Source organism: Petromyzon marinus, chromosome 7 (assembly GCF_048934315.1).
Source record: "Petromyzon marinus isolate PM22_M1 ecotype Great Lakes invasive population chromosome 7, UKy_Petmar_22M1.pri1.0, whole genome shotgun sequence".
Taxonomy (NCBI): domain Eukaryota; kingdom Metazoa; phylum Chordata; class Hyperoartia; order Petromyzontiformes; family Petromyzontidae; genus Petromyzon; species Petromyzon marinus.
In genome coordinates this window covers 7,868,178-8,128,719 of record NC_133673.1, presented here as the reverse complement: position 1 = coordinate 8,128,719, position 260,542 = coordinate 7,868,178, and the positions used below count along the sequence as shown (strand labels likewise).

At 44.3% G+C, this 260,542-nt stretch overlaps 5 protein-coding genes and 1 long non-coding RNA gene across 11 annotated transcripts; 3 read left to right on the top strand and 3 right to left on the bottom strand.

Annotated features, from left to right (window-relative positions):
- Nucleotides 1-38,742: 38,742 nt before the first annotated feature.
- Nucleotides 38,743-94,748, bottom strand: LOC142924020 (uncharacterized). 2 transcript variants are annotated; one of them, XR_012941153.1, is made up of 2 exons: nucleotides 94,313-94,748; nucleotides 38,743-39,113 (listed from the first exon to the last, which is right to left on the bottom strand). It is a non-coding gene; the product is annotated as an uncharacterized LOC142924020 (long non-coding RNA). The 2 variants fall into 2 exon arrangements; XR_012941152.1 differs by lacking the exon at nucleotides 94,313-94,748 and adding an exon at nucleotides 40,942-44,249.
- On the top strand, nucleotides 90,346-131,275 carry SYT12 (synaptotagmin 12). Of its 2 annotated transcripts, XM_032948928.2 has the most exons (9): nucleotides 90,346-91,004; nucleotides 105,412-105,507; nucleotides 113,320-113,359; nucleotides 119,348-119,541; nucleotides 120,104-120,541; nucleotides 121,170-121,385; nucleotides 123,496-123,613; nucleotides 124,463-124,596; nucleotides 125,508-131,275. In XM_032948928.2, exons 3-9 carry the CDS (start codon nucleotides 113,332-113,334, stop codon nucleotides 125,685-125,687), a joined length of 1,308 nt encoding a protein of 435 aa, XP_032804819.1. In that variant the 5' UTR covers nucleotides 90,346-91,004; nucleotides 105,412-105,507; nucleotides 113,320-113,331; the 3' UTR covers nucleotides 125,688-131,275. The 2 variants fall into 2 exon arrangements, with proteins under 2 accessions (XP_032804819.1, XP_032804817.1); XM_032948926.2 differs by lacking the exon at nucleotides 105,412-105,507 and having other exon boundaries at nucleotides 90,347-91,004.
- A 7,947-nt stretch (nucleotides 131,276-139,222) lies between these two features.
- On the bottom strand, nucleotides 139,223-158,962 carry IGHMBP2 (immunoglobulin mu DNA binding protein 2). Of its 2 annotated transcripts, none has more exons than XM_032948919.2 (16): nucleotides 158,153-158,962; nucleotides 156,870-157,039; nucleotides 156,303-156,498; nucleotides 155,385-155,485; nucleotides 153,251-153,414; nucleotides 152,835-153,035; nucleotides 152,070-152,217; nucleotides 150,742-150,916; nucleotides 149,607-149,789; nucleotides 149,112-149,230; nucleotides 147,643-147,737; nucleotides 146,795-146,918; nucleotides 146,100-146,275; nucleotides 145,050-145,965; nucleotides 143,677-143,873; nucleotides 139,223-140,911 (listed from the first exon to the last, which is right to left on the bottom strand). In XM_032948919.2, exons 1-16 carry the CDS (start codon nucleotides 158,230-158,232, stop codon nucleotides 140,714-140,716), a joined length of 3,243 nt encoding a protein of 1,080 aa, XP_032804810.2. In that variant the 5' UTR covers nucleotides 158,233-158,962; the 3' UTR covers nucleotides 139,223-140,713. The 2 variants fall into 2 exon arrangements, with proteins under 2 accessions (XP_032804810.2, XP_032804811.2); XM_032948920.2 differs by having other exon boundaries at nucleotides 143,677-143,870.
- Nucleotides 158,963-159,006: 44 nt separating this feature from the next.
- MRPL21 (mitochondrial ribosomal protein L21) lies at nucleotides 159,007-167,082 on the top strand. The gene is made up of 7 exons (XM_032948925.2): nucleotides 159,007-159,229; nucleotides 160,224-160,293; nucleotides 161,236-161,321; nucleotides 162,520-162,683; nucleotides 163,811-163,863; nucleotides 165,931-166,034; nucleotides 166,699-167,082. The coding sequence occupies exons 1-7, from the start codon at nucleotides 159,133-159,135 to the stop codon at nucleotides 166,761-166,763; spliced, it is 639 nt and encodes a 212-aa protein (XP_032804816.2). The 5' UTR covers nucleotides 159,007-159,132; the 3' UTR covers nucleotides 166,764-167,082.
- Nucleotides 167,083-171,170: 4,088 nt separating this feature from the next.
- On the top strand, nucleotides 171,171-183,781 carry LOC116939903 (ras-related and estrogen-regulated growth inhibitor-like). Of its 2 annotated transcripts, XM_032948924.2 has the most exons (4): nucleotides 171,187-172,379; nucleotides 176,211-176,267; nucleotides 177,695-177,768; nucleotides 181,449-183,781. In XM_032948924.2, exons 1-4 carry the CDS (start codon nucleotides 172,271-172,273, stop codon nucleotides 181,917-181,919), a joined length of 711 nt encoding a protein of 236 aa, XP_032804815.1. In that variant the 5' UTR covers nucleotides 171,187-172,270; the 3' UTR covers nucleotides 181,920-183,781. The 2 variants fall into 2 exon arrangements, with proteins under 2 accessions (XP_075921435.1, XP_032804815.1); XM_076065320.1 differs by lacking the exon at nucleotides 176,211-176,267 and having other exon boundaries at nucleotides 171,171-172,379.
- A 627-nt stretch (nucleotides 183,782-184,408) lies between these two features.
- Nucleotides 184,409-256,265, bottom strand: TNPO3 (transportin 3). Of its 2 annotated transcripts, none has more exons than XM_032948922.2 (23): nucleotides 255,845-256,264; nucleotides 249,848-250,048; nucleotides 246,822-246,895; nucleotides 244,244-244,400; nucleotides 233,180-233,323; nucleotides 230,086-230,261; nucleotides 228,360-228,498; nucleotides 227,373-227,519; nucleotides 225,668-225,775; nucleotides 224,458-224,549; nucleotides 222,033-222,172; nucleotides 220,761-220,952; nucleotides 219,798-219,889; nucleotides 218,938-219,014; nucleotides 216,095-216,155; nucleotides 212,535-212,675; nucleotides 212,115-212,231; nucleotides 208,705-208,799; nucleotides 205,361-205,517; nucleotides 197,323-197,490; nucleotides 195,152-195,264; nucleotides 193,567-193,650; nucleotides 184,409-186,639 (listed from the first exon to the last, which is right to left on the bottom strand). In XM_032948922.2, the coding sequence occupies exons 1-22, from the start codon at nucleotides 255,998-256,000 to the stop codon at nucleotides 193,590-193,592; spliced, it is 2,808 nt and encodes a 935-aa protein (XP_032804813.1). In that variant the 5' UTR covers nucleotides 256,001-256,264; the 3' UTR covers nucleotides 184,409-186,639; nucleotides 193,567-193,589. The 2 variants fall into 2 exon arrangements, with proteins under 2 accessions (XP_032804813.1, XP_032804814.1); XM_032948923.2 differs by lacking the exon at nucleotides 184,409-186,639 and adding an exon at nucleotides 191,001-191,347 and having other exon boundaries at nucleotides 255,845-256,265.
- Nucleotides 256,266-260,542: the final 4,277 nt, after the last annotated feature.

Sequence of the window (260,542 nt, the reverse complement as noted above, 5' to 3'; positions counted from 1 at the left end):
GACGCCATCCAGACTGCCACTCTGCGCCCAACCTTATGGAAGAGGTACGTGGATGACACTTTTGTCATCTGGCCACATGGCCGGCCTGCTCTAGACAAATTCTTCGACCACATCAATTCCATACACCCAGCCATCAGATTTACCATGGAAGTCGAAATAGATGGCAAGATACCTTTTTTGGATGTCCTAATTAAAAAGAGACCTGATGGTTCAATGAGCCACTCTGTCTACAGGAAAGCTACCCATACGGATGCTTATCTGAAACCGGATTCCCACCACCATCCATCACAGAAGAATTCTCTCATCAAGACTCTGTATCATAGAGCCCAATGCATATCCGACCAGGAACACATAAGCAGTGAACTCAAGCACGTACACCAAGCTCTTAGGGCTAATGGTTACTCCGACTATACAATCCGCAAAGCTATCACTCAAACCATGAAGAAGAACCCTCTTGAGGAGCCTTTCAAAACCATCACTTTACCCTACATTGCTGGGATCACAAAAAAGATCTCCAAAATCTTGAATAAACACAAGATCCAGGTCCGTTTCAACACATTACATAAAATCCGTGATCTGGTTCCGTCTGTAAAAGATGTGATTCCGGACATACAATACCCTGGTGTCTACAAACTAAGTTGCCTCTGTGGTAGTAGTTACATTGGAGAAACCAAACGCCATATCTCGGACCGCATTCGTGAACATAAAGCAGACCTTAAACACGGTAGGACCAACACCTCGGCCGTAGCAGATCATTGTTCTAATTCAGTAGGCTCACATGCCATTGACTTTTCCAAGACGGAGGTTCTTTGTAAGCCATCTGGCTTCCATGAGAGATTCGTTCATGAGGCTATCCACATATACAAACACAGAGACAATTTCAACCGAGAAGATGGATTCTATCTTAGCAATCATTGGAAAGATTTGATAAATCATTTCAGTTCTTGATTGATTGTTCACGCTTACAGTGCCTTTCAGACAGCATACATAAAAACAAATTTCGTCTCCCCCCTCCTCTTTTCAAAAAATAGATGGACTAGTCCTGGCAAACTGCCATCGTTGCGCGTGCCGCAAACGTTATTTTTATATATATAAATAAATATGCCGTTTTCAAAATAAATTTATGCAAACCGACACACCTGATGATGACCGTTTGAGTTATGGTCGAAACGTCGTGAGAATTTTTTTTATTGTTTTATATATATTTTGTTATTTTGTTGTTTCTCTTCAACGTGACTTTACCGAAAAAACTAAGAATATGAATTACTGCAGTCACGAAAGCTTTAAATCAAAATTTAATCGCCTCTACGGGGAGGGTTTTCACATAACTTTAAGATCTTTCAACAAACTCCGGGATAAGAAAGCTCAGCTGATCGAGTCTCTCACCTTCCTGAAGAGATGCCGCGACTCTGGGGTAATACCAATCGCATTTACACTCACCTCTGCTACTGTAACTTCTTCTAATGCGAAACGAATTCTTTTCAAAACTAGCTTAGCTCTTATCTCAGAAAAAATCAGACTTATACGCACAGAACTAGATCAGTTAGACAAGACACTCTACAAATCACACTTATCATTGACGGCAATAATGTCCACATCGGATTGGGAACATGTAGACAATATGACTGCCTCTTCAGCTGCTACTATGTCGACCAAATGTAAGGAAAACCTGATTTCCAAATTTAACCTCCTCTTAAACAAAAGACCGGACCCACACACCAAAAAGTTAGACGTTAATAAAGTCGTAATTAATCGCAGTAACAGTTCTATTTCCGATGGTCTGAAATCCGTTTTAGCTAAAGGTCTAAACTTTGCAGTCACACCTAAACACATACCAGTTAATGATATAATTGCCCAAGTAGACGTTGCTCTCAGGGGCCTGGGTCACATCGCTGCAGACGTAGCAAGATCTGAAATCGCTGCAACCCTCAAAAACGCTAAGATGCCAGCTAGCAACCTCAGCAAAGATGAGCGTTTTGAATTATATAAATTAAAAAAGAGGAATGATATTGTAGTTCTCTCAGCTGACAAAGGCAATGCTACTGTTATCATGGATAAAATAGAATACAACAACAAAATTAAAGAATTACTCGACGATGGTAGTTATACAAAAATAAAAAGAGATCCCACCAACAGCCTCGTCACACAAACCAACAAAATAATTTCTGATTCAACCGCATTAATTGATCAATCTAAACAGTTTTCGTTGAAACCTTCTGCTGCCAGGCCACCAAGATTATACGGCTTACCAAAAATACATAAAGTTGATACACCTCTTCGTCCCATAGTCTCTACTATCAGCTCCCCCACCTACAAACTAGCTCGTTTTTTGTCTGAAATCCTGCGTCCTTTCACTGGAAAGACCACCTCTGCGGTACAAAATTCTACTCACCTGGTATCAACAATCAAGGGTATTTCCCTGTCCCCAGACGACCTGCTTGTCAGTTTTGATGTAGTTTCCTTATTCACCAAGGTTCCTGTACCTGACACCATTGCAATCATTGAAGACTTGGTTCATCAAGGACTAAACACTGAGGTACCCCCCCTGGTGAGACACTGTTTAACCAATACATACTTCACTTGGAATGGAACTTTCTACAAACAAACTGAGGGCACCCCAATGGGCTCCCCCCTTTCTCCAGTTATAGCTAACATTTTCATGGAGAAATTTGAGACTGACGCCATCCAGACTGCCACTCTGCGCCCAACCTTATGGAAGAGGTACGTGGATGACACTTTTGTCATCTGGCCACATGGCCGGCCTGCTCTAGACAAATTCTTCGACCACATCAATTCCATACACCCAGCCATCAGATTTACCATGGAAGTCGAAATAGATGGCAAGATACCTTTTTTGGATGTCCTAATTAAAAAGAGACCTGATGGTTCAATGAGCCACTCTGTCTACAGGAAAGCTACCCATACGGATGCTTATCTGAAACCGGATTCCCACCACCATCCATCACAGAAGAATTCTCTCATCAAGACTCTGTATCATAGAGCCCAATGCATATCCGACCAGGAACACATAAGCAGTGAACTCAAGCACGTACACCAAGCTCTTAGGGCTAATGGTTACTCCGACTATACAATCCGCAAAGCTATCACTCAAACCATGAAGAAGAACCCTCTTGAGGAGCCTTTCAAAACCATCACTTTACCCTACATTGCTGGGATCACAAAAAAGATCTCCAAAATCTTGAATAAACACAAGATCCAGGTCCGTTTCAACACATTACATAAAATCCGTGATCTGGTTCCGTCTGTAAAAGATGTGATTCCGGACATACAATACCCTGGTGTCTACAAACTAAGTTGCCTCTGTGGTAGTAGTTACATTGGAGAAACCAAACGCCATATCTCGGACCGCATTCGTGAACATAAAGCAGACCTTAAACACGGTAGGACCAACACCTCGGCCGTAGCAGATCATTGTTCTAATTCAGTAGGCTCACATGCCATTGACTTTTCCAAGACGGAGGTTCTTTGTAAGCCATCTGGCTTCCATGAGAGATTCGTTCATGAGGCTATCCACATATACAAACACAGAGACAATTTCAACCGAGAAGATGGATTCTATCTTAGCAATCATTGGAAAGATTTGATAAATCATTTCAGTTCTTGATTGATTGTTCACGCTTACAGTGCCTTTCAGACAGCATACATAAAAACAAATTTCGTCTCCCCCCTCCTCTTTTCAAAAAATAGATGGACTAGTCCTGGCAAACTGCCATCGTTGCGCGTGCCGCAAACGTTATTTTTATATATATAAATAAATATGCCGTTTTCAAAATAAATTTATGCAAACCGACACACCTGATGATGACCGTTTGAGTTATGGTCGAAACGTCGTGAGAATTTTTTTATTGTTTTATATATATTTTGTTATTTTGTTGTTTCTCTTCAACGTGACTTTACCGAAAAAACTAAGAATATGAATCACACTATACTTTACCCCTTCAACGTTATCATTCTAAGAGCCTAATACTGTACTCTTTTTTTATCAGCCGTATGGTTAAGGGCTGGGTTATCGTTAACTATAGCCACGTAGATATTTAATGAAATGGCAAATCTTGGGGTTTGCTAAATGCCAACAGATAACCCCCCCCCTCCTCCTCTTCTCTCCACCTTGCCAATAAAGAAATAGTTGCTCGTAAGCCATGCTCTCTTTTAGCCTCGCCGCAGAAGTAAGGAAGTCACGTCCGGCACGTAAGCCGCTGTGTGTGGTTTGCGGCTGACACTCCCCCCTTGCTCGCACGTCGGCATGACGCGCCCACAATTGCTGCTCGAACTACATCCACCTCCAGGACAAAGGCCACAATGGAACAATGGAACGTGTGGGCCAACCCCCCTCCCTGCCAACCTTTTCCAAGCAACTGTGCCTCCCACGGGGCATTGAGTGCAATGGTAGCGTGGAGGGTGGACACAATGAAGGGCATTGAAGGTTAGGGGCTGAAATCAATAAAGTTAAATAAATATAGTCATTCACGCCGAACCTCTCTCCGTGATGTTTTCCCCGCACGATTTTATTTTTTTAAGCCACACAAGGGGTGCGCGCGACATCCATCGGCCAATTGGACCGAAAGCGTTTCATGAATCGAGTGACACCCGCAGCACAAGGAATGCACAAAAAAATCGATTTTATATATATTTTCATTGTACAAGGGGTGGCAATGGCTCAGAGAGGGCTCCTCCAGCAGTAGATAGATCCTTGCTGATATTACTAGTTTAAATAAATATATCGACCTTTTTCAAATTGCTATACGTTTACAGTGTTATATTTTGTACTATAATACTGGTAGGAAACGTAGTGGACTGGAAGCCCAACCGGGATTAATTCACAGGAGGCAGGGGATTAATTGTGTATGTCTGTCCACGTGGGAGGGGTGGGGCTGGGTGGAGAGGGGAGGGTAGGGAGGGGCTGGGTGGGGAGGGGAGGGTGGGGAGGGGCTGGGTGGGGAGGGTGGGGCTGGGTGGGGGGTGGGAGGGTGGGGCTGGGTGGGGTGGGGCTGGGTGGGGTGGGGCTGGGTGGGGAGGGGCTGGTCACCCCGTGGTGCCCTTATATGGACTGGAAGCCCAACCGGGATTAATTCACAGGAGGCAGGGGATTAATTGTTTGTCTGTGGATGTCTGTCCACGTGTATCCGGACACCCGGATATATAACAAATGCGCTCCTAGTGGGCATTACTGGTAGGAAACGTAGTGGACTTGAAGCCCAACCAGGATTAATTCTCACAGGAGGCAGGGGATTAATTGTGGATGTCTGTCCACGTGTATCCGGACATTCGGATATAAAAATGGGAGGGGTGGGGCTGGGTGGAGAGGGGAGGGTAGGGAGGGGCTGGGTGGGGAGGGGCTGGGTGGGGAGCGTGAGGCTGGGTGGGGGTGGGAGGGGTGGGGCTGGGTGGGGTGGGGCTGGGTGGGGAGGGGCTGGTCACCCCGTGGTGCCCTTATAAAACTCAACGTTTAACCTACTCACGCCGGCTTGTGCCCGCCCTCACAGTCGGGCATATTTGCGGAATACACCACGCCGCCGTTGACTCTGGCCACTGACCAAGCAACCAACGTTCCTACCAGCCCCCTCCACAGGAATGTGTTGGACCAAGAATGTCTGTCCCGCGCGTGACGTCACCCCACGTCGGCCAGCCCCCCTCATTAATAATCATGAGCGCGTGACGTCACTCCAGATGTAGCACCCCCCTCATTAATAATAATTAGCGGGCGACGTCACTCCACAGGGGGGAGGGGGCGAGGCGCCTCCTCTCCCCTCCTCAGCGTCAACATACAACCCTTACTACTGTAGGGGTGCTATGGGGAGTAAACACATGGCACGGGAAGGTGTGGTTCACCCACACCTTGGTGGCTACAACAACGTCCGCTAAGGCTCCACACCCCCTGTGGGTATAAAGTGCGGGGAGCCAGGGAGCTCGGGGCAGAGTGTTGGGCCCGAGGCTGAAGCAACCAGTGAAGAAAGAAGGCCAGCTAGGTGAGACCCTGGAACTCCTGTGACCGCTGCCCTTTTCAGGGCCGGCACAGCAAGCCAGTGGTGCGGCCCCAGAGCCCCAGAGTCAGAGTCCTTCTAAGGGCCGGTCTGGTCGGCGGGGTGCCAAGATCTGTGCCTAACCAGGGCCGGATCTGATAGCCTCCCTTAGAGCCCTACACGGAGGAACTGGGAGCCTAGAGCTTAGGCTAGAGAGCCTGGGGTGTGTTCCTGAGTTATATGGGTAAAGGGGCCGCTACCCCTTCTAGTGTAACCCTTGTTAAGGTTTAAATAAATAGTGCTGCTTCTACTCCGCCTTCTCCGTGTCCTGGAACCCACTACACTACAAAGGCAGAACCCTCACGTCGTCACGTGATCTCCGTAACGCTGTTGTTGAGACATCAAAGTAAAAAGGACGTCGTGATGAACAAGGGATTATAACCTTTAAATGAAATAGGTCTGTGTCACCGCGGCCTTACAAACTGCACACGAACTGATGCAACGAATATATCACGTCGCGGTCTGCTTTTCACTTGCAAGTTTCAGATTTACTGCAATACACCCGTCCTTGGGCGGGCAAAAGGCTAGTTGAATATATTAGGCTATATGGGACGGGTTTTGTTCAAGATTATACGTGCTATTCTAACTAAAGAGGAAAAATACGAATACAAAAATATACAATTACTTTACTAAATATAACCCTGAACGTATTTCTTAAGATTCTAAAGTCCAGGATATGCATATTTGATTGTTAGCTAATCCATGTGTGAACCCATCAATAATTAAAATTGATGGTTCAGAGGCTGATATTTTTGTTACTTTGGCAAATAAAATACACGAACCGTGGCTTAATATCTAATCTCTATAGAGATAACAAAAAAGAGACATGATCGACTTATTGTTGGTCAAGGCATTTTAACTATTGTCCTTCATGCAAATGAAACGACATCCATATATAAACAATTCACATTTAGTCATTCACATTGGTAATAATATCAAGACTTTTGGATGTAAATACTGAGGCAAACATTTTATCTTGTAAAAACAATTTTTTTAAAAACCGTGCGAGCCCAAAATTGTGCACCATACGTAGTCAACTGTGCGAATCAGAGGCTCGAAGGAGGAACAAACAAACTAAACACAAAAAACAGTTCAAAAGAAATTAGTTTTTAATCTAGATTTAAAAGTGCACAGCTCCAGTGGCTTCCTAATATCGAAAGGTAGAATGTTCTAGACGGCCGCAGAAGTGCATCTGAAAGCACGCGATGCAGTGACCATCTTTATTTGATGGTTAACCAAAAGCCGCTGCGAGAATGGCCAGGATTTCACGTGATGGTTTATGCTACTTGACGAGATCAGCAAGGTATTGTTTAATTTGTGGCAAGCACTTTGTGTATAATGATTGCGACCTTATAATGTATTCGTTCGATAACCGGAAGTCAATGCAGCTCAGCGAGCACTGGACGGACATGGCCAGATCTCGCATTACCCATCACGACACGTGCCAAAGAGTTTTGTACATGATGCAGACTGGTAATGTTGCCAGACGTCCCGTAGAGTAGTGAGTTGCATATAATCGAACCTTGTTCATACTATGCTACACGCCACCGTGTGGACCGTCATGACTCACGTGAACGTGTCGTAGAGCCCTGATATGAAAATTGCAGGACCTGACCATGTTTTGCACGTGGTAATCAAATGACATATTCTGTCTTGATTTGAAGCATTCGTGACTACAGGAATCCATACTCTTTGGTTCTTTCGGTAAAGTCACGTCGAAAAATAATAATCGATCACGACGTTTCGATCGCCACACAAGCGATCGTCCTCAGGTGGGATAGAGAAACAGGCTACTGAAACGAAGTCCTTATATATACAGAGCCGCATCGGGAAAGAGATTGTGTCTAAGCAAGTGGGAAATCCAAAGATGAGAACCGAGATGGGTGCGAGTCCTGATAGGTGGCCATTGTATTGTGAGAGATTAGCATGTCAATGCAAACGAACCAACGCAAACATATATTCTGGTAGAGTATGGTGCTGAGCCTCTTTAGATGAGTAGAAAACTGAATCCTGCACTCTGCGACCACCACACCTGATCCTCCCACGAATTTTTTCGCCTGAGCCTGAGTGCCAACCAGCAGAACCTCTGATTGTTCTGGATTAAACAGCATTTTCTTTCATGCAAACCACACGTGCACCGCTCGCATACGATCTTCGAGGTTACTGAGGCTCTCCATATCTAAATTTGATTTCATTGCGGTGTGCAATTGTGTATTATCAGCATAATGATGGAACCTGATGTCATGCGATGAGATGACATCACCGATCGGAGAGACGTATGTTGAAAATATGAAGGGCGTGAGGATGGGCCCTCGTGTCGAGAACAAGATGGCGCCGATGATGGCAGCCTCGGCCGGTTGGTGCGCCCTGTTTTGTCCAGTTTTGTCTTGTTTTGTCTTGAGAGGGGCTTGCTGTTCAACACACTCGTGCTGGTGAGAGAGGCCTGCTGTTCATCACACCCGTGCTGGTGAGAGAGGCCTGCTGTTTTGGGGCCTGCTGTTCATCACACCCGTGCTGGTGAGAGAGGCCTGCTGTTCAGTACACCCGTGTTGAGGGGCCTGCTGTTCAGCACACCCTTGCTGGTGAGAGAGGCCTGCTGTTCAACACACCCGTGCTGGTGAGAGGGGCCTGCTGTTCAACACACCCGTGCTGGTGAGAGGGGCCTGCTGTTCAACACACCCGTGCTGGTGAGAGGGGCCTGCTTTTCAGCACACCCGTGCTGGTGAGAGAGGCCTGCTGTTCAACACACCCGTGCTGGTGAGAGGGGCCTGCTGTTCATCACATCCGTGTTGGTGAGAGGGGCCTGCTGTTCAGCACACCGGTGCTGGTGAGAGAGGCCTGCTGTTCAGCACACCCGTGTTGAGGGGCCTGCTGTTCAGCACACCCGTGCTGGTGAGAGGGGCCTGCTGTTGAGGGGCCTACTGTTCAGCACACCCGTGTTGGTGAGAGAGGCCTGCTGTTCAGCACACCCGTGTTGAGGGGCCTACTGTTCAGCACACCCGTGCTGGTGAGAGGGGCCTGCTGTTCAACAGACCCGTGCTGGTGAGAGGGGCCTACTGTTCAGCACACCCGTGCTGGTGAGAGGGGCCTGCTGTTCAACACACCCGTGCTGGTGAGAGGGGCCTGCTGTTCAACACACCCGTGCTGGTGAGAGGGGCCTGCTGTTCAACACACCCGTGCTGGTGAGAGGGGCCTGCTGTTCAACACACCCGTGCTGGTGAGAGGGGCCTGCTGTTCAACACACCCGTGCTGGTGAGAGGGGCCTGCTGTTCATCACACCCGTGCTGGTGAGAGAGGCCTACTATTCATCACACCCGTGCTGGTGTGAGGGGCCTGCTGTTCATCACCCCCGTGTTGGTGAGAGGGGCCTGCTGTTCACTTCCATGCTGGTGAGAGAGGCCTACTGTTCATCACACCCGTGTTGGTGAGAGGGGCCTGCTGTTCACCACTCCCATGCTGGTGAGAGGGGCCTACTGTTCAACACACCAGTGCTGGTGAGAGAGTCCTGCTGTTCATCACACCAGTGCTGGTGAGAGGGGCCTGCTGTTCAGCACACCCGTGCTGGTGCGAAGATGGCGCTGATGATGGTAGCCTCAGCCGGTCGGTGCGCCCTGTTTTGTCTTGTTTTGTCTGTCAATTCAGTGTTTTGCCAAGATTTTCGGAGTTCTCTAACAAGAGACGAACTTTTAAATATCAGGGAAACAACTCCTGTGGATTTAATTCCTACTTTTCTGCTTCCAGCGGCAGAATTAGTAGGCATTCTAGTCAATGCCGCGCTAGGCTTTGCTCAAGCAACGAAACGCCGCCCAAGGGGTAAACGGTCGGGGGCTCTAGTACGGCTACGCAGACGCGGGATCCGAACAGTGCTTCCGAGCTTTTTCCTCTCCAACGTACGTTCACTGTACAACAAAATGGATGAACTTCAGCTACTGATGGTAAAAAACAAAGACTTTCTTTCAGCTTCTGCATTGTGCTTCACGGAAACATGGCTGTGTGATTCGATTCCGGACACTTCGCTACAACTAGCAGGATTCCATCTTGTAAGATCGGATCGTGACATAGCACTCTCCGGCAAGACGAAAGGCGGTGGTATTTGTTTTTACATTAACAGTGGCTGGTGTGTAGATGTCACAGTGATTCTGCAACATTGTTCTCCACTCCTTGAATCAATTTTTATAACCTGTAAACCGTTTTACTCGCCTCGCGAGTTCGCGTCGCTCATTTTGGTCGGAGTTTATTTGCCGCCTTGTCCTCAGGTTAAAGAGGCCCAACGCATGCTCGCCGATCAGATTCTGAGTGTGGAGCGAGCAAATCCAGATTCGTTGGTTATCGTACTTGGCGACTTTAACAAAGGTAATCTCAGCCACGAACTCCCCAAATACATACAATTCATTAAATGCCCAACCAGAGAAGGGAACACTCTGGATCACTGTTACACTACAGTCAGTAGAGCCTACCACGCCGTCCCCCGAGCAGCACTAGGACACTCTGACCATGCCATGGTCCACCTGATTCCTGCATACAGGCAGAAACTAAAACTCTGTAAACCTGCTGTGAGGACATCTAAACAGTGGACCAGTGAGGCTGTGGAAGATTTGCGGGCGTGCTTAGACTGTACTGACTGGGATATGTTCACGACTGCTACCAATAGTCTGGATGAACTCACAGAGGCTGTGACGTCCTACATCAGCTTCTGTGAGGACTGCTGTATCCCAACACGTACCAGGGTGAACTTTAACAACAATAAGCCCTGGTTCTCAGCAAAGCTCAGAAGGTTGAGGTTGGAGAAAGAGGAAGCGTTTAGGAGTGGAGATAGAGACAGATTCAAGGAGTCGAAGAACAGGTTTAGCAAAGCGGTGAGAGAGGCTAAACGACTGTACTCAGAGAGACTAAAACACCAGTTCTCTACAAACGACGCTGCTTCTGTCTGGAGAGGGCTCAGGCAGATCACCAACTACAAACCCAGAGCCCCCCACACTACTAACGACTCGCGCCTAGCCAACGACCTGAACGAGTTCTACTGTAGATTTGAAAGACAATTGGACTGTCCTGAACCACCCCTTCCAACCCAAGAGGCCCCATCCCCCACCAATACTACAGAGACGACTATCTCCTTTCAGGAGGGAGAAGTTAATAGACTTTTCAAGAGGCAGAATCCACGCAAAGCAGCCGGGCCGGACTCTGTCTCTCCAGCCACCCTCAGGCACTGCGCTGACCAGCTGTCTCCGGTGTTCACCAACATCTTTAACACCTCCCTGGAGACATGCCATGTACCAGCCTGTCTCAAGTCCTCCACCATCATCCCTGTGCCCAAAAAGCTAAGGCCAACAGGACTAAATGATTACAGACCGGTCGCCCTTACATCTGTGGTAATGAAGTCTTTTGAGCGCCTGGTCCTGGCACACCTCAAAGCCATCACAGACCCTCTCCTGGACCCCCTTCAGTTTGCCTACAGAGCCAACAGGTCTGTGGACGATGCAGTTAACATGGCCCTCCACTTCACCCTACAGCATCTGGACGCCCCAGCATCCTACGCCAGGATCCTGTTTGTGGACTTCAGCTCTGCCTTCAACACCATCATCCCTGCCCTGCTTCAGGACAAGCTCTTCCAGCTGAACGTGCCATACACCACCTGTAAATGGATCACAGACTTCCTGTCTGACAGGAAGCAGTGCGTTAAGCTGGGAACACAAGTCTCTGGCTCCAGGTCCATCAGCACCGGAACTCCTCAGGGCTGCGTCCTTTCCCCTCTGCTCTTCTCCCTGTATACCAACAGCTGCACCTCCAATCATCTGTCCGTCAAACTATTGAAGTTTGCGGATGACACCACCCTCATTGGGCTGATCTCTGGTGGGGATGAGTCTGACTATAGGTGGGAAGCTGACAATCTGGTGACCTGGTGTAGCCAGAACAACTTAGAGCTAAATGCTCTAAAGACAGTTGAGATGGTTGTGGACTTCAGGAAGAATACAGCACCACTCACCCCCATCACCCTGTTAGACTCCCCAGTAAAAATTGTAGAGTCCTTCCGCTTCCTGGGCACTATTCTCTCCCGGGACCTCAAGTGGGAATTGAACATCAGCTCCCTCACCAAGAAAGCTCAACAGAGGATGTACTTTCTACGGCAGCTGAAGAAATTCAACCTGCCAAAGACAATGATGGTGCAATTCTATACAGCGATCATTGAATCCATCCTCACCTCCTCCATAACCGTCTGGTACGCTGCTGCCACTGCCAAGGACAAGAGCAGACTGCAGCGTATCATCCACACTGCTGAGAAGGTAATTGCCTGCAATCTACCGACCCTCGAGGACCTGCACACGACAAGGTCTATGAGGCGAGCGAGGAAGATTATGGCCGATTTCTCCCACCCTGGACACTCTCTGTTTCAGCTACTCCCCTCCGGCAGAAGGCTTCGGTCCATCAGGACCAAAACCTCACGCCATAAAAACAGTTTCTTCCCATCTGCTGCTGGCCTGTTAAACAAGGCCAAGGGCTAACACTGTTTTCAACATTTGATCTACATAACGACACGTTGCTGATATTAACTATGTTTCCCTATTTGTATTTTTAAATTATATCTTAAAGCTATTTTATATTCGATATTTATTTAATTTTATATACTTCAGCCCCTTAGTGTTAGACTTTTAACCCTTATTATAGTAAGACTTGTTTAAAACTTATTTAAGATTTTAGATTCCTATATGTTGAATGTATGCACCATCCTGCCAAAGTAAATTCCGTGTCGGTGTGAACTTACATGGCGAATAAAACCCTTTCTGATTCTGATTCTGATTCTTTGGTATGCCAACTAGACATGGCGTAGGCGATGGCTGTTCGTCACCCAGCTTGACAAACTGTGATCGACCTGTTACACCAAACCTTGACCTTGGCCGTCCAATGAGTATCTCATAGTCGATGGTGATGAAGGCGGTTGAGATATCAAGACCAACCAACGCTGGGGCGCACCAATCATCCATGGACTTGTTGCAGTCTCAGTGCTGTGGAACTTCCAGTAGGGCGGCTGTACTGGGTTGAATCTGCCCATCACAGCAATGTGGGGAAGTCACCGCTTCAGATAAAGGGGCTCTATAGCCTTTGAAATCGTACTCAGGTTTGAGATTGGGCAATAGTTTGCGAGGGCACTATGGCTCATGCCAACTTTTTTCAGGAGCGGTGTTACCTGCGCTATATTTTTACTGAACAACATATTTTATAGATTGACAATCAGCAGTGCAAAAACGTGCGAGCACGATTTGAGAGTTCGACGGGTGGATGTAGTCGAGCGGCAGTCTTATTTGGCAACCGTGCGGTGAACAATGACACCTCTGTGCTCTTTGGTTATTTCGGTAAAGTCACGTAGGTAGAAATAAAATAAAATAAATCACGACGTTTCGAAGGCAACACAAGCGCCCGTATTCAGGTGAAAATCGCGACAGCTGTGATGTCTCCTGCGAGCAGCACGATGTCTGATGCCTTTTTCACCTGAAGACGGCCGCTTGTGTTGCGCCCGAAACGTCGTGATTTATTATTTTATTTCTACCTACGTGACTTTACCGAAAGAACCAAAGAGTGTGGATTCCTGCAGTCACGAACGCTTCAAATCAAGATTGAATGACACCTCTGTAATCGACGTTAGTGCCAGGGTCTCGAGTTTTGCATTGGTTTCAGTTTGATGAAACTCAGATGGCAGACTCGGAAATTAAAATTACAACCATGGATCTCAGCATGAATAGCAGACCGAAGTAGACCAAATTTTAATTCAAATCTAGTTTCTTTATAACATGTTGCACAATGAATAGTGGCATACAAAACAGCAAACACGGGCAAACAACAGTATCGTATTTCATTGCAAATTATGCAATGTTTACACAAGCTCCAAAATAAGCGCCTGGCACGCAATTAAACACTCATCTAAATATGTTTTGCTTTCATTCACACAAAAATATTTTCTTTTAAGATTATTACTTGGGGGGGGGGGGGCATTTTTGTTTGACTTTCACAAATACGTATTGACAAGGACATTTTAAAAATCGTCACATGTACATTACAGCTCAATTTATAACTATCAGTGAAACGTCAGATTGTAAATGTTGTGGCTTTGCTCTCCAACACACCAGTGTGATGTACTAGTAACTAATCGGCATGTTCTGTTTACGTAATAAACCTTACTAATTGGCTGTGTCGGGTGGTGGCGGGTTTAACGACACATTTATATATTTACACGATCTAACCCAAAAAACCTGTATTATGGATATTCGTCGCGAAAGCTGACTACGTGTTAAACTGACAGCTCAATGTGTATAAAGATTACACGTTCAACCACGTATTATTTGTGTGTGAAACCCATTATCACCAACTCGTATGAGTTTCTATTAATTCCACACTGTAGAATTAATTGGATTCTATATCTATGTACATGTATGCAGCACTTTAGAAAAAAATTACACCAAGTCGACAAATCTCATTGAATGATTCCCACTTAAATAGGACATTTCATTTGATATTGAAATAATTCAGAAAAAAACTGCATGTAATCCAAATACGGTACTGTATGTGTTTTATAAATGACGAGGGGGTGGGTGGCCAGCACCACGCCCGGCCGCCTTTGTCTCCCCAGTGGCGATGTTCACACACCACACCAGTTACTCATTTGAGGCTGAGTCGACCTAGGTTTAAATAAATATTACAGTATTGGATACCATATAGAACCTAATCCAGTGCAACAGTGAGTGTCCTTTGTGTGTTATTTGCCACGTCAATCTAGAGGAAAGGCTAGAAACAGAAAAACAGATTTCCCGAATGTCAAATAATGAGGGCAGGGGTTATCCGCTTGGAATTTTGGGTACGTAATAATGTTGCGCCAGCCTACATTGCATGCTCTATAATTTTTCTATCAAATTGGAGTTGGAGATTTGCAACAGAAAACTGCACAAAATTAATGCATTGGATTTAACACAAGCCATATGGGCGATTCACTCGGTACTCTTTCATCTCACTAATCTGACATCTCTTTGTCTTGGCAGGCCATAACTCTGTGGGCCAATCCAACAGCCTTCCCAGGCTGCCATCTGAGTTTTCTCAATGTTATATATTGCTGTGTTTTAAGTACAGTAAAGCAATTTCCCCCCACAATTATACACTTATTATATTGCAAATTTTTATATCAGATGGAGCCATGAGTGCTCAAGTGTGAGTACATTTTATTTCGAAGCATAACAAAAAATGCCAATTGTATAGCAATTGTAGGCTCAATTCCTGCATGTAGGATGTATTCAAGAAATGTTAATGCACCCTCCCGGACGTCCTCATGAAGCTGTGCGTGTGCACGACACACACAGCGCTCGCACCAAGGCGCAATTGCCCTGTGTCCACTGAGCACTCGGCTCACGAATGACAGTCGCGCGTGCATGCATGGCCAAAGCCACGTCGCTCGCAGCAGACAACACGTGCGATGGGTGCAGCGTGCGCCGTGCAAGTGTAGCGCACGCACGCCTTACCACGTGCTCGCAGAACAGTCACTATCGAAACTCTTGCAGCAATGCGACGGCGTTTCAGTGTCTTCTTATTAAACGCACATTTTTCACAAACAACAAGTCGATCAGGAAATGTAGCCTACCATCCACAATTTCAATCCACATTTATTTCTGGTGGATAAGCGGCGTAAAATAGCGGGAAACTCCCGCAGATAATACGATTCAACAAGTTTAAGAGTATACAGGTGCAGCCAAACGTGAAGGCATGTATCATCAAATTGTCCCATGTCCTACAAAGTCTGTCATAAAATGCAGTATTGTAACAAACACAAGCATTAACCTTTTCATATGCACCATATAGTTAAATGTTCACTTACTCTCAACTGTTTCAGATACACATTCGTTTTCGCTTGCTGATTATTGTGGAGTTATTTTTCGTTGTTGAGCGAAAAGCCACACCGCGCATTTTCCTTGGGGATTTTTCCAGGTCACGTACAAACTTGCACAGGGTTTATACTTAATTCACAGTAATTTATTAAATGATGCTAATTTTAAGAACGGTCTTCTTTAGCTTGCGAGACGTTAACATGAAACCTGCCTGACCTTTAAGTCAGTTATGGCCCAGACAGGGGCTATAGTTGGTGTCATGCGGCCTCAGTGTATTTATAACTCTGCTGACTCAATTAAACTGGAAGTCAGTGTTTTTAAAAGGTTAACATTTGAGAAGCCAGCTGCCTCCACTACGGTTGTCACCTGCCCTCGAATTCCCGACGATCATCTTCGTTTTGAAGTAGCTGTCCTGGGAAATTTGTAAGACATTAAAAGTCCCGTTTTTTGTGAATTGTATGATTATGGTCCATCCAAGACATTGCATTTGCATGTGGTTTTCCACTGTTATGGTTTGTGGGATATTCTTCCCATCATATCCCCTGGTTTGTGGTACCTCATAGGTGGCAACCCAAGCCTCATGTGATGCTCCAAATTCATGCTATGCTGTAAACTGAAACAAAAACACAGCATATTGTACTGTATTGCAAATACGTTTGTTTAGTGTAACTCACACAACAGGTTAAATAGCAGAGGCATCCTGTGTCAGGCCATCATCCTGAGATCTACACCGACAGATATTTAACTTACTGTACTATGTTGAACAAATGAGAGGGTGAAATCGGTACAGTGTTAATAATACGGGCCTGCATTCATCATTAACAGCCCTCTGTCAATCCTGAGGGTTGTTTGACCTTGCTTGACAATGCTGTTCAATTTCCAAATGAGGTCTTTTTTTTTAAATAACATTAAACCACAACATAACCTACTAAAGATAGTCTATTGGATATAATTAAACCACTTAAGCCACAATCTATTAATATAATAAAGGACTTTAGGGACAAGGGCGACGATGATAAGCGAGAATTATATATATATTTTTGGGCTGGCACGTTCTGACTGGATATACAGTGCCGCCTGAATTCGTTGCTGCTTATCCGTGGAATTATTAACCACTTGTGTGAGGCCACTGAGACTGGAGAAGGCGTTCACTTGGTATAGGGGATGGGATTGAATCTGGGTTCCAGCAATTGGAGTGCAGTGCAATGGTCAATATGCAACCTATGTATTCATCTGATTGATACATTCTGTCAAATGAGCATGCTTTCAATGGCCGATTATAAACACAGTATGTATAAAGACGTTGGGTATGCCTTGCTCCTAAAAAATAATACATTACAGTATTGGAATCAAATGAATAATCAATACACAAAGTGATTTCTTGCAGCAGTTTGAGACAAGGGGAAACCTCACCTAGCAAATAATACTTTGACCCCAAAAAATATCTGTAAAGAAACGATTTACAATCCTGTAATAACTATCCTGTAACAGCATAAAGATAACCTACTCTTGCAAAAATATATGTGATCGTTAAACGTAGAGATTTGTGTATGTAAAAAAAGTTCAACCTTCTCAAAGCATGCATTTACACGCAACACGTTTGTGCATTCTGCTTTTGGAGCATGCATGCTTGGCTTCGATAACATTACACATGGTCTCTCATTTCCGCACTACCAATTGGCAAATGCCATGCCTTTTACTGTCCAGTATTGCGTCTAAGGATTCGGTGCATGACGGGTGAAAGAAAGTAGAGATACAGTGATGTATTAACATCTCCTTATTCTTTGGTTCTTTCGGTAAAGTCATGTAGATAGAAAAAAAATAACATCATGCAGACTTCTGTGGGCGGTTTGCCAAGGGATTCCTGATGCTATTTGTGTCCTGCAAGATTCCACAGGGATGCATTCGCAACATACAGCAAATGGATGGAAGGGGGTGCCTTTTTTTTAGTAGTTAAGGAAAATAATAGTTTGCATTTAAGCAACAGCACCAACAAAAAACCTCACATTAATAAACAAAGTAAATAAAGATGGAGTTAATCATAAGAATTTCAGACTGCACTTTACATCATCAGGCCTGATGAAAATTACATTTAAAAAACTCTTCTGACGACTAGTTTTAAAACTGGCATATGAAGTTACCTAATACTAGCTGTTGTGTAACAGACAATGCCTTCAATCATCAAAAAGTATTACTAAAATATACTCATTTATATTAAAAGTTAAATTCTAACATGTCGCTGACATTGCATTGTGGAAAGACTCGTCCTTGTGAACGAGGCACAAAGTACAATCCATGTAACAATATGCTGAACTAGTTTACTTTAATTATGACCTGATGATAGACACCATGACACGACATTTCAAAGTTATAGTGTGGAATTTGAGCTTAATGACATGCAGGGCACGCAATCACAACCTTTGTTCAGGATATGGTTATCTCTTTACTGGGTCCAGTGAAAGCTTGCATTCACCCTAACTTTAACACTAAAACAATCTACAGTGCTATACAGGACACTGATGCTGGCTAGCATTCACTTCTTGGCTCAACACGGAAATGGCTAGAGTGGCAGCTGCATGACATATTTGCAGATGCAGCTCAAATGTGGCGATGGTTTTTTACAATTCGAGCATATGATCATCACATGATGCAATACTGTACTATATAGTAGTTCAGAGACCCCATTTACCGATACAAAACCCCCAAAAGCTGCAACTCCATACATTTGTGTAATGCAATGTATGCTCCTTATCCGGAGTGATGTGAATGGGGGTGGATTATATTATCTTTATTTCATTCCACTTATCTGCGGATATTCATGGATAATAGAAATAGGGATGTGAATAAGAAGAGTTTTTGCAGACCCTACAGCTGCCACGGATAATAGGAGTCGTGGCTAATAGGGTTGTGGACAAGAGGAGTACTGTAGTTTAGCAATCAATAAGAGCTGCCTTTTTAGAAGTCGATAATATAGCCAACACTAAACACTGCTATTTGCCGTAATTTTTAAATCATTGATAAACACCCACATTGGTTTATTTAGCATCAGGTAATGAGTTATCGCTTTAAAACAGTCATTCAGTTTATTTTTGGTCTATTGAGCTAGGAAGCTCTTTTTTTAAGCACTCAATCAGTATCCAGGAGCACAATAACAGCACATTATATATTTGTTTTATTTAAGCTATGGAGCCATGCACACCAGGTCAATAAATGGTTAACAAAATTCATTCGTTTCCCAGCAGCACTTGCAGCAGGGAGCGCTCATTTCAGGCTGCAAGTGACCTTGGGCCAGGCCCTCAGAGCCTGCAGAGGACAAATGAAATGGTTCATGTTATTGGAACAGTTGCACAGTGCAGCAGCCACCCCTTGACTTTCAAAGTAAACCAAGCCACCCCAGTTGTAGTGACAAAAATAACGGTAAATAAATAAAGCAATGTTGGATACACAGACTTAGGAATTTAGGGTATTAGTTTAGCAGGCAACGAGGTCATGTTATTAAACAAATATGGCAATACATTAATGGATTTCTATGTTAAATGGTTGCACTGAGAGATTTACTGAGACAATGCAATCATAGTAACATTGGATACAAAGTCCAAACATGGAATTTATATAGTCTGTAAATAATTACATGAGAAACGTACTATTTTCTTTCCCACTCCGTGCAAAGAAAACTTTTTTAAGTGTGCAAGCAGTTGCTCTTTATTGTTATTATGGTGCAGTTTCAGGACCAGACCCGTGAGGGTTATTGCAAAGGCAGAGTGGACAGACGAGAGGCTCCATGGGGTCAATAAAGCTGTTCTGTCAACCAACATGTGGCAACTTGGCTGGAAAGGCAGTGGCAGCTGGAGTGTTTACAGTGCTTCATTGTCAATTGTGACCAACATTGCACCGAGCGTCCAACGTGTTAAAGAATGCATCACTGATTGGCGAGACTGAGTTTATGGAATGCGACGTGACCATACCGCTCTACTGCCAAACTGGAGTCTATTTAAAATAATAGACTTACAATCATGACACGTTTACTGCATTCACGTCTCTGATGAAACACTTCTCGTTGACTACGTAATGTCATTCTAGATTTGAAGCTTTCGTGACTGCAAGGATTCATACTCTTTGTTGTTTTTTTCGGTAAAGTCACGTAGGTAAAATAAAATAAATGAAACAACTAAATTAAATCACGACGTTTCGGAGGCAACACAAGCTTCCGTCTTCAGGTGGAACAGTCACAGCTCTTCACTTGATACAGCTATTTTGCTGTGACTGTTCCACCTGAAGACAGAAGCTTGTGTAGCCTCCGAAACGTTGTGATTTAAATTAGTTGTTTTCATTTATTTTATTTTACCTACGTGACTTTACCGAAAACACATTCCTGCGGAGGGGGCTGGTAGGAACGTTGGTTGCTCGGTCAGTGGCCAGGGTCAACGGCAGCGTGGTGTATTCCGCAAATATGCCCGACTGTGAGGGCGGGCACAGGCCGGCGTGAGTAGGTTAAATTTATAAGGGCACCACGGGGTGACCAGCCCCTCCCCACCCAGCCCCACCCCACCCAGCCCCACCCCTCCCACCTCCCACCCAGCCCCACCCTCCCCACCCAGCCCCTCCCCACCCTCCCCTCCCCACCCAGCCCCTCCCATTTTTTATATCCGAATGTCCGGATACACGTGGACAGACATCCACAGACATACACAATTAATCCCCTGCCTCCTGTGAGAATTAATCCCGGTTGGGCTTCCAGTCCACTACGTTTCCTACCAGTAATGCCCACTAGGAGCGCATTTGTTATATATCCGGGTGTCCGGATACACGTGGACAGACATCCACAGACATACACAATTAATCCCCTGCCTCCTGTGAATTAATCCCGGTTGGGCTTCCAGTCCATTACGTGTCCTACCAGTTTTAATCCCGGTTGGGCTTCCAGTCCATATAAGGGCACCACGGGGTGACCAGCCCCTCCGCACCCAGCCCCTCCCCACCCAGCCCCTCCCTACCCTCCCCTCTCCACCCAGCCCCACCCCTCCCACGTGGACAGACATCCACAGACATACACAATTAATCCCCTGCTTCCTATGAATTAATCCCGGTTGGGCTTCCAGTCTACTACGTTTCCTACCAGTAAAACCAAAGAGTACGTAATGTCACTTAACCTGCGCGAGATGTATGCCCAACGCTGGCAATTTGCACTCGGTGTAATTCAATATCAGACTGCCATGCAATGCAAAGTTGGGCCCTCTTTTAGCACCAACAATGTACAGGCAATCCAAAAGGCTGTTATTTCAGCCCGGATGACTACCAGCAGCATACCGTTGTCCTTGAGCCCTTGGAAATGTCAAACACTTTCATTTGCAACTGCGGGTAGCAACAACACCGTCACCGCCAAAAACAAAATGCAACAAGCATCTGGCTCTCAGTGAACTGCAAACATAATGCATAACACGTGCAAAGCATGGGTCATTGATTTTTTGTAAGCCATTACAAATAAACACACGAACCCCGTGACCTTCAGCAAAATCACTGCCATAGCCTGTATACGTGCAACAGGAGGATGTAGCCGACATTTGATCCCCTAAGTCACGTTTGTGTGATCAGTACATCAATTACTGTCGATGATTCCGTGATGTCATAAAATATATCAATTACTGGGCACTTGTTTATGTATTGAATACCGTAATTCACTATAACATTTAGTCACACATGCCCAATATTAATGGTATCATCATCAGCCATGATCAATCCACTGCTGGATGAAGGCCTCAAGCCACTGTTAATGTCACACGCTTATAAAAACCATTACAATAATAAAGTACTATATACTTCACATCAATATACCGTACGTACTTGTTAGACTCTTTGTCTCAAATAAATGGAACTTACCAGAAACTATGTTTTCCCTATTACATCATATACAGAAAAGTGCTGTAATCGTGAAGGGCCATGACGGAGGTGTGTAGTAGCCAACATCAGACCGCATGAACACATTTGCACTCTCCACCAAGAATAAATATTCCAGCAGCAACCGCGCATTTGAAAGCAAGCAAATCGCCTGGCACTAGGGGTGTTGCACATTTGGTTGCGCTTGTGATTTCAGACCCTTGCAGCTAATTTTTTTTATCTTGGGTCAGTAGGGTTGATGTGCACAGCTACTGCACATGTTCAGCGTATACATATTTTACATTAATAAAGCTGAACACATTAGTCAATAACACCACCTTCAAGAATACAAATATAGTTTTTTTCTTGGCAATGGCCCTTCTTCGTCGCACATAAATGTGAAGGGCCATTGCCTGAAACGTCGCCGAATGTGGTTTCCTTTTGAGGTAGCGTTATTGATGAACATACAGTACCGCATGTGCACTAGAAGTGGACGTTCATACAACATTCTTACTGAACAAAGGCCAAGCCCTGAAACTAAATGAAGTGTAAGCTAAGCAGATTAAATGGCTTGCATTGAAGTTGACTGTTTGACAGGGTAATCTAAGCTGCTTTTGGCAGAGTGACAACATTCAGCAGAATATTGAAATGTCCTTTGTATGCAGGGACCTGTTGCTCACTGGAATGGCAGCACGGCATGATGCCCCTTTTCCAGTCAAGTGATCATTGCTTTCCTATTTTTGTCGTCCGCATTATCTGACCTTGCCGAAGTCACTGAGCACATTTTGTGGCAATGGCTTGAGATATGAATTTGAAAAGCTTGACGGAAATTTGAACCATAAACACATTTAACCTGTTTGTCCTTTCGTTTGGCAAACCCTTTATTGTTCATTTAGGACAAAATGAAGATCAACCTCAGTTTAACACGTAGGCTTTCGCGACCAATATTATTCATAATAAAGGTTTTTTTGGGTTAGATTGCTGATTGGCCGTGTCGGGTGGTGGAGGGTTACAATACATTTATAAATAACGCGATCTAACCCAAAAAAAACTTTATTATGAATAATATTGGTCGCGAAAGTCTACGTGTTAAACTGACTAACCTCTATGGGGAGGATACTTTTCTTAAAACCAGAAAGTTGGAGAAGCTCCGCATTAAGCGGATGAAATTGATATCTTCACTGGCGTTCCTCAAAAGGTGCAGAGATTCAAAGGTAATACCAAACGCAGTTAAAATAACATATATAATTACAATACCCCCCCTCTGCCTCAAATCACTGCACCTGAAATGAGTTAAATGATGACGTCACCCTGATGCTCTATTTAAGACCGGGAGCAAGCGAGGGCTTTACCATTCTGGCGAATTGCCCGATGATGCTGGATGTAATTACCAGCGAAACGTCGTACTCAAACTGTAAATGTTGTGGATTCACTCTTCAACACACCGGTGGGCTAAAGTAGCGAACTATTTGTCTTTTGTCAACGTGACACTTTTTGCTGATTGTGCGTGTCGGGTGGTGGAGGGTTACGACACATTTATAAATAACGCGATCTAACCCAAAAAAACCGTTATTATGAAGATCTACCTATTTACATCTTGTTTATATAGTAGTTGAAGGACATTTCAAACCGAATTTTAAGGGAGTTTGTCTCACGTTCAGTAGTTTCTAAAATGCCAGATATGTTATTTACATGTATCAAATAGTTAATGCGTCATCCAACAGAAAATACTGCCGGTACAAGGGACCTCATCCCGTTGGGAAGAAACTCTCTGAGGACTGCACGAAACAACCAGAAAATGTATTTATCCTGGATGAATTCGATGAGCTATGAAGCAATTTTTCACAGATGTCCAGTCGGGGCGGGTCAGAACTTTACAACAAGAAGAGCAACTTGGGTGGTGCTTTGGTCAGACTCTTACATTATGGAGCTGAGTGAATATAATCAGTATTTACATATTCATGAATGTCTAACCTGTGCCAACACGGTTGAGGTTGTATATACTGCCTGTCACAACCACGTGTTATTTTTAAAGATACATTTATGATGATACTCATTATGTAGGAGGCCAACAAAACACGAATTGGAGGCACTTTAAAATATGTAATACTACATTATAGGAAGATTGTCTTTATATACATACTGTGTATGCGTACACAAATTGGATACCAATATGTATAAACTATTCCACTAGAATTAAAATTTTGAACATCATATTGCAATGGACACACGGTATCAAAGGCTTCATAACTTATTTTCATAAACGGGGCACATTTTAAATGTTTCCCATCCGGAGATTAAGAAACCCAAGGTAATATTTCGTGAATGATTGCAGGCGACATTGTGCAAGACAATACGTTTAATCATATAATACTATCCATATAATAACAAACTGGGAGTAACATTCATCATCAACCATGATCAATCCACTGCTGGATGAAGTCTCATTAAACTGTCACCATTTAGTCTGATACTGCAATGCAATAATCCAACTGGAACCTGCACTAGAGCTGATCAAGTCACCTGAAGTCCAAAAATAATCATACATTGTCTCGATTTGTGCAATATACGATATTGAAAGATGAAAAACTTGTGTCAGGTGCACAGCTAATCAGCATTTCTGGCGACACCACTGGACGTTTGTGAAAAAGAGCTTCATAGCTCATCGGATTCCTCCAGTCTAAAATAGTCTGATCAACTTTAGGAGGATGGCATAAACTCTAAACAGAGATACACACACACCACCACCAACACACACTGCCATCTCCGATGGGGAAAAGTGTGGCCCCGAAGTGTATAGTCCCAATTAAGTAAGAGCTGAGTCGCACGCTTACATAACTCAGCACCCATCAGTGGACTGGGAATGGATAAGTGGACTTGAACAGAACAGCTGTCTGTAAAGTATTTTCAATGTGTAAGCAGGCGGATAAACCCACGGCACTCTGAGCACTCGGCAGCCATGAATAATGTAAAATGTGCTGGCTCTTTCGTGTATGTGTGTAGTACTGTACAGTGTCCACGGTATTAAAACAACACATGGTTATCACTGCTAACCCGCTTTTGCCCACATCATTGCGTTTCAAGTGTCTTGTTACGTGAGCAGTGCAAAACGTTTAGCTCTTTAAAAAAACGGACAACTTGCAGGGCTGTTCGTTCTGATGGTGCATCAAGCCCGCCTGGTGAATAGCGCGAACAATGTTTACGTTTACTTGTGCTACGCAGATAATGATTCTTGTTTCTAAAGCCACAGTCTTCTGGACGAACGTGTTGAGTTTTATGTTGATTGCGTCTCTATTGCCACCTGGAGGTCGTAGCGAACCCCTGCATTTTGCGTAGCAATACTGATAGTGTCATTGCTAGAGCTGTTATAATAAACAATAGGAGGTATTCAGGCAATACATCTTCATATATGTCTCACCACGTAAAAAAAAGCAAAATTACCTTCCACAAAATCCATTAGACATCCTTATTTGTGCACAAACGTGTAAGGTTAACCTTATTTTCTGGCACTGTTAGACTTCATGGTGTAGTCAATATTCCTGTATAAGGGACTGATCATAGAGGATTATGGATAAGCAAATGCAGTACAACACTCCAATCTGTGTCCACAGTCCACATAAATAAAAAAAAGAAAACAGTTTAATTTTTTTAAATTTTCATCCAATCCGCCTTTGCTTTATTGACATTTCGGACCAACGTTATCGAGCAGAATTTGTCTAAGTAAGTAAATTGTGGACGATCGGCTTGCGACCTTCAGGGACTCGTCAGCCCAGTGAGGCTGATTAAACAACACGCTTCTGGAGGGTAGCGAGCTGCAGGCTCGTTAATTAGAAACCGATTTTTGCATTTGTCTGCGACAGTTAATTGAAGCATTGTTGATTACAGCAACCTTTGACTGCGTCTCGATCACAAAGGCTGCTCAGGGCTGTTTTGCTGTACGTTGTTGTCAGCAGAGGACAATTTGCGTACAGATTTACTATTATATTCTTGGTTCTTTCCGTAAAGTCACGTAGAAGGGAAACAATAAAATAATAAAAATATAAAACAATAAAATTCTCACGACGTTTCTACTGCAACACAAGCAATCATCATCAGGTGTGAAAACCACAACAAGAAAATGTTCTTGTTGAATATTTTCTTCGTCTTTGGTTCTTTCGGTAAAGTCACGTGGAGTAAGAATAAAATAATAAATTGATAAAATAAAATAACACAATAATATTCTCACGAGACTGTCTGGAGGACAGCGCTGTCCTCCAGACAGTCTCGTCCCTTCACCTGATGAAGGCCGCTTGTGTTGTGGCCGAAACGTCGTGAGAATATTATTGTGTTATTTTATTTTATCAATTTATTATTTTATTCTCATTCTACGTGACTTTACCGAAAGAACCAAAGAAGATGAATCCTTGCAGTCACGAAAGCTTTAAATCGAATATTTTCTTGTTGAAAATGTTCTTGTTGTGGTTTTCACACCTGATGATGATTGCTTGTGTTGCAGTCGAAACGTCGTGAGAATTTTTGTTTTATATTTTTATTATTTTATTGTTTCCCTTCTACATGACTTGACCGAAAGACCCCAAGAATATGAATCCCTGCAGTCACGAAAGCTTTAAATCAAGATCTACTATTGTACGGTGCTTCTATGCTCCCACGTCTGTGTTCCCTCCCCTTTCACCAACCTGCACCCACCAACGTGGTGAAGTATGGTCAAATGACCCCCTCCCCAAGCTGATTTTCAAAAGAGCTGCACATGTACCCAATAACGTGGGACGCAACATAAGTGGAACAAGAGGAAACTAATCATCGGTCAAATCTGAGGACGTGCTGTAGCTGTGATATGGGAAGTGATCTTCGTGTGAATCAAGAAACGTCCCACAATAATACCAACGATTGCGTATCGTGGTCACGTCGATTTGAAGACCGATATTCATTTGATATTCTCAACCACAACACCGAAACTTCAACAGAATTCTGAAGCTGACCAGTTGTGAATGGTTTAACAATTTCTACTTGTTCTTTCACATCAGTTTGATGCATGTCTGTAAATTATTATTTTAAATTAATTTTAGTAATAGAAAAAAATGGGATTCACAGATACGGTTTGTGAAATAATTCACAACTGGCCCGCTGCAGGTTACTGTTGGTTTGTTTGAATAGTTTATATGATGTGGTTGTGAATATCAAATGAATATCGAACTTTAAATCACGAAGCGGTTATCTTGTATGGCTATGACACTTGGACTGTAATGACTACACAAAGTGTCTTCTGCTACAATGATGTATCGAATGTCAGGTTAGAATACAAAGAGCATCACAAACCACTGTAGATAATCTCCATATATATAAAAGGCAAAGTTGTGAATGTGTGTCTGTTCAAAATGTTTAGCGTACTTCCCGACATGCAACAAACTTGAAATTTGCCATGTGGGTACTTTCCAGACTGTACACCACGCAAAAAATAAAAAAAATACACTTTTGTTTGGGGGGGGGGAGCTCAATAATGAATATATTTTTTGCAAGGCAAGTGAGCTGTGACGTCAATTCTGTCACGTGACCCGCGCACGTGGTAGCGTAACTCATTGTAGTGTAGCGGTTAGCTCGCTGCGCTACGAACCCGGCGACCCGAGTTCGATTCCCGCTCACGGACACCACCGGTGACGATTATTTGAACCGGTCCAGGGCCTCCCCTAGGTCGACTCAGCCTCAAACGAGTAACTGCTGTGGTGTGCGAACATCGCCACTGGAGAGACAAAGGCGGCCGGGCGTGGTGGATCCAAGTCCCGGGCGAAGCCGGGTAGTAATAAAGCTCGTGGATAATATACCCGACGGGGAGAAACGACCTCAAAGAGATTTGCACGACTGCCCAGCCACGACATCTGAGTAAAGGAACCCGTGATAGCAGAACCCAACGATCTACACACCTAAAATTCGGTGCCATTTATTACGAACATAAACCAGCACATACTGGGCGTTTTATAATTCTGTATTTCATGTAGTTTTTCAATTTTATGTCTACTTTGTTTTCTTAACACAACTATTTTCTCAAGAATGTTGGTCTGCTCATCGTAAAACTATAGTTGAAAGTTGCCAGGTCACTTTCCATTGGTGGAAATATGTAGATGGTTCGATGAATTTGAGACAGATGATATTTATTAACAGGTACAAGCCTTATTAAGGCCATCGGTATAAACAATAATTATTGTACCGCACCTCCAATTAGCACGATTGGCTACGTACGGTGCGAAAGAAGTTCAACATACATCATCATCCCTACCACCAGTTGCACTTTACAGCTTGATGCTCATATCATTGCTTATAATGATACTTTATTTCAACCCATCTTACATGCGCATTGATGATGTTGTTGCTGCTCCATGTCCCTTTGCCATAGAGTAATTACATGCAGTGACCAATACAAATAGAGATGCAGTACGTGAAATACGACCTGAAATGAAAACCATCCTTAATTAGTGTGTTCGTTAAGTATGGCACGTTCAAGAACCAATGTTAATAAACAAGTTCCCACTGACGAGCATACATAATAATAATACCCTGCCGCTGCAGCGCTGCCGTTGTTAATTCGCGAATAGTGCCTGTTAGGAGATCAGAGTCCACTAGAGGGCAGTGTTTAAACATTCACCTGGACATCTTGGGACCTCATCTTCTTGGTTCTTTCGGTGAAGTCACGTGACTTTACCGAAAGAATCAAGAAGATTAATCCTTGCAGTCACAAAAGCTTTAAATCGAAATCTTGGGGCCTCTTGCCAGCATCAAAATACAATAATAGGTTTTACCCTTTCTGGCAATAAAACAGGAGGTGTTAAGATGTTTAAACACCAAACTGAAACCTTTTGCAAGGAATCATGTACTGCATTAACCACAATATACTTGTGGTGAATATGCAAATAAAAAGCATGCTGTGGTAGTGGATGACGCATTGTCTTTGAAACGGATTGGTCCACACCAGAGACGGCTTTTTTAGAACCTCGTCTCAAACCGTGTTAGACCAGGGTTAGTTTCAAAGACAATGCGTCTACTGCCAGAGCATGTTTTGTATTCGCATGTTCAGACAAGATTCATTGCAAAAGGTTTTAGTTTGGTGTGGAACATCTTAACACCTGTTTTATTGTCAGAAAGGGTAAAACCTATTCTTATACACCTGTACCTGAACAAGACTGCAACTGAAAAAAAATGTTGGAGATAAAGTACTGCCTTGGCAGTCGTGCAAAAGAATTGGAGACAGCACTTGACGCTATGCGGCCTGATAATAATTAAACGTAAACAAACATATTGACCAAGGAACAGGTTTTAAATTGGAATGTGAATTGTTATATATTAGTAAAGTATGAGTCAAATAATTAAATATTCCTGGGACATTGCATTATGGGTGGACCTGTTGTAGTGAGGTCAATGGAAACACCATGAGCACGATCAACTTAGTGTCATTTTAGTCGAATTAGAGAAGCTCTCAAGGGGGGACTTGCAAATGTTTTAAATTCCTTAACATTTTAAGGCAATTACTAAGATCAATTAGGGAATGTTCTAGAACACTTTTCTTTACCGAGGGCCAAATAGGAATTCCAAATTTGGGTTGTTACAATCAAGGGGTTTTTTTCATTCCTGTTAACCACGTGAAAAAAACATCGATAAACTCGTTACCATTTAGCCGCATTTACAGTTGTAAAAAAGTTGAATGTTTTTTACTGAGAAACCGGGAGCTGCTTTGGTGTAATGATTTTGCACACCGGACTTGCATCCAGAGGTAGCCGGTTTTATTCCATCGCCCCTCGGAGCAGCAATTGAAACAATGGAGAAAATGTCTTAAAGCCCTCCAGCTTCTGTCCATCCAGCAGTCTAGCAAGTTTCGTGTGGTTTGGGTAAAATGTTGGTACTTCCACCTTACACGTGCCAATCGGTAAATTCACAGGAATCAGATTAGAAAAACGATTACCGCTATGCTGGTTATCGTTTCACCCGCTTTCAAATACCTTTGCGGGCAGCCACCTGGTTCCATATGAAATTACGTTGCATGCCTTGGGGTCCACACCTCTGCATGAGTAACAGGAATATAAAATGTCTGTGACGTCATAATCTATAACCTACACGTGTTAAATTAAAGAACACCATTACCCAAATTGGCACATCGGTATTCTGACTGATGTTGATCGATTAATTCCTAGACATCTTGTTGTGCATGTGTTTGCATTTGTGCTGTATGGCTATATGGGTGTTCGACATGATCTCGGCATGATGTCCAACGTTTTTCTCCGCATGATGCGAGCTTCTTCAGGAACTGAAAGTGAATTGACCTCCACGAGCTGGGAGTTTCTTCGGAAGGACTGCATTTTCATTAAAAAAAACACAGAGGGCTAATTCCTGGACATGTATTATTTTATCAGCGACATGCATTTAGGTATTTTTCTGTAGTTTCAGTATTTAGTTAATAACATGATAATTCAAATTGGCCTTCTGAAGCAGTCTGGTACAATAATTGGACAATGGCTCACAGAAAAGAGGGCCCTCTACTCAGTACGTGATGCCACTCATTCACAGTAATGAAGCAATTTTCTCAGGAACCAATTTCGACGCCCGTCCACACGCTGTACTGCGCGTGGAATATTATTCCACTCACCGTACTGCTTAAACGCTTAGTTTACTCACAAGACTTTTAAAAAATGTGGATTTTATGGAACTGCTTATGTGGTATGTTTTTACTTAAAACTTTCTTGACTGCAGGAATTCATTTTCTTGGTTCCTTCGGTAAAGTGACGTAGATAGATAATAAAAATATTTTTAAAACGTCGTGGGTTTTTTGCTTTTATTATTTTCAATGTATTCTTTAAAAAAATGATTTTATATCTACGTGACTTTACCTAGAGAACCAATAATATGCTTAAGTGGTATTATTTTACCAAGTTGTATACCTACATTGTTATTGTTAGCCACTGACTGACATTGCTATGACGACGCATCTTTGGATTGTAATGCACCACTCCTCGTGATTTGCACTGCACTACTAAACCTCAAGACCCATAATAAATGTGAAACATCTGTTGAAGGCCAAGCGCCGTTTCGGCGTGGGGTTGTAGTTGTCAACACAATGTGTTTTCTGTCGTCCCCTGGCGTTCCATTAGCAGAATAGATTATTGTAATGACTGCTTCGCATTTGTGATCCGATATTTAGTTCAATAAAGACATACATACTGGAGTTATAACGCATCACACAAATCAAGCACACGCATAACTTACATACAAATTGTTAAAATTATTATAAATGACAGTGGGTTTACGTATGCAAATCCAAATAATGTGTTGTGGAAATTTAGAGCATGCTGTGCCTGATACAAGAACATTTATACAAGAACATTTATTTTGCAACGTTGAAACATTTTGTCAATTCAGGGAAACATGCTGTGCCTGATACAAGAACATTTATACAAGAAAATTTATTTAGCAACGTTGAAGCATGTTTGCCAATTCAGGGTAACATGCTGTATATTGCATAATACAAAAAAGAAAGATCCCCATATAGCCATAACAGACGTTTGTGGCAAGTGCTGTTAACGAGCATCTATGAAGGCCGGTACGGCACGCTAGGAGGTGGGTGGCTTCCACTACGCCCGGTAGCTTTTGTCTCCAGAGTGCTGAATGCTGATCCACTGCACCAGGTACTCATTTGAGGCCGAGTCGACCTAAGGGAGTTCCTGGACCGGTTTAGATATTCGCCACTGTTATTGGTCGTGAGCGGAAATCGAACTCTGCTTGTCTGGTTCGTTGCGGTGCGCTAACCACTGCGACAACGCCCCCCCCCCCCCCAATACAGAGACTTAAATAAACATAGTTCATTAATTGCCTATGCGATCTGAGATTACTTCCTTGAGCACAATTAACATCAGTGGCAAGTGGTATCTGAAGAAGGCCTTAGGAACCCGCTTCACTCACACACACGGAGCAGTGGGATGGAGTATGATCAAACAACGCATGTGACTAATACAGCAGGGGGAATCTTTCACTCAGTATTGGATTTACAAAAGCCCGTGAGTTATTATTATTTGCACAGATAAAGCTTTAATTGAGTCTCAAGACTTACAAAAATAAGCAGGTCATACAATTTTGTGCAAACGTAGATTTTTCTTCATGGAATGCAAACATAGTTGAAGTTTGGATTTTTTTTACTTTTGCAAATCTATGACAATCAAATTTGGCAGATGAAGGTAGACTTCTCTTTCCCCATGTGAGAATTCATGTTCAGAAAAGCTTCGCATCAAAACATTGCAAGGATTTCCCTATTGTGCACAATCAATACATATCAATTTCCTGGACTGGTTGAGAGCGTCCATCAAACGGTCAGCCAGCGATTTCCACTCCCCAGCTTTAAACAATTCCAAGCAGGCATTTCAGTACAATTGCTGTTATACAGTGCCGATGACAAAATAACCTGGGATGCACCCAATCTCATCAGGTCTTAGAATCTCAGAGGATCGAGCCTGGATAGTGCCTAGATGGGCGTCCACCATGCATCAAACCGGTATCACAGACTTCTGCAGGACGACGTTGTCGGACCAATGACAGTGCTGCAGAATACAATGAATGTAAATTTTGATTTAAAGCTTTCGTGACTGCAGTAATTCATATTCTTAGCTCTTTCGGTAAAGTCACGTTGAAGGGAAACAATAAAATAAAAAAAATATATAAAACAATAAAAAAATTCTCACGACGTTTCGACCATAACACAAACGGTCGTCACCGACACACCTGATGACGACCGTTTGTGTTATGGTCGAAACGTCGTGAGAATGTTTTATTGTTTTATATATATTTTATTATTTTATTGTTTCCCTTCAACGTGACTTTACGGAAAGAGCTAAGAATACAATGAATGTACTTTACCATGCTCCAATATCAATGTTCTCCACTTTCACCAACCCGCAATGACCAGTATGGTAAAACAAAACCTCCACAACCAACACAAGTAATTATTTTAAAACGCCCTGCAAAGTCACAAAACATTGCATATACGCTATTCGACATAGTTTAAAGATTGCTATTAGAAACATAGCATTTGGGAATGAAGTATTTGCTTTATACTTAAATATGCAATTTGTTCTACATTTCCTTGGGGATATTCACAACTTAAAATATTGCTTCCAGATTCAGCCAAATTTGTATCAAATATCTATCCCGCAGTGTGCCGCGATTTCTGTCACATTGCAGACATTTTTTTTTAAATTGTACATACAAGTACATCCATACTGATATTTGCAGGGTCTCATTGAATAAATATAATGATAGTTTACAACCATTTGTCAATCCACTGCTGACTGAAACCCGCATGCTGTATCAGTTACCATACTTCCCCACCCTGGTCAGTAATTTTTTTAATACGATGTTCAGTCATTCACCTTTTGTGCGTCGTTAAAAAAAAATCCCCACCAACATGAATCTCAGCTGTGGGTACATTTATTAATTTAGTCTCCAGGTAATCGATACTGGATTGCAATTAACATTCGCAATTCCACTGTGCAACTTGCGATGGCTTATGGCCAATTAGTCCGTTTTTAATTAGACCCACTTTGAGTCGACTGTTCACCCGTCGATTCAGCATCCGCTGGTCCCCATTATCAGGGAACGTCCAGTGGCGGGGATGGAAATTGCGGACATCGCCGAATAAGCAACATATTCCGACTGGCGTTGTTGGGTTATGCAAATATTTTGGGAATATTTACACATCGTTTGTTTTTAAATGGCTTCAATTACCATGCAATAAGCACACTTTGAAAAGAAAGGGCAGCGTGGGGGAGAGAAACCCTTAGCAAGGTTAATGCAACGATTAGTCACAGTTGCCATCTTCGAGGTATATATAATAAAAATCAGGAGATATCATGGGAAGAAAAACATCTCACAATACTGGCAGAGGGGGGAACTTACATGAACATGCATTGTCTTCAGAGGTGTATTAACACGTAAATGACAAAAAACTGGGGTTTTAATGTCCCAAGAGGACCAATTTCCCAGGTCGACTGTCTCAAAAAGAGGAATGACTGTGAGAAAATCAGAACAGTTGGCAACCATAGGTCTGCCTGACCAAATCACTGCATCATCGAGTCTGGATCAATTCAAGGAGAATAATCTCAAGACTAACTATTTTTTTCAAATTAGCTATAAAAATGGATCATGTGCATTGTATTATGAAAAAAGAACAGATATCTACTGAATGTGGTTTCTAATGTTGTTCTTACTTTTTTGTCATATTGCTTGCTATTGTGTTTATAGTTCTGTAAGCACTTAGTTCACATATTAAACCTCTAATTAGCACGGTTGCCTACGCGCGGAGTGAAAGCAGTTCAACATACATACATACATAAACCTTTCTACAGATGTAAATGATGTCCTTAAGATGTCATCATGGCGAGAGCCGTTGATACCGCCACACCTCACCGACGCTTTCTACCTTCTCGTTCAAATCTCAAAATAATGAGAAACTCACCGCAGAGGCATGAAAACTAAAAGTTTCCACAACACACGTCTTCTGATCCGTACTAATAGTTCTGTTGTGATGGGTTTTCTCATCATTTACAGATTTTAATGATTATTTTTGTCAACTGTTGTATATGCCGGGTATGAAAATTTGATGAAAATAATTAAAAAAAGGAAATTTGGAAAAATGCGTAATGATCAGAAAATATGTTAATTTATGTAATTATGCGCATAATTTATGGTAATTCGAGAGATTATCGAATTAATTTATACATATGTATGCGACTATGCTAATGCGAGCCGCTATGATAATTAGGCCAAGCCCCGCTGACGGGGGTAGTATCAATCGGGATCGCACCATTAATTGTATGAGGTTATGCAGGTGTGCTGTAAGTATGCCAGATTAAACTCGGCTTCGTTGCCTAGGTTTGTATTATCAATCGGTATAATACAATTATTCTCGCTTTAACATTTACTGATTATGTATTAGTGTGTTATGTCAGGTCTCCAAATTCAAATCTCACCGCAGGATACAGTTCTTATAATTAAGATTATTATGCATGAACTCAGGAAAGAAACACTCAAACACTTCTGTGTGAAGCAATTTAATTTCTAAACAAAACCTTAACACTCTAATATGCGATTCCCATGCTTGAAATTGTCAACACAGTACTCCAGGAGATGTTCCCCTCATTGATCCATACATTTGACCCTCAATGATCACGTTTGTTAACTGGGTAACAGTACAATCGATTACTTCCTCAGAGTACGCGAGCATACACGGCGAGAGGAAAAGTCATTAAAAATTAATGCAACCATATTCATACGAAGGGCAATAAAGAAACATGTCCCGAAGGCAAGAGTAGTTATCAATTAATTCGTTTGTAAGATTATGCAATTAAAAATAAAAATAAACGAACGACTAAAACACTTCTAAATGACCGTATCCACGTAACTCAATGGGCAGCAATGTTCTTCACGATCAGTTGATATTTAATGCACCACCTTGGAATGGCAACCCTTCTTGAAACACAAAGATACTTTTTGGAACAATCTTATTTGTCCCGATATTCGTGTTGTGTGTCTTCTTTGCCACTTGTTCAATTCTTTGCGTAAAGCAGACGCCGGGCGATGCGTCGTGAGGGTGAGGGTGTGGGGTCGTACAAATAATGGCTTCGTTGCTTTTTCTTGCTCGAGGCGTCGGCTTAGCTGCCCGTCCGCTGGCAGATACAGGCTCTTTCCACCGCTGGAGTAGCTGCGTCGGCACGTTGCTTGTCCTTGAAGATGCTCGATCACGCTCGCCGCTTGTCCGCTGACAGCAGCAGGCTCTTTCCACCGCTGGAGTAGCTGCGTCGGCACGTTGCTTGTCCTTGAAGATGCTCGATCACGCTCGCCGCTTGTCCGCTGACAGCAGCAGGCTCTTTCCACTGCTGGAGTAGCTGCGTCGGCACGTTGCTTGTCCTTGAAGATGCTCGATCACGCTCGCCGCTTGTCCGCTGACAGCAGCAGGCTCTTTCCACCGCTGGAGTAGCTGCGTCGGCACGTTGCTTGTCCTTGAAGATGCTCGATCACGCTCGCCGCTTGTCCGCTGACAGCAGCAGGCTCTTTCCACTGCTGGAGTAGCTGCGCCGCACACGCTCCCTCCTACGCCGTGCTCTTTGTCGATGCCCGATTGCGCGTGCAGTTCGTTCGCCGGCGGCAGACACCTTTGGTCGGCGGAGCTGCTGGTGGGAGCTGGCACTCAGGATAGAATGCCTTTGAGCGATACTTCTTCTGTCAGCTCTAAACTCGTGTTCGGCGACACATCGCTACTCGGCAAGTCTCCCCATCCCTGGTTGATTGCAGAGTCTCACCCCGGAGCTTGCCGCTCGCCGCCCTCTTCGGTCGCTCGCCGAACTGTCCCTTGTCGAGCTGAATTGTCGAGCTGAATTGTCTGTGTCGTGTTGCTGTTCATATCCGAAAAATCTCCCCTCTGCGCGTCTCTTGCGAGAGGAAAAAAAACAGACGCTTACTCCGTCTGCTCTCTCACAAAGGACCGGAATTCCTTTGATCTCGCTCTGTGTTGTGGGGGGTGGGTGTTGGACGTGTGTCCGTGTGTTTTTTTAAATTTGACTTTATGACTGACCCTTTCCGTTGGTGGGAGGGGAGGGTGTCATTATCTTTGCGAGGGTGACGACAGCTGGGAGCACAAACAAAATCATTATTAACATCAATTTTGGAAAAGGCCTATATATAACACAACGTAATGGTTGTCCATAGGTATAAGGAGTATGCCCTCCCAATATATATGACGCTTCCAGAGGCAGATGGCCACAGTCAACATTGATTTCTGTACTGTACTAATGAGTTATAATAACAAAACCGATCGACAGTTGTATCCTTGTCTTACTGCTGCCTGGTGGTTGATAAAGTTTCCTCAATTTATTGGACGGTGATTTTTTTACAAAATTACCAGAATGCAATCTTCAAAGTTGGTCGTTTCCTGTATAAGAGCTTTTTGTACACATAGTGCCCGGTTTTGTGTTTTTGTCCGCGCTGTTGAAACCTTCTCCTCTCTGCCAGATCCTGCAACTGCTGCGCAATAGACACACGGACCTTCAAGATCTGCCCTGACGGTTGTCATAAAGCATTGTTTAAAATATAGGATTAGACGATGGGATTAGACGGTTTGTTTAAATTGTTGTAAACATGCAGTTTTCCTGAAGTTGTTTGGGTCTTTTTTTCCTAAAACAGTGCGGCACTTGTGTCAAGGCTTGAAACCCATTGGGACTGTCACGAGCACAAACGCCCAACACGAAAACATACAAATGTATAAATTTTTGACTTAAAACTTTCGTGACTGCAGGAATTCATATTCTTTGGTTATTTCGGTAAAGTTACGAAAATAGAAAAAATAATAAAGTGAATAAAAATACAAAATGAAAAACTACGATCACAACACAAGACGATCACAACACAAGTGATCGTCTTGTGTTGTGATCGAAACGTTGTGGGGTTTTTTATTCACTTTTTTCTATCTACGTGACTTTACCTAAAGAACCAAAGAATACAAAGATGTATCTCCATTAAACTCATGCTGCAGTGGCCTATTGCTCGATACAATCTAATCATCCTCCCTTACCAAAGGTCAGGGGGTTATTTTTTGTGTCATAGTTCTATTCACAAGGAAACGATTCAAAGATTTAAGAAAAATCGTCACATTTTTATTAATAATTCCACGCACACTCTTCATTCTACTGCCAGTGCACAAATCAATATTTCCTCCCAGCACATTGACAGGTGTGGCCCAGCAATGGACTGTCATTTTCGTTTCTTGAGGTCAAACAACTAAATCTATTTCTAAGAACAGCATCGCATTATTAAACGATGTATGTCATAAACTTGTTTTTTTTAAATGTCCACATACTCTACCGAGCATTGCGCAATCATTATATCTGCTGATCTCTCTCAGTTACGTAATCATCACCGCTATGTCCGGTTACATAGCACACATTTAAGTGAAGAATTTACTTATTTTATATAACAGTTTACAGCCCTTGGTCAATCAACTGCGACATGAAACCCTCCCTATACTTTGCAGTCAATTGGGGATACGTGTGATCCTACTTCACCACGCTGGTCAGTGCAGGGCATTCGGGAACAGAGACAGAATCGCTCACCACTCATGTCGGCTGTGGCCGGAGAATGAAACTCAAGTGGCCAGATTCATATTGAGGTGCACTTATTTAAAGTATAAACTACACGTGAATTTTTATTACTTTTTTATGCAACCGATACCTGGTTCTTAGCCAGAGGCAGAAATCACATTTTACATTGGTAGGGACTTACCTCTCGACAGGATATTCTGCAATAGCCCACCATTTGTTAGGTTTAAAGGGCAGATGACATATGGTTAGATTGGGTGTCTGTCAATCGATAGCTTGTGACCTGAAGGTTCTGTGAAAATGCCAGTTTGAAACAAAAGATAATTAACAAACAAAAACAAGAATAAAATATAATTTTACAGCCTCTGGAAGAGTCATAATCTCCTACCTCGGGGCACCAGCTGCACAGAGGTATAAAAGCCTTCTGGAGGGTAAAGGGATCAAATGGATTACAGGAAGATAACTTCTGACGGGAAAAAAAAACTAATCTGGAAAGATCTTCTGCATGATAAATGAGTGGGAGAGAAGTTAAGAAAGGGTGGGAGCAGGAAGTAACATTGCATCAGGGGGGAGGGGGACATATGAGGTGAGGGGGGGCTGCCGCATGCTTTCTGAACCACATCTCTGGGCGCATTATTGAATGACGACATATTAAAGTGCAACTGATGTGAACAGACACGTAAACCAAGTTAAACAAAATAAGATCCGACAAGAAAATAAAAATAATTCCTGAAAAGTCAGTGTGAGAAATATATACTGAAAGAACCAAAGAGTCAGTGTGAAAAATATAGTCTTGACATTTGTGTTGGACACAGCAACACCCGTGGACTTGATATTCAGAGGCAGTTTGCATCAAGAAAACACACTTTAATGGGATTTTCCAAAACATTCCATTGCAGGGTCCTTCTGAAAACGAATCTCAAGGCTCAGTGAGACTTTCTTGGGTAGAAGGCAGAATCGTTCACATTCCAAAGTTTCAGTGCAGCAGTCTTGGATTTCTGAGACCGGGCCTCAGCCTCAGAAGGACATTTCGCTGCTCTTATCCTAGGCCTTGACCTCGGGGATGTGACCTCGGTCCCAGGACTTGGCTTGAAGGCACCAAACCTTGACACTGACCTCAACCTCGGCCACGTGGTTTCCTGCCTCGAACTTTTGTAGCTCCTTGAAACCAAGACTGTGGCACAGTGCTTGCAAGATGAATGTGGTACCATTACCACCTTCAGAAAAGAAAAATACACAACGCATTCGTCAATGGCACTGCCTTAAAAAGAAAATAAATATAATAGGTGACGTTTCGATAAATGGTCCTTCACAGTACATAGAGCGATCATCATTTGAGCATCAAAGTTCTTGATAGTCGGCGTTGTTTGAACAGATCAAAGATACAGTATACGGAGGCACGAAACCATTCATTGCTTTGTAACAACAACAAATGTCAAATCTATTTTAAACTCTCCTGCGAACCAGTGTAATTGCTCTAATAATGATGCGACATGTTCATTTTACTGCTACATTTATGAATTACACAAAGCAGCTGAATTTTAGCTATAACCATTTGATTTGACAGCCTGGTAGAGCATGTTAAAGAGCAACACAATCATCCAGTTTGAAGAAAGAGATGATTTGTGCACCATGTCCCACAGATTATAATGAAAACGTGACAGTTTTAATATTTTGCTTTGTTGAAATTATGACGTTCTTGTTAACTGTAATTACGTTTACGGGACATGATGATAATTTACGGCCCATTTGAAATCCCTCACTGGAAGAAATCCTCACTCAAGTCATGAGAGGTATTTGACCATACTTCATCACACCGCTCACTGTGGGTTGGTCAGGGCGAGAGTGTCCAGGTATCACTTCAGATACCCCTTACCATTGATGTTAGCCATGGCTGGGAATCAGAAGTGCATAGCGCAGTGTGCTAACTGCTGCACCACCGCTTCTCCTGACGATGAGACAGTAAAACCAACAATAAAAACAGGACACCACGGTTCCCTTTGACCAAGTGGTGCTCAATTTACTGGCTCTAAAGCGATGATGATGATAATGATTGTAAACTCACAGTATCCCTATCAATTGAGCTGAGTAAACATGTTAACTCTGCTCTGACACAATCGAGTAGATCATAGATCTAAATTACATATTTAATCTGCTGCTGTTAATCCATACGAAAGAAGAAGAACTCTGGGACATTTTTCCACGATTAGAGTTTTGTTTATATTTAGAGATATCAAATTGTTTACATAATTAATTTCCCTGCCAATTACTACTCAACTAATTGGATGACACTAAATAGTTGGGGGGATCTTCCCTTTAAATTATTACCATGCGTGTCACTGGACAAATGATTGGTGGGCCCTCTAAACGTAATCGGTGCCATTATGAGATGCCTCACACTGGGCGTGGCTTGCTGGGGGTTTCCCACCTTCGGGAGGCATGACACTATTTTAAAGGGGTCTGAGTAATCCACCAGAGAGAGATTATTGTAGTTTATTACACATTTTCGTCAATTGATTGACTTAATAAACCGATTGTCCCAGTTCGAATTGCATTGCAAGTACTGTATCTTCATAGCACATATGCAGTCAGAGTTAATAGGCACACATTAGCTGTAATAATGGTATATTTCTGTGCCTATGATTGCATAAAATACTGTGGTGTTGCGATTAACGTGCTGTGCTACGAACCCAGCAACCCGAGTTCGATTCCTGCTCACGACCAAAACCAGTGACGATTGAATCGGTCCTGGGCCTTCCCTAGGTCAACTTAGCCTCATTTGAGTACCTTGTCCGACGTGTAGACATCGCCACAAAAGAGACAAAGGCGGCCGAACGTGGTGCTGGTCACCTACCCCCTCGTGTCCCATGCAGGCCTTCAGAAGCGTACGCTAAGAGCACTTGCCCCAAAAGTATGTTAAGGCTATACGGGGGAGGAGGGGTGGTCTTGATCTTTGTCATCAACACACCATCTATTTCAAAAAGATGCGCCTCTAATTTAAATGGACTGAGTGTCAGCATTGCAATGCTTTTAGCATTCTCCAACCTGTCATGAACAAGCGCTCCGGCTGCTCCGAGGCCACTCTGCAGCACGTGTGACGCAGGCCCGCAGGCCACGTTTCTCAGTCGCTGGATTCACAACTCGGAAGCCTGTGGTAAATTCGCGCTGACAGTGTAACAAGTTGTGACGCCACAAGGACTGCGGTGACATAAGAACTGGTGCAGCATTTTTCACGCGGATAAAAATCACAAGTGACACCGCACGTACGCACCGCGAGATTTAATTTAAAGGCAGCAGGAATTCAGTGAGCACTTAAAGCTCAACGACTGTTAGTTATCACGAGGCAAATGTAATAGACGGATTTTTTTGTTCTTATTCAATGTTCCACTTTTTATCATCAGGTAAAAGATAAAGGCGCAAACTTACACTTGCCTGCTCACGCCACTGCTGGTGGAAGGGCCTCCACGAGACGGAGCTCTGAAGAGCCCCTCCAGAGAATGTTTTGGCCTACTCTGGCACGCTGGCCAGACGTCTTGGAAGAGGCGGGAGTAGCCACAGAACACCCCACCACGCACAACACTGCCGATCGGTTTTATTTCAGCTGGTGCTGTTACGGGGCTACCCAGGTCCGGGGGAGGGAGGGTTGGAGGTTCGGGGTCCCCGGAAAATATTCCCTGAGAAGTGAATCCTCGGTTAGGATCACATAATGAAATCCCATTTTTATTCATTTTGACAATCTCTCCGAAAAAACTCTGATCCCATCCCATTGATAGAATTTGTGTAAGTGTCACGTGGGTCCACGTGAATGGTCTGATTTCTTTGAAATATTTAAACTGCTATTTACGGAATAAAACTATCTACTGTGCATAGATGCAGCAGCGGCGGTGGAAGTGATTGGTGCCTCTGCGCTGTGAGATTAGCGGCCCGAGTTTTATTGCTAAAATCAGTGGCGATGGCAACCATTAATGGTAAGTAACATCTGAACAGCATGGTGAAGTATAGTCAAACAACCCCCACAACCGACACAGCATGGGGAGGTCTTTATCCAGCAGGGGATGCACAAATAACTAGTTTATTTAAAATTATTTATACAGCACTGTATTTTTAGATATGAAGGGTGGTGAAAACATTGTTAAGACAGAGTATTAGATACAGTCTCAAATGTTGATTCCTCTGTTACCTATATAACGTGAATGAGGTCACACAAAGTGCTTGCCACAAATGAACCACAATACCTTGCTGATCTCGTCAAGAAGTATAAACCATCACGTGAACTCCAGTCATCCTCGCAGTGGCTTTTGGCTAACCATCGAACAAATGCAGTCACCGCATCGCGCGCTTTCAGATGCGCTTCTGCGGCCATCTGGAGCTATGCACTATTAAATCACCTCGGTTGAAAGCGAATTCTTTATAACTGATTTTTGTGTTTAGTTTGTTGTCCTTTTTCCCCACTCCTCCGATTCACAAGGTTGGCTACGTACTGTGCGAAAGAAGTTCAACATACATACAGGCAAAGATTGTTGTCCCAGAAGATGCGAAGGTAAGGGGAGCAGTTTTAGGCACGACTGTTCATAACGCTCACCCAACAATGAGGACCCCAACCAAAACCCTAATCCTAACCCTCCAAGGGGGGTGGCATCCCTTCATGGTTCAGCAACTGAAAGTTAAAGCAGAAATTGGAAACGGCCACGAGCGGGTATGCATAACCCAATAAATGTGATAAGACGAACCCTGGTGTATTATTAGAGGCGTAGTAACGCCAGAGAATCAGTTTGTTTTCTCACCATCTTAATATATAAACAATTATGGGTAAGGACATATTCCATCAAGATGATGCTTCTCCAACTGCGGTATTTTCATATCCGGACCTCACAATGAATGTTTTAACTCCCCGCATCTGTTATATAACTTGTACTTAAACATCTCAAAGCATTATCCATGCATGTGTTAAAATATTTAATATAAGCTATAAACCAGAGATCTATGTTTATCGAGTAGATAGATGTTGTCTTTCTGAATATAACAGAAAAGCTGTGGAATATATTAGGCGTCCTCAAATAATCTAAATCCAGCGAATTCAGTCATTTTTCAACCTGAATGAAATCGTAGCCAGGTTGAAAATAGAGTAACAAGACGTGTTCCCACATGGCCTTATGGGAGTGGGCGCAGACTGAAATTAGTGGACCATGTTTTTGTTCATTTCTCATTATTTTTTATAGTAAGTGTTGGTACTTTTCTAATTTCGACCACGACTTGTTCTTTTCAATATAAAAAAAACAAGTTGTTAAAGTGTTATATATCGTACACGATATACTTTGATGCAAAAACATTGGAGTCGTCACTGTTTGTCACCTCATTGGCTTGCACCGAAGCCAACTGGGCACGATTATGAGTTGGCTAATTAATTTATTACGCCTCCAAAGCCGCAAGACCACAAACCAAATCCCAGCACGGAGTTAGTTATAGATTTGTTCGAGCTTTTTTTTTCACAACTTAGTGAAGCAATTGACATTTCAATCTAAGATAACGGAGTGACATTCACTGAAGAATCAATCTCCCTTCTAGCGTTACGTTGGTGCCACCAAAGGTGACACTGTTTATAGCCAATGAGGCACCCGAGACCACATGCCAGATGTCAGGGAGCAGTTTTAGGTCTCGCACAGACTGCATTGTCTCTGCATTCAGATTAATTCACACTGCTGTGACACAGAGTGCATTTGCGATTGATTAAAACCTAGCAAGCTAAATGCTCTTTTCACAATGAATGCATCTGGAAGTGGGACAAGATTATTCAGCGATAATGCCAGGTTTACCATGCTGTGGGTTCCAGATTTGAAGGGGCAATGGCTTCAGGGATCCAATGCTCCCCAGTCAGAGTAGAATATTGCGGCCCAAGGTATTCAGAAACGAATTGGTGAGAGCAGGCCCAAAGACGTGAAAAGGTGCCTTAAAATATCATCCTGGCTTATGGCCAAGGACAACCATAATTCTTCTAGCTGATGTGAAAGTCTGAATGTTTTATGAAAACATATTAAGGAAGATGCTGCCGTGGCGTGTTGGTAAGTACATGGGACTTGCAGTCCACTGGTTGCCGGTTCGTTCTCCCAGCATGACAGTCGAAATTATCGGTTCATTCTTAAATCCTCCTGCCTCTGTCCACCCAGAGATATGATTGAGTAACATCAAAGTTAGTCTATCATTAAACGGCTGGCCAGCGGGGAAGAGTAGGCCAAATAATCTCGAAAGAGGCTCTCTAGAGTCTCCTCTAGTTAAAAAGTCAATTTAATTAAGTAGAACGTGTTGTCTATGCTTATTTGAAGTTGCGTATTTTGATGTGACGTCACATTTCTCAGCCCCCCCCCCCCTCGTCACACATCGTCACAAATTTGTGACCCGTCCCCCCCAGGTGCGTGACGTCATTATGGACGGCCCCTCAGTGCTTTGTTTTTTGTGAAAATCATATTTTCCTGAAGAAGGCTAGTCCAACAAAAGTCAAGTTCGTTTCCTGTCTTGTTATTCCTTTTCAACCTGCCTACGAGTTCTGAATGTGCGACAATTAAACTGCGCGCTGTTCAAAATTATGCGCGACAAGGAGTGAAACATGGAGCGAAACGTCGGACATTGTGCTGAACGACACGTGGCACAAGCGGAGAGCTGTACAGCATAACCACAGAAAACCCGATGCAGTCATGTAACTGTTGTAGGTACAGTAACCAGTAAAACTGTACCTACAACATTAAGGCACCTCAACGTCCTTCAAAATGATCAGCATTTGTTGTTCGTTGGTGTTTCTCACATGTCGATAGATGGGTGTGCATCTGTGCAGCACATCAGGGCCTCAGCAAAGATCTGAGCATGCCATCATTTTACTCTAATCAGAGGGCAATGGTTAAATTCAACCCAGCTTGCTCCCTGACTGCACAGCGCTGACAGTCAAACCCATTAAAATGCCCTTTCCCTCACATCTAGCCTTAGCCTTTATCTCAGACTGCAGATACCCTTTATTTTTCAGTTGGGTAAAAACATTTAACAAAATAAATATTTTTTTCTCTCCATTGCACATGAAAGCACGGTATGCAAATTAAAAAAAATAATGAAATCCATTACAGCCGAGGATCGTGGCATTCATGACAGGTGCTATTTTCACTGAAACCCAGAAGTCAATGTGATGGGGAATCATTAGACCTGGTTATATGCCGTGAAATTTGCTGCATTTTTTTTCTCTCTCTCTCTCTCAAAAGCAGCAGTGCAGGGTTGGCTGTGCCTTCTGTGCACTTTGACCCGCGGCGGTCATTCTTCAGCAGATAGATTCCACGGTGAAAATGGTTTTCAGAACGTGCACATTTCCCTTGTTTTAGCGGCTTTGATAAAAGGTCACGTGGCTTAGCAGCAGAGTGAGCGGCTCGCAATTGTTCTGAGCTTAGAGTTCGGAAACGTTGCGAGTTCAAATCTGGCGTTGATCAAATTTAGGAACCACTTTGTGGGGGAAGGCAAGAGTGCTTGTCTCATGGACAGACTCGGCTCCACCATAGGTTTGGCTCACGGCTGTACATAGGAGATGTTCACCGCCTCAATGCTCATTTGAGCAGGAAATGAGTTTGGCTTGAAAGTGATTTATTACATCGTTGACAGAAATGCAAAGAAAATTGGCAGCGAACATCGAGGCGCTGCCAGGCTTTTCACAGTTTCTCACTTTGTGAACATCTCTCAACTCTCTTAATTGTACTCGGTCAGTGATTGGTGTTTCAGACCTATCCCATATCTTCCTAACTTCACATATTCTCAATGAAGTGTAGCAGCTTATTTGGCCTAATTTTATTTAAGTAATTGGTGCTTGGGGTAAAGTAATAAAATTCAAAACAAATTAGAATAAAGTTTTAACGGATAACCATGGTTTTAATCCATGATAATAATTATCTTAATTATAGCCATGGCTTAAAAAACGATTGCAGAGCTTCTGCATTCATAACCTCAATCTTCGTGAGCGACCAATCACAAATTAACTACCGTGCCTGTATTTTACCCACAAACTATTTTTTGTTGCATGACCATTATTTTTTTGCACGACCCATGAGGGGGGATTTTCTTAAGATTGCTGCGAGGTAGTGAGTGGTCTGGCAACGTTATCACACTTTCAAGAAGCACAAATAAAGGGGCATTTTCTCTCCACTATTACTGCCATTCAAAGGTGACAATGCAACGACAACAATACCGTCAACATTTCTCAGGCGAAATCGACAACAATACCGTCAACATTTCTCAGGCGAAATTTCTAAAATCCATACGAAAAAACACCAAACAATGTAATAAGCCTTCTCTTTAAAGTAGCCATGGCAACCAGAATATTCAGCAATGCACATTACCGTCCTGCATTTTTGCAACGCACAATGTCTACAAGGACCATTAAACGGGTGACACGCGGGGGAACATTTGTGCAACATCATCAATCATTCGTCCTGGCATTACCTTGAATATATCCCAAGGAACACCAGTGGCTCTTCGTCGATTCAATCGCCCACAGGCATTTTCGAGCAAGGGCAGATTTTGCTAACCAAATAATTTTTTTTTCGCAATGTAGGGACATAAATGGCCATCTATGGCATGATATTTGGTTGGTCTAGAAAACACAACTGTAGATGTGATCATTCAATATGTGACACCTGCTCTTCTATGATAATCTATGACAGCAGCAGCGTATACTGAGCTGTAGTTAAAATCTAAATGCTTGCCTGTAGCAATGTTCAATGCTTACTTCCTGTGTACAAAGCCAGCCAGTCGTGCAAATTCAGAGTTCCTACGGTGGGGGCGAATCTATTGATAGGACAGCCGCTGTTGACTTCCCCACAACGTGATATATATTTTATCGACCCCAGTTGGATGATGGGCTGAGTCAACCCCCCCTCCCCAAACAGGATTTGAACTCACATTCTTCCAACTGCGAGGGGCTCGTTCTACTGCCGAGCCACCTGGCAGGTTGGCAAGCCCGCGTGGTAGCCCTCCAACAGACGTTTCAGTGCGCTCGATTGAACAGCTGCGGTACTTCCATTGTCGCAATGTACGTGTTAAGATCACATTGTGATCGCTCGCTGTGGAGAACATTTGCCTGGAAAAGAGCCAGACTGTGGAATTATTGTCAAGACGGTGCTGTGTGTGTGTGTGGAGGTGGGGGGGGGAGCAGAGAACAAGCTTCGGAACGGAGGAGGTTTGACGTTTCCCTGCACGCGGAGCAGCGTTGTTGCAGACCTCGCGCTGCGCTAGAACGTCTGCCACCTGGGTTCGGTTCCTAGCCGTGGACAACAGAGGTGCAGTTATCTACAACTATGTTGGCGCCCGGGGTAAGGTGGCCATCGTCGCACACCCCTTCCCCTCCACCAGGGTTGCGTCTTTAACAAAAAATGTTCTGCCTTGCATTTGCGTATGTTGAACTTATTTCGCACCGTACGTAATCGCCAACCGTAGAATTTCGCCGCCACTGCCGCACCAGCCCACAAAGACACTCACTAAACAGCACTTGCCCTGTCGCTCTACAAGGCTAAATGAAAATCCATGATTTCGCTTCTGAAAGCTCCCTCCGCCCTTCAACCTGGTCATGAAAGGCATTCTTTGATGGTGGGATCCGCCTCGGTGTTTCCCAGCCACAAAGCGGGCAAGCCCCCCTTCCTGCGGCTGACCCAGCTCAGCTGCGCTTTGACGCCACCGACGCCGCCGCCACCGACGGCGGCCTTTGGACGAAGAAGCCTCGGGGCATTGAAAATTGCTTTTCTGGGAAACATGCCGGGACTTAACCTCCGCTCTCGCCTTGGTCGGCAAAGGCATCGCAATTCTCCCCTGCGTCAACGCAGGGGAGAGCACCCCGTGGCAATGTCCATCTGCGAAGGCTGCTTGCAGTGGGGCCCGGCGCTGTCGAGATGTTAACTCCCTCGCCTGGTATACAGGAGGTCGTGGGTTCGATCCCGACCCTGACGCCTGTATTTTTCGGTGTTTGCACGTTCTCAGATGGATTTTTTTTCCGGTGTTTTCCTCCACGTGTTCTCCTCCACGTTTAGAATCATGCGTTGAGAGCAGTGGTTCTTCACCTGGGGTGCGAGATTCCCTTCGTGGGAGTGCGAGACATGCCAGATTTGTTTTAAAGGTACTGTAAATCATCGAAACACAAATTAAGCACGGGCACGTACGTACAATTGCCTTGTTTCATCAAACCTATGTATTTGTTAACATTATATTTGTTTTAACGATTGAGAAGCAATGGGGTGGAGTGAGCAAGCAAATGCAGAGTTGCATCTTTACTCCAAGCGCCACGGTGGTGAGATGTTAACTCACCTCGCCCAGTGTACATCAGGCCGTGGGTTCGATCTCGATCCCGACCCTGACACCTGCACATTTTGAGTTTGCGTCTCTCTCCCTCTCCGTGGTCGCGTACATTTTTCTCCGGGTCCTCCGGTTTTTCCCTCCAATTTAGCAACACGCGTTTAGAGTATTTGGCTGCTATACATTTTCACGTGCTAAACCACTTCGTTGAGCTATCATGTGGCCAGGTCGCTTATGAAAAAAGAGCTATATAGCTCGGTAAAATAAATAGTTTAGTAGTTTAATTTTAATGGCAGCGAGCTTCCTCCTCTCCTGCAACTTCTCTCAATTTAGCATTTTTTCCCAAGTGGGATATGGGTGCTTTAAGTATGAATATTTACAGGACTTGATTTGTCAATAGATGTCAATAGATGTTTTTTTACGGAATGCTGCTAGACTGGCTTGATGTATTATCGGCATAAGGCACTAACACGAGAGTATAAGATGCACCTATCCACAATAATCCCGCAATATTGTACACCACATTTCTACAAAACACTGGATTATCACGAGGTTTCAAAATAAGGCGAGATGGATGTGACATGCCAGGCAAATTAACATTTCCGGGTTAAATTAAACCCTGGATATATATCACGGAAATATATGAACAAATATTGTATATATTTAAACAATGCTTGGGCACAGCAAAGCATTGTATGATGATAATGGCTCCCAGGAGCAAGTGAGGATCACGTTGACGGCCTCGAAAGACATGGAGAGATTCTAAACAGAGCTCATATATATGTTTCTGGATCAAGACCTTCATCCCATGTAGTTTGGAGATGTTCCACATCTGGACTCACCTGCGTCGATGTGTTACACAACTCTGGCCATTCAGGAGCTCAGTCCTTGTGATCACTGTTACGTTGCAATTATGGCTTTATTTTTTGGTGATTTGGAAAACGTTTTTTGGTTTGGACATGTTTGTTTTGTTGTAGTACGGAGTTAGACTGATGGCCTTAATCTAAGTTTTTGTGGTTGTTGTTGTTTGACTTGCATCCCACTGGGATTTTTTGCACACAGCGTTGGTGTACGGTGCTTTTTCAGGAATATTTTTGCTGTTTTTTTTCGTGGATTTTCTGTTTGCACGGTCACATAGTCACTTTAAGATGTTTTTCTTGTTCGTGTTTTTGTTTTTTTGTTTTTTTTGGTTGCACGCGATTCAAGAGCCGGATGGGTCACAGGGCTATACCAAAATAAACTCAAACTGAACCTGAAACTGAACTCTGGAAGGGCCCCTGACCCAGGAAGGCCGGGTCAACAGGAAGTGATCAGATTGTACGAACCTTCATGAATTCTCAACAATGTACCGGGTGATCCAGACGTCTTGTAATCCCCAATTAATTTACCTCTCACTTTTTGCCTTTGCGTATTAATTTCTATGTTAAATACACCTTACATTAAAAATTGATTACCTTTTAGATAATTAAATGGCGGTCACAAGACATCTGGACTACCCGGTATAGTGAAAGTTCGATTATCCAGGGTCATGGGAAGGGAGCAGTAGCTCAGGTCATTACAATTTTTTTGCATTTATTGTTTACCTACATAGGAGCGGTGGTAAAGATGTAGAGGGTGTGTAGTTTGTTTTAATTGCTTCGCAAAGTAACCGGTTTAATTGCTCCAATGTTTGCGGCCACAGGGGCACTGAGCCATTGCGTCACCGACCCTTGACGAGTGAGGAGCGGCTAATAATATGACCAGCACGCGCGTTAACAATATCTATTTATGCAAGCACTGTTTAGACACAACCCAGACAATCTGCCCACACACAATAGACCGTTGTGACTGTAAATATTGCAGGTCAGAAATCCATTGGTGTTTGGCACTTTACAGAATTAAATAAGTTTAGTGATACAGTATCGTAATATAAAGTACTACATATAGATGATCATGCATAATATAGCCTCGGCCAGTAGAATAATAATAAATAGTAATACGCAGTGCTTAATTCCAGGCAGAGCAGCCTGGATTACCCTTGTAGGATTTATTTTGCCATGCCACATTCATCCATCCCCTCGCATATTGTCCAAAACCTGTTCCGAGGATTCTCGGAATATAGTCAAAACTCAAACATGACTTCCTGCTCAAATGAGCTTTGAGGTTGTGCTCATCTACCGTTTGCAGCCCTGAAACAGTAGTGGAAATTCCACATTTCTTGGGTGTATGTATGTAGAACTTCTTCAACACCGTACGTAGCCAACCGTGCTAATCGGAGGTTTAACATGTGAATTAAATGCTCACAGAACTATAAACACAATAGCAAAATATGACAAATAAAAAGGTAAGTACACTATAAGAATACACATTCAGTATATATCTGGGGTTTTTTTATCATCAAACAATGCACATGAACCATCATGACTAACTTGAAAAAGTTAGTCTTGAGATTGTTTTTCTTGAATTCATCCAGACTCGATGATGCAGAGATATGGTCAGGCAGACCTACGGTTGCCACCTGTCCTGATTTTCTCACAGTCATTCCTCTTCTTGAGACAGTCGATTTGGGGAATTGGTCCTCTTGGGATATTAGAAACCCAGTTTTTTTATTAATACACCTCTGAAGACAATGCATGTTCATGTAAGTTCCCCCTCTTCCAGAATTGTGAGATTTTCTTTTTCCCATGATGTATCCTGTTTATATATACCTCGACGTTGGCAACTCCAGCTAACACAAAAAAACTGTTCCAAAGAAATTAGTTTTCAATCGAGAGGTGAGTCTATGATGAGGATAACCACTAGACAACCACGCAGTTGAATACATAGGATTTTGTGACCAATATCATCCATGATACATGTTTTTTGGGTTAGATCGTGTAAATATATAAATGTGACATTAAACCCGCCACCACCCAAAACAGCCAATTAGTAAAGTTTGTCAAATCCACAACATTTGCTCTCCAACACATCGGTGTGCAGTACTAGTAACGAATTGGCATGTTCTGTTTACGTGACAAACGACACAATTATATTTACGCGATCTAACCCAAAAAACTGTATTATAGACAACCACTGTTAACTTTCTCACAAAGCGATACTCATTTTACCAACCCCGGAGGGATGATGGGCTGAGTCATCCTCCCCCCCCCCCCACCCCAATCTTCCAATTGCGAGCTGCTTACTACATCACTGAGCCTCCTGGCCGGATATACAATACAACAATACGGGGTGATTATGCACAGGCGTAGCTTATATACCTCGTGGGAGCACTTTGACACCCTCAATCCAGACTTCCAAGCTGGCTTTGTAGCATTATGAAAAAATAACGATTGAGACATTAACCACTGGACAATATATAATATATAAATATATACATTAACCAGATGCACATTGTGGAATGCATGCGCACCACATGCCATATAAACAGAGCGTGATGCATGATGTGACGTAGCTCGGAATTGACATTCACAAGATGAATGTGTCTAATCTCATCATTATGGAAGAATTACGTATTGACTTAGATGTAGTATAATTTATCCACGTGTTTTTGTATTTGTAAAATATATATTTTATTATTATTGAATAAAACACATGAACAATTCCAGAATTGTAATTTATATTTCGAGAACAGCCTATGGAAATTGTATAAAGTATGAGTTGGTAATTGGGATATCTATCAGCTTATGAACTAAACTCTCTATGAGAGATGCTGAAGATCGCTAAAGATGGAAAGCATCTGTCATGGGCACTCAGTTATGAAGGTAACACTGGATACATACAGTAGATCAGCACGTAATGCTTTTCAGATGCTTAACTATAATAAATACCCAAAACATGTATTTCGATAACCCAACAAGGACAACATTACAAACGATGATTGTGCATCACACCCAGTGGACTTTAATTCCACTAGTCAGGTAACCAGGAATGTTTAAAGATGATTAAACATTGCCAAGCAATTGTATATACATGCACACGCATGTGCGAATTCCTAACGCGTGATGGACGTTTTCAGTGAAACAGTCTTCATCAGCACACGTTTTTTTTTCATCTGTAAATGTCGACAATCAGGGTCTCCGTTTCTCACTAAACGGTGTCTCTCAATGGCAGGCAATTTCACTAAATTACAGCTTTAAACGAGCAGCCTTTTCTGCCGGACTCTAATATTCCGTGTTCCACCAGGAAGAAGGGTACCATCGTGACCTTGGACAATCGTCACAGCAATAGAGGCGTCGCATACAATCGCTTTAATGGAAACAGAGGGCATAATATAAAGTACTAAAAGTAGGACAGGCGACAGTCGGAATATAAATGAATTTGGGACGTACGAACATGCATGCACTATATTGCGACAGGATGTTACAGAAAACAGATATATTACACAATGTTTTTTCAATACACACAAAACACGCCTTTTGTTATTACCGTATGCAAATGCTGATATTTTTTAAGACTATTTAAATTACACTACAGTATTGTTGATATGCATGTGCCATTAGTGTACGATATCCCTCCCAGCTGCTGGGGTAAGTCACAATCGTCTAAATTCACATTTAATTTTCTACAAGAATGGTTAAAATTATAAATAAAATCGATTGAGCAATAAACACATCACATGGACCGAATCTAACTTACTCTTTGTTGATAACGTCAATCTGGAGGTTTAGCAGAGATTGTCTTGGATAGACCTTAATCCAGCAAAATTGATCACGGCTGATGATAATGATGATAATGTTCTATCTTTGGGTGGCTGGTTGGGTGTAGCGATTGTTAGTAGGCCTATAAAGTTTATACCCTCATGGTATTCGATGCTGTTCGGTGAATTGCAGTGCGCCTTAATTAATAAGGTCATATATAAATAAGGTGTGCGCGGTGCTGGGTGTCCTGCGGTGATGAGGGTCCGGATGTCTGCCGCAAACTGCCAATCAAAATCCCAGCGAGGACCACGGCTCACGCCCAAGCCGCTCAACCTTACTGAGCAGCACGTTTAATGATTTTATATTTTTCATTTAAGCTCTCGGTCTTCCCTGCTCCCAGCACAGGGTGGCAGAGCTCATTCCAATAAAACATCATTAATAAATAAACGCACTACTTATCGTGAATTTGCGCACACTCGCGCACCGTCAGATGACATTTCCCCCACGAAATTCATTCAATGCAATGCACGTACCCCGGTCGTAAAGCCTGCCGCTTGCTTTTTAATTTAGCACACCCAGGATGGAGCTTCAACTGCAATATGAGTCGCTCGTTTGTTTTCTGGTTAATAAATTAAGTGCAACAACTCCCACGTCCTGAGTTTGACCTTGTTTCCAGCATGAGCCGTTTGCGCACCAATTCAGTATTCACCACGAGACTGACAAAGCATTCTTTTAAAAAAAAAACACATCTCTGGTTTTAATGAATGGGCAGCAGAGGCATCTGGGAGTGAAGATCTCTCTTTGATAGGGACACGTGCCACATGAAGGTCACGCTGCAAGCCCAGTTCGTGTAAATTGGTTTTCTCCCCCCCCCCCACCACCACAATGACACAGAGGATTGGTTGGGAAGGTGGGGGGAGTAAAAAAAACGCTATTGCATCTTAATGTTTTAAATGACGATGCCAACCGATTATCAAGCGCCTTGGCGGGCGCGTTTACACAGTCACGCGGCACATCAGTCCATAAAAGTTAAAGCCCTTTCATTGCGAATCTCTGCGATAGTACGTTTTGGGGAATAGCAAATCCACCGCACAAACTGTCCAGGTACTGTAAATCTAATGATCTTCATATTGCCGTGGTGGTGAGTGGCAGATTTACTCAGCTAGACAAAACCATTGTCATTCTAAAGCATTAAGGTAAATTTAATTGGGAGCTATAAACTCCTTAGTCGTGCACATTACATGGAGTGCAATTTTTAAGGCAAAGAAATCAGAGCTCATTTTCTGATGAACATCGGATGATTCTGCGATGGTGATAAAAAATAAACCGGTTAACTGCCTTAAGCAGGGCTGGAGATGCTGACTGTGGTTGCACACCGCACATCACATCGCTAGGCTAATTTAGACAGGGAATTAAACAGCCGTTCTGCCGACGGCAATCTTTTCTTCATTACGGCTTTTTAATGATGCGAGTCTCCATAATGAGGAACACAGAATCCAAAACTACTGCAAGTAAAAAAAACGCAAACTCACGGTGCCTGCACAAAGTGTAGGAGGTTCTATGAACTATCGTGCAAATTTCACAAACTGCTGGGAGACATTTTTCAATTTCCGGGCAGCTCATGTGGTGGCTAAGCTGACACAATTGGGTAGCGCTACGAAATCAAAGACATTCAAAGCCTCCTCGTGCCTCGCTTGATGGCATGGGGATGCTTCTAAAGTTCCATGGGAGATGGCCATTGTGCCTTTGAGGTGGAGGAGATGAGGTTGCGCAATGGTGAGAGGCATCAGGACATGGCGGTTTCAATCCAATCCGGGCTGCTAGGTGCGATGAGACTCAGGGGTTAGGGCTATTGTTTATGAGCTCTAGAGCTCTTGAAGTCCATCTGCAACAACGCTGCTCACACCAAGCTATAAATGCTCTGATACAGGCATTGTCTTTGTAATGTTCGCCCATTTTGGCGTTCTCTGGTGTGACATTGGTGAGACTAGGCCACAAAGAATGCTGTCTTTGGTGTAGGCCAATCAGTTTCATAGACAATGCCATATATATTATCAGAGTATGTTTTGTTTGCATGTTCACCACAAGTGCTGTGTGTGGTTAATGCAGTAACTTAATTCCGTGCAAAATGTTTCTATTTGGTGTTAGAACATCTTGATACCTCCTGTTTTGTTGCCAGAAAGGGTAAAACATTTTTTTATTTTTCATACAACGCTGTGGTTTCACCACACGTCAATTCAATTGTCGAACATGAAATGTATCATTTTAACTTACGAACAAAGTTAAATATTCCACTTACTCCCAGTTTGATTTTAATTAGGTTTGTCGTAATTGCATGTATTAAATATGCAATTAGAATCCCGCAATAATGAATGTTGCATTTTTAAAGATAATTATAATTGCCGCACGAATACACTAAATTTCGTTACTGATTACACATTTTATACACTTTCAACATTACAAAAGGAAACAAACTTATAAACCAATAGTATTAGCGTAACCACTTTCCAGCCTGATGGAGAGCCCGCCTGCGTAGTACAGTACACACGTGCACTCCAGCATTGGATCGGAGCTATAGTTGTGCACTGCAGTGATTTTGTCCCAAAGCCGCTTTGGTAAATTGCCATGAATAATAAATGCAAAAGCAATTAAGCTGACATTTCACATTAAGATTTTTTTTGTATTTTAGAAAACAACATGTGGTTCCACAGCTGTCTCGAAAACTCCTGACCTCAGCTGCCTAAAGATGTTTGGCGTACAGACGCAAAGGGGAACGACACTAGCTCGAAGGGCAAACATGCACGGGGAGTTCATGCTTCAAGTTGATCTTGTATCACCAGGTGAGAACAGTCTCATTTGCAAGAGTGACCTGGTCGCCAAAACGAATAGCCAAGGGGGAAGAGCTAATGCTGGAGGGGGGCCACGTGGAGGTGCCGGGTGGGGGGGGGTGGAATAACCCCAAGAGGAGCCATGACGATCGAATGAGGGGGCAGTGACTTGGCTCCTTTTCCAACTCGTGTTGAAGGCAGCTGTTCCTACACTCGTTGTGTCCCCCCCCCCACACCCAATCGAGTCAACAGCATCACACACGAGAGATAGAGAGAATGTCCGCAAAAGCGTTTGCTGCTTGGTGGTCGCTGAAAGCTGCTTCCCACCATCTCACTTCGCCAACACAACCGCGGCTTAGTGGGCGACCCGAGTGAGCCGCGGGAGAGAGAATGGAAAGCCACATTTCCGAGTTGTTCGTCGTGAGTTCAATTTGGCTTTGGTTTATATTTTATCCTACACCAATGGGACATTTGCCTTCCATAATTTTTACACAAATGTAGTGTGCAATATTAATTGGATGTCTGCTTATTTTGAATTTGCTTTATGTGGAACTAATATCTAGCTGTCATCGTTCCAGGACTCCCTTTGAAATGATATGTTAATATCAAGGGTTTCATTATAATTCTCGTCATCACCACCACCCAAAGATATATCCAGTGTTGGATGAAGGTCTCCTCAAGCTGTCACCATGTCTTACGCCTGCACATGGTGAACATTCTCGCAGGGTTTACCCTGGTTAAATAAAGCATATTAAATAAAGTATTTACATAGTCCAGCAGTATATTTGTACCATTACTATATACGTAGAACATTTGTACAAACTATATGAGTACAATTTGCACTGAATAGATTTATAGAATTATATTACGGCCATGAATGTGAGTAAATGTTGATGTGTTAAGTGAGGTATAAGCCTTGAGAGAGATGGCTGGTATTTAAAATCTGCCTCCTAGTTTCAGGGCAAATGCTACGCAGTGTTAAACTTGAAATTGTATAATTACAGCCGCCATCTGGTGCCAGTTAGAAAGAGGTGCGAAGGAAAAACACTTTCCTTTTATTTTTACAATTTTAATGGATTAAAAAGGTAAAAAAATATGAAAAGACCTGCGTTTGAAAGTCGCGGGAGATGTGGTTAAAATTAGGACGAAAAGACCAAATCACCCAGCATGTGGCCTGGAAGGCGCTTGTGATTAGTGACACCTGTGCATAACAGGTGTTGTAGGCTGCGGGGCGATATTGTGAGCGGCAGAGGGACATTGCAGCAAAGTCCAATGTTTGCACTGTCATATTTACATTCCCACGTCTATGCTCCTCGTCATTGACCAACCTGTTCTTGACCAACTTGGTGAAGCTTCGTCAAATAATGCCAATGACCTGCACTGCCTGGGGAGGCCCTCCTCCATCAGTTGCTTGACAAAGGGATATACTGCACATGCGCGTGTGGAAATCTACTTATCGTGTAAAAACCATCACAAAAGGCAGCATGAAGACTGAATTGCTCTTTGCAAGGCTAGCAAACTGCGCTTTGAACCGAGCGATATGAGCTCAATGAAAACGATTTACTATTTTGTTATTGTACTTGGTAAGGCCCATTGAGCTATATAGCCCTTTTTCAGAAGCGACCTGGTCACAAATGATAGCTCAGCAAAGTGGCTTATCACGTGGACATTTATAGCAGCCAAACACTGTAAACGTTTTTACTTGTGGAGGGAAAAAAATACCAAAGGACCTGGAGAAAAATCCACGCGACCACGGGGAGATCATGCAACCTCCAAATATATAGACATCGTCACGGTCGTAATCGAACTCACGACTTCCCGCATACCAGGCGAGGTAGTTAACAGCCCTAGGCACTTCCCTTCACCAAGCCACACCAATCAGCATGGTGAAATATTGTCAAACAACCCCCACGACTGAGTACATGACATTTTATCCAGCAGTGCATTCACAAAGGGATGAATATTTTTTGTTCTTTAAATTAATGAAAAATCCGCGCCAACATAGGTGAGTAGAAGTCATTATAATTAATTATTACCTGTAATTAACAGTATCAATTAATTCGACGGTGTCTGAACGCACGCTTTAAAGGTAATGCGTGTGATTTGTTCTGAAATTCAGCGCACAATGCCATTTCCGTTTGGCCACGTGGAATATTCGCACAATCAATAAAAAAAATCCAAAGCAATTGAATTCAACAACGTTTCGTAATCCATTGCCTCCCTCTCTCTCAGCATGCGGCTAATTATTTTAACCTTTTTTTATGTGCGCAAGGTATCATTCCATTCTGAACCAAAGATATATGCACAGAAATGGTTTCGTGGGCTTTTCAAATTAAACTCGGGGGATTTTGTTGTTGTTGCAAAAGATGCATAATTAGAGGGCATGTTTGGATTGATTGGAATTTTTCTAGGCATGCAGTTAAACTGGTGTCTCAGTTCCTTCTCACTTGGTTAGAAATAAAATCTGCATCGATTTATCACTTTGAGCCACACGTTTACTCCATTACACGTGCGCTTGCGATAAGCACAAAACGCCCCGTGTCATCTTGCAGCCAACAGCAATCGCAGCAACAATAACGAACCAAAAGGTGTATCGAGTACTGTATATATAAACAAAATGCCACGGGGAACATGGCCACGAATTTGTTGTGCTGATGTCCCGCTGAGCGCCGCAGTCGCCACGGGGTTTATTTCGCTGATGTCGGGGACCACAGAGGCCGTCCGCTTCGGGAGGCGAGCGCTGGAGGAGGCTTTTATTCGGATCAGCGCCATCCCAATTGCTGCCACAACGGAAGCTGCCACCTGGGTGGGGATTTAATCGACTGCTGGGAGACCTTTCTTTGTCTTCGGCAAGGGGTCCATCAACACTCGTCTCTTTATTCATCCGCGACGCCGTCCTGCATAGCCACGGTTGTGGCGTTTATCCTGCCTCGGGCCGGCCGACCGGCGCGATAATGTCCTGCTGCTACCGCCTTCCTTCAACTCGTCTATTTATATATTATCTCGTATAGATGTGCACGGCGTCTTAATCCGAGGCGCTACACAACAATTATATCAGAATCTTTATCATAATGTTTATGTCGACTGGAGGAATTCCAACGAGCCGCGAAGCGGTCGCAGATGTCTATTAATTATGTACAATTATATATATTTAAAAAATCGTGTTTAAGATGATAGTGGTTGAAACAAAGAGTGGCAGGGTTTTTAAAAGCGGTGTCGTCGTCATCATGGTGACCGTTGCTCCTGGGCGATTACAAGACTGACAAACGTGGGCATCGCGTTTATGTTATTTCATTTTTGGTTCTGTTTGGTTCCCTCCCCTCCCCTTTCTCCAATTCTCTCCAACTTCCCCTTATACACTGCTCCCGAGCGTCACCCCTACCACCGTTGCCCTAATTTTGATGGTGCATTAACGCGTGGCCTGTAATGCCTTGTGCGTGCTCTTCCTCCCTTCTTTTGAAATTCCCACTGCATTCTGGGTTCTTGAATGACAAGAAAAATACAATGCTTACAATATAAAGTGGCGGTGTAGTTATGGTGATAGGAGAACAGGTGGGTAGTGGTTCAGGAGGGGTTGGGGTAGTGATAGGAGTTTGGGTAGGCCTGGTCGGAGCTGAGTGGCGGGGGCAGGGAGTAGCAGTAGCATGATGTGCTAGAGAGAAGAGATGCGGGGTTGTTTTAAGGGAGGAACGGAGGGAGGTTAATGAAGATGATATCTGCACAGATCCTGTGATGATCCACTACCGCCGTCGTCTTGCACACAACATGCACCAACCTGCAAAACGATTTCCCATTGTTCTCCCATTATACAAATGTGTTGCAGCCAAATAGTTGATCATCATCATCATCTACGTTGGCTGTGGTGCCTCTGTGATTGTTCCATGCGTGAAATTAATTGAGGATAGAGCAATAGCGTAACTAGCGTGAGTAGGGGGTGCCTTGGGCCCCCCGGTGGCCAAAGCTACGAGTTGGGTCCCCTTGGCAACAAACACGAGATATGTTTTCAACAACAACCATGAGATATGTTTTCAACAACAACCATGAGATAGGTTTTCAACAACAACCATGAGATATGTTTTCAACAACAACCATGAGATAGGTTTTCAACAACATCCATGAGATAGGTTTTCAACAACAACCATGAGATATGTTTTCAACAACAACCACGAGATAGGTTTTCAACAACAATGTAAAAAGAACAAAAACTATTTTGCGAAGACGGAGCACCTCCACTGCGCTACATATTCGAGACCGTGAGCGTAACGATGTGATTAGGCAAGAGGAGCCTCGATATACAATAATAAGCCTTGGTGCGACCATGCGAGACAAATCAAATATGAGGGCCCCACCTGACCGATTGCCGCACCACTTGAGCCGATAATGTCGTTACTGGGCCATTGGGGCAGAGACATCCCTGACGTCCTGGGGTTTGTCAGTACGAATCAAGTCCATTTAATGTATAGCTTCTACATTTGGGCTCATGCATGTCCACTTCATATATATTTTTAGAAAGCTGTATGTTGTTTTTCCGTCCCTACCGGCTGCGACCTCTGTAGGACATTTGTCTCTCCCGTCCGTCTCTCCAATGCCACGTTCGGCAATCGTGTCCTGATCTCTGCTCCCCTTTCACCTACCTTAACCATTACTGTCACGATATTGAGTTTTTTTTTTAAAAATTGCATTTGTCTTCATTTAAAAGTTGGCCAATGCCTTCGTACACGTGGCTCTACTTTATATGTCCGTGTCTCGTGGCTGCGGGCCTCTAATTCAATGACCTTTCGTCGATCCTGAAATGTTCATTGATCAACTCTGTTCGAAGTACTCTCGAATCCTAAAACTACTTTTGATTCAAAGACAAAGCATTCGACTCCTCTGTAAATCATTCATCCCTCCCTCGATCATACCAAAAAGGTGCACGTTTTTTTTGAAAGGCAGTACGATATACGATGGCCCTCCACTTTTCTCATCACTTCATCTCATTGAGCTGTGCGTAGAGACTATGCAAATAAAACTGTTTTTTTTTAAACACACCTAAGAAAAAATGTGCAGTGCCTGACTAAATTGTGTAGAAAAACTATTATTCTAATAACTGCATTCAGTAAGTATTGCATACGAATATTACTGTAGTGCTCGATGGTGGCGACCTCATGCTGTGTGGGTCGTGCGAGGGGGGGAGGAGTTGTAGTGGGAGTGTTTGACTGGGAGTGTTTGACTGGGAGTGTTTGGGTGGAAGTGTTTGACTGGGAGTGTTTGACTGGGAGTGTATGAGTTGGATTGTTTGAGTGGAAGTGTTTGAGTGGGAGTGTTTGACTGTAAGTGTTTGGGTGGGAGTGTTTGACTGGGAGTGTTTGAGTGGGAGTGTTTGCCTGGGAGTGTTTGAGTGGGAGTGTTTGACTGGGAGTGTTTGAGTGGGAGTGTTTGAGTGGGTGTGTTTGACTGGGAGTGTTTGACTGAAAGTGTTTGACTGAAAGTGTTTGAGTGGGAGTGTTTGAGTGGAAGTGTTTGACTGGGAGTGTTTGAGTGGGAGTGTTTGACTGGGAGTGTTTGAGTGGGAGTGTTTGAGTGGAAGTGTTTGACTGGAAGTGTTTGAGTGGAAGTGTTTGACTGGAAGTGTTTGAGTGGGAGTGTTTGACTGGGAGTGTTTGAGTGGGAGTGTTTGACTGGGAGTGTTTGAGTGGGAGTGTTTGAGTGGGTGTGTTTGACTGGGAGTGTTTGACTGAAAGTGTTTGACTGAAAGTGTTTGAGTGGGAGTGTTTGAGTGGGAGTGTTTGAGTGGGAGTGTTTGAGTGGAAGTGTTTGACTGGGAGTGTTTGAGTGGGAGTGTTTGACTGGGAGTGTTTGAGTGGGAGTGTTTGAGTGGAAGTGTTTGACTGGAAGTGTTTGAGTGGAAGTGTTTGACTGGGATTGTTTGAGTGGAAGTGTTTGACTGGAAGTGTTTGAGTGGGAGTGTTTGAGTGGCAGAGTTGGACTATACTTCATCACACTGGTCAGGTGTGTTGGTGCTGGTTGTTGGGACGACGTCGTTTTACCCGCGGTATGTTGCCTCCTGTGTACCTGCTGTTGTTGAAATTACAGTCTTCTGTCCTCCTATCATGCGTGTTGTTTTCATAACGCGAATTGGATATAACGCGATTAATGTATTAGGGAAGACATTCTATCCTAACGCGGATGCGAATTGTATATAACGTGTAGCATCACACGAGGCATTGGGGATGCTGCTGGATCCTTCTAGACGCTACCCACGCGCCTCAGTCTTTGTTCAACCTGCATACACATCTCATGTGCGGACTGTTCTTCAGGAACGCAACTACCGCGTTATAGCAGAAGCGACTGTAATATTGTTTTAAGTCAGAGGGCTGGGATGAGCTCTCTGCTTCTCAGTTGCTCTAAAAAAATCAAAACTCTCTGGTACCCGTTTGGGTTTTATGCTAAGTATCCACTTGCACATGCAGCCAAACTACCTTTGAACCCCTCTAACGCTAACCCGAGCCCTTCCAGACATCCTTATTGAACCGAGAGTCAAGTATTAATCGAACAGGGTCGATGACGGAAAACGTCTGAGAGTCCCTGGAGCTGTGAGCAGCAGGGAGAGCACCAACAGCCAAGACCGCTGAGGTTATGATTGTGAGCACGAGCGAACACTGGCCAATGGAACGCTCATCTCGCCATGTCCCACTCAGCTAAGCAAATCAAATCGTGAGCACATCACATCATGTTCGCGCCATTATTATAGCACACGGCAGGTTGCCACGGTGGCGGGTCCTAAACTACCTCGCCTGGTATACAGGAGATCGTGGCTTCTTCGATCCCTACCCTGACGCCTGCTGTATATTTAGAGTCTGCAAGCTCTCCCCGTGGTCACGTGGATTTTTCTCCGGGTCCTCTGGGTTTTCCCTCCACATTTAGAAACATGCGTTTCGAGTATTTGGCTTCTTTAAATTTCCACGTGATAAGTCACTTCGTTGAGCTATCATTTGTGGCCAGGTCGCTTCTGAATAAGAGGCTATATCGCTCAGTGGGTCTCACCCGATAAAACAAAAAAAAATGTTTAGTAGTTTACTATCACGATGAAAGACGCTGTAATACGACTATATCGGACTGCGACAATATCACCGATGGCTGATCGTGGCTTGAGAACTGATCAGTGATTCCTCGCATGTCCGATTTTTTTTTTAAATGACAGTGCCATGTTTCACAATGACAGTCTGCAGTAATGTCAGCTTCAGACGTGCGTGGTGCAGAAAATCCCGTGTGAGTTTACATTCGTTGATCTATTCGTGTAGGAAGAACAAACATCTTTACACCAATTTATGTTGATGCCTTCTCATCGGGGCTTAATTACACAACTTGATTGCATGTAATTATCAGTTTGTAATCGTCTTGCTGATTCATGATGATATGGTAGGAGCTGGGGGTTAAGGTTGTGATAATGGTTAGCGTTGGGTTATGTTGGCCTGAGGTTACACATTTTGTCTTGTGATAATGACATCGTACCATATGCATGCTGCAATTAACCCATGTAGAGTGGCTATTGGTGTTTCAATCATAATTGGAAGGCAAGAATGTGCAACATTCTCATACGGTGACTTTCGTCTCTTAGCCAGGAAGCTACAGAGTTAATTACATACTAATTAATTGTAAGCACGCCAGCTGTAAGAGTTCAAATACAGTGTAAAAAAAAATTCAGTAGCCTCTACAGACACGCAATATCACGCCGCTAGAAATATGTGAAATAAATATATATGTGAAATATACATTCCCCTGGATTTTAATACATTCCTATTCTGCTTAACATAGCTTCAGCACTAACTATAAGGAGAGAGTCCCTTTTAAATCTTAACAGATCCGCGTGAACGAAGATGGATCTTAGGAGGGAACGGTTTTACTTTTTTTATTTGAATGATATCGTAAGGCCGCTACATACCGGGGGGGGGGGGGGGGGTGGGGGGTGCGGGCTCAGGGGCCGTCCATAAATGACGTCACGCACCTGGGGGGGGGGGGGTCAGACATTTGTGACGATGGGTGACGAGGGGGGGGTTGATAAATGTGACGTCACATCAAAATGCGCAACTTTAAATAAATATAGAATTGTTATAACAACACTCCTACAACATCAGAGTGCAGCGCCACATTAAATACGCGCTACAATGACAACAAGTTTAAAGCGATTTGAAGCATGGTTTATTTTCAAAATGGAAATATGGTTTTGGGGGGGGGGGGGGCAGAGCTTTGTGACGTCATATTTGAGGGGGGTCTGACTTCTTGTGACGCCGTGTGACGAGGGGGGGGGGGGTCCAAAATCGTCCAAAATCGCGTGACGTCATTTATGGACGGCCCCTAATCCCTCACTCCAAATTCTTACATTCAATGTTGCAATGGGCATCACGGCCTGCACCTCACATATACATGGCTTGAGAGCTAGAGCAGAGCGCACGATTGACAATGAACACGTGCGGTTAACCGTTACAGCTGCACAATGCTTACCACAATTTCACTTGCTGGGGTGCGTTTTTTGTCTCTCCACAATGATGGCAATGAACGTGCCGATTTTGCTCTCCAGACAACAAACGGATCGCACCGTTTGGCGCGGCATCGCCCGCGCTGACTGACGTGAGCTGCTTGGCTGTGTGCTGGGTGGAGCGGAGGCGCAGTGGTGTAGCGCATGCCCTAACAATACAGCAACCCAAGTTCAATTCCCATTCATGGCAAACATCTGCGTTGTCGTATATCTTCACTGGTCGTGGGCATCCCCTAAATAAGTAGCTGTTGCAATGTGTGAACAAAATCAGCACTGGAGAGAGAGAGAGAGAGGCGGCCGGGAATTTCGACGTCCACGCCACCTCCTCGTTCCGCAATTTCGCCCTTCACGTGTGGCTCGGTAAGAGTGTAGCGCTGTGTCGTGCTGTTTGTGTTGTTGGCTGAGTGGTTCTGCGCTGCAGAAGGGCTTGACTCACTTGGATGCTTTCTGAGGACTCACGCCGTGTGACAATCCACGAAACGACACAATTGGGAAGTAAGTTTGTACTTGAGAAGAAGAAAAAAAGCATCGTGAAATATGTCGCTGAAACACACGTGGTTAAAAAAAACAACAACCCCAATTATAAAATGTCTTCAAAAGTGTGTGTTTAAGCGGCAACACAAGGACGACAGACTTTAGGGGAAAACACCTCCCCCCCCCCCCCAAGATATTAAATGATTAATTCCCAACAAGACATTGTGTGCAACAAAGTTCCACGAAACCGAAAAGCAATACAGAGAACACCCAACCATACCCTGTGTGTGCTATGTTCTCACAATTTCTCTTTTGTTTCAATGCTGCGGGGTTTTATTTTGAAGCCAGATCGCTCACTGTTCATGTTTTGAGCCCCCCCCCCCCCGACACAACACCAAGTTCAGACTTCAACACTGCCCCTGCGGACTGGTGGTGTTCGTGAATCCGAGCGTATTCGATCCATTCACAGAAACACGTGCAGAGAGAGATGAGTGATGGGACCTTTTTTTGCCAGTATCAAAGTGTGAAAAAGAAGAATAGATTTTACCCTTTCCTGGCAATTAAACAGGTGGTGTTAAGATGTTCAAACAACAAATAGAAACATTTTGCAAGGAAGCAAGTCTTCATTAATCACACACGGTACTTGTGGTGAACATGCACACATCGTCCGAAAATATTTGCATTATCTTTGAAACTGATTGGCCTACACCAGAGGACAGCCTTCATTATGGCAAATCAGTTTCAAAGACAATGCCATATATATTATCAGAGCATGTTCATTTGCATGTTCGCCACAAGCACGTGCGATTAATGCAGACTTGATACCCCCTGTTCGAACATCTTAACACTTGCTTTATTGCCAGAAAGAGTCAAATCTATTCATATTTTAATAGATTAGTGTGCAGATGTTTTATTGAATAAAGTTAATTTTTTTCCAGTTTTTTTGTGCTTTGGTCTAGCGAATCGAGTCAGTGCAGACTCAGCATGAGTTATATTTTGGGACAGGACCGCATCATGATGTCAAGAATGAAAACAAAGAAGCAACGGACTCTTCCCTCCATTTGGTGTGACATTTTGTTGGGGCAGCAGCTGCTAGTGAGCACCTATTAAGGCTGACACAGCATATATGCGAGCTGCGTGGTAAGAAACTAAGCTCAGACAGGTCTTCTCTTTCCAGAGCTAATGTTGACCACAATGGAAAGGTCCAGGTTCCGTGCTTCCAACATCTCCCAGTAATAGTTGTGCATCACGGTCAGATATTAACTTCAGGATAACCACACTCCCCACTTAGACATTACACGGACAGCCTCCGTTCGCCACTAACCTGCCAAGTTGTGCGTGCGTCAAGGCAACCAAGGCTGCCACAAGGCAGCGAGAAGATTTACCACCCAGGATGCCGATTTGACTTACACAACCAGAAAGAAAATAAAGACAATGAATCCCAATTTATGTTTTTATTCTGCATGGAGAAGTGCTGCCACAGGACAGACACTGGGCGCTGTGTGTTAACTGTGATACACACGCAACAAAGACAGCCATCGCCAACATAGCCTTCACAGACTGATGGGGCAAGTGATGTTAGCGAGCACCTATGAAGGCCGGCACCGTTACACACAAAGGGGGTGGGTGGCCAGCACCACGCCCGGCCGCCTTTGTCTCCCCAGTGGCGATGTTTAACACACTGCACCGGTTACTCATTTGAGGCTGAGTCGACCTAGGCGAGGCCCAGAACCAGTTCAGATACTCGTCACTGGTGCTGGCCGTGAGCGGGAATCGAATTCGGGTCGCCAGGTTCGTAGCGCAGCGCGCTAACCGCTACAACCACCGCTCCCTACAAAGACAAAGATACCCCGAATAGCCTTGAACAGACTTTTGTGGCAAGACACTCACGAGCACACACACACAGGTAACAAACACAATCACCATGAAGTGGCTTCACACACACACACAGGTAACAAACACAATCACCATGAAGTGGCTTCACACACACACACAGGCAACAAACACAATCACCATGCAGTGGCTTCACACACACACACAGGTAACAAACACAAACACCATGAAGTGGCTTCACACACACACACAGGTAACAAACACAATCACCATGCAGTGGCTTCACACACACACACAGGTAACAAACAGAATCACCATGCAGTGGCTTCACACACACACAGGCAACAAACACAAACACCATGAAGTGGCTTCACACACACACACAGGTAACAAACACAATCACCATGAAGTGGCTTCACACACACACACAGGTAACAAACACAATCACCATGAAGTGGCTTCACACACACACACAGGTAACAAACACAATCACCATGAAGTGGCTTCACACACACACAGGCAACAAACACAAACACCATGCAGTGGCTTCACACACACACACAGGCAACAAACACAAACACCATGAAGTGGCTTCACACACACACAGGCAACAAACACAAACACCATGAAGTGGCTTCACACACACACAGGCAACAAACACAATCACCATGCAGTGGCTTCACACACACACAGGCAACAAACACAAACACCATGAAGTGGCTTCACACATACACAGGCAACAAACACAATCACCATGAAGTGGCTTCACACACACACACAGGCAACAAACACAAACGCCATGCAGTGGCTTCACACACACACACAGGTAACAAACACAAACACCATGAAGTGGCTTCACACACAGGTAACAAACACAAACACCATGAAGTGGCTTCACACACACACAGGCAACAAACACAAACACCATGCAGTGGCTTCACACACACACAGGCAACAAACACAATCACCATGCAGTGGCTTCACACACACACAGGCAACAAACACAAACACCATGAAGTGGCTTCACACACACACACAGGCAACAAACACAATCACCATGAAGTGGCTTCACACACACACACAGGTAACAAACACAATCACCATGACGTGGCTTCACACACACACAGGCAACAAACACAAACACCATGCAGTGGCTTCACACACACACACAGGCAACAAATACAAACACCATGAAGTGGCTTCACACACACACAGGCAACAAACACAAACACCATGAAGTGGCTTCACACACACACAGGCAACAAACACAATCACCATGCAGTGGCTTCACACACACACAGGCAACAAACACAAACACCATGAAGTGGCTTCACACATACACAGGCAACAAACACAATCACCATGCAGTGGCTTCACACACACACACAGGCAACAAACAGAATCACCATGCAGTGGCTTCACACACACACAGGCAACAAACACAAACACCATGAAGTGGCTTCACACACACACACAGGTAACAAACACAAACACCATGAAGTGGCTTCACACACACACAGGCAACAAATACAATCACCATGCAGTGGTTTCACACACACACAGGTAACAAACACAAACACCATGCAGTGGCTTCACACACACACAGGCAACAAACACAAACACCATGCAGTGGTTTCACACACACACATTACTCCCCTGCAGGGATCCCATCTTGCAGCGTGATCCTCGATTAATACACGCGGGGCCAGAGGCGGTGATGGGCTTCGTTTTTTTGTGTCCCCCCACAGACAATGTTGGGGGGGGTGGAGGGGGGTGAGGATTGCGGCTGTGAATAACGTCGCACTTCTGTTCCGCTAGAACGGATCTCGCATCGGCCGCACGCGGCCCGTCGATCCGAGCCTTTTTGTTCCCGTCCGTACACTGCCATGGGGATGGCACCTAAATCTTGCCGCTCGGAGAAGGATGGAGGGTTCGGTGGTGGTGGTGGTGCGAGAGTGAGGTGGGGGTGCAGTTTACTCTGAGCTGATGCATCTGTCATCTTGGGCAATGGCGTCAGAGCGCAGCGTGAAGGCTGCCTCTGTATGTGCGAGCTATAAGGAGGATGGCGAGGTTTTCTGTTTTTTTTTCTAAATTGAAATAAACATTTGCGGCGCGATTTAAATTGCCCGTGTTAAGCGTATGCGTTACGCATTTTGCTGGGGGAGGGTCTCTCTAATTTCTACGCAACAAAGGCTTCTAGTTTTGGAAGGTTATCTGCCTAAACGTTGTTCTAGGATATCAGGCACTGCATTTTTTTCATTGGATATATAATGTGCAACTACATCGGTATACCTCCATAGCTAAGGGATATCCATTGTATGTTTTAATACGATTTATATACTTCTAGATTAATATATATATGAGGAGCTTGTGCCTGTGAGTCAGTCACTTACTTCAGTCGTATAAACGTGCATTGTTTAATAAAGGGTCATGCTGACCGGATGAAACCGAGGGATGATGAGCTATATACAACCCGTGACATTTGAACTGGGTAAAAATACCTTGGGTGCGCCGCATTGATTATATCTCTCCATACGTGTGCTCAGCACTCATACAAATGAAATGTGTATATGCCCAGTCGTGCAATGCAGTGTAACGAGGATTCTGGTTGAGAAGACGATTAATACTGGAAAGGGCTGGTACAGCTTGCTTTCATATCTGTAAATGTGTGTATATAAAATATATATTGGTGTGTGGAAAATATCTAAGACGTGGGCGCCACGGAGGCGAGATGTCAACTCCCTGGCCTGGTATGTAGGAGGTCATGGGTTCGATCCCGACCCTGACGCCTCTATATTTGGAGTTTGCATGTCTCTCTCTGCCCGTGGTCGCGTGGATTTTTATCCGGGTCCTCCGGGTTTTCCCTCCACATTTATAAAAATGCGTTTCGAGTATTTGGCCGCTATAAATGTCCACATGATTAGCCACTTCGTTGAGCGATCATTTGTGATTTCCAGGTCGGTTCTGAAAAAGAGCTTAATAGCTCAGTGGGACCTTACCTGGTAAATGTCAAGATGACGCCACCATTCCAGTGCACATTCTGCACACATCGTGATGGCCACCAGCCCAGCGAGGTAAATTCCTCCTCACGCAGAGGAGAGAGCGTGCATGAATAAAGTATAAACCTGCTACTTTGATGAAAATAAAATGTAAGTATAAAATGAGCAAATATAAACACGTAATGCAATGTGTTTGTAGCACGCCGATGTTCCCGTGGTAGAGAATGCGTCCGTACGCACTGCACTATTCATCGGATAAAAACGTGATGCATATGGAAGCAGAGCTGGCTGCTTAAAATCATGCAGCACATTCTGTATGGATATTCTGCATGGGAATTGCATGTTTACAATGGGGTCCGTGCAAAAGTGTTAATGCGTTCTGCTCGCAGTGACACGTGGGTCAAATCTTGACCCGTGAGTCACTCTGCTCATTGCTGAGTAATCGTGACCTCCACGGTGAAACGCCTCCACTTTCTGCGGCTTTTTTGCCTTTGCTGTAACAGCCATCCCAAACACAAAATGGCAGAGAAGAGCTGAACGCAAGATTTAAGTTTGGCATAATTTCTCACCGAATATTTTCCAAGTCGCTGATATAATGGAATTGGCGCACGACTAGTAGCCACAGCCACAGAGAGAGATATACCTGATGAGATGTGCTGTATCAGTGCTCTGCACAGAACTGGGCAATGTCCAGCCCTGGATGTAAAACAGTTTAAATTGGTACACTTGAAACAACAAGCCATGGCCATAGCACAAGAGTCAGAGAGCAGATGGGAAATAACAGAGCCATGAAATTCGCAGATATAATTAAGGTAACAATGAGACTTTAGTAGGATGCATCACCAGCCGGGACAGCGACTGCTGGACAAAACCAGGGATGTATCGGCAGTGCAAAGAGCTCGCACCTCAATGGGACAATTAAAGCAGAGATGGAAGGCACAGGTGAGAGTAGTGGATAAATTGCACCTGTCCAATGCACTGCAAATTGGTTATCAATAATGGGTGATGATGGATAACGATCGTTTTGGATCGTGAAACATCTGTATGATAATGGCTGATGCTGATCGTGATTGGTAATGATGATGATTCATGATGATGATAGTGGTGGGTGATAATAATCATTCATGATGGTGATGATGGATAATGGAAATGGAGATGGTCATTGAGATAATGATGGATTATAATCATATACATTATTGTCATAAGAATTATAATTCTTATCATTCAAGTACCTTCAAGACTTCTTCCCTACGCTGTCTGAGGCAAAGGTCAAAGCCGGTATCTTCGTCGGACCACAGATAAAGAAGATCCTGGAGTGCAATGAATTCCCCAAGAAGCTCACTAGTAAGGAGAAAGCGGCTTGCGACAGCTTTGTCGCAGTGGTTCGTGGCTTCCTATGCAATCGCAAGGTCGAAAACTACGTGGAGCTGGTTGAGACTGGTGAATAACTACGGCACAATGGGCTGTAGGATGTCCCTCAAAGTCCATATCCTTGATGCTCATCTTGATAAATTTAAGAAGAACATGGGAGCATACTCGGAGGAGCAAGGCGAGCACTTCCACCAGGATATACTGGACTTTGAACGCCGCTACCAAGGACAGTATAACGAGAACATGATGGGAGACTCCATTTGGGGGCTGATTCGTGAAAGTAATTTACAGTATAATCGTAAATCTCGAAAAATTACTCACTTCTAAATTTGTTTTAGTCATTTTGGATTACTTTAGTATAAATACATGTACATTTTTATGCATATGTTTTTTTTCTGACTTTGTGAACGAAAAGACACACATTCGCCCGTTTTCTCATTGAAATGGGTACATTTCTAAATATCACTGTCCTGATCATAAAAGTAAAGTTTGTGAGGAATAATAGCCATTTTCTATGCTTTTTAGGCATAAGCAATTACGAAATAACACTTACTACCCAGGAACAAAAATTGTGCTACGTAGTGTTATTACTCCAAAGGATTCAAAGGCTAGAACATGTGTTTTTTTTACAAATGGGTAAATGCAACATGGGGCTGAAGTGGTCGCCCAGTGGTTAGTAGTTAGCACGGTGTGCTAAGGCACCTGGAAATCCGAGTTTTATTTCTGCTTTCAGCTAGTGGTGTCTGAACCAGTCCTGGGCCCCCTTTGCCAACCCGCACTGTTGCCCAGGGTGGTGAATCAGGGGACAAGCAAACCCCATAACCAGCACGGCATGGAACGGCCTTCATCTCGCAGATAATGTGCAGAATTGCATTTGACCTCACTGTTACCAAATACTTTTCAAAAATGATGCATAATGCTCTTATCTTGGCCTGCCAGCTTTGTTTGAACTACACCTTTACCAAATGACAACTCAAACAGCCCAAAGCCATTATAATTCTGCATGGGCTAAACTTTTTTTTTATCCTGATCTAGTAATGCAGGCAAACTAAAACACACCATAGATATGCTTTGGTTTACTGCTTACAAAAAAAACACACACACACACCACAGCTTTTACATTCTGACCTAGAAAACTCACAATGACGATATCTGGAAAATACATGAAATGCATGGATATTGTCTATTTTTTGGAGAGGAGCGGTGCCGTGGTTAGCACACAGCACTGTGGACCCGGCAATCTAAGTTAGATTCGTGGCTACGACAAACAGTGGTGAGCGGCATCTGAATTGGTTCCACAAACCTCCCCCCACCCAATGCTTCACCAATCTGCAATGCCCAGCGTGGTGAAATATGGTCAAACCAGCTCCACGACAGGCTGCATGGGGAAGGCTTCATTGAATAGTGCCAAGACAAATTTGGACTGTAATTACATATCGTGTACATTATGTCATTTATAAAATCACAAAACCAAAACATCAATTAAATTAACTTACAAGCCATTATTTTAGAAAATGCATTTTTAAAACATTGCTAATTAATTATCCTATTGACCTGCATAGGACATTCCCTAAATGGCCATTGCCAATATTACATTACATTGATTAAAATATCTTGCAATGTTTTAGTCTGGCTCCATGTCCTTGCCATTAGTAGGAAACCACAGATCTCGGAGTGAACGGATGAGGCAGGGTTGAGTTCACAGACCCCGGGACAGTTCTTGGAGAAACTCATTTCACTCCATCGACTCACTCTCGTCTTAAATAACGCGACTCGCTCAACTATCACAGTGAAACACTGCAGCACTTAGGGGGGAATTGGCACGCTCCATTGGAGAGGCACAAACAACCTATCGTTCATAAGGATTTGTGATCAAATGCCCATTTTAAAGCCTACGCTTAAAAAAATTAATCAAAACGAACAAAATGGGAATATCTTTTTTTTCTCTCCCCAAAACGAGGCCATAAATGAAGAACACGCTCACAGAACTGAACTCCTCCTCCTCTCTCATCCAAGGAGCATCAACACGAGGGCTATGATCGTTTTCGTTTTTCTATTCCTTTGTCAAAGATGAATGACACAGCAGAAACCATAAGCTCAGCTATAATATCACCAAGGAAATCGCTGACTCCGCGTTATGTTCAAGGTGAAACGGTAAAGGTGCAGCCCTACTATTGCTTTGCTCGTGCCACTGCTGGTGGAAGGGCTCCACACAAGGGAGCTCCTTCTGGTGTGGATTTGGCCTACTCTTCCACGCTGGCCCGACATCGTAGAAGGGGTGGGGAGTCACCCACACTTTACGCCATCGCAGGCTACCTGCCGACGTATGTACCCGTATGTTAAACTTCTTTCGCACCATACGTTACCGACTGTGCTGATCGGAGGTGGTGCGGGGGTAACAACTAACTCTGGTTGGTACCCCATTTATACTGCAGAGTGGACAGGGGAGATGGGATTTTAGAAACTAGCCCCTTTGCTTCAACTGCCACGCCGGGCGATAGAACTGGCTGCCTCTGGATTGCAACTGCAGTGTGCTCACCACTGCACGACTGGCAGCGTCCGAGTTTCGTGGAAACGGATGAAGATCGTTCTAATGCAGAGACTGACGGGAAGTGTTTCTCATTAGTCGTACTCATTAGCTTAATGCGCTTCCTGAGTGCTCAATTATTAATTGCGCTCCCGACCAAAATTACAGCGATAAGTGAGTGCCATCAGGAGCGCCCCACTGCTAAGGTGGTGGAAGATCAACATCGAAGGGCGAGCGTTTTCGCACAAATTCATAGTCGCACTGTAGTCGCCGTCTGGGATGCTGCCGTGGTACAATAATTAGCGGAGTGGCCTTTAAAACCAGGAGTTGCCAGTTCGATTCTCCCAGCACAGCCACTGAAACTATGGACACGTTTTTTTAACCTCCCCCCACCCCGCCGCCTCTCTTTACCCAGAAAAATAAATGATGCCCCAGTTAGACGACCATCAGGTCGCATGTGAAGTGTGGAAAAGTGTGGCTACTCCCACCGCTTGCAACCCGTCTGGCCAGTGTGGAGGAGTGGGCTCTCGAGAGGGGCTCTCTGTAGCTCCCCCGAGTTGAGACCCTTCCGACAGAAGTGGAGTGAGCAGAGCTGCATCTTTAGTCCAAGCGCCACGGTGGTGAGATGTTAACTCACCTCGCCCGGTGTACAGGAGGACCTGGGGGTTTGATCCGGATCCCGACCCTGACACCTGTATCTTTGGAGTTTGCAGTCTCTCTCTCTCCCCGTGGTCGCGTGCATTTTTCTCCAGGTCCTCCGGTTTTCCCCTCCGATTTAGAAACATCACGCGTTTAGAGTATTTGGCTGCTATACATTTCTACATGATAAGCCACTTCATTGGGCTATCATTTGTGGCCACGTCGCTTCTGAAAAAGAGTTGCATAGCTCAGTGGGCCTTACCTTATAAAAAAAAAGATTGTAATTGTTGCAATAGCGGTGGAATAATGGAAATTTACCTTGCAAAGAATAACCCTTGCTCTGTCCAGGAGTGATGAGAGGCTGCCTAGATCATTCAATATGAACATAATTTGCACTGACAGCCTGTAGAAGAGTAATGGCCAACCTTTACATGTGTCTGTGTGTCTTTTTGTCTTGTACGTGTGTGGATGTACGTGTGTGGGTAGCAAAGTGGTTAGCAAACTGCGCTACAAACCCAGCGGCCATAGTTCACTTTCCAGCCATGGCTTACATCGGAGGTGAATATTTCAACCAGTTCTGGGATCTCCCCTCCATCAACTGAGCCTTAAATGAGTACCCTTGCCCATTCCGCATGTTACGTCTTTGAAAATAGCCGCAATTGACAAATCCGCGAATCTGCAAAATGAAATGCAAATGGGAAAACGAGGGTTTGGTTTATGCTTCTTAATACGACACCCCCCCCCCCCTGCGCACCTTCCTTTTGTTTTACGTTATCCTATATCAACCCAAACATTAAACAAGAAGTCTATTGTACGTAAGACTATGATAGTTTATTTCTAGTGTTAAACATAACTTGTACGATAAATGTATAGAATGAAAATAATTAGTGGAGTGTACAATACCGTAGAACGTGTCAGTGTACCGGACTCCGCGACCCCATTGCCTCCTCACTGGAGGCTTGGAACACGTCATCATGGATCCACAATGGGCCGCTTGGAAGACAAGGTGGAGACAAGAAGGCGTGTGCGTTCTTCCGCGGCACCATCATCGCGAGCAGTACAGTTACGACGCGTTCAGGAATCTCGCGGCCAACCGCGAACGGTGGAGTCACGGAGGGCGCGACCGGCGAACCGAACCTCAATACATTTTTGGCGTGAAACCGCGAAACCGCGATAGCTAAACTTGCTGCGGTGCGTAAACATCAGCAATTGGGAAACAAAGGTGGGCAGGTATTGTGCTGGCCACACTCTTGTGCCATACTGGCCTTAATAGGTGCTTTCAAACAGGATTTCCCCCAAAAGTCTGCCTGCTGGAGGATTTGTTTTTCTTTATGGCCGTAACAATCATTTCTCCGAGGTTCAGAAATGTGAAAACCCCTTAGAAGAGTTCTGAATGCCCTTCGAGGATATATTTCCAGCCACGCTGCCATCCTTGCACCCCAGACTGTGATGATCGATGGCCTTTGGCAGTTCCTCCATCATGGCTGCTGTGGCGCTCTACAACGGGCACTCAATCTAGGGCCGCTGCCGCAGCACAGTAACCGACCATGTCAATGCTTTACCAATAGCACAACAACAAACATACGAGCCTTGCTTTCCAAACTGCTGGATATCTAACCCACGTGGCAAAAAGTAAAGGCGCAGCCTTGCAATTGCTTGCTCATGCCACTGCTGGCCAAACGTCTTTGAAAATGTCTAGGGACCCACACTTTAGCCCACCACACGTGACCAGCCGATCTACTAACTGTGGTATACCCATTTAAACTTTCATTTTTGTCACAGAGTCGAAATGGCACTTGTTTAGATCTGAAATCTCAGACTTGCCCAGGGTGTCCTCCTAGTCTGCGGCTTTGTGAAGCTGTACGGCGGCCCAATTCACTTTGACATCGACGCTGAAGTTGTTGGCATGGCAAGAAAATTTTGCTGTCGTTTTCACATCTGATGATGATTGCTTGTGTTGCAGTCGAAACGTCGTGAGAATTTTATTGTTTTATATATTTTTATTTTATTTTATTGTTATACTTCTACATGACTTTACCGAAAGAACCAAGAATATGAATCCCTGCAGTCAGGAAAGCTTTAAATCAAAAGATGCCTCTTGGCAACGTTTGTCCTTTCCTTGAAGTTAAATCTTGTTCGTGCATATATATTACGTGGCTTCATCACAAAGCCAAGCAATGTGTGTGTTTTTTTTAAAGTGAATACACAACGGAAGAAACGATACATTCCTTTACAGGAAATGTGTTTGGGCGCGTAGATAATTGTGGCATTTAAATGCCATGCAAAATTTGCAATTACTAAAACACCACGAAAGTGAATGTCATGTACAGTAAAATATAGTGTGTAATTAAATTTTGTGTGCTGCACGAGTCGCGTCATGATCGAGAAAATTAATCATGGGATAGCATAAATCAGAAGCCCCTTACATAATTGTTAGCAGAAATCTGCATAAAATGTCGTATCAAAACTATGTCTGTAATCCCATCAATAGGTATGTCACTCAACACTACTCATCACTCACCCAATACGAGGCAGTATTCATTTCCTCTGAAGAGTGAGTGGTTCGCCAAATGTTCATCATCAGACCTGGACAGGCCAAATTTTTTTTTTACTCTATATGATGTTTATTTTTGTACTGGCTTAAGACCAGACTGCCCAGATTTAAGCCCAAAATTCCATTGATTCTGGCTAAGGTCAGGGATACGATGAATTTCCCTAGCCACTCAGCGATTTCTATTGTGCAAATGATTCCCTATCAAAATTGCTCCACCTCAATAAAAAGCCACTAAATATTTGCTGGTGACATTTTTAAAAATTATACCTAAAAGTGCTGCATGACAACTCTTGACAACTCACAACCACCACCACTGGCAGCAGCAGAATCCGCACCATCACTACCACCACCACCAGCACTGCCACCACTATCATAGTCACTTTAAGATGTTTTCTTGTTCGTGTTATTGTTTTTTGTTTGTTGTGGTTGCACCCGATTCAAGAGCCGAATGGCTCACAGGTCTATACCAAAATAAATAAACTGAAAAATAAAAAAATAAACTAAAACTAAACTATGAAACTATCACCACCAGAATCACCTCCGCTACCAGCAACACCACCACCAGCACCCACTCAATCATTCGTTTGTCCTTTTCTCTATTTATCTGGTTCCTGCCATCCTGCTGTGCAGCCTGAGGGAAAACCCCTGCAGTCAACCAAAGTTTCAAAATGTATTGCGTAATTATATGCTCGTGAAAGCCAGCTGAGACACGGTCTCTGCAGGAGGCATTTACATATGATTGAATTTACTGGCGAGTGGCCACAACACGCTCTACAGGAGTTTACTTTTCCTCAGCTTTTTAAATTATATGTTTATCTTCTGGCACAGTCCTGTGGTGCCCGCAGAAAGCTTATCTGACACACACACACGGCTTACAGCTAAGGCGTTAACTATGCCACGCTTCTTTGTATTAACTACTTTGTCCTTCAGCAGCATATTTAATTAAGCTGGAATATTTTTCTCGTCGTTGAATGTTTCAAGTCGGGACAGCAATAAGTTGTCCTGACTTTGAAGAACGTTAAAGGCAGCTTTGCTTCACACACACACTTTACGAAGCACTTTTCACACAAAAAAATCAGTGACTGAGGACAACATGATCGGGACTAAATGTCAAGCACATCCCTCTGGCTGATGAGAGGGATGTGTAACTTGCTAACCCGCCCCAACTGGACATCTGTGAAAAAGAGCTTCGAAGTTCATCGGATTCCTCCGGGATTAATACAGATTATGATTGCGCTGATGAAGAAATCAAACAGTCATTAAAACAATGATGGAAGGAAACAACTTATCATATATTTACAAAAAATATGTCTTCAACAGAAAAAAACATATCAGTAGAATATCTGCTGAATTGCCTCGTCAATGAAAGGGCTTCGATTTGGTTTGTTGTTGCCCTTTGGCTGTGTTAAATTTGTACCCACAATGCAGCGAGTGGGCTACCCAATGTAAGTCCCACAGGTAAAAATGGTGTCGGTAGAACGATGGCTATATTGCAATGATGAGCCCTAATTTAAGCATAAAACCGGTATAGTTGTCTAGTTGTGTTCAATTTGGCGATATAAAAAATGCCACAATCTCGGCTCTTTTGAGCTGTGGCTTTCACAAGGCCACATACAGAATGGGCGCTTGATTATCGCATGGTATCCTGACATTCAAAGCAGTGTTGGGTATTTTAGACCCATCCTTAGCATTGGGGCCTCACTCGAGGACATTTTCCTATCTCTTATTCCTGACTTTGACTTCTGGCCCCAAGACTTGGCTTCGAGACAAGACAAAGATCCCCCATATAGCCTTAACAGACTGTAGGGGCAAGTGCTGTTAGCGAGCACCTATGAAGACTGGAACGGTACACGAGGGGGTGGGTGGCCAGCACCACGCCCGACCGCCTTTGTCTCCCCAGTGGTAATGTTTACACACCGCACCAGGTACTTATTTGAGGCTGAGTCGACCTAGGGGAGGCCCGGGACCGGTTCAGATAATCGTCACTGTGGTGTTGGCCGTGAGCGGGAATCGAACCCGGGTCGCCAGGTTCATAGCGCAACGTAGCGCTAACCGCTACACTACCGCTCCCCATGGCTTCGAGACACCATCCTTCATACAGGCATCAGCCTGGAGGATCCGGCTTGGACAGACCTTGACACTGGCCTTGACCTCAAAGGCTCCCAGCCTTGGCATCATCTTCATAATCATGAATAAACCATAATTAACATCTTAAATGCAAATAAATTGTATGCGCCTGTAATAATCACTGCCCACTGGTAGTTACAGATACATTCATACAATGTTAAAGGTGACATTTGGCTGTTGCCTTCTTTACTCTGCCATGCAATGAATAGAATAAAAGCCTAAAGTGTGCTCACAATGTTTCCCCACTTCTAGATCGTTTATTATGTCCCCTCTATTTTATTTGCAACGGGGTTGCCTTCTTATGGTTCACTTTATTTCTCATTGACGTGCACTTAAACGTAAAGAATACGATGACAGTGCCTTGAACGTAGCGTGCAATTCCAATGTTTAAATGCATTTTGTTGTTGTTATCCTATCAATCGGAATATGAAACCTTACAAAAGGACATTCCAGTGCGATTCATACACGAGGCCTTTGTCCGATAAGAACGACGACAATGTAAGGGGAGGGCAATGATGTGCAGGGCAGACGCCATCTTTTGCCTTGCCCCAAGCGTCAGGGCCATCTGCGTGTTTGTTTGGGCCCCGATTGAGGGCAATGTGTAGCTTGAAATATCAGCTTAGGATCGCTATTCAATTTCCAATGCCATTTTAAATTCCTTTGTTGTGTCTCCGTTATCTTCGCATAGCAGACTTCAGTCTCCCTGCTAAAATAGCTCGGAGTCACTCCCGGTGGAGCGACTTCTCACCCGCCCTGTCCCCACACCTCGGTGGCTGTGAGCAATGGGGATATTGTGAGGGTTGGTGCAGGAGAGGGCATTTTACGGAACCAATGGTGACAGGACAACGAGAACCCCACTTGGGTGGGTGGGTGGGTGAGCACACAGTGTCATCAGAATTTTAAATGAGGCCACTGTCGGACAGAACTGCATTATCTATTTTTTTGCAAGATGGTCCTACTTAAAACATTTGGCCAAATTATTCAGTTTATTATAATTGTATCGTACACGGTAAAAATCACTCATATCCCAGAGAAATAGCCTGCCTAGAGCCTACTAACTACTGGCTGTACATGTCAATTAAATATCATCATCATTATCATACGTGATCAATCCACTAGTGAGATTTTTAAAAAAAACCTCTCCGTCACGCAATTCAGCCAATGCAAAAAATCCATCTGTCATCTGCACACGAGTTTATTCTGTTGCTCCATCTATGATATGGATGCCCTCTCGGGCGCGTGTCCTCCTGTGGCTGTCGTTTCGTCATTAGTCCTGACTCTCAGCCATCATCCTTGCCAGTGACATGTGCTGCCCATGCCCACTTACATTTCTTAACAGTAAATGTAATGTGTCTAAACTTGCGTACTTCTATGCTCCAACGTTTATGCTCCCTGCCTTGAACCCTACGTGGGAAGGCTCCCATCCAGCGGTGGATTTGACATACGGATTGTACCGGTACATGTACACAATCATATTTGCAAGCGTGTGTTTTTTTTTATGAAAGCTTTAATCAATTACTAGGCATCAAAGTTAAGTTAAAGAGGCAAAAAAATTCGTTGGTTATAACTGACACATAATAATAAGCACTCCTCACATAATCCTATCTTTAGGCCTGTCCTCCAAGGCATGCTCGGGAATCATAATAAAGCAGGGAAAAACGAATTAAATATATCCAGTGACAAAATACTCTACATGGTAACTCTTCTCTCATCCCAGGAATACACAGTCGTTTTGCTGACGGGGTCGGTTTTGCCATTCTGCGATTGTTACAGAGTGCAGCCTGCATAAGCGTGGCCGCGGGTTAACAGCTCTCAGAATAAGTGCCATAATGCTAATATGTTATGCAACGGCCTACATAATGACAATGCTTGCTTGATCAAAACTTTGGCAAGCTAGTTGCTTTGGCAGGCGGCAGCTGTTTGTGTTCAACAAACACGAAGTAACCACAACGCGCGAGCCCTCAACACATTCCACAACGTGGTAACGCCGAAACTATCCACACTACTCTGCCAATATTGCTCTGAGAGCGAGCATTAACCTGAAAGCAGTGTCGCTTCATGTTTACATTATGTGCATAAATACGGTGTTAGCTGTTCATTTCAACGAGGCAATTAAAAAAAAAACGTAACTGTTATTTCCATGAGCAGAGTATTGCGTGCATTGAGCAGGGCTCTGTGATGAAGGCAAATTGAGGGCACTGTCACCCTAGAATACACTGACATTGATAACAATATCTCCACACAGAAATAACAATACAGTACATAGATTTGCATATCTCTGTCAATTCACGACCGGAGGTGAAATCCCCCCGCCCACCCCCCACGCTGTGGCGGTCATTGTTTGACCATACTTCACCATGCTGGTGAGTGTCCTGCACTTTGGTGAATGGGAGGCCAAGGACTGGTTCTGAGATCAATTGCCCCTAATGTTAGCTTAGCTATGACCGGAATTCAAACTCGGGTCACTGGGTTAATGAAGTAGTGCGCTAGGCCACAGTGCCATCCACACCATTGCCACTGTACGTAATTGTTATTGTTGTTGTGAAACATTCAGTTAATAGCGGCTACAGGAGAGAAGCACATCTTTTAGTGGGCATCGTTTCCCCCCCCCCCCCCTTAATGATGAGCATTGCCCAGCATGAATGCCGGAGGGTTTTTTTCTCTCTCTCCCCCTTCTGTTTTTTTATTCTTCTCTCAGTTACATAACAGACTGACGGCGTATGCAAAACAAAATGTTAACACTGTCGACCAATTCGAGTGCCAGGACATTGATTTAAACGAGCGGCGATAAAAAAAAAATATCAGCTGGGATATTTATGAAGGCACCACTGTCGCCCACTGTGTCGCAAAGTCATCATTCACATGCCGCCTTGGCCCCATTACAAGTGTCTCACTTCAACGCCAACAATGCAGCGACGCCACCGGCGACGTGTTGCTCTCGCTGGAGAAAACGCAGTTCACTAACGATGCTTTACGGCGCTCCGAGAATTGTCTTTGTTCCATCGGACCACGAATGACTTGGTCCACATTACATCTAGAGCATCGGAAAAGCGCGCGCGCACACACACAGCGCACACAGGCAATGGCCTCGCATTTTAACCCTACTTACTTAACGTTGCAGAAAGTTTCGTTTGTGTGCACCCATTAAGGGCGGCACTGCAAATGGGTGAACGTGGTGTGACGTGTAGAATTTCTGGCCACCTTTGTCTTCCCAGTACTTTACGACAAGGCCGTAATTATAATATATATTGGGGGGGGGGGGACACACCCCCCCCCCCCCCCAATATTCAAATATGTTCAAAATGTCCCCCTCCCCCCCCCCCCCAATATATTGCTATAAAATAGATTTATGTTTATATTATTGTGGTTATGGTTGTACTTTATTAATCCCTAATCTCTGCCATTACATACAATGAAACAAGAAATAGTAAAAGAAAAAGACAGAGCAATGTAATACAATACACTATTAGACATTATTGTAAAAACTAAATAAAAGTCCATCCTATGTGTTAGTGAATGTTTTAATATTTTAGGCAGGAAATTCGTTTTCAAATTTAGATTTTTTTTCTGGGGGGGGGACCCCAGACCCCCTGGAAGATTTGGTCTCCCCAATGTTGACTCCATGGCTACGACCTTGCTTTACGATGATACGCTGTACCATGTTTTTTGTTTTAGGCTGACTTGACCAATGGGAAGTATCATGTCATGGTGTAAAACTGCGCTGGTAGTGCACAAGCGCAAATGAAAAAAAAGTAGCACATTTGTCAATAATGCCACCCTAAATGGAACGTTTATATAGTGACAGCAGAGAAGAAGGGCCACTACCAATGCCATCGCCTATTATATTGTTTTTACTTTCAGGGCAGTGTTATTGATAAATGCGTTGAGATTTTTTGTTGTATGGGAAGCGCAGGCAAAACGTGGAATGCAATTGTTACTTTCTGCACGGCTAGCAATTACATCAGGGTCAGTGAGATTCTAGCGCGTGTGCAGTAACCTCCTATCATTGGGAACAGAATGAACGAAGCATCCTAATCAAGCGCATTGTGTTCAGTTACATGAAACCACGGTGGTAATAATGTGTCATCGGCTAATCTCGTACCAGAGAACCAAGGTGCAGCCCTGCAATTGCTAGCCCACGCCACAATTGCTGAGTCCGAGAGAGCCTCTCCAGTGGGGGTATTTTTTTTAGCTCACTCTTCCACCCTGACCAGACATATTGGCAGAGGTGAGAATACCCGCGCATTACCCACCACATGAGACCAGCCGATCAACGAATTATGGTGTAGCCCTTGATACCAGTGGTTGGACAAAGGAGGGGCCATTGAAGAAATATTTCACCATTGTTCAACTACCACACTCGGAGATGAAATAAAACTGGCAATCTCTGGGTTGCAAGTCCAGTGTGCTCACATTTTTCACCACGGCAACATAATTTGTGTTGTATGTATGTTGAACTTCTTTCGCACTGTGCGAAAGCCAACCGTGCCAATCGGGGTTGCGTTTTTGTTAGAATTGGAGTTTCCAAAGTTAGTCTTAAACAGGTAGGATATTCACAGGCTGTCTAATGTGAAGTAACAGACCACATAAATTAAGGAGCTGTACAATAGACGACAGCGAACACCACTCAGGTTAATAATTCAGGAAAGAAAAAAAACTATATTGAGCTGGTCGTGTCCCACGAGTGCCAGACTGAGAGGTTTTTCCGGGTCACGTTAGTCCACTAACCAGGAGGGGAAACGCAGCGCGGATGATGGAAGAGGACGTGGGAGGGCTCTTATTGAGATGAATTTGACAAAACTAGGTTTGTCTGGAAGTGATATTGAAAGCAGCCAGCAATGCATACAAGAGGACCTCATAAATCACCATGATGATAATCATCATCATCATCATTACTATGATATATTAAATGGATTACAACTTTGTCGTACATTGTGGGATTAAAACTGACTTTTTTACAGTAATTTCATAGGCATTTTATTCTGTTTTCCCTGTTTGGAGATCTTGTGATTGCATCAACAGTGTCTGCTTAGTCTACTTCCAAAGCCGAATTCAATTATCCGATTGACATGGTAAAATACATTTTTCTGACATAACTCAATTGGGTTTATCAGTCTGACACATGAAGTCACATAGCTCTGATCTATGCCGCTGTCATGCATGCGTGCTACCCATAGATCTCATTTATCACACAACACGGACATCGCGGAGATGTCTGCGAATGTTTATGTTGTGACAGTTTCAGGCCATTGCTTCACACAAATTTGAGAAATAAAATTGTCCCCTGGATTTGGAGTGCCATTTGAATACTTAGCCGCATTGCATTCTGCATCGTTAGGCGCTCTATCCCGTGGAGTATTTCACTGAGTACCTTTCACATTCAACAAAGCTCATTTGAAATCCCACAGGGATGTTAGGAATGGTTCAGAAGCGCGGCTACGGGCACTGACGATCTTGCGGGCTCATCGTGAATGGGTGACAAGCACTCACGCACAGTTGCACTGGGCCATATTACTCCAAGGATTAGTGAGCGGATAGCACACAAGCAGAAGGGGGGGGGGGGGCAAAGGCCGGTGAAACAGCTGATTTGGAGAGCCCAATCAGGGGATTACCAGGGATTGGCTTAGGGCGATTCACTTGAGCCCATCACCAATTAGCATAGCCCATTAAATAAAATAAAACTTAACTCACAAAGCAATGCAATAATAAACGAAATTGATTTTTCTAAGACTTTGCAAGCCTACTGGCCATCAACAAAGATTCGTGCATGAGCCATCCATATGTACAGACACAATTTCTACCGAGAGGATGGTTATAAACTCAGCAATCATTGCAAAGATGTCATCAACCACTTTGGGTCATGACTTGATTTTTCTTTTCTTTTCAAGCTCCACCGTCAGCAGTGTGGGTGTGTTGAGCGAGGTGCAATGATTACCTGGCGGCCCTCTGATTGGTGTCGTTGTTTTCTCCAACATTAACATTAGCTGCCCCGCCCATCCTGCTGACACACTTGGGCTACGCCCATCTCTAAACCTTTATAAACAGTTTGCCTTTAGAGGTTAATCCCGCTTTTTCCTTATGACGACCGCTTGTGTTGCGATCGAAACGTCGTTGTTTTTGTTTTTTATTTTTATTTTTATTACCGAAAGAACCAAGAATAAGTCTATATTATAGACTGCCAGTACGCTCAATCAGGTTAAGAACCAGGCTACAGTCTACATTATAGATTGCCAGTACACTCACTCAGGTTAATAACCATTGCAACAGTCTACATTATAGACTGCCAGTGCACTCACCGAGGTTAAGAACTAGGCTACAGTCTACATTATAGACTGCCAGTACACTCACCAAACTTAATAACCAGGCTACAGTTTACATTATAGATTACCAGTACACTCAGTTTAATAACCAGGCTACAGTTTACATTAGTGTTTTTTGTTTTTTATTATTTTTAGTTTATTTTTTTCACTTTCTTTTTTATTATTATTTTTCTATCTACGTGACTTTACCGAAAGGACCAAAGAAAATGCAATAACATTTAAAATATTCTTGGTTCTTTCGGTAAAGTCACGTAGAAGGGAAACAATAAAATGATAAAAATATAAAAAATACGTTTTATTTTATTTTATTGTTTCCCTTCTACCGAAAGAACCAAGAATATGAATCCCTGCAGTCACGAAAACTTCGAATCAAAATGTAACATTTAACAATGTTATATAGTTGTAGTAATATATATCACAGACAAGATTTCGGCAATTTCTCTTCCCCCCCCCCTTTTTTAATTTAAACTGCATTTAAATGAAATATTCAGGTCTAATGCGTGCATTGATACATTTGGTGACAAGTGGTGCATTGTATTATAATATTCATGAATATAACCGTTTTTCTTTCGAAAGCGGTTCCTTACTAACACAGGGCTATTACAATAGGTAATTAGAACGTACGCGTCGTTTTAATAAAAAAAAATATATTATATCACCGTTGTATTTGTTATTGCAGAGTCTTTTACCATTCCTTCCCAGGCACTCACAAAAGAGAGTGAAATCTCAATAGGCGCCAACCTTGCTCTAAATAAAGGAATTCATTAATTCACAGCAATGAATCACGGTGAGTGACTGCAGCTAGTTTGTGCTGTAAAATAAAAGCAGCACCGTGTTTATCTTCCCTTACCAAATGTTATGAGAATGCCACTGCAACGGCAGATAAATTCAGCTCGTCAAATGTAATGTAGTCGGTGTTTTTGTATGCACGATGAAGGGCCATTGCCCAAAACGTCACCTATTTTTTTCATTTTACAACAACAGTGTTAATGACGAACGTGTTGAGTTTAGTAATGTGCTATCAAGGGCCATTGCCTGAAACGTTGCCTGTTATGTTTTTTTTCCTTTAAAGGCCAGTGTTATTGACAAACGTGTTGAGTTTTTGTCATCGCATGTGCTATGAAGGAGGACCATTTTTTTGCTATTTGTAATATAGTTGGAATGTCAGAACCCATTATAAAAACACTTCATGGTTCGCTACGACACGTCAAGGTTTGGTCTCCTTTTGTTGATTTATTGCTTTGATCCACTCACCTCGTTGTGTAATTACCGCCCTCCACGCTCTTTATTTCCTCCTTTACTCTCGCTATATTATAATCCTACTCTTGTTTTATTTCTTTGCCTTCATGCTCTACGTTTTCCAAGATCACAACTCGGGGCACCGATAGTTTCGTACGTTTATTCCACTTGCTGCCGTGCACTTTGCTTCCACTCTTTTGTGCATGTGTTGTTCAAATAAATTATCTGACATATATAAAAGAAAACCCAATTTAAAACGTAAGCCTATTGGAACTTAAACCAGGCATGTGCTGGAACATACGGGGACAGCAGAGAGTGGGGACAGCTTTGGGAAGGCGCCAGTTTAAGCTGCATTAGCCACGATGTATACCACCGTAAATGAACTCCCGGTTTTTTTATGTTCATGGCAGGGGAAATGGTCACCGGAGTGGTAGTTCACATGCTCAGTCACGGGGGCTATTACTCGCGGTAATTGTTATCAATAATCTCGACGAGTTGATTACCAAGTGCTTCTTGCCCCCTCGAAAAAAATCCAGATGATAAAAATTGATCGGCAGAGCAATTAAGCGAGGAGGCGTTCGCGTACTCAAAAAAAATCCCAGTCGAGTTGATTGAACTCGTTTATTTGTTATTTGAGCAGAGCCGGGGCACGTCAGCAGCTCTTGCCGGCTCTTGCTTGCCGGCTTTTGCTGGCAAGAGCTGCTACGATGTCCACTCCAGGGGAGGGGGGTGGGGGGATATGCACAAATTGTAAGCGCCGCTGTGCAATGACATCACCGTATGTTGTTCTTTGTTGTTAGTCTTCGGTGGGGGAAAGTGCACGAGCGGTAGTTAAAGCACAGGTGAAGGTTCACATTGAATTTCTCCACGATGCACGGTCAGAAGCGTCAATTTTAACAACCGAACGCACTTGCCTTCGCTCCAGGGGATGCGCTTCTCCGCCTTCGTTGTTGTTGACTAGTGCACTTCAATTAGCTGCCATAATTAAAGGAGGGAGATTAAACCTGACAGCGTTTTTTCCGTGAAAGGAGATAAATTATAAGGACTGATTATTAGGCTATGGGCTATGTAGAAGTAATCTCTACATGGAGGTATAAACAAAAATTGTGTCCGAGATGTATATAAAAAAGATATGACAGTCGGGTATTAAAATTATTAATATCTTACTCAGCACGCGCAAGTGATTTGCATTAATGCGATGCAATGCCGCTCTGTTTGCTCCCGCACACCAATGTGTGGCCTCCTTTAGCCAATGTATTATGCATGCACCGACGTTGTGTATTTTAGCACAATACCCGCACGGCCGTGCGAATAAATACAAACACAAAGTGTGTGTGTGTGTCGCACGAGTTTATAAGGGCGCATGCGATCATGAATGAATGAATAAACAAAGAGACGGCTCCATTAATACTTCAAGTAAAAAGTGCCCGACGTCGAGTAGCTATGGCGCACGTCGTGACTTGCGTGCATTTGCATGGGTCTAGATGAAAGCTGTAGCGACCCCACAATGCTCGCCGCTTCAATTATGGAGGAGGAGGGATTGCATTGGGGCCCTCGCACTGCGCTAGAGCATGAAATACTGTCGTGGCCGTCGGTCGCTGTCCACTGGGGAGCGGGTGCTGAAACAGCAACCCGAGCAGAGTATCTGCGCATTCCTCGCCCATGCGGGGCTCCCCATTACAATATTAAAACGCTGGAGTATGCTGCTGCTCCTACTGCTGCTTGATCACCAATCGATGCCCCTTGATCGATGGGGGGGGGGGGCGACCTTTGTATTATCACCGGACCCGTTTCTCCCGAGTTATAAAGAGATTACGTAAAACCCATGCGGATCCATACGCGGAACCGCAATTGTTGTTGTGCTCGGGTCAGCGAGTACGAGCAACGGTGCGCGATTCCTCCAGGAGCGATTTCTTGGTAATTGGAGTTGTTGTGGTGGTGTTTGTCACGTAATATAAACAGAGGGGGGTGGGGTGAATGCTATCATGCCAAATTGGTCTCGTCTGCATGGTTGAGCACATTGTGGTTTAGGTGAATGACAAAAGGGCGTTGCGTTCTGAATATTCGGAGTTTATTCATTTGGCTAGGATGCGTGGTTCTATTGCGAGCGCCGTTATGCACCCTGAAAGCCTCCGTCGCAGAGTGGAAATGCAGATCGTGGAACAAGGACCTGGGGACGAGGCTTTGGATTCCACTGCTATAACGGTCACCTTTCAAGCTCCTCTGGCATTTAATACCGAAAGAAGAAGAATTCGCCCCAATCAAATCACTCGCGCGTGTGGTATTAGCGCCCAGAGGGATGGATGGGGCAATGGAAGTTTACGGAGAGTTGAGCTGAAAGGCGGATGGTCGGAGAGATGAGGTATAGCGAATAGATTGTTGAGCAGAAGGGATGTGGGGGACGTCGACAAGGCGCATGATGGGGAGGAATAAGAGAGATAGGCAGGGCGTGTATAAAGAGAGGGGGTGGAGAGGGAAGAGGAGAGAAAATCCGCCGCCAATTTTCATCTCAAAAAAGGAAATCGATGTCTCAAGGTACTCTTCCACCATTACTCAGCGGGGGGTGGGGGCGGCTCGGGGCCACGTTTAACCCTTTCGGGGCCGTGCCCTCACCCATCATGAAAACACGAATGTTCCCATTCACACCGCGCACAGGGTGCACCGGGAGTTGCCGGTGCACGCCTCCAACATGCAGAAAATATGGAGGCGAGATGAGTGAATCACACAGAAAATGAGCCATCCCGGTCATTTTTTACAGATACATATATTTTTTTTACAATAGTAACGTAGCGAACGGTGAGTGCAGGATGAGTGAGAATAGTGGATGGCGAGGTCATCACTTGACAGAGAACGAACTCGAACCCACGCTATCGATACCACCGAGCACTGCACCCTCGATAGCTTTGATACAGCGCTGATCAAATATGATCTTGTACGCATCATCACTGGGGGAGAGCGGTGGCGCAGAGAATTAGCACACCACTCTGAAAGCCGGCGAACCGAGTTCAATTTCACGCTTCGGCCAATATCAGTGGTGAGTGACATCGGATCCAGTCTTGGGCATGCACCATTCACAAACCCGCACGAGCTTGGGGAAGTAAGACAAAACAACCCTACATGTGGGAAGGGATTTACAATGGACCGTAAGTTGTATGGGTGTACAGTATTTATAAATCGTTCAAGTTTTAAAAATAGAAATATATTGTAACGTAATGACTGTTCAATGTCGTTAAGGAATAGTCTTCCCAACGCAAATTCTCAATTGACGCTGATGAACTGACAAACGCAATTGAACCATATCAGAGCACAGCACACATTACACCTCTTTACCCGAGGCTACCCGTCGCGTTGTACATCAAGGACCGTGCATGCTACAGGCCTGTGCAATATAGGCGAGGAGAACGCACGGTATCACACCGACAGTCTGTATCCTAAAACTGCATAGGTTTGAGCAGGTGTGCCGTATTGCTCTCCCGATGTGTTTTGGGTTGCATTGGCTGTTCGGCGTATTGTCAGACGTTTCCGCTCTACGTGCTGGCAGCTTCAGGACCCCAATTAAATTAATCAAGACGCTCTCAGTATCAGCAGTAGATGATGTAATACCATCAGCATTATCAGCTTCTGTAGCAGCAGTAACAACATAATCATCATTATTCACCACTAGCAGTTGAATAATAATTATTTGTAGCAGGAACCGTCTTCAGTTCCTACAGGACATCGCACCTCCGATAAGCACGGTTGCTTACGTACGGTGGGAAAGAAGTGCAACATACGTACATCATGCCAAACAGCTCTAGGTGCGAACCCGATCACTCATCGGAGCGCTAGACTGCGTACTCTGAACGGCTCGGCCATGTGACTGAATGCGCGCTCTGGCATCACTCCCCAGACGACTTTGCTCACGGCAACTTCTCTCTGCGCCAAAGCGCGGTTTGTGATCGGTGCTGCAGCGCAGCATCAGCTGGCTTAGCCCCCCCCCCTCCCCACACACAACCTCCCATAGTCCCCAGCCCCCCACCACCCTGCTCACCGACCCAACTCCCCACCATCACCCCACACTCTACCCCGCCCCTACAAACGCAGCCACACGGGCTGAGCCAACCCCCGACGCCAAACCCACAACACATCGGTCCCTGCAGTCGCGTCTCCACGGAGCGTTCCGGTAGCGGGGCGACTCCAACATGGAGACGGGAGAGCAGCAGCGGTTAGCGGCAACAGTGGCAGCGGTATCATCTTCAGCAGCAGCAGTATCACCATCAGCAGCAGCAGCAGTATGAATATCATCGCAGCAGAAGTAGCAGTATCTCTACCAGCGGCATAGAGGAGCAGTGTGTCCATGGGCCGTCCTGGAAATCTTTTTGAATAATCTGCACCCGTGCCTTGCGTGCTTCAGTAAAGGCTGCCCCCCCCTCTCTCTCCACAACCCGCCCCCCTTGTCAGCATGCGAGCTCGCATCTGCCGAGGTGTGCGCGACTCAAGCTACATAGAGCGACATTAACCCGGGGCTGCTGCTGCTGATAGCGGGTGGTGGTGGTGGTGGGGGCTGCTGGCGGTGCTCAGTGAGCTTTGGCGACGCCGGTGCTCCTTCCTTTCCCTCATTCCTCCCTCCCTTCGAGACTGTCTGCAAACTTCACTCGTCGCGAACGCCTCCTTCTCATCCTCTCCTCGGGCTCCTCCTCATGCTGCAGATGCCCCTTTGCCCCATTGCGGCTCTAGCAGCAGCAGCAGCAACAGAGCGCTCCATCTGCGCGTGAGGTGAGAGCTGTTGTGGACGCGAAGTTGTACACACACACACACACCGTGCAGTCGTGTACATACACTTGCATGCGTGCGTGTGATAGAGAGAGAACACACTGCAAAAACATTAGCTGGGCTCTATGCCATACTGCTGCAAGGTAATTCATGACATGGAGTGATAATTATGGATTAATGAATGCACTTTAACAGCGATGATGATGATGATGATAATAATGACTGCCGAGTCAGGATGATGATTGATGATTATGATCATGAAGAGTTGCCGTAAGACAATGCCCCTGCGTGCACCTTCACACGGAGGTGATAACTATGACTGGATGATGATGATCACCGACTTCAGATTCGTTTATTACGAGTATCATGTCATTCGCATCTACATTGTATACGATTCTAACATTTACAGATGGCAGTATAATAGCGAATACAGAATTCCTACCTTCGTAAAGACACCTTAGTCGACTAAAACGATGTTCAAACGTAAAGAGACCACGTACTGTCAAGTAAGTGGATACTGTATCAGTTAGTACTTGACACCGGTAGCGGGCATTGTCTGGTTACCTGTCGACTTTAGGGTCACACACTTCACTTAGTTTACCGATGATGGGAATATTATGTTTGTAATGGTTTAGCACGATACCTAAAGCAACTGAGGATCAAAGTCAACTTAGGCCGACCCTGCCACTCGGTGAGCAGAACCAAATCAACCTCTTGGCAGTAAATCTGTATATATTTTGGCGGGGGACCCCAATTCGAAAAAAGCCGGATTTCAACTTTCGAGTTAGAAAGTGTTACACTGTTTCAGTTGAGACATTAAGAGACCCGGAGAGAGTGGCCGGCGATCGCCACATTTACAACAACCCAAAAAACCCAGATGAAATAAAAGTACAGCAATGAAGCAAAGAGAAATTAGAGCAAAAAGCAACTGTGCCAAATGGGAAATATTGCACAAACATAAATCTGTGTTCTCGAATACATTTGGGTGCCGTGTCATCAGCCTCCTCCTATCCCTTTGAGAATAACATTAGAATTCAGTCGCGATGCGCTGCCTGTCTTATACGTATAAAAAAATACCCTGCAGAGTTTTGCGCACACGGTTACATAACGCCTCTCGGTTCGTATCACACTCCACGTTGATTCACTCGCGTGCGGGAGACGCGCACGGCCTGATAACTCTGTGTGCGCGCACGTGTGTGTGATATCGTGTGTATTATGTGTGTGTGCATATAAGGGGAGCGGTGGCGTAGTGGTTAGCACGCTGCGCTAAAAATCCGGCTGATCAGAGTTCGATTCCTGCTCACAGGTAACATCGGTGACGAATTTCTGACCCGGCCTTAAATGAGTACATGGTGCGTTGTCTGATACATCGGCATTGGAGAGACAAAGGCGGCCGGGCGTGGTGCTAACCACACAAGCCCCTCTCGTGTGCCGTCCCTGCCTTAATAGGTGCACGCTAACAGCACATGCCCCCACAGTTTGTTAAAGGCTATATGGGGACCTTTGTATTTGTGTTGTCTGTATATATGCTCACTAACAGCACATGCCCTCAGTTCACACAGCCAAACGGGAGGAAAGAGTTTGTTGTGTGCATCTCAGTCCGTTAACCCATATCAACTTGTGTCTGTCCCATGATCTCCATCTAGCCGGCGAGGCTTCGACACTGCACGTGGATTTCAGAGTGTACCTAGCCTGGCACAAGGTCCATCTGGGGCGACGCCTCTGCCACTTTAGTGGCGAACGTCAGCTCTTGCTGCGTGTATGTACGTGTCGTAGGGGATGAACGCCTTGAATCTACGAGCGAAGTGATGGAGTGATGCCCGTGCGTGCAGATGCGGGAATAATGAACGCATCGATTGGAGGTTACTCACCGTGATCCGTGCACCGGGATGATGTGAATGCTCCATGGTTACACACATACGTACATATTTATTTTGAACAAAAAAATATATACAAAATAAAAAGGATATTTATTTCACCAGGTGAGGCCCATTGAGCTGTATAGCTCTTTTTCAGAAGCGACCTGGCTATTACAAATGATAGCTCAACGAAGTGGTGGCTTAGCATGTGGAAATGTATTGCAGTCACACGCTCTATGTGCACGTTTCCAAATGTGGAGGGAAACCCCGGAGAAACATCCACGCGATCACGGGGAGAGGAGAAACGCAAACTCCAAATATACAGCAGCAGGCGTCAGGGTCGGAATCGGACCCACACGACCTCCTGCATACCAGGCGAGGGAGTTAACATCTCGCCACCGCTGTAAAATAGCAATCCATTTGCCATCTTCACGGCTGATACCATGAAGGACTGGATGCTGTATTGTTGCACATCGTTGGCGTGTTAAAGTACAACTTTATGAGATTATCAGATCGATGAATATTGCTTCTGTAGATGATGATAAAAATGAGTGTGTCCTCTGCGCGTGCGAGTACACGTGTCTATGCGTTTGAATGCTGTCGGAGAGGTTTATGTCATTGTTGTGTACAACATTCTTTCTAGATTTGAAGCTTTCGTGACTGCAAGGATTCATACTCTTTGTTTTTTTTCGGTAAAGCCACGTAGGCAAAAAAATATCAATAAAATAAAAAATAAATGAAAACAAATAAATAAAATCACGACGTTTCGGAGGCAACACAAGCTTCCTTCATCAGGTGTGTACAACAATTGTTAGTGTTGTGTGCCAACAGCACTTGCCCCAATAGTCTGTTATGGCTATATGGAGGGGGGTCTTTGTCTTTTGTATGTGTTGACTGTGTGTGTGCGTGTTGTGCATGGTGTGTCTTACATGTTTGCGGGGTATGTGTACATTCTGTACGTGTGCCTGTGTTGGCCGTGTACGATACGAAATAAGTCCAACATACATACACACTCGAGTTTAACAGAACTTGCCCACAGAGTATACTTAGGGAAAAAAATGTGTGGAAGCAACTCTAGTTAAACTTGAGGAAGCTTCCAATCTCTGTTCGCGTGTTGAATACTAACCCGTCATTCTGTCTGCAGAGTGAGATTTATACCCTCGACAAATTAGCTCTAATTAATACGGGACTTCGCCCACACGGCAAACGATCGCTATATTAACAGCAGCGAGGAAGACGGATCACGTTTACTTAGCAGAAAAGCACGACACTCGTCTGCGAAGCCGAGTTAAAATCCGGACCTGGATCAAGCCGGGCCATCATCCCTCTGCGGTCGCTAAAATGAGCATCGCCTGGTGATGGATACGCGAATTGGTAATAAGTGAGTAATAAGGATGAGAGAGCCCACGATAGACCTGGTCTTGTCATCGGAACGTGGAATTGTATACTCACCAGTATAGAGAAGGAGGACGCGGTGGCACCCGCGCTGCGAACCGGGTGGCATGAGTTCGACTCTCACCCACGGCCAACAACGAGAGGCGAATGATCTCTGTACCGGCCCCGGGCACGCACACACCCCTCAACTATTCGCATCGAAAAGTTTCGTGAAGTGTGGTCAAACTCCATGAGAAATATTAAGTGAGAGGCCCTTCTTCATCCAGAAGTGGATTTACAAAGTTCCAAAGAGCATTCCTATTTGAGTGGCACAAAGGGCATCGACGCCGACTTTGTGTGGTTCGGTCGATTTTTTTTGGTGACTACAAGGGAGGCTGTTATCCGGTGTGCTTAATTCGGAGATTCTTACGTCATTTTCACTTTACAAAATAAGTCATTACCGACTTGATGACTGCTCAACACGTTCCACGTGGTGTTACAGCACGCCGATTGACCTGAATAAGCACCCGATAACGCATCGCGCGGATGCACAACGCCCCGCTCAAGATATATCTGCCTTAAATCGAATCAGCTCTGGCGACATTACGTGGAACACAAAGACACGTGCGCGGGATCTCTTCATCAGAATCAGCGCTCTCCATGGCACATGGGATATGTTTAGCAATCATCTGGCGCGTGCAGCGTACACACAATGTTGCATTTGAAAGGAGGTGAATTGGTAAACTCTAAAATAGGTACCGTGGTGGTGCGCGAGTCTGGCAGTGTGGGATATCTGGTTTCAAAAACACAAATATGGATGAGAGCATTTATTGGCTTCCAAGTCCGACGTTTCAAGTGACGTTTTCTTTGCTCTTCCAAATGCCCGTGGCACTTGTTACTCGCGCCGCACTCGAGTAGAGGGGCGCCTCACGAGTGTGGATGTGGATTTGTAGGGGGTGGGGATGGACGCGTTATTCTCACGGTGAGAGCGACACGAGAGATCGATGGAGACGCCCGCTCGGGATTCCTGACGTTAACCCTGATCTCCAGTCACGCGCGTGTGCGTGTGCGATTGAATGTGCGGTGTGTGTGTGTGTATGCGTGTGCTCCTGTGTGTAGCTGTTAGCGTGCTGCGCTATGAACCTGGCTACCCAAGTTCCATTCCCGCTCGCGGCCAACACCAATGACGATTATCTGAATTGGTCCTGGGTCTCCCCTAGGACGACTGAGCCTCAAATGAGTACCTGGTGCGGTGCGTACACATCGCCACTAGGGAGACAAAGGCAGCCGGGCGTGGTGCTGGCCACCCTCCCCCTCGTGTGCCGTTCCGCCCTTTATAGGTGCTCGCTAACAGCACTTGCCCCAACAGTCTGGGGGATCTTTGTCTTTGTAGGGCCTGGTGCTGACCCCCTTGTGTACCGCGCCAGTACTAATAGTTGCTCGCTAACAACACTTGCCCAGTCTGTTAAGGCTCTACCCCAGATATTTGTCTATGTAAGGGAGCGGTAGGGTAGCGGGTACGAACCCGGCGAGCCGAGTTCGATTCCCGCACACGGACAACACCAGTGACGATTATTTTAACTGGACCTCCCCTAGGTCGAGTGCAGTGTGTAAAAAAATGAACACTGCCGAGAGAAAAGCGGACGGGCGTGGTGTGGGCCCCACCACCTGGTGTTTTTGATGACAACACTTGCCCCAACATTCTGTTAAAGGCTGCACGGAGGATCTCCTTGCCTTTTATGTGCGGGGGTCTAATTGTCCCAGGATATGTAAGTGGGTTTCTTGGCCTTAGTCTGTGAATGCCTTTGAGCAAAACGATTCTTAGAAGGGACATCGGAAACGTTGCATAGACCATGTTGAATTCATAACTTAGCACACGCTATTCTGAAAATAATTAGTAATGTTAGAGACCATTATTTAAAAGAACACAGGGTGAGAGTGAATAGGTTTATTTTCAATCAAAAATATAATACACATCATTCAAAGCAGCAACATAATTTGAAACATCACCACTCCAAGTTGTTTCTTTGATTCCTTAGATTAGGAGTGTGAAACCTTTATCTTACTGAGGGCTAAATAGAGCTTTCAGATACCTTTGGCAGGCCACACATTAACACACAGACGCCTCAATCACTTCTGTTACTTCAAAAGGCCCCTTGCAGCGACAGGGACTGTGTTGCCAGATAAAAACTACTCCCCTCTCATACTGCTACCTGAAATTACACAGCATACGAGCAAATACTCTGCGGTACAGACTTAAAATCAACCTTGCTACAATGTGACATTTACTTATGTTACTAAATCAGCAGCATTTCTTTCAAATTCCTAATACCGCTGATGACATTCAGAAGGTCAAAACCCGTCCAGTGTTTGCAAGCTAAAACAAATAGTGCTCGGTGAGATCGGCCTGAAAAGCAGAGAAGGCCAATGGCCTAAAAGGTTTATTTCCCATTCATCTGTAGACAGGAAACACAATTACATTTCGAGTATATTCTCTTTAGACACAACATACCACTACAACACTGGGAATGTTGTGGTTAAAAAAAATACAACGTAATGAACCTAAACGTAGGTCCAGGTCACGATCAAGCTGGACAGACATGTAGGGGATTTAAACAGGGATTAGATCCAACACCACCGCACATTTTATTTGTTTTGCTGTTGGCAATAGAGGTGATGTATGTTTGTTGTGGAAGTGTTAACGATGCATTTAATCACGTGTTTTGTTTCAGATTGGGTGCTCAGGTGTACGTACTCTGTGTGGTTCATTGTGGAAACATATATTTCCCAGATCCTCCTTGTTTAGTCGGTCGGCCTCTAAAATGTACATTATTGGGCTCAATATGATATTCGTGAGCAGTTTAAATATGTGTGAGAATAGGCCGAGGGTTCTAAAAACACTTAAAATGATTTTTTTGTCCTCAAAATTGAAAAGAACGATTGAGCCATCATTCAACGATTGAGGCACTGCATTAATGTGAAAATCTTTCATTGTTTCGATAGCTGGTCCCACTTCTTTTATGATGTCCGTAGTTATTCTACTCGGTCGAGAACATTTTCCTTCTTCATGCGATGAAAAGTGGTGACTGCCATCATCATCATCATCCATACGTCACATTATGATACTTAAAGTTACGTAGCACTTTCCAGTACGTGTCAGTACAATAACAATTACCGTCGTAGTAACCTACATTTCACCAGATTCATTATTTAATCAGGTGAAAGAACACTGCACAATCTACTCTATTAGGGAGATACCTGGGGGGGGGGGGGATATAGTCACATGGAGTAACAGTTGCAGAATATTTACATTTCTGAAATTTGGATGCTTGCTCTTACAAATGTGCTCACAGTCTCTAAATGACACACAGATGGCATCAAACCGGTACATTGTCACAGGAATCTCTGGCTGCCTACGCAAAACGAACAGTCTGCTGAGTAAACCGACATGGTGGAATGCATGTCAATCCTTGAGAGAAGGTCACATTGCCACGCTTCACGCATCCTCGCTGCACAGATTGCTTTGTGAAGCAGTTGGATCATGCACCTGTCACACCCTCTGCAGCGGGACCTGATGTGACGCATCACGTGGTACGCAGCAGCCACTGCCGCCGCTTCGTTTTGGGCTGTAAGCTCAGAGAGGACCACTCGAGAATGTACCCCAACCACGCAGCACCCGCGCGCCAGTGTGCGGGAGAGAGCGAGGAGATGGACTTGAAGTGAGCCGCTACAATCCCGCACGCAGATGTTCTCGAGGCAGGTTTATCGATGCGTTGAGTCATCGACGAATTTGCCACTCGTGCAAATGCTGTGCTATCGTTACATTTAGGCAAATGGAGCGGAGATAATTTTTACAAACGAGATGGAGAAAATTTTACAAAGCCATACGAATGAGATGATAAAAACGAGACGAGAAGCAATTGAATTGTGACCTGTGTCTCTTCTAAAGTATCCAATGGCCAGTTGCATTCAATTCCTTAAGTTACATACCCCCTTTAACTTATACCGACTTTTATTGCATACTAGGATTAATATGACTTAAGATATGTGATGCAACCCATCACAGACCAACTCGTCTCTCCTCGGGTTTCCACTCCCCTTGGCCGATTCCTCTCGGGGGGTCCAGACCATTTTCATTACTCTAAATTTTCAGGGGATAAAAACCCCTTAGCTGCCCACCTTGGAGGCTCAAACCTCTTGGATTCCTCTGTCCCATCAGTAGTCCAGGCCCTTTGACATTGATATTAGCCGCGGCTGTGAACTGAACTCAGCTAATGGAGTTAATAATGCCGTGCGCAGACCTCTGTTCCTCCACCGCCACCACCAGCGGAGTGATTAAAATGCCTCATTATTATACTCAGGATCCATACATGACATCGTATGTTTACGATTCATGTAAAGTATATGGAAATGGTATGCTTATGTTAATCGATAGAGCAAACACAACTGTAGAATAAAGCAGACAAAATAAATACAAACAAGAGAGCAAAAAGAAAACAACAAATATTCGGGAAGAATCCTGAAGCTGCCCTTGGCTCAGTCAACCTTGGGAATGAACACAGAAACCCTAATACTCTTTGATGTATACCTCTGGCCCAAACTCCTGACTGTTGTCTTCGTGAAGAGGATGACAAAATTTCAATCATAAAATGAGTCACAGCAGCTGGCTTTAAGCCCACAGCTGACACCCATCATCCACATTCACTGATAGCCCCAGCAGTGTACAGCCACAGCAACATACAGACAGAAATCGAGAGATCAGAGTGAACAGCAAATGGCCAATTATCAAAATTCAGACTTGGTGAGATTTTCCTGGACAAGTAAATGGCATTGCTATGTTGTTGTGGTTGTTGTTATTAAAGCCAACGACCAACATTGAACAACCAACAACCTACGGCGCACAACCTGCAGAAGCAAAACTTAATTAAGTGTATGTTTTAGTATTAGATTTAAAACCAGATTATTCTTGTAATTTGGATTTTTAAGTGTTTGCTATTAAACGTCCAATAATGGGAAACTGTTATATGCTAATAAAACTTGAGGCTGTACCGCCACCGCAGGCACGTGAGAGATGGCGACGGACTGGGAAGCCCTTCAGTCAGCATCGCTAAAAAATATATATTCTACTTTCTCTAAATGTGACTGTTCACAGGGCCCCACTTTGCCGAGTGCAACCACCGACTGTAAGTCGGTTACTGTCTCTGTTGTCTCTCTGTGTGCACACACTCTGAATGAGGGCCGCTGTTCAAAACATCAGCCTACCATAATATATTTTCCTTTACACGACAACATGGGACAAAAGCAATGCTTACATCCAGTTGCTCACAGCTAACTCTCTTAAAACTACTTAGGCAGCAATGCACAAACAAAATATTTTGAATGACTTTACTTCACCAATTGAACATCTTTTGGAATTAAACTAAATATATATCAGGTCTCAAAATCAATCTATAGAGTAAGCAATTTTGGTTATTTTTTTAAATAATTAATTGCACATATTATTGACATGTAGCATTTCTACTATTACGTTCAGTGTTATCAAATACAACTCAACACGTTCACTCAATAATACACACATTCATAAATAATCAGATATTTTGCACACGCCTCAATTTGTTGATATTCAGGAATGGAGACTTTTTAATAACTCTGCAAAAGCCAAGGAGTTTTCTCGCAAATCTACAAATCGTTACATGCACTGATCCCTTGACATCAAAGTGAAACAAAATACTTGGTGAAATTGTGTTGGCAGTGGTGCACAATCACAATTAATAATAAAAAAACATTTGTCAATAACAATATATGGTCTTAAAAGTGAAAAATGTATAAACAAGTGATCATTCTGGAAAGGGCCCTTCTTCACGGCAGGTAAATTGAAAAGCCAGAGAGAAAATAAAAGTTGTTGGAGATTGCACTATACACCATAACAAATATTACATTTTCTGAAGTTTTAAGTTCACATATGCAGTGTTAACTCTTAGCATTGTAGATATTGAGTAAAAGACAGACTCTTAAATAACCAAACATGTATCCTCATCATGTTAAAAGTAAAATATTCGCACTTTGAATTGTGGCTAGCCATGTAGTCACGTGATATTTTAGTTAAGAGAAGCCCATTGCATCACAGTGAGTAACAGCGAGTGTGCTGGTTTAAAATGTATTTGGTCGCACACACGAGTATATACCCAACGTCATCATCCATAATCAATCCACTGCTGGATGGAGATTTCCCCAAGCCGTCGCCTGCCATCTCTCAGGGTGCCGTGATGTAATAATCCACCGAGCATCTACAAAGTTGATTTTGTCGCTCCCTCTCCGTGGCGGACGGTCTCTCCGGCACGTTCCATCCCTCGGCTGCCACCAAGTCGTCATTCACGACCACTGAACCATCATCTTTTCTATCCCCCCCACCAATTAGCCCCATGCATTGCAAGTTGTACAAGCTGTGTACGCTCATGTATTGTGGCATTACTGCCAACCCAATGGAAACACGCATCATGTGTTGCTGGTGTTGGCATTAAATACGCTAGGGGAAAATGGGGCATTGCAATCATCATTCACTCCTCTAGCAGGAAGTCCACGGACCAATGGCAATAAATGCGTCGCCCTTTACAAATGCGACATTAGCGATATTGACGACAAATCGGTCACGGATAATAGAGTAATTTGTCACTGGTTGAATTTCGCGTATGTATGTATATCGTATATATATACCGTATATGCATAACGAATCGTATCATGTTCATACAATTGTGGTGACCTAGCTTTGAAACTCACTGGCAATTGCTATGCAAAATTAGCCTTCGCAAATACGACTGCATGAATCATCCACAGTTAATAGTATCATTTGTCACCGGTTGAACCGTATGTGTATACAGGATTACACATATATGTATTAGGGTAATGCCGCGCTTGGGGATGCACGTACAAGTGGAAGGATATAGGAGGTGGGGCAAACAGAAAGCCTGGAGGGGATAAATACGATGGGAATATACCTAGAAAACAAGGGATTGAGATTGAACACAGCGGTAATGCTGGCTAAAGAAAAATAACCGCAGAGATTTGTTTAGCCCTATCGTCGTTAATGAGCTGAGAGAAGGGAAAGATGAAGATGATTAGGAATAGTCGTGTAGCGGAGAGAATTCTACCGACCGAAACTTTTATTCCTAGCTGTGCAACTTGCTGGCAATTAATACGCCAACGTCACCTTAGCAAATATGATCTGCATGAATACTACAGTGTATATGACGGCAAAGCAGCCAGGCCGAACGGCAGGTTTAACAAAATAAATAATTCGCAAAATAGAGAAGAGACCGCCGTTGTGACGCTGACGCCCATCGCGTTGGCGAGGGTCAAGCGTGGAACGTGAACCGGTGAGCTGGGTGCTTCGCCAGGGCACCCCACCGCATGGCAGCCCGAATCCCACCCATTAGCACCTTCATTAACGTCGGCGCTGCTTCACCTAATCGAATGGCCCGCGTGGCACGCACTCGGCACCTCGGAGGGACGCTTGGCTGCGCCGAGCCCATTTATATGATCGCGGGTGCGCGCACGCAGGCACGCGCGCGGACGGACGAGAGCGTGCTCGCTCCTGTCATTATTGACCTGACGTGTGTTGTTAAGGCGCCCGGGCACTCGCGCCGGCCAAGATTGATTGCTGTAATGAGTGAGCACGCATGAAGCCCTGCGGCGCTGTCGTTTCGCCCGCCTGGCGCTTTTGCGGAGGGATGAGACCAACTCCTCCAGCGAGAGGAGCCGGATTCGGTGGGATTGAACCTGGGTTCATCGATGACACGGCTCAGGCAATTGTTAGCACTGGGGAGCAATGACGAACAGACCGATGCTCTGCTTGAAGCTACAGACCCTAAGGGGTTATTGGAGAACGAACAGAAACAGGGCAGTTGACTGATGCTTCTCAATAGCCCACTTAGTAGGCACATTAACGATTAATTGATAAATTACTTACAGATTCCGTAATTATCTAAATGTACACTTTTTGTCTTTCCCCCCAAATATTATGCAAACTGTGCTATCGGCATCATGCCATGAGGCAATCATCCATTCAGATATTTCTGTGTTAGAGAACAGCCGGTGGAAGCAGATATCACAGAGCTACGTCTCCCCTTCACGTGACCTCTGGTGCACAACGCAGATGGTATGCTAGTCTTACATGCAGTTTATTAGAGACATTAACACTGCAACAAATTAGTCAACAACAAAAACAAAAAGAACCAATATAAACGACACGGTAAACCAGAGATAGAAAATTAATAGATTCTTGCTTCAACCGGAAACCCTGCATCATAATTCATTAAAAAAAAAATCGCTCGGAGTCAGAATCATTCCGCGCAACCGAGCATCCCACTCCTCATCCTGCGGACACGTTTATGTAAATTAGGAGGAGAGGGATTAAACAGAGGAGAAAGTTGATGTGCAGAGGCTTTCCGTACCCAGCAATCATTGCTCCCCTGGTGCTCTACAATTTGACGGGGATGAATGTTTTTTCAGGGACCCAGCGCTGGGCTGTGTGGTCCCAGTGAGTGTTCAAAAAACGCTTATTTTATAAGTATTATAATTGCAGGCAATTCTTCACATTTGACACCGTGAGTGCCTCGCACTTTATGCCAATTAAACTTGCACGGAAAATGGGCTGTCACGAGTCCAAAGCTCAATTTTTTTGGACTGCTATAATTTCTTTCCCATCTGGAGCACAGCGGGTTAAAACTTATTTCAATTTATTCCATCCACAAGATGTTTCTGGAAACAGAGATTCTATTTAGTTGACAACAACAACAAAAAACAACAACAAAAAACAACGCGTTTACTTTACTGTACCTGGAAAATGTTGTCTCGTTAACGAGTACGCGTGGTGATGAAGACGATTCGTCTGGTGAAAAGGGAAGAGTGGGAGAGGAAGGAAACGGATCAGTCGGTGGCACGACGCGAGAAGTTTGAAGGCGCTCTTCATGAGAGACACCGGAGATCGCAAAATATGGAGAGCATCTGGCATAACCGCCAGCCCTCAGTCACGAGGAATACACTCGACAGACAGAACGGGTACATGGAGAGAACTTTCATATCCCAGGATGTCGTGTCAGACAATGTATTCTGAACCCTCCACCTCCTAAAGCACTGGTGTTTTTCGCTGTACAATAGCTCATCTTAAAGGGTTTGATATGAATACTGTGGTAAAAATAAGACGCATTAACCTTGACGTTGTTGGGAAGTCACCGAAATACCGTTTAAAATGTATTACTCATGAAAGAACAACTCATCATATCACACAATTTGTATTTATGTCATCTACATACAACAGCGTCACAAGACGTTGTACATGCGCATTGCGTGAACAGTGATATATACACATTATATATTCTAAAGAAGAGACAATTAGTGATAGCCAAAGGAGATGACGATGGTCTTGAGCCTTGACTTGAACAGGGGCCATGGAATCGACAGCACGTCTGGCTGGGAGGAGGAAGTTCCATATTGCGGGGGCAACAGAGGAGAGAGAGTGACCTCTAACCTCCAAACAACAAACTGGTTGTTTGGAGATGGCCTGCGTGGATCAGGAGGCTAATGCAGTGCCAGAGCACTGAGCGAGCAGTGCCGAGATTCTGGGCTCACATCGAGAGACCGAAATAAGAAATGCATGGATGACAGAACAAATTAACAAGGTTAGAGACTTAATTCAAAGAGGGGTACATGCACTATAATAAAAAAAAGGCTCTCTATTGAACCAGTTCAATGTTCTCAGCTTATATACTATGGGACCTTTTTTTGCCAGTATCCAAAATGATGAAAAATAAGAAATGCCAGAAAGGGTGAAACCTATTTTTATGTTTCATCATTTTGTTCTCAGCCTGTTTACCAATTCCTATACAAACAAACCTTCATGTATGGTTTTTACTTACGTTGGTATATTTCCAGATCTGGTCTCTAAAAAATTATCGTCACATGACAAACTCCTTTACAGTAGAGCATGTGAGACTCTGCACATTTATCTGTAAAGAAGACAATTGTTGGAGCCTCAGTAGTAGTTCTGTGATATCCCCTTCCAAGAGGCCAATTCTCTAATAAGGGGTTGTGCACTGCTTACTGTGACGGTTCCAATGGAGATGTCTTCATCCCGTGACATAATGCCGATAATAATAATCATCATCAGCCATGACCAATCCACTGCTGGATGAAAGCTTTCCTAAGTAGCCGCCGTCTCTTGCGATCCTGCAATGTAACAATCCGCCTAGCATCTGTACACGAACTGATTGTGTTGCTCCATCTCCTTGGCAGACGATCTCTTAGACACGTTCCATTCCTTGGCTGCCGATTAACCTCACCACAGCGAACTTTACGAAGTTTGAGTTGCGTATTTAAACTGCGCGTTCTCCAATCCGCGTGCTCCTCTTTCCATCTCTCAATGCAAATCCAAGAACGCATATCCCGGTGCTTCTTTGTGCACTCTTCCGCTTTTTGTTCCACTTCCTATTCCGTGAACGACCGTGTTTCTGAACCATGCGTCGTAGCAGGCAGCACGCACTGATGGAAATCTTTATCGTTGTGTGCCGATGGTATAATCGGTGGTATATATATATGAAAGAGACACCAAACGGCCGTGACGTGGAATTCACGGTTGTAGATGATGGCCACAAAAGGAGCCTACGGCTCGGCGAGTGTGCCACGCATTTCCAGGAGCCAGACTGGCCATGGAGTGAGTTTTCTTGGGCTGGACTATGAACACACACACGGTGCCCTCTGTAACTACACATCCAGCACTGGTGCTTGCACGTCGAGGCCGTGTTTAGCTAATGGACGAGCACGTACGGGTGTAATTACACAGGTAAAAGATCCTCGGTGTAGAGACGCGCGCGGAGAGTTATGCGCGGCGCTTGCCCAATGCCCTTGAGTTTCCTTTTGGCAGCGATTGGCACAGGGCCACTGAAACTCTTGCCAAAGCACAACGTCAGCCCGTACATACAAATGCACAAAATACCGTGGCTCTCTACGGAAAATAACACCGCGGCATCGATAGCATCAGGCGTGCATTGGTAATGATAATGCTTCATGGAAACGGCTGAGGGCCTTTGGGGAACAGATGTGAACCCACGAACGTGGCTTTCCATTCACGCACGAGGTGTGCCCTGAGCGAGAAAACCGGAGTGCGTTGTGTCGTTTCACAGAGAGGAAAGAGCACGTGGTACCCGAAGTGATGGAACAATCCATCTATCCCCTGCACACGGGCTGATTTCATCTCTTCGCGCAGGATATCTTCTCAGGTGCTTTGTGGCGACCGCTGCATGCATCCTGGTTGATGATGATGAATATAATAATAATGAGTTGTCGTAACTGTAGATGATACATTATAATGTACAGTAATACACTTTGGGTTTATGTATCCAAACGCATTGGCATATGAAGGCACCACGCACATGGGGTGACACACGCATGGGGATGATTGGAAAAGAGCAATTTTATATTTATTTTCGGAGGAGAGTGCAGAAATGGCACGGAGATGGCCGTACGGGGAAGAAGAGATGGTAGTGTGGTGAAAGTGAGATGGTAGTATGGTGAAGATGAGATGGTAGTAGGGTGAAGATGAGATGGTAGTATGGTGAAGATGAGATGGTAGTGTGGTGAATATGTGATGGTAGTGTGGTGAAGATGATGGTAGTATGGTGAAGATGAGATGGTAGTGTGGTGAAGATGAGATGGTAGTGTGGTGAAGGTGAGATGGTAGTGTGGTGAAGGTGAGATGGTAGTGTGGTGAAGATGATGGTAGTGTGGTGAAGATGAGATGGTAGTGTGGTGAAGGTGAGATGGTAGTGTGGTGAAGATGAGATGGTAGTGTGGTGAAGATGAGATGGTAGTGTGGTGAAGGTGAGATGGTAGTGTGGTGAAAGTGAGATGGCAGTATGGTGAAGGTGAGATGGTAGTATGGTGAAAATGAGATGGTAGTGTGGTGAAGATGAGATGGTAGTATAGTGAAGATGAGATGGTAGTATGGTAAAGATGAGATGGTAGTGTGGTGAAGGTGAGATGGTAGTGTGGTGAAGATGAGATGGTAGTGTGGTGAAGGTGAGATGGTAGTATGGTGAAGATGAGATGGCAGTATGGTGAAGGTGAGATGGTAGTGTGGTGAAGGTGAGATGGTAGTATGGTGAAGGTGAGATGGTAGTGTGGTGAAGATGAGATGGTAGTGTGGTGAAGATGAGATGGTAGTATGGTGAAGATGAGATGGTAGTATGGTGAAGATGAGATGGTAGTGTGGTGAAGGTGAGATGGTAGTGTGGTGAAGATGAGATGGTAGTGTGGTGAAGATGAGATGGTAGTGTGGTGAAGATGAGATGGTAGTGTGGTGAAGATGAGATGGTAGTGTGGTGAAGGTGAGATGGTAGTGTGGTGAAAGTGAGATGGCAGTATGGTGAAGGTGAGATGGTAGTATGGTGAAGATGAGATGGTAGTGTGGTGAAGGTGAGATGGTAGTGTGGTGAAGATGAGATGGTAGTGTGGTGAAGATGAGATGGAAGTGTGGTGAAGATGAGATGGTAGTGTGGTGAAGATGAGATGGTAGTGTGGTGAAGGTGAGATGGTAGTGTGGTGAAGATGAGATGGTAGTGTGGTGAAGATGAGATGGTAGTGTGGTGAAGATGAGATGGTAGTGTGATGAAGGTGAGATGGTAGTATGGTGAAGGTGAGATGGTAGTGTGGTGAAGGTGAGATGGTAGTATGGTGAAGATGAGATGGCAGTATGGTGAAGGTGAGATGATAGTGTGGTGAAGATGATGGTAGTGTGGTGAAGGTGAGATGGTAGTGTGGTGAAGATGATATGGAAGTATGTTGCAGGTGAGATGGTAGTATGGTGAAGATGAGATGGTAGTATGGTGAAGGTGAGATGGTAGTGTGGTGAAGGTGAGATGGCAGTGTGGTGAAGGTGAGATGGTAGTGTGGTGAAGATGAGATGGTAGTGTGGTGAATATGTGATGGTAGTGTGGTGAAGATGATGGCAGTGTGGTGAAGATGTGATGGTAGTATGGTGAAGATGATGCCATTGTGGTGAAGATGTGATGGTAGTATGGTGAAGGTGAGATGGTAGTGTGGTGAAGATGAGATGGTAGTAGGGTGAAGATGAGATGGTAGTATGGTGAAGATGAGATGGTAGTGTGGTGAATATGTGATGGTAGTGTGGTGAAGATGATGGTAGTATGGTGAAGATGAGATGGTAGTGTGGTGAAGATGAGATGGTAGTGTGGTGAAGGTGAGATGGTAGTGTGGTGAAGGTGAGATGGTAGTGTGGTGAAGATGATGGTAGTGTGGTGAAGATGAGATGGTAGTGTGGTGAAGGTGAGATGGTAGTGTGGTGAAGATGAGATGGTAGTGTGGTGAAGGTGAGATGGTAGTATAGTGAAGATGAGATGGCAGTATGGTGAAGGTGAGATGGTAGTGTGGTGAAGGTGAGATGGTAGTATGGTGAAGGTGAGATGGTAGTGTGGTGAAGATGAGATGGTAGTGTGGTGAAGATGAGATGGTAGTATGGTGAAGATGAGATGGTAGTATGGTGAAGATGAGATGGTAGTGTGGTGAAGGTGAGATGGTAGTGTGGTGAAGATGAGATGGTAGTGTGGTGAAGATGATATGGTAGTGTGGTGAAGATGAGATGGTAGTGTGGTGAAGATGAGATGGTAGTGTGGTGAAGGTGAGATGGTAGTGTGGTGAAAGTGAGATGGCAGTATGGTGAAGGTGAGATGGTAGTATGGTGAAGATGAGATGGTAGTGTGGTGAAGGTGAGATGGTAGTGTGGTGAAGATGAGATGGTAGTGTGGTGAAGATGAGATGGAAGTGTGGTGAAGATGAGATGGTAGTGTGGTGAAGATGAGATGGTAGTGTGGTGAAGGTGAGATGGTAGTGTGGTGAAGATGAGATGGTAGTGTGGTGAAGATGAGATGGTAGTGTGGTGAAGATGAGATGGTAGTGTGATGAAGGTGAGATGGTAGTATGGTGAAGGTGAGATGGTAGTGTGGTGAAGGTGAGATGGTAGTATGGTGAAGATGAGATGGCAGTATGGTGAAGGTGAGATGATAGTGTGGTGAAGATGATGGTAGTGTGGTGAAGGTGAGATGGTAGTGTGGTGAAGATGATATGGAAGTATGTTGCAGGTGAGATGGTAGTATGGTGAAGATGAGATGGTAGTATGGTGAAGGTGAGATGGTAGTGTGGTGAAGGTGAGATGGCAGTGTGGTGAAGGTGAGATGGTAGTGTGGTGAAGATGAGATGGTAGTGTGGTGAATATGTGATGGTAGTGTGGTGAAGATGATGGCAGTGTGGTGAAGATGTGATGGTAGTATGGTGAAGATGATGGCATTGTGGTGAAGATGTGATGGTAGTATGGTGAAGGTGAGATGGTAGTGTGGTGAAGATGAGATGGTAGTGTGGTGAAGGTGAGATGGTAGTGTGGTGAAGGTGAGATGGTAGTGTGGTGAAGGTGTGATGGTAGTATGGTGAAGATGAGATGGCAGTATGGTGAAGGTGAGATGATAGTGTGGTGAAGATGATGGTAGTGTGGTGAAGGTGAGATGGTAGTGTGGTGAAGATGATGGTAGTGTGGTGAAGATGAGATGGTAGTGTGGTGAAGGTGAGATGGTAGTATGGTGAAGATGAGATGGTAGTGTGGTGAAGGTGAGATGGCAGTGTGGTGAAGATGAGATGGTAGTGTGGTGAAGATGATGGTAGTGTGATGAAGATGAGATGGTAGTGTGGTGAAGGTGAGATGGTAGTGTGGTGATAATGTGATGGTAGTGTGGTGAAGATGAGATGGTAGTGTAGTGAAGGTGAGATGGTAGTGTGGTGAAGGTGATGGTAGTGTGGTGAAGATGAGATGGTAGTGTGGTGAAGGTGATGGTAGTGTGGTGAAGGTGATGGTAGTGTGGTGAAGATGAGTTGGTAGTGTAGTGAAGATGATGGTAGTGTGTTGAAGGTGAGATGGTAGTGTAGTGAAGATGAGATGGTAGTGTGGTGAAGATGTGATGGTAGTGTGTTGAAGGTGAGATGGCAGTGTGGTGAAGATGTGATGGTAGTATGGTGAAGATGAGATGGTAGTGTAGTGAAGGTGAGATGGTAGTGTGGTGAAGGTGATGGTAGTGTGGTGAAGATGAGATGGTAGTGTGGTGAAGATGAGATGGTAGTGTGGTGAAGGTGATGGTAGTGTGTTGAAGGTGAGATGGTAGTGTAGTGAAGATGAGATGGCAGTGTGGTGAAGATGTGATGGTAGTGTGTTGAAGGTGAGGTGGCAGTGTGGTGAATATGTGATGGTAGTATGGTGAAGATGTGATGGTAGTGTGGTGAAGATGTGATGGTAGTATGGTGAAGATGATGGCAGTGTGGTGAAGATGAGATGGTAGTGTGGTGAAGATGAGATGGTAGTGTAGTGAAGATGAGATGGTAGTGTGGTGAAGATGAGATGGTAGTATGGTGAAGATGATGGTAGTGTGGTGAAGATGAGATGGTAGTGTGGTGAAGGTGATGGTAGTGTAGTGAAGATGAGATGGTAGTGTGGTGAAGATGAGATGGTAGTATGGTGAAGGTGAGATGGTAGTGTAGTGAAGATGAGATGGTAGTGTGGTGAAGATGAGATGGTAGTGTAGTGAAGATGAGATGGCAGTATGGTGAAGGTGAGATGGTAGTGTGGTGAAGGTGAGATGGTAGTATGGTGAAGATGAGATGGTAGTATGGTGACTATGTGATGGTATTGTGGTGAAGGTGAGATGGTAGTATGGTGAAGATGAGATGGTAGTGTGGTGAATATGTGATGGTAGTGTGGTGAAGGTGAGATGGTAGTGTGGTGAAGATGAGATGGTAGTGTGGTGAAGATGAGATGGTAGTGTGGTGAAGGTGAGATGGTAGTGTGGGGAAGATGATGGTAGTGTGGTGAAGGTGAGATGGTAGTATGGTGAAGATGAGATGGTAGTGTGGTGAAGGTGAGATGGTAGTGTGGTGAAGATGCGATGGTAGTGTGGTGAAGGTGAGATGGTAGTGTAGTGAAGATGAGATGAAAGTATGGTGAAGATGATAGTGGTATGGTGAAGATGCGAAATTACATGTTTTTACATTTGGGTTTCGTCAATACAGCACACAGACACCAAAAGATGACGCGATCTGATTTAAAACATCTCTAGACACGGATGTGCTGACTTTGACACTTGAACAGACACAGCGATAGTTGCAGAAGAAACATCTTGAGCCTGGATTTGAATTGGGCAGATGACATTAGCGTAACAGCGATGGATTCATAATGATGAGCATGATTACATTAGACAGTACTCTGCGTATGTTATGATCGCGATGATACTACTCTGTTTTCGCTGTGATGATGATGATTGAATAACGTGCTGGTAAATGTGATGCCATGATTACGATGATGGTTACTTGAATGACTCACGAAGATGACATTATCACGTTTGTGCTTTTCACAACGATAATTTGATGAATGGCTGCTGCTGCTGCTGATGATGATGCAATGAACATATTAAATATTACAGTGGTGGCAATGATGACAGTGTTGAAGATGATGATGATACAAAGACACATACTTTGGTTTGGGCAAATAAAAATAACGGAGACTAACAGAGGCCATCCATGTAAAGGAGGAAGACTTCAAAGGACAAAACGTAGGTCCACAGGAAGCAATCGCCATGACCAAAGAATGTAAGGAGTGAAAGAAGTTTGCGTAGCCTCATCGTCAGCCGCCGTTCGGCAGCTGGCGAAAGAGAAGCGAGATGGATGAAAAAGACAGGCAGGTAATTCAAGTTGAATGTTGTGAACAGCCACATTCATCAGAATATGTATTTATCCTGGAGGAATCCGATGAGCTATAAAGCTCTTTTTAACAGATGTCCAGTAGGGGCGGGTAAGAACGTTGCAACAACAGACGGTACAAACACCACGTGATGGTAGTGCAAAGTACAAGAGAGGTAATCAAATCACCCAAAACATAAACAAATACAACTCCCGTGCAAACGCTGAAGTTGCCGGCGTTGCTGCGCAGTGCAAAGAAGCGCGGAAGCGCGAGGGCCGAGCGAACAGAGCGGCTCATCAACGCGCGTTCGCAGAATGGGGTGGGTGGCTGGTAGCTGGTGGGTGGCTGGTGGGTGGCTGGTGGGTGGCTGGTGGGTGGTGGGTGGGCGGTGGGTGGGTGGTGGGTGGGTGGTGGGTGGGTGGCTGGTGAGTTGGTGGTGGCGTGTGGGTGGCTGGTGGGTGGCTGGTGGCTGGTGGGTGGCTGGTGGGTGGCTGGTGGGTGGTGGGTGGGTGGTGGCTGGTGGGTGGCTGGTGGCTGGCTGGTGGCTGGTGGGTGGGTGGGTGGTGGCTGGTGGGTGGCTGGTGGGTGGGCGGTGGGTGGGTGGTGGGTGGTGGGTGGGTGGTGGGTGGGTGGCTGGTGGGTGGGTGGTGGCTGGTGGGTGGCTGGTGGTTGGCTGGTGGGTGGGTGGTGGTTGGCTGGTGGGTGGGTGGTGGCTGGTGGGTGGCTGGCTGGTGGGTGGGTGGTGGGTGGCTGGTGGCTGGTGGGTGGCTGGTGGGTGGCTGGTGGGTGGGTGGGTGGTAGGTGGTGGGTGGGGGGGCGCAAACACATCACACCGCTTGCCGAGCGACGCGTCGTCGTCTCCCAAGTGTCTCTGGAGAGAATCAGACTGCTGTCACAGCAATTAATGAACGTACGTTGGACTTCTTTTGCAGCGTACGTAGCCAGCCGTGCTCATCGGAGGGTGTACAGACATTTTCATTTTCCGCGGCATTTGAACGACCGGATTTATACCTTGCTGGTTGCTGCTTTTATTACAACAAAACGCGAGCTCGTTAGGGCGCGCTGCGAGGCTCACTCAACCAGGCGACAATTCGCGGAACACGATCCCAACGCAACTAAACAATTTAAGAGAGGTGGAGGAGAAGGGTTGTACTGTTTAATTTGTTATAATAACGACGGTAATACGAACCATACTTTTCAACTCGTTGTCAATACACTGCTCGCTAACGGCTTCCCACGCCATGCCGATCATGAGTGTTGTGTGACCATACTTCACCACATTGGTCAGTGGGAGTTGCTGAAGGGGGGGGCTCACGATCAGTTCTGATATCACTCTCCACTGATGTTAGCTGCAATCAGGAATCCAGCTGTCGCCGAGTTCGTAAGTGCAGTGCTCCAAACGTTGCATTGCCGCTCCACCCAATGATGTAGACTGCCATGGAAATAGTTCTCCACAATATTAGACCTGGTGGCAGTGAAAAATTAAACCATTATTTTAGTAATATGTGGGGGCATATAATTAGATTTCTCCCTTGAAAGACAGCCTATTAGGCTCTCAATGGCCTCTAACCGGGCGTTATATTAGGGTCGTCTATCTTCCGTTAACGTTGTATAGGACCAGCTGTTATGATGTACATGATGATTATTGCGTGTGTTGTACGCGGGTACTGGTCTGCGTGTGTGTGTGTATATCGTTTGCCCAGCAACGTGCTCGGTGGCACACGAAGGTGGTCACGTAACCACAAACACGCAACTCCGATTCGCCCACCGCTGAGACAGTCACAAGAGCACCGAGTCAGGGCCATTGCACACCCAAAAAAGAAAAACATGAGCTCATTATATTCCATCTTTTACAATTACAAGGCAGTCTTTTTATCAATGACACTGGTGCTATAGCGAGCCTATTTTTATACACAATTGCACACGTTGTATTTTGAACTTTAACCCCTTACTACCATTGAGAGCGTGCGAGCACTTCCCACGGCAGAGATGGAGCTAGGAACTCGGCCCATAACGCAGGTGCGAGGTGGCTTGCTACTTTTCAGGACTGTGAGAGCTGGCGACGGCTTGGGGGGGAGGCCTTCATCCAGCAGTGGATTGATCATGGCTACTGCTGCTGCTGATGGTGATGATGATGATGAACCCCGTGTATAATGCAGGCAGCTGTGCGTTTGCGCTCGCACTGTGCACATCCACGTTGCTACACCGACCTGTAATGTATGCACCGCACGTATAGAACAAGTGCGTGCTTCACTCGACTAACCCGAGATGCGTTTTCCTTTGTCGCTGTCGGGTGAAGGGATCCCTGGAGATGGATTTGAGGCTTCATCAGTCCACCGGTACGTAACGGCCTGAAGGGGGGTGGTGGGCGAGACGGGGGGGGGGGGGGGGAGGCACGGCACCCCTCATCTGCTTCTTTCTCTTTGCCCCCTGCAATCCCTCTGCACCTCCGATTAGCACGGTTGGCTGCGTGCGGTGCGAAAGATGTGCAACGTACATACGATGCACTCCTAAGCATCCACCCTCTAGCGCCGAGGCTGCTAGCCAGGACAAGGAGGTTATTGTTCACTCAGTATCGTTCACTTCTTAAGCTGCTCTTCCCAAACACTCAGGCCATGATCATGTGTGTGCATACACAGCATTTCGTTTCTAAACGAACTGGTTAGAAAATCGAATCAACGAAGGAAAATGCAACCGATTGTGAGTTTAAATGTGCGTGCCGTTTAAAAAGTGAAATCTCACTGACCTCAAAAGCAAATAAAGCAATGGACAAAAAACAGCGGGGATGCTCACTACATGGAAGGAAAACTAATTTAAATCTGAACAGCTTTGCTCTAAAGCACAAGGGACAAAAACAACTTAGGGTTGCTTTTGTGATTGCTACAGTCAGTTAATTAACACTGAATCCAAGCGGTCTGGCCATGATAATTCCTCACGGCAGGTGTTGCCAAGACAGGTGATTTAAAGAGCTCATATGCTCGGCACAGTGACTCGGTGCATTACACGGGGAGCAGAGTTGCGTAACAATACGCGCGGGGTTCGGCATTAATCTTAATTTACCCTGACTGGAATCGAATATGACGTGATAAATAAATTGGGCCCTGTGTCCCAGTGGAGCGCTTTTATATTTATTTTAGGTATCGATCAAAGCGCGCGGGTGAATTTGCAATGGAATTGGTGATTTTATTGTTTTAATTGCGCAAAAAGCCTGCGGATCTATAGGGAAACGCGTGGGGAACACACCGAGGTATCCCGGACGGACGGTTCAGGCGGAGATGTCATAGACACACAGAGCACGGGCATCATTGGGGCTGTTTCCACTGAAATATCAAAGGTAGATTAGCTGCTACGTGCATCTAAAATCAGCGCGCATTTTATGTGGTTACTTTTTACGCACACAAAACTATTTTTTATGAACGACCAATTTGGATGGAGCGGTAGCGAAGTGGTTTGTTTCACTGTGCAGTGAATTTGACACCCTGAGATTGATTCATGGCCACGGTCAACATCAGTGGCGAGTCAAATCTGAATCGGACCATGGCCTCTCCTTGCACCAACCCACACTGACCAGCATGGTGACGTATGATTAAACAACCGTCAGGACCAACACCGCATATGCAGAACTTCATCCAGCAGTGGATTGCCAAAGGACTGTACAATATTATTATATTACAAACAATCGATTTACATTCGGTAACAATTTAAATGCTCCTAGATAGGCCAAGGTCTAGCACATTTCATAAATTCACACAAGAGCAAAGTGGATTACAGTTCTAGCCCTTTCCATATCGCTCGTTGCACTCCCTTTGTTTGGATAAATGTATGATTTGGAACAGTAACAAAGCCATTACGCGTATGGGGTGGTGGCTCCTAGGGTTGACCTCAGCCGTAGCAATGGAGGCTCTTGGCTGCCGATAGTAATTGTGGCAAGGGATTACCGGCAGCCGGGACTTACTGGCTGCATGTGGGTTTAACCGGCCCCGGTGCCTCGGCTGTCATTCGTGTTTACGTTATCATAACAGTGGAGATGTATGTATACATTTATTTACTTATTGAATGACACTGTTCGGTTACGTGAATTCATAACCATTCTGATGAAAATTTGGGAATACATTTTCAGGGCATTGTCAGTGATACATAGAGTGTACATCAAAGGTAGCTATGTCTCGTTCACCTAACTGGACTGGCTTCACAATTTGTTTTTCCTTTTGGAGTGTCTCCACCGTGAGTCAGTAGAGCACACCTTCGGAGTGGCCGGATGGAGTGCGCCGTCCTTCAGAAGGGACGGTGAGAGCTGAAAGCAGCGTGTTTGGCGTCTCCTGACGGGACATTTTTTTGCATCTTCATCGGCCATCGCATTTTGTGTTTCATGGTCCATTTGACCGACTATAATAAGTCAAATTTACTGACATAAGCAAGAGGCCCTTTGTGGGCAACATTTAGAGCTACTTATAATGAAGCTGCGCAAGGATAATCAATCAATAAGAAGCGTTTATTTAACACAAGTAAATTGTTTCATATTCCGTCGCTTAGACGAATGTATGTTGTTTAGATCGTTGGTTAATAGAGGCGTGCCTGCGATTCAGCTTTCCTTGTTTGCAAATTTAATTGCAATCGTAATAGCGGGGTGAAACAATACAGTGGTTTTAGATGTATGAACACTCATAAAGAGATTGGCTGAACAATCTTAATAATACACACGCCCCCGTGTTTGTGGATTGCGCCACGTTGTGTGAGGCAGTAGCACCTGAAACTAAATATCATTGTTATTATGCACAGTTCATTGACCTGAAGTAGAGAACAAAAGACCCTAATATCTCACCTTTTGTTTTGTAATAATAAATATCTATATAATTTATACGAGCGAGTGAAATAAAGGCATGGAAACAGGGTACGACAATATTTTATTGTAATTTTATTTCAGACAGCACACACCAGTGTTTGTTTCAGACACCAGTGTGGATATGACACGAAATCACCGATGAGTTAATGTAATACAAATATCATATATTAAAAACATTTAATTACAATCCACTGCTGGATGAAGGCCTCCCAATGCCATGTGGATGGAGGTTGTTTAACCTTGCTGGGCAATTTGGGTTTTGTGAAGTGAGGCTAAGGGAGTTCAGATATAAGCTCGCTGCTGGTGCCAATTGGGGTCGGAAATCGAACTCAGGTCGCTGGCTTCGCAGTTCAGTGCACGGGCCACTGCACCACCGCTCCACGCTCAATTCTAGAATACTGAACATTAACCGCATTGCATTGTTGATCGACGGGCGTGAAAAATGAATCGATGCGTGCACTGCGTCACCACTTAAAAAAATATTTGCATTTTGGAATCTCCACGGGGAGAAGGGGGCTGTTTGAAAGTAGAGATTTTAAAATTGATGAAACATTTGAAGGGCAGGCTCGTTTTAAGTCAGCGTGCAGCTGTGAAAGCTCTTGGCCAACAATCGTGCAAGGCGTGCGTGGATGCGATGGGGAAAAATTACGGACAGGTCTTTGAAAAATATCATTTGCAAGGCATGGCATAGGAAAACCTATAACACATCGACGCATGAGGATGTACCGTCAGACACCCGCCGCTCATATTCAAACATGAAACGCTTTGCCAAGATAAGCTGAGCTCTTCTCAAAACACACACCATCAGTGAATATCCAAGCGGCCTTTGAAAGCCTCATATGTTGGAAGTTGGCTTTTTTATCAACATGGGTTATTTGCATTTCTTTTATGTACACGAATAGAGGACGATGTCTGTGTGTGTGGGGAGCGGTAGTGTAGCGGTTAGCGCTACGCTGCGCTATGAACCTGGCAACCCGGGTTCGATTCCCGCTCACAGCCAACACCACAGTGACGATTATCTGAACCGGTACCCGGCCTCCCCTAGGTCGACTCAGTCTCAAATGAGTACCTGGTGCGATGTATAAACATCGCCACTAGGGAGGCAAAGGCGGTCGGGCGTGGTGCTGGCCACCCACACCCTCGTGTACTGTTCCGGCCTTCATAGGTGCTCGCTAACAGCACTTGCCCCTACAGTCTGTTAAGGTTATACGGGGAACCTTTTTTTCCGGCTTGTTTAGTCACGCGTTGAGGCTCATAACAAGCACACGGCAACGCACGCGTGCGGTTTGTTTTGTTGGTGTGTGTGCGTTTTGTTGCGAGGTCCAGATTTTATACGACCCAAGTTATTGGCGAGTCGGGATTTGCCCCTTTTTCTCAGCACATTTGAATGTCCTTTTCAAGCGGTTAACGTAAATGAAAATCTGACTCATCATTCATTCATGAGAACAATTTGCACACGGGTATTAATGCATTATATATTTATAACGTTGCTGATGGAGTTCATGCAGGCCACCCATAGTTGGGGTTCTCTGAGGAACCGAATTCCAACAAATGTGACCAAATTCAAAAAGGCCCTACTTGGATAATTTGTTTAAGTACAATTTGTTATCGTATTTGTTCCCTCGTGGGAGGAAAACAAAGGTCTGGATAAACACTCTTTGGTTTTATTCGGTAAAGTCACGTAGATAAAATAAAACAAAATAAAAGAAAACAATTAAATCACGACGTTTCGGAGGCAACACAAGCTTCCGTCTTCAGGTGGAATAGTCAACGCAGAATATCTGTGTCAGGAACACAGTTCAGAGACGACCGGGATTATATACAGGTTAAGGGAGGGGGGGGTGGAGTCAGTAAGGGGGCGTGGGTGGGTGGGAGGGCTGGGTTAAGCAGCCTTTTGATAGACTACTGCACGAGAGTGGGTAAAACCCACCTTTTTGTTATGCTGCGTGGGGGTCGGGGGGAGGAAGACACCTGCTTCATGTGTACAGCTCCATTTTTTGAAAGCGGCGGCAAACGGTTGTTCAATCATAAGGTAGTTAAAGTTTGATATACAACCACTGAGAAAAGGAAATGGCTGTACAAAAAATTGAAAGGCAGTTAACGTTTGACTTGATCTATAACATCTTTCCAGTGATTGCTCAATTTGAAACCATCCTCTCGGTTGAAGTTGTGTCTGTGTTTGTAAATCTGGATGGCCTCGTGGACAAATCTCTAATAATAACCGGTAGGTTTGCAGAGCACCTTGGTATCGGAGAAAACAATATCATGATCACCCACAGCATTGTAACAATGATCAGCCACGGCAGAAGAATTCGTTCTACCGTGTTTCAAATCTGATTTGTGCTCGCGAATTCGGTCAGAGATATGTCGCTTTGTCTCCCCGATATAGCAGTCCCCGCAGATACAACTCAATTTGTAAACACCGGGGTACTGTAAGTCAGGTCTGGATAACTCCTACACATGAGGGGGAAACACTCAAACCCACACGAAACAGCTCATCAATAGATCTACTTGCTATACTATCCCCATTGTTCAGGGGTTATAAATAGTACGGTTAAGTTTCAAGTATAAATACAGAGCGCAATTCAAGCGATGTATGAAAGAATTACAGTGACGCCAGGTGGATGGATCGGCGAGATGGTGATGAGGTGTTGATTGAGCAACAGCTGTGAGATCTGGCAGAAGGAAGGAAAGTTGCTGAGCGAATACATTACAAGGTCGCACTCATCACACACACATTGCCTGCCACAAATGAACCACAATGCTTTGCTGATCTCGTCAAGGAGCATAAACCATCACGTGAACTCCGGTCATCCTTACAGCGGCGTTTGGGTTAGCTATTGAACAAAGACGGTGGTCACCGCATCGCGTGCTTTCAGATGCGCTTCTGCGGCTGTCTGGAACGCTCTTCCTTCCGATATTAGGAAGCCACTGGAGCTATGCACGTTTACGTTTAGATTGAAAACTCATTTCTTTAGAACTGCTTTTTGTGTTTAGATTGTTGTCCTTCCACCACACCTCCGATTACCACGTTTGGCTACGTACGATGCGAAATAAGTTCAACATACGGTGTATATACCTAAATAAATCTAAACAATTTTTTTATTTTACCAGATAAGACTCACTGAGCTATATAGCTCTTTTTCAGAAGCGACCTGGCCACAAATGATCGCTCAAACAAGTAGTTTATCACGTGGAAATGTATAGCAGCCAAATACTTTAAACGCATGTTTCTAAATGTGGAGGAAAAAACCGGAGGACCCGGAGAAAAATCCACGGGACCACGGGGAGAGAGACGCGGAAAGTCCACCGCAGCGCCCGACACACATTACCATAGCCAACACTTTCATCAGCCACGATCTCCATCCGCTTGTTGGCGGTGGAGAGGGGTATGCGAGTAGCGTCGTGGGGAGGAGGGAGAGGTGGGCACCAGCACGGCCGTTTATCCACGACTCCACGGCTGTGTGCGCGATGTCCACCGCAGTGGTGCGGGAGGTGGGCGGCTGGGAGGCCCCGGTGTTGGCGCTGGGCGCCCTCGCCATCGTGCTCGTGGCCGCCGCCAACCTCTGGCAGCTGTGGCGCTCGGGGGCCTCCACGCCGCGGTCCCCCTTCCCCAACTTCGACTGGCGATACCTGGAGGCCAAGTACGGGCGCGCGTGGCCCTCCGGAGCCCAGAGAGTAAGGAGTGGGGGGGGAGGAAGGTGGGGGGGAAGGTGGGGTATGGAAAGGTGGGGGGAACGTGGGGGGAACGGGGGGAGGTGGGGGGGACGGTGGGTTGGGGAGGGAGGTGGAGGGCGGGGTGGAAGTGGGGAAATACCTCTGGGCAATGCTGTGGTTGTTTTTTATTTTGCCATTCAATAAATGATCATCATTGAGCCATAACGTGCATCACTGCGAAAACCACACGCAGGAGATTCATCACCACGATAAATGCGCAATGCACTGACAGGTTATTCTCACATTTTCACCACCATCGTTAAGAGCGTGGTCGGGAACTGTGCATTGCCATCATCATCATCATCATCGTTTTAATCATAAACGTATGCATCATGGTTTTGAATCAATTATCGTCGTCATCATCAACATTATTATTTGACTCACTCGTCCAAACAAACGGGCAAAATACAAATACACAACTAACGACCCGCCAATTAAGAGAATGCAGACGCGGCTCGTAATGAATGAACGAAGCCGTGCTAATCCCCTTCCCGTGGTCTCTCACCGCGTCTTTCCCCATCAGTGCCACGCGTCCTCGGCCAAGCCGGCGCATCCGTCCCGCGAGCACGCGGTGCGGGTGGTGGACGGGGGACCGCCGTACATCCTGGACCCCGCCGCCGCCGAAGACGACGACGGCACGGACGTCGTCGGCGAGCTGAGCTCCACCGCCCTCGACAGCTCCCTGTCCCGCCGCGGCTCGCTCGGCCGCTACGGCTCCATGGGCCGCTCCTTCTCGGCCGAGTCCCTCAATTCGGTGTCGTCAATCGGCCAGGACTTTGGCTGCTCGGAGGGCCCCGCGGCGCAGCTCGAGGTGTGCGTGGAGATGGACGCCCACGCGGGCCTTCTCGCCGTCACCCTGCTGCAGGGCAAGGAGCTGGGGGAGGCCGAGGGGGTCCCCGTGCACCGCTGCTTCGTGCAGCTCGGCCTGAGGCCCGGGAACCGCGTGGCGTGCACCTCCAAGGTGGGGGGGCTCTCACCGGGACGTGGCCGGGGCCGGCCCAGGTTTCCTTCTTACCCCCCGCCGTGGTTTTTTTGTGAGCCGGGTTTCTGAACCTCGACTCTCTTGGCCCGCTGGACATAACCCAGCCTCATGGCTTTGGGCCACGACCGCCGTGAGATGCTGTGATTTTGTAGGCTTGGGCTGAGATGTGACGAGGAGATGGCAGAGACATGGATTTTGCTATTGTATTTGTGGAGAGATATCAGTGCGCGTCATTACATGTGTAGGGGTTTCTGCAGGCTCTCCAGTTTTCTCCCAAGGAATTGGCCAAACATCTCAACGCAGAAAAAAAACTCGATGAACATTTTAGCCATAAATACTATGTTTAAATTTCTATCGCGTCATTCATGCCAACAGCATCCCACAACAGATGTAATATTAATATTAAGACAACATCCAAATTCACAGAGACATAGCAAAAATTCAAAGGGGCCTTGGTGCAAGATAATGAAAGGGTCCAACGGTAGCCCGGCACCGGTGCACCCAGCGCAATGGTCCAGGGTGGCACAGTCGAGAGTTTGCTCTGCTCCTACGACACCGCACGAGGATCCGACCCCGTGTGTGCATGCGCGCGCACGCGCGTGTGCAGGTTCACCACAGCGCCGCGTCCGTGCCGTTCGATGAGCATCTCGTGATGCCGCTGGATGCGGCCGCTGTGGACGACACGACGCTCGCCTTCACCGCGCTCGGCCTGGACAGCAACGGCCGCCAGTTCAGCATGGGGACCGCCGAGCTGAGGCTCGGAGACCTGGACCTCCCCGTGCGGCCCTTCAGCACCTGGCTCTACCTGCAGGACTCCAGCCAGGTCGGCTGCGTCTGCGAGCATTGGGATTCGGCTCCATAAATCCGGGCCTACACGTGGACCATCAGTTCCGCGGCCAGATCGCTCTCACAAACGCGTGACTTAATTAACATCTGCAAGCACTCGACTAACGCGAGAGGGAATGTATTATTTAGCATCGATATATGTTCGCGCTATGCTGTCTAATTCTCATGCGGCGCAATTGTTTTTGTTGTTGTTCCGATTTCCCGGACGCGAGTGAATCAATGCGCAGTGACATAAACTAAGAGCCGTTATGTGAGCAAGGGTTGCACCGTGTGCGCGAAAACCGCACAGGTTTATTTTTGTTAAATACACACACGCGCGAAAAAGACAGGCAAGAGCATCGCTCCTGAATTCTAATGTTGTTCTAAAAGGGATAGGAGGCTGATGACCCATCACACAAACACAGTCGAGAATATTTATTTATTTTACGTAATATTCTACAATTACCACATGATGCAGATTATTTTATTCAGATTTTTTTCATTAGCTCCATTTGCTGTACTTGTATTTCATCTGTTTTGCTCTTGTCATTTTGGTGACCCCCGGTCACCCTTGCCAGTGAGACTTAAATAATCTTGGTCTCTTGAATTATCACCTGGTTAAACAAAATAGCACTTGAAAAATAATAGGTTTTACAGTCTCTGGCAATAAAACAGGTATTGATATTCTTGGTGTTTTCGGTAAAGTCACGTAGATAGAAAAAAAACATTTTTGAAAATAATAAAAGCAAAAAAAGCACAATAACTTTTTTTTATAATTTAATTTTACAATTTTTTATCGTGTTTTTTTGCCGTGATTATTTTTTGTATTTTTTATTTGTATATTGAATCAAATTTTATTATTTTTATTTTCTATCTCCGTGACTTTACCGAAAGAACCAAGAATATGAATTCCTGCAGTCACGAAAGTTTTAAGTCAAAATAAAACAGGTGTTAAAATTTAGATTTAAAGCTTTCGTGACTGCAGGAATTTTATTGTTTTATATTTTTATTATTTTATTGTTTCCCTTCTACGTAACTTTACCGAAAGAACCAAGAATAGGTGTTAAAATGTTCAAACACCCAATAGAAACATTTTGCAAGGAATCAAGTCTGCATTAACCACACACGATGCTTGTGATGAACATGCAAACAAACATACTCTGAAACTGATTGGCTTACATCAGAGACAGACTTCTTTAGGGCCTAGTCTCACCACCAGTGTCAGGCCAGAGAACGCCAAAAGGCGAACAGTACAAAGACAATGCCACTATCAGAGCATTCATAGCTCGGTGTGAGCAGCTATATCATGGGACCTTTTTACCAGTATCAAAGTACGAAAAATAAGAATAGGTTTTACCCTTTCTGGCAATATTTATATATGTTATTTGTCCGCATCCGAGCGAGCAGTTGCGGAACAAAGCAATTAAACAGCGCATTTGGGATTTCAACGACCAAAATTACTGAGCGGATTCCTCTAAAAAGAGTCTCTCTGCTCGAAGCAACTGGTTCATCAACCGCTCGTAACCGGTTGCAGACGTCCACGCATCAGCGTTTCAGTTGCATGCAACCAAGTTTGCGCACAGGAGGAAAAGGCAAATGAAAGAAACTAAAGAATACTTGCAAATGTTCGAGTTATTAAGTTTACAATAGAGTATGTGTAATCGTACGAGTGATTGTGTGACATTCCAGGGACATGACTAAAGTGCTATAATAGCACGTCTGACCGTAAAGCGTCAACGTCTGTTCTTCTCATTAACATAACTTTAAACGCTGTCAGCCTGGAATACAGCCTAGGTTACTTATCTACAAGCTAAGACACTGTGCGTGCTTTGGGATGTTGCTTCCTTGAAATACGTAAATACTAACAACACATTTGTTTTAGTGATTCGCTTACCTTGCCTATACTTTGCATTCCTATCGGTTGTTTTTCGTATCGTTTGTTGTTTTAACTTTCCAACCCGTCCCCTATTGGACATCGGTGAGAACAAAAAGAGCTTCATAGCTCATCGGATTTGTCCAGGATAAATGAACATTCCCGACTCTGACTTTACCCCCTGCGGTTCTTGTCATCGCCGACGTGGGCGACGTTTGACTCCGCGGTGGTGCAGGCGGAGTGCTGCGGGGAGGTCCTCCTCTCGCTCAGCTACCTGCCCACGGCGGAGCGGCTCACGGTCGTTGTGGTCAAGGCAAAGGGCCTGGAGTGGCCCCAAGGACGAGAGAGCGGCGGTGAGGCGTCGCTCTCCAACGTTCGCGATACGTGCATCTGATCACGGGCGTGTGCGATGTCTTTTCATTACAATGTGTAACAAGAAAAATGTTGTTCCTGGGTAGTGTTATTTTCTAATTGCTTATGCCTCAAACGTACAGAAAATTGATATTATCCCCCCACAAATTTTGCTTTTGTGACCAGGACACTGATATTTTGAAATTTACCTATTTTCAATGAGAAAACGTGTGCATTCCTTCACGTAAAGTCTTGGTCACAAAAGCAAAGTTTGTGGGGAATAATCGCTATTTTCTATACTTTTGAGGTTTAAGCAATTAGAAAATAACACTTACTATCCCGGAACAAAAAAAAACGTGTTACATAATGTTATTATATGCTGATGGCGAGCGGCGAAGAGTAGTGCACGGCGCTTCTCTGCTCTCCTGCCTTCACTAGCTCGCGCTGACCAGTATGGCTCATGTACATTATGGGAAGGTGATGAGTGATGATGTTGTGCTGTTGGTAACCCCATCCATTCATCCACACTAACCCGTGTGTGTGTGTGTGCGCGTGTGTCTGTCTGCCATCTGGGAAGCGGTAGTGTGGTGGTTAACGCGCTGCGCTACGAACTCGGCGACCCACTTACTGTCAACACCAGTGACGATCATCTAAACCGGTCCTGGGTCACCCCCTAGGTTGAGTCAGCCTCAAAATCAGTACCTGGCACTGTGTGGTGCTGGCCACCCACCCACTCGTCTGCCGTTCCGGCCTTCTTAGGTGCTCACTGACAGCACTTGCCCCAAAAGCATGTCAAGGCTATATGGGAGATCTTTTTGTCTTGCGTCTGCCATCTGCCTGGCTGCACGCAGCCCCCTTTGTGAAGGTGTACCTCCTGCAGGGCGGCCGCAAGGTGAGCAAGAAGAAGACGGTGACAAAGAGAGACGAGAGGAATCCTGTCTACAACGATGCCATCATCTTCTCCGTGCCCGCCAGCACACTGCAGGCGAGCAAGCACTCTTCTGACGCTGACAGACGCGCATGCCCTGTCCTGCTTGACAGACTATTGCATCGAGTGGTGTTTACGAGCACCTGTACGGGCCAACGCAGCACACAAGGGGATGGGGCGGGGGGGGGGCACCACACGTTTGAGTATGGCCCTGGAAGACGATACCACAGGGCGATTTCTGGATTCACTTCTGAATTAGACCGGTCACTCAAAGCTATGAGCTGCTCATTCATTCAAATCCAATATCTTTTCACATTGTTTTGAACCAGTCCATAGCACTCTCTCTCTCTCTCTCTTATGTACGGCTGTATGTTGAACTTCTTTCGCACCGTACGTAGCCAACCGTGCTAATAGGAGGTGCGGTTGAATGAATAGCAACTTAAAGTCTGTGTCTGGATCAGTTAGCAGCCAGGAAACGGCTTGGGTCGATGGCTGTAGGTGATGTGTGGTGGAGTGCTCTGTTTGCTCTCGATGCTTCCACAGCGGTTCACTGCATGGTCGATGGTCTGGTCAGTGTTTATGCAACCACACGCAGGGCTATCTTTTGTAGACCAATGGGTGTACAAATTGGACAGCAGCATCAATGGTGGTGCTCGACGTAAGTGAACCAAGCCAAAGCGTAGGGCCCAATTAGCTCAGGGGTGGGGAGGGGGGGGGGCTGGATTAATGACAAAAATAGGGGTGTATAAATATCAGCTCCAATTCATATCGTGATAAACATATCAAGCGAATGCATCTTCTCTCATTCACTACAGCTCTATTTACGTCTACATTTATCTAACCGCATCTCTATCGCTTGTCGATATCTCTTCTGTCATCTCACTAGGATTTTCATTGGGTAGCATGAAGGTCATCGTCACAGCTTTTCGAACATTTTGCCAATATCGTTTTTTTTTTCCTCCACGCAGGACATCTCCCTGCGAGTGACGGTGGCTGACCACAGAGAAGGCATGAGAGCCGAGGACATCGGCCACGCGGTCATCGGCCCGCAAAGCTCAGGGGTGGCACTCGCACATTGGCAGCAAATGCTGGCCACGCTGCGCAGGCCCGTGTCCATGTGGCACCCGTTGCGTAAATCCCACGCGTGAGCCACAGCGCTCAGCCTGGGACAGGCGGCTCCAGCCACCACCCAACCACCCAGCGCCAAGCGCCCACCGTCGTGCATTCGCACGGCGGGAAGACGCGATCGCCAAGGGGAGATACCACCTGCAGCCAGAACGCTGAAACGACAGCATCTCGCATCCCACCCCCCCCCCCCCCCCCATAGCTCGAGAGACTCGCTGATGATTCGGGCGCGGGGCCCGGCGGTGTGGGTCGGGATGGATTTGGACTGCACGTCGTCGGCGCAACTCAATCGTTACGGTCCCCTGCCCGACACCCGCGTTGCTCGGTGGGCTTTGCTCACGCCCACGAGCAACGAAGCAGAGACTCACGAAACTCAGCACTTTGTCCCCGGTAATAAGTGAAGTCCAATGTGTTATTGCAAGGGTGTCTAGCCAGGAGTGAGCAATGATATTAGTTCGAACATTCACGTCCTCGCCAATACGATAGAATAACATAAAATAGGACAGAATCCCACCGGTAACTTTTCAACGTTTGTGTTTTTTTTTATTAAGTTTGACTCCAAGGTTACGTATTTTATTGATTTTAAATAACGTCTCATCTCAGCTGATAGCTCAGTGATGTTATTCGACAAAGCCCATTGAAGATTTCAAGAATGTATTGTACCACAGACTTGGTTAAGTGTGACTGGAGGTAAAATGTTCTGTAACAACACTACCTATAAATATGTCCACTTTAAATGCGAGTTTAGGATTATTCGTTCATTTGGTAATTACTTTATAGTTGATAACAGATGGCCCAGTTGTAATCCTATATAATTAATATTTGCTCATTTCCCCAGTTACCGTTTGTGCATCTTTCATTTTCTTCCATCAGTTACCCTGTGTACATTACAATTTACCCCATTCCAAATCGTCCATTTACATTGCTGTGTAAGTTTTAATCGGTCACCTTTGCTCCCACTTCTATCAGAGAAGGAACAACAGGAGACCTTTTGCCTTCTCATACACGCGGAGCATTCAAGAACGACAACTCTCACCACTTCACCAAGGTGTTGTCCGGAGTCCACAAGGCAGAGGGCCTCACAGTTTAACGCCGCATTCGAGCCACGTGAAATAAAGAAATGTCCACTCACTAGCGAGCGTGAGGACAAAAAGCAAGGCAATTATTTTACAGTTGCAACTAAGGGAGTGATAACTTGAATTCCACGTATTCCGAGGTACAGTGATAAGCACGGGTGTGCGCTGCTCCACAACTCCTTTGGTGACATTCAATTACACAAGTCCTAGTTTTTTATCACTTGTATGCGTTAATCACAAACAAAGGGACAGAGAAGAGTACAGTCGTTGGGCAGTGTGCACTCAGCGCATCGGGCACAACACGATTGGAAAGAAAACGATTCAAGTGGCAATACCCAAAGCCAAATGAAGTGCACGTGTGCTAATTTAATCAAACAACATTTAATTAATTCTCTAATTGCCAAACACAAACCATTATAGCAATGTGCAGGGTCTGCCTGCATTCGAATATGCATGAGAACGTCCTCATTGTGTGTGAATAAAAATTTTAAAGAGGGGGCCTATGCTCAGTACCATGGTATATGCATGAGAACGTCCTCATTGTGTGTGAATACAATTTTTAAAGAGGGGGGCCTATGCTCAGTACCATGGTCACATCATTGTTTTGGTTTCCAGTGGTTAAGATACATTTATCATTCACCTGCTAAACAGGGATTTTAAGCAGGGGCTGCAATGTGACACTGCTATACCTCTTGCACTGGCACATCTGAGCCCCAACGGCGTGGGGTTCACGTTGTACGTATGTATATTGAACTTCTTTCGCACCGTGCATAGCCATCCATGCTAATCAGAGATATGCGGGGAAGGACAACAAACGAAGCAGTTCTAAAGAAAGGGTGGTTTTTCACTGGCCAAGAAAACGGACTCTGGCCTCACAGGACATCTGAATTAATCATTATGATCCAGACGTGCGACTCGCGACCCATTCATTACGTGTGATGACTTGGATCCTCCAGTGGGGAAAAAACACCTATAGCGCCTCCTGTAGATGCGATGGACAGGCTCGGCATGGCCCCAGCGTGGCTTGAATGTGGGAAAAAGAGGTGCAGGGCGGAGCCAGGATTTTGACTTTGGGGGGGCTGACTTCAATATTCTGAGATATCCAGTGTTTATGTTTTCCAATGGGCGCCACAAATGTATAAAACAAATTTTATTGGATTTGAACGCGGAGTTTATTAATAGGTCGGAGCCGCTGATGTGGCTAATAAGTTCGATAAGTTCAAAAGGCTGCCGCTCAAGCAGCCTGCAGGGCAGCACGAGGTGGCAGCCTGCAGGGCAGCACAAGGTGGCAGCCTGCAGGGCAGCACACGGTGGCAGCCAAAATTTTGCGGCAGCCGGATATCCGGTTATCCCGATTACCGACTTTCACAAAATTTCAGGGGGGGCTGAGCCCCCCCCAGCCCTCCTGTAGCTCCGCCCCTGAAGAGGTGTATAGCTTTGGTTCTATTCGGTAAAGTCACGTAGGTACAAAATAAAACAACAAAAATCACGACGTTTCGGCGTGATTTTTCACCTGATGAAGGCTGCTTGTGTTGTGGCCGAAACGTCGTGATTTTTGTTGTTTTATTTTTTACCTACGTGACTTTACCGAATAGAACCAAAGAGTATGGATCCTTGCAGTCACGAAAGCTTCAAATCTAGAAGTGTATAGCTCTGTTTTTGTAAGCAGGCAGTCCTTGCAACAATGCACTATTGCGGTTAAACACAAGCTTTCAAATGGAATTTCTAATATGGACACAATTTTACTCGAACAGAACCCACATATGCTGAAACTGGTCTTTATGGCAAACTGTAAATGGTAAAATTTGTGCTGTTTTAAAAATATATATAATACTGGTGCTTAATATGGTAGTTTCTTAAACGGTATTGTATTCAATACTAGACACTCAAAATATTCCAATGGAATACTACAGACAGTGATACGGTGCAGCCCTATAACACCTGTTTTACATGGTGGTATCCCATCTAATCACGGTCCAGGTTCAAACCCGATTAGGTTCCAAGACTAAGTGAAACCGGGCACATCCTATGCGGATTGGTCAAAGGTATAAAATGATAAGTGAGCCAAAATTTACTTTTCTACAAATAATGAAACGAACTTTGTGGAATGCTCACAGTTAATTCAGAGCTAGTGATGAGAATTCGACTGTCACTGTGGCACTGCCAAGTCCGATATCCACTGGTGGTGTTTGTTTTACTGACCCTGGCGGAATCACGGGCTGGATTGGACCTGGCAAAGTTGGAAATTCACTGACGACTTTTTTTTTACGAATGACAAATTTCGCAGGCTCTAGTTACAGTAGTCGCGTTACATGTCAGCTCCTCGATGTATCAAATCCATGCGTGAATGTTAAGAGGCAGGGAAACATCAGCTAGGTAAACAAACTATTATGAGATAATATCCAGTTTCGATCAATTCTGGGGAGTAACATCTGCACTACAAGGTTTTGAATGTTGTAATGTAGACGTTGCGCATTGAAAGTTGATACGGTAGTTATTTTGCTGTTATAGACAACTTTTACCTACTGAATGTCTTGTAATAATGTATGGTATAATGATGTATGGTAGATGATATAACATTTCCTTGATTTTATTTTGGAGAAATATATTTAACGATCCATATTTTATAAATAATGTACATTTAAATATTGTGTACGTAAAAGCTGCTTTGGAAATATACCATATACACGATGCAGAAGTTTACAATGTTTTCATTTGTATGAATATATTCAACATCATTGATATCTACAACGCTCACACAGCACTATAATTTACAGGTGTCCTGCAAATTTTGTTCTGCATGAATGTAATTACCTTGTCTGATGGTGTAAGCACTTAAATGCCATCAGCAGTGGGATGGTGGCTTCTTTCACGAGCTTGTCATCCAGTGCAGTTCGCGAGCAAATCTTTAGTTTAGTCTGCACCAATTTTGTTAAAAAAGAAATACATCTGCCACCTCAAGACAGCTTGCGTTGAGGCTGAAAACAATACATTGGTCCTTGGGCCAGACTAGATATCGGCACGACCCAAGGTGGCAAAACGTCAATGGTGCCATTTTATTTGTTACACCAACAGAAGTAAAATAATACATTGATAACCTTTCCAAATGAGCAGCTGTTTAATTATTCTCGCAGGAAACCTGTTTTTGCACATATCGCAATCACGCCTATTTGCCCGGACGTTACAAATAAGACATTCCAACACCTCTCCTGTTAATTAAAACAATAAATAATTTACGAAATGGATGTTTGTCCCCAAGGCATGTATTTCATACATATTCTTGCATTAATTCGCGCTTGTTCTTCAATTTCAGTGACTTAGTAAAGTCTGGAATAGATTGGCGCTATCTGTTTTCCTCGTGTTTCTAGCAGCTTGTTTGCTCACGATCATTTATTGGTAGGTGAGGCAAGTACTGGTGGTTCTGTATTATTTCTGTTCAGTAAAGACATCTAAAGTGCTAACTTTTCCATCAATGTATTGTTAATGTACCTGTTAAGATTATTAGTTAAGGCCAGGGGTTTAACTAAAAATCTTAACAGGTGGCTCGCTATTGGAAAGGTCCGGCATGTTGCGAGTTCATATCCTGGTTGGGGGTTGACTCAGCCCATCATCTCTATGGGATCAATAAAATGAGTACCACTTTGTAGGGAAGTCAACAGTGGTTTTGTCCTTTGCATAGACTCGCCACCCCCCACACCCCGCCATAGGAATGTGGAATTTACATCGCTGTCTCAGGGCTGTAAACGGGAGATGAGCACCCCCTCAATTCTCATCTGAGCAGGGCATCGCTTTGATAATTGTTCAAACGTGGCAATGTATACATCTAGCAGTATTCACCACATCGATGGCTTGTCGAATTCAATAGAAGTTAGAACAGGTCAGTGCCCATCAGCGGGCCTTCAGGATGCTGTTTGTTCCTCCACGGTAACGTTGCGGTCAATGCGGAGTACACGCAGTGCCAGCCGCTGATCTCGGCCCCCGACAGGGGGACACAGGCACGTGCATGCCAGACCGGTAGGGTTGCCACCTCTGAGGTACGTAGAGATAAATCTGGGACGTAAGCGCCACGGGCAGAGGAATACCTCACAATTCCCAGAAGAGGGGATGAACCACACGTAGAGGCGCCGTCTTTACTGTGGCAACGTTACACAGCTCACAAAAAAAAACTGGGACTTTTAGCGTTCCAGAAGACTTAAGCAGATTTCCCTGGCCAGCAGTTAACCTGAACAAAAAGAATGTTCCTGGGAAAACCAGGACAGGTGGCAACCCTTGGTGACCGGCTAGACCAGACATGGGCAAAGTACGGCCCCCGGGCCGTATACGGCCCGTTGGGCTTTTTAATCCGGCCCGCCGAACTTGTCCAAATATTATTATTATTATTAAATACAAATTTCCCCTTCTCCTGTAATGCCCCCATTTCCCCATTAGATGGCGCACTTTGACCGGGAGTTACAATATGTTTTTGTATTGTTCATGTTTGTGCAATTTGTTAAATTGGCTTGCAAATAAATGCTTTGCTACCTGTTAAAGGCAAATCCTTTCATATGATTATTTTTACATGTCATTTATATTAGTTCACACAAACACTCCATCCATTTGTTCCTGGCCCGGCCCCTCTGTCAAATTTCAGAACCCATTGTGGCCCGCGAGTCAAAAAATGTGCCCACCCCTGGGCTAGACTCCTTGACTTCACGCTCAAATTACGTCTGGGACCCCCTTCAGAAAGGGCTCCTCTCGTCCAAAGAGGCGGCAACTGACCATGAGTGATAAAAACAATGACAATAAACGCATCAGTTCAAACCTCGGCGTGGATCTGCTTGGGCTGTCCCGTGAATTTCCGCGCCTGACCATCTCCTGGGACGGTCGGGGAAGTTTGGGGGAGCCCAGGGCCACGTGGCCCCGGTGGTGGCCTGGAAACGGCCTGAGTCCTCGATAGGTCCATGCAGCTTGGAGAAGACGGTGATGACAATAGTGGGGGAGCAGCGGAGTGGGGGAGTAGCGGGGTGGGGGCGGGGTGGGGGGCAGTGGGGCGACCAATTCCCTCCCAGGCAAGAAACAAAGATACCCTGCGCGCTAGCCAGCTCCGTTTTGTTTCGGACAAAAAAAGATCCAAACTACGTGGATACAATTGCACATTCATGGGGGGGGGGGGGGGGGGGGATTTCGTTTATGCCTGAAGTTTCGTCGCCGCAGCACCGACAGTTGGGTTTACGACTAAAGTCGTGCACGCTATTTGTGTTTTCTCGGCTGTACACTAAAGAGGAGGTTTCCAAAGAAGAGGTTTCCAGCAATGAAGATAAATGATGCTGCAGCCCAGTACGAAGCTGCTGTGAATCAGTCATACAATCAGCTGTTCCTCTTCATCAAGATGGAGCTTTTTGGCAATCCTCAAGTGATGACAATGACTGATCTCATTTCTAGATTGGTTGCTTTAATGAACTCCCGAGGCATTGTCCAAGCCAAGGAATAAACAAAGAAGCACATAAGACGAAAGCTGGCGAGTGCATTTGCTGGAGCCTTGCATGCACATCTTCCCTGATGGGAAAGGAAAATTCTTCCTCTATCCAGATAACCTGTCCATGAGGGAACTTGCCAAAGAAAATTAGTCTCTCAAAAGGGAGCCACAGACCCTGAAAAGTGTCGGTGCTCAAGATGTTATAGCCAAAGCAGCCATCAAATTGAGAGAGGATAAGGCATATATAAACCTTTCCTAGATTTAAAGCTTTCGTGACTGCTAGGATCCATACTCTTTGGTTCTATTGGGTATAGTCACGTAGGTGAAAATAAAATAACAAAAAACCTGTTCAGCCACATGATCCTGGTGGCTGAAAGCAGGAAGGTGAATATGAAGGATGTCCTTGCCCACCCACTGGGCCTACTGCCATGGACACTGGCAAATGCTGATGTGTCCCTACGAAAAACAAACAAGGCTGCCCTTGCAGAGAGCTTGAAAAGAATGTGTCTCCTGCAGAAGACATCCCAACCCCATCTACTTCCATTATTGATGGGATTAGCCTGGTCCAAAACATGAATGGCAACAACAAAACCTTTGCACAGGTGGCAGAGTCAGCCTTGACCCAGGTCCTCCACGAGGGGGCACAGAGTGAGAGGATTGATGTTCTTTTTGATGTCTACCGACAGACTTCGATCAAAGATGCTGAACGACTGAACCGGGGTGCAGACACCACTCTCCAGTACAAGAACCTTGCAGGGGGACACCATGTCCAGCAGTGGAGAACATTCCTGTGCGGTCCCTCCAACAAGACCAGTCTCATCAAGTTTCTGGTGGAAGAGTGGAAACTCCCACGATACAGAGATATGCTGCGTGGCAAGGTGTTGTACATGACCTGTGAGGAAACCTGCTGCAAGTTGACAGAAGATGAGTGTGAGGAAGTAGCAGAGCTGCACTCCACGCATGAAGAAGCTGACATCCGTCTGCTCCTCCATGCATTGCATGCAGCAAATGTAGGCTCAAAGGCAGTTATGATCACAGCTGAGGACACTGATGTCATGGTGCTTTGTCTTGGCTTCCAGAAAGACATCACCTGTCCCATCTAGCAGAAGTGTGGGACACAGAACCGCACACGGTTTGTCGATATCAGCTAACTGGCATGGTCACTTGGAGACAGCATCTGTGACAGGCTAATTGGCTTACACGCCTTCATAAGGCTGCGACACTGTCAGTGCATTCGCCGGTCGAGGGAAGCTGAATGCCCTGACGATGGTGAGACAGGACACTTCCTGCCAAGAGACTTTTAGTCGACTGGGGCAGTCATGGAATGTGAGTGAAGAGCTGTTCCAGAAAATTGAGCAGTTCACCTGTCGCATGTACGCTGCTAACAGCAGCACTGGTGAGGTGAACGAACTGCGCTACAGCAGCTCTTCTGCACCAAGAGGGGAGAAGTCGAGTCCAGCCAGCTGCCACCATGTAGAGACCGTCTCTTCACGCATGTTCAACGAGCCTACTATCAGGCAGCAATCTGGAAGTGCTGTCCACAGGCTAACCCTGTGGTGACAAGCCCTACTGAGTATGAATGGACAGACGATGATGGCAAGCTGGCCATTTACCGGAATGCGCTCCCCACCCGCACTAGATGTGGTCTTGGAACTGCTAGCATGCAAGTGTGCGCGTTCATTCAAAATGCCAAAGCTGCACGTGCCTGGACTGACATGCACAGACACATGCAGGTTACAGACCTGCAGTAACCAACAACTGCAGGATGATCCAGAACCTGACTTTGAACTCTGGGAGTCAGATGACGAGATAGACGAGCAGTTTGATGAGTGACACAGGGTGGTGATTCTGATGGTATTACTGTGGTAGTAGTAGTATACATTGATGCAGTGTGGTGATTCTGATGGTATTACTGTGGTAGTAGTAATATACATTGATGCAGTGTGGTGATTCTGGACTTAGTTTCCCTTTTAAACACCATTTAAATACACACAGAGCTTGATAACAATAATGTAACCTTCACATATATCCATCACTAACGATATGTATGGGATTACATGTATCATTGACTAAGTATATGCGGATGTCAATGTTAATAATATCCAATTAGTTCATTACCTCACAATGGTATTCCTTATTATTCTGTGTTTTCATTGTGTATTTAAACCAATAAAGACGAGTTTGTGACCTAACTGGCTTTGGTCTAGGTAGTTTTTCAGTAACAATGCCCATTTCATCGTTCCGGACGCCTGTCATAGGGTATGGGTATAAAAGTCATAGTAATTACAACTAGGCTGCCACTCCGCAAAGGTTATCATATCAGAATACGTCCCACACACATGGAGGCTTACAAAAATCATGACTAGACTTTGCCACCTCAGGTGGTACCAATAAGTGATTATTATTTTTTTGGTCTGGGCCCATGGACTACATCGTCGCACGCATCCTGCAAACCGAAAAGGAAATATTTACTTAAAATGTGTCCCGCATCACATCAATGTGACACAACGCATTTGCAGTCTCTTGTCTCATCGTGCTCACCAAAGCCTACGAGTCATCCGAGGCCAGCAGCACGTATTTATGTCCTTGCACGATGCAATGTTTTCTCTGCAGGTTATTCCAAGGCAAAGAGAGGATTTTTTTTTCCTCTTCAACCAGTCAATATTTTTTTTCGCGAGAATTTGTCTTTGGTTTTCAAAATCACATTTAGAATTCTGGAGACGTCACCAACTCAGGGCATGTGTAATCATTGTTAATGTATTAAAAACAGTGTCTGTGCATACCAATGTGGAGGTAATCTACCCCAACTGATTTGCGTAGCAGGGAATTATGTTTGCAATATGTTAAATTCTTCGTTGTAGTTCATTTTTTATTGCTTTTGCCATTTTTGTGAACCAGATCACTCTTGCAAACGAGACTATCCCTGTTTCTTGAGTTATCACCTGGTTAAACAAATAAAGTGAACTGAACGTATTATATATATCACGACAATGAGCCAGGATCCTGGTATTTGTATACCTTGAATATGCTCTCTCTTAACAGCAATACCTAATGATAACACAACCCTATTTATTTTCCATCAACTCATTAAACACAGAGAAGCGCTCACCCACGTAAATACTCTATCCACTCTCAAGTCTCATGTCTTGTCACTCCACTACGTTGTATTAATTTGCTCGAGTGCTTATGGGGATTTCAACTGTTCCCTGCACCTACTCATCATGATGAACCTTGGTTGAAACGACATCGACGCTGGTGGTGAAATATTTGTGCGAGTGTGCGCACACCCTTGTCGGAATCTTTGGGTTTGTGGAGCTTATTTCAGAAAGAGGCAACCCAAAAAACTAATAAACCTTTTACTCTTATATAAGTGCACAACTTTATCTATCTGTGATGAACGCTGCACTTTCCGTCGTTTTCATGCAGGGGGCGCTGTAAACCTTACGCGCTCCCTGTATGAATGACGGAGGCGCAGGGACAGAAGTTCGATCACGTTGGTATCGATCTGCAGACGGCGGTCTTCTCGCACGGCCAGCAGCTCTATGTCGCCTTATCTCGATCCCGCATATCCCAAACAGGTGAAAGTCCGCATCGAACCGAACCCCCAGCAAGGCCATCTACTTAACGACGAGAGAAAAGTCACACGAAATGTCGTTTTCAATTAAGTCCTTCAGACGTAAAATGACATAAGCTTTTAATGAAGAAATCAAATTATCTAATTCAAAACATAATACTATTCAAATATGTTTCATTTTAAAACTTCAAAACGGAGCATCGGGTGCTTGCGTGAATGTGTCGTTCGTGTGCAATTATTTTGTGACTTTCCTGGCCGAAGGCCATAAATGGTTGTGAGGGGCGCCACAGGTGCCCCCGAACAGCCCCTAGTATTATAGATATTGGCCAAAGCGCTGTGTCCTGGGCATGACACTTGGTTAACAATGAGGGTAAAAAAATAATAATTTAAAGTTACCGGTGAGCAAGATGCCAAAGCATTGTGGATAATCACTAAATGTCCACACCCAACCGTTTTGTCAATCCACTGCTGGATGAGGGCCTTCCCATTCCATGGGAGCCGTGGGAGGCTACTTGACAATACTTCTCCACGCTGATGAGTGCAGGATGGTCGTGAATGGACGATGGTGCATAGCAGTACACTACAATTTTGCTTCACTACCCTCTGTTGTCCAGAACGTAGCCCTGAATTATGGGTGATGCTGAGCACGTGAAGTACAAGAGTGACGCCCCAGTATGCTCCTGTTGCGCAAAGACAAATTGGTGAATTCACCCGTGGATGTAACCCATCTCCCAGAACAAATGGTACTGAAAGAGCATCATTGTGCTTCGACTTAGAACATTGCTTTGCAGTTCAGGGTCACTTGATGGTGTGCAGCATAAAGCTGAACTACTGGACTTGATTTACAGTTTTAAGGTCACCGATTCTTGAACTCCCGCAAGCAGCCACATCCGTAGGTACAGGATACAAATATCATCCACATGTCACTGGGTATTTGAGTCAAAGACTGGACTTTAAATAGTTCTGCTGCAAGTTTGAAGGAGGTGCCTGGTACTGTACAGTAAACAGAAATCCAAATATAGGCCATGGCACAGAATCCATAGGCCAGAGTAGAGACTGGTGATGCCAGCTGAGGGGACGAGATTTTACTTGTACTGAATGCTTTACATGCAAGGTGGTTTGGGGATGGCAGGACAGCAACAGATTCTCAGGTTTGTGCAGAGGTTTGAGTGCTATCCTATCTTATGTTTAGGTGTCCCCCAGGTATTCGTCCAGTTTCCTCCCACATGTCAGAGGCGTCAATGGAACAGGCCAAATATACTCACACAGGACCCTCCTGGAAAAAGAGTCACGGCCAAAAGTGTGTTAAGAAGACAGTGATTTACGGGATAACCCACTCATTCTTACAATTCACCTATATCTGTCGCATAAAGATCAGTGCCATTAAACTTTTAGCCTCCTCGGGTGATAGAACAAAGGGATATAACGGGGTCTGGGGCCCATGAATTAACAGCACAGAAACATTCACCAACCGACACAAGGCAACGTTTTTGTCTCTGATGAATGCATAAGAGACAAAACTGCGCCACCATTACCCTTTCTCTCTGGTGGGTGGATGTGACGTGAGCAGCGGTAGTTCGCATGTTTTGCATTGGGAGATTAAATAACCTAAGTGTTACAAGTTGAATTGCCATCTAAATACTCAGCGTGTTCCTGTCAGTGGTAGTGCGGTGGTTACGGTTACTGTTGCGAGCTGAAATGTACAAAGTGAAGTCTTTTTAACAATTAAAGACTCTCATCCAATGCCACGGACTGCAATAGTACAAGTGTAATGAGCGACTTCCACGACACGTAGTATAGAGAGTACTTTATTACTCACACTAGGCACAACACAGGCCAACACCTGTTCTTCCTCACACTGAGTATAACTCTAGGTAACGAGCCTTTTGTCCGCCCAAGGACGGGTGTATTGCAGTAAATCTGAAACTTGCAAGTGAAAATCAGACCGCGACGTGATATTGCATCAATTCGTGTGCAGTTTGTAAGGCCGCGGTGACACAGACTTATTTCATTTAAAGGTTATAATACCTTGTTCATCACGACGTCCTTTTTACTTCGATGTCTCAACAGCGTGACGGAGATCACGTGATGACGTGAGGGTTCTGCCTTTATAGTGAGGGTTGTGAGTTGACGCTGAGGAGGGGGGAGGAGGCGCCTCGCCCCCCCATGTGGAGTGACGTCACCTGCTCATGATTATTAATGAGGGGGGAGGGTGCTCCATGTGGAATGACGTTACATGCTCCTGATTATTAATGAGGGGGGCTGATCGATGTGGCGTGACGTCGCGAGCGTTAAGGACATTTCTGGGCGATTATAGTAGGTCCTGGCTTTGCAACCCGGCTTCGCCTGGGACTTGGATTCTTGTCTTGGATTACGGTAATACACGGCCGACGTGGAGGGTGGGGGGCGTGACGTCACTAGGCACACTGCGTGACGCTACCGCATGCGAGTGACATCACAGATGTGACGTCACCGCTCACTTGCCGTGCAAAAATATAAAAGTCTTTTTTTTACTTTTTCCATTATGTACAGTCTGGAAGCTACCAAAATTTCAAGTTTGTTGCTTGTTGGGAAGTACGCTAAATACTTCGAACAGACACACATTCACAAATTTCCCCTTTATAGATATAGATAACTCCACTGGCTACACGCACAACTGATCACTCGGCGTGGTCCCCTTGCCCTCGGCCACGCCGCTGACCGGTGGCTTGACGATGACGGCGATGGAAACCACGCAGGGGATCTTCCACGTGGCCGGACGACGAAGAGAGATGTCGGTGAACAGCGACGCAGCCAGGACCCAGGACCCCACTCACGAGCCCCAAGTTCCGGGTCCGCTCACCCCGAAACCCCCCCAGGCGTGGCTAGGCCCCGCCTCCGGCCACGCCCTCTCGGGGAACCTTCGAGCAGATTCTCGGAGTATTTCGGCTAACCCCACCTTGTTACCTTTGCCCTAGATACACCTCCTTCCCTGATTGGTTGATACTTCTGTGCCCGTACCCGTGAATCCCTTTCCAGGCCAGCAAGTTTCACCCTATCATGCCATCAGGTGTCACCCTGTCATTACACAAGCACTTTTTAAAACTCTTTTTTAAAATACTTAAAATTGATGTGATGGGTCTGGAGATAACCAGGAGTTCGCAGTACAGTAAATGGCTTCTTAAATCCTTCTGTGTGGAACTTGGGAGTCTTATCTCCCCATCCCATATTCATGGGTTTTCTCTGGATTCTCTGGCTACATTCCAGAAGACAAACACTTACGAATGGAATTTGCCAAACAACTCAATGCAGCACAACCCTCCTCTAAAATAATCTCGAGACTCAGTGAGGCTTTCCTAGAAAGGGGGCATTATTTTTACAAAACAAAATCATTACAGACACCTTAAAAAACACCATTCTCCTTTTAAAATCAAGCAGCAAATTCTACTTATGATACTCATATAACGCACAATGTTAATCTGCATATAACTTTATTATACCGTGTACATAAATTATACATTCGGCTTGCAATTGTTTGTAAAAAATATAATTGTGAGTGAACACCTCAATATGCATTGAAAGTGACACAGGTAAACATGATCTGATTGGCGTTCCACGTCACGGTGGTCACCATCTAAAATGTAGATCTTACCTGCTCTCGATTTTCTTTGATAGGTCCCAACTGCTGAATCTCAGCTCAGGTGAACATTAACGGAGTGGAAATAAATGTACAGGTACTCGTGCAGCCCTCTTTGTAAATCCACTGCTGGATGAGGGCAAGTTGGTGAAGGTGGGGAGGATAACCATGGGAGCATAATACAGTACAATGGATTTTTCTGTACTGCCCTCTGCTGCCCACAATGTAGCCAAACTGTAGTCTATAACACCTGTTTTATGCACAGTAGTTGCTTATGCAAGCACTATCCAGGCTCTTTCCTGCTTAACTTCCAAGAACTGATGAGATCTGGTACATTTGAGATGATTTAGCGAGAGGCATATGGATACAAAATGCGGCTGCAATTCAAGCCAAACATCAACCAAGAAGCAGACACTGAGCTGTGAAATGGAATGAGTTAAACTTGGCGACATTTGGCTGAGAAAAGAAACTCAATGCAGAACTATATTTAGGAAGAGCCTGGGGTGATGCTGTCGTTAGATATACTGTGTGGCCCTGTGCTCATTTCATTAAACTACTGGGAGTGTGTCCTTGTCCGTCTTCACGACATCCATCCTTGCCGAGTTATGATCCTATTATGTAATGCCTTTAAAAACGCCAAAGGCAGCATTTTCTATTGCAAATGAAAATTCACGTAATCAGATTTGAAGGAACCCATAGAGAAAATACAAACGGTACCATGCATTTCAAATGTACAATTTCTTCAACAAAGTGCAAATTGTTTTAAATTAGACTTTTTAATCTACAGCCTTTTTTCAAACAAATGCTAAAGGAAGGCCTACCCATGCTGTGTTGGTCATGGGGGTTGCTCTGACCATACTTCACCATATATTTTAACATTGTGGTGAGGGTAGTGCCCTCTAGTGGCTGTAGAGGGCAATGTAAACCCATCCCAAAAAACTAAAACAAAAATAATGTAGATGGTTTTATCATTCCGGGATGAAGGCCTCTCCATGCCATGCCAGTCATGACGGTTGTTCAACCATATAATTCACCACAATGCAGTGCAGATTGGAAAAGAGGGGGTAGGGTTCAGGAGCAGCTCATTTGTCACTCTCCACCGATGTCAGGTCGTCGGGTTCAAAGCGCAGCGTGCGAACCGCTGTGCCTCCGCTCCCCACCCCTTAAATTAGTAACATTTAGCAGATTATACCTTCGCTGCTGTTCAAGAGCGGTGCGCCTCTGACTGATGCATCTTAAAAACAACAGAAACCAAATGAAAAAATTGAAAATCAAGAGACCTGCTCGGAAGCTGCCCAAGTGGGCACGAACTACGGAGTGCTCTGCCGCTACTTGTCCTTGTCCTTTTGCTTGGGCTTGCGCTGGCTCGCCATCTCGTTCATCTTCTTCTCGAAGCGGCGCTGCAGCTGCTGGCGGCGTGCCGGGTCGGAGGCGCGCTCCCGGGGACCGCTGCCGGGGTAGAGAACGCCATCGCGCAGCACCGCACGACGCGCGTGCGCTCGGGCCTGCTCGCCACAGCCGTGCACCTGTGCGTACGAGTCCCGCGGGGACACGCGGGCAAGCGCACGAGTCACTGGCTTGTCACGCTGGCGAGATGTTAACTACATCGCCTGGTGTACAGGAGGCCATGGGTTCGATCCTGACCCTGACGCCCGCTGTATACTCTTCTTCTCGTAGTCGCGTGCATTTTTCTCTGGGTCCTCCGGTTTTTCCCTCTATATTTAGAAACATGTGTTTAGAGTATTTGGCTGCGATACATTTCCACATCTTAAGCCACTTCGTTGAGCTATCGTTTGTGGCCAGGTCGCGTCTGAAAAATAAATATATGGCTCAGTGGGTCTGATCTGGTAAAATAAAAAAAAGTTTAGTTTCAGTAAAAAGGTGAAAGTGCAGCCATGGAATATCGAGCTCACGTCAAAGCCCTCCCTGCCACCCCCCCCCCCCACCCAATGTGTCTTCTTAATAGATGCTCGCTAACAGCACTTGCCCCAGCAGTCTGTACGGCTATACAGGATCTTTGTCTATGCATGTCCTTCTGTGGAATTCATTTAAGCCGATAATTACCAACACAGTGGCATTATCAGCTGATATTACCATGACAATTGGACTGTGGTTGCAATTTATTGTGACAATTGCAATTGTAACGAACCCCAAATCTAGCAAACTGCACTACAAACATGCCGGGGAATGGTTTCAGAGCATGTCTTGGGCCTGCCCTAGGTTGGCTCATCCTTAAAAGGGTACCTACTGTCATGTGTAAACATTAGCACTAGGGAGACAAAGGTGGCAGGGTGTGGTGCTGGCTACACCAACCTCTTGTATTCTGTGCCAGCTTTAATAGGTGCTCACAAAAAGCACTTGCCTCAAAAGTATATAATGGCCACATGTTCAGGACTCCCTAAAAAACCCAACGCCTTATGGACCCCCTGAGATTTTCAGATTAGTTCACGATTAACAACTAATTCATATGCATTGCACACATGAGATAACTGGTAAAAATGGAAAAGTATGAAGTGTGATGGGTCATGAGGACTGCAGTTTGGAAAGTCCTGCTATGTGAGCACGTGTGCATGCATTAAGCCATTATCACTGCTAGAGAATAATAATAGGGGTTTCTCCCCTTTTTTCTAGCAACAAAACTGAAACTGTTTAAAAAGGATTCATGTCTGCATTAACCACAATACTTGCAGTCAAAATGCAAACAAAAAAACACTCATCTGGTCTAGCACCAATTGAGACTAGGCTCGAAAGAAAGCCGTCTCTGGTGTGGACCAATAAGTTTCAAGGACAATGTATATATTATCAGTGTGTTTTTTTGTATGCATTTTGACTGCAAGTATTGTGGTTAATGCAAACATGAATCCTTGTAAAAAAAGTTTCAGTTTTGTTGCCAAAAAAAGGGGGAAACCCCTATTATTATATTTTGGTACTGGCAAAGGAGGTCCAATGATGAAACTGGTAGAGTGTTCAGCACCCTGGAGCAGCTTTACATGAAACGAGCTCTATATGTAAAACTGCATGCGCATGTTGTTTTCTTGAGGTGGAGGAGAGTTTTTTTCTTAAATGAACACCTCAAAACAAGGCAAAGGCCATGAAAGGAAATCCTGCCATGTTGTTTACATAAGCCAGATGCCAAGGTGCAGACTGTGCTCTCTGAATGCATTATCGCAAAAATGTGCCCTTTAGTTATTACATTATTCCCGTGAATTGCATCTAAAATAAAAATGGCCAATAATTAGTAGCAATATATCAAATTATAATAGAAGGCCACGCTTAGTTCATAATGAGGCACAAATATTGCAACATCGTTGCTTAGTTCCATAGAAATCTCAAAATGCTTCTGTTTCACAGATACAGGCACAGCCATACACATGCATCACGAACAATAATTTGGAATTCATTTTTGTGAAATTATAAATGTAAATCGCATTTAGAAGCACAAACGAATAAGCTACCAAAGCACAGTAATTTATTTCATAATCTCTGTAGCTGGTAATTTGGTTATAATCCACGAACCTGCAATCAGAAAGTGTTTTTCAAATCCTTCAAATAAGTCCATGCTACCCCTGGGGATAAGATCAAATGAGTAACGTGTTACGGCAAAATTACCATTGAGTATCGCATAAAATTATTTATTCCCGTCATAAGAATGTAGAACTTCATTCATGGCCCAAGGTTTCAGACAGGAGATGAGCAATTCCCCACGCTTGTTTTAGTTTTTTTTACTTTTCAAGTCAAACATGAGTGAGAGGGCTGGGTGACTCAGAGCACTGAGCCAGCACCATTAGCAAACTGGATTAAAATCTAGATACTAGCCACTGGTCACTAAATTAGCTTATCATGTGTTGCCAGTTAATGATCTCAGCTGGTCACTGGCCTGATGATTAAAAAAAAACATGACTACATTTTATTTTTAACTAAATGCACCTTATTCCAGCTCAGAGAATTAGAAATGTTGGTTTGATCGACTTGCAATGCACCATCTTAGCACGGTGCACAAAGTTGTGCCCCCCTTGTGCAGATAAATAGGTGACTCCAAAGCATAATACTCCAAACCTTTTCTCTGACACACGTGGAGCACTGCTCGCTGTATGAGTTACAGATGTAAATTTCCTCGTCTCATAACACGACTTCAAAAGAACAATTTTTATGTAATTGAGAGGGAGAAAAAATGTAAGGAACTCGGATGCATTCACAAAAAAATGTCACCTAAACTTGAACCAATTACATTGGCCCCGTACGTAGCCAACCGTGCTAATCGGAGGTGCTGGATGTCGACGCATGAAATTACCTCCGGAATGTGGTGGCTCAGGCAGTAGAGGCTCTTGCAGAACTGACAGTGCTGGCCGAGGGTCTGCACCGACGTCTTGCACTTGGCAAACGCACACCTGCTGTTCGCCTTCACCATGGCGGCAATCATGGCGTCAAAATCCTCTTCCGCCTTCTCGCCCACGACGCCTGTCTTGCCGCTTTTTCCTCCCACTTCTCCTGGGTGGGGATGCAACGCGTACAAAAGCAACGTGGTCAACGTGTAAGTCCACACTACGAATATTAGGAGTATACTGACGTGGAACTTTTCTTACATGCCGATACATATTGAGTTTGCCGAGCAATGACGCACTGCGCTATCAACCCATCAAGCCGAGTTTGGTCCTTGGTCATGACAAAAGTCAGTAGCGGATGACACCTGAACCGGTAAAAGGTCCTTTCCCACATTCACCAACCTGCACTGACCAGAGTGGTGAAGTATATTGAAACAGCCCCCATGAGCGTCATGACATGTGCAGGCCCCTTTGTCAATCTACTGCTGGATGGAGAGGCTGTTCATAATGTAATTTGCATCACCTAAATGCCGTTTGCTGTGTGGAACTGTGAAGGGGACTGTATAAATGAATGAAAAAAACAATTTACCTTTGTGCAAAAGAAATTACACCTTTAGCTGTTTTTACTTTTTTGCTGGTCAAAGCCATTTTTGCAAATATCAAAAAATGCTGACCCAGAATTTAAAGTGGTAATGTGCACCACAAACACTGCAATACAATAACTATCAATTGGGCACGTAAAAAAATGTTACGGCCAATTTCACTATATCAAACTGCAATGAATCAAAGATTTCCACTTACATTGGATACTATATTAAGAGAATGCATGGTGCACATATTAAAATCAAATAAAGCTCACCATGATAATAATAAACTACCTTGTCTATGGAACAACCGTCTCTATCTCAATTAAAAACTGTTCATATCTATGCCTCCTTCAAAGTGTTGATGGCACACATCGATGTCACAACTAGCACTCCCTGCTCGAGAAAAAGGAAATGGCATAAGGAGATAACGAGCGAGACGGATTAATTAAATATATAATGACATTAAACAAAAGGGTACAAGAATGACTGAAGCAACAAAGCTGGCAAAGGGCAAAAAGGGAGTTATTTCACCCCATTGCCGCTCTTGATATGACGGGAGGGAAAGGAAGACTGATTAAAGAAGACTGCAAAGTGTCATCCCTTCATATAAGCCGGACAATCACTGTCCTACTTCTACTCTCTCTACTCTGTTCATTATGTACCATTTATGGTCGAACGTATATACAAATGATCCCCTATTACAGCAAATTGTGTGTGTGTGTGTGTGCGTGTGCATGTTTGTGTGCGACCATCACCTTTGGTGTGAGCTGTCCGGGTCTTCCCATTCTTGCCAGGGTCCTCATTCTGCTGCTTCTGCTGCCTGAGCTTCTCCTCCTGCCTGGCATGCTCCCGCTCCACGCGCTCCAAATGCAATGATTTCAGGTCGACGCCGCCCGACGCGGCGGTCTGCTGCCGACTGCTTGCGGGAGAAGCTGGTTTGATGTTCGTGGAGGCCTGCAGGGGCTTAGGCCCCCCCACCAATGCATTATTTTGCAAAGGCTCTTTCTCCGAGATATCCCTGCGCAAGGACTTCTCTTTCTGCAAGCCCCCCGCGCGTAGGGACTCGCTCTCCAAGCATTGCCTCTCTGCGCTATTTTTCTGAGACGCCTTTTTCTTTGGCTCCTTCCGCGAGGACTCCTCATCTAATTGTCCGGCCTCCGAGCGGCCCCTGCGTGTCTCACCGTTGGCGACACTGGGTTTCGCGACGGCGGGCGCCCCCTCACCCGGTTTCCACGCGGCGACGTGGCGCTGGTTCCCCGAGCCAGTGCTCGCGTGGCCCAGCCCCAGCTCCTCCGCCAGCTGATGAACCAGCATTCGCTCGTGGGAGTTCAGCGAAGCTGGGAAATCAAGTCGATTTCTTGCCGGGTCGGCGACAAACCCCTCGACACACTTGCGCAGCTCTTCTAGGGTGCTGCTGGAGCTCACGGACGGCGCTATTTGCGTCGCAGTTTCTGCGCTTCCTCTCGGCATCTTATGCACTGAAGCGTCCACTCGTTTGTCCCGAGCTGCGGACACAGCCGCCTGTACTTTGGAGTTTGGCGCGCGCCCCCCGCTGGTCTTGTCACGGATTTGCTGAGGTTTGGCCCTCGCACCACCGCCGCCCTCTTTGTCACCTTCGGTGCGAGGCTCGTCGGTGGACTTGACGTGACTGAAGTTTTCCGGAACGATGTCCTGCCCGCACAGACCACCAAAAAAATACACAAGACAATGCTAACACCAGCAGCGCTGGAAACCTCACTGCAACGCGGGAAAAACAAGAGAGAGCCGAAACGTTGTACCCGGAGGGCCAGGCACTCGGGACGAACCTGCAGGTACTCGTAGGCAGTTCTCGTCTCGCCGCGGCGCGCCATGTAGTCGAGCAGCGTGCCCAGGAAGCCGTGCCTCCGCACGGTGCAAGAGTCACACACCACGGCGAGGTGCCTCCGCGCGCGAGTCACCGCCACGTTAATGCGCCGATCTTCCGCCAGGAAGCCCACCTCGCCTGCACGACACGCACGGGTGGCACTAGTCACTTCCTGCGTGTGCCAGCAATCGCAGCAATGCACACCACTGGGTGCAAATGCATTGCCCTCAATGAGCACAACCGTTGGATCGGCTTCATGTGTTGGTGAACGTTTCTTAGAGTAGAATAAACACCTCTGATTAGCACAGTTGGCTACGTACAGTGCGAAAGAAGTTCAACATATATACACCTCATAATTCAACCATTTGAAAATGTCAGCCACTCCTTAACCATGTACAGGGTTCTAAGATATATTTCATTTTTATGTATATTTTTTAAACGAAACCTTAAACTTAAAACCACAACTGGCTCTTCCTTCAGCAGCTGCGCCAATGGGCGATAACTCGGTTTATGAGCTAAAGTTAAACCTTTAAGAAAACATTGACAAAACAGGTCGCAAACCCTGAGGTCATTTTGACTTTTCACTACTATCACTGCCAGTGAATCAATCGTGCTGGCACAAAACCCCGGCCTCCAGATGAGCAGTATCACCGGTACCTTTGCGATTCGAGCGGACGAGAGAGAGGATGACCGCCTCCTTCTCCCGGCCCTGGAAGCCATCTACCGAGCGAATCTCCAGCTCCGGGTGGCGATCGGACAGCTTCTGTCTCAGCATGTCCACCTGCATGCACACAGGACACAGGGCACTCATTCATCATCAGGCAGTGTTATGGGGTCACGCATGTGTGCAGGACACACACGTTCCCTCCACCTCGTCCAATTGCAATTCTGTTGGATGAGGTGCTGTTGTTTTTATTGCAGACATACATTGTGCCAAGTCTCTGTCTGCCATGTCTTCCCATCTGCTCCGAGTCAATCCTCACTGTCTCCCGTATGTCGGTTGCTGTTGCATCAGTTTCCGTGGCAACCTCATTGCGGTACCTGTAGATCTCTGTGCCATTGTAAATTCTTCTTCTTGACAATCAGAGTGACTGCCTCCTATCTCGTCCACTTACGGACTTGTTCACTGCCTACTTTCATTTGTTAGTTGACTCCTAGAAATGCATGCATGGAACTTCATTGTTTACTGAAGCTTTTGTTAAGCATGACAAACGAATATCGACTTATACTTATTTAAATATACACGAATGACAATGACATGCTGGCAGTACTGGAAATATACAGTAACGAGATGGAAATTCACGAGTAAATCAGAGAGTGTTGGGAGTTACATTTTAATTTGAAAAATCCTAAATGACTCAAAATACTGGCAGTGCAAGGTGAGGCTGCTTGTGAGCGGTACTGCTGGCTGCTAACCTCAATGGTCATATGTTCCGGACAAGACGGAAGGAAGTGGCAGATCATAACGATGATTATGAAGCAGAAGTTCTGAACCACTGACGAACCTGAAGGTTGTAGGGAGCGATCACTGCAATGTCTTCCGCCTTCACTCCCGCATCAATAAGAGCTTGCACATGAGCCGAGACAATGTCAACTTCCCCTGCAAATGAGTCGCCAGTTTTTCTGTTATTTACATTATCAATAACATCACCATTCACAATCATTAAAGAGTGCACATAAGTTACATTCAATCTGTATGCAAATGAACTACGTTCTGTTGAGTGAAACTTTTTCCTATTACGTATGTATCTATGTGCAACTTCTTTCACACCATACGTAGCCAACCATGCTAATCGAAGGTGTTACATATTAAGGTGAAACTTAAGCCTAAGCTGTATGGCATCATGGGTAATAGCCACAAGCCACAGCAAGCTCTGATGCAGCAGATGTTGCATGTATTGAGTCATTATTTCACTGATAAAAATAACTGATATTCTCATTTAACATGAATGGAATTATGCGAATGAGAACCAAAATCTATTTCTGCAAATATTTTAAGTAACATGAGGTGGAACAACAGAGTATAAACGAAAGGGTACGAATGAGACAGACAGGGTAGACAAAACAGTACAAACAAGACAGTATAAATTATACAGAGTACACAGATGCCACAGTAGACACGCCTCCCCCCCCTCCACCACTCAAACCACTCCAAGCTCAGAATGTACAGTTTGGTGGCATAAACCATCACGCAAACTCTAGTCATCCTCGCAATGGCTGTTGGCTAGCCATCGAACAAAGACGGTTGCTGCATAAGAGTGCTTTCAGATGCACTTCTGCGGCCATCTGGAACGCTCTTCCTCCTGATATTAGGAAGCCACTGGAGCTAAGCACTTTTAACTCAAGATTGAACTTCTCCCACACTTCCGATTAGCACTAGTGGCTACGTACGGTGCGAAAAAATTTCAACATACATACACACACACACGTATGGTACCCAACCTGCTTGCCATTACTTTTCGTGTTCACACGAAGTTTGGTTTATTCGCTCGATCGAGTTCGCTTCGTCTCGCGTTCACAACCGCCTCTCCAACCATTACCTCATCCTTGTTTTTGGTGCAATGCCTGCTTACATGATTAATATTGCTAATGTTTGTTTTAACCGCATTATTCTTAACATTTTACATTTTTGTTCTTTACGCGGACATTTTTGCCTGCGCCTCCTATGCATTCTGCTCCGATGTTGCCTGGTTCCTTCATATGGGTAACTTTGACGTTGTTGTTCTGGCTCTCCCTTGTGAACTCGCTGGGAAACTGGCAAAACGAATTTTCCGTGCAACAAATAAACATGGAAATGAACAAGGTACAGTACAGCTATGAGACAAACAAAACTACAGGAACAAGACAAAATATAAATGAATTCAATTCGACCAATTCCCACACCTTTTGAAAGATCATCATTCATGGGTACGAATCGTTCCATGCCGAATATTTATGCCCAGCAAATAAGGGCAGGACAGGGCCGCCTCCTCACCGGCATTGCCCTTTGACTGCTCGCCCGCCAGCTCCGTCTCGAGGAGGCCACACCCGGCAGTGTCTACCAGCAGCAGCGCCAGTGCCGTCTCATCCGTCGCCTCCACGCCGGGCAAATCCCTGCCGGGAAAACACACAGACGTTCATCGCCGTGCCCCTCCGTACTGCCACCTTTCCCTTCACACCGGCGCTTGGTTCTGTGACGGGGTTTGCTGGCAGTACATGCAACACCAAGACAAAGATCACCTATATAACCTAAGCATAATGTTGCGGCAAATACTGTCATCGAGCACCTATGAAGTCCAGAGCAGCACACGAGGGGGTGGGTGGCGAGCACCACTTCCGACTGCCTTCGTCTCCCCAGCGGTAATGTTTATACACCATACCAGGCATTAATTTGAGACTGAGTAAACCTAGGGGAGGCCCAGGGCTGGTTCAGATAATTTGTCGCCAAGTTCGGAGCGCAGAACGTGACGCACACACGGTGGGCACTCACTTGAGCAGATGTGAGGCCACGGAGGGGTGGGCCTCCAGCTTGCCCTGGTAGACGTGCTGTGAGGCCCAGTCCATGATGGCCGCATTCATGCGGTACTGCACGGTGAGCATACGCACGGCACTTGAGCCCAGCCGCTCAACCAGACGCTCCATGAGGCTCACGGCCAGCCCGCCTTCAGCCGCCCTGCATGCACACAAAGACAAAGATCCCCCGTTATAGACTTCCCAGACTGTGGGGGCAAGTGCTGTTAGCAAGCACCTATGAAGGCCGGAACAGAACACGAGGGGGTGCGTGGCCAGCACCACGCCCGACCGCCTTTGTCTCCCTAGTAGTTTACACACCACACCAGGTACTCATTAAAGCCCGATTCGACCTAGGGGAGGCTCAGAACCGGTTCAGATAATCATCACTGGTGTTGGTCATGAGCGGGATTCGAACTCGGGTCGCCGGGTTCATAGCGCAGCGCGCTAACCGCGACACCATCACTCCACACACACATGCACACACATGCATGCAGGCACACATGCACACACACACACTGAGGTTCAAGTTTTTTTTGTGAATGATAGCCAACCTAGGCTGCCAACACTTATCAACACCAAAAGTGAGGATACTTGCTATCAGCATGTGATAAAATTATACCACGAATATTTGTATAAAAAAGTGCTTGTAGGCACTCTGTTTTACAAATTCATCAACCTGAGTTCGATTGCTGCCTATGACCAACATAAGTAGCAAATATCTGAATCCCCTGGGTTGACTCAGCCTGAGACCAGCCTTAAATGAGTACTTTAATCAGTGCTCAACACTCTGTCCCAAAAATCTGGTAAAAGTTACAAAAGGGATGGTCTGTGTGTCACACATAAATCTGGGCATCTTTCAAATGTATGTATGTTGAACTTCTTTAGCACCATACGTAGCCAAACGTGCTAATTGGAGGTGTGGGGGAAGGACAACAAACTAAACACAAAAAGCAATTATAAAGAAATAAGTTTCCAATCTAGATTTAAAAGTGCATCGATCCAGTGGCTTCCTAACATCGGAAGGAAGATCGTTCTAGATGGGCGCCGAAGCGCATCTGAAAGCGCGCGACACGGTGGCCCGAATGAGTGTGAAAGGCGAGGGGGGCGAGCACCTCTGGGACACGATCGTGGGCGGGAGCTGTCGGTGGTCGCCAGCGAGCACGCAGCGTGGGGCCTGCAGCAGCGGCAGCCACGACGCGGCCTCCACGGCCTGCCCGCACTCGTCCACGACCGCCACGGCAAAGTGCGCCGGGGGCAGTAGCTTCAGCGGCCCCCCAGCCCACGCGCCTGCATCGCACCGCACCCACCGTTAAGACACACGCATACGCGTACAGCCCTTTTGCCCATTCTCTGCTGGGCGCGGGGTTCCCCACACGGAGAGGGTCATGGGAGATGTTTGACTGTATTTTACCAAGCAGGTCACTGTCAAGGCACAAAGCATAAACGTTACAGCATAGTATAGTAAAACAATGGATTTTACCGCATTGTCCTCTGCTGACAATGTACCCTGACCTCATCGCTATAATAAAAATTGTGGAATTTATTTATCCAAAAAAGCTTCGCTGAAAGTCAAGACTCATTTTCAGATTGGGATGTTTGCACATTTCCTTCATAAGGAGTGTTGTGTGGCAGGAACCTAGACAAAACCAATGCAGGTGAGGGGATATTGTTCACGCACATTGGGATCATGAACCTTGTAGCCCAGCAGGTTTGGGAGGTTCACAAATATAAGCCACCAAAGCACTGGATTACTTGAGTGCACCAACCCTGGCTTACCCATTGCTGTCTCGACACAACATCATGTGGAGTTCTCATAAAAGAACAATTACTTTTCCATCAATAAATGCCTGTTACTTCACCTAACAATTTACACACATCATCTTTGTTTTTACAAGCAAGACCTGACACATCATAATAACATAGAAATGTTTTAAAATGTTATCAATTTAGTTTTGTGTGGCAGGGCCAACGTGATCGTCTCTCACGCCCTGAATTTGACGCCCTGAATTGTGCATGCAAGAAACCATTAATTAATGATTTAGCTGATTCTATACTCGGACAAATTGAGTGAAAAAAAACTGGTAAAACACGACGGACAAAATAAGAAACAATACAAATGACATTGTGAAAAAATGTACGATAAAGATTTTTTTTAATTGAATCACGATACCAATTCAATGCATCGCTGAGAGCACAGGCTGAATCATTACATACATGCTGTATTCTTTGGAAAAAAACATGACAACTCAATAAAAACTCCGGGCCTGACGCCATCACTAAATGTCAATAAAATAAATCACCTGTCGGACGGACCATTTTCAGCTTGTTAGTGACGATAGCAGTTTACTTCACCCCGATCACCTGGTGGGCGTCCTGATTTGTGACGCCCGTGAAGTGTGAAGTTTAAATGTGACAGACGCTGATGAGGAGGCTGAGTCACCCGTGGTTGTAGCGAGGATGACGTCAGCACTCTGCAGGATGTTCCTCATGGCAGTGTCCTCGCGCTCCCGCAGCTCCTTGCGGAGGCTCCTCATTTCCGCCTGGAGCCGCGCGCGCTCCCCTCGCTCCGAGCCATTTCTCAACTTGGCCTGCGTGAGCAGTAACACATGCACACGCGTACGTACACACATGCACAAAGAAAAATATCACCCTTATATCTTTAATATACTTTCGGGACAAGTGCTTTTGGCGAGCACCTCTGAAGGCCGGCATGGTACACGAGGGGGTGGGTGGCCAGCACCATGCCCAACTGCTCCCCAATGGTGATGTTTACACGCTGAACCAGGTACTCATTTGGAGGCCCAGGATCGGTTCAGATAGTCGTTACTGATGGTGGCCGTGAGTGGGAATCGAACTTGGGACACCGGGTTCGTAGCACAGCCCGCTAACCGCTACACTACCCACAAACATCACATATGCATGCACACACATATGCATGCAGATCCCTCGTAGTGCCATATATACTTTTACATAGTAACACAAACCTGGATTTAACGTAGACATATACGATTATAATTCGAACTAATCACACATGTAAGCCTCATGTAGGGTTCCAGCTCATGGGAGAATATGGACAAAGCTTCCCGCCAAGCTTAAATAGCCATAAACCGCACCGCAGTATCCATGTGTAATTGGCGTAGTGAGGATTCGTGCCCTCGCATAGAAGTGATGGTGCCGAGCAGGAGGGCTCGGCGTGGCTCCTTACGTGAACCTTGTCCATGTCGCTGCGCACGTCGCGCACGATCCCCGCGTCGTCCCCGCGAGCAAGCACGGCGTCCAGGCAGCGGCTGCGCACCGAGTCGAGCAGGCGGGCCGGGTGGCCGAGCCGCAGCACTCGCACGCCCGCGCACGCCAAGCGCTCCACCAGGTTATCCACGGCGACGTTAGACGGCGCGCACGCAAGCACCTGCGGCGCAACGGTGACGTGAACGCACGTCCGATACTGGTGTGGTGGTGCGAGCTGAACAGGTGCAGCTTGCACGGTGAGCATTGTGTCTTGGTATGAGCAAGGAGAAGTCACCAACAAAGGATTGAAAATTGTTATTATTTAATCTTTCTAGCACATACGCTACCCCAGAGGCTGCTGGCTACATGAAACAACATAATGTAACCCTGGAATACCTTCTCTCCACGCCGCACTGTCTGCTGGATGATTTCCACCACGGTGGTGGTTTTGCCCGTGCCCGGCGGCCCGTGGATGATGGCCACCTCCCGCTGGACCAGGGCGAAGATCACGGCCTCGCGCTGAGAGTGGTCGAGAGCCGTGTTTAGAAACTCCACCTGTCCTGCATGATGCACAACAATCAAGCAATGACGATGGTGCATGAGTACTTCATTAACCCGAGGGAAGTCAGAGCTTGCTTTGATAATGTATGATACCATGTCTCTTAACACAAAGGGGTGTAGACCATGATTATTATTTTGACTGACGCCATCCAGACTGCCACTCTGCGCCCAACCTTATGGAAGAGGTACGTGGATGACACTTTTGTCATCTGGCCACATGGCCGGCCTGCTCTAGACCAATTCTTCGACCACATCAATTCCATACACCCAGCCATCAGATTTACCATGGAAGTCGAAATAGATGGCAAGATACCTTTTTTGGATGTCCTAATTAAAAAGAGACCTGATGGTTCAATGAGCCACTCTGTCTACAGGAAAGCTACCCATACGGATGCTTATCTGAAACCGGATTCCCACCACCATCCATCACAGAAGAATTATCTCATCAAGACTCTGTATCATAGAGCCCAATGCATATCCGACCAGGAACACATAAGCAGTGAACTCAAGCACGTACACCAAGCTCTTAGGGCTAATGGTTACTCCGACTATACAATCCGCAAAGCTATCACTCAAACCATGAAGAACCCTCTTGAGGAGCCTTTCAAAACCATCACTTTACCCTACATTGCTGGGATCACAAAAAAGATCTCCAAAATCTTGAATAAACACAAGATCCAGGTCCGTTTCAACACATTACATAAAATCCGTGATCTGGTTCCGTCTGTAAAAGATGTGATTCCGGACATACAATACCCTGGTGTCTACAAACTAAGTTGCCTCTGTGGTAGTAGTTACATTGGAGAAACCAAACGCCATGTCTCGGACCGCATTCGTGAACATAAAGCAGACCTTAAACACGGTAGGACCAACACCTCGGCCGTAGCAGATCATTGTTCTAATTCAGTAGGCTCACATGCCATTGATTTTTCCAAGACGGAGGTTCTTTGTAAGCCATCTGGCTTCCATGAGAGATTCGTTCATGAGGCTATCCACATATACAAGCACAGAGACAATTTCAACCGAGAAGATGGATTCTATCTTAGCAATCATTGGAAAGATTTGATAAATCATTTCAGTTCTTGATTGATTGTTCACGCTTACAGTGGCTTTCAGACAGCATACATTATAAAAAATTTCGTCTCCCCCCTCCTCTTTTCAAAAAAATAGATGGACTAGTCCTGGGCAAACTGCCAATCGCTGCGCGTGACGCCAACGTTTTTTATAAATAAATAAATGTGCCGTTTTAAAAATAAATTTATGCAAACCGACACACCTGATGATGACTGTTTGAGTTATGGTCGAAACGTCGTGAGAATTTTTTATTGTTTTATATATATTTTGTTATTTTGTTGTTTCTCTTCAACGTGACTTTACCGAAAAAACTAAGAATATGATTATTATTGTTATTATTAAAGTTCCTCCATCAAAATAAAATTAGTAAAATGGTATAGTTAGCAAATTGTTAATAAAATAAAGAAATTTGTATAGGAAGGAAGTTAAGTTATAAAGCACAATGGATGGATTTTGAATCTTTATAAGTTACAATGGCTTAAATTTCAACATTAATTTAATCCAATAATTAAAGACATGACCTGATCAAATTAGTCTCATACTGGTACCTAACCTGTTACATTTGTTAGCCATGTGTATTTTGATCTTGACCTGGACCTCCACTAACATTGGCAACTGCACTGAGAACACAAAGGTGACCTCATACGGTGCTACATCCAGTAGCATGGAGTGGTTTTTATGGGCCTTGGAGCAGGAATGAAGTTGGGCCCTGTGTAAAATACATCCCTTTCTTCGTATTCCGGTGACTGGACCCCTCCTAAGCTCTGTAGGCCCTGGTGCAGTACGCAGCCTGCATACTCGATAGCTACACCGCTGTGGTGATGCTGATAAATGTTCAGAAACAGCATGTTGTCTGCAACGTGAGAACGCTGCAGGGCACATTTTGTCCCTGTACCTGTGTGTGCCAGAGGAGCACTGGGCTCGGAGGTCCCAAACAATACGGAGATCATCTGTCCTGACGGTCCCCCATGGTGATTATTGAGGGCTGTGAGGGCACTGCAACACAAACAAGGAGGCACAATTTACGTTTCATTGTCACAAACACAAAGCAACTAGCAACCAACAAAAGCTGATATTGCTCATCTCGCAGATACGGATGTACCGACGCTGTGTCCCAGGCCGCCAGAAACAAGTATTAAACGTTATAATTGACAAAGCTGCAGACACGTCATAAACCCCATGGTGAACAGCTAAGCTACATATCTACAGGATAGTTTTTTTTATATATATTTGTTGCAATTGACTTAGAAATCCGACGTTTTTTTCTAGAGAATACATTCTCAAGATTTAAAGAAATGTTATCAGAAAAAACTGATGAAACTGAGCACATACAAAGTACTTCTCAATTAATGTACAATTTTTTTTTATTCCAAAGAACAATGTTAAACTATCGGATTATATAAAGTTAATCTGACATGAAAGTGTCAAAGTTGCAATTAGAGATTCGCCATGAAATTCATGGCCATTCAGATTTTTATTCAACCCACATGAAATTGTTTAAGCATTTAACCCTCAGTAAGAGAAATGTTATTTCAGTAACCACATAGTACTACAAGACATTGGCAAAGACACCTACATTTAATCATCGAATATCATGAGAATATCATTATAATGAGATTTATTTACGTCCACTAAAATATACTTATGTAAACAAATACATTCACTCATGTTTCCACAGCATGCTATAAGGGAGAGATTGATTCCAATCTCTTAACCCATAAGGACAGCAACAACAATAACGTCATTGATCAAATCACCCGGAGTGGGCCCAACGTGTCCGTGTGTGACGCCCGTGCGAGCGGCAGGCGCGCACGTTTTCAGGCGCTTGTAGGTGACGTCGTTGGCCAGCTTGAGCAGGCTGTAGGGCCCGTCGTGTTTCAGGTCGAGAGCGTCGTGCGCCTCGTCAAACGCCACCGTGACGGCCGACGCCGAGACACGCGTAACCACGCCCGACGCCAGCTGCGCCTCCACGGCGTCGCGCGCGCCCTCGTACAGGCCCACGATGTCGCCTGCAACACGCCGGCAGCGCCAGCACGAGCAGCGTGAAACAACCGATTTGACACGTGGGCTTTCGTGACCAAAATCATGATTCTTGGGGTCAAATCACGCGGCGAGTGCATCGCCAATGTGTCGTACATTCCTCCTCTACCCGACACAGCCAAATTCATAATTTCTTCAGCAAAACCAGTTATGCTGGAGAACAATCCACAATATTTAACACAACAACACACCGCCACTAAGGTCCCCTTATCACATGCATGAATACCATGAGCAACACCGCGAGGCACCTCCACCGCAGCCCCTTACCACCACCACCACCAGCAGCACAACAACCGCTCAACACAACAGCAGCTGCCACGCAGCAGTATTGTTGCCGTACCTGGTCCGAAGTCGTTGCTGGGGAGCTTAGAATCAGGCGCACCGCCCCGGGCAGCGAATTTCAGCAGCTGGCGGCCGTAGAGGCCGGTACGGCTGTTGCAGAGGTGTAAGCGCAGAAGGCAGATGCCACGGCGCTGAAGCTCCTTGAGAGGCACTCCCTGCTGCCATGACCTGAGAAAAAAAACAGCCAACATGAATGAGCTGTACAGCAGCACTCCCGAAGATCAAAAACTGAATCGTGTAGTGTGCAAAGCAAAGCTGGCATTTGTAAGCTGTCTCCACACTCTGCAGAAGTGGCACATGCCATGCAGTCCTAGTTTATTATCACACAGTGACTGCGAATTTTAGCAGTGGATAGTGCATTCCAAAATTCGTTAGCTTCAGTGTAATGTTTATCTTTTTTATATATTGGTTAAAAAAATAACATAGATTTGGTTTTCATGGAAATAACACTCCACCTTTAAATTATCCCTGTATTTCCAGTGTAACTAAAGCGGTGCTTAACCATTTTATCTTATCATTGGAATTAATTTAACCCAGAACACCATTGCCAATACGAGCTAGTTTCACTATGTCTTCAAGGTTGTTTTTCATCAGCTGCAATATGAATCCAGACTTAACACCACACACACGTTCAATGCATGCACAAATAAAACTGCCAGCCATATCCAGACCACCAGCTCAAAACAATTGAACGCGTGGCCATCATTTTGGCGTTTTCAGAGTTTTGACCACCAAGTCAAAGATTTGACAAAGTGTGGCCAACTTTGAACCCGCTTCCCAGTGAGATTCTCGGCCACGGATTTCATCAGTGGCTACTTATTATATCTGAAACGATCCTGCCCCCCCCCCCATTCCCCCTTCACCAACACTGACCACCGTGGTGAAGTATGGTCAAACAACCCCCGACGGCCGATACGGCGTGAAGAAATAAAGCATCAAGCAGTGGATTGACAAGAGACCCCAAGTTATTGGGAATTCATAATGAAATGTACAATGGCAACATGAGATGATTACTATTGTACGGCACTGTTGTGTATAATGATGCGTATAACGCAAACATGTTATGAGTTAATTCATGAGATTATGGTAGTTGTACAGTATATGGTAAACTGACAGTCCACGCGTTTACAACTATTGTACGCAATGTAATGTGATTTATAAGACGTGTATACTATTATAAGTGTTGCTACATTATTATGGCACTGCGCATTAAACTTATATGCATATCACAACAGAATGCATTACTGCACAAGCAATTAAGAGTAAATAAATGTGCCTCACTTGGCTTGTTCTATCTCAGCTTCCCTCTCCTCCTTCAACAGCTCCTGCCACTTCACAATGAAGCTCTCCATGGACATCATCGTTAATAATGTTATAACAGTTATTGTATGTTTGTTACGCGATATAAGAGATCAAAATAAACGAGTTAAAAGGGCTGCAGGTTTCCCCTCCTATCTCCATTGACACGCGCATCAGGCCCTTGCGATGGTTTTAACACTCAAACAAAACTTCAACTAAAAACGAGAACAATATTATTATGTATAAAAAATAGAGATTAACTGTGGTTATAATTGACTGAAGTTTTTGTTCAATAACTTCAAGATGTTAAACCCCCGTTAAAGACTTCAAAGAATATAAGCCAACCGCTGACCCGGAACCTTAACACCGGTGTCTGTAAATTGGTTCCGCGCCCCCATCCGCCCCTTAAAGGGCCCCACAGCGCCGTGCAGCATACAAATATATCGTTTACATTTACGGATTTAACTCAGAGAAATATACATGTTACCGATACCCACTGCAGGTGAAAATTTAAACCGTTACGATAATAACCAGAGTAATTTAATTAACGTTTAATTAACGTTGCACACACACACGCGCACGTGTGCATTCATAACCCTAAACAGCGAACTGGGGGTCGAATGACCTTGCCAACGTAAATTATTTCCGCCGGACAGAACGAGGGGTGGTCATTCGCCATCTTTGTAAGGGGAGACGATCCCCCACCCGCTGGCGCGTGATGTGGGGGGGAGTGGAGATGGGGGAGAGGGGGGTTGGAAGGAGAGGGAGAGGGGGGAAGGAGAGGGAGGGGTTGGGACGAGAGGGTGCGCGCGCGACACTTCTGGTGACGTCACCCCCCTTCGCCTCCCTGAGTAAGATGGCGGCGGCGGCGCGCGTCTCCCCGTGGCGCCCGTGACACGTGCGGCCACTGTCGCTGTGCCGCCACCGCCGCTGCTGTCCCCGCTGAGCTCTCACGCCCGGAGATGTCTACGCCGGGCGTGAGGCTCGTGTCGTCTGTGCTGAGGCCGCTCTGCTCCTGGGGCCGCCAGCTTCTCGCTCCCCTGCAGGCGCCGCAGCGAGGTGAGGGGGCGACGGGCAGCAGCGACGCAAACCTCACCCCTTACCTGGCCCCAAGGGCTTGAACCTTTAGAGCACATCCCATCCCCAAGCCTTAACCCAAGGTCTTAAGTCATAGCCTAACACCATAACCCCATGACTTAACCCTGACCCATAAGCCACGGGCCTTAATGTTAAGCCCTAACTCCGAATCATTTCCCCGTAGCCTTAAGCCTTCAACCCAAACATCGAATTCCCATATTTAACCTTAAACCCCAACACGAAGAGTTAACCTTAACCCTCAACTCTAAATCATAACTCGTAGCCCTTAAAACGTGACTTTAGCCCCAAACCTTAACTGTAAACCATAACGCTGAACGTTGACCCATAGCCCGAAGCGTAAACATATACAGTATCTGTGACTGATTGCCCTCAGCCCTGGCTCGTACTACATAGCTCCATCCCCTAGCCCAAAACAATGACCTTAAACCCGAGATCCGAAACCCTAACGCAGAATCACAGCTTCAAGGATAACTCGTAGCCCCAAGTAATCCTTAACCATAGACCGGACCCATACGTTAATAGCAGTGGATTGACAACCTTCCTGTACATTGTTTTATTGCATTAGCATTATTGTACATCTGGAGTATATAGTAGACTTGTGAAGAGACTGATCTCCGTCGTCATAATGTGGAATTTCCACTACTGGCCAAGGGCCATCTACCCTTTGCCGGAACGAGAAGGGAGAGTTTGACCTTTGTATCCACGTCCATTGCTGATATATGAATATAAGATAAAATTGCAAGACTATTGAGAGATTTCGACAGGTTTGAGGAGGCCTGCATCTAGCAGTGTGATAGATCACGGCTGATGATGAAGCTTACAGTGGTTGTAGGTCCACATCGGTGGACGGATTAAATGTTGCCTTATCGCAATTGAGAAATTCCATTGACGGTGTGACTTGTTTATTGCATGTTGTCATTCGTGTTGAGCTGCGATTGTGTCCGTGTCTCCGCAGTGCTTGCGAACGTGTTCGTGAGCAGGCATCAGTGCTCAGAGAGCTCACAGAAAACCATCACACTACCCATGTGAGCTCCCCCCCCCTCTTCACCTATTGTAATTGTTGAAGGCGATCCGACAGAATGGAGTTTAGACTAGTTTTGTCATTATTAAAATATTGGGTCATTTTGATTTAAAGCTTTCGTGACTGCAGGGATTTATATTCTTGGTTCTTTCCGTAAAGTCACGTAGAAGGGAAACAAGAACAGAATAAAAATATAAAACAATAAAATTTTCACGACGTTTCGACTGCAACACAAGCAATCGTCATCAGGTGTGAAAACCACTTTTTTCAAATTTTCTTGCTGTGGTTTTCACACCTGATGATGATTGCTTGTGTTGCAGTCGAAACGTCGTGAGAATTTATTGGGTAATTATTTTATACAAAAGTGCTATCTTTTATAATGTCATTAAAAACTAATGCGGTCTGGTCAGTGTTGCTAATGTGATAGACTGCAAATGTACTCCGTTAAGTAGGCTCCATAATGATTCTTTTATTGGAATTGATGGATATGCTCACAATGCATGAGAATAATTGTCCTTGTAACAATCGCTAATTAAAAATAATACAAACCACACGGATATCGGTTGAAATTATATGCTAATGTCACACGCTCAAGGGGAGGAGACAACTGTGAGAATAATACAAAAACCAGAGTATTAAGATGACACAAATAATCAATTCTTATATCAAATTGCGACCCCCAAATTAAGAAAATTAATTCATTGACTCTGACCGCTAAGGTTTTCGCGTTTGTGCTGTATATATATCTACCTCTGCGATGTGGTTCTCCGGTTGTACCGCGTGTCGTTCGACACGATGTCTGATCGACACGATGTCTGATCAAGCCCGGGTGTCGACCTGAAAAGACATCGTAGAGATAATCATCGGCTCGTTTAGGGGGGTTGAGTCGTTTTTTGGAGCATACGCGTGTAGGAACATGACGATAAATTTGGTGTGCTTTGTACAGAAAAGAGGCTGTGACATCCCTCTCCAAACCTCCGTGGAAAGAGGTGACTTTACCAGACCCAGAGGAAGAGAAGAAATACCACCAAGGTAATGATCGTGCCTTCCTATTGCATACAATGACAACATGTTAAAACATTTCACTTATCGAGTAAGGGGGAACAGTGGTAATAAACTAAACTTTCATATTCTTGGTTCTTTCGGTAAAGTCACGTAGAAGGGAAACAATAACATTCTCACGACGTTTCGACTGCAACACAAGCAATCATCATCAGGTGTGAAAACCACAGCAAGAAAATGTAAACTATTTCAGTTACCAGGTACAGCCCACAGAGCTATGTGCTCTTTTTCAGAGGCAATCTGGCCACACGGGACAGCTCATCAAAGTCATTTTATTATCATATGTGGTTTAATGTGGAGGGAAAAAACCAGAGGACCCGGATAAAATTCCATGCAATCAAATATACAGGCAGCAGGGTCGGGCTCGAACCCACAACCTCATGCATACCAGGAGAGGGAGATAACATCTTGCCACTGCGTGTTATGAATCCGTTAACCCAAGTTCGATTCCTGGCCAAAACAGACGTTAGTGGCGAATTTACCTGAACCATTATTTGGCGCACCCACCCCCTGTACTCGCATGCACTATCCACTGTGGTGAAGCATGTTCAAACAACCCCACGACTTACACGGTGTGGGAAAGCCTTCGTCCAGAATTGGGTTTTGTAAAAAAGCTGTAATTATTCTTGTCTTAATGAGGTTCACATTTCCCGAAATCTGTCTCAGTTATGCAACACCTCTTACAATGCTTTTGGGTACTCCATTACATCACAGCCATGAACACTAGTGTTCCTTTTCTTGCATACAAATAAAAATATACAACCGTTTGGTTCTGAAGAAAAATGGTTTATGGAGGAACATGTAATTAAAATATTTACAGTACAGAATAAGGCAGTTTTAACGTCTAATATCTTGGCTCAAAAGTGTGCCAATAATCGGTGGCCGTATAGGTAAGGGAGGTCGTTACCGTGCCAACACACTAAACCAGTATTGCTGGTAGAATGGGTTTGAATCTGTATAAACGCTCGCCATTAACAAGAGTTTTTAGGTGTAGATGTTAATGGATTACATTGTTGTTGTATAGCGCTTTCGGCAATCCACTGCTGGATGAGGGCCCTCCCCACGCCGTGCGTTCCATCGCCGTCGGGGGAGTTAGTTGACCATACTTTCCCGCTCTGGTCATTTCGACGCCGCGATGTTTGTGTTGCCCTGCCGTGCGGTTGCCCAGTGGTGGTCCAGACGGTGAACGACCAGATCGCGGGGGGCGATTACGGCCGCCTCTTTGCCGTGGTGCACTTCTCGGGGAAGCAGTTCAAGGTGACGGCGGCGGACCTCATTTTGATCGAGCATGAGTTTCAGGCCGAGTGTGGAGACCGCATCCGCATGGAGAAGGTGAGGGATCCCGATCCCGGTTGGCGGCATTTGGTTAAATTTGAAATGCCCCTCACAAGAAACGCGTTAATTAAAAGTGAACGATGAGAACTTAAATATGAATTAAATATTAATTGGGAACGTATTGATTTATTCAGAAACAATGGGAACGTAATTATGCAAAGGGTGCAATGCGTTTAGGGGAACATATGAATATAATGATTAAATGTGAGCATAATGATTCTTTAGAGCAATGGGAACATAATGATTCCCTGGGAACATTGTAAGCCATCATTTCGACTACATTGAAGTCATACCTGATCGCATTAACAGGAAACAAGAAACAGCATATGCTGGAAAAGACAAACACTGAACATTTTAAAATCTGAAACTGGAAAAAAATTACATTCGACAGATATCCTTGGTACAAGCAGATGATGCATGAGTAACCCTTGAAATATATAATTGACATGGACAGCCCTTTTGTCAATACATTGCTGAATGAGGGCCTCCGCATGCCATGAGGATCATGGGGGTGATTTGACTGCACTTTACCGTGCTGATGAGTCTGGGTTTGTAGATCTGGGAGGATAGATAGTACAGTGCAAGTGTATTTCACCACACTATAAAGCCATACACTCTGCTGTGCATAGTGTTCATCCTTCTAAGCAGTCCAAGCTCAAGCGTACTTAGCTTCTGAAATCTTAACGAGCTTTGTTGCATTTTGGGTGATTTAGTCATAGGCTTAATGTCATTCACATTTACGATATCAATGGTCTGTGACACATTGGAGAGTAAAATACAGGAACATGTGCACACTGGTATGGTTAATACAATAAAGATATATTTTTATGACGGGATCTCAGAGGTAGCTCTGTGATATCTGCTTCCCGGGGGTCATTCTCTAACATGAAGGATTGCACTTCCCTGTGAGAGATCGCAACGGATACTTTGTCCCATGACATGATGCAAGTAATGTAATTTGGATAAAATGTGGAAAACTATATCTTTTTGTTCTTTACTGTCATACTAGAAAATCATTTTGTAAAATGATCGTTGTGTGAAAACGGTGTCTTTTATTGTCAAATATAAAGCTTGACTGATTTTGTTATGCGTTGGTCTTGTCTGCTTTTGACATGAATGCACAGGTCATGCTTGTGGGAGCTGAGAACTTCACACTGCTGGGCCGACCGCTGCTCGAGTACGTGTCCAGGCTACTGACTTGAGCGATAAATATAAAAAAAGAAAACGTATAATCGCTAAGTTTACACACTAAGAAAAACGCCAGCATGCCCGTACAAAAGCGAGTCGGAAAGATTGTCAAAGTCGTACATTAATATTTGCACACGAACTCGCCCAAGACTCAAATTTCACTTTTATAAGTTTGCAATATACATCTATTATAAGTTGATGGTGTGGATTGTCACATTTTTTTTCCTGGAAAGGAAAATATGCAATGGTTAAGAACTAATAATAGGGTTTTTTACCATTTTTCTGGCAACAAAACTGAACCCTTTTTGCAAGGATTCATGTCTGCATTAACCACAATACCTGCAGTCAAAATGCAAACAAAAAACATACTATGATAATATATGCATTGTCCTTGAAACTGATTGGACCACACCAAGGAACGGCTTTCTTTTGAGCTTCGACCCAATTGGTACTCGACCGGATGACGCCAAAAGGCGACTTTATGTGCTTTAGAATCATTGCTTCCGCTATGGAAATGGATAATGTCGTGTAATATTTTCTTTAATAAGTACTTTTTTTAATGCCATCATAATCATGACCACTTGAGGGCCCAGCTCGTGTAGCTGGATGCATTATTGCGTCGCAGGACCTGAACAGATGGCGATGGCTTGGGGAGGCCTTCATTCAGCAGTGGATTGGCCGAGGATGGTGATGTAAAGTTCACTTACAGCTGGGTTTAACCAAAACAGTTCTGGGTGCAACTGTTTTCAATGTGCAGAGCATAAATAGGCTTTCGGATTGTGGCTGCACTGGCTTAACCTTAGCCTCGAGGAAGCATCTGTAACACGGACAGCTCTTAACACTGCGCTACGGAAACACAAACACGCGCAACCGAGTGCGACGAGCCGTCAACTGCAAATCACGCACGTGCCTGCAGTCCTGCCGCTTTCCAGGATGCCCGGGCAGTGAAAGATTTACCATTGTGCCTGCCGGGCTCGTGAGAATTGAGCTAGCAGTTGCCCCCGGTACCGCAGAGGCCAAAGACAAATAAGCTCGGTAGATACAGCTTCTTAAAGCTGCAGCCGTGCGCTCGCCTCCCACTGTACGTTGGGTCACCGACCTTTTTGGTTGTTTCTGAATACACGCCAAGGCCGTGAGGTTTTCCCATGCCGTTAATAGAGAAACCATTTATAACGAGGCTCCCCGGTGTACAGCACACCAGGCAGTTGGCATTGGCCAACTCCTTGCAGGATACATTTTTTTTGTTTGTTACGGTTTGTTTTGTCAATGTGGGAATGGCCACAGGTATGCTTTTGGGTGTGGTGATGTGGGCATGAGCAGGGAGGTGTGATTTAAGGTTGCTAATATTGTGCCCCTGCATTATGAATTAGCAGATAGACGACGGTTCGTTCAATGCTGTGCTCATAAGCAACGTCCGTTGCGTATTTATGTTAATGGATGTGCCCTTTTCTCGTACAGTACTGAATAACCAATTTAAACGACTGTATTTTCAAACAAAAATCTGGCAAAAAAGTCTGTGAATATGAGCCGGCAAAAACAGTTTTAGAACCATTTCCTGACCTTCAAAGGAAGATACGTACCGCTGCCTCGGTATGTGTTTTGTTGATATTTACCTTGCCAGTGCACCCAAGGCAGCTCAGAACACATTATTTAATTTACAACCTTTGTCAATCCACTGCTGGATGAAGGACCTCCCCACTCAGTCTCGGTCATGGAAGATGTTTGACCATACTTCACCACGTGAGTGTTGGTTGGTGAAGATTGGAAGTATACACAAAGCGGAGTATAAAATGGGTTTCGCGGTACTGCCTTCTGCTGTACACCACGTAGCCCCGCAGTAGCCTACAACAACTCGACGCATGCTGGTAACCCATCCGATCACTCTCCAGACTGGATCCAGCTGAGCTTATGAGATGGGGCGCATTCCCGGTGATTTAGTCAAAAGCCGTTCGGGGGTGCACATATACCCCCCTGTGTATTAATAAAGAATTATTCACCAGCTTGACGCCACCGATGGCAAATGTCGCGCGTTACGTGTGCTGTGCGGTCCGAGTAGTAGGGACCTGGTGCGCGTGGAGGCTACTGTGATCGAGAAGACGCACTCGGTAGAGAAAATCCGCATGTTCTTCCGCCGGAGGAAGAGATGGCAGCGCAAGTACGGTGAGTGCCGCGCCCTGCAGGCCGCGGCGAGCAGTGCCCTCCGTTGCCAGTGCCCGACTACACGCTGCCGAGTTACCGAGAGAGTTCCTGTAAAGATACCTTTTGACTATTTTGCCAGGTAAGGCCTACTGAGCAATATAACGCTTTTGCAGAAGGGGCCTGGCCACATATGATAGCTCAACGAAGTGGCTTACCATGTGGAAATTTATAGCAGCCAAATACTCGGTGCCTGTTTCTACATGTGGAGGGAAAAATCCGTGTGACAATGGGGAGACCATAGAAACGCCAAATATACAGGTGTCAGGGTCGGGATTGAACCCGTGATTTGTATACCAGGCGAGGTAGTTAATGTCTTGTGACCGTGGCACCTCAATTGTGGAACTCATTCAGAGTTCATCTCTTGTGTTGTTATGGAAGGGGGGAAAACACTTGTATGATTAACTCTACCATAAAGCAGAAAAAAAAGTCTGCCAATGTATTGGGCACTGGCCAAAACATCAGTGGGTAACAGTTGCATTAAGTAGGAAATCACCTGTGTACCAACATGAGTGCTGTATCCACTTCTAGAATTTTAAACACATTTGGCCGACTGTACAAGATTCCAGAAGTGGTGCTGGACCGCTGCTTTAACGGCGAATGTGGCTCTGTTTTGTCTTGGTGACAGTGAGGACCACGCCGCAGACCGTGCTACGGATTAACTCCATCGACATCGCTCCCACACTCGCTTGAACCTCCAGCAGCACACGCATCGTGACAAAGCCTGGCTCGCTCTCTCTGTTCGTCCCCCGCTGCAACTGACCAGCAGGGACCTCCCACGCACGCGCTGGCACGCCCGGCAGTTTCCATTCTCCACATCGCGTTCGCTAGGACATTTGTATCTTAAAGGTGCCTCATAAAGAGACGTGTGTGTGTGTGTGCTCTGTGTCAGTGGCAACATAGGACTGTCTCATTACGGCCAGGCCACTTTGTGGCCATTGACATTATGGTAACTGTATCGTATAATGTTGTCTCGTAACTCCCGCTGTTTAATAAAAGATGATTTTCAATGCTTCGCCTGTTGAGATATGTTCGATGAATGCCGTTCATGACAATGTTACATAATGCGACTAAAGTTTGTTGTGCGTGGTGGCACACAGTTTTAGTTTGGGATTGTGAGATGGCGGAGGATTGGGGAGGTCTTAATCCAGTTGAGCATTGACCATGGCTAATGGTGAAATCGCACCAAGATTGTGTGCACAACACATACCCACCTGCAGATGCTCGTATGTTTGGTTTTCTCCAAGAATTCCAGTTTTCTCCCACACATGTAACCAATAAGGATTTGGCACAAAATCATCCCACGCAGGACCTAAAATGGTTTTGGGAATCATTGAAACTGTTCTGGATCAATAGAGTTAGCATGTTTCAGCCAACATGATATTGTAAGTCAACCTACGGTGTGGGTGGACTAGTGGCCACGGGAGGTAATGACAGGGGAGTCGGCCTACAGTGCGAATGGACTAGTGGCTACGGGAATGAGAATAGTGTAGCCAGGTGACGGAAGAAGACAGTAGAGTCTGCTGGTAGATCGAGTGGTCGAGAACCAGCGAGAAGGTTCGGGGATGGGAGCGTGGCCTTGGACCATATATAAGGGAGATGCGTGGTAGACTCGGGGCTGTTGCGGTGGGGGTCTCCGCCTGTTCGAGTGTGAGCACATGGCTCCTTGAATACAGAAACCATCTCAAGACAAGTGTATCGAAGTCGTCTTTACACAATCATTACTCCAAAATGCTGCTTCAGTGATTCCAAATAATATTTGCCATCTTGGTTCTTTCGGTAAAGTCACGTAGAAGGGAAACAATAAAATAATAAAAAAATATTTTCCCTTCTACGTGACTTTACCGAAAGAACCAAGAAAATGAATCCCTGCAGTCACGAAAGCTTTAAATAAAAAATATTTGTCATCGTTAACATTAGTTCTCCCAAGCCACACACAATGCATCCATTCCAGTCTAACGGGCTCACATTTAACTAGTACAGTATTGTATTATGACTTACCATTGTGGGTCAGTGGCACCAATAGCGCACTGCTATGAATTTGGTGGTCAGAGTTTCATTCCTAGCCATGGCTAACAGTGGTGAGTGATAGCTGAAGAGTTCCTGCCCCCCCCCCCCCACCTCTGTATTAACCTGCGTGGTGAAGTATGGTCAAACAACACCCACGATTAACAACGTTTTGGGAGGCCTTCATCCACTAGTGCGTTGATAAAGGACTAAATTCCAATGTATATGCAGTGTCGTCGTCCCCCCCCACCCCCGAGGCAAATCAGTCCGATAAAAATTGTCAACTTAAGCCAAGAGTGCAGCTGGATTTTTTTTACTGAGATTGCATTTTTTCCCCCAGCCAATATGGATTCAAGTCAGCCAGAAAGGACGTTAGTGTATGTGTGTATAAGCGCCAGCGAGTTTGTGCATATTTGGACTGCGTGATTACATTATCAAGTATAGGCATGCGGTCACGCTGCCTTTTATCATCAATTCTGCATATTGGTTTGCGAATGTGGAATCCCACCAGTGATAAACATGCTGTGCCGTTTTAGTACCCTGTTTTGAACATGCCTTGCACACAAATTGCAACATTCAAGATGCGGTGAAGATGGCACGGCTCGAAGAGTATAATGAGCCATCGCAATTACACAAATCCCCGCGAATGCAATGCAGCAGTGGTTTAAGTTGAAAGCCAGAGTGAAGATTGATTATAGAGCTGGGCTCATTATTTGAGTAATCAATGACAAGCGTTTATCAGTTTCATTACTCGACAAATCAGGTAACACTAATTAGTTGGAAAAAAGTCTCACCACGATAAGTTTTTGTCAGTACTTGTTGAAAGTGAGATATTAAAGCTGATATTTTCGTGTCCATCATCATACCAACGTTTTAAAGCCGAGATAAATTGGGCAAAGCCAGCTGACGGTTACGAGTACAACTTGCAAATATAATAAACTAAGTATGCGCGATTCAATGCATGTATTTCAGGCTCAATAACTGATATTTATGGACACATCGGTGCATTTTTCCACCGCAGCTAAGTAGCTGTTAACATCTCCAACAGCAGAATTGACCTAACAGTGCTAATAAACTATGACATGAAGCCCATCGAATTTTTTATTTCTTAAAACACAAGCCTGCATTAAAAAAAAACAAATTCCACAGGCAAGACCGCAGACAAATAACATTGCGTGCCAAGCTTTAGAAATAAATGTGAGCTTGGTGGCCAGCAATAAATAAAATTAGATTTATAATTATCAGTTGCTGAGCAGCACCAATTTAAAATAACCTGCTATTTGCTGTGAAATGAGTGGGGCGTTTATCGGTAATTTGCCACATTTATCGGCAATTTGCCGATAAATGTGGCACGGTCATTATTACTGAATAAGTGCACTATGTCTCCAAAGTGCGTCGCTGTAAATGGTCCCCATGGCATTAATGAAAAGAGTAAAAGCCATTGTGTGCTGGTGTCCTGAGCAAATCTAGAGAATTGCCTGCAATTTGAATGCTGTAAATTGCTATAATGTTCTAAATTGCACACATCGTACACCGACTGCGGTTTGTAAATCAGTTTACACAAGCAGCAAAAATAGCAACCCAGGTCTACTGTTTAGGAAAAAATTTCCAGTAGCAATTAGACACATTCTCTGAATTCAACCCCAAGACAATGTCAGACGCCAGAATATGATCGACATGACACTATAGTAGGTAAGTACTTGTCAAGCAATGTGCTGGAACACAATATAGAATGTACAATAATCATGAATCCGATAGGGAGCCTCATCAGCACAATTTTGTTTTACCTTGTTCAATGGATACACAACACACTTAATAGGAGGCATTTCATCGGAGGATTGTTTTGTGGAGGTTGACACTTTGTAATTCAGAAAAGAGGAAAAATCAAGGAACTTTCAATCACGGTTCTTATAATAATGCTGTGATATAGGGGTGCTTATGTAATGCGTCCGAGAGGACATCCGATTTGAGAGGACATCCGATTTGAGAGGAGATGGAGCGATGAAATTGGTTCGTGTGCTGGAGCTACGTGGATTGTTTCATTGTAGGGTCGTGATGGATGGGGACAGTATGGGTAGGCCTTCATCCAGCAGTGGATTGATCAGGGATGACGATTGTGATGATAGAAGCGCTGACGGAAATGACCCCATAAGTGCGGCCAAGTGCAGTGAAGATCTCCAGCAGACACCGGTAGGCGCTGCCGGTGGCCAACGTCACGCATCGCCTGTGAAGAATTCACTGTCACTGACCCAGCCAATTGGTCGGACGGCGCAGCGTCACATTGTGGGTCCGTCACGTAACGTTCAGTCCGAAATAGAGAAAAAACGAGAAGACGCTGCAAAGCGACGAGAACAGGGGTTGGCGACCTGCGGCTCCGGAGTCGCGTGCGGCTCTTTCAGGACTGCTTCGTGACGTTTTTATTAAGGTCCACCGCCTCGTATACACCACAGTGCATCGCGCCTCTTGAAATATTGAGAGGGGTTGTTGTTTTTACCGAATTCGTAAAAAAAATTGGCACTTCTTGTTATTTAAGAGTGAGGACAGTACAGCTTGGGCCAGATGTCTTGTGATCGCCCCACCCCCCCCCCCCAAATTAATTAAACCCTAACATTGCTTCCCCTTTGCATATTCATTTATATTATAAATAAACACTACTTTAAATTTGTTTAACGTTTTCAAGAATTAAATGGTGGTCACAAGACATCTGGACTAGCCTGCACAGTGAAATTAAGAGAGATGAAGATCTGACAGGATGGAGGCAGTTTGAGCCACAGATTTGCTGTTTAGCCTTTGGGCTATTGGGCCAATATGACTATTGGTACCACCCAGGGGTACCAAACGCTCGCTTTAATTTTTCACGGCACGTTATCTCGAGATAACAAATATTTATGATAGCAAGGCCACCGAGGTAGTTTTTTTAAATGACAAAATGTCATTGAAGGGTAACCGTAGCATATTTGACAATACCATTTCAGCAATTAAGGAACGTGATATGAAACATCTGCGGAATATGAAAATACGTGCGTATCTCTGTCTCTCTCTGCAAACGTTGTACCCACCAATCCTGTCGGCCGGGACTAATTGGGCAGAGGACGAGAGCTGAAGGAATATTTTGTTTTATCTTCCGTGGCCCTAAAAAGGCGACCAGCTGCCACCAGAGGGCTCTGTCACTTGGTGCCTTTTCGCCCGTGTCGGCGAAGAGCCAGAGGTGGCTCGTGGTGCCTCCCCATCCATCACCACCCCCACCTTGGCTCCTCGCCCTCCCAGGAGCTCCCCGCCTCCCGTCGGCACACACACACACAGACAGACACAGACACACAGACAGACACACACACAGACACACACACTCCTCCGTCGTGCTCCCGTTCACCCGATTCCAGCGGGCTTTTAAGTGGCGCAGCTCGCCTCGGCTGTCCCGCAGAGAGAAGAGCAACTCCTCGTCACCGTGACCTGCACTGAGGCCCCCTCCTCCTCCCTCACCCCCGGCAAAACAAGGAGTCCTTTTTCACCGCTGAACCTCCCCCTTCAACAGGTGTGGCATTGGATCCTCGCCTTTGTAGAATGGGGGGGGGGGGGGTGGAGTGCCTCGGGTTTTCATGCGAATCTCTCTCGGGGCGGCTCTCCCGTCAAACGGTGATGACTCTTGAACAGACCGGCCACATCGTCTCCGCTGCTGCTGCTGCTGCTGCGACTGCCACTGCCACAAATGTTCTGAGCCGAGCTGGCGAAGTCGGCATGCGACGACGGATCTTCGACTTGGCGCCGATGATGCTCTCTGCACCTGCGGTATTATCATCATCATCATAAACAACAACAGCAACGAGAGTAGCAGTCGGAACGTTGCAGAAGAAACTCAAACCGGCGCCACTAACCGCGGCACGTTCCTTTTGGACACCCCTCTGCACGTGTCAAAACAGAGAGACGAGAAGAGCGTTGTATTTGTTTCGCTCCTTCTCCGAGTGCTGCTGCTGCTTGTTTTTTTATTCACGATTCACTGCTCAGCCACGAACACCGCCAACCTCCACTCGGAGGAGTGAAGTCTCCGCGCCTACTCGGTGGACTTTACACACCGGGGGGGGGGGGGGTGGTGGTGTGGTGGTGGTGGTGGGGAAGAGAAAATAAACCCCGGCAGCAGCAGCAGCAGCAACCTCAGCTCGCAAAAAACCCCCGGGGGTAAAGTCGGCACCGTCACCATGAACTCTTCCTTCCCGCTGCCCAAGCCGCTCAAGCGAGGCTCCGGTGGGGCAGCCGGGAGGGCAGCTCGCCTCGTGGTGCTGGGGCAGAGCGGAGTGGGGAAGACAGGTGGGTGAAGGATCGTCCGTGGTGCCCCGGGTTCCAGCCCTCTCCGTCTGCCCACCCGTCCGTCCGTCTTGCTTGGTTTTAAAACTGTCACGCGCGTCTCTGCCTGCTGTTAAAACTGCTACGCCTCTCCATCCGTTTGTATCAGAATGTGTAAACGTATATCTATCTGTCCATCTGTGTCTCTAGCTGTTATGTCTGTCCGTCTGTCTCGTTCTTAAAACTGGTATATCCGTCTTTCCAACAATTAGTTTGTCTTGAAACTTCAACTGCTGCGTCCTTTCGTCCGTTTATCAATGCGAGACTTAAAACCGTTAAAATCGCTGTATCTATCTGCTTGGCTGTGTATCTTGGGACGAGTATATATGTCCATACACCCATTAGTTTGTCTAAAACACTGCGATGTTTGTACATCCTTTTGTCAGTCCGTCTTTCTCTACCGTCATACTGGTACATATTCTAGGCATCGTCTTTCGAACTATCAATTCGTCTTTTTGTCTGTATTACAACTGCTACACCTGCCCATTCACGTGCCTGCCTTCCTGCCTGTCTGCCTGTGTGACATGTGGTATACGTTCGTGCACGGTGGAGTCGGAGATGTTCCGTCAACCAACATTTGTTATTTGTATTTCAACTACATCCTATTAAGAGCGTGCCTCTACATGAGCAATATCCGTGCCTGTTTATGGCAGCAAAGATGTTTGGAAAACACAAATGTGTTGTGGCAACCTAAAGAAACGCCTGTTTGGTACACACATAGATTAATTATCTTTGACAAATAGCAATTGTGTAACATTTGTTGTTAAAAATTTTTTTAATAATCAGCAGACAGTTGCATACAATACCTTATGTTGAAATGCTCCGTGTGGAGCACTCATGTCGTAGACGTGATAGGGACGTGCAGGCATACGGCACAAATTCCACAGCATTTCGAAACAAGCCATGTATCAACGTAAAAACAGTACACAAGACTTTACTGGGGTACATGCAAAGGGAAAATAATGTTGAATTACGCCACCAGCCACAGGAATGTCACTCACATGTCGCTGTACGCACGGTGTTTCTCCCGGTGCTACGTTTGTAGAAGAGCAATTGAACTCGATCCTTTAAGTAAGCAAGAGCACAGGTGCAGTACTAGAATGGTTCTGAATAAGTGGATAACCGTCTGCAATGCTGGTGTTATTTAATTTGACTCGAGACCTTCAGACCGTGCTACACAGCTCATATCGGCGCGTGATAAAATAAATCTCTGTGGGTTGTGTCAAGATAAATGAACACATCTTGCCCGATCGCAGTCGCGTGTAGACATATGGCTACGTGCAAAGATGTGCCAATTTACTTTTCATGCGCATACACAAAAGCTCATTGTACTTTTACTTTGAAACACAAATAGGCGTCGTAACAATGTCACGTTTTTTGTTCCTATTACAAAATAAATGAACCAACCCAGGTCATAAAATGTGGTAAGTGTGTGCCAAACGGTGCCATAAAATGCAGGCCATTAGTACAGGACTTAGGACTTTTGTCACTAACACTCATTCCACATACAATGCTTGCCATAAATGAACCACAATACGTTGCTGATCTCGTCAGGCAGCATAAACTATCACACGATCTTCGGTCATCCTCGCAGCGGCTTTTGGCTTAGCCATCGGACAAAGACGATGACTGCATCGCGCGCTTTCAGATACGCTTCTGTGTCTGTCTGGAACGCTCTTCCTTCCGATAACAGGAAGCCAACTGGAGCCTAGCACTTCTAAATAATCCAGATTGAAAACCAATTTCTTTATAACTGACTTTTGTGTTTAGTTTATTGTCCTCCTCCCACACCTCGGATGATCACGGGTGGCTCCGTACGGTGCAAAAGAAGATCAACATACATAACATAGAAAAAAAGACTCGCCACGTGCATCACGACCACTGATTTAAGATGCAGTCTATCAGTAGCAAGCTGACATTTCAGGCACGGCGCTGTCTTCAGAACAGAGATTGACTGGATTCATAATTCGTGATCAAGAGACTGGACACCGCACTTCCCGCTACGCTTACAGCCGTGTGTTCGATATTCATTATCTACGAATCGAAAATGGTTCACACGTCAATGCAAAAGAGCCGTTTAAGTTATCGACTCTGTTAATATTGTTCCACTTGTCAGAACCCCACAGCGCTGGTGTTCGATCTCCGGCTAGAAAGTCAATCTCCCGCTGAGGCAGTGGCAATGGCTGGAAAACAAATAGCCGACTGCATATTGTTCTGTTATGAATCAGTGATAAATGACAGATGTGGAGTTGCTGTTCCGTGTGACACTGCTCTAAAACAACAACAACAATACCCATGCATCCCTGGGCGAAGTTTTGGCCACATGTTTTTTCTGCATATCTCTCTGCGATGAAGATGGGCCCTTTCCCGAAACGTTGCCACCCACGTCTCTTTTCTTCCGTGTGGCGCAGTGCTATTGAAGAATGCGTTGTTGTTGTTGTTGTTTTTGTTGATTGTGCTCGTGTGCGCCACCGCTAAAAACAAGTTGACAAGAAGAACAAAAAAATGTGTTGATTAAAAAAAACTGCTGATGCAGCCGCTTGCGTTAATTACCAGACAGTGGCAAAGAGTGTCGACACCGCATAATTATTGTAAAGCAGGCACAGCCGTTGTCGTCACTTTATATTATCGTTGTCGAAAATAACAAATGTTATTCATTACATGTATTTGCGTAATATAAAATTTGGAAATGTCAAACTTAATCAAAAGAGCAAAAATAATCTGTGTCGCATCATGTGACCTCCTTTGCCAGTACCAAAATATGAGAATAGTTTTTCCATTTTTTGGCGTCCTCTGGTCTAATGCCGTTTTGAGACGAGGCTCAAAAGAAAGCTGTCTCTGGTGTGGACCAATCAGTTTCAAAGACAATGCCACATATATTATCAGTGTTTCTTGATTGTATTCTGACCACAAGTATTGTGGTTAATGCAGACATGATTCCTTGTAAAAGGTTTCAGTTTGGTGTTTTAACATACTAACACCTGTTTTGTTGCCAGAAAAAAGGGGAAAACCTATTCTCACAATCTGTGTCTCGGCAAACCAAAAAAATGTGTACGTTTTTAATCATGTACTGTATTTCATATAATATATTGAGTGATCATGAGTGATTGAAGATATATTTACCAGGAATGAGAGTGGGTTTTTTAATGTCTGTGCCGAGCTTTGAATGTTACCCCCTCGTGTGCGTGGGTTGTCTCTCCTCGCACACGAGCCAACCACTCGCAAATAAACACACCAATGCAGGGCCATAATAAAAAGAAGTATCTTGAGCCACAGTGTGGCTTTTCTGGGTAAATAAAGGCCATAATTACGTCTGTGTTTGCAGGCAGCTATACATACACAGGGCGATCACTTTTATAGATACCTCACTTATATAACGGAGAAAAATAATTCAATTACAGATTGTGATTGACGGCTCTTAAGCGTGGCATCCTGTACCCGCAACGTTCTCAGATCTTAAAGTTGTTGCTCTGTTTTACATTTTAATGTAAGCTGCGTCACAGAATTTGCGATACAATTTGTAAATAATCTTAATTACGGTGGGGCCCATATAGATCCTGGAACAGACATTGTGTGTGTGTGTGATGCCACAGATCTGTGAATCTCCATCCATGCTGCAATCGTCTCTCTCTCTCTCTCTGTGCCTCTGTAAGACGTGGAGCCACCGCTTTCAGAATATTCCGTCGTCCGTTGAGAAGTGGGTTATTATAATTTCGTCGGGTATTTATAAATGGATCACCGTGTGTATGCGAATGACTTTTGAACTGTCTCGCTGGTAATAATCGTGTCTTGCAGCGATGACGGTCCGCTTCATAACCAGGCGCTTTATCGGGGAATATGACCCAACGCTAGGTAAGCACGGTGCTGCAAACGTGGCCGTCAAAACGGACAGCCGACTTAGGCGCAACGCACGTGCTATTTCGTCGCATGTATCCAGCGCTTACTCAAATGAGAAATGTAGGTTTAAAAAAAGTTATCAAGGGCCGACATTCGATTCTCTCCTTTGGCTGCCACCTCATAATTGTTTTTTTTTTACCACACATAAGAAAATGTGCCGTACAAAAGTCCGATGATTAGCAGATCTGTTAAGGATCAACTGTGTGGGGTGCTTGAGATGTTGAGTTACTCACCCTTAATAGTAGGTTGCATTCACAGCGCAACACATCTGACCACGTGTTATTGATTGTATGTCAACTGGAGTAATCAAACCATGGCTGCAGTCAGCAATCTCAAACCACTGCCATCTTAAATCATTCGCCGACAGAATCTCATATTTACCAAGCTACATAGGAACATTAGTGATCAACAACCCCGCCATACGAAATAAAAATAATCTTTGCCATCATCCAAAGTGCTGGCTTTGCTCTGAGTGGCAAAACTAAAGTCTAGATTTTAAAAAAATATGTACATTTAGAAATATATATCATACCGTACTCAAAATCATTCTGCAATAATACCAACAGCACCAGTATATAAAGTCACGGTTATTATTAATTGATCATCATGGTATTTATCTCACCATCTCCAACGTATCAGATAATTGTCAATCATTATGATGAAGATTTTATTTTAATGTCTTTAACTATGAACAACAAATTAAAAGAGGCTTGGCAGTTGTGCACAGGCACATTAAACAAATATCACAACACATTCACCATTATCACGCCCTGCAACAGATGTTCTGGGCCCATAGTCCTTATACAGAAGTGAGAGAGAAAACAGAGGGATAAGCTAATTCACCTTACCCTGTGAGACCCTGTAAAAACAACATTTTGCATCGAGGTATAAACGGTTTATCATTTAAAACTAAAAACTATAAATGATAAAACTAACCTAAACTAAATCTATTCATATTTTACCAGTTAAGGCCGACTAAGCGATACAGCTCTTTTTCAGAAGCGACCTAGCCACAAATGGTACATCAACAAAGTAGCTTATCATGTGTAAATGTATAACAGTCAAATACTCTCGACGCATGTTTCTAAATGTGGATGGAAAAACCGGAGGACCCATAGAGAAAAATCCACGCAACCACGGGGAGAACATGCAAACTTCAAATATACAGGCAGCGTCAGAGTCGGGATCGAACGCATTACCTCACGTGTACCAGGCGAGGTAGTTAACATCTCGCCACAGTGACTTGTGGGCAATCCCTTAAAAAGTAAAACAAAATGTACGTATAAACTGGTTTGAATTAAAATGCTCAACTGGCGACGTCCAGTATCTGTTTGAGTCGTCGCATCATCGTGACTCGTCGCGCGTTTCCGCATGTACTGCAGAAACCATTTACCGCCACTCGACGGGAATCGATGGAGAGATGGTGCAGTTTGAGATCCTGGATACTGCGGGACAGGCAAGTGATGGTCACGGCACCAGCTCACGCCACTTTTCTCGCACGGTGCCATGTGTTACTGCTCACAAAAGGGTCGGCTTGCATGACATTTGATGGACAAACACACACACACGATTACAGTACTGCAAACGTTTCTTTAAGCGTTGGATCTTTAAACGGTCAAACGCAATGAGGGTACTCTTTCAGGTTGCATGCATCATACGAATACCTGCATTCAGCACAGACATGCAGACAGAGACAGACACCTGTAGGCAAAAAAGCATGCCGACACAGCCAGCTGTCTGTATTTATAAAGACAAAGATCCCCCGTATAATATTTAACAGACTGTTAGGGCAAGTGCTGTTAGCAGGCACCTATGAAGGCCCGAACGGTATACGAGGGGCTGAGGGACCAGCACCACGCCCGGCCACCTTTGTCTCCCGAGTGTCGATATTTACACACTACACCAGGTACTCATGTGAGGCTTAAACGACCGAGATAAGGCCCAGAACTGACACTTTTATATGTGAATTGACAAAGGTGTATGTTAGATACATACAATGTTGTAATAACAATGCCCTTGGAGTACCGAGAAAGGCCTTATTGTGTGTCAAAATACTTTTTTGTTATCAGGGTCCCACATTGGAATGTTTGGCCAATTTCATTCATGAGTGTTAAGCTTCTGGAAGGAAACCAGAGAATCCAGACAAACCCCATGCACACGTTGTCCTTCCATCGCACCTCCGATTGGCACGGTTGGCTAGGTACCATGTGAAAGAAGTTCACCATACATACATACATGTGGGGGGATCTGTCCCACCACGGCTGTACTACCATCTCCTAGCCACCTCGCCGAAAACACGAGACTCCCATCTCCCCCCAGCACCATCATCATCTCCTCCTCCCATCGCTCCCCGTCCCAAATCCCTGCACGCTGGCCTCGCGTGTTACTATTTTTTTTACTCTTTTTATTTTACCAGGCAAGGCCCACTGAGCTATATAGCTTTTTCAGAAGCCACCTGGCCACAAATGGTAGCTCAACGAAGTGGCTCATCATATGGAAATTTAAAGCAGCAAAATACTCAAAACTAGTGATTCTTAACCTGGGATGCACTCACCTCCTGGGGGTGCGAGATGCCCTTTCTGGGGATGCGAGACATGGCCATATAATTTTATAAGGTAAATAATCAAAACAAATTCAGCACGGGCACATAAATACAACTACTTTTTGATTTGAAGCTTTCGTGACTGCAGGGATTCATATTCTTGGTTCTTTCGGTAAAGTCACGTAGAAGGGAAACAATAAAATAATACAAATATAAAACATTAAAATTCTCACGACGTTTCGACTGCAACACAAGCAATCATCATCAGGTGTGAAAACCACAGCAAGAAATTTTTGAAAAAAGTGGCGTTTTTTAACGTTAGCACCACGGAGAGCGATTTGGCAGTTAATCAGATGGACGAGCCCATCTCTGTTCGGAAAAGAGGAGGGGGGAGACGAAAATAATGGATGCTGTGTGAAAGCCACCATAAGTGTGAACAATCAATTTAGACCCGAAATTGTTTATCAAATCCTTCCAATGATTGCTAAGCTAGAATCCATCTTCTCGGTTGAAATTGCCTCTGTGTTTGTATATGTGGATAGCCTCATGAACGAATCTCTCATGGTAGCCTGATGGCTTGCAGAGAATCTCTGTCTTGGAGAAGTGAATGTCATGTGAGCCTACTGAATTATAACAGTGATCTGCCATGGCCGAGGTGTTGGTCCTACCGTGTTTTAGGTCTTTGTGTTCACGGATGCGGTCCAAGACATGTCGTTTGGTTTCTCCAATGTAACTACTACCACAGAGGCAACTTAGTTTGTAGACGCCAGGGTACTGTATGTCCGGAATCACATCTTTTACAGACGGAACTAGATCACGGATTTTATGTAATGTGTTGAATCGGACCTGGTTCTTGTGTTTATCCAAGATTTTGGAGATCTTTTTTGTGATCCCCGCAATGTAGGGTAAAGTGATGGTTTTGAATGGCTCCTCAAGAGGGTCCTTCTTCATGATTGGAGTGATAGCTTTGCGGATTGTGTAGTCGGAGTAACCATTAGCCTTAAGAGCTTGGTGTACGTGCTTGAGTTCACTGGCTATGTGTTCCTGGTCGGATATGCATTGGGCTCTATGGTGCAGAGTCTTGATGAGGGAATTCTTCTGGGATGGATGATGGTGGGAATCCGGTTTCAGGTAAGCATCCGTATGGGTAGCTTTCCTGTAGACAGAGTGGCTCATTGAACCATCCGGTCTCTTTTTTATTAGGACATCCAAAAAAGGTAGCTTCCCATGTTTTTCGACTTCCATGGTAAATCTGATGGCTGGGTGTATGGAATTGATGTGGTCGAGACATTGGTCTAGAGCAGGCCGGCCATGTGGCCAGATGACAAAAGTGTCATCCACGTACATCTTCTATAAGGTTGGGCGCAGAGTGGCAGTCTGGATGGCGTCAGTCTCAAATTTCTCCATGAAAATGTTGGCTACAACTGGAGATAGAGGGGAGCCCATTGGGGTGCCCTCAGTTTCTTTGTAGAAAGTTACATTCCAAGTGAAGTATGTATTGGTTAAGCAGTGTCTCACCAGGGGGGTACCTCAGTGTTTAGTCCTTGATGAACCAAGTCTTCAATTATTGCGATGGTGTCAGGTACAGGAACTTTGGTGAATAAGGAAACTACATCAAAACTGACAAGCAGGTCATCTGGGGACAGGGAAATACCCTTGATTGTCGATAACAGGTGAGTAGAATTTTGTACCGCAGAGGTGGTTTTTCCAGTGAAAGGCCGCATGGGACGAAGGGGTGTATCTACTTTATGTATTTTTGGTAAGCCGTATAATCTTGGTGGCCTAGCAGCAGAAGGTTTCAACGAGAACTGTTTGGTTTGATCAATTAATGCGGTTGAATCAGAAATTATTTTGTTGGTTTGTATGACGAGGCTGTTGGTGGGATCTCTTTTTATTTTTGTATAGCTGCCATCGTTGAGTAATTTTTGAATTTTATTATATTCTATTTTATCCATGATGACAGTGGCATTGCCCTTGTCGGCTGAGAGGATGACTGTCATCCCTCTTTTTTAATTTATATAATTCAAAACGCTAATCTTTGCTGAGGTAGCTAGCTGGCATCTTAGCGTTTTTGAGGGTGGCAGCGATTTCAGATCTTGCTACATCTGCAGCGATGTGACCCTGGCCCTTGAGAGGCACGTCGACATGGGCAATGATATCATTAACTGGTATGTGTTTAGGTGTGACTGCAAAGTTTAGCCCTTTAGCTAAAACGGATTTCAGACCATCGGAAATAGAACTGTTACTGCGATTAATTATTGTTTCCCTTCTACGTAACTTCACCGAAAGAACCAAGAATATACAACTTTGTTTAATTAAACTTATATATTTATTAACATTATACATGTTGTAACGATTCAGAACCAAAGGGGTGCAAGGCTGTAGTTAATGTTAAGAACCACTGCTCTAAATGTGTGACGTTGATTCTAAATGTGGAAGGGAAAAAACCGGAGGACCCGGTCAAAAATCCACGCGACCACGGGGAGAGAGACACACGCAAACTCCAAATATACAGCAGTGATCAGGGTCGGGATCGAATCAACGAGCTCCCTGCATGCCAAGCGAGGTGGTTAACATCTCGTGTCTGACCCCAGGAGGAGGACAACATGCTGCTGGAGGAAAAGATCAAGTGGGGCGAGGGCTTCCTCATTGCCTACTCGGTGACCGACCGCTGCAGCTTCGACGAGGTCATGCGCCTCCGCTTCCTCGTCAACCACGCGCACGCGTGCGGCCGCCGGGGCCCCTCCGCGGCGGACCCGCCGCCCGCCCTCGTCGTGGCCAACAAGCGGGACCTGCAGTTCGACCGCATGGTCTCCGTGGCCGAGGGGGAGGCCCTCGCCGCCGCCCTGCGCTGCCCGTTCGCCGAGGTGTCGGCGCGGGACTCATACGAGGAGGTGCTGGCCGCGTTCGAGGCGCTGCACCGCGAGATGCTGCGGCAGAGCGGCGGCTCGCCCGGCGCCCACAAGCGGAAGATGTCCTCCAAGATCATGGACCGCATGCCCCGCTTCCCGGCGTCGCCGTCCGTCAACGGCACCGGACGGACGTTCACGTTCAGCTCCAACTGAGCCCGAGGAGCAGTCGGAGGGGAGGCAGCAGCGGAGGAGATAGAGGGGGTGGTGGGGGCGGCGCGTCCGTGCAGCCGCGTGGCTGTGATAACCACAGCTGCAGCAGCATCAGTGGCACACAGGGGATTATGATGCTGGATAAATGTGGCTTTGATGGAACACATCCTTTGCATGCATGCACTTATTGCAGCGCTGGGAGAAGTGAATGACATTACAATGCAATGTGATTGCGTCTGTGGCCTATGTACGCACAACTGCGTAGGCAATGCTTGCAGGTGGCAGGCTGTGTTTATTGCACTGTCCAGGCCATTGGTACTGTCCTGTATATGTTAAGTACAAACTGATTGTATATACTGTAGTTTTGATTTCAAGCTTTCGTGACTGCAGGGATTCATATTCTTGGTTCTTTCGGTAAAGTCACGTAGAAGGGAAACAATAAAATAATAAAACAATAAAATTCTCACAACGTTTCGACTGCAACACAAGCAATCATCATCAGGTGTGAAAATCACAGAAAGAAAAATGTTTCCCTTCTACGTGACTTTACCGAAAGTACCAAGAATATAATGTAGTTGTCACATCACAGCCAAGTGTCAGGGCTTCCCAAACACCATTCAGCACGTCTCACCTTCATTGGGTCAGCAGAGGCGTTCACCGTGTAACAGAACTCTGCATTTGAATGTCGATTCGTGAAAATGGGTTTAAGAAAAATCAGTAACCCAAGTTATATTAGCAGGAGCACCCTAAATCTCTTGAGGGTTACGTGGTGCTAGCTGGGGGCGTGAAAATAAATAACGAATGTTCAGTGTCTTGGGTGCCCAGCATGGGACGAAGTTCATGTGTTAGGGAGTAGGAGTTCATTTTTGGGAAACCACTCTTGATTTAGTGGAGAAACAGGGTCGTTAAACACGTGAGGGTGAGCCAAAAGCAATAGGCATAAATTAAAGCAAACTAAAAAGGCTGTTTATCTAACTTAAGTGAAGCACCAAATGTAAGTATTGGGAGTTGTTTTGGTAAGTGGTCCTGTTGTGACTGGGCTGGAACCATAGTCCCACTAAATTTGGGAACCCGGTTTGATCGGAGGCCGCTGCCCAGATTCGAACTCCGCATCTCGACAGCAGTGCCCAGCTAAGTACTCTAACCTCTGAACCACCCGGTCATCTCCGCCATTCACGCGAGGTGGCAAAAACAAGGGCTACAGATATACCACCCCCAAGCTTAGCTTTCCTGAGCCCCGAGCAGGCGTTCAACAAAAGATGCCTTGTTTAAGTTATTGCATTTTCAAATTTGCCAAATAGGGAGTCATGGCACTGAAAAACAGTGGAACGCTTTTGCCAATGTTATTAACAGCATCAAGCCAATTAATCTGCTGAAAGGAAAAAAAATGGGGAACCTTCAAAACTGCAGAAATGATTCCATCTCTATCTGTGACCCGATGTTATCATGCAACATTATCAACATTAAGTTTCATCCACTTACCCAAGAATGTACAGTATGCATGCTAATATACATATGATAAAGCTCTTTCTCTGAGAAATTAATACCCGAACGTATTCTATTTTTGTGAGAGATGAGAATAGATATGCTAGGTACATTTGCTAAAATGCTGATAATGTTGAACAATCCCGAACTGAATTTTAATCCATTCCTCGGCAACTCAATTGTGTTCCACCTCTCTGCATTACAATGAATTAAGTGGAGGTCGTTGGATTAAAATCTCCATGCACAGCTGCTACGTGAACACCATGTTCTCCTGGAAAGCTGCTTTGTACGAGTATTTTTTGTTTCTCGGGAGCTAAAATATACCTTGCGAACTTTCATTTCTGCCTTTTATATTATAATAAAAGGATTGGAAGAATGTGTTTTTTTCTCTTTCCAAAAATCCTGTTCGTTACTGCCCTGCAGACTGTCCACTTAGCTCAGTTAGGGCACCAAACACCTTGAATGTTTGCGATGGGAGACGGAGTGTGTTGCTCAGTCATAAGCGATACCATTGAGCCATGATGAGGGTGGGAATAGGAAACCAATGGGTTTGGATTGGTCTCAAGTCTACACAGCAGTTCTCACTTTACTGATGATTCATCATCCATTTGACACTTTGTTGAGAGGCTAGCAGAGTTTACCTTACAAAAGCCCTGAGGAAAATATATTGGCCAGACTGATACTCACACACTGAGAGCATTAACCTACTGAAGTTTTAAAAGACGTTTTTTTTTACTCAAGTCAAAGACTTCAAAGACGACCGCATTTATGAGACAAATGGGCGTCTGTCCTAAAAATTATTGAAATGTTCAACCTGTCAATCAATGATGTTATACAATCTACAATGCATTTTTACCCCAAAATTAAGCTGGTCACTGCATATGAGGATTTACTTAAATACAGTTGTGTAAACGGGCAGCCACTTCATTTCTTACTTTGATGGGAGTTTTGTGTAAAAGATTACTTGATTCTTTTAAAGTGGTGTAAATAATAAAAAGACAATGCAGTCCATCTCCGACGGTTTTATAGATTTCGCTAAGGTACATCAAAAAAACCCGTCCGTTCGCAATCCGACGCAAGCCATTGACGCAAAGTGGGCGAGAGCCCGTCAAAGAGTTTTCCGAGACCTGTGCACGAGGTGACCGCATCCTCGCTTTTACGAAAAACAAAACATAAGACGTGCGAGCCACTGGCCGAATTACAGAAATGTTCCGAGGGCAAGAGGCAAGGTAATTGTGGGCTTCATCACGGCAGCACTTGAGACTTCTTGATCCAAAAGTGAAAATTAAATCCAATGGGGCTGATTTAAGAAAAAATAACGATGCAAAAAAAGCAAGAGCTAACACAAACCAGTTTCCCATAATTTAAACTGAATCACATTTTGTTTCCGTGTCTATGGTAATGTGTGTATACTATGTACAACACTTCAGTACTAAACGTACTAATCTTGCCAAGATTCTATGCAAAGACCTTCGCTTGAGATTCTGAATTGATACACAGCACGTCTCACTCAATTTTTCATTCAAAGCCCGCCTTGATTTCTTCTTCTTCTAATTCGTAAGGAAACCCGAAAGACGATCAACACCATCGTGAACACAGCACAGCAATCGTAAACGCCGCTTCGTGCTAAAAGACACAAAATTATAATTAGCGCTGCTGACGAACGTGAACGGGGAAGAAAAAAAATAAACATTTGACAAGTCTCAAAAAAAAAGAATTAAGGAAGCTCAACGTTTCGCAAATCTGCGCGCGCAACGCTTCTCTTCATTTTCCACCTGCCGTAAAAAAAAAAACCAACCCTACCGGCCGATTCAAGCAACAGGGGGTTTACAACAGAGCGAAGAAGGTGCTCACTTTCCCAACATTCCAGTTTAATGTACAAAACATTACTTTTGCACTTTCACATCTTGGAAAAATAACTTAAATGCCACACGCTTTTAAAGTTAGGACTGACACGAGCAAAGTTATGGGCAGCCACTGGGACCAGTGCCAATGTTGCCCATGGAACTGTGCTCTCGAATGATATGCAAAACAATGTTAATCATTCCAATCCTGTAAACGGCTATATCTCTTTTTCTGGCTTTGCATTTAAATGAAAAAAATAATTTTTGCAGAAATTTTTTAATTGCTTGTTCCTATATTTTGCACAACTCCTAGCTTAATTTTAACATGATTAATCAGCTTTCTTTTATGTTTTAAATCCTAATTAAATAAAGATTCAAAATACTTCCAAATAAAGGGGTCCTCTTCAAAAATACACTTACAACCCAAAAAATATATATCTTTTAAATCTAAAAAAAAACACTGTTTAACGTTGGAATTCTGGTTTGGTTTTGCCCAGCTGCGCAAGGGACATCAAGCACGCGCTGTGGGCTAGGAGCTGGCAAACAATTTCCCGAGTCACGCTCAACGCTACTAATTTATGGCACTGCAAGGTTGGAGGTGTTAACGTACACACACGCGTGCGCGCGCCGCCTATGCATTATTTGTTCTAAAACGCTCCTCTAAAACGTATAAAACTGCTCTCCCCGCTCATCGCTCGTTCGTACGCGCGTTGCCCGAATCGCCGCCGTGTCCGTCACCGCTGTGTGACCCGTTCGCGTGCGCGCGGCGACGGCGTCGTCTCTCTCTCTCTCTCCCTGTGGTGCGCTCTCGTCCGGAATGCACGCGGCAAAGGCAATGGGGGGGGGGGAGGCGATAGCGGCGGTGCCTCGCCGTGGCAGTCAGAGCAGCAAGCGGTTATGGGAAATGCTGACAAACCGACACGAACAATCGCCCCGCGTGCGCTGCTCATCGGGCGGCAACAGCACGTACTTTAAGACCATAAAAGCAAGGTGTGTTCTGTCTTCAGCTCACTTTCAATCAGGCCCACTTCGCTCCCCAGTGTGCTCCTGCTTCCTACCGCATTAGTCTCCCTCCCTTTCCCTCCCCCATTTCCAGCCTCCACCAGCACCTGCAACAAAACTGCCCCTCTTGTATTGCTGCCCTGCCCTCCAAAGCCGACGAGTTTTTCACGTGCATTCTATTTACACCCAATGTCCGTGTCGTAAAGGAAAAAGCTCATCCTAGATTGAGATGCGTTCAAGGTGGTCTATCGAACTGTCCAGCGGCGCGAATTGTCGTCTCGGTGAGGAGTCAAAATCCCTCGCCACACTTCACTGTGGCACCAAGCGAGGCTTGTTGCAGGGTCAGAGGCTGCGGAGAAGCAGCTCGAGGCCACCACCTGCCACGGCAAACCCTGCGCCAAACGAGAAGAGGGCGCCGTCAGCGAGGCGATTGCACACGCAGCAAGAACGCCACCAAGAATGTACACGCGACATCAATCGTCAATTTTTCACATAATGCCTACGTTGCTACGTCGGGATGTATTTAGCACAAAACAGCAGTCGGTAGCACAGAATGTATGCAAAATTACAAACTAAAACACTACAACAGTACACGTGAAATTATTTTAAAAATAAGCAATTAATTGGATTAGAAAAACACATTGCAAAAAGGCAGTGAGTCATTGTCATTAGACGTAACTTTCCGATGGTTAAAACCTCAAAAATTTGGACATGTAATGGTTATTTATTAAATAAGTGATTTGCCCTAGGGTTTAAGCAGAAGATTGAGCCACACACACACAGAGGCAGATCATATCAGTTTCATATTAGTTTCTCTTCCCTTGAGGCACAGAAGGGGGGGGGGGGAGTGGATGATACACGTTCAACACCAGGATGTACTCATCAAAAGGCAGGCATGTCCAATCATGACCAAACCGACACTCCCTTTTAATTAAACCAGTAGCGCTTAGCCAGGGGGCATTACAGACAGCACACGGGGTAAACTCTCTGCTCCTCTCGCAGGTCTGCCCAAGCCCGCATGTTTCAGCCAAGCATCGTGCAGCCCTATGACCCCATCTAACGCTGGTGAGCAATCCCAGCCCGCTCGTTCATTTTGATCAAATGAATAACTTGTCACAGCTAAGCTGGCAAATAATCCTCAAGAGCCTTTGTAGTCTGAAGGGGATGAAACAGTGGTGGTTGGAGTCACGCCAGGCAGGATGCTTGAATGTGGCTGACGCACAAACCAGGGGCAGCAGCCGGCGCACGCATGGAGCACAAAGCAACCCCAGGGTCAGGCGTTAAAAATGGCAACAGGCTCAACTAATAACGATCATAAAAACTAGTCCAGATAATGTCAAAATGTCCGCGGTAATTGCACGACATCCTGCTACGGAAAATATATTTTGGTGTTTAAAACATCTGCTTGCCATTACAATCATCACCGGCTGGGGGCGGGATGTTTATGCCACACGTCCCCCCCTGCTGCGGCAAAGTAAGCAGTCACAGGGAATTGTAGGACCGTTCATAACGACAAGTCCTAATAAGATCACGCAATGCAGGGGAGACGGCAGGTGTGCTTGGGGAGGCACTCGGATTAAGAGGCCAAACCAGGTGCGCTGTTCTAGACAGAAGCGGAGCCGAAAATCTGTCGCCGACACGCAACCCCTTTGTGTGAAATGCCACACATTCTCCTCCCTTAAGCTACAGATTACGGAGCCTCTGGCAAGATTGGTCAGTGTTGGGTTCATTCTATCATCAACACCAGGTACAGTTTTATGCAAAGAAACATACAATACTTTGGCCTAGCGAGGAATATTTCTGAGTGAACGATTACACATTCTATATGATTAACCCAAGGTGATGGGGGTATAAGCGCTATCAATAAGACTGTGTAATTATGCAGCAATACCACCCAAGGTTTGATATCCGTGACCTAACAATGCATACCAGTCGAGGTTACAAATTAAACAACGCCTTAATGCATCACATAAATAGGAAGTTGCGGATGAGCTGGAAAGGGTTTTCAATAAAATCCACTTTTATATGTGACACTTATTTGAAAGCAACATAAAACTAGGTTTAACAACCACAATGAAACACAATTCAACGTAAATTAATAATATACTGGAACCTGATTTTTTTTCTTTATAGTAGACATAAGACGAATGTTCATCAGATTAATAAATCAGCTAGACTTCAGATTTAATTCCACCAACTTTTCTAAACAAGATCATCTTTAAAGAATTATAAACATTCGACATTACATCCTTCCCAAACAAATGGTTAGGCAGTATTAAATCGAAACTTATAACGCAAAAGTAGTTGGCTTAGACTTCACCAGTGCCTAATTAATACCCAAATTTATTTTTGTTTCATAAATTAAGCTTTGACGCCAAAACCTATTCACACAAAAATAAAAGCTCGTACCTCAAGACATTCAAAAAGCCCTGAAGGATCTGAAGCAATAATAAGGCTGAGCCCAACATCAAGGATGCCATCTACAACAAAAATAGTGACACAATACTGCAAAATGCAACGTGGAACATACTTTCGTCTGGCAGAAAATTCAGGGAATCTTGAATCATTTTAAAATGTCACTGCATGCTATCATGCAAAAATCTTCAGCAATTATTTTTGTCTGTACTTCTGAGCATATTCTAAGTCAAGCTAATCAAGGAACAATTGTCGATGTGAATTAAACTTGCCTGCTGTATTCCTACAGCCAATGCTTTTCGACAAATTTAAAATGGCCCTGACGTTTCAAACCAATTACTAAACGCAGAGAATAAAACGAGACGAGCAATGCACCATGACAACAAAAGATCCTTGCACTGCTTAATTTTTTAAGAAAAAATGAACACGACAAACATAATTGAATTAAAAACATCTACAACGGTAATGTTGTGTATTCCACCATTAACCCAATTTCAGGCAGCATGCACTGTGTGGTCAAATTAGTCCGAGTTAAAATAAACCAACATGAAAATAAACATTAAAAAAACTGCCTCAAACGTGGTAGGAATACGTTTTTCACTGCGCTATGTAAATAGGTGTGGTTAACGCACAAATAAGCTTAGTTTATTTACACTCTAGCCCGTGCAATGAAACTCCACCACATGGATATGAAAGCAACGTTCAGAGTGAGAATGCACGTTGCTCAGGCCAAGCCTGGCAGTTTTATGCACAAGCGTGCGTGCGAACACAGCGACATGCACTTGTGCGTGCGTTCCCGTGCAGATGTATTTATATAGTACTTCTTTCACACCGAACATAGCCAACTGTGGTAATTGGAGGTGCAGGGAAGGACAAACTAAACACAAAAGCAAGTTCTAAAGAAATAAGTTTTAAATCTAGATTTAAAAGTGCATTGCTCCAGTTACTTCCAAATATCGGAAGAGCGTTCCAGACGGCTGGAGAAGCGCATCTGAAACCACGTGATGCAGTGAGTAGCTTTGTTCGATGGACAGCCCAAAGTATCTCCACGCTCAAATGTACATGGAGGATTCCTCATCTTGGGCGGTGGCCATGAGGAAGTGGTGGAAATTCCACATTCCGATGTAAGAGGCCCAGTCTATCCATAGAGCCACCACCATAGAGTTCCCTCTCACAAAGCGGTCATTTATTCTAGATTTGAAGTTGTCGTGACTGCAGGCTTCCATACTCTTTGGTTCTTTCGGTAAAGTCACGTAGGTATAAAATAAAACAAAATAAATTAAATCACGTTTTGGGCGCAGGTGGGACAACCAGCAATTGTTTCTTGGTGTGGTTGACCCACCTGATGTCGGATGCTTGTGTCGCGCCCGAAACGTCGTGATTTAATTTATTTTGGTATATTTTATACCTACGTGACTTTACCGAAAGAACCAAAGAGTATGGTCATTTATTGCATGGCTCCAGTGGCTTCCCCTAAATCTATACAACCAGACGTGCTGGGGGAGATGATGACAAGAGCCCCATCTGGAGACTGTGCGGCTGTTGCAGGACAACCAGTTTAAGTCGACTGGTCGCTCCGGGGGAGCAGCGAGTTGTCTCGTTTACCCCAGCACGAGCAGCACCACTCGCTCCGTTCCAAGCCGCTCGCCTGCAGCGCTCCACGCGAGCTGCTGCTGCTGCTGCTGCTGCTTAGACTTTGCGAGTGCCACTCACAGGGGGGGGCGCCCCCATTCCTGTTGTGGCACATTCTTGCCTGCCCTGCGTGCTCGTATACCTGGTGGGCCCATTCCTTAAGCGCCAAGCAGGGGCCCCCATAAGTTGATGTTCTTCAGATGAACTTTTAGTAAAGGTCAGTGTGTTTTTGAAAGCAACGTTAGCAGATAATCACCAAGAGCCTAATTGAATTTTAGAATTCCGATAAGTGTCACATCCATGACTGCACATATGCAAAACTGCTATCAAGTGGTGCTCATTCATAGCGAAATTGCATGGCTTGGAAACTGGTTGTTACCTTTATCTACCCGAATACCACATCACAGGCAGTGATACATTGCTTAATTCACGTTTCCAGAAGTATGGGTCAGGTAGTCATCATTAATCTGTGGATCGATGGTACTCGGCTAGAGGTTTAAAAAGGTAAAGACCAGACTGGCCAATTAACAATAAATGCATGTTGTAATAATCGGTGACTAACAATCGCATACAAAGAGGAATATGCAGGCACACATGAATATTGCATTCCTCAAATGTCGTTTTTCGGTTTGATCGACAGCCAACCAAGCGAATCTGCCCAGAAATCCCTGGCAACTCAGAAGAAATTATAACAAATTATAAACAGTGAAAGTTAGACAATACATTTTATTTTTACCATGACTAGAATGCAAATCTCGTACAAAATAGTTCAAATGGTAAAATAAAATCACAATAAAAAATAACTGTCTGCAATCAGATGCACATCTGTTAGCATGCCACAAACCCCAGGGGTTACAATACAGTAAATAAACACAAAAGAAAAATGCAGCATTCGCTAAATCACAGTTTACAAAGTTAATGCATATTTAATGAACAGAGTTAATTCAGGCATTAGGCACTTGGCAGGAAGATTGAGGACTCATTCAGAACGGTGCTCCTGTATCTTGGCCTCCCAACCATAACGGCTTGCAATTTGTTATCCGTCAGACGACCCTGAATGCACGTAAAAGGGGCTTTTGAGTCAAACAAGCGGATACCAGTCGCAAGGATACAAGAAAGCACACGCGTGCTTTCTCGTGTACTGGAGCCACAAAGTGCGTGCAATCTAAGAAAATATGTTTTTGTTTATTCCAGACCTGCAATGTCATGTGGTAAAATATTCTAGCTGCCCTATACTGTTGTCTGCGTTGTTTCCGCCTGTACCGACTATTTTCTGGATGTTCGTGCCGTAAAACTGTAATTTAAACAAATATGTCATGGGATATTTAGAAATGTAGGCAATTTTTTTTAAATGGAGGAATGTAAATAAAGTTGTTTTATTTTCATATAGCTCTAATTTGGCTGCTTCAAATTTATTCTTTTGTATGCTGCAAAAGCCCATTTCCAAGATGCAAATCAAGACTCATCAGTTTTAACAAGAGCCTTTGCAAGAATTTCTTGAGCAGCTGCCGCTAGCTGAAGCAGAAAACTTGGCCAGGAAAAACAAGTATTTACTACAAAGCTCTGATAACGATCATTTGTAAAGCGTTATTCCACCCTATACAACGTGGGCAATCAGCGTTAACATAAAACATGGACATTAAAGAAAAGGACATTTTTGGGAGAGTAAAAGATTGTGCTCAGCCCAGTTTGTGAATGTAGTTTTAGGCTACTGTTGGAAAGAAGTCAATAAATCATACAATGATTCAGTGACAATGGCCAAAACAGCAGCAAGATAGTACTGGGAAATGAAACAGATGGAGAGAAGAGTAGAAAATAAAATGAAATGTAATCGTTTCATGCACATGCGTCATCCGCTCAAGCTACACCAGAAAGTCAAACATCTGCATGGTTCGCTTCCAATCGGGCAAGTTCAAAAACCACAAGACAAGTAGGAAAACACAGAAAAAATGTACAGCATCTGTGCTAAATAATCACCAAGTCAAATCTACAGTAAAAATGCGCGTAAACAGTCAGCGGCTGGAGCTATTAAAACACTACTTACATTCGGTAAAGTCACGTAGGTAGAAAATAATAGATCACGCCGTTGCGATCGCAACACAAGCACTCGTCATCAGGTGAGATGTGTTCTCACCTGATGATGAAACGTCGTGATGTATTATTTTATACCTACGTGACTTTACCGAAAGAACCAAAGAGTATGGATTCCTGCAGTCACGAAAGCTTCAAATCCAGACTACTTACATTGCATGGTCTGAGCGCAGACATAGCGCAAATTCAACAAAGTTGAACAAATATCTGCAGTTTGTACAGGAGCTGAATGCTGAACCAACCAGAAACTTATTCTAAGAAAAAATGGGTGCAGCAAAGAGCTTACAGGGAAAAAAAAACGTATTACAATAGCTGTGCAGTGCATTACAATTTATTTAATTTCAAATGACTCCATGTAAACAGTCAGCTAGAATTCCTCATGTTATGACCAAGAACATAATGGTACACGTTTATTTTAAATTAACAAGAATGTGTGACATTTACAGAAATACAAAGATCCCCCACGTAGCCTACAGAGGGCTTTCAGCCAAGTGAAAATAGAAATCGGCTGTGAAAGCTGCTGCTAACTTTGTCACCCCAGTGCTCATTTTTACACACTGTACCGTGTACTCGTTTAAGGCCAAGTTGACCCAATGGAGGTCCAGGAGTGGTTCATATTCATCAATGATGTTTGCTGTAGTTGGGAATTGTATGCAGGTTGCTGCGCTCGTAGCGCATTGTCCTTACCCTACCAATATATGTATACACACACAAAGATAAAGATCCCCCAAATAGCCTTTAAGCAGACTGTTGGGGAAAGTGCTGTTCATGAACACCTATGATGTCCAGTACAACAGATGAGGGAGTGGTATGGCCCAGCACCACATCCAACCACGTTTGTTGTCTTGCCAATGCTGATATTTACACACTGCACTTGGTACAGTATTCATTTTAGTCTGAGTCAACAAATGGGAGGCCCAGGGCCGGTTCAAATGTTCATCACCCATATTGGTCGCGAGCAGGAATCTAACTCGAGTGACCAGGCTCGTAGCGCAGTACGCCAACTGCTACACTACCGCTCCCCACACAAACACATGTCATGACAGTTTCAAAACTCAACGTAATGTGACAAGATGCTTCATTGAGCACCCATTACAGGTTCAGGCACGACGTGGCTTCAGGGTGGGGAGGCAGAAAAAACAATGAGGTCAACAACGGCGCCTGTAATTTGGGGCACTCACCCATCAGTACGTCCACTGTGTGGCTATCTGTACAGCTTGGTGAACTCTCGCAGAGCCCAGGTCACTGCGTTACAATCCTCTGCACTGCAGGCCATACATGCGCACACACACACAGGCATCGTTATGAGCACACCGTTCTTCAGCTGCATTCGCTAACCCCTCCGATGAGGAGTGCGGTTCCCAAAAAATAGTAACCAGTAATCGTACTTTAGTTTGTTCCACTGAATGGCCCAGCACACGACGAAGTATTCACACGATAACGATTATGAACAGAAAGCACCTGGGTTTTCACAAATACACCCATTGAAAAAAAACCAAGACTATATTATAGTGTCTTATTGGCTTCATTATATTTGGTCAGATACCCTCTGTGACTAGAATACCTTTTCATAAGTTAGTGGACAGTTGCAGACCACAATGACTAACGCCAGTAAAAAAGTTTCAAACCTATATAACATAGCAACACCATACACAAAAGACTGGAGATGAAAAGAGAATGGTAATAGGGCAGAGCAATTGTTTTGGTTACACTCAGGGGTCATCCCAAAACTCACCTACCAAAAGCACTTTGTTTCCACTGAGCAAACCTAATTTTCCTAAGCGTGGTCTGGGTGTGTGAGAAAGGGTCTGGCCATCATCTCAGAGACAGCATGTTTAAATTACACCAGGTCCAAATGAATTAGCTATCTGACAGCCTTTACACAGCACACAAATGATTTGCTGCATATAATCCCATCAGCGAGCTCTACGGTGTGGGTTACAACTCTTTACGTGTGTCCAGGCACATCCCATCGTCTCCGCTTGCGTGACACTGTAATAATCCCGAGCTTTTGACGCACAGGTCATTAGGCAAAGGGAAATGCAGACGGTAGCTCAGTAGAGCTCGACTCTGACACAGAGACCCAAGATAAAAAGGGCACTCGCATCAGGGCCCAACCTCACGCTCTGGGCAAAAAGACCCAGAGGCACAATTTTCATTTTGCCTAGACCATGCAGCTATCCGCAAAAACACTGAAGAGGACCTTGAAAATGGACCAGGCAAATCATATAAAAGTCAAAAGTTGTCTCCATTATCCCTGGATTCAGCGCTGAATGCAACATAAAAGGCACGCAGAAGTCTAGTACTGTACAATGGTTGGCAGCAGCACCTGCAATGGAATGCTTGCATAATTCTGGAATGTTTATTTCTAATGCAAGCCGTGTATTAAACGAATTATCGTTCCAAAGAATATTTTGATAACCCGTTATGTTTTAATCCTGCAATAAAAATTTTTTACAGATTAAAACAGCCTAAGAGTGACTAATTACTACAGATTATATATTGTGGTATTAACGTGGGAAGAATTACAGTATTGTGTGCATGTGAGCAGTGCGCAAAGCCTCCACCAATTGCAGCATGTGGGTCATCCAATTTGTGGCCAAGTGTTAAACACCACAAGAACCAAAAACACAGAAGCACACACAAACACACGCAGTCTACAGCCAAGGCAGGCGAGCCATCACTCACGTTTGAGTGAGAGCTAAATGAGGCGCTAAATGAACAATCAGGCAGGATCAAAAAGACATGGAGCTAAGGTCGGCTCACCTTGTGACCTGTTTGTGGAAGTCTGTCAGCTGTTTGTGGGTGGCAGTGACGGCTCCTCCCGTCGACTCCTTGGGAAGACCCTTGAGGGAATGCTCCAGCCACCGGCAGAAGGTCTGGTCAACAACATTCCAAAGTGGCTTTGGTGATTGCTGTATAGCAGACACAGCGACAGAATTTTTTTTTGTACTCCAGCAGTGTGTTGCCTGCCAACCGTGAGTGTGAGTGTTAACGTGCCTCGAGGAACATTTTGTGAAAGAACTGAATATCCATACAGTGGCTTCAAGTACAGAGAGTAAAAACCACTGCCCACTCTACCTGTTGTGACAACGAAGCGTCAGTGATCATTTGCTACCATCACATTATACGGTTTTAGACTGCACTCATTTGTATGGAGGTCTCTATTCGTTCTCATACAAAAAAAACGAAAGCATCTATAGGCGAATTATCTTCGAGCAGTTAAACCCAGAAGGTGACACCGCAGAGAAGAATGACATAGAAACCCCTGCACATTAACAGGTGCTGTGTCCGGTGTACAGCACTACTGCACTTGGTAGGAGAGTGAAGAAAAAACATGGCACATTCGACTCAACAGGTACTGACCTATAGGCGAATATGTGAAAACATCAGATGAGTTAACATCCATAGAAAATAACAGTTCGACAGTTGTTGTATATGTGACCTTCTGTACACAATTTTTCAGCATCTACACGACAACGGCATAAAGCCATGCAGTCCACTTTGATCTATAAATACTTGGGAGCAACTCTGTGCTAAACAAAGCTGGGGAAGATGCGCTTGCCGTAAATCGTATGTTTATACAGTGACCATCGATTAATGTTGAGCACATCATGCAAAATACGGGATTTATTTGGGAAATTCATAAATACTGAGATAAAAATGACAATTACAAGTAACTTAGATGAAACAATGAAAATTAGTTATTCCATGCAGCCTCATGCATTTTTTTTTATGAGATGCAACAACATTCTTTAAAGCAATGTTTCTGCCAACTGTTGTTATTGCCCATCACTTCTAATTTCCACAAACATGACATTCAGTTGTGTAACCAGACTTAACTACCGTAAATGCAACAGAGCAGAGGCACAGACTTAGAAGCAATGCTGAATATATAATCGGAGCATTCAAGTTCAACATCGTGGGCCCTTAAATGTGTGGCACTGTGCCAATGAAGCTCTACCAAAGGTTCTTGTGGTAAAGAGCGGGTGGGTGGATATGCAATTGTTGCGTATAGGCTAATAAATCAAACGTTTATTGTACAAACCAAAAATATACATTCCTATATCGAATCGTGACAATCATTTGATTGAAGCACTGTGAGGAGCTGAATCGTTGAATAAATGCCGCGCAGTTTCCGAGACAGGAGCATATAGGGCAAATCAGAATGACTCGGAAAGACCAAAACGTGGAGCAGGCTCAGCATGGCTCAGCAGAGGTGCATATTGGTAAAGGCGATAAGCTAAAATAGGGTTCGTCAAAGCAAGGCAAAGAAAGGGATGACAGACCAGTGTTAATTCTGTGAACTTAAATTCGGAAATGCATATTTTTGTCAACAATGCATTTCTTTATTTTAAACAACGATGAATGGACAAAAACCTCATGTGACAATGCCTACGTCGACCCACCAAAGTCCGTAGCACGAGTGACTATGGAGAGACAAAATTAATTAGACTCAAAGAAGCCGCAAACTAATATCATATTTTTGACTGCAGTTGTCTGCGGAAGACTGAATATAGTAATTGAAATATTTCTATAAAAACAATGACTGATTTACCCATAGCAATATTTACAAATGAAGAGTGGGCAACGTTCGACTGCTTTAGTAAGCTACACGAAGAGAATGACTACATGGAATTCAAAATCTAAGATACGACTAAAAAATTTCACAGGCTGCCGTCGCCTATAGAAAAACACCGACGATAATAAAACTGCGATGACTGTATCACGACGGCAACGGACTAAGCCAGGGCAGGGTGCCGCTTTAGTAAGCTACACGAAGAGAATGACTACTTGGAATTCAAAATCTAAGATACGACTAAAAAAATTTCACAGGCTGCCGTCGCCTATAGAAAAACACCGACGATAATAAAACTGCGATGACTGTATCACGACGGCAACGGACTAAGCCAGGGCAGGGTGCCGCACTTACGTACCGCTCGGTCGAAGAGCTCCAGCTCCCAGAGCACCTCAGAGAGGTCGGAGAGTGTCGACGGGGGCAGGTAGAAGCAGGCGGCCTGCAGCAGGCGATCCACCAGCACCTGCCCATGCTGCTGCAGAATTCCGTGCACCAGCTCGCGGCGCGCCTCGAAGTCCTCCTTGTGCTGCACGCAACAACACGGCGGCCACGGCGCACCGATAAATAAAACCCGCGCGACGGACGGGGCCCGCGGCCGCGCGCTGCTCGGCTATGCCGAACCGATTCTCCAAGGTGTCGCGTAACGAGGCGGGACGCAAAGCAACGGCGTCGTGCTTGGCTTGGCCCGAGTGAGCACCGCATGCCTTTACAGTGGCGCGTACATTCACGCGCACGCCGGGCGATGTGCTCGAAAGATAAGGTCCCACACACAAACAGGAAGGCCACAGGTGCAAGCATACATGTGTACGGGCAACTATCGATGACCTGAAAGGGCAAGTGTTATGAGTGAGCGCACAAGGGCTGCACAGGGCATTAAAAGGTGGGTTTGTGGTCAGCACCATGCCCACCCACCATTGTCTCCCCAGTGCTGATATTTACAGTGCACCAGGTACTCATTTAAAGGCCGAGTTGATATAAGGTACAGCCAAGAAATCCACCACTAATGTTAATCGTTATAAGTGCAACACTTATAACGACGAACATACAATGCATTATAAGGTTTCACACACAAACACATAACAACAATGTCCATGCAATGAAAAACACGATTTTGGGCCTCGCACACACCCTGTCCAATGACATTATCTGTGAGAATGCCTAAAAAAACGGCACCAGGATGGCTAAATATAATTTAGTCATTCCAACATAATGTGCACATATATAGTACCATTGCTGCACACACTGAAAGCACATCTAAGATGTCTGTAACTTTGATAAGGAATATAATAGGGTTTTTCCCCTTTTTTCTGGCAACAAAAACTGAAACCTTTTTACAAGGATTCATGTCTGCATTAACCACAATACCTGCAGTCAAAATGCAAACAAAAAACATACTATGATAATATATGGATTGTCCTTGAAACTGATTGGTCCACACCAAGGGACGGCTTTCTTTTGAGCCTCGACCCAATTGGTGCTCGATCAGATGACGCCAAAAGGTATCATCTGGTGTACGCCTTTTGGTGTACGCCTTTTGGTGTACGCCTTTTGGTGTACGCCTTTTGGTGTACGCCTTTTGGTGTACGCCTTTTGGTGTACGCCTTTTGGTGTACGCCTTTTGGTGTACGCCTTTTGGTGTACGCCTTTTGGCGTCATCTGGTCGAGCACCAATTGGGTCGAGGCTCAAAAGAAAGTCGTCCCTTGGTGTGGACCAATCAGTTTCAAGGACAATGCATATATTATCATAGTATGTTTTTTGTTTGCATTTTGACTGCAGGTATTGTGGTTAATGCAGACATGAATCCTTGTAAAAAAGGTTTTAGTTTTGTTGCCAGAAAAAAGGGGAAAACCCCTATTATTACATTTTGGGAGTGGCAAAGGAGGTCTAATGATGTTTGATAAAGAATGTTTTATATTAGTGTTGACCTAATAGTGGACTTGCCTGCCTGTGTTTTTCTGGTTCGGAGAAACCAGCCTCAGCCTATCTGGTCACTTCAGACGTCCCATGTCAATGTCACAACAGAAGGTCACAGTGTACTGTAATGCGCACAACATTTGCAGAAAAGCTGACTTGCTGCTAATAATTCTCAGAATGTTCTTTCATCATGAAGTATATTGGCCTTTTGTGCAGCTAGGATTTCCCAGTCAAAATAATAGGGAGATGATAGTGGACATCATGACCATTACTGCCAGAATTGTTCACATCGTCAAAATAAACCAATTTACACAACACACTGGTGCAAATGAGATTAATTTGTAGTGGCAATGGTATTATAAACAGATGCAGATGCCTGTTCACTTTATAGCCGACACAGTGGCCCTCGCATGTAATCCAGTACTTTGGAGGCAAGGGTTGGTTGATCACATTAATGAGTAAAACAAGTCTCAAGGCAAAAACACCCTTTCAGATGGAACTAGACCCTATTAACGAGTCTTGACAGTGAGGCTCTTAGATTAATGAAATACATTACTACATGAAGCATAAATAAATCACATCCTAAAATCATTGACTTATAATTATTTCATCAAGATGGAATGCCAGATAAGTTTATTATTAGGGTGGTGTAACCTTTTTAGACGACCCATCTACATTTGTAAAACCCAAGCCACGCTTCAAGCAATGCAATATCTGCACATTCTAGCTGGAGTTAGAATTTAGCATGCGTGGCCTTCAAATGTGTTATCTCTAAGCTGCCTCCAGCCCCTTCTTCGCTGGGTGTGAATAAACAAAAATTTGGCCACGTGCGCGTACATCAACACCTAAAAATACACCGGGTGCCAGCGCGACTGTGAAAGGGCATGGAGCCACTCCACGCTGAGCCACCTCCAGTCCCCATCTCACGTCGGGACTTTCATACATTATTAAGGGGATAGAAGCAATCACACGCTTGGGCAAAAGAGGGCGAGGGAAAGGATAAGAAGTGGGTTTTGCTGCTTATGGTGCTTCAGGTTACAGCTGTGTTCCACAAGCAGAGCACGCGCCAGGTGACTAGCTAGACAGTGGCCTAAGCCTTCTCTGCTCGCGATTAGCACGGTTGGCTGCGTACGGCGCAAAAGAAGTTCAACATACATTCAGGGCCAGACAGCAAAGAGGGGGGGGGGGGGGGTGTCCATCAAACCATGTAATTACACTCTGAAGGGGGAGTTCCATAATTCATGTTCACCTCAAGGAAGGATTGTAATAAAAAACACATGGAGAGACGACCGCTTGGCCGACCTGGCCTAGATCACAAGGTACGGGGGGGCCCAACACATTTGCTAATCTTGTCAATTACAGCGACTGGGAGTTTTCATTTTTCAGAGTTATTTTGTCGTGATGTAACAAAAAGATGTATTGTTCATGTCATTACATTTAATCAAAAATGACAAGGCTTGAACTTCACACATTTTTTGAGGGTGTAAGGGCAAAGGTGGAAAGGTTTTGTTAACTGTCTGATGATTTATTTCTTCAAAAAAGCTGATCATTATGGCCAAGGGTCTCCACTTGGTAATAACTAGTAGTTAATGTCTATTAATTAATTTGTTTTCACACGCTCTCACTTTCAGGCTATTTCCTACTCTATCATTAAACACTGAGAAATACTGATTATAATTCTGATGCACTGTTCTCCTGATTTAGATATCTTATTGATCAGTGTTAATGTGGCCTATATGGCATAGACGTATCAAACGGCGCTTCTTGAATTCGTTAATAAACACAACAGAGGCGTGCATTCTGGCTGTCATCGTGGTTCGACATGTGTGGCGTGTATCACACTCATCTGCCCCCACATGCCATCTGCTGTCAAATGGAAACAATGTCACGTTTTTATATTCTCAGCTTGCAGGCGGTAATTATCAAAACCAGAGCATGTGGGCCTTTTAGACTATTTCGGCAACAACAATGTTAATGTGCCACTTTATTGAGGGACTGTGTGGTATCTTGGTGCGGTCTGGGACTGTTGATCTCTTACGTTGCCTATGCGTTTTAATTTGGGCTTTTATAATTACAGTAAAACCTTGGATTGCGAGTAACTTGGTCTGCGAGTGTTTTGCAAGACGAGCAAACATTTTAAATACATTTTACCTTGATAAACGAGCGAGGTCTTGCAATACGAGTAGTACGTATACACTTGTCTGCCGAGCGTCACGTGATCACAACAGAGGCGATGGTTCTTCTCTCTCTCGCTGCGGGATTGTGGGTAATCGTCTCCCAGGTTCGGCGTGCCTCACTCGTTTACTATACTGTTTACTATATCCTTGGATAGGTTCCTTGTTAAAGTCGCACAAAAATAAAAATATTCTAGTGAGCCAACAGATGCCAGTGATTCCGTTAGTGACAGTGAAAGTCGTCCTACACAATAACCCTCCTCCTCCTCTCCCTCACACCGGCCACGATTAAATTTGATTACTTTATATTAAATTTAAATAATAAAAATATTAAAAAGTATTTTGTATTGATCATTTTTACATATTTTTGGGTTGTGGAACGAATCATCTGAGTTTCCATGATTTCTTATGGGGAAATTCGCTTTGATATACGAGTGCTTTGGATTACAAACACGTTTCCGGAACGAATTATGCTCGCAATCCAAGGTTTTACTGTACTTTTTAGCTACTTCCTCACCTTTTTTGCACTGCTATCGGTATTTTGTATTGTTTGGTGTTGTAACTTGCTGACCCGCCCATACTGGACATCGGTGGAAAAGAGCTTCATAGCTCATTGGATTCCTCCAGTCTAAATAAAGGTTCTGATAAAGATTCTAAAGCCCATCAAGCCACTGTTAGCTGGAGAAGAGTACACTCCGAGGGCACGCCTGCTCACTTTCAAGGCAACACAACTCAGAATAACAAAGTGATTGTTCTAACCAGATGACGCGTTAACTCCTGCCCTCTCCTCTGGGAGAACTGCTAACAAAGGGGCTACACAAGCGGGTACAATTACGCTGCGATGTTGCAAATTGCTATCGCGATGGTAGGCAGGCGGCGGCAGCGGTGGCCAGATAAAACAAGCTTTGGGTCAAATTGCCACGCAATGACAGTAATTTTGCCCTGCAACTGAAATCACTTTAACACAGACTGGGCAAGGAGCTGTAGACAAACAGAAATTTCAAATAAAACACGTTTATCTAGCTACACTAAATTGCATTTTACATCAGAATTAAGGGTTTGTGCAGTGCTAAATGCGTGAACAACAATGATACCCATGTAAAAATATTTTCTATTTTTGTTTTTAATACATGATTACAAACACTTTTACGAGAAGCATGCTTCCATTATATCACCAGATGCCCAATTTACCAAAATTTCTGATTGCTATACCGCGATGAATAAAAGTTTTATATAAGTATATTTATAAAAAAAATGGAAATTCAATAATGTGCACAGCAAGAATTAATGCACACTACAAGTGAGAGAGATGCAAGCTTTAATTAACATAATTATTGGCAGTGGTAGAACAGGGAAATTTTATTTTACCTCACAGCCAACCGCTGTGGCATTCAATGGAAAAGCACATTCAATGCATTTTATGAAAAATAATATTAATGAAACTGTAAGATGTGCCAGTACTGGGGAGCTTATCATTGCAGAGCATACCACCCATTAGTGCAAAATGTATCACTTAAAAGCAGAGTTCACCAAAAAAAACAATTTATCATCTGAATACCAAGGAAGGAAAAAAAGTGTTGTAGTGAAAGTATTCTTTTTTTGCGTCGCCAAAGGTGTGTTAACAGCAATGGTGTAGAGACGCATCAATTGTTTAATATTGATTCTCATACAAATTTATGGTTTTATATTTGTAGACCCTGGATGTACATAAGTTCACGTCACCCCCATCCAGCCACAAGAGACAATTAAAAGGTAAAAAAAAATCGAATCACAACAATTCAGTGAAAGGCAAGGGAGTGACTCAATACACCACTAGCCAAAAGCACACATTTTTATTATGCAGGCTATTTACAAGTACTCCTCTGAATTTTAATGATCCCTTAACTCTGCTCTGAACAGGTGACTGAACACTGAGAAAATTATGGCTCCATATATTATAAGCGTATAATGAGGTTGGTGGGAGATTTGTAGAGGCTTTGCAATAAAAAAAATTCTCCCTAATATTTTAGTGGGGTACAGTTAATAGTGCAAGTTTACTTTATTTCAATATATATTCGTTTTTCTGTTTCCCCCAATAAACTGCATATATATTATTCTGGTGCATATTTATATGCAGTCTTTATATCAATAGCAGAAATGTCTCTCCATACACAGAGGGATTCCCACCATTCTTACATGCAGGAATTTACAATCCTTTTTCGAGCTCTGAGAAGTATTTCACGTGAGCACACAGACACACAACCTAAACGACCCGAGAGCATTCTTATCCCACAATTCCGAGCTGAGGAGTTCAATTTTCACGCGGCAGTAATGCAGTTACAGCAATAACCCAGGCGAGGTCTGCGTATATGAACGAACCGCAAAGCACCACAGTGCGCTCAAGCCAAGTGCCATTTCAACGTGACCTGGGGGGCATGCCAAGCTGGGAAAAATACAAACATACTTCTCTTCAGGAAAGCACATGGGGCTGCCCAATTAACAGGAAATCGAACGCATAGGGAATTTTTCCCCGGGTGACCGGACAAACTCGGATCGCTGGGTTTGTGCCGTCGTACTCCGAGGGTTCGAAGTATCGGCAAGCGAGTGAAACGATAGCGCTCAACACACACCGTTCTGTGGCAGCGGCAAGCAGCATGGCTTGATCTTGCCTATCACCTATCTCGCTCCGTGTGGATAGCAATTGTTTAATGGGACAGTAAATACCGCCTCCCTTATCTGCACTGATGCACTGTAATCAGGACTGGCTGCCGACAGCGTGTCCTTTTGAATATTTTCCATGAGGTCTAATCTTAGTCCGTTTTATCTTTACTCCCTGCAGCTGGCTGAAGGTGAATTATCAAAGACGTTTAATGGTGACCAACGGGGAGATTGTTTTTATCAATACTCTCATGTTGTGTTTCGCTACCCCCACTTGATAGAATACAGACGTGAGAACCAAAATAAATGAAAGCCGTGTGCATATAAGACAACACCGATCTGATGTTACAAACAAACATAGCACCGACAACTGTGGTCCTTGAGTCCCAGCCTTAAACGCCCCAATGTGTTTGAAAAGCCTTGTTCACACCAACTTATTCTGACGTGATGGTATTGCTGCCAGTGATCTGCAATGCCCTTTCTGTATACTTAACAGGTTGGTTGCCATGTGGCATGCTGTATTGCATATTATGAAGCCATTGCAGTGCATACACATAACACAGTTTAACTCATTACCTTTTATTCACGAGCATGACCAGACTATAAATGAGAATGTGCTTCCTTACTTTATACTGTATATTTATTTTTAAAAAGGGGGGCTGAATTTATACTGTATATGCAACCCTATGTAGGCACATGTGCAAATACCGTCACACAAACTAGGCTACAGTAAAATACATACTGATGCTCAGACCATCTAGGCAAAACGGCAGACAAATACTAAAATGCCGAAGAGATTTTACAAAAGATAAGGGGAAAAATATTTACACAAATCTGACACTTTGCCTATTGTAGAGGCTCATCCATGTGCAAATCATAATAGAATGTGTGAAGAATACAGTGATTTTTCTGAAAATGTTAGGAAAGTGAGGACAATTTGTACTATAAAGCCGACGTTTTGTTGGGGCAATCTTTTTTTTTAAATAAATCGTAAAAAAACGTTCACATGGGCACAGAAAGATAAAAAAAATCTGAATCAAACAATGATACAAGGCAACAAATAAAACTACACACACAGCAGCACTGATTACACCCACACATTTATCAAAGTTATGGCACGAATGGCAACGATAGGATGCATCCAGGATGCAGTTTTTTTGTGGTTCTTAAAAGAAACTGCATCCACATTTTTAGCTATTTCAGGCTATGAGCAGAAGATATGCACGAATGGGACCATAACTTTGACATGCAAGCAAGCTGGATATTCCTGCTGTGAACTTCCTGTCAAGAACACATTTACATATAATATTATAAAGGCTATTTTTACTATACTTCACAACGCTGGTCAATGTGGGTTGGGCAATGGGGAGCAGCCAGGGATCATTTCAGATCTCTTGCCATTGATGTCAGCTGTTGTCAAGAATTGAACTCCAATTTTATAGGGCAGCACGTTAAATACTGCACGAATGCTTAAACCCCCATGATTAACTTGGCGAGGGGAAGATTGAATTCCTAATCAGACACAGACTCGTTTGCTTCGGGAGCAAAAAACGACATGGGAAATAGCCGCCATGCAATCGACGCCTTCTTCCGTGGATGAGGTTTGCTCAAGGATGACAGCTACAGGACAACGCAGAAAATGGCGTGGTGGTGGTGGTCGTGACACTCACATCATTGACGATGCCGGTGTGCACCATGTCGCGCAGGAACTTCATCACGCTGCAGTTGGCGTCGCGGTGGTCCAGGGTGGCGGCCACGAGAGCGCACTGCAGGATGGCCGGCATGGCCGCGCTCTGCAGAAGCGTCACGGGGCTCCGCTGGATGAACCTGCGCACGACACGGCAGGAGGAGACGGCCATCGTTGAAATCACTGCTGGTCGCTCCGTAGTGGTAGGGGGTTGGCCATAAGTGTGTGAGAGCGGAAGGCTCTCAATAAAGAAGTCGTGCGTTTGTGCAACATTGGGGATAAGTTAACCAAATACTCCTTCTGGTGGGGTGGGGGATCTGTAAATTTGCACCATCTCAATCGTAACTCAGTATTGGTTCAATGGCAAGTAAAACAGTGGTCCATCTCCCATAAGACTGTGGATTGTCAACTAATATATCCGAGCCAGCTAGAAATGAGCTACACCAAACATTAATTAAATCATGAGCAAAGATTTTTTTTATTATTACGTAAAACATTTAAAGTAAAAGGTGGGGTACAGGTGCGGTGGGTCTTAAACTATGCTGCGAATCTGGTGACCTGAATTGGAATCCCAGCCACAGTTAACATCAGTGGCGAGTGATATCTGAACCGTCTCCTACCTGCCTTGACCAATCTGCACGAACCAGCATGGCAACATATGGAAAAATAACACACGACTGATGGTGTGGAGAGGCCTTCATCCAGCAGAGGATCGATAAAGGGTTGGAAATTATTAATTAATTATGCCATTGAAACCTCAATCTACCATTTCTCAAGACAGTGGAAAAAAAATCACGTTGGATCCAGGAAAATATTAAATCAGAGAATGCTACCTCCTATCATAAAAAAGCATATATTTCTTGCTGTATGCTTCTTCAATTCTGTTATTCTTTCTCCCTCAATGCCTCTCTGATCTGTGCTACAAAAGCTTGTCACTGCATGCCTATTAAGCTGTCTGCTTCTCTCTCAATGCGGCTGTCAATCCGTACGTCTCTCTGCTTCTCTCAATACATATATCTCTGCGTCATGCGTCTCTTGGCGTCGCACTCCATTATGACGCTGCATCTACCTCTGCTCGTCTCACTCCATACATCTATGTGCTGCGTCTCTGCTTCTCTCACTTCATGCATTTCCCGTAACATGGTCAGACATACGCTAATGATGCATCATAGGGGCCCCCTTATTATCAGCCGCATCATTGAGCACCAGGCTGCGTGGAAAGAGGTGTAGATAGACGAATCATAGGGATGTCTGAAGCGAGTGAGACAAAGCATGGGGAGACGGAGTATTGGAGCGAGAAAAAAAGAGGACATGGCACAGATGCATGGAGCAGTGTGTCGCTATGCATCTCTGACACATACCCGACATGGGGTGCATGCCGTTGCGTCAGGTTGTGCATCGTGTTTTGAAAAACAGGTGGGAACAGATTTTTTTTTTCGGGATATATTAACCAAAATATTACAGAGATGCTTGTAGCAGAAACATCTAATAGTGTATCCATTGGGGATTGATTGGGATCTACAAGATTAGACCACATGGGAAAAGATAAGAAATGGGAATTGAATACAGAGGTCTCATTGCATCATTAAAAAATGTGCAGGTTTTATCAGCACTTTTATAAATAACTCAACTCCTTAGCAATGCCATGGAGTATAACAAAGCTTTCATTAAATAATGTCTTCGTATAGAATTTTTACAAAGAAGAATACAGCTAAACTACTCTGGACAATACCAGTACTTCCAACTATCTCTAAGGAGCAGTGAGACATGCATTGTAGTTTAGAGGGTCTGAAATTAGCAAGCAAGGGGATCCGATGTTGGGAAGCAACGCCCCAGGTGTTCCTGCTAGAGCCCTACAATCCCAAGATAAATGTCAGTGCCGGGTGCAGCGGTGCGCGTCGTGAGCCTGCTCAGACATCCATGCCGCCGCTTCTGTTCAATCGTGGTGGGGGGGCAGGGCCCGAGGCAGCTTCACGTGCACCAACATGCCAACATCTCAGTCACTGGGAATAAGGTGGCATAACTGTGAAATTAACGGTTGTGAAATAAGCACTTATGGCAGACAAACGTCATGCCTGCAAACACGAATAATGCAACTCTGATCAATGACTCACTCGTGAAAAGCTATCAAAATGACTAAATCAGTGTTTGACGGAGCTTTTTTGTATTCTAAGCTACTGCCAGTTTTTTTAAGTCAAAGAGGATAGAAAAGTTAACTTGAATGTTTGTTTAAGATTGATTTATATATATTTTTTACATTTACAGAAATGTGATGCTTGGTTTATTTTAGAGCCTGATCTGAGTGCTAATCACGCTACACAAAACTGTGGAAAAGTTAATAAAAGTGTAGAAAGTGTTAACAGTTTAGAGGTCAGTTTGTGCTAAGTTAGCTCTGCAGACAAATTGAGAAAGATTAAGAGTCCTTTATTGTGTCACTGACAGGCAGTTCAAGTGTCCCTTACGTTTTGTGACTGAGACATCCGATCCTTTTGACAGGTCATGACCACAAGCATGAATTCTGAGATTCTGCGGGTGCCTATTACTGCCACAGCCACTACTTTGCATGGCGCGTCAAGGATTTAACCGTCTCTATGTTTAAGAGTGCACGTATATACGTATGTCAACATATGGCATGTGGCATAGGAAAGCTATAACTAAGGCAGAAAATACGATGGAAAAGTTGCCTTATTGGGTGTGTATGTTGCAGTGATATGAAAGAGGCTCATCCTATTTCCTTTCAATCTGCCATTGAATAAAAAAAAGTAGATGACAAAACATTGCTTTGATGATCCTTGTGATAGCTCTGGTTGCTGCGCTTATAAAAGCTGGGGGTATAGGGGAAGCCGCTTCACCACAGCGGGCCACACACATGTGCGCAGAGGCAAGTTAAATCTTATTTCAAGTACATTAGCTTATTTCTTTTATCAATAGCAAATAACGTTTGCAAGATCGTAGATTAACACCATTCTGGATATTCAAACACCGCAGCCAAAATGTTCAAAAAACAAAACGGAAGCAAAAATAAATGAAAAACAAATATACCGCCATTGAAACTGCATGCTATGATTGCACAGTAAGATTTGGAAACGTTAGATTACTGTTTTAAGGGAGCGAGCATATTTCATTGGGAAAGTTTTACACAAAAAATGTATTGGCACTTTCAATAATAGCAAATCCCGTTTCACTGAATGTTTGTGAAATTCCACCGAGAGAAAGAAAAACACAGTCCACGCATACATGGTGACACCGGGAAGCACAAACTGTATTCATGACAGCAGACACATGAGTGGCGGCAGTCAACACATCTTCAAGGTCTCATGCCCTCACCTTGTGGCCAGCCGGAAGAGATCATCCACCGTGTCCGGGTGATTGCGCAGTCCACTTGGCTGCTCCAAAAGCAGGAATGTGGGGCCACAGAAAGCCTAGGGGATCCCATGCGCGCAGACAATGTACGTACATTTTACTACCAATAACACTGCCGTTTTGTAAACAAAGACCGACCCCACAGCAATTCATCAGAAACAATTTAAGACGCCGTCTTTAGTTGCATTTCAATTGTTGCATGATGATCTTCGCTCTTGCTCAAGTGGAAATAGAAAAAGGTTTGTGCTTGGCTCCAGACTTGTAACTTAACATGTGACAGGTTCCTCTGTGTATGCCTCCGCTACGTATCAACATTGATATATATCTGCACCTCCGATTTGCACGGGTGGCTATAGTACGGTGCGAAAGAAATTCAACATAAATACATATAACATTACACTGTTTAAGCCAATTTTTTGCTGAAGGCATGTTTGGAGAAACACAATAGGCTTGATTCACATCCTGAGAAAAAAAGATAGAATACACAGCCCCGGTGATTTGCTCTATTGTGGGTAATGGAAACATGGGGAAATTTTTTGCCAAAGTCGAGAGAAAAAAAATAAACAATGGCTGATACATGAATTTGACCCAACGGCGTTACACCTAACATCAGGCCACACCTCAAGGTAAGATGTATTAAAACTTCTATGGGAAGGGCCCTTGAGGTGTGGCCTTATGTTAGGTGTAATGCCAGACGTTAAGGACAAAAGGTGTAACCACAGCAAAGTCGAAGTCTGAGGTTCCCACATTCACCCACTAAAAACCACCCAACAATGTTATTTCAAGTCTTCCATTTTTCTTCTGTGCGTGCATGATTATCGAAATATATTTAATGCTACACCAAGGGTAGGGTGGACAAGATCTGAGAACATTCTGAAAATTGGGCTCAGGCAACAATGGAACTGCATGCATTTTTGCAGTGTACCATTTCTCCCATTAGAGATTACGTTGGCACTAATCGCCAAGAGCTTCTATTTCGGTAAACTTAATCCGAACAACAAACTGCATGAAAGAGTGTGCTGTTTTACAAAAAAAATTGTACTTTTAGATCATGACAGAGTTGCCGAGCAGCACTTCCAAACTGAATGCGTGAAGCCCCTTTGATGAACAAGGCACAAGCCTCTTTTGTTCAGTCTTTTGTGAATATACTGTTGGTTATGGCCAGAAAGACCACTGCATTTCACACTGTTTACTGTTTTGACCTTCAGCAAGAGCCAAATGAAACACTGGAAAGAAAAGTAAAAAGAGAAGACACCACATGCTGCTCTCGCGCAGTTGACAGTGGAGCTGGGAAAGGCATCCAACATTAAAATCTGCATCAAAATAATGTAGCGTACTACCCTGCAACAGCCCACACTGGTATACTGAACATTTTTCTACATGGTGTGTGTCAGCTATGGGTTGCGGTCAGTTCTGTTTAGTGTTACAATTCTTTTTTTTTAAAACGTCTTAACATTCTATGGGCTGAAGTGTAAACTCAGCAAGTTTTGCTCTCCGATGTGTTTTGAGGTTGTACCACGGGTTGTTCGGCAGGACGGGCAGCGTTTTGCTCCTTGTCCTGGGAGCTTCTTCACAAGGAGCAAAACCGTAGGAGATGGTGTCGAACGGCATGCAGTGCGAACCAGAAAATGCATCGCAGCCCTCTACATCGCAACCACGAAGACCTACGTAGCATGATCTCTGCAAGTCTTGTTTGGCTTGCAGATGAAGGCAATACGTTTAGTTTAAATCCAGTTGGGTTTAATTTAGGCAAGGTTGTTCGTGTTTTGTTCAACATTTAATATTGTCCGTAATTAGGCCACCACATATTAAAGTAACCAAACGGAGTTTGGGCCTCAACAGTTTTGTACACAACTTGCTCGCAGAAAGCTGACAACGCTGACTGAAGGAACCATTAACTTTATTCAAACACTCACTTTTTTGTGAGGAAATGTTTTAGCAGAAATGCATTTGGAAGAGACGAATGTGTGCCAAAATATGAAAATATTTGTAACCAAAACAAATGTTTCTGGGAAGCTACATTGATGACAAATTACCCATGTGCTTTGATAAAAGCAACACATGTAGAACACCGAGACTAGAGCTTTTGCACATTCGTGTTTTTATATTGTCCCAAGTTGACAAGACTACATTTTTTCCACCCTCCCGAGGCAATGTGGTGCAGCAGCGAGCAACCTACTGGAATCGTCAGCCACCTGTTCTCACCAGACGCAGGAGTGATGGAATTTTAATCAAATTAACACAACTGGAAAGGAACACGGTTCCAGGGAGCAGCATTGAAGACGAACAAAAAGCCATCATAAATTAAGTGGAGAAATAGCAACATTGCAGACCAAGAAGGATAACCATATGCAGTGAGCAAACACTTGACACAGATTATTCAACACCACCACCATCATCATCAGCCTTGGTTATCCACTGATGGATGAAGGTCTCTCCAAGCTGCCACCATTTCTTTTAATAAATTATTTACAATACAAACCAAAAAAAAACACCATTACATTCGCTATTAGCACTTGAGAAAACATATTAAAAGAGCCGACATTTCAAGCAGTAGACCTCCTTCGAGAGCTAAGAAAGAGCAGGGATGTTGATTGAGTTGTACTTGGCAGAATGCACTTCACGTGGGGCTGAGAAAAATTGGGCAATTTCATAAAGTTCAAGAAGGTTTCCACAACGCGCAAAGTGCAATCTCCACATAAAAATCAATGTTCCCTCCCTCTTTCACTGCTCTGAAAGGCCAGACTCAAATGTCAGCCTCAAATACATTCTTCTGTTGTAGGCAGTGCTATTCACACAAATGTAATGAGTTTTTTTGGTTGATGCTTTTTAAACTGCCAACAAAAGTGGCTCATTTACAGTACCGGATAATGTAAAGAGGATGGCAAGTTGATGAAAGACGGATCTATGACTCATTACAGGTCACCAAACACTTATCCAAGTCCTTTTCTACTGGCACATCTGAGCCGAGTCAGAACGGGGCCCCCAATGGTACGGATGGCATTCCACTGGCTACTTGCGGTGCTGAGCAGGAACCAAACTGTGATATATGCTGGCTTCACAAGACATGTCACATCTGGCGCATGGTCAAGCAGGGCCACTGGTGGGGCCAATGCCCATGCTCACTGCATGCGAAGCCATTCAGTACCCTTGTGAGGACACAGCGTCATCGACATGCACACCTCGACCCATTCATTGCGTGTGACGTCAGCGGAACAGCTCGGCTTGTGTCGTGGAAAAATAACCCTCGAGCATTCTGGCCCGCACCGGGCTGGCTCAGCACTGCTCAGTTGTACAGTGGAACAAAGGTAAAAACTGCAACCACACAGCCAGGTCAGCTGTGAAACAACAAGGGTGCAGGCCGTTGTGCACACCTGCAGCATGTCGTGAAGACCCTGCCGGCAGCCCTCTTCCGTGCCGTACTCATCCACCAGGATGGAGCCCAGGTAGAGGAAGCAGGAGTGCGGATGCACCTGGTACACGCTCACCATCTGGTTGCAGAGAAATTAACGTCAGCGTCAGGGTAGCCTCACTGTAAAGCGAAGTCATGGAGACTGTAATGGTGCACGGGCATCAGCTTGCCAGGGGCGGCAGAAAGCACATGGAGGACGGGGATATTAAACCGAATGCTATGAAGCTTAAACACTTTGGAGCTGGGTGGAGGCGGCAAAGGAACTCGTTGGATTAGTGTGTGGCTCCGAGTGACTGGGGCACAGCACAATTAATGGCCTGAGCAGAATACACATATGGATGCGGCATTAAAGTGAGAGGCGTGCATGCGCACGTGTGCGTACCTGTGTCACGAGAGGGTGCAGCAGGCTCGCCGAGCCCTTGCCCACACAGCGGATGGCGAAGCGCAGGCAGCGGCAGCAACGCTCCACAATGCGGTTGTCGGCCTGGTTCTTGTTGAGCGTGTCTGAGAGCACGGGCCAGATCTGTACACACACGTAGATACGCCGAGCGCAAACGATCAATGTGGAGGGTGCACCCGCCCAACGGAGCAACATGCAGCCATTGCGAATCAATGACCTGATATTGATACCTACTGCCCTTTGTCAATCCACTGCTGGATGGAAGCCTTCTAACGCCGTGTTGCTCATAGGGGTTGTTTGACCATACAGCACCACGCTGGTCAGTGTAGGTTGGTGAGGTGGGGAACCCTGAGACTGGTTCATATATTCACGTTATTTTGTTTATTGCGGGTCAGAACTAAACAGACCATGAGCTTCATTTGCAAGAGTGACCTGGGGAAGTGGTATGCCAGTAGAGGTGATGATTGCTTTATTTATCATGATTAATTAACATAACTCATCACTGATGTTAGATGTGGCTGGATATAAAACGAAGGTTGGCAAGTGCAGTGAAGTGAAAGCAATACCACTATGCCACAGCTCAACTCACTGTTCTAAACATTGCAATTGAAAATAATTGGGGTTTGGAAAAGGGAATAATAAACACTGGTACTAAAATTGTAGATAAATAGGCAATGGCTGTGGACCTTGCTATATTCAACATGTTTTTAATGTTTGTATCATAATTTCCCAAACCAGTGGAATCGCGACTTAGTTACCAAACCAGAAAAGAGACCACCCTTTTTAGGGAGGTTCAACACAAACAAATGCTTGTCAGCTAGTGGGGTATGAAACCAAATCTCTGCAAGAAAACTGGGAAGCTAACTTTAAATGAGTTTTTGCCTCATAAAAGAGCCTGTGCATAAACCACTAATGATTGAAGTACTGCACAAGTCTCCCTTGTAAGAGGCTTCTGGTGGCCTCTAAAGTCTCTAATGGGCTTATAACTAATTAAATTAACGACTATTACTGGCTACCAACAGTAACAATGTGTGGCTGATAGTCGGCAGGCTACATTTTAAGCAACAATAGTGGCATGTAGCCACGGTACAGCACCAAGTGGCTCCCAGAATTTTGAAATGAGTGTGTGCTTGTAATTATTTTGTCCATGTAGAATTGGGTCTTGGTATTTTATGGGTCAAACACCGAGAGCATGCACAGAAAACAGTTTAACAGAGATGAGCAGGAAAATGCTGCCTTATGCTTTGGCGTGTAAACCATCATCTACTGTAGTTGCTTGAGCCAATGAAATTCACAACAAATATTCCGATTCTGTTCGTGGTTACATATGGAAGGAAGAAAACACCTTTACAATTATATACTGGTCAAAATGCGAGGCAATTTAAAAGATAAATCCATGTGTTTTAATTCATCGTTATTTGACATACGTGTTTTTATTCTGCAGGGTGTACACATCACAGGTAATCCGGCGCTTTCCCATTCCTAATTATCCTTAGAAGTTGTTGTTTGTCCAATACAACATATGTTTGCCTCAATATACAACCTGAGCATGAATTGAAAGTGTAGTAATAATTTATAAATTGGCTAAAGTGGTAGCACAGTCATTAGCGTACTGCCCCAGGAACGCAGCCAATTTGATTAATCTTCATGGCTAACATCAGCAGCAAGTGACATCGGAGCAGTCCTGAGACCCCTTCGCCAACCTACGCAGTGAAATACATTAACGCAACCACTTTGACCAGCATGCTGTGGGGAGGCCTTTATCCCCAGCAGTGAGAAAGGCCTGTATGTTATTTTATTACTAATTGATAAGCTACAGAGCTCAAGCATAGATACACAACAGCTGAGATTTTCTTATAAAATGCAGGTGTATGTAAACAAGAAAAATCCTCCAGATGCATCTGATAAAACACCACTGGCTGTACCTAAAACACTGTATTCCAGACATCACTGTAATAGAAAATTGCAGTTGCCAACAGTGCCATATTTGGTCATGTTGGACATGAGAAAATCTTTTTTTCAACTGCCAGTTTTTAAAACATTGAGAGGTGATGGAGCAACACAAAGATCACTCAACATTTCCCAATGAACAATAATTATCAGACTCAGAATGTTTATTTATCCTACAGGAAACCAATGAGCTAGGAAGCTATTTTTCACAAGTGTACTGCCAGCAAAGCCAGCAATGTAGACTGCGGCAAGAACAGAATATTTGAGCAAATGTTTGGAATTCTCCAGCCAACAACACAATGCAGTAGCACTATTTCAGCTCAAAGACTACAATTCTTTCCTCTCTTTTGACAACCAATGTGTACATACAATCCAAATACTGTCGAGTCAGCCATCCATCACCATTCAACTGTACACAATGCCTGTGAAGTAACAATGTTTATTATGCTCAGTTTAGTTATCTCTGCTTTCTAATCAGAGATTATGGTGTTTTGTTTTGTTGAGCATTTCATTTAATGCTACAATTTTCTCCAGAAACTTAACTTAAGCCATACTGGTCTCTGCTAAGCGAGAACATGCATCCAGGTGTTGGAGATAGCTTGTACAAACAATCCCACTTCCTGCTATTTGCTTGTCAAATATGTGAAACTAAACATGGCAGTCTCCTGATGGAAGGCTAAAAAAGACTGAGCTTGCATGAAAACAAGAAAAGAGGAATTTGGGGCTGCTGTGATATATTTAATCCCCCATGAGTGACACCCAAAATCCACGGCTCTATTGAGACCGAATATATTCCTTAAACCACAGCTTCTTAGCAGAATACACCTCCACTGATGGATGCCAGGCACCTGGGAGAAGCAAGACCCTTGCCTCAAGCAACAGCCTTGGGCCGAGGAATTGGAAATACATTTTTTAAAATAACGCTAATATGTACCATATGCCAACTTCACAATCATGCATCTACGTGTATTATATAACACTTTTCAAGATACGTTTGTCTTCGGAAGCATTTAATGAGTGTAAAAACGAGAAGTGTCCTGCCGCACAATGAGCTGATGTTGCACCAATGACTTCATGGCATTGGCAGGCAAAGCTACTCCGCTCTCAGCGCTGCTTTTGCCATGTTTTGTTCAAATCATTGATCACTAATAGCAAAAAAAGTATAATAAAACTTCATCAACGTTGCATCATCTTTATGAGTTATCATGACCTCGCGTTTACAGATGGCCAGATGTAGAGCGCCAATGCATCAAGAGTTTTAACCTTCGGTTGTAAAGCGCTCAAAAATGAGAATGAAAATCAATTGACTCTGTGCCCAGCTGTTTAAGTTTTTATGGGAAAAAATACGTTTTAACAATATACAACGGAGATGTGAAAAAAACTGACAAGAAAAAATTGTATCCTTAAAAGCTGTAGTTGAACATGCACCAAGTTAGGAATTAGGCCCCTGGCTCACTCTCATGCAGCCACTTCGCCAACGCTGGCCACGTGTTATTTGTTACCAACAGTCAAGTGATAATCCTCAGCATTCGGACGTGACAATCACCAAATGCAATAACTCGACTGCAAATTGCTGCAAGAGCTCCACTTACCTCCTGGATGACTGCTTGGCACGGGTGGAGCTGACCATTCTCAACGATGGGATTCGTATGCCTGCACACAGTCGAGCCCAGCGATTACCCTTTTTTCGTCAACACAGCTAGACAAAGCTCAGCTGTAGCTATAAGGTGATCACTTTGAAGGTTTGTCCCAACTGGGCAGCGTGAGCTATGGACATTTTGCACCCGAGTTTAAAATACCCAAAGTGCTTTCTCAGCAGATGTATTTATTTGTTTGGTTAATCGCACACATTTTGGTCAATACCAGACAAAAAAAATGAATCCGTTCAAATGTATTTGTTACGCATGCCTGATGATCGGTACACATTCGATGTAATGGAATGAATCCTGATTCAAATTGATATTGAGTTATTGTATCAACTAATCACCAGATGCATGCAGCAGGTCAGCAATTAATTGATATTTTCACAAATAAGAGTGTTGAACATGGAAAAGATGACCCGCGGTGGGTCACAAGGATTAAACTTTGGCAAATCCTATACTAACCACTGGACAAGTTGCTTCCACCACCATTTCCCTATCTCTAACCGGTGGAAAAATTTGTCAACTGAAAAAAGCATAGCGGTCAAACACATTTAGTGATGCAACTGGTTGGTGTGGATGAGTGGACTATAATAAACGTGCTTAGAGAGAGGATCTGCATGGGGTGTTTGGCATCATGTGGAGGGCATTCCTCCCCCATATTTTACTTTTTAATTTATCAATGGCTTAGAGTACTTGAGTAATGTGATGCATGCCAAGAAAATCGGCCAAAATGTTACATGATAGTCAGAAGGGACAAGGCGCCCATTGGCACGAATGTTGCAACTAAACAAACATGAAAGTTTTACAGAGCAATACACTCTGAGCTGCATCAGACTAAAAACTTAAACAGGTCTAATGTACAGAGCAGTGCTTAAATCAGAGATGCATCAGGGAATCATCATGCTCGACACGTTTTTTTGGAATGTAAGCAGCTGTTAAGCTAATGAGTAAAGTACAAATTTTCTGTTATATATTGATGGACCTTCTTCTAAATATGGATAGCAAAATTTAACACAAATGGCATTATCTACTAAAAGCCAATATCCAAGATAATGTAGGGTGAGATGAGATTGATAATTTGACACAATTTAAAATTCCTTCTTTGTTAACACAATGCATGCATTGCTGCAAGTCTAATCTGTGGTCTAGCAGTGACATCACTGATAGCATTGTCAGATACAAGTCAGACATTTCACATTGTCAGATTGTGTACTTAAAAAAACACTTGCCAACAGTTCACATTCAAGTGAGGCATGTGAGCATGTGCGATGGTGTTAGCGATTGGTTGAGGAGTGAGACATTCATTGCTAAACTTCTTAAAATCAGTGGGAAAAAACAGAAACCCAAACCACAAGCAAATGTAAACCAAGCAGTAGCTACACAGAGCTCACACCGACATGAAAAAAACCACCAGCTCTTCTTCTTCTTTCAAAAACAAGCCTGTCAAGCCTTGCTCTGCTTCTGTGATAAAAAACTAAAGAAAAGTGATCGTGTGTATAACTCGTAATTTGAAACTCGTGGCTAAACACGGAGTCTATTGTGCACTAGTGCGCCACGGGCATTTTTTATTTTCAGCTATTATGGCAGATCTGTGTTTAATATTATTTGTGTTTGATAGCCAACTTTTATGAGAACAAGTTAACGAATCAAACTTTTTCCCAGAATGTTTAAAAGCACTTTGGAAGTGGATATTGCCACTTTTTAAGACCCTCTGTTCCAATTAGGAAGGAGGCAGACACTGTGTCGATTGCTATAAAAAAATTTCGTGACCACCAAGATCAATGAAGCTTTAGAGATCCGTAGTTGAAAGGAGGTTGCTGAGCTGCCTCCATCAATCCACTGTTAAGCAGACAGGTCATTTAAGCTAATTGTCCTGTACATTAGACTCAATAAAAAAAATATCTATAAACCAGTCGCACGGCTTCATTTGACATGCACTTCGTAAGAAGCCTATTTCATTGCCTTTGTGTGAATGCAACTGGCAAGTGATGGACACCCTGACTGGCCCTGCATTTGAGGAGGATAAAGCACACTAAGTAACATAGCCTCGTGTCTCGAAGGGTAGCAAGCTCTGAGACAGGGTTGGAGTGCGGCTCCAGTGCTGCTCCTTACAGAGCCGCATGCGGCTCCGGAACCACGTGCCGCTCTTTAAGGACCCAATCGTGATGTTATTTATTAAGGGCCATCGTCTCATATTCGCATGCATTGCGGCTCTTCAAGTAGTTTTTTTAACGACCTCCGGCTATCCCCATTCAAAATGTCAGCCTGAAGCATACAGCTGCTGCACAAATAAATATATCTTAAATATAAAGTTGGTTAGAATGCAAGTAAAATGTGCATTACAGGAGAATAACTTGACGATATTAAATTCATATTGTTTTAACAATTTCGTTTTACTGTAAAGGAGTGCCCCAATTTCAATAATTGCTGCCAGTTTAGTTGACATGCTTAAAAAAATCCATACTAGAACACAATCATTTGCAAGGTCATTATATTGCCCAGTACCAATCGTTCAGTAAAGTATATTCAAGTGTTCAAATGGATGAAGCGATAGCTGACCGCTTTACATACTTTTCTCTATCTCCATATCAAAAAATTGAACCGTAGTCATATCATGCGGGTCTCTCCTGGTACGATCAAGCGCCACTGCAAGCACGATATAGAGATCGCATCTGGATACCTGCATCCATTGACATGCCACCAAGACAAATCGATAACGTTTCCTAGCGGTTGGGAGCATCAGCAGCACCCGTGTAACAAGGGCAACCGAACACGCCAATCCACTCACTCACCTGAAGATCGCAGCCAGGCGATCCAGCCAAATTGTCGGATCAGTAGAGACACCGTTGCTTGCTTCCAGTGTTAACAGCTACATGGAAGCACGCGAGTTCCAAACATTAGTTAATGAGCAAATAAATTCGCCCATGCTTTTACTACCGATTGCACAACGTTCAATACGTACATTGGGTTTGTAATTTGGGTTTTTGGCTAAAAGGTGAAAATATGCAGCATATAATTATGAGATAGAGACCATCCACTAGATGGGTCACCTACTTTGTCACAATTTTATATTTTGTCCAAACCAGCACACCTACGTAAATGTAAGATCATTAAGTGCTTAAAACCGTTTCACACAATCATACTAACGTAATTCTAAAGATCGTTAATGCTTAAAACAATATTTCACGCATTTTTTTTAGAAGTGTTTAAAAAAAGAGGCACCGACATCCTACCGGGGTTTAATTACGTGCTTGCTGGAGAGAAATTAAGATGAATTTACAACAATTTAACTCTTGCATAATTCAAGGCCAGACACGGACCAAACCGTGGATAAAATTGGCTTGAAGACAAGAGGCGGCCGCAGGAGTTTGAGAACAAGACAATACGTCTATCTAGGTCACCCAAACAATATGCAGCAGTATTACTTTGTAAGAATCGGAGTCATATCATGTGTTATAAACTGGGTTGGGGCAACTGTCATGAACTACTATCCACAAATGTTGTCGGCACTTCAAACAAATGAGTTCATGACCTCAAGTAATATTGTGTAAGTATAAATGGATGAAACTGCAGGTGATGTACTCGGGTACATGGGAACACCTTGGTGGAACAGCTGAACACTATCAGGTACAGTGTTGAAGTCAGAGCTCACCTTTTTTAGTGCGTTCACTTGAACGGCGCAGAGATCTTTTAAACTCTCCGAGATCTTGTCCAGAGGCAACCTTGCCAGAACGAGCGCGGTGCCTGCAATAATATAGAATGTCCAAGGCAGGCCAAACACTTCCCAAAACACACATCCACATCTACAATGTTAAGTCGACCGCAAAGTAATTCATTGCTATATCAGCAGCTTAAGACATCGCGCGTAGCATAACATAGTGGTACCTTGAGTTAATAAATATACTCGCAGCAAATGTAGGGGCTTTTTTGTTTAAACAAAACCACTTGCAAACACAGTCCAGACCGACATGTCCTTCAACACATGTTTTGTTGCATGGAAAGTTAATGTAAATTGAGATGGCTCCTGCAGACACGTCAAAAGCTGTTTATAGGCAAAATTAGTGTATCATTTGAAAGCGCTAAGAGAACAGCATCAAATCTCAGGATCATCTATTTTTGGATGGACTCAGCCGCTGTTTCCCAAATTAAAAAAAATATTACCTGCAAACTTTTGCAATCTTCTCATTAACAGTGTAAAATATAAGCATTGGCAGGTTACATGTCTTTTTCATAATTTCTCCCAATTTTATCCCGACTGTGCTATTGGCATCATTTCATGAGACCAAGCAACCATGCAGATCTCCACCAGTGCAGTGCAACTTCATGTTATAGAATGGCCCACAGGAGCAGACACCCAACAGAGCTCCCTCTGAAATCCCTCCGTGAACTCTGCTCCACACAGCAGAGAGCTACACTTCCCCATCTGCTCCGCATATAACAGTAACGTTCATCGCATGATATCCAAAAAGCGATATTCAAATTTTCAGTGCTGGAATTTAGCGAGAAAAAGTGAAGTGCCAGAATTTGATGCAATGCAGTCATTGGTGATGGCAGGTGAAACGTTTTTTTTTTTGGAGAAGACAGGGGCAGGCAGTATTGCGTCAAGTGCACGCACCCTTGAGCAGGCCGATGGCAGACTCGTGCGACAGGCCGAGGGTGTCGATGGAGCGCGCGATCTGCAGGAGCCCCTCAAAGTGCACGGCCATGTGGTCGCGGCACGCCGAGCAAACGCTCTGCACGGCCGACGCAGCCGCGGACGCCAGCTCCTTCTGCCGCAGGCCCTTGGTCAAGAAGTTCAGCACCGGCTCTGCATGCACGCATAGTGTCCGGGTTATGCAAGATGTTGAATGGCAAATAACTCCAACAACAAATGACAAATATTTCCAAACATTTAAAAAAAAATCAACTGCAGCCTTGTCCATTATCTTTAACCCTATGAAGTAGCCATTAAATACTCTACGCAAATTTGCACACAAAAGATGATGTATTGATCCTTTGGTGTTAAATGTTTTGTATAAGGTCATGCTTTCCAACGTCATTAAATGGGAAAGATTATTGTGTACGGTGAGGCACAGCCACCACAGCAGTCACTGCATTGATGTATTACAACACACAGGAGTGACATTGCAATGACGTTACCAGTGCCATAAACAAGTGCTCGCCTGGGATTATAAAATATTAGTTCTCATGAACTACGCAACAAATTCATGCCAGACAGCCTAGAACACACAGCCTAGGTATGTACAAGACCTATTATTTATTTCATATTACATCTCTGTTCAATAGTGCACCAGCAATAAAAAATGTCCTCCTGGTGGTCCGTTTCCCCATCACAATCAATGCTCGGCAATCTGTTTAGGCACACTCACAGTAGCCGACTGCTCCCTGTGTGTCTCGCGTAACTGGTTCCTGCTGTTACGAGGCCGTACATAACCACCTACTACAAACTCAAAGCAGATGGAAGCTCACAATGGGGAAAAAAGTACATATTTGCCAAAGCATTTAAGTTTAAACATATATATTTATACATCTCATTTCAGTTTAATGTCACGCGTATTTAGTGACAACTTCCGTATTAATTGCAATTATTGTGCCCTTCATTGTATTTTTATATCGTTAACGTCATTTCTGGTAAGAACATTCAACCGCATTCGGTGATTGTGTCGCCTATAACACTGTAGAATAAGGCAAGTGAGCATCGTCTCAACGCTCCTTTCCAAGTTACAATTCGAGAGCCCAAGCGCTGAGTGCAGAGTTGCAAGGTTAAGAAGGTGTAGCAGGATCAGACGGAATAAAAGAAGCTTGGAGCCATGGACCCGTCATTGAGACAGAGAACCCGAGAGAACATCAAACCATGCGCAACCCCCAGTCTAATCGCTCATCTTACCCAGGAAGTGCGGGTTGCGGTCAATGAAGTCTCCCAGCTCGCCGACCAGCTGTATGCTCGTGTACTGCACGGCGAGGTGTGCATCATCCGGCAGTGTCACCACGGCCTGCATCACCTCCGCCAGAGTCTGCGCATTATCTCTGCACACGCAATCACAAAACAACCGTTACACCCACTGACAGGCAGTTGCACCCCCACAAAACCCCTTGTAGGTCAAGGTAATTTTTTTACTATCCCACAGTGATCAACAACGATGGGAGTCTGTGCGAGGAGGAACCTACCACGCTGACACCAGGTGGCACCGATAATTGAAATAAAACATTTTAAGAGGACACACCAATTCCACTGATTCTCTGTTGTAAATTAGTATTTGTTGTGCTTCATATGCCAGGTGTCCCTTGTTAAAATGGACATGAAATCTCGATGGGTACTCCCATCATTCTAAACAAAGGCACTGATTGTACAGACGATGTGATTGCCATTAATGAAAACACAAGGGAATTATGGGGTCTGCCAAAAAGAAAGAGCACCTCGGGCACATTTTCGGCTAAAAGGCTTTCATCAGCATTGTCTGGGAGATTAAAGAGGCTGATGTTTAATTCTCATCTGGCGCTGTATTATTTCAAGTACAGAATATCACATGCTGCGACTTAGCGTGTAGACTTAGCAATCCTGCTTTTTGCTTTAATGACTGATAAAAAAGCATCAGTGACCTAGACCACATTTGTCTGCTGGCATGTCACACTAAACAAAGTGACGTCAAAAGGAAAATAGGTCCCTTGTGGGTCACGAACAAGCTTTCTTGTACAATCAGAAAGTCTTAAATACACAAGTGCACCCTCACCAAAATGTTGTTTTCGACAGAACTTGATAATTCCTATATATCTTAATTTTTAGGCTTTCGGGACTGCAGGAATTCATACTCTTTGGTTCTTTCGGGAAAGTCACGTAGATAGAAAATATGTTTTATTTTCTATCTACGTGACTTTACCTATATATCTTAAGACAGCCACAGCACCCTTTTACTGAAACATTTAGAGGTTGAATCATTGACACCAGTTGAAAATAATGTTGTTGCTGTTTTTTAAGAGGAAAGTCAGGCATGTGCTAAAAATGGCTTATGGCTCTGAAAAATATAAGAGTCAAGACAGTTAAGGTCAGTTTTGATCAATAACAATGTGGAAAACACACCACTTTACTTGAATGCCGTTACAATTTAACCAAACAATCGTGTGCCCGCAGTAAAAAAAGCTTTGGCTTACTCTCGTTTACTACGCAGCATATGTATACACCAATGTTGCATTGTAGATGTTAAGCTCTCGGCTTAAATTAAATTTTATGGATATGACTCCAAAAGGGAGACAAGGGTAATGAAATAACAAAAAAACTCCATAGGGGGGCTCACAACGTTATGGTAGTAGTGGCAGCCCTCCGAGCAGGATGTACACTGTGATAAATATTTAAACATTTGTCCGATTACATTTGACGGCGTGGTTTGTCTTGGGCGCAGAATCTAGGGCCGGGGTGTAGAAAAGCCGTGTGGAGGACTCGAGCATTCCAAAAGTCGTGGACTTGAGTCACTCGGGCCACAATGCACCGTCAAATATAAATCTGCTCAGAAGATGACGAAAACTACAGATTCAAATGGACTGACAGAGCCACCGAGACAGGCTGCCCGGGACCACACAGGCAAAATGGGCCTTTCCAAGGCACTTCATGATATCTGCCTGTTTTAAACAGCGACATCTGCACAGTGCATAATTTTTAAAAATTGTGCCATTTCCGTATTCACACCACAAACGCTATGACAATAAAACGGAAACATATTTTAAGCTTATGTGCAAATAACTTAGAGTTCAGTGTACTGACTGAATTGTAATTAAATTTACATGGTTGCTATTTTTTCCCCTCCAGTTAGACCTTTGGACATTATATGCAAGCTTTTGCAACTAATTTTAATTGTTTGTTGACATTTTTGGGCACCAATGGTGCAGTGGCAGCATTTGAGAATCAGCGTTTTAGATGTATAATTAGCATTATTAAAAAATGCCACGGTTATTGAAAAAAATGCAATAATTTCCGTCTAAGATTCTAAATTCACACCAGTAAGTAAGTACATGTCCTTCGGCCGATATGAAAGGTCTCTGTGGATGGAAATAAAAAAGAACATTACTTTAAAAATGTTTATCTATTATCTTTTGGATAGAGAGCTACTGAAGTTTGTGTGATATGCCAACAGCAGCATAAATGACACCAGTAAAAAAAACCTGGACTCACAAGTGTCTCCACACTCATGTCTTTCGTTTCATAACTAAGAATGCTGCCACTAGACCACCCAGGCAGGAGGGGCGCCTGCTTGACCCAGCATGCATAACACAGAGGCTCGGGCGTTTGGAGAGAGGGCAGGACAGGACGGCTCACTTACGAGTCAATGCTTTTTCCGATGGCAGACATGATGAAGAGCACGGCCTCCGTGACTTCCCAAGGAGGGTTCGAGTCCTTCAGGGTGGCAAAGAGCTGTACCGGATCAAGAAATCACAAGTATGCACTTTAATAAGTTCTATGTAAACACACATACTGCATTCAATGTACAGTATAATTGTATAAACTATGGTTATTGAAACAAAATAGCCGAGCGTGTGTTATTGTACAATTTTAGCTTAAAAAAACTGACTTTGGCCAAACATATAATTTGTGAAGGCATGACACTTTCAAGGCATTTAAGGAATGTTAAAAATGTATTTAAATACTACCCATACAAACCATACCCACGATTCAGTCGCAACTTTACAGAATAATTTCATGGAGTTAATTTCAAAACATATATAATTGATGCAGTGTTGTGATCATGGTTGGCTGCAGCGGTCAGGTAAACGAATTAAATACAATATATATTAATCAAAGCATAATTAAACATAATGTAACAAACAATATAATGTATTTATCGCAGGCTGAAGAATCAATAGTTATGGATGGATAAATCAATGCACGCATTTTTATAACTCAAATTTTCTGGATAAATTAAAGCACACTTAAGAAATTAATATACAGTACTGTATTTCCACATATTCTGTGTTTCTTGCCCTATAATACATGTGGGGTAAATAAAGTATTGCAGGCTAAATGGTACTCAGTGAACTTTAATGTTCATCTTGTATAAGAATGGCAATTATAATCGCCAATTAAGTGATTTACATGGAAGTACCAATTGTCTATGCATTAACTGTTGAGAGATCTATATGTAAAAGCTGGTCATTTAATGCATTCTCTGTGGGCTCAGTTCAAGTGTAGAACCTTCATGAAGAGACCATATTTAAATGAACTCTTTAAGTTATTTGAGTAACATCACCGCCCACAGAGTGAAGTGCAATCCTACAAATCACACATCATCACACGCATGAAACACTCAGCTGGTAAAGGCATGAACTCAATATTTACCACGATTACATGCAATAATGTCCTGTTCCTGTGACTGCATCATTTCAAGGAAGCAATTGAATACATTTGAGCTTTCCAACACCACAACGTGCTTCTGCCTGTAAAACTGTCACCGTACATCATGTTTATGGTTCCAGCTTGCGCATAAATATTTCCAAACCATAAAAAAGCCATAACCGCATACACGCGCAACAAACCTGAGCGAAACACTCAGCCGGGCCAACTAAGAAGATGACATCCTTTACGAGGTCCGACACACGCAGGCGAAACTCCCAAAAGTCATCCGCTTCGTCCGGAACCCCTTCCTGTTCGAAGATATCGTGCACCACCATCGCGCTCAAGATAAAAAGGTCAGCATGCTCAAAACCAATGTCGTCACCCCACATCCCACCGAAGTTTTCTATCTTCTGCCAGATCCTGCAGGTGCTGCACAGTAGGAACACGACCTCTACAGATCTAACCCAACAGTACCCTACCGTCTGGTCTTAGGTTTTCCCTTTGGTCGCAGGTACTCATGGAGACCATTCTAATGCCCTTCTCGGTAATCAGCCATCCTGCTTCCTGGACACTTCATACACAGCAATCCCTTTTTAGCTTAATCATATCTGCAACACTCGTTTCTCACACTCGACCTATTTGCGTTGCAGATAAATGCTGAGCTCAGCACCGTTCCAGCAATTACAACTTAAATTTGCTAAGCATTTTATTTGACCACATCTCAAAACAATATGCAAATAGGGGGTAGACGACCACAAGGCAGACAGGCAGCACCACAATTAACGTAGTTGGCTATGTAAAGTGCGAAATAAGTTAAACATACATACATACATGGCAAGTTGCAGCTCAAGGCCACTCAGGTGAAGACCACTCCAAGTCAAATTGGTGTTCATGTGTCTAAAAATATTCGTCATCTAGAACTAGGTTACCATCTTGACAAATTTATCAAATTAAATCTGTTTTGCCATATTGGTATGTTTTAGCGAAAAAGTCGAATGAAAATTAACTTTTGTCATGGTGAAAATGTAGTCCCAATGGTTTGCCATTTTTAATTCACTATTAAAGGACTCATTAGAGTATTGCCAATTGACATTCATGATTTTTCAAGCAAGGGAGATTCTGACAACTGTAATTACACAATAATAATTTCAACTTGTAATGTGCACAGTATTCGGTCACTCTTTAATATAAAGAACATCTCAGGCACGCGTAACCACACTAAAGCAGGAAAGGCAGCAGGGCAGTGAGCTATCCTGCAATTCTCTATATATTCATGCATTATAGGCCATTTAATGAGTTTTCACATAGAGGAGTACACTGGAGAGTAAGACATTTTCTGCAGTCATCCAAGTCATAATATGGTTGACCTTTTTATATTTTGTTTTCCTAATTCTTTCAGATGTCTGATGGGTATTATATCAAAACATGAAGTGTCCATTCAGCTTTCTCAGAGCACTGCACCCTGTGTTAAAGAATGGCCTGTAGAAGGTGATCCAACAGACCTACTTCCGAGATTCCTTCAAGAGGCTTTTATATGCACTCTAACTTCCAAAACACATGGGCAATCAATGCAAAATATATTTTTTTATTCTTAGATCTGAAATTTTTGACAGACTACACGAAAAAATAGTTTTGGTGCAGGCATTAATTAGTGGTCGAGTCTACCCATTGCAGCCAATTTTTTTCCAAAAAAAAGTCGAATTATTTTTTGCTTGGATGATTGTTCTAAAAAAATAAAATAAGCAACTAAAACTCTAACCTTGTAAATTATTGTACAACAGTTGTTGATGAGCACGTGGGTCTACGGAATAACTGAAAAGTTCAGCATGGTTCAGTTCAGGGTAAAAGCGCGAGGGCCAGGGGAGCGGGAGAGGTAGCGGCCGTGGCGGCGGTGGTGCCACTTACGTGGTCAGGGTCCATCTGGCAGTGCCGGCAGAGCGCGTGTATCAGGCGCTGTGCGTACGGCCGGAACACAGCGTTCAGGTCGTTATCCTTGAGCTGGAAGAGCTGCTCGCAGAGCCGGTACCACAGGTTAAAAGTGATCTCCGCCACCTGGAACACATGCGCATGTCCAACCACATTTACACACAAACAAGGCCAAAGGGATGGACAAACACGGTCATATGCGCACAAACACATGCAAACAAGCATACAAGTCGATGACTTGCAATCTGCTAGTTAAATATTTGAATAAAATAACAATACATACAATAATGTACAACTTTGCGGAACAATAACAAATTCGCAACGTTGTATCAACTGATGTCCAATTACTTTTTTTACATGGACAATTACTCACTCTCATAATGTGAAATAATCACCACATTCACCAATAACAGAAGGTAAATGCATATATAAAAGAGGGTCACGTTTCCAAAATGGAAAGGTTTCATTATGTGCTCATGCACCACTGCAAACTTAGCCCAAAATAATATTTATTACATTCTTCTTTTCTTAACTTTTATTTTTTAACAATCTTTACACCCACACAATGATACGATGGCTTGATCTTGTGATCGGGTTGAACAGTACAATTAATGACATTGTAACATCAAGTTGGAGTGAGAAAAAAATATATATCCAGAATTGGCAACCCTATCGTTAAATCACCATTGAAATCAAACGAAAGCCCATTGGTTGAGACCAAGAGCCTTCTTAAGACCCGAGTCACAAAGCAATGCATTACAGATTTAATCCAAATGTTTATTTAGTCTAGTGGAGGAATCGGATGAGCTATGAAGCTTGATGTACACAGGTAAGCAAGCATGTGTTTGCATTTCGTTGGAAACAATAAAAGTCAAGAATGTGGAACCAGCCCATGGCTGGAGCTGTGGCCTCAAAAGAAAGGTTATTTCAGGCGTGTGCGTTTCTCAGCGTCTGCATTTTTCAGACCTCGTATTGGCAGTGCCCAGCGCAGGTCAGCAGCATGTCTAGGGTCCACAGGTTGCCCAGGCCGTGCCCCGGTGACAGCACGATCATCTCCAGGAATGTCTCCGCCAGCTCCGTGAAAACCCGGCAGTAGTTCAAGGCCCTGCGCGAGACATGTCATGCGTCAGATGATGCAGAAAAGGTCTCTGTTTTTGTCTGCGGTAATGTTTACCACAACATAGTGTAGCGGTTAGCGCACTGCGCTACGAACCCGGCAACCCGAGTTCAATTCCCGCTCATGGCCAACACCAGTAACGAATAGCAGAACAAGTCCTGGGCCTCCCCTAGGTCGATTCGACCTCAAATGACTACTCTGTGTGGTGTGTAAACATCGCCACTGCAGAGACAAAGGCGGTCTGGGAGTGGTGCTGGCCACCTACCTCCTCATGTATAGTGCCAGCCTTCATAGGTGCTCGCTAACAGCACTTGCCCCAACAGTCTAACCAGGCTAAACAGGGGATTATTGTATTCGTCTTTGTTTACCAAATGCCCATCATTATGAATGCTCATTGCCGAATTATTGTGCTGCACAATGTGCATTTGTGCATGCAAATCCCGTTTGTAAATCCACTGCTGGATGAGGGCCTCCCCATGTTGCGTGGGTCGTGGGGGTTCTTTAATCTGAATTTACAATGCTGGTCAGCGCAAGCTGATGAAGGCATGCTGCACACATGGGAGCATAGAAGTGCAGTACACAACAGAGCCCACAGCAGCCTATAACCTCTGGTAATTCATTCAGGTTGTCCATCAAAGCACTATGCAGGCTCAATACTGTTTAGATGGAAAGATCTGATGGGATTTGATTAATTCCGGCTGATTTGGCCAGAGGCAATTACCAAGTGTTCATTATTATTATTCTGTATCATATTAGAAAAATGTATTGCTGGCTGGTACACGGGTAAATGTGCATGTGCGATGGTGATGTCACCGCGCACATCAGCGTGGTGACGTCACCTGCATCCCCAAGGCGTTGAGCCGGGCTTGTGGATTGCACGGACATCTTCACGCCTCCTTCCCACCCACCCTCCGCCCCGTACGTGTATTCCGTGCAAATACGATAGAGGGAGATGAGGGAGGAAGATGGAGACGGAGTGGCACGGAGAGGTGAGGGGCAGGGGGTGAGTGAAAGTGTGTGAAACGGAGAGGAAAGAGTAGAATAGAAAGAGAGCAAGGGAAAGCGATGAGCAGTGGGAAGATTATGGAAAGGCAAGAGAGACTGAGATGGGGAAAGTGGAAATAATGAGAGTGAGGCTGAGACGTGAGAAAGATAAAAAAAAAATGGTTTGAAATGTGGGGAGGGAAGTGGGTGACATATGGTGGGGAGGGAAGTGGGTGACATGGTGGAGACGAATATAGAGGGACGAAGAGGTAGAAGGGACCGAGGGATTGAGCAACGGGTAGAAACATTTGGACTCAAAGGGAATGCTACATTCCCATCTCAGTCATAGATCATAACCAGTTAACATCTCACCATTAGACCAATTAATCATAACTTAGAACCTGCATTCCTTTTTGTGCATACAAGCACATCAAGCCTTCATTTTCAACGGACACTTATATTTTGGCAGAGCAAGAGATTACTCGGGAACACGCGTTTGATGAGAGCCAGGCATCGCGACCCAAACAGACGTTCGTCTACGGCACTGTGTGTTTAAGTTTCGCCAAGTAGGCACCCTTCTCCGCATCTCACTTGTCGAGGTCCTCACGCGCCACCGCCATGTGGTAGCCGTTCTGCAGAGTCATGACCCCCTCGAAGAGCTGCGTGGCGAGCGGCAGCTCTGTGTGCACGTTCTCCAGTCCGTAGAGGGCTGAGCACAGGCAGTCGCAAGCCGCCTCGTGCAGCGCGCTTGGGGCCTGGTCGTGTTGCTGCAGCAACACACATTTAAGCGAACGTGTGTATTTAACAACAAAAAACACCACTTGCCGCCTAAGCGACAGTGATTTCCCCATGGCGCTTGTGCCAGGCTCAATATATTGAGAGTACATGAAATTCTGAAGGCGCACTGGCAGGTCATTGTACAGACCCAGGTGTTATTGGTTACACTTACTTAAGACGACTCCCATTGTGACATCTTGCTGTATCATTGTTCAGCGTCACTCCCACATCATTAATTATTGCTGGAGGGCGGCAGCTCCAATTGCTCAGTTGCATATTGTATTTGCCTACTTCTCTAGAGGCAGATCTTGATACTAATTATACCAGCTCTTAACAAGTCTACTAATCTCCCCATCTTCCTGCACCATATCAGTCCATATTGCTCTCTGGCCCATGCCATGCCTATTTAGACCCATCTACCTGGCCAATTTGCTTGGGAATGCAGTTGCTGGGCATGCACACAAAGACAAAAGCTCTTCCATAAAGTAACACAGGCTGCTGGGACAAATGCTTTCAAGCAAGTACTTATTAAGGCTGGCACATGAGGGGATGGTTTAACTAGCAACAAGCTCAACTGCCATTGGAACCTCCTTTGCCAGTAGCAAAATATGATTGTTTTTTAACCATTTTATCTGGCAACAAAACTGGCCTTTTGGCATCATCTGGTCCAACACCATGCGAGACTAGGCTCTAAGGAAAGCTGTCTCGGGTGTGGACCAATCAATTTCAAGGCCAGTGCATACTTTATCAGAGTTGTGTTTTTTGTTTGCATTCCGACCGCAGGCAGTGGTCAATGCAAACATGACTCCTTGTAAAAAAGGTGTCATTTTTGTTGCCAGATAAAAGGGTAAAAATACAATTAACAAGCCTTTGTATTCCCAGTGCAACAGATACGAATATAAGGCTGAGGTGACTTAAGGGGGTGCTAGCCCTAAGTTCGGATAACGCATGTAAGCCCATATTACCTGTGGCCATAAGTCAAAAGTGGTTGCAATTAGTTGGAAATACGTGTAATTGTGGCCTCTCAATGAAAATGTATTCTGGGTTGCTTCACAAGGAGAATCTGCCAGCCTCAATACTTTCTCTATAGATGAGCAATTTCAGTCCCCTGGCATTGCAGCCTCATCACCCATTCATCGTGCCACATCACGCCAATCAACTCGTATAGAGTATAACACCCAACGTATATGCAACATGTATCATAAATATATATGCTTCACTTCATTTTTAACATTTGAAATATATACACAAGCACACAGAGTAATTGTAGTTATTCTGCCTTGGCACGCATAAGTGCCAAATTCCATGCTCCTTTTAATATAAATGAACACACACTCATGCATGTGTGGGCACCAATTACCAAGATTTCACCCCGAGCGAGTTCTATAAATATTATCTAATAAATGGGCACCAATAGGACGCATTAATTCAACCAATATAGCTCTTAATTAAATAAAATGTAACCTCATTTAATTCACTTATATGGCACATTCTAAGTTACATTCAATTCAACTGCAGTTATCATGCAATGCTGAACGGTGCCCTGTGTCCTTGCAGTCGGGAGTCAACCAAGGCGCTGCCAGTGACTCTAAGCAAGGCGACAACTGCCATTCACCTACGCTCTGTGCCTCAGGTGGATATGAGACAGGTCCCTTTGTTGTTTACCGCTGGAGAATTCAATTGAACCCTTGCAGGCATGAGCCTGGCCTGTCACGCGTGTCATACGGTGAACATACTTGCATGTGTGCCCTTTGCTCTACAAGGGATTAACTGCCCATGCAAAGACAATCCCACATCTGCTCAAGGCATAAACCAGGCTGCCACCTACTTTTAGTTTTGGTTGGTTTCTTCAAAAATATTTTGTCTTATTCCACTTACATATGAGCATCATTATCAGGTGTATTGTATTGCATTTGATTAAGGTCTGTGAGCCCTCCCACAGAAGTCACTCCACCTGCTTTGTGTCCTAAACTGAACTGCACAGCTACCTGATAATGAAGTCACATGTAAGTGATTGATCGGCCAAGCGGAACACAATGTTCTCACCGTGTCAATCAATCCAGAGTACACTAAAATCAAACGCGTCAAACATTTCTTACCTTCTCACCCCAATGTGTGACTTTTTTGGTGATGTGGAAGGTGTTTTTCTATAGTTGTAGCATCACGGTTTTAGATAACACATGTATTTAGTTATATGAATATTGTTTATTTGCATCATGATCATTTCAACTACCATTATTATTTTAATCTCTCATGAGAGATGGTAGCAGATAGGGAACATCTCATCCAGCAGCAGATTGATCATGACTGATGGTGAGATGATTATTAATACAATCCTGGATCCTGAGCTGCACAATGCCGTGCTGATTGCTCTCCGATTGGCTAATTGTACATTTTAAAAGAATGATTGAACTATTTTGCTTTAAGCAAATGTGAAAATACTTTTATTTTTACATTTAGCTTTATGGTCACGTGCCTCCAGAATTATGTATTAACTACGAATTGAAAAATCGCATCCACGCTATGTTACGTGGTACTTTAAGAAACCAGGTGGTGACAGGCAACGTGCCGAGTTGCTACACCAATATAATTGTTTATATGATTTTACCAACTGACATCCCATAAAATCGATGGATTGCTATAATTCAAAGCCATGATTCGATTGAATAAAGATTTCTATAACACTGCAGTGAGCGTAGTGAATGGTAGCTGTAGGGTCATGTGAACTCAACATACCTACATTAAAAAAACATCCTTTATTTACACCCACAATTTGATGTTTGTGTCGTGAAGCTTAGAAATAAATAGAATTCGATGAATGCCTGCACAGATCCACCCCGATGAAGACACTGCTGACGATATAATTCTGACCGGCACGTAATTGAACGGCAAGGCATGGGAAGAATACCAGCACTTGGAAGAGGATGAGCAGCAGTTTGTTGTTGGCCATGAAGTGACAGTCAAGCACGGCCAAGTTAAACCAGCTGGCCAGGCAGCGAAACACCTTCACGAGCGTCTTCTCGTCCGAGCCACAGTTTTCGGCACACGCCGCCTGTACACGCAGGGAGACACGGCGAGACAAGGGAGGGACGGAGGATGGTTGAGTGGGAAGGTGGATACGTAAGTAAGAAGGTAGATGGGTATTCAGATGCAGTGAAAGGTAGGTAGATAGGTAGAAGATGATGAGCACCGAGTGATATATAGGTAGGTACGTAAGAAGATATATAGGTAGGTAGATATAGTGGCAGGTAGGTAAATAGGTAGATAGATACATGGTTAGGTAGAAAAGGATGGGGAGGGGCAAAAGATAGGTAAAATTGAGCTGGGTAGATGGATAGAACTTTAGTAGGAAGAGGACGAGGGAGGGAGTGTCACGTCCACACAGTCAAATCCGCAGGACGCACGTGCGCCAGCTGAGGTTCCATTCACCTAGCCAGGCTGATTTAAGACGGGTGACGCAAACATTACACCAAGCTGTTGAATTATGCAGCCAGAAAAAAAAACACATTTGTATGAATAAACGAAGGTTTAGACACTAAACACCCACAAATTTCAGGTAATGATGGACAAGGCCAAAATACCTCCTGGAATGGTCGCTTTGTAGTTGGCCGAGAGTAAACCACTGGCACAATATTGCTAATTTTATCCCAAGCAGTGCATCTGGTATGACCATGGATAACCTGGCATTTGGAATTGTTACACGTTTCCTTTCAGTACTGAAGCTCAACCGGCTCTCAAATCTTTCTTAACAGAATCTTCTTAATAAAAACACAGCTGTTATCCCTTTGGCTCATGGTTAAATCCATGGCAATGTTCTCATGAGAAAATCAAGCATTTGAACCTAATACATGGACAAATGCCAAAATCAGATGTCCTACTCTGCCTTTGCTGCGACTTGGATGTTAAGTGCCTTTGAAAAGGGCAGTCAATCTGCAAACCAACAGCACTTTGCTACCCAAATGGACCCATCTCCACCCGTGACTCGTCTTTATAAAAACAAAAAACACTCCGGCCCACATCTATGTAGCATCGACATCATGTAACCAATACCCTGGCATGACTAAACGGTGGACATTATAGATTCAGGTCACATGATGCAGGAAAAGTTTAACAAAATTGGAACACGAAGTACGATGCTATTTTGGAAACGTTTGCTTGCATAGATTAAGGAAATAGTTTATGGCATGCACCAAATCTGAAGGGGATATTTAAGGCAAATGTCGGGAAATTATCCAAGTTATCAAAATCTTTGTACGCTTGTATTTGGAAGAGTAAAGGTGACACTTTAAAATATTGCACGTGATAAGTGACTTTCCAAGCTCCAGTTTGTTCCTGCAAGAATGAAATTCGGAAAATGAGCCGTCAACATGTGCAGGGCCCATGCTGCACTCACAAGGTGTAGGGCTTGATGATGGCTTCCAACTGTTCGGCGTCAAAGGGTCAGGCCGATGAGGCCAGGAAGGACAAAGCATGGGTCGCGTTCGTAATGGGAATGAGAAAGGGCTTTTCGCTTCCCTGTTGTCCTCACCACCACCTCTAACCAACGTACTTCAAGTGAAGTAATGAAGCATTATATATAATCAGTTTAACACGTAGGCTTTCGCGACCAGCATTATATATAATGCTGGGTGAAGAGAGGTGGGGAGAGGGGTTTGTGCGATTGGTACCCTGCACTGTGAACCCAGTGACGAGTGATATGGGAACTTGGCCTTCACCGACCAACCCCTCCATGACCAAAAAGTGTTGGGAGACCTACTAGTAGTGGATTTAGAAAAGTCTGTAATTCATTATTATCAATTACGTAAACACTCAACTTCAAAAACACTCCTCAGAAACTGTGAAATTAGATAATCAACAAATACTGCAATGTTGTAATTTAACTTTCAATCAATATACACAAAACTCAATAATTCCATTTCTTAAAAGGAAAAAACATATAATAGGTGACATTTCAGGCAATGTCCCTTCTCCATATTACATCAGTGTTATTGGTGAATGTCTTGGCTTTTTTCATTTGTGCTTGTACACCACTGCGACGCAGTATCACTAAAAAAAGTGTAAATAAATATGCACTATGAAATAATTATTTTAATTCTTCTAATTAAACACACGATATTAAAGCTTTCGTGACTGCATAAAATGACTCATTGTTTTTTTCGGTAAAGTCACGTATGTAGAAAAACAATAAAATTATATTAAAACAAAAAACAATCACGACGTTTCGATCACAACGCAAGCGATCTTCATCAGGTGTCAAGAACAAATCACGGAGGTAAATACAACAAGAAGATGAGAGACGAGAATTCAACAAACCTGAAAAAACATTATGTGAAGCACATCCAGTCAGGCCAACAACACAGTTAGACACTTCCTGGCAGGAACCACGAATTTCAGAAGTGTTAAATTTCGTGTTCAACCTTTGGATTGCACATACCAGCATAGATAGAATGAAAAATACGAGGTACACGGTCAGTAGAAATACATATACAAGTCCACCAAGAGGTAAGGAGGGAGGAAAGATGGACAGGGAGGCAGAGAGAGAGGGGGGGCGGCAGCTCAAACACGCACATCTTACACATACAAAACGGCAGCTCAAAAAAGGACCACCTCTTGTAAATACAAAACGGCAGCTCAAAAAATGACCACCTCTTGTGAATACAAAACGGCAGCTCAAAAAATGACCACCTCTTGTGAATACAAAACGGCAGCTCAAAAAGGGGCACATCTTACACATAATTACAACGGTAACTTCCCCGTAGAAGTTCTCTGGCCCCTCCCCCCCTCCAACCGTATTTCCTATTTAAGCTTCTGTTCATCCCTCTGACCCCCCCCCCTCTCTGCCTCCCTGTCCGTCTTTCCTCCCTCCTTACCTCTTGGTGGACTTGTATATGTATTTCTACTGACCGTGTACCTCGTATTTTTCATTCTATCTATGCTGGTATGTGCAATCCAAAGGTTGAACACGAAATTTAACACTCTTCTGAAATTCGTGGTTCGCCAGGAAGTGTCTAACTGTGTTGTTGGCCTGACTGGATGTGCTTCACATAATGTTTTTTCAGGTTTGTTGAATTCTCGTCTCTCATCTTTTTGTTGTGTTCACCTCCGTGATTTGTTCTTGACACCTGATGAAGATCGCTTGCGTTGTGATCGAAACGTCGTGATTGTTTTTTGTTTTAATATAATTTTATTGTATTTCTACATACGTGACTTTACCGAAAAAACCAATGAGTAATTTTATGCAGTCACAAAAGCTTTAATACTTTATTATCAAACTTCTACGGGGGAGTTACCGTTGTAATTATGTGTAAGATGTGCCCTTTTTGAGCTGCCGTTTTGTATTTACAAGAGGTGGTCCTTTTTTGAGCTGCCGTTTTGTATGTGTAAGATGTGCGTGTTTGACCTGCCGCTCTCGCTCTGGCCCCTCCCCCCCTCCAACCGTATTTCCTATTTAAGCTTCTGTTCATACCTCCGCCCCCCCCCTCTCTCTCTGCCTCCCTGTCCGTCTTTCCTCCCTCCTTACCTCTTGGTGTACTTGTATATGTATTTCTACTGACCGTGTACCTCGTATTTTTCATTCTATCTATGCTGTTATGTGCAATCCAAAGGTTGAACACGAAATTTAACACTCTTCTGAAATTCGTGGTCCACCAGGAAGTGTCTAACTGTGTTGTTGGCCTGACTGGATGTGCTTCACATAATGTTTTTTCAGGTTTGTTGCATTCTCGTCTCTCATCTTTTTGTTGTATTTACCTCCGTGATTTGTTCTTGACACCTGATGAAGATCGCTTGCGTTGCGATCGAAACGTCGTGATTGTTTTTTGTTTTAATATAATTTTATTGTATTTCTACATACGTGACTTTACCGAAAAAAACAATGAGTAAACACAGGATATTTGATTACTTCACAATAATCATTCCAAGGGTGCTTAATATCATTTACAGGTGCCTTCCAAAGCTCATATGTAACGTCATTCTGATTACCAAGTCAATCAAAACAGCTTTCGCCATTCCCGTGGAAGGGGTTTTTTTTTGACGACTGAAGAGTGAATGACTGATCAATGCTCTCCCATGCAACTTTTACGAAGTGCATCAGCCAAAACTCACTGGCAAACTGGAAAGACCAGGCACTGTTCATGTGAAGGAAAACAAACAGTGTTGAATTAGTTCTGTGCTTATTCAGCTCATATATACGCACACACACCAATGCTTTATGCTTTCAGCACAAGCACCACATCTGTCCTCACTGCCCGAGTGATTTTAAGTATCTAATGGAAAACTTTCCTTCACTGCCCAAGCTTTTCCTTTACAAAATCTGATTTGTGCCATTACTCAATGCAAAAATGTATTCCTAAAAGCATCCCATACACTATGCACGTAAAATTCATGCTCGCTGTTCATAAAATATATTTTGAACAGAACAATGTCAATAACGTTTTGTAATAATTAAAGTGCATATGGCTACGATCTGTTTTCCAGCGCTACATCAGGGGAAATAATTCCAACAATCACAGAGTGTTCCACTACAGCATAAACTGTGATTACAAAGGCATTCGTTTCCAAGCTTAAATATGTTGTATATAATAATTTACTATAAATATTTAAGGTTCACCTTAGTATGAAATGTATGGCTTTTAATCAGCTCCTCCAAATGGCAATCCAAACAGAATACATCATGCAACTGATAAATTATTCAACCGATCACATTCCTCTGGCTCTTACATGATGAGTCATGAGAACAGCGCACACCGGATTGGGAACACAACTTTACCACACGACACTACTGGCTTACTACCACGGCCATGCCCACACTTGATTATGTAACCCACTCTTCTCCAATTCAGTCCCACCCTCTCCCAGTGTGAACACGCAACATTCGTCCAATTCACAGAAAAATTACGTGGATCACTCAAGTGGAAACATTTAATTAAGAGGAGACTCAATACCCATTGATTTTCAAGCGGTAACAATAACTACAAAATGTAACAAACCCCAATAATTACAATTTGGATAAGGTGCTTGACTGGGGGCTATCTGTAAGTAATTCATGCCAATGCTCAGCACCCACACAATATAATAAAAAAACATCATTTACAGCCACAGAACCCACACAATATAATTATTTACTTTTCAATCCACTGCTGGATGAAATACTTTCCACACGTCAAGGGAATTTAGAGGGGCTCAGCACCAGTTCAGACATCACTCACCACGCATGTTAGCCATATCTGTGAATTAAACGCAGATCATCAGGTTCACAACCACTGCTCCCAGGATATGTAAACAACGTGGACTACATTTATATGCCATTCTAAGTTATATAGGCTTTAGTATCACACTCCACACAATCCAGTCTCAAATTCGCTGTGGATTTCAGTGTGGAAGCAGTGTTCAATGTTTTGCTGGGTGCTTCAGGTCTTCCTCAGAGCCAACTCTCGTCTAACTAACATTTTCAGTCATTTAAAACAAAGCTCGTCGCTTACTGGAGACATGGGTATGCTTTAGCCTGCAGAACATTGGCTTGTAGTACTGCATGCCCTGCTGAAAAATTGCACTGGTCTGGCTTTTCATCCGTGGTTAAATATCACTACGTTTATAGTGTCTTAAAAATCAATGGCATTGGAAAGGGCCAAAGTGCAGGTGAAAGTATTTAACAAAATGCTGATTATGACATTAGGTTGCTGGAAGCTGTATGACCTTGCCATGTTGCACAAAAAATAATTATTACAGCTTGCCCGGTCATGACACCACCGATTATCCTTTGACCTTGAGGCCAAAGGCTAAGTTCACAATATAAAGACAAATATTTTCTTTAACATTTGCCAAGCAGTTTGAGGAACCTTGCAAAATGTTGCAGACAATTGCTGTCTTGTGTTATTACCTGCAATTAAATTACTCGAAAGTAAAACGTTGCATAAACACAAACACTGCATGCATATTGCACATTTATTTGCTTTCAAAAACGTGGCTGAATATGCTTTCCGTCAATCCCTTTTGTGCTTCAATGCCAGCCAGTATGTGTTCATTAATTCAAAACAATTGTAACAAAAATTACAATTTCTCATCAGATCAGCGAAAGAAAATAACTTTTCTTCTGAATTTTCCTTATCCTGTGTATCATCACGAGCAAAACCACAATGTTGCAATATAATACACGCGCTATATTTAGGTAAACTTCCAAAAAAGGCCTCTCGAGAAAACACTCGAAAACTGCCCTTCTTCACTTATCGAGCACTCATGTAGGGCCTCCTCAATAAACACAAGCCCGCCACACGCACGTAAGCCGAAACACTGACGCACATGCGTACGACAGCACCGACGCCCAGCTGCTGGCAAGCACTCAGTAAGTCGCAGTTGTTTCCACTGGGCCTGCCTGCGATATCATTTTTCACGAAACGATATCAAATTTCACAATATGATGGTTATCGCAAAATCGGTTTTCCATAACTTCGTAACTGCATCCCACAATTTTAATGCACTGTGGTTGTGCTTTTGCTGCATTTCCAGTACAAATGGTGACTGAAAAATTATTCAACTGCAGTTCACTCAATGTAAGCCTGCCATAAGTAGCCTAATTACTTACAACCTTACGATCTAAAACGCTTACAACCAAACATTTTGTTAGTTGCAAACAATTAAATAGTTATTACGTCACAATCGCCATGCCATTAATTTCACAAGAAAACATTCTACAATTTAATTACAGACTTAATTATGGTTTTAGTATTTTCCTAAAGATTTCGTCTGAAAATAATGTTTAAGAAATGTTTTATGAGCAATGTAATCACAATGACGATATTTTGGAAAACGGATTTCACGATCATTGTGAATCTTACATCATACGATATAACAATATGGCCATATCACGGCAACCTGAGTTTTTATGCTATGGACAACGTTCATGTGCCCAGGTGGTCAAGGAGAGGTACTGGCCAGCCAGAGGCAGCACCACATGCCAGCGCAGTTCACCGCAGTTCAAACCTCTGGAAGCCCGTCAAAACACTCAACCGGCTTACTGTGAAAGCCCGTCTGATGACAGCTTTGGCGTAGTCAGAATATCTCTCGGAGCCACTCTTTGAATGGGACCCTGTGTCAGAAGCGGATTTTTTTTGTTCACGCTCGCTTGGCATGGCGGGAAATACTTGTGCCCGGTGAATGCGCTCGGCAGAAGGCGCCAAAGCCGGCCCGATGCCCTGTGTCAACGCAGACGTGCGAAATATTCGGGACCGTAGCAGGTATCACAATGTTGGCTCCCATCCTGGCCAACTACATTTAGAAAGGCACGAAATGAAAACAAGCTTAGGGGGAGATAAAGTGCATGTGTCTGCACGGCGAGGGGCTACCGATAAAAATCGGGCGCATCAGTGTTGGTACAGGTTTCTTTCCCTCGACCCATTCTAAGCACGCAATCCTGACACAAAGACCTAAAGTCCGAGTTAATTCAGCTGCTTCAATGGGGATATATGAAAGCCCCACTGGGAGTGTCTCTACAAATGCTATGGCGGTTTTTGTTTTTTAAAATCCTGGATATTACTTTGTAGATTCTCTCTTAACTACGGCTTGGTAACAGGAGAACAAGAGCAGTACCTTTGGATCAAGCCGAGCGTGATAATGAAAAGCAGCACAGCAAAGCGTCTGAAGAAAAACATTTTCACTCGGTAAATTTGCCAGCAAAGAAGCTTAGACAGGTGCACGGTTTAAATTACAGAGATAGAAAGAGTAACACACTGCACATGGAACAAACAAAATTCAGAGACATCATAATAAATAACAATTGATTACTAATCTATTATATAATACCCCCCCTCTCCGCCTCTGATCTCTGCATCTGACTGGGTTAAATGATGACGTCACCCTGCTGCTCCATTTAAGACCGGGAGCAGGTGGAGGGCTTCACTATTCTGGTAAATTGCCCAATGATGCTGGATGTAATTACCAGCGAAACATCATACTCAAAAATTGTAAATGTTGTGGATTCACTCTTCAACACACCGGTCGGCTAAAGTAGTGAACGATTTGTCTTTTATCAACGTGACATATTTTTAACTGAATGGCCGTGTCGGGTGGTGGAGGGTTGTGACACATTTATAAATAACGCGATATAACCCAAAAACGTTTATTATTAATATTGGTCGCGATAGCCTACGTGTTAAACCGATCATGACAACTAAATAAATTGGCTCGAGCAGGACACAATGCTAGATGGGATGATAGACAAGACTGGTGATGGAACGGCAGCCAAAGGAGAGAACGCGCCGAAGAGGACGGCCATCGGCGACATAGAGCAATGAGATCGGTTAAGGCACAGGAATCAGATAAAAGGTAGCAGAGCACGGGCCTTGAGGATGGTGCCATCTAGCAATGGATAGACAACGGTTGATTACGTGACATATGGGCTCCTTGCAAAAGATTTATGGTGTACTTTAGACCTCATGTAAAGATATTTAAGAAGAATAAAAAGTCACAAAACATTTGCCCAAAGTACCATAGTGCTTCAAGGGAGCAGCCCAAAATACAACTATTTTCACGGGATTATTTCCACAAATCTGTGATGTTTTTGACAAAGCAGCCAATGCTATGTTTTAAACAATGGATAAATCAAATGACCGAGGAAGACAACATCCCAAGCGGTTAGGGCAGTGACGTCCACGGCTTTAGCCATGAGCAAAAGGTTCACTGCCAAGGCTCTGGGCTAATTCCTACACCATCCTTCTGCTAATGCTTGGCGAACACGAGCGTGACAAAAACACACAGCACTCATCAAGTGCAGTGCGTTTAATTGGCACCAATTGGGGCAAAAACTGTTTTGTAATTATTTTGTTCATGTTCTTCCCTGCTGCACGACAGTTCCTGCACACACTTCTTATAGAGCCTTGGCCGAGGTCATCCACCAATGTCACATGCCACTGCATACACAACAATGTACTTTCCACCCCCCCCCCTCCCTAAAAAACGGTGTGGCTGCTACAACATAGATTATGAGTGCTCTGGCCAATGCCAAGGAGCCTGAAATCTACTGGACACAATGATTGAAAAATAACATTCCCTTCCACGAGTGATAGCCAAATAATAAAACATTGACATTTGTTTACGCACACAGGAGAAAGCACCCTTAACAGTAGGTGTTTGCTGTTAGTTTCTTTTCTTCCTGGATATGTCAACGTGTCCTTTGAAAGTACGAGCAGAGTTGGCAATGAAAGGGTAGACAGGGCAGGCTTCATGTGAGGGCAGGCTTTGCTGAACACCTTTAAAAGGTTGTGTTCCTGACTCTGGCAAAAATCTCAGCCCTGGTCCTTTCAGACGCACAGCATCTCAAATGGCACCTGCCCTTTATGCGTGACGAGTCTGGTGTCCCAATTAGCCTTCAAACTGTTGTGCTCACAAAACGACCTTTCTAGAGCAGTGTGGACCTCTTTAATTTGCCAGGGCCATGACCCAATTAACCAGCACCCTTTGTCTGAACATTGTTACAGCTTGTAGATGAGCTGAACGCAGTGCAATGGAAATATGACTCCTATCCCCCACAGGGAATACACACATAGCACACACTTCCTTTTATGTCAATGAGGTTGCTATAGGTTTCCACCGAAATAATTTGCAAACAAGGCTACAGAATGCGATCTGGAAACCTTAATCAGCTTAAACATGCTGGGGACAATTCAGCAGCACACTTGATACTATCAACAGCCACTGCTGGTATGAAACCATAAATAGCCAACACGGGAGGCTGCCCAACTTAGGCCTACATCAGGTTAAATCACACCTTCAGTGGGAACATTTATTTTGTGAATTTCACAGATAAATTAAGTGCTTTCATTTACCAGCAGTGTTGGTTCATGCAAACTGCCACACTTGATGGGAATTATATTTTGAGAATGTAACATGAAAGAGCAACTCTGAGCTATCCTACTTCTAAGAAAAAAAATTACCAAGGCATATTAACATCTGGAAGGAAGAGAGGACTTTAGTTTATGCTCTTCTTTAATAGCATAGCAATCTTCAGTGCCATACAGGACTGCAAACTTTGGCATACTGCACACAAGTCATCATTCGGCAAGTTTTTTAAAAATAATATAATTAATATTTCCAAACATAACTCTCAAACTTTGCCCTCACAAGAACATTATCAACAAACCAAAAAATACTTGTCTTAATGAACAATAGACAAACCTTCCTGTATAATGGAAGAGGCAGGTCACTGGGTGGATGAACGCAATAAAGATAGCCGTAGTAAACGCCCAGGGTTAACCTTACACAAGGGAGGTAGCAATGTGGCTAAAAGGTCAGAATGCCGAGCTGGCATCGCTAAAATACTGGGTACAAATATATACAGCCGCTTGTTATGACCCCGAGTTCTCAAGTATGGTAAATGTATGGTCTCAACCTTGTTAGCAATGACTGCATACGTAAAAAAATATAAATTTGGTTATGCACTTCATATTGCTTTGAGAATTACAAAATATTGGTTTGTTGTGCGATGAACATTGCTATCGGAGGAAATGCAGGTAGGAAAGTGCTGCCATCTACTGGACCAGACATCACTTGAAGGGATCTCAAGAGGTAGCTGTGTTATATCGACTTCTGTGAGCTGTTCTCGAACATGAAGGGCAGTATAATGCCCTGCAGGAGATCCGAATTGAATCTTCGTCGCATAACATGAATCCAATAGCACAATCAGAACAAAATTGGGGAAGAGATTAAAGGTCCAGCTCTGCTTTGCTCACACCACGACTGACGGAAGTGCCTCCATTCTTGAGAGTAATTGGCCAACTCTTCACACTAGTTAGTCAACCAGCCAATCAAATAACCGTGACGTCGTCCCCATTTATACTGCTTGGTGGACAGAGTTGGGGCGATTTATTTTAACTGCCATGCCAGAAGAACTTAGCCAGCAATCTCTGGATCGCAAGTCCAGTGTGGTAACCATTACGCCCTGGATAAATAAAAAAAAAAATGAAGTAGGAGGGTCCCTCACCAGCAAGGTGACCACCACAGCCGAATGGTAGGCCAGCTCTTCGATGATCTCCGTGCGGCGATTGGCACCGATGCGCAGTGAACGGCTGTGCACTTCCTCGGGCAGCACCGTCAGGATCTCCAGCAGGAAGGGCAGCGACGACACATCGTTGCCGTACCTGGCTCGGCGATAAACACAAGTGCGTGACAGCAACTAAATGAGCTGCGCGCGCGCGCACACACACACGAACGGCCTTAGCATCAATTCCACCGCCGGATGAGGGTCTCCCCAAGCCGTAGTTGTCTTTGGTGTTGTCTGGTCATTCTTCACAACGCTGGTAAGTATGGGGTGGTGAAGTTAGGCAGTGTTGTGCAATGGGCTCTGCTGCACTGCCCTCTACTGACAACATAGGGGACAAACACAATGTCCCCTTTGAGTTTTGGAGGTTGTAAAGGCAACGCTGTTTAGGACCGACAAAGAACAGCAAGGCATGTGACTAGATGGTATGGGCTAACACCATTCCGAGCCAATTTGCCTCCCACACCATGCTGATGTTACTACACTGACTAGAAACTATTTTAAGGATCAGCCTATCTAGGTGAATCTCAGGACAGGTTGGAATACCATATGCTACTGATGTCTCAGTAGAGAACTGAATAAAGCCAGGTGAGATCGTCGCCAAGTGCACAACCTCTGCACCAATGCTTGCCAAACACCCACATGCCATTGACTGGTGTTTAATGTAGTAAAGACCCACGTCATAAAATGTACATGCTGAGAAAGCATCTTAATTACATTATAAACTTTCAATTAATATACAGTGAGGGGAAAAAAGTATTTGATCCCCTGCTGATTTTGTACGTTTGCCCACTGACAAAGAAATGATCAGTCTATATTTTTATTGGTCGGTTTATTTGAACAGTGAGAGACAGAATAACAACAAAATCCAGTAAAACGCATGTCAAAAATGTTATAAATTGATTTGCATTTTAATGGGGGAAATAAGTATTTGACCCCTCTGCAAAACATGACTTAGTACTTGGTGGCAAAACCCTTGTTGGCAATCACAGAAGTCAGACGTTTCTTGTAGTTGGCCACCAGGTTTGCACACATCTCAGGAGGAATTTTGTCCTCCTCTTTGCAGATCTTCTCCAAGTCATTAAGGTTTCGAGGCTGACGTTTGGCAACTCGAACCTTCAGCTCCCTCCACAGATTTCTATGGGATTAAGGTCTGGAGACTGGCTAGGCCACTCAAGGACCTTAATGTACTTCTCCTTGAGCCACTACTTTGTTGCCTTGGCCGTGTGTTTTGGGTCATTGTCATGCTGGAATACCCATCCACGACCCATTTTCAATGCCCTGGCTGAGGGAAGGAGGTTCCCACCCAAGATTTGACGGTGCATGGCCCCGTCCATCGTCCCTTTGATGCGGTGAAGTTGTCCTGTCCCCTTAGCAGAAAAACACCCCCAAAGCATGTTTCCACCTCCATGTTTGACGGTGGGGATGGTGTTCTTGGGGTCATAGGCAGCATTCCTCCTCCTCCAAACACGGCGAGTTGAGTTGATGCCAAAGAGATCCATTTTGGTCTCATCTGACCACAACACTTTCACCCAGTTGTCCTCCAAACCATTCAGATGTTCAATGGCAAACTTCAGACGGGCATGTATATGTGCTTTCTTGAGCAGGGGGACCTTGCGGGCGCTGCATGATTTCAGTCCTTCACGGCCTAGTGTGTTACCAATTGTTTTCTTGGTGACTATGGTCCCAGCTGCCTTGAGATCATTTACAAGATCCTCCCGTGTAGTTCTAGGCTGATTCCTCACTGTTCTCATGATCATTGCAACTCCACGAGGTGAGATCTTGCATGGAGCCCCAGGCCGAGGGAGATTGACAGTTATTTTGTGTTTCTTCCATTTGCGAATAATCGCACCAACTGTTATCACCTTCTCACCAAGCTGCTTGGCAATGGTCTTGTAGCCCATTCCAGCCTTGTGTAGGTCTACAATCTTATCCCTGACATCCTTGGAGAGCTCTTTGGTCTTGGCCATGGTGAAGAGTTTGGAATCTGATTGATTGATTCTGTGGACAGGTGTCTTTTATACAGGTAACAAGCTGAGATTAGGAGCACTCCCTTTAAGAGTGTGCTCCTAATCTCAGCTCGTTACCCGTATAAAAGACACCCGGGAGCCAGAAATCTTTCTGATTGAGAGGGGGTCAAATACTTATTTCCCTCATTCAAATGCAATCAATTTATAACATTTTAAACATGCGTTTCTCTGGATTTTGTTGTTGTTATTCTGTCTCTCACTGTTCAAATAAACCTACCATTAAAAATATAGACTGATCATTTCTTTGTCAGTGGGCAAACGTACAAAATCAGCAGGGGATCAAATACTTTTTTCCCTCACTGTATGTGTTAAGAATCAGCGTGATTTGATGACTTGAGCATGGGGTTGCTGTATGAGCAATTTCTGGGTTAAATCACCACTATTTCACAATCATTATATTTTTTTTTATGTAATATGAAGGGTGGCAAATTCACTTCCCATGCGTTTGCATTTCACGAACCACACTTGTGTCATCTTGGCTCCAAACTTACTTTTCTATAAGGGTCTGCACGCAGCCCTTCCAAGTTGCCATCTGCAGCGCCAGGTCTGCTATCGCCAGTGCCAGCTGGGGATTAAAACAAAAAAATTCCATGAGGACAACCACACAAAACATGACAACACAATCCGCAGACTCTGGCAAAAAGCATGCGTTACACTGGAACACAATCGTGGAAGTCCACAAATCATGTTCAGGGATTAGAGTATTTTTTTATGTTTTGTTACGCCTCGTTTATTGAAGTTAAGCAGGTACTTCAAGCAGTAAAAAATGCCCTTTTGGAATAAGTTCTGTGAACAGACAAAAACAACTGGCACAATATGATGGGCAATGTAACTGGAAACAAAACTTTTAAAACTGAGGTTATGACATATTACTTAATGAATAATGAAAAATTTTGCCGACTTTTTGTGCACCGATGTACATAACATAAAACTCTTTTCGTCATGCAACCGTTAATAAAAACACACACTATGTTATCATGAGCAGTACCCACGCAAAAATATATTTAGACTTCTTAGGCTAAATGCTGTTTCACATTTAAAACAGCAAAAGTTTTTTACAGGCAAACATGTACCCCATACCAGCTCAATAGCCGTAATCATTGGAATTCACAAACATTTTCATGGACATTAATGAAATCCATAATTTATGCTGTTAAGTACGGCCATTCTCTCCCCATTTCACTGTCTGCTGTGAGGAAGAGATAGTGCATTGAGTTTGAAATTACTCTTGACGTTTTCTTCAAATAATACAATGCAAACCTCACCAACGACAAACATTACAAGATTTGAAAAACAGTCCATGATATTATCTTTTAAGTGCTGTGTTCTCAGGTTGTCTTGATGAAGGGAGCTATGTATATTATATAACTACGGACATATTTAAGTGAAAGTTGATGCCATGAGTTTTCATGCAAAAAAACTTTCATCATAATTACCTTATGAATTATATGTGATTAACACATGTACAATAATCGATTTACATTTAATTTTTAAGCTACATTTTTTCCAGTACTTTGTCTGCTATGACGTTTCTCTTTAAAAGGAAATGCAATGTTTAGAGCTCCTTCAGCTGGGTAACACTATTACTTACCATGAATTTTATGCACAGATTTAACATTAAATTCCACTCAACAAAATTAGGTGAAGAGCTCAATATGCGCAAACTTAACGTTTAAGAGAATAAATCATGTATATAGATTTAGAATGAAGCCTTAATAACCTAAGACTTCTGTTAATATGCTGCTCGATAAAGGTAACCTCTCCCAGTGTCAGTCATGGAAGTCGTTTTACAATACTTGACCACGCTGGTCAACGAATTATCAATAGGTGCAACCTAGGATGTTAGTCATATCCAACAATCAAACTGAGGTCGCATGAATCATGTTGCAGTGTGCTAAGCACTGCACCACCACTCCCGCAAGCCCACATATAATGAGAGATATATGCAAAAGCTGGGTGATGGAATGTTTTTCCACATAGCTGTGGCAGTGGAAAGGATTACTAAAGTAAGCAGTGGAAGATTGAGGATGCAATGTTTGCTGAAACAGAAAAAGCAGGAAGAAAATCCAGCAAAAAATGAGCTCAGAACTCTTAATTGCAAGAAAATGAAGAATATTTAAGATAAAAAAAATCACAAGCAGTTATATCACAATGGATGTTCATTTGATCATCTAACTAGCTAACGTCCACGACCACTGTGGTATAATTTTCAGAACACATCAAATTTCATGATCCGATATTAGGAAGCCACTGGAGCTATGCACTTTTAAATCGAGACTGAAATCTCCTTTGAGAACTGCTTCTTGTGTTTAGTTTGTTGTCCTTCCCCCACACCTCCGATTAACACGGTTGGCTAAGTACGGTGCGAAAGGCGTTCGATATACATACATAATCCATATTTGCGGGGGCAGTGATGACAAGTTCCTATGATCCAGCACTCTGGAGGTGAGGGTGAATGGATCACATGTCACAAAACTGACTTCCCATGGGCATCGAAGTTGCCATTGCCTGGCTCGCCAGGAAATGACAGGGCTTGAAAATGTGGACTAATCTCCCTTTGTTCCATCTGTATGGGATAGCGTGTTGCCACTACATATGAACTTTATCTGGGTGCTCCGTTTGCTCCCACACTTAAACAATCATTAAATGGCTGAAACCACCTCATCATACTAGGGATCGGAGGGGTATTTGGCACCGACTCTTACTGGCTGCCTTTCCCGCTAGTCTGTCATTCTCTCTCCAACAGCGAGCGAATGCTCTGCAGCACGCATTGCAAATTGAAATTATTAATTGCGACATCAGTTTTCCACCCCTTTGTATTTTTTAATTTTGTATTTAAATGTATTGTGCTTTGCTGTACTTCTTGTATGAATAAAAAATATAACTTAAAAGTTCAAGTGTAGTTAATGCTTACATTCTATCGTCTTTATAATGCACATGATGCATTTTGAATGATAGTAGAATATAATTGTCATTGTGTCAATTATTCTGAAAACAATTTTGCTTTGCACTAATTTTATGTATAATAGCTATTATCTACAACTTTATTTATAGAGCATTTTATTGAATTAATATCTTGCAAAAGTTTCCAAAAAATAAAATGAATGATTCACGAAATTTTGAAAAACGGACAATGGAATTACTGTGGATATTATATTATATATTAGTTTGACCATATTGCTGCAACCTTATTCATGAGAGATAGAGATATTCAAAAGCACGAGTGATGGGGAGTTGTTTCACGTAGTTGGGGCAAGAGTATGGAAAATCAAAAGTAAGCAACTGAAGATTGAAGTGGCAGTTTTCGTTGAAGATCAGGAAAAAAAACAGAGGGTATTTAGCTCAGAATATCTAATAGCAAGGCAATGAACCAAAAAAATAATAAATGGTAACATCACGCATGACGTGCATTAGCCCCTCTAACTGGCTAGTGACCTGAGCCACAAACATAACTGCCCTCGATAGGAAGCTGGACTTTTACTGCAAACTGTGGTCTGGACAGGGCAACTGGGGCCACCTGGGTGACGATGACGGGTGACACGTCCTTGAGCGTCTCGATGTGCGTCAGAAGGGAGTCGCGCAGGGAGGCATGCGTGTCAGCTGGCAGCTCAAAGAAGGCGAACTGAATCTTCATCTTCATGGTCTGCGCTGCAAAGTAGCATGACTCCACGTCCCGGCGCATCTGCAGCAGCTGATCCGAGATCTCCCACGCGAACATCTGCACGTGTGTGGCAAGGGGAGGGGAGCGATAGAGGCATGATAAATCCACTGCTGGATAAAGGGCTCCCCCACACCATTGCTCTCACCATACTGCAATGTGATAATCACGATGAGAGTACACTCCTGAACAGGGGACTCACCATTCCGTGTTGGTATTATTAGCCCATATTACACAAATATGTTAAGTGCAGATTGCTGAAGACGGGGAATGTAATTGTGGTAGAACAGTGCAAGTGGCATAAATATGGAACCATAGCAATACAATGAAATGCGCATGTACTGCTGCTCTCTGCTGCCCACAATGAAGTCCAAGGCAGCCTCTAACAGTTTACCCATGCAGTCACATATCTAATGAGGTTAGGCACATTCCAGGTTATTTGGTACTCGGCACGGCCAGCTCAAACCATATGTGCAAGCACTTTGCCTGCTGCAAAATCTATTTTCACGTTGGGTTATCGTGCTTACATTACCTATATATAGCTATATTATTAATAAACAAGCACTGCAAAACTTACTGAACCTGGCCAAAACAAGAGATTATATTTTGTGCCTTAAGTTATTGTCTTATCCACCCAGTTTCTTGCTTGAAGTGTTGCTTGATCAGACGGATTCGAACAAGGAACAGATCCAAATATCAATTTAGTTCGGAACTTTTGTCGTGGAGCTGGTTTTTAATAAAAAAAGACATAAGATGACAAATGCAGGGTATAGTGAAACCAGCAGCTGCTTAAGAACTAATTAACATAAAATACCAGATACCAATGCCAACTCCGAGCGATTAGTGATAACATATATTAAGCTTCCGCATATATGATATGCCAGCCCACTCATCTGGGTCAAACCATGCTTGACCCAACAAAAATCTGCCAAAAATATTCCTGCATCACAGAGTCACATATCTGACCAGAAAATGAATCACTTCTCTAGATGGAATCGATCGCATAAGGCACAGATATACAGCAGTACTTGTAGACTTCATACAATCTGCATTACAATGGCGCACACAGCAAATTTTCAAACTTCAGCCATCAGACACATTGGAATTCTATTGGAAAATGGACAGCCTACAAAACACTACCTTGCACTTCTTGCCAATGGGTATACTGGTGTAAGCGTAAAATCCATAATGGTCCACACCACAGCAAGTGCATTTAACAACACTGTAGTGAATGTTAAAAATGGCAGTCAACAAGGGCTACTGCGCATTATTTTGCATCTCAATCATAATCGCACATTGGCAACGCATGGCCATCTGTTCACACTATCAAAGGCCATATTTGGACAATGACCATTCACAACTCCACCTCATAATTACAGTCCTCTATTACTCCACTGCTGGATGAAGGCCTTCCCATGCTGGGTCAGTCATGGGGGTTGTTTGAGAATAGTTCAATTAGCTGGTCGACATGGATTGGTGTAGAGGAATTCATATCATTGATGCTACATTTTTATTAAAATTTATTTTTAAAAAAGGCATATTAACCAGCATCTCGTAAATACTCAGTGAACACTGAAATATTAGTGCATTTTCCATAAGCGAATAAATAACCAGCAGAACTCCATACAAATACTATACATCGGTAAAAGTTAATGGCGAGATATAGGGTTATGTTTGAGGATAGATTTAGGGCTGAACTAGATTTAAGGCTTGGATTGGGGCAATGTTCAGGTCAATGATACAATCAGGAGCCATCAATTGGGTAAAGCAATAGTATTGCCCAGGCATTGTGGGAAATTAATGTAATCCATTGCTTTGGAGGAAAGGTTTAGTGAATCACACAGATTTCTAAAATTCCCAAACCCATAGGGCTGCGAGGTGGCCTGAATATGGCATAGAAACTCATAGGTCTGTGAACCCATCTGTGCATATATTTGAGTGTCATCACCTCTGGGTACTTTTGGTTTCCTCCCTGCATGCAAAACGGACCTTAAAACACCTCAAGTGGCCTTCCCTGCTTTAATAGTTAAAATTGTTAGGGATGTTCTACAGCAGCGAAGGGATTCAACAGCCCAATTGGAGATGCACTTATTTGGACTATGGTAGATTTCACCACAGCAAAATTAGTTAAACCCTCATGAAACATGCTCAATACACTGTTGGATACAAACGGATTTCATTCCACCATTTATTAGTCTTGACCATTGGCCATCATCCTTTCTGGTGACCTGTCCTGTGCCCAAGCCCAATTACATTTCTTAACAATCGATATGAATTTTACATGTGTTCTCAAATCCAAGTCCTTCTTTCGTCTCTCAATGCGATTCCAAGCAACCACCTTCCCCCATCTCTTTACAGACAACTGAGCGTTTATGCAACTCCCTTTGTCAATGTCCATGTTTATAATACATAGGATATTGCAGGTGCGAAATACAATTATGATGCATGTTATTCTTGCCCACCTCTATTTCATTATTTATACTAGTTCACCTTCATCAACTGCCGTAGTTAAACACACTCGGGTGTCTGGTTTGTCGATGCATTTTAGTTTGGTTGTTTTCAGATCTGTCAGATGGGCACAACTGAAAAATTAAACATTGACAGTCACAACAGAACACCCAACGACACTACGGTTCCAACATTCAGAAAGATAGAACCAAATCTTGACTTAAAGCTTTCATGACTGTAAGAATTATGAAGATAGCACCTTTCCGTAATGTGTAACAATTAGATGGTGTGAAAAGTAGGTATATGTGGCTGGATGTTTATCATTGGGTTTGCAGTTGTTTACTTTGCAAGACAAAAAAGCACATTTACTTCCTTTAAATATTCCACTCAAGCATTATTTTGCAAATACAGGTACTTCTTTTTTATATAAAATGAATTATAGGAACATTTATGGAATTTGTTTTATATTATCATAATAATCGACATCATCAGTCGTGGTCTATCCACGAGTGAATGAAGACATGCTGTTGTGATCCTTCATGGCCCGAAGCCGCCACAATCCCTCTCTCTTCTACTGTGTACCACAGTGGTCAAGCTCTTAGGTACATTCCTGTGTTTGGCTGCCATTCCATCACCAGTCTTGCCCATCAGCTATCATTCTTTGCAGGCAGTATCCTGCCCAAGCACACTTATTTTGTCATGTTAATAGGATTCTGATTTTACTGCCTGAAACCATATGCTCCTCTGCCTCTCTGTTTAAATTCCTGAAATGCATATCGAGTCTAGATGCTTCTTTTCATATCACTGCAGTAATTTCTCCAAAACTCCCTTTCATTAGAAACAGAGTGTATAATGTGTAGCATGTACGACAGCTATGGGCACAGTCAATACAATTTATTTGAACGCATGAGTCTGACATCGAAAAGGCACATAATTTGGAGTATAGGAGTGAAATAGTCTCAGCCAGCCCTTATTTTACAAATGTACAAGACGGTGGTCTGAGACTTTCTCCACGAGTTTGGGGCTGCCTAAATAAGAAAACGTTAATGACTTTCAGGAACACCAATGTAGCTATATACCGTAGTAGCGTCACTGCAATGGTGTGCACTGAAGAGTATGGTAGAGATTTATAGAGGTTTGTTTCTTAGGTTGTTTTCCACTGGTGTGAATGCATCGTGTATATGAATTATGCGTTCAAGCAAGTGCATGCGAATGCGTGTCAATGTACAGAGCATATTAATATACGTGAAACAGACTGTAAATCAGGAGCGCTCGCTTACGGCACTTGCCCCAACAGTCTGTTAATGTATATATGGGGGACCTTTGTCTTTGTAAATCAATGTATTTACGTGAAGGCAAGTTAATGTTATTTATGTCTTTGAATGCACAGCCTATAAAAGCATGTATATGGAAACGTATCAATGTACTGTATATACAAGTATATTAATATATATTATTGGTTCTTTCGGTAAAGTCACGTAAAAGGGAAACAATAAAATAACAAAAATATAAAACAATAAAATTATCACGTTTCGACTGCAACACAAGCAATCATCATCAGGTGTGAAAACCGCCACTTTTTTCAAATGTTCTTGTTGTGGTTTTCACACCTGATGATGACTGCTTGTGTTGCAGTCGAAACGTCGTGATAATTGTATTGTTTTATATTTGTATTATTTTATTGTTTCCCTTCTACGTGACTTTACCGAAAGAACAATGAATATGAATCCCTGCAGTCACGAAAGCTTTAAATCAAAAGTATATTAATGTAAAGTATCAACATCACCAGTCGTTATCTACCCACTGGTGGATAACCGCGTCCCCATGCCAGCCATCTGTGATGATCCTGCGATGCAACAATTCATCTCGCATTAACACACGAGCCAATTTCATCACTTCATCTCTGAGACACGTTTCTCCTTTGGCTGTCAGTCCACTGTTAATCTCGACCACAGGCGATGATCCCTTCTAGCGATGTGTCCTGCTCGTGCCCAATAATTGCTCTTCATAAAGTCTATGTTCTTCCGATCCATGTATCCCATTTTCTGTACTTAAACGTAATTCCAAGCATGTGCACTTATCAACATTTGTTCAATTTACTTCAATGTCCACGTTCCTGATGAGTCACAACAGGCAACAAACACAGATTTGTTTGACTTCTTTACACATGTTCGTACTTTGCCTTTAAGTTTAGTTTTGCTAAAAAAAATACTCCAGCCTGCACTGCCTCATCCGACTCTTCAATCATGTTGATCCTCGTCCACCTTAAAGAACAATCCCAGCGGTTTCCGTTTGTATCCCTCCAATAAATATCTTCATCTGGTGGAATTACAGGTGCACTTTCTTTTGCTCATATCCGTCACTTTGTGATCGTTTTCATTAAGTACCTATTAAAAAAATTCCCCGTGCTTTCTTTGCACTGGTTTTATGACCATGTCGTCGGCAAACACAAGATGTTATCACGTATTTGATGCCGACCCGCCCTTTGACATCTGTGAAAAAGCTTCATAGCGCAAGTGCTCCGGTCTACAAATTCTGAACATGACTGAAAGCATGTACAATAGACTAAAGTATATTCTATTGTACGAAAGGATATCAAAGTACTCTATAAAAGCATAGTTTATGTATCGTGCTTACTTGTAAATGCATATGAATATACCAGTGGATATATTATTTCCATACATAAATGTAAGAATACCGAAAGAACCAAGAATATGTATGAAGATAATTAACATAACGTGATGTTAATAGCATAGATACAAATGTACACTTTATGACGTTTAACTTGCACGATGACCGACAAAATGTTTTTAAATATGTACTGTATGCGTGAAGTTAACATCAAATGCTAGACATGAGAGTATTTATGTACACGTACGACGGACTGCCTTTCAATGAATGATTCTCATTTTATACATTTCAAAAAAAAATCACAGGCCTTGTAAATCCACTGGTGAGTGAAGGCCCTACCCACGCAGTGTCTCGCATGGGGGTTTGTTTGACCATACTTCACCACGCTGGTCAATGCGAGTTCAAGGTGGGGACACCCAGGACCAGTTCAGATATCACTCATTACTGATATCAGCTATGGTTTGGAATCTAAATCAGTTCACCGGGTGTGTAGCGCAGTGCGCTAACCACGTCGCTGCCGCCGCTCCACCGAAATGCACGCCAACGCGCATACGTTTCACAGCACAGACAAACGCACGCTTAACAGAAGACGCCACGTAAAGAAAGCACATCATAATACACCTCAAGACACGCACGACACAAAACACGGCACACCACACCAATGACGAAAACAACGCGCGGGCCAGCGGAGGAGGAGGAGCACGCGGCCGCGGTGGGCCAAAGCCTGCGCCCTCTCCTGGCCGCGCCGCGGGCCGAGAGGGGGGGGGAGGGACGCACCGATCGCTGGAACTCGCCGAGCCAAACGGACGCGCGCTCCTTGCCCGCGGGCTCGGGGTCGTGGTACAGCGCCTGTATGGCCTGGTACACCACGTCGAGCGACGGCTTCCCGCCTCCCGCCGCTCCTCCTGTTGCGGCGGCGGCGGCGGCGTCCATTGTGACTGTACGGGGTGCGAGTTAACGCGGTGGCTGGTGGAGGGAGGGGGGTGTGGACGGATGGAGACGGAGCGGGCCAGAGGCGGAGGGAGGAGCGGCGCGCAGCCCGGGCGCGGTGGTGCGGGGGGGTCGGACGATGGAGGAGGAGAAAAAGAAGAGGCCGCCAATGCCGGTGACCACCCCTCCACTCTGCGCGCCCTCCAACTGGGTTCGTTGAAGCCGATTCAGGCGACCATCTTACGTGGGGACGCCCGCCCGCGTTACATTGGCTTAGCGTGTCACGTGCGCGGTGAGGGAGGGAGGAGGAGGGGTGGTGCCGTTGGGTGGCGCACGCGGTTCGAGTTCCTCCCCTTACCAAGATGGCTATCCGTTGCGTGACGGGTCTGAGTGACGTCGCTGCAACGGCTCACACATGGGCGGCCATATTTGGAAAGGTGTCAATTTCCCCCCCTCCCCCCAACGGCTCTCTCACTGTGGGAGCCATCTTGGAGCGGGGTAAGGGCGGCTGGGAGAGGAACCCCCCCCCTTCCAAGATGGTCGCCGGCGCGTTAGCCGTTGGAGTGACGTCACGAAGGCGGAGTTAGATTTCCCAGCGCGGATACGGACGACGGCCTCGCAATCACCGCCACACCCGATTGGTCAGCGGCGTCGCGCGCTGCATCAACCGCGCCATCGCTCGCCTGTGTTGGGGGGAGGGGTGTGGGGGCGAGGCGTTTGCATATCCATGGTACGAATTGTAAACGCCGAGGCCGAGCTCCCAAGGGGCGTTTGGGAAGTACGAATGAGGCGGAGGGAGACGGGGGGGGAGGGGGGAGGTGGCCGTGGGAGGGGGGGAGGTGGCCGTGGGAGGGGGGGCGGTGGCCGTGGAGGGGGGGGGGGCGGTGGCCGTGGAGGGGGGGGGGGTAGTGGGAGGGGTCGACCCCGGTTTAAACGCCAACGCCGCTGGGTCCGAGTCCATGACCCCCCCGTGGCCCCTTTAATAAGAACCGTCCCGCAGTGGATCCCTGCTTGAGCCGGCCAGCGTTGCACCGACCCTCTTCTCATCGATCGCGTTGACCTGTACTGTGGCATTATATCTGTTGCTATATCATACCATATTGTACAGACAATAACGTCACTTCTCCGTCAGATTAAACACTGTTTTACATTTTGATTTACAGCTTTCGTGACTGCAGTAATTCATATTCTTAGCTCTTTCGGTAAAGTCACGTAGAAGGGAAACAATACAATAATTGTTTTATATATGTTTTATTATGATTACATTTGCTTTTACGCGTTTTTTATGATCGTTATAAATGTGACATAAAAGCTAAACACAACACGTTACGTTGATACAGTTATTGGTTTATTGTTCAATGGAAGGCGTTCGTTGGCAATTCAAATCGCGGCAATTAAAATAACGCCCCCTAGAGATGTCCTGCATTGTTAGTGGAAATGCTGTACACGTATTTACAATGTACAATAATCACATTGCCGCTGGGATCCCATAACCCAGAGGGTGGAAGGTGACTCAGAAGAGTTGTGAACTCCCCCGTACAGCCCTTTCAACACGGGCAACATTTGCTTCGTCTATTTGTGTTGTCTCTCCTCGTGATGGTGACTTTTGTAGGATGATGAACGTTGAGATTTACAAGGGGCACGGGGTGACCAATAAGGGCTGAATTTGGTCTGTAATAAGGTAGGGCACCGATAATGGGTCGACATGTATGATAACGTGTTGATAAATAACACTGCCTTAAAAGAAATAAAAAGATAGGCTATTATACAAAACGTCGCCTATTTTACATTTGGATTCCTTTCATGTCGGTGTTTTTTGACGAATGTGTAGAGTTTTTGATGACGTGTTAGGGGCATTAGGGGCCGTCCATAAATGACGTCACGCGATTTGGGCCGATTTTTGACCCCTCCCCCCTGGTCACACGGCGTCACAAAAAGTCAGACCCCCCTCAAATATGACGTCACAAAGCTCTGCCCCCCCCCCCCAATACCATATTTACATTTTAAAAATTAAACATGCTTCAAATCACTTTAAATTATTGTCATTGTAGTGCGTATTTAATGTGGCGCTGCACTCTGATGTTGTAGGAGAAAACATTTATTAAAAAGGAGGCGTTGGAAAGCTGAAATTTAGCATAAAATTAACTTGAAAATATTCAACGTCTAACTAAAACTGCAGATGTTCAGAATATTATATTGAAATTCTCTTATCACTATAAAATATTAAAAGTAATTATAACTATAAAAATACTTGAAACTTTGTAGTAGAATGAAGCAAAATGGAGAGTACAATTATAACAATCACATATTCATTCCACAGAATGAAAAGCCCTGGTAGAATCATTAGAATCAAAATGTTTAATAACAATCATTCAAACATTTTACAAAATGCATGCTTCTCCATTCTCCCATGGAGAAGCAAAATGCTCCTTCATGGAATAAATAAAAGGTGACCTTAGTAAATTGAAACAATCAAATAGTTTTGATGTAAAGCTTTCGTGACTGCAGGGATTCACATTATTGGTTCTTTCGGTAAAGTCACGTAGAAGGGAAACAATAAAATAATAAATATATGAAACAATAAAATCCTCACGACGTTTTCACACCTGATGATGATTGCTTGTGTTGCAGTCGAAACGGCGTGAGAATTTTATTGTTTTATATTTTTATTATTTTATTGTTTTCCTTTCTACGTGACTTTACCGAAAGAACCAATAATATAATAAAATAGTTAATAAAAAAAATCTAAATTAGTGTTGTCATAACAATTCTATTGTTAATATTTATTTAAAGTTGCGCATTTTGATGTGACGTCACATTTCTCAAACCCCCCCCCTCGTCACAAATGTCTGACCCCCTCCTCCCCTCGGTGTGTGACGTCATTTATGGACGGCCCCTTAAGCCATTGGGAGTGGGGCCTGCTCAGTAAAAATGAAACGTCGGGCAGTCTATAATGTAGGCCAGCTTAATAACCTACCTAACTCACTCAGGTTAATAACCAGGCTACAGTCTACATTATAGGCTGCCAGTACACTCACTCAGGTTAATAACCAGGCTACAGTCTACATTATAGACTGTCAGTACACTCACTCAGGTTAATAACCATTGCTACAGTCTACATTATAGACTGTCAGTACACTCACTCAGGTTAAGAACCAGGCTACAGTCTACATTATAGACTGTCAGTACACTCACCAAACTTAATAACCATTGCTACAGTCTACATTACAGACTGCCAGTACACTCACTCAGGTTAATAACCATGCTACAGTCTACATTATAGACTGTCAGTACAATCACTCAGGTTAAGAACCAGGCTACAGTCTACATTATAGACTGTCAGTACACTCACTCAGGTTAATAACCAGGTTACAGTTTACATTATAGACTGTCAGTACACTCAGGTTAATAACCAGGCTACATATTCTTAGTTCTTTCGGTAAAGTCACGTTGAAGGGAAACAATAAAATTATAAAATATATATAAAACAATCAAAATTCTCATGACGTTTCGACCATAACACAAACGGTCGTCATCAGGTGTGTCGGTTTGCATAAATCTATTTATTTTTAAACGGTGTATTTATTTTAAAATAAATAAATATTTCGAAATTTATCAATCCTCTCCTTCTTCACCAAGCACCCGGGTCGTTGCCGTAGTCATAAACACAACTTTGAAATTCTAGATTTAAAGCTTTCGTGACTGCTAGGATCCATACTCTTTGGTTCTATTGGGTAAAGTCACGTAGGTGAAAAAAATAACAAAAATCACGACGTTTCGGCCACAACACAAGCGGCCTTCATCAGGTGAAGGGACGAGACTGTCTGGAGGACAGCGCTGGAGTGGAAGAAGCCACACTTAGATCACGACCTTTAGGCTGTGTGAGAAGAAAAAGACCACGCGCCTTGACAAAGGAATTAGCATATAATTTAGCATCGAAATGGCTCATTGAAATAGCTAAGTTAAAGTATACACATCCGCAGAGGTACCCCTTGACAAGGGAATTAGCATCGAATTTAGCATTGAAATAGCTGAGTGATTAGCTTGTAACTGGTCACAGAAATAGCTATGTTAAAGTTAGAGCATATACATTCACCGAGGCACCTAGTACTTATCAAACAGAAGAATTTAGCGAAACACAACCACGCTCAGACATCGGACCTGTGTGCGAGCAAACATGGTGTTCTGACAAAGAAATTAGCATGAAAATTTAGCATTTGATTGGCAGATTTTAGGAAAGAGGTGGTGTACGTGCCGGTGGACTCGCAGTTTGGCGCGGGGGGGAAGGGGGGGAGGGGGGAGGGGGAGTTTACCTATTGATGGTGTGAAAAGGGGGAATTTATAAAAGCTGCGAAAGTTTGGGGTACCACTACTTGAAAAATATACTGTACCATTGAAATTAGTTTAATGTTTAGTTCGATTTAGAACATCTTTCCAACGGTTGCTTAATTTGAAACCATCCTCTCGGTTGAAATTGTGTCTGTGTTTGTAGATCTGAATTGCTTCATGAACAAATCTCTGATAAAAGCCCGTGGGTTTGCAAAG

Coding starts and splice junctions, on each gene's coding strand:
- SYT12 (XM_032948928.2), top strand. CDS start 113,332: ATGGATTTGAGGCTTCATCAGTCCACCG. Junction 113,360..119,347: donor GAGGCTTCATCAGTCCACCG/GTACGTAACGGC, acceptor TGTCCACCGCAG/TGGTGCGGGAGGTGGGCGGC. Junction 119,542..120,103: donor GGCCCTCCGGAGCCCAGAGA/GTAAGGAGTGGG, acceptor TTTCCCCATCAG/TGCCACGCGTCCTCGGCCAA.
- IGHMBP2 (XM_032948919.2), bottom strand. CDS start 158,232: ATGATGTCCATGGAGAGCTTCATTGTGAAGTGGCAGGAGCTGTTGAAG. Junction 153,415..155,384: donor TGCTCCTCTGGCACACACAG/GTACAGGGACAA, acceptor TGCATCATGCAG/GACAGGTGGAGTTTCTAAAC. Junction 153,036..153,250: donor CAGTGCGGCGTGGAGAGAAG/GTATTCCAGGGT, acceptor GTTGCGCCGCAG/GTGCTTGCGTGCGCGCCGTC.
- MRPL21 (XM_032948925.2), top strand. CDS start 159,133: ATGTCTACGCCGGGCGTGAGGCTCGTGTCGTCTGTGCTGAGGCCGCTC. Junction 162,684..163,810: donor ACCGCATCCGCATGGAGAAG/GTGAGGGATCCC, acceptor ATGAATGCACAG/GTCATGCTTGTGGGAGCTGA. Junction 163,864..165,930: donor CTGGGCCGACCGCTGCTCGA/GTACGTGTCCAG, acceptor CGGTCCGAGTAG/TAGGGACCTGGTGCGCGTGG.
- LOC116939903 (XM_032948924.2), top strand. CDS start 172,271: ATGAACTCTTCCTTCCCGCTGCCCAAGCCGCTCAAGCGAGGCTCCGGT. Junction 172,380..176,210: donor GAGCGGAGTGGGGAAGACAG/GTGGGTGAAGGA, acceptor CGTGTCTTGCAG/CGATGACGGTCCGCTTCATA. Junction 176,268..177,694: donor GGAATATGACCCAACGCTAG/GTAAGCACGGTG, acceptor CATGTACTGCAG/AAACCATTTACCGCCACTCG.
- TNPO3 (XM_032948923.2), bottom strand. CDS start 256,000: ATGGACGCCGCCGCCGCCGCCGCAACAGGAGGAGCGGCGGGAGGCGGG. Junction 216,156..218,937: donor CGCCTGGCTGCGATCTTCAG/GTGAGTGAGTGG, acceptor GACTGTGTGCAG/GCATACGAATCCCATCGTTG. Junction 193,651..195,151: donor TTCCACAAACAGGTCACAAG/GTGAGCCGACCT, acceptor TATGGCCTGCAG/TGCAGAGGATTGTAACGCAG.